Raw genomic sequence first — 288358 nt, 5'->3', positions numbered from 1 at the left:
GTTGACTATAAGATGTCTGCCTTCTACCCTGGACTTTTCAGCTCTGCGTGCAATGTAGTGAGTAATTTGCACATATAGGGCCATATTTATACTTTTTGACGCAAAACTGCGCTAACGCAGTTTAGCGCCAAAAAAATTAGCGCCGGCTAACGACATTCTGAAGCGCCATGCGGGCGCCGTATTTATTGAATGGCGTTAGCCGGCGTTAGCCGACCGGCGCTGCCTGGTGTGCGTGAAAAAAAAACACGTACACCAGGCAGCGCCGGCGTAGGGCAAAATGGCGTTTGGGCGTCCAAAAATGGGGCAAGTCAGGCTGAGGCAAAAAAATCGTCTTAACCCGATTTGCGCCATTTTTTTTGGGCGCCCAGACGCCATTAATATGACAAAGACAGGAGTCATGCCCCCTTGCCCAATGGCCATGCCCAGGGGACTTCTGTCCCCTGGGCATGGTCATTGGGCATAGTGGCATGTAGGGGGGCACAAATCAGGCCCCCCTATGCCACAAAAAAAAATAAAAAAAATACTTACCACAACTTACCATTTCTTCCCTGGGATGGGTCCCTCCATCCTTGGGTGTCCTCCTGGGGTGGGCAAGGGTGCAGGGGGTGTCCCTGGGGACTTGGGAGGGCACCCCTGGGCTCATTCTGAGCCCACAGGTCCCTTAACGCCTGCCCTGACCCAGGCGCTAAAATCCGGCGCAAATGCGGGTTTTTTAGTCCCGCCCACTCCCGGGCGTCATTTTTGCCCATGAGTATAAATACGACACATATGCATCGCAGTCATTTTTTAAGACGGGAACGCCTACCTTGCATATCATTAACGCAAGGAAGGTGTTCACGCAAAAAAATGACGCTAACTCCATGAACTTTGGCGCTAGACGCGTCTAACGCCAAAGTATAAATATGGAGTTAGTTTTGCGTCGAATTTGCGTCGAAAAAAACGACGCAAATTTGGCGCAAACGGAGTATAAATATGCCCCATAATTTACTCTTACATCTTTGAGTAAACTTTACAACTTTTCGCTATTTACAAAATAAAGTTATTCAACAGTGTAGATGTACCCATCTCTATCCCCAGAAAAAGGGTGTGGAGCCAAATTTACAAGTGAAGATTACTAATGCCAGAAAAAACAGCAGTACGTTCAGCAACATACAGGGCCAACCACTAATACTGCAACACCCATATATAGAAAATAATAGAGGTAGTGACTTAAAACAAACCCCATGGGAGTTAATGATAAATTAAATTACATGATTTAAATGTAGTCCATTGTTTTCCTGGACCGGTAATTTGCATTCATACTTTTAGTACATTTATTAACGGTATGTCTTGCAATGTTGTGGCCTTAACAACATTTTGAAGCAGAGAAATGTAATTGCAAATAGCAACAGATTAACAACCTTTTTACACACCTCAGAAATGTTATACACTTTAAGTGTAAAAGTAAAAGTAAAGTTTCCAAGAAAGTCTTGGTACCATGGTTTGAGGCTAGTCCAGAAGGAATAATCCAGCAGCTGGCAATGTTCAGCCTGGGGATCGTTCATCAGGGATAGTGACATGTTTTTTTAATATTGTAACACAGCAGCAGCTCACTTATATTACTGAAAATAATCTCTGTGACCCCCTCACATTTCTTCTATGGAAGGTCCTGTTTTGCTCTAAAAATAAAAAAAATTATGGGCGCTGCGGGAAACATAAACACAACATTTCTCTACAACATGTCTGTAATAGGCTCCCATAGATCATCCACATTGAAAATAAAAGAAAGGAAAATAATATTTAATACAATTTGTTGAAGGAATATTCAAGGTCATTGGGGAAGACTGCATTATAGAGCTGACTCTTATCAGAGGGCCACCTGTAAGTCTGGGGCCATGGGCCAGCGCCTAATCTGTCCATGCCTTAAATAAAAGTTGACATCAACCATATATCTTTGATGGTCCCTAATTCACTGTCCATTTCCTCTCAAATGTTTGCTTGGTTAATTTAGCCCAGACAATTAGGACTGAAAAAACTTTGGGCCTCATTACTAGTTTGGTGGTCGGACCGCCAGACCACCATGTCGGCGGTCCTGAAAAGATTGCCATGTTGGCAGTCTTTGAGTCTGCTCTATTAGGAGTCATCCAGGCAGGACCACTGATCACCAACCAAAAAAGACGGACCTCCAATGGCACAAAAGCCTGGATATAGGTGGTCTGACCTCCAGTTCTGACAGCACAGCGACCAACCACTGACTTTATTACAAGTACACAGTGGCTGTGAAGGACTGCCATGGCGGTCAGTCAATGGTGGTGTGAACCACAGCGGTTCGCGGTCCGCAAAATAATACACAACTGCACATTGGGTGAATTTGAAAACTACACAGCTGACACACATTGCCACACTGGACACACATGTAAAGCACACTACAAAACACACCTCTTCACAGACCACAATCCTTTGCATTTACACTGCAACACACAGAAGCCAGAACACGTTTGTCCACTGAGTCCAAATACTAGGCATCCCTTTATTTCACCATCCCATTGCACACACTTTTGTCCATTTGCACACTTTAACACCTGCACACACATTTGTCCATTCGCACCCTTTAACACTCCCCCTGTCTAGTAAGTCAGTGTCACCCATTTGTTTGGGTTCCACCATGTCATGTTAAACAAATTCTCATTTTTTACAAGGTGAGTTAAAGGTCATGGTGGATGAAATCATAAGAGTAGAGCCACAATTGTTTGGCGCTCAAGTCCAGCATTCTCCTCGCAGTAGGAAACTGGAAATGTGGAACAGGATCGTTGACAGAGTGAGTGCTGTAGGCACTACCCTGCACACAAGGGAGGACATCAGGAAGTGGGGAAATGAACTCAGGGCAAGGTCCCTTTCCTGGTCTCCAGGCATCAGCTGAAGGCCAATAAGACTGGCAGTGGCCCTCCCAGTGCCCCATTACATCTCTTTCCCTTGGAAGAGAAAGTCTTGGCCATCCTGCATCCTGAGGGCTTCACTGAAATACCTGGGGGAGTGGATTTTGGTAGGTAACAACCCAAAAAATTTCACAAAATGCTATGTCATGCATGCTCATAGCTCACCTTTTGCCTCATTTACTGTTACTCCACTCACCAGCCCAGTGTTCACCTGTCCAAAGACCTCTATTGGGCAACTCACAATTGAAGTGTACTCACCTGGGGAGATTACATTTGTATAGTGTGTGTAGTACAGGAACTTACATGACTCTAACCCCAACAGGCACTGTTTCTATAACTCCAAGCACCAGACCAGTGTCCACTTGTCCAAATATCCCTGTTTGTTATCTCTCAATTTAAGGGTACACACGTTGTCAAGTGTGTGTAGTACAGGGACTGGCATGACTACAGATCCAAGCAGGCAATATTTCTGTAGCCACAAACACTAACACAGTGGTCACATGCTCCAATACATCTGTCTCACAATTATCAATTGCAGTGTACTCACCTGGTGGGATAACATTTGTATAGTGTGTAGTGGGGCGAGGGACATGACTGCGTCGCTCAGGAGGCACTATTTATATAACCCCAACCACTAGTCCAGTGTTTCATTCTACAAATACCCCTGTTTGTCATTTCCCAAATTACGTTCACTCACCTGAAGGGATAACATTGGTCAAGTGTGTGTAGTAGATGGAACAACTTGACCGCAACTCACAGGAGACACTGTTTCTCTGACTACAAACAGCAAAACAGTGTTCATTCATCAAGAAACCCCTGTTTGGCATCTCCCAGTGTAAGGTTACTCAGCTGGGAGAATTCCTTTTGTATAGTGTGTGTAGCACAGGGAGTGACATGACTGCAATTCCCAGGAGGCTCTGTTAGTATCACTCCAACCACCAGTTCAGTGTTCTCTTTTCCAAATACCCTTGTTTGGTAACTCATAAATGAAGTGTACTCACCTGGAGGGATGACATTTATCAATTGTATGAAGTAGAGGGAGTGACATGACTGCTAAGGCCAGGGGGCTGTATTTCTCTAACTCCAAACACAAGCCCAGTGTTCACCTGCCCAAATACCCATGTCTGTTAACTCACAATTGAAGTGTACTCACCTGAGAGAATACCATTTGTATAGTGGTGGGAAGTAGAGGAAGTCACCGGAATGCAAAGCACAATAGGCCCTGTTTCTCTAACTCCAACCACCAGCCAATTGTTCACTTGCCCAAATCGATTTATTAGTGAACCCTCAAATCGCCTAGGAGCAAAACATTAGTCAAGTGTGTGTATTAGAGAGAGTGACATGGTGTGAGAAAGTAGCCTCTTTCTAGCCTTGTTATCCCCACTTTTTGCCTGTTTGTGAGTATATGTCAGGGTGTTTTCACTGTCTCACTGGGATCCTGCTAGCCAGGGCCCAGTGCTCATAGTGAAAACCCTATGTTGTCAGTATGTTTGTTATGTGTCACTGGGACCCTGCTAGCCAGGACCCCAGTGCTCATAAGTTTGTGGCCTATATGTATGTGTTCCCTGTGTGATGCCTAACTGTCTCACTGAGGCTCTGCTAACCAGAACCTCAGTGGTTATGCTCTCCCTGCTTTATAATTTGTCACTAACAGGCTAGTGACCAATTTTACCAATTCACATTGGCATACTGGAACACCCTTATAATTCCCTAGTATATGGTACCGAGGTACCCAGGGTATTGGGGTTCCAGGAGATCCCTATGGGCTGCAGCATTTCTTTTGCCACTCATAGGGAGATCTGACAATTCTTACACAGGCCTGCCAGTGCAGCCTGAGTGAAATAACGTCCACGTTATTTCACAGCCATTTACCACTGCACATAAGTAACTTATAAGTCACCTATATGTCTAACCTTCACCTGGTGAAGGTTGGGTGCAAAGTTACTTAGTGTGTGGGCACCCTGGCACTAGCCAAGGTGCCCCCACATTGTTCAGGGGGCTGTGTTTCCCTAACTCCAAACTCAAGCCCAGTGTTCACCTGCCCAAATACCCATGTCTGTTAACTCACAATTGAAGTGTACTCACCTGAGAGAATACCATTTGTATAGTGGTGGGAAGTAGAGGAAGTCACCGTAATGCAAAGCACAATAGGCCCTGTTTCTCTAACTCCAACCACCAGCCAATTGTTCACTTGCCCAAATCAATTTATTAGTGAACCCTCAAATCGCCTAGGAGCAAAACATTAGTCAAGTGTGTGTATTAGAGAGAGTGACATGGTGTGAGAAAGTAGCCTCTTTCTAGCTTTGTTACCCCCACTTTTTGCCTGTTTGTGAGTATATGTCAGGGTGTTTTCACTGTCTCACTGGGATCCTGCTAGCCAGGGCCCAGTGCTCATAGTGAAAACCCTATGTTGCCAGTATGTTTGTTATGTGTCACTGGGACCCTGCTAGCCAGGACCCCAGGGCTCATAAGTTTGTGGCCTATATGTATGCGTTCCCTGTGTAATTCCTAACTGTCTCACTGAGGCTCTGCTAACCAGAACCTCAGTGGTTATGCTCTCTCTGCTTTACAAATTGTCACTAACAGGCTAGTGACCAATTTTACCAATTCACATTGGCATACTGGAACACCCTTATAATTCCCTAGTATATGGTACCGAGGTACCCAGGGTATTGGGGTTCCAGGAGATCCCTATGGGCTGCAGCATTTCTTTTGCCACCCATAGGGAGATCTGACAATTCTTACACAGACCTGCCAGTGCAGCCTGAGTGAAATAACGTCCACGTTATTTCACAGCCATTTACCACTGCACATAAGTAACTTATAAGTCACCTATATGTCTAACCTTCACCTGGTGAAGGTTGGGTGCAAAGTTACTTAGTGTGTAGGCACCCTGGCACTAGCCAATGTGCCCCCACATTGTTCAGGGCAAATTCCCCCGACTTTGTGAGTGCGGGGACACCATTACACGCGTGCACTGTACATAGGTCACTACCTATGTACAGCGTCACAATGGTAACTCCGAACATGCCCATGTAATATGTGGCATTGGGGGGACAATTCCATGATCCCCCGAGTCTCTAGCACAGAACCCGGGTACTGCCAAACTGCCTTTCCCGGGGTTTCACTGCAGCTGCTGCTGCTGCCAACCCCTCAGACAGGTTTCTGCCCTCCTGGAGTCCAGCCAGGGCTGGCCCAGGAAGGCAGAACAAAGGACTTCCTCAGAGAGAGGGTGTTACACCCTCTCCCTTTGGAAATAGGTGTCAGGGCTGGGGAGGAGTAGCCTCCCCCAGCCTCTGAAAATGCTTTGATGGGCACAGATGGTGCCCATCTCTGCATAAGCCAGTCTACACCGGTTCAGGGATCCCCCAGCCCTGCTCTGGCGCGAAACTGGACAAAGGAAAGGGGAGTGACCACTCCCCTGACCTGCACCTCCCAGGGGAGGTGCCCAGAGCTCCTCCAGCGTGCCCCAGACCTCTGCCATCTTGGATTCAGAGGTGTGCTGGCACACTGGACTGCTCTGAGTGGCCAGGGCCAGCAGGTGACGTCAGAGACTCCTTCTGATAGGCTCTTACCTTTCTTACTAGCCTATCCTCCTTCCTAGGTAGCCAAACCTCCTTTTCTGGCTATTTAGGGTCTCTGCTTTGGGGAATTCTTCAGATACCGAATGCAAGAGCTCACCAGAGTTCCTCTGCATTTCTCTCTTCACCTTCTGCCAAAGGATCGACCGCTGACTGCTCAGGACGCCTGCAAAACTGCAACAAAGTAGGAAAGACGACTACTGCAACCTTGTATCGCTTCATCCTGCTGGCTTTCTCGCCTGTTTCCTGGTGGTGCATGCTCTGGGGGTAGCCTGCCTCCTTCTTGCACCAGGAGCTCTGAAGAAATCTCCTGTGGGTCGACGGAATCTTCCCCTTGCAACCGCAGGCAACAAAAGACTGCATCACCGGTCCTCTGGGTCCCCTCTCAGCACAACGAGCGTGGTCCCTGGAACTCAGCAACTCTGTCCAAGTGACTCCCACAGTCCAGTGACTCTTCAGTCCAAGTTTGGTGGAGGTAAGTCCTTGCCTCCCCACGCTAGACTACATTGCTGGGTACCGTGTGATTTGCAGCTGCTCCGGCTCCTGTGCACTCTTCCAGGATTTCCTTCATGCACAGCCAAGCCTGGGTCCCCAACACTCTAACCAGCAGTGCACAACCTTCTGAGTTGTCCTCCGGCGTTGTGGGACTCCCTTTTCTGACTTCGGGTGGACTCAGGTTCACTCCTCTTCCAAATGCCTGTTCCGGTACTTCTGCGGGTGCTGCCTGCTTCTGTGAGGGATCCCTGACTTGCTGGGCGCCCCCTCTGTCTCCTCATCCAAGTGGCGACATCCTGGTCCCTCCTGGGCCACAGCAGCATCCAAAAACCCTAACGGCGACCCTTGCAGCTAGCAAGGCTTGTTTGCGGTCTTTCTGCGTGGGAACACCTCTGCAAGCTTCTTCACGACGTGGGACATCCATCCTCCAAAGGGGAAGTTCCTAGTCCTCTTCGTACTTGGAGAACACCAAGCTTCTTCCACCCGGTGGCAGCTTCCTTGCATCCTCAGCTGGCATTTCCTGGGCATCTGCCCACTCTCGACACTGTTGCGACTCTTGGACTTGGTCTCCTTGTCTTACAGGTACTCAGGTCCGGAAATCCACTGTTGTTGCTTTGCTGGTGTTGGTCTTCTTTGCAGAATCCCTCTATCACGACTTCTGTGCTCGCTGGGGGTTGTAGGTGCACTTTACACCTACCTTTCAGGGTCTTGGGGTGGGCTATTTTTCTAACCCTCACTGTTTTCTTACAGTCCCAGCGACCCTCTACAAGCTCACATAGGTTTGGGGTCCATTCATGATTCGCATTCCACTTTTGGAGTATATGGTTTGTGTTGCTCCTATACCCATGTGCTCCTATTGCACTCTACAGTAACTTTACATTGCTTGCATTACTTCCTTTTGCTATTACTGCATATTTTTAGTACTGTGTACATATATCTTGTGTATATTTGGCATCCTCATACTGAGGGTACTCACTGAGATACTTTTGGCATATTGTCATAAAAATAAAGTACCTTTATTTTTAGAATATCTGTGTATTGTGTTTTCTTATGATATTGTGCATACAACACCAGTGGTATAGTAGGAGCTTTGCATGTCTCCTAGTTCAGCCTAAGCTGCTCTGCTATAGCTACCTTCTATCAGCCTAAGCTGCTAGAAACACCTCTTCTACACTAATAAGGGATAACTGGACCTGGTACAGAGTGTAAGTACCCCTTGGTACCCACTACAAGCCAGGCCAGCCTCCTACACATGGCTGCAACTCCCAGGAGGCACTGTTACTATCACTCCAACCACCAGTCCAGTGGTCACTTGTCCAAATACCCTTGCTTGCTAACTCTGAATTGAAGTTTACTCACCTGAGAGTGACCAAGATATAGATCATGCTCAACTCTGAGATATGGCTGGCTGCCTAGATTCATCTTGACTTGCTAACCCAAGCTGAAAATAATGAGGACAGGAAGGACAGCTTACCCAGTGTGCAAAACAATAATCCCAAAGGCATGAAGATGCATAACCAGAATGACATTGGCAACAGACGCATTCACACTGCACTGACCACATGAAGACTCCAGTCACATATACAACAAACTACTCAGTCTGCCTGCATCACAATCTACTAGGCATCCAGATGGCCAAAGACATATCTTGCCTAGCCACTGTTTTGCCTGCACTGGTGGCAAGATGGCATGCTCAGGCCATCCTCCCAAGTGCTAGTGATCTCCACATTTCAGCAGCTGTTCAGTCAAAAATATTTGGCATGTTCCACAAATGTCATGTCAATACAACCAATACCATGGGTACTTGCCACAGTTGGATTAACTGCAACTTAACTTTGTACAAGTTCTCCACTTAATGTAAACACTAAACTGTTTGAGGTAGTTGTCACAATACAACCAGTAACATTGTATCTTTCACATCAACAGTCAAGCTGCTACTGAGCACACAGAGGCCACAGAAGAGAGTGTCACTACCCCCCTGGATGAAGACCTCAGTGAAGAAGACACTACTGGAAGTCTGGACATGGGTGACAGTTCTGGCCCATCTGGGCAACTGAGTCAGACACTAACAGTGAGTCTCTCTGTGGCTACATCAACATCTCCCAGCCAAGTTGCCTCAACATCACAGGCAGCCATTCGCCCCCCAACCTGTGTGTTGAGTGCAGTGTCTACCATCTCGTGACCCCAAGTCCTGAATCCTGAGTTGCAGCACAACACTTCGGACAATGAGGTTCCAGGACCAAGTTGGAGAGGGCACCGTGTGGCAAGGGCACAGGCCCATGGGGGTAGGGTGCACGGGAGGGATGCTGTGGGCCAGCAGGTTGAGGCCACTGGGGCTGAACTTGGCGAGGATACCATCAGCCATGTCTTGGGGGTCTATCAGGAGTCCCTAGGCGTGATGGGCCAGGACTTGACCGAACTCTGGGTATTCAAGCAGCTACAGAGTGACATGCATAGAGACATGCATAGGGACATGCAAGAAGAGATAGAGGCCCACAATAACAACATGGCCTTCCTAACAGGGGTGCTGAGGGACATTCGCACAGTCCTGAGAAGGGCTTTTTAAAGCCAATCTTCCCATTCCTTTGGCTCATCAACAGCAGGCCCATCCACATTGGTGCTAGCCACTGCAAGGGAGGCTCTGCCAGAGGAACAACCAGACACAGACACCCCTGCCTCTGTAGCAGCTGATCCTCCCCCCACATAAGCGGGGACTTCCAGCAAATAATCCAGTAGGTGCAGATGGCAAGACACCCACCACTGCCAGCAAAAAACCTTTTCTTAAAGTATTTCCTTTGAGTGCCACTTATTCACTCTGTTGACTGATCCTCAACCACCTACCAGTTCCAAAGGGAGGAGTACTTTGGACTTTGAACTCCTAATGGTGTGGCATCTACTCCAATGATTTCATTCACCATGATTGACCCTTTCACACTACTTTTTGTTCCTTTCTGTCCAAAATGTATTTTCTGCATCAGCTTTGTAACAAACTCATTGGCCCTCATTACAACCTTGGCGTAAATCCCGCTTACCGCCGTGCAGAAGACCGCCGACACACCGCTGCAGCGGCAGAATTCCGCTACAGCTATTACGACCCACAGCTCGGATTCTGCCAAAATCTAGACACCCACACAAGTCTGCCACACCAAAGGTCAGTGATAAACTGGCGATAACACAACCTCCACCGTCATGCCAACAGGAATACGCCCACACTATTACGACCCACGAATCAACGCAGCGGTGTTTCAACCGAGGTACTCCACTGGCCGTACACACCGCCGCGCTCCAAATACACACACATTTACAAAACACAACCACATTGGACAATTCCAAATACACACACCTGATACACATACACACACCACTCCCACACACCCAATAAAATATAAAACACCCACCCACATCACCCACAAACCCTTACAACCAGAATTGCGATAGAAGGCCAGAGAGAGACACCAGCATCAACAAACTAACATCCACAGGCACACAACACCATCACTCACACAACATCCACGCACCTCACACAACACAAACAAACACATCCCCTCACACACCACAACACACACCACCTCACACATCACCCACACCACCCCATGGCACCGCAAAGACACCCCAGGTTCTCTGAGGAGGAGCTCAGGGTCATGGTGGAGGAAATCATCCGGGTAGAGCCACAGCTATTCGGATCACAGGTGCAGCACATCTCCATAGCTAGGAAAATGGAGCTATGGCGCAGAATCGTGAACAGGGTCAACGCAGTGGGACAGCATCCAAGAACACGGGATGACATCAGGAAGAGGTGGAACGACCTACGGGGGAAGGTGCGTTCCATGGTCTCAAGACACCAAATTGCAGTTCAGAGGACTGGCGGCGGACCCCCACCTCCTCTCCCACAACTAACAACATGGGAGGAGCAGGTCTTGGCTATACTGCATCCTGAGGGCTTCGCAGGAGTAGCAGGAGGAATGGACTTTGGTAAGTCACATCTTTACTACCATATCCCCCACCCTACTTGTATGCTATCACATACCCCCGCCCTCACCCTCACCCCCATCACTCCAACAACTCACATATGTCCCCCTATCATAAATAACCCATCCCAACACCAAGCCCTGCATGCAACAACAAAGCATGGACACCTATCACCAAAGCATGTCCACTACAGATACCCACACAGACCCCAAAACAATTATCACACAAGGTCCTACACAAGAATGTAAGCACTGGGGTACAGGGTCACCCACCCATTGCACACGAAGGCACACACAGATGCCATAATCATGCCTTTACACCCCTGCAGGACCCCTACCCAACGTCACCGGACAGGAGGTTCCAGACATGTCCACTCCCCCCACAGAAGAGGCCCACAGTGATGACAGCAGCTCTGTCCAACTGGATCTAGATGACCAGCCCGGCCCATCTGGGACCTCGGGACAGTCGGTTCCCCACACACTGGCACAGGCCACCACAGAGCCTCCCCCCTCAGGAAACACCAGCACAGGACCCACCCAGCGGGCCCATCCCTCTGTCCCCAGGACACGTCAAACAGCAGTGTGTCCACCACTGCAGGGAACCCAGGCAAACCCACAAACCCAAGAACTGCAGGGACCTGGGGGCAGTGGGCACACGGTTCAGGGGACAGAGGAACAGGAAAACCGGGGAACTAGGAGGACTGCTGTGCGACAGGGGGAGGACAGGCCCAGGGAACCTACTCTCCACGAGGCCCTCTCCAACATCATGGGAGCGTACCATCATTCCCAGGAGACGATGGCAACGGTACTGGCCAAGTTTCAGGAGACCCAGTGGCTGCAGGAGGAACAGTATTTGGGGATCAGGGAGGAACTCAAGTTCATCAACACCACCCTGGTCACCACTGTAGGGGTGCTGAAGGACCTTGTGAACACCAGGAGGGACACTGTGCACAACAAGGGGCCCCTGACACTAGCCTGGACGATGAACTGCCCACCACCTCCACCGGCGCTAGTGGACAGGAGGCACCGCCACAGGACCACAACACCAGCACCCCACCCCCTGCAGATGGAGAACCACCCAGCAAACGGTCCCTGAGATGCAGGACAAAGACAGAGAACAATGCCAAGACCTCTGCCAAGAAATGAGACCACCATGAATGTCATCCTTCTGTCCCACTTCGTCACCCTGTCTATCCTTAAACTGCCCTAGCTCCACTTCCTATGCCCCTTTGGACAATGCACCTGTGAGACAAATAACTGGACTCTGCCATGGACATTCCTCCACCATCACCCCTGATCATTTTACAACCCCCTCCACTATTTTGCACTTAAATAAACACCCTTGAATCACAAAACAATCTGTAGTCAGTCTGTGCTTTCACAAATGTGTATTTGCAATAACTGAGGAAAATAGGAATGTCCATTGTATTGTCAACATACCTATGTCATACAGCTCTAGTCCATGAGGTAACATAGCAGAGTTCACACAGTGGGACCCATATCTGTGAAATGGAAAGGCAAAGTGGCAGGTTAGGGTCCATACACTGGGTGAAAGTGACAGACATATGATAGGTCTAACAATTGTATGAGATGTAGGAGGCAGTGATGTCTTCTTACCTGTGTCTCACTGGAAGTATTGCTGGATCACGTTGTTTCTGTTGTCGATATCCTCTTCTTCTGCCTCCTCTTCTTCACTGTCCACAGGCTCCACAGCTGCCATAAGACTTCCTTCTGGACCATCCTCCTGCAGAAAAGGCACTGTCATCGCAAAGCTAAATTGTGCAGCATACAGCAGGCCACGATGATCTGGCACACCTTCTTTGGTGAATAGTACAGAGAACCACCTGTCATATGGAGGCACCGGAACATGGCCTACAGGAGGCCGAAGGTTCTTTCTATAATCCTCCTAGTTCGCCCATGTGTCTCATTGTAGCGTTCCTCTGCCCTTGTCCTGGGATTTCTCAGTAGGGTCAGTAACCATGACAGGTTGTGGTACCCAGAGTCACCTGCAAATGTCGAGGGACAACTGTTAGACACACACTAACCTTTAGGGACAACCTCAGACCCAGACAACTATTCACAGGGTATAGGGTCCTTGTCCTCACCTATCAGCCACACACGGTGCCTCTGGAGTTGCCCCATCACATAAGGGATGCTGCCATTCCTCAGAATGTAAGCGTCATGCACTGAGCCAGGAAACTTGGCATTCACATGGGAGATGTACTGGTCGGCCAAACACACCATCTGCACATTCATTGAATGATAGCTCTTCCGGTTTCTTTACACCTGTTCACTCCTCCGGGGGGTACCAAGTCCACAGCTGAAATCAGGTCTGGCTCAAATTGGGCACACAGTTCATGGATTGTTGCACGATCAAGTCTGTAGGTGGCTATTACATGTCTCTCTTCCATTGTCCACCGGTCCACCAGCGGTCTGTACACTGGAGGATGCCTCCATCTCCTCACCTGCCCCAGCAGACGTGAACTATGGACGAGAACAGCGAGCACAGAGTCAGCCAACACTGAGGTAGTAAAAAAAGAATTTATTGCACATATTTGTCAATCCGCTATGTGCCTGTCTCTGTGTGTATGCAAGGCCTAGATATGTGTGACGCATTAAAAAATAATGCCATGTGGCCCCCTGAAATGGCGGCTGCCTGACCTGTGATGTGGGACAAGGGGATATGAGGTAACTGCGCTGGCGTTGTATACTGTTGCGGTAGGCGGCTGAAGACCGCGGCGCAATCCTGCATTGGTTAACATTGGGCCATATGGGACCCAGGACCCAATGACGATGTATGCCGGTGGTGACAGTACGCACCGCCACGGACATGACTGCCATTTTCACTCTGTTCACTCACTTGATACCTGACCTTCGACAGGAGAGGACATACACTGCAAGTGCTGCTGTGACCTCAGTCTGGAAGCGACAATGGCTCATGTGTCTGGGGAAAGGGCCCCTGCCTTCACTTCAGAGGAGTTGGAAAAGTTAGTGTATGGGGTCCTCCCCAGTACACGCTACTCTACGGTCCTACAGACAAACAGGTGAGTACACTGTGAGCATGCTGTATGGGCAATGCCTGTTTGGAGTGGTGTGGATGGAAGATACGGGGGGACTGAGGCCTGCATGAGCAGACGGTGAGTGTATGTGCATCAGGGCAAGGGTGGGAATGTGGGCCAATGACTGTGACGGTCCGGACGGTTAAAGCTTTTCCTTTTCCACTGTACTATTCCTCTAGGTCAGCGCCCACCAGAAGAAGGATATTTGGCGTGCCATCGCCAAGGACGTCCGGACCCTGGGGGTCCACCACAGACGGAGCACCCACTGCCGGAAAAGATGGGAGGACATTCGCCGCTGGAGCAAGAAGACAGCGGAGGCCCAGCTGGCGATGGCCTCCCAACGTGGGAGGGGGCCCATCGCACCATGACCCCCCTGATGTTCCGGATCCTGGTAGTGGCATATCCGGAGTTGGATGGGCACTTGAGGGCATCACAGCAGCCACAAGGGGTGAGTACACTCTCATTCAGCTGACTCTGCGTGCATTAGGAGGTGTCTGGTTGGGGGAGGTGGGCACTGGGTTCCCCTAGGCCAGGGCGAGCTTTGTAGTCAAGGACCCTTTGTGAGGCAGGCTATGTGGCACCCCAACCCCACCAGTGGTAAGAGCCATCTACACCTAGTCAGGCTCCTGTGACTTCCATGTGTGCAGCAATCGGGCATAGGCCTTGTACCCCATGTCCCTGTGATTAATTAGGGAACTCTAAGTGCATGGCGTTATGCAGATGGCTGCTGTGTCTGTAGTGTCTGCCAACGGTAGCGGTATTGCATGCACTGAACATGTCTTTCTTCTTTCTTCCCACCGCCTTTTTGTGGTCTCCCTGTTCTTGTGTGCATTAGCATCATCAGATGGAGAAGCAGTGCCACCGGAGCAGGAGGGAGCTGCATCCCACATGGCCCTGGACGACAAGACAACGGAGTCTGAAGTTACCAGTGGGACGGAGGGCGAGGGGAGCTCCACGGCGGGGACAGGAGCAGAGACCAGCGACACCGACTCCTCCTCTGATGGGAGCTCCCTTGTGGTGGCGGGCCCCTCTGTGCCCACCGCATCAACAGGTACAGCCGCCACCCCCCCTACCAGCACCGCCCTCCCAGCAGCCCCTCAGCGTGTGTCCCGTGGCCGCTCACCCAGGAGGGTGGGCATCTCCTGCGCCCCAGGCACCTCAGGCCCTGCCCCAGTCAGCCCTGCTGCCCTCAGTGAGGAGGCCATTGACCTCCTGAGATCCCTCACTGTTGGGCAGCCTACCATTCTGAATGCCATCCAGGGTGAAGAGGGGCAGTTGCAGCACACAAATGCATACCTGGAGGGCATTCGTTCTGTCCAGGCAGCCCAACAGAGAGCATTTCAGGCTCTGGTCTCAGCATTGATGGCAGCCATTGTCCCAGTGTCCAGCCTCCCCCCTCCAACTTCCTCCACCCAGACCCAATCCCCTAAACCTCAGCCTCTCCCAAGCACACCATCAGACTAGCATGCACACACCTCAACACACAAGGGTGTCTCAGGCAAACATAAGCACCACACATCCCACAGGCACTCACACAAGCATCATACCCATGCCCACATACCAACATCCACTGCCTCAGCTGTGTCCCCCTCCTCCACGTCTCCCTCCTCCCTCCCAGTCTCCTCTCCACTCACACCTGCATGCACTACATCCTCAGCCACTACCTCCATCACCAGCAAGCCCATCACCACACACTGCTCACTTGCAACACCACCCCACTACCATTCACACATCCCCTGTGTCCTCTCCCAGTGTGTCTGTGAGCCCTCCTCCCAAAGTACACAAATGCAGTCACACACCCGCCCAACAGCCATCCACCTCACAACAGCCTGCAGCCCATGCACCTTCACCCAAAGTCACCAAACGAACACCTCCTACAACCACTACCTCTTCCTCCACTCCCATACCACCTCCATCTACCCGTCCCAGTGTGTCTAAAAAACTTTTCCTATCAAATGTTGACCTCTTTCCTACACCTCCCCCCCCGTCCATCCCCTAGGGCCCGCCTTTCCAGGTCCCAACCCAGCACCTCAGCCACCACATCACCGGGCACAGTGGTGCCAGCAATAACGGGGTTTTGGAGTGCGCCAAGCAACAGGGCTGCCAGTGTCCCAAGGAGCGAGGGCAAGGACATTCCGCTACCTCCAAAACAGAAAAAGTTGCCCACATCCCGGAGGGAGAAGGCCAAAACACCTGCTACCAAGAGCTCAGTCAAGACAAAAATTGAAAGTGGCAAGACAGCTGCGCCACCATCCAAGGTGGGGAAGGGCCTGAAAATCAAAGGCAGGTCCACGTCGACGCAAACCTGCATGGCGGACAATACCGCCACTGGCACCACCACCTGCACCGCCGCTACTGACACCGCCGCCAGCACCCCAGACACTGAGCCCTTCACCAGCTTCGCCGCTACTGACACCACTGCCAGCACCGCAGTCAGTGAGCCCGCCACCAGCACCGCCGCTACTAACACCGCCGCCAGCGGCCCGCAACATCCTGAGCCAGTGGCACTACCGCAAACATGGCTGCCATCCCAGTGGTCAGTCGTACGAGGCTGGTGGTCAGTTCCAGGAGCATGGGCAGCTTGCATGTTGCACCACCTTCAGTGGAGTGTCACATCCACTACCTGAGTCCTTGGCAGGATGAAGCACTCTGGGCACAAAGCCCCCTCCAGAACCAGTGGAGAATCACATCCACTACCTCAGTCCTTGGCAGGATGAAGCACTCTGGGCACAAAGCCCCCTCCAGAACCAGTGGAGAATCACATCCACTACCTCTGTCCTTGGCAGGATGAAGTACTCTGGGCACAAATCCCCCTCCAGAACCAGTGGAGAAAGGCATCAACTTGTGATACTGTGGCTTTGCACTCCCCAGGATAAAGCAGTGGGCAAAGCACCCACTGTAAATACTTGAAAGACTGTGGCTTTGCACTTCACAGGATAAAGCAGTGGGCAACTCACCTACTGGAGAGACTTGAGAGACTGTGGCTTTGCACTCCCCAGGATAAATCAGTGGGCAACCCACCCACTGGAGAGACTTGAGAGGCTGTGGCTTTGCACTCCCCAGGATAAGCAGTGGGCAACCCACGCACTGCAAAGACTTGAGAGACTGTGGCTTTGCACTCCCCAGGATAAAGCAGTGGGCAACCCGCCCACTGGAGAGACTGTGGCTTTGCACTCCCCAGGATAAAGCAGTGGGCAACCCGCCCACTGTAAAGACTTGAGAGACTGTGGCTTTGCACTCCCCAGGATAAAGCAGTGGGCAACCCGCCCACTGGAGAGACTTGAGAGACTGTGGCTTTGCAATCCCCAGGATAAAGCAGTGGGCAACCCGCCCACTGTAGAGGCTTGAGAGACTGTGGCTTTGCAGTCCCCAGGATAAAGCAGTGGCCAACCCGCCCACTGTAGAGACTTGAGAGACTGTGGCTTTGCACTCCCCAGGATAAAGCAGTGGCCAACCCACCGACTGGAGAGACTGGAGAGACTGTGGCTTTGCACTCCCCAGGATAAAGCAGTGAGCAACCCACCCACTGTAAAGACTTGTGAGACTGTGGCTTTGCACTCCCCAGGATAAAGCAGTGGGCAACCCTCCGACTGGAGAAACTTGAGAGGCTGTGGCTTTGCATTCCCCAGGATAAAGCAGTAGGCATGGAGCCCCCCCGTGGAGCTGGCATTGTGCACTCATCTGGCTGAGGTGCCCTCCTTCCTTTCCCCCTGAGGTGCCTGTTTCATTTCGATCTGATGCCCCAGCAGTGTTCTCTCCATTTCGAGTCTGGTATCTAGTGTGGGCCTCACCCATGCATTTTGGGCCCAGTGGTCCACGGACTATGAATGGTCACTACCCGGACTTGATTGGTTGGTGTACATAATTGTTTATACTGTATATAAAGTTTTGACTAATGGATTTGTCATGATTACAATCGTTCAACTCATTTCCTTTGGTCCTTGCGTTCTTCCAGGGGGGCGGGGGTGTAAATGTAATGTTACAGCATGTATTGGTGCGCATGTTGTTGTGGGTGAGGGTGGGGGTGTTGCGTGTTGCATGTGTGTGTCACTCTCTTTTCCCTCCCCCTTCCCTGTGTTGTAGGTGCAGTACTCACCGTGGTCGTCACCGCCGTCTTTCGTGCTCCTGGTAGAGGAGCAGGAATACTATCGCAGGGAGTATTTGGAGTTCAGGCTCCATGGCATCCTGGTTCCTCATGGGTTGTGTACAGGTGAGTGTTTTCCCTTCCAAGTCCTGTTTCTGCCGTGTTTTTATTCGCATTGAATCCGCCCCGGAAAAGGTGGCGGATTGGCCTCTCATAATAGTGTGGGCGGTACATTGTCTTCCGCCTGTCTGTTGGCGGTGACCGCCGCTGTGTTTGTTTGTACCGCTGTGGCGGTTGGAGTGTTAAAGTGGCTGTCTATGTTGGCGGTTTCTGTGATGGTCGTGATTCCATTTTTTTTACTGCCGGCCTGTTGGCAGTCTTACCGCCGCTTTAACACCGACCGCCAGGGTTGTAATGAGGGCCATTGTCTGCTTGCTTAATTTCCACACTTTACTATGTATAGATGAAAGACCATGTGAACCATATGATGAAGACATAAGCTACTTATGCAAGCAGGTATATGTTACATTACACGGTGTCCTGCTCAGGATTATATCCACTACACACAAACACATTAGTACAAGTGTCTGGTCACACCAAACATTTCATTCCAGTGTAAAACACATAGGCTATCTATGTGTTTGGACTTTATGTAACAAGAATGTGTGACACATACTGAGTCAAGGTACATATTCCAAGTTACAGCGCCGCAGACCACAGAAGGAAGGGATTTATCAGACATTGGGGGTTATTCCAACTTTGGAGGAAGTGGTAATCCGTCCCAAAAGTGACGGTAAAGTGACGGATATACCACCAGCCGTATTACAAGTCCATTATATCCTATGGAACTCGTAATACGGCTGGTGGTAAATCCGTCACATTTGGGACGGATTACCACCTCCTCCAAAGTTGGAATAACCCCCATTGTCCTCTAAAATAAGCAAACATTAAAGTCGATGATGTCACCAGCTTGAGCCTTGTCACACACTGCACCAAATTAATCCAACATCACATAATCCAAGATACAGACAGATGGCAGTACAATAGTCCCTGATCACATGCCCATCGTAATCCAATGACCATGCATCTGGTGGTATGACACAAACATATGTCGGTGTTGTGGCACAGGCACTGTGGCTTGCAATGATGAAATACATCTATAGCTACATGCCAGTCATACAAAAGTGTTTAGCCAATGGGAAGGAAAAATGATTTGCTCGCAATCTATGACTACAGATTTCATGCCCACATGATAACACATATGATGCAATCTGCCCACCATAGCACACACAACAAATGCAATGTGAACTTCAGACCTTCCACCCAAACACTATGCAAGCTTTCTTGGCACAGATCTCTTACACACAAAATCCGTGACCTGCATTACCTGAAACAATACATGTACACTTTGGGGATCATTCTGACCCTGGCGGTAATTACCGCCAGGGCGGAGGTTGGCGGTAGCACCGCCAACAGGCTGGCGGTGCTCCGCCGGGCATTCTGACCGCGGCAGTACAGCCGCGGCCAGAAGCGGAAAGCCGGCGGTGTACCGCCGACTTTCCGCTGCCCATGGGAATCCGCCATGGCGGCGCAGCTTGCTGCGCCGCCATGGGGATTCTGACACCCCATACCGCCATCCTGTTCCTGGCGGTTCGCCCGCCAGGAACAGGATGGTGGTATGGGGTGTCGAGGGGCCCATGGGGGCCCCTGCAGTGCCCATGCCAATGGCATGGGCACTGCAGGGGCCCCCATAAGAGGGCCCCACAAAGATTTTCACTGTCTGCTTTGCAGACAGTGAAAATCGTGACGGGTGCCACTGCACCCGTCGCACCCCTTCAACTCCGCCGGCTCAATTCTGAGCCGGCTTCCTTGTTGACGGGGCTTTCCTGCTGGGCCGGCCGGCGGTCTTCTGGCGGTCGCCCGCCGGCCCCGCGGGAAAGCCAGAATGACCGCCGCGGTCTTTGGACCGCGGAGCGGTCTTTCGGCTGGAACCGCTTGGTGGGCGGCGACCGCCGACCGCCGCGGTCAGAATCACCCCCTTTGTATTTAAGAACATCATCAAATACCTGCCAATGCCACAACTCTGAAAAGTGCACAAAAGGATGTCATGGTGAAGATGCCTGTACAAAGAAAAACATGGATTATTGGCTTGGAAACATAAATATTACACAAATCGCATAGCAAGCATCTGGTAATGAAATTACATTGCAAGGAAACTGATACAAACAAAGCAACATTATCAATGTGGGGAAATGACAAAAGCTAACTCATCATGCAGCCTTTGGCTGAATAGTGAAGAGTATCAGCTCCATAGCTGTTTCTAAAACACTCAGCTCCATACATTCTCACAACTACAGTTCATTGTACAGTCACAGTCATCCCATCACACGACATACTTACACTCATGAAAAGTAGCTGTTGATGAGATCTTCCCGCAAGTCAGCTGCTTCCTCTTCACAACTGTCATCCTCACTTGGCAGTTCAGGAGTCTCGTCCGGTGGCACTGCAGGCTCCCCGTCCACTGGGATGTGTGGGATATTTCTTGGCAGGGAAATGTTGTGGATCATGCAGCATGCCACAGTGATCTGGTGCACTTTTCTGGGTGAGTCACAGAGTGCTCCACCAGTCCTGTCCAGACACCTAAATCTGGCCTTCAGGAGCCCAAAAGCCTGCTCCACTACCCGGCGTATTCTTCCATGGGCCTCATTGAAGTGGACTTCACCTGGCACAGTTGGATTCATTAGTGGCGTCAACAACTATGGATGGCTGGGAAATTCGGAGTCTCCTGTTAAGGAATGGGACATATGGGCAACAATGAGTCACTCACTTCATGATTGTAGTACCTGACATTTGCAGACACAAATAGGACAGATGTGACTTGCCAACCAACCAGACCCTCTCTGGGTACAGTTGTGACATCAGTTAGGGTATGGTACTGTATTTGAAGGAATCATTGGCTGAACCCGGATAATGGGCACAGACGTGAAATATAGGAATCAGCCAAACAGACAACTTGAAACAGAAAGTTATTTCTGTTATGATAAACTTGTTCATTGGCCTGTGGTGGCACCAAGCCAACATGTGTGCCATTAATGGCCCCCACCACATGTGGGAGGCACGCAAGACCGCAAGACCATAAAAGGAAACCTTCATATGGGTTAAGTCCTCAAGTCGGGAAAACCAGATATAGCTGCCAAGGTGTTTCAACATTGCTGAGAGGACATCCTTCAACACCAGACTGAACATAGGTTGTGACATACGCTCAGATGGAGCCACTGTATGTTGGAAGGACCCTGTGTCTAGAAAGCGCAATACTGGCATGACTTGTACGATTGGTGGTATGCTGGTTGGATAACTAATACATGGCATCAGATCTGGCTCCAACTGACAACATAAGTCCATGGTAGTACATGACAATGTGCCGTTGTTCCATGGTCTGAAGGTCTGGCAGTTGGCGATAGAGATCCTCCCTCTCACAGGGTACCTATGTGTGACAAGACATGATTTCTAACATTAGTCAGTGTGTCCACAGAAACATACATGATGTATGTCAATGATATTATGTGACAAAGCATTTCTGACTATATGGACATGGCATCCAGTACACATCAAAGCTGGCAACTACACAAGGCTCACATGTGACACCCATGGCTTTCAAAACATGTGTCCACAATATGAATTTGGACCAAACTCAAAAATGTGCAGTGTAGTGAATCCTAGTTTGTTTTAACGGGATAACAGGAGTTAGCTTAGCTGTAGGCTTGTAAACTCGTGCCCCCGTCACCTAGTGACTTTTAACCTACTTAGCTTGCTCTGTCTTAGTCCATTTAATTATTTATTTCCTTTAAGATGGCGGCCTTGTTTATAGTTAGGCCACTTGTTATGAGTTTTATAATCAGTGTCACTGCGCCAAGGCGTCAAGATCAAGCACAAAAGACAAACAAACAGTAGGTGTTCACACTTAGGGATTTTCCCTCTCTATACTTTCGAGGGATTGTTGATATTAATTGCCGTCCCAAGCATGCCTGCTATCTATTGTTTTGAAATACACCTACGTCAGGGGACCTTGAAGATCTGTATAAATACATCACACTTCAGACAGATAATCAGAGGGATTCTGACCAGAGTGCATCGCCACCATCGCTGATACCGATGCTGCAGTCGTCTTGATACTGACCCAGTCTTCGTGTCCCTACAGAGTCTGAGATAGAGACCTCATTCCAAGGTAACGAGGGTTGGGGGCTCCTCTCATGGACATGGCTTTGGCAGATTAGGTTTAGCAAACCGATCTCTTTAGGTAGGAGGTTAGGCCTATTCTCATTAGGGTATTAGAGCATATTCCATCTCGTACATATATATGTATTTCTTTCATATATTGCAAAAATGGTGGGGGTCTTTATAACCATGACTCTCTTCTTCACAATACTGTTGCTTGGTATATTCATTATCCTAATCATTGCAGTTCATGCAACTTATCACAAATGGCAGTTATGTTAAATAAAAACTATTATAACTTCACTGCATCTGTGTTATTGCCTTTGTTTGTATGAGACATAATACATCTGTGAGAAAAGGGTAATTTCCGTTTAACCACGACAACCCTGAGATATCTTACTTTGAGTCCATGCGTAAGCGACTGCTACAATTCACCTTTTACTATTGTGTTTCTGGTGAGGTACTGCTAGTGAGCCGGTAAGGTTTGGACAACAGTTACAACTAGTTGTAGGAAGAGACTTAGGGCCTGATTACAACTTTGGAGGAGGTGTTAATCCGTCCCAAAAGTGACAGTAAAGTGACGGATATACCACCAGCCGTATTACGAGTTCCATAGGATATAATGGACTCGTAATACGGCTGGTGGTATATCCGTCAATTTACCGTCACTTTTGGGACGGATTAACACCTCCTCCAAAGTTGTAATCAGGCCCTTAGTCACCTACAAACGAAAGTACTGTCATTCTGAGACCAGCAGTCTTGCTCAGAGCAAGAGTCCAAACTACGACATGGCGCCACCAACGATGGTGCTTTGGCACTAATTTACGGATACCCTGACTATCACTGTCTCACAGACAACAGGTACCCTAAGTACCATTATATGGAGACGTCCGTGGTCTTTGGGAGAATCCTCCTCGGCTGAACAGGTAACACCTAATTAAGCTGTAGGTTGTTCGAGCTCGAACTCATTAAAAGGAAAAAACTTCCCCTATTTTTTGGTGTTCCGTTTCTCTAAAAAACTATGGCTAATACCATAGACATTCCGGCAAATGCTAGACATGCACTTACACAACATTTATTAGCGCATGGCCTTACAGAAGAGGGAAGGGATGTTACTATGACTATAGAAGCAACTGAAGCATACCAAACAGAGAATTTTTACAGTTGGGTCACCTTTCCTGAGGCTGACCAAAGAACACACACATTTCACACATATGACACTGCGAACGTACCTGTACGGTATGAAGCATACCAGTATCATGAAATATCGCTCACATATCAAGAGCATCAGAACTGGTTTGAAGGCGCCCTACCACATGTACTACGAAGTGTGAGGCTAGGTCCTTTAAGTAATGAGGGACCTACATGGCCTATGTTTGCCACATATACACCTCACCCAGGCATTCAGAATATGCCGATCGCAGATTTACGAGTACTATATAATGAATTAGTGGCATTATATAGACGATTGGTTCAGTTCGTAATGCGAACATTGAACACAACACCAGCGCGTCCAGCGCCGCCAGTAGCTGGTGGTTATCAATTGGCTACTGGGATTAATCCACAAACAGTGCATACTATTATGGGTAAAGTGCCCACGGAACGGGAAAAAATACCGTTCTGGATTGCCCAGAAAACAAATCAGCTGGAAGCTGTGTTCCCCCACACGGGGCCACAGGAAAAACATAGACTGCTCACTATGTGCTTGCCACAGAACCCACATCCCCGACCATCACCCTCAACAACTGGACCCACATCAGCACGGAAGAAACCAAATCCATCATGAACTCTATCCACTCCGGCGCCCCTTCGGACCCCTGCCCGCACTTCATCTTTAACAAAGCCGACGACATCATCGCCCCGCACCTCCAGACCATCATCAACTCTTCTTTTTCTTCTGCTACCTTCCCCGAATGCTGGAAACACGCCGAAGTCAACGCCCTACTAAAGAAACCTACGGCTGACCCGAGCGACCTGAAAAACTTCCGCCCCATCTCCCTTCTGCCTTTTCCAGCCAAAGTAATAGAGAAGACCGTCAACAAACAGCTGACCACCTTCCTGGAAGACAACAACCTGCTCGACCCCTCACAGACCGGATTCCGAACCAACCACAGCACTGAAACCGCCCTCATCTCAGTCACAGACGACATCAGAACCCTGATGGACAACGGTGAAACAGTCGCCCTCATTCTTCTCGACCTCTCAACTGCCTTTGACACCGTCTGTCACCGCACCCTAATCACCCGCCTCTGCTCCACCGGGATCCAAGACCAGGCCCTGGACTGGATCGCCTCCTTCCTCGCAAACCGCTCCCAAAGAGTCTACCTCCCTCCGTTTCGCTCAGAACCCACTGAGATCATCTGCGGCGTACCTCAAGGCTCATCACTCAGCCCGACACTCTTCAATGTCTACATGAGCCCCCTCGCCAACATCGTACGCAAGCACGACATCATCATCACCTCCTACGCCGACGACACCCAACTTATACTCTCCCTCACCAAGGACCCCGCCAGCGCCAAGACCAACCTACAAGAGGGTATGAAGGACGTCGCAGATTGGATGAGGCTCAGCCGCCTAAAGCTGAACTCTGAAAAAACTGAAGTCCTCATCCTCGGCAACACCCCGTCCGCCTGGGACGACTCCTGGTGGCCCACGGCCCTCGGCACCGCATCGACCCCCGCAGACCACACCCGCAACCTCGGCTTCATCTTGGACCCTCTTCTCACCATGACCAAGCAAGTCAACGCCGTGTCCTCCGCCTGCTTCCTCACCCTCCGCATGCTCCGCAAGATCTTCCGCTGGATCCCCGCCGACACCAGAAAAACCGTGACCCACGCCCTCGTCACGAGCCGCCTGGACTACGGCAACACCCTCTACGCCGGGACCACAGCCAAACTCCAAAATCGCCTACAACGCATTCAAAACGCCTCGGCCCGCCTCATCCTCGACGTACCCCGCAGCAGCCACATCTCCGCACACCTGAGACACCTGCATTGGCTCCCAGTCAGCAAAAGGATCACCTTCCGACTTCTCACCCACGCACACAAAGCCCTCCACGACAAGGGACCGTAATACCTCAACAGACGCCTCAACTTCTACGTCCCCACCCGCCCCCTCCGCTCCTCTGGCCTCGCACTCGCCGCCGTCCCTCGCATCCGACGCTCCACGGCGGGTGGGAGATCTTTCTCCTTCCTGGCGGCCAAGACCTGGAACTCCCTCCCCACCAGCCTCAGGACCACCCAGAACCACTCCGCTTTCCGGAGACTCCTAAAGACCTGGCTGTTCGAGCAGCGATAACCACCCCCTTTGTCCCTAGCGCCTTGAGACCCGCACGGGTGAGTAGCGCGCTTTATAAATGCTAATGATTTGATTTGATTTGATTTCCCTCGGTGGATGAATGTGCCACATGGGGTACAGTCTTCGCTGCCGTTTATACTACCACACATGGTACCCCTACACTTGCCAATTTACCAGAAGTGTTAAAACAAATACAAAATGAGCATGGGGCTGCACTGCCCCTGGATCTAGGGATGAAATTGATGCATAACTTTGACGCCGTCTCCTCGATAATACTAAGTAATATTAAAGGGGAAGCGGTGGCACTGGCAATACGCCAGCGTCTCCGGGAAACTCCAAATATGAAACAAGAGAGACAGCTGCCGAAAATAATTTCCGATACCTATACTAGTATAGGACGGGATAGTTTGGGAGCCAAACCTAAAAAATTTTAATTACCGGGTACCACCCATAAGGAAGGTACAAAGCAGGCACAAGAGGGCTCTAAAAAGCGCTGGGACAAACAAAAAGATTTCAAAGACAGGAGAAATAAAAGAGCTGATTCTCCACACCCGGAGTACTCTGAAAGGAGGTATAATCTCAGAAATAGGGATAACATTAGAACTCCAGACAGATATACTGATTCACGTCCTTCTCGTTCCTTTCAGGACGCACCGGATAGACGTATCGAGAGAGGGGGCCATCAAGATAGACGTCAGGAATACGTGAAAGAAAAAAAAGACTCGCCACAGTCTACCATTAAAAAAGAAGAAAAGACTCCTCAGCAAAAGCCACAATTTAAAAAGAAGAAAGTGGCGGCACTGACAGTTAAAAATGCCAGTAGTATTGAGAACACTGTTGAGGAACAAGAAGTGGGCCGTGACTCTGTTGGACAGCGCGGCAGAGGTCACGATATGTCGCCAGAGTCTGAAAGATCATCTGGATGTGACAGCAACTAGCGATTACATCGCGGTTGAGACAGCGGATGGCCGCGTTCTCCCACCCGATCGGGTTTATGATTTAACAATTCAGATAGAGGGAGACGTAGAACGCATTATTAGTGTGATATTTTGGGATGAACTTACTAATGATATCCTATTGGCTGAGAGAGACTGGCCCCCTGAACACGTCCGCAAGCTCCCGCAAGTGGAAGATGTCATTTTGCCTTCTTTCTCCGATCTTGTTCCAGAGGCAGACAAAAAAGCCTATGCTGCTAAATAGGCTTTAGCGCAGGCACCTGCACTATACCGTAATCATGTGGGGTGGGACAAGGACTCTCCTTGTCATGTTATTCCCGTTAGGTCTACACCCCACCCGCAGCCACAATACCCTGTTAAGCATGAAGCAAAAGCTCCGGTGACGGAGATACTGTCACAACTTGAGTACCAGGGAGTGATTGAGCACTGTACATCGGCGATGAATAATCCATCATTTCCCGTTGCAAAACCGGATCATTCGTATAGAATAGTGGTTGATTATAGACATTTAAATAGTCATACATGCACATATGCTATACAAAATTCACACAGCACAGCACTGATAAACAATATAGGGGGTGATTCTGACCGCGGCGGTCGGCGGTCGCCGCCCGCCAAGCGGTTCCCGCCGAAAGACCGCGGCGGTCATTCTGGCTTTCCCGCGGGGCTGGCGGGCGACCGCCAGAAGACCGCCGGCCGGCCCAGCGGGAAAGCCCCGTCAACAAGGAAGCCGGCTCAGAATTGAGCCGGCGGAGTTGAAGGGGTGCGACGGGTGCAGTGGCACCCGTCGCGATTTTCACTGTCTGCAAAGCAGACACTGAAAATCTTTGTGGGGCCCTCTTACGGGGGCCCCTGCAGTGCCCATGCCATTGGCATGGGCACTGCAGGGGCCCCCAGGGGCCCCTCGACACCCCATACCGCCATCCTGTTCCTGGCGGGCGAACCGCCAGGAACAGGATGGCGGTATGGGGTATCAGAATCCCCATGGCGGATTCCCATGGGCAGCGGAAAGTCGGCGGTACACCGCCGGCTTTCCGCTTCTGGCCGCGGCTGTACCGCCGCGGTCAGAATGCCCGGCGGAGCACCGCCAGCCTGTTGGCGGTGCTACCGCCAACCTCCGCCCTGGCGGTAATTACCGCCAGGGTCAGAATGACCCCCATAGTGCGTAAAAAATATAAAACTACATTGGATATATCTAATGGGTTTTTCTGCCAGAATTTAGCACATGAAAGTAGGGACCTAAGTGCATTTTCATTTGGCTCTCAGAAACACTTTTGTCGTTTACCCCAAGGCTATAAAAATAGCCCAGGACTGTTTTCAGCCCGTGTAACATCAATTTTGCACAAGCTTGATTCCGATGCATTGTCCTATGTGGATGATATCTATCTCACTGACGATGCCCTCGACATTCATCTTGCGAGGGTCGATCGGATCATTTTGGGATTTGCAGACCTCGGTTATAAATTTAATTTTAAGAAAAGCAAGATAGCCTTTCTTAGTGCATTGTTCCTGGGATATGAGCTATCAAACGAGGGGAAGAGCCTGGCCCCGCACTTCCTAGAAAAGTGTGCTCAGCTACAGCCTCCGAACACACTTAAGAAATTACAGTCATTACTGGGTTTCTTTAATTTTGGCAGAACATACATTCCAGATTATGCAGAACGCATCAAACCAGTTTATGACTTAATTCAGCCCAACTTTTCTGGCAGACGATGGACAATTGAACACATACACATCCTTAGGGACATACAACAGGACATGCTAGAAGCTAGACACTTATACACACATGACAATAAAACAAATTTGGTCATCAGAATAATTGCTGGTGCCCTTGGGTTTACCTATGTCACCTTTAATGAGGGGGACACGGTGCCGATAGCATACAAATCACACTTGTACTCCAATGCTGAGAAACGTTTTGCGCCTACAGAAAAGATTCTGACAGCAGTTCAAATAGCCGTCATAAAAGAGAGGCCACTTGCCAGGGGAAACGCATTATTGTTGTCTCCCCGGTGCCGGCCTTAGAGGCTGTCACTAAAGCGAGCGTTCCAAACGCTAAGGCATTACATCCACGCTGGATTCAATGGGCAACGTCTCTGACCGCCACTGATGTTGATTATGTGTTTGACCCAAGACTTCAGACACAAGAGTTTCTCCAATATGAATAGGAGTACCCCGCTCCTCTACATATCTTGCCAATAGACAGTTATAATACCATCATTTATACTGATGGGTCGGCACAACCGGCTGTAGGTACTAAACATCATTACTCGGCGGCTTGCGCAGCCATGTGTGGGATAATGGAAGACGGAGTTTTCCATCCTCACAATACCTACACGCAAACCTCAGGGGACTGCACAGCCCAGTTGGCCGAGCTTAAGGCTCTTCTTCTAGCGCTCGAACATACTGAGCCAGGAACGCAGACTTTGATCGTCTGTGATTCATATTACTGCGTCCAGTCATACAATGATTATCTCAATCATTAGAAACTGAACGGGTTTAGAGATTCTAAAGGGAACACCATTAAACACAAAGGGGGTCATTCTGACTCCCGCCGGCGGCGGAAGCCGCCCGCCTGGCGGGAACCGCCAGAAGACCGTACCGCGGTCAAAAGACCGCGGCGGTCATTCTGACTTTCCCGCTGGGCTGGCGGGCGACCGCCAAAAGGCCGCCCGCCTGCCCAGCGGGAAAGCACCAGCAACGAGGAAGCCGGCTCCGAATGGAGCCGGCGGAGTTGCTGGTGTGCGACGGGTGCAGTTGCACCCGTCGCGATTTTCAGTGTCTGCTAGGCAGACACTGAAAATCAATGTGGGGCCCTGTTAGGGGGCCCCTGCAGTGCCCATGCTTGCAGCGCCGCCGTGGAGGATTCACAGGGGCAGGGGAAAACCGGCGGGAAAACGCCGGTTTCCCTTTTCTGACCGCGGCTTTACCGCCGCGGTCAGAATTGCCCTTGATGCACTGCCAGCCTGTTGGCGGTGCATCCTCCAACCCCGGCCCTGGCGGTCATGGACCGCCAGGGTCGGAATGACCCCCAAAATGTTGTGGGGAAGGGTGGCTGATCTTAAGGATAAGCTACCATGTGTCCATGTAGTTCATACATTAGGACACCAACGTGTGGGAATACACGTTGCCGGCAATACATTGGCTGATGAAGCAGCCAAAGCATCAGTAGCTACGGCTTCTGTGGCTGCAGTGACTCGTTCGGATGAGGTTGGATAATGAAATACTGATTGCCATTAAAGCTTCGGCTGCAGGAAAGACCCTTCCGAAAGGATACCCTACGAACTATACTTACCATATCAGTGCACAGAATGTTGCTTATGCAACGATTCCTGGGGTAGGTGATCGACTAATCCCCAATGAAGACCAGAGATTAGAGCTGATTACAGCCGCACACGAGGGTGTCGCTTCCGCACATGCTGGTATACAGGCCACTATAACAATTCTACAACAATGATACTGGTGGCCTGGTCTATGCAGACGGACTAAACAGTATGTCCTTTGCTGTGACATTTGTCAGGAGATTAAGGGCTCAAATATCAAACGCCCTCCGCAGACATCCCTCTTAGTGTCAAACAAGCCACTCCAATGTATGAAACTGGACCATTGTGGTCCCTTACAGCCTGATGGTGCAAACAAATACATTTTAGTGGCAGTGGATTCCTGTTCTAGATTCCTGTGGGTATGGCCACAGCGGTCGTCTGACGCCCGGACTGTTATCAAAGATTTGCTGATCTTTATCGGTACATATGCGGTTGCAGCATTCCATTCGGACCAGGGCCCTGCATTTGCCTCTAAAGCTTTCAGGGACACCATGAGAACGATGGGTGTTAAACTCCATTACTCCTCACCATACCATCCCGAGGGAAATTAGGTCGTGGAGAGGCAGAATCGTGATTTAAAGCAGTCCTTAACAGCTCGAGTATTAGGTTCAGGCCGCAGTTGGTTACATCACCTATATGGGGTCCAGAGAGCACTGAATAATCTGCCAAGACGGTCCTTGGGGGGAAATTCTCCATATGAGGTTCTCTTTGGGATACCTATGTATGTCCCTGATCTTGATGCCCCTGGTATGGTGGCAGCAGAAACACCATTTGACATAAAAGAACGTCTCACTGTTTTATAGGAGCTTCAACAATTTCGTGATGCTAAATCATCTGCAAGTGCTGCCACCTTAGGAATAAGGGAATTGGCAAAAACTTTGACTGGCTGGATTCCTAACGTGGGGGATCTGGTTCGTGAGAAGATCGCTGTGAAAAAAGAGTTCGGTCCATCGTACAGAGCACCTGTACCAGTCTTGGGAATAAAAGGAACCAGGACTGTCATCCTTCCACCACTGTCTGGTTCTAAATCGAACAGATTCATCTCCATTGATGACATCAAATTACACCATGTGGCCGATTCTTCACAGTAGACCAGGAGGTCCCTTGGGCAGTTCCCGATCCCCTCTCACTACCCAACAGGACATCCATCTACATAGTAGGATGAACTTCACTACTACTGACTATGCAACTATGTCAACTGCTGTTCCAGACACTTCCTCGACCATGGGGAGGGCAGAAAATGAGCTTTTGTTGGTTCCAGTAACAACTTCGGGGACCACCCCGCTTCAGGATTTGGCTGTATTTTACACGAACACTTCCACGACTAATGACATTGTCTATCAAGAACCTCCAATAACGATGGATCAGAATTCAGCGGGTCCTGTGTTTGCAGAGACTTCATTGATTTGGCTATTTCATTGACATTGATGACTTTTCTTCGGATTCATCCTCAACGGTGTCTGAAAAACTTTCGATAAGTAGTAAGCTGTATCGATGGCTTAAGAAGAACTATTTGATTTACCCATGGAACTATCTATGGTTCTGTCTGACATTTATTGCATTATTTTTATGGATTGGTTTTGTGACTGTTTTCTTTTTACTGATTAATGGTCACTATATTGCTGATCGCTCCTCTGTGGAGCCTGTTGATGAAATTTTAACACCACATCATTCTTCCCATAAAGTCCGACGAGACTTGTCCCCTGTAAATATCACAGCTATACCAATTACCGATGGGATTGTGTGGGACAAAGTTCCATTCGATATATGTGGGCCTACAGAGATTATTCAAATACCGTATGTGTTCAAAATTTCAATGTCTGATGTTATTACACCTAATGTTGTCTCTGATGATTGGGATGTCCAAACAGTTGATTCAATGCTGACTGAAATGAAGGACTATTCCGCTTTTGGGAGTGATGATGTATATGATTATAAAATGAATTATGGGGAAATGTTCTGCTATAACAATTGGGGACATCACTACCTACACCGTGCAACTAGATATAGGCCTCGCTTGAACTACACACAATGGGAACACTGTTCAACACCACAGGTGGGGAGTCCAAAGTATTACAGCGATAAATTTACATACTTTTCTGGGCATGATCCAAAGAAAGCAGAGTCGTATTATTTTAAAATACCTCCGGCACAAATTAGAAAACTTTTGCTAACAGATACGAAATTGATTTATTCAGATCACTTTGTTTCCCGGCTCTCGCTTGAGGGTTACGAATATTGGAAAAACACTATTGATTTGAAAAGTGTATGGGGGACACAAGATTGGCAGATACAGGGTAGGGAGGCTTTGTTTCGAGCGTGCCTAATCCCTGTGCAAATGATTTTCTTAAATGACACTATTGAGCAGACATTATGTCTGGGGTTAGCAAAAATTAAAGATCTAAACACGCCTAGTATCCCTACTCTGACAAAATTTAGAGATTGGCAACACTTTCTTAATGTCTCAGAAGACAGGCTAGATGCAATGGTTAAGGCTGGTGCCTATGATTCTTCACTTTCCCGTCCCGGCGGGTGGTTGGTTTGGCCCTCAGACACTGATGAGTGTCAAAAGCGTTTCTTGAACTCTTCAGGGGGTTTTTCCATTCACAGGCCTGACCCTCGCTTTCTATCAGGTCAACATACAGGTGTAATTACAACATACAGTGTAGGTAAGCTGTGCCAGCAATGGGTGCAGACAAACACGTTAACAGTGGTTAAGCAACACCTGAACACTCTTTCTGACAGTATAGACTTACAAGATTTCCTGTTAGGTCCTAGGAAACAATGCTCGAAACGGTTTTTATATGCTATGTAGAATGAAATTTGGAAACTTTCCCAGATTGAGGCTGCTGCTCGTTTAAAGCAACTAGATAAGGAGAATTTGGAAAAAACATTGGCTGTTGTCGACAATGGCATGAATACGCTGTCCAACAGGATTTATTCCCTATCGAATATAGTGTCGTCTGCCATTGATATCACTCAGACTGACTTATCCCGGTTATACCATGGGCAAACACAGCTACATTCCATCATGCAGCTGGGTTGGACATTGCAAACACTGAAAAGTGGCCACATTCCATGGAAGTACATTAATGGGAGTGAACTATTCACTGCTTTTAATTTTTCCAGGGAACAAGAGACAATGGCTAAAAGGGAGGCTTGTTTCACCCTGCTTCAAGTAGAAAAATTAGATAAGTTGCCCTTTGCGGTAGCAGAGAGTCCTTCAACTATCTGGCTCTTGCACAGCATTATTAATTTACTGATTTCAACATTTTGTTTCTCGAGCTGCCTGAAACATCTTGCGGTGGGACGATATGAGCAGCTAGGAGATAGCTTTATTAAGGAAGAGTGGGAGTTGCCCTTTGACTATAAATATTTGAATGGTGAACAGGAGGTCTTTCTTAGCGGAAGTGAATGTGAGTCTGCTGTTCGTCATTCTATGATATGCAAACAGGTGTCTCTTCACGGTCTTTGCAATGCGGGGGTCGCAAATTTGGCCTGTTTTCTGAAGGGTAGTCCCGTCCCCTTGATTCGTCCAGTGTTTCATGTACTTTCCAATGGAAGTTATGTTCTACTGAACGATGACAGCTGTTGAGGCTTGCGACCTGGAATTGCCTACGCAATCTCAGTCACGAAGGTCGTTACGTGCTCTGGACATGTTTTGTTTCCCCCCACACGAGAGATAAAAGTATCTGAAATGTGGCCCCACATTGATACTATTAATGTGAACTATGACAAGTTGAGTAGACTAAAGGCGCTATTGTTTCAGAAACAGGTCGCCTTGACATCTGCAAAAGAGACGTATGCGCTCCAGATTGCGAGATCATCAGCTGAGATACAATCCCTTTTAAATACCGATTTCCCCAAACACTTTGGAGAGCTGGTATCCAGAATATTCAATGCTTCAAGCACAACTGGGATTGTTCATTTCTTTAAGGCTGTCGGGTCTGGTTTCGTATCCATCTTCCAGACTGTCTTCGGAGTCATCCCATCAGCCATCCATTCTCTCTTTTCCAGTGTGTTTGGTGGCTTTCCAATTATATTGGCTTTCATTGGCGGACTACAACTGCTATTTCTTCTGATTCTCGGTGGTTGTTTCTTTCCAGCAACACAGAGCAATGGAGCCACTCCCGCCGACCCCACTGTGCTGTGAACGCATGGATCGGATCTTCGGTACACCTTTGCTGGTGGAACTAGAGTTTGACTGGTCGTTGTCATTCCGGCCTCTACTCTGGTGTGTACAACCGGTCATCCGCTGCATATGGTGTCTCTTTGAACATCTGCCTATGGTCTGTCTTGCTGTTACACCGACATCTCCTGTGGACCGCGAACTGCTGATGTCCCCGATGAGGGTTCATTCACGGTCATGCCCCTTGAGACTGAGGTTGCTCCGCGAGGCCACCTATGAGCCTTCCATTATACGATCTAACATGGGTGAGGACACTGCAGCGAGTATCGATGCACCGGTAAATGTGTCTCACTTCTGCTCTGTGGATCCATTTATCCGTCCAACAATGGATTTCACTTCAGATGATGTTGACTCATTTCTGAGATCATTGACTGATGACTTCGATGACATTCTTCAAGATCCTGAGTATAACACATAATTTGATGAATTTGACTACCATTTCCCGATTCCAAAATATGCAATTATACTAAAGGTTTGCTGTACTTGTCATGGTTGATATTAACGTCTCTGTATATATATTTAGATTTTTTAACACACAGCGGTTGTTTTTATTATCAGCATCATTTATTAGCTTGTTTTTGTTTTTTTTAGTTCAGAGGTAGCTTTTTTAGCGTTTGGGTTCCTGTACCTTCATCATACCTGTTACGGCAATGGGGAGGGTGTAGTGTATCCTAGTTTGTTTTAACGGGATAACAGGAGGTAGCTTAGCTGTAGGCTTGTAAACTCGTGCCCCCATCACCTAGTGACTTTTAAACTACTTAGCTTGCTCTGTCTTAGTCCATTTAATTATTTATTTCCTTTAAGATGGCGGCCTTGTTTATAGTTAGGCCACTTGTTATGAGTTTTATTATCAGTGTCACTGCACCTAGGCGTCAAGATCAAGCACAAAAGACAAACAAACGGTAGGTGTTCACACTTAGGGATTTTCCCTCTCTATACTTTCGAGGGATTGTTGATATTAATTGCCATCCCAAGCATGCCTGCTATCTATTGTTTTGAAATACACCTACGTCAGGGGACCTTGTAGATCTGTATAAATACATCACACTTCAGACAGATAATCAGAGGGATTCCGACCAGAGGGCATCGCTACCATCGCTGATACCGATGCTGCAGTTGTCTTGACGCTGACCCAGTCTTCGTGTCCCTACGGAGTCTGAGATAGAGACCTCATTCCAAGGTAACGAGGGTTGGGGGCTCCTCTCATGGACATGGCTTTGGCAGATTAGGTTTAGCAAACCCAGCTCTCCTTTAGGCAGGAGGTTAGGCCTATTCTCATTAGGGTATTAGAGCATATTCCATCTTGTACATATATATATATTTCTTTCATATATTGCAAAAATGGTGGGGGTCTTTATAACCATGACTCTCTTCTTCACAATACTGTTGCTTGGTATATTCATTATCCTAATCATTGCACTTCATGCGACTTATCGCAAATGGCAGTTATGTTAAATAAAAACTATTATAACTTCACTGCATCTGTGCTATTGCCTTTGTCTGTATGAGACATAATACATCTGTGAGAAAAGGGTCATTTCCGTTTAACCACGACAACCCTGAGATATCTTACTTTGAGTCCATGCGTAAGCGACTGCTACAAATCACCTTTTACTATTGTGTTTCTGGTGAGGTACTGCTAGTGAGCCGGTAAGGTTTGGACAACAGTTACAACTAGTTGTAGGAAGAGACTTAGGCGGTCATTCTGACCGCCATGCGGTCACCGCCATTTGGCCGCTCCGCGGTCAAAAGACCAGCGGGAAAGGCCCTGCAACACAGAGGCCGGCTCCGAATGGAGCCGGCGGTGTTGCAGGGGTGCGACGGGTGCAGTTGCACCCGTCGCGATTTTCACTGTCTGCTTCTTGGAGCAATCATGCCATGTCCAGCAGGTGATAGCGCCCCTGCCTTCTCTCCAGAGGAGCTGGAGAGCCTTGTTTCTGAGGTCCTTCCTCTGTATGGGCAACTCTATGCCTCTCGAGGGTAGCAGGTAAGTGCCTCATGTGCACAATTTTCTGTGTGCTTCACCATCATTTTCCCAGTGTGCCAAGTAGACTTCTTGTGCACCTGTTGTTGCAGTCTTTGTGCAAATAAGTGGATGTAGGATGTGCATGGATTAGTGGCCAGTACCATATGTTAAGTTCAGTCACATTGTGTTTTGTGAGGCTTTGGGGTCCTTGATCATCCTTGTGTTGGATACACATAACTAGGTAAGGAGACCTTACTGCACCCTATGCCATCTCTTTCTCCATGATTGTTGTAAATGTGTTGGACAACATGTATCTGCATGACAGCATAAACTGTGTATGCATCTTGTATGAGTCACTATTGTGTGGAAGGCATATCATGACTCAATGTGCCCTTCAGATTGCCACATACAGCACATGCCAAAATGCTGATGGCCACATGATGTACTGTCATGCATGGAGGTGATGGGAATGGAGTGTCATGTAGGTTCTGTCTGCTCAGCCTGCAGACACCAGGGCCTGTCACATGTATATCCCAGTATGGGACATAGTCTAGGCTGGGATAGAGTCACTGTGGCTATGCCAGTGTGGCACTTTGCCCACTCCCTGCACACAAGCAGATCCTGACAGGTGGACAATTCGATGCTCTACTGGCAAAACCTTCCCTGAATGCCTCATTCCTTTCATTAGATTAGGAATGGGTACAGAGGTAAATCATTAAAATAGTCCCTATGTGCATTTTGAATCATTGTCAATGTGTGTCTTTGACTCATGACAGGCCCCTTACTCCCACAGCTCTGTTGTCACCTTCACACAGGTCATATTTGTCCTGTACAGGCTTATTGGATAAATGGCAGTCCCACAGTCTAGACAGTGTGTTGATCCCTGGGAGGCCATGATATGTGACTCAGTAGCTTGGTCACATAACAGAAACTGTACAATGCATGTCTTTGTATGTTAGGATACCATCTCTGTAGGATAAACCCATATGTCCAAAGGACTGTTTTGTGATACAGGTACATACCACAGAACCCACCCCCTAAAGTGGCATGAGTCTGCATTTGTTATCCTACATCCCCACATATGGACAAGGAAGACACTTTCTGTACCCACCATTCCAGTCCCTTGATTGTTACTCAAGTGTAATGGTGATGTTTGGACTATGACAGTTGCCTGTAGGGACTGTATGCATTGAGTCAATCTCACAGAGTGTGAATGTGTTGGTCCATTCAGGCCTAACAAGTTTACCCTTCAGAAGCCACAGAGGTGTGTAGTGTTTCATTGTAGCTCACATCACAGTACAGGTTGCTGTAGCAGGGACTACCTGATCTCAGTAATCTTGCTTAGTCATTGTAGGCCATGAGCAGGGTAGTGGGTTAGTCTGCAGAGGCAAATACATAGGTCTGTAGTCATGTCCTTGTACATATTGGCTTGTGTGTTTCAAACTAGTAGAGTGTTATCAAATTGAAAAGTTCTTGCTTGGTGTTTCTAACATGTATGTGACTCAACTATTTGTGACAAAACTTGTGATTGTAATCTCTTGGTTTGTCTTTTGCATCCATGCAGGTTAACGTCTATCATAAGAAGGAGCTATGAAGAGTCATTGCCCGGAAGGTGTGGTTCCTGGGGGTCCATAGTTGGTGGAGGGCCCACTCTCGGAAGAGGTGGGAAGACCTGAGACGCAGGGCCCAGATGATCGCTGAAGTCCATCTGGGGATGTCCTCCCAATGTGGATGGGATGCCTATCTGACCATGACTCCCCCCACCCAATGGCCCACATTCTGTTGGTGGCCTACCCAGACGTTGATGGGCATTTGAGGACAGCACAGTAGCCACAAGTGGGTGAGTACAGGGCATATTCCTGCTTGTCACATTGCCAGGTAATATGTTAGGTCGTCTACTGACGATTAGGGATGAGCCATGTGTAACACAGCAGATGAGTGATTGTTTGTGTACACGTCATGTGTTGCATATTGATGTGCCTTGCCTATTGGCCCAGGAACCTAGGACACAACTGTGTACAATCCACAAACAATTTTGTCTCCATGGACAACAGATGGCTGTGTACAGTGATCAATAAAGTACTGTTTGTTGTTGTAGTGGGTGTAATTTCTATGAAACAGACCACTACTCATCAGTGTTACAAGCCAAAAGAAAGGTAGTGATGGATCAATGTCCTCAGCCATGTGTCTGGTAAAAGGAGTATATGGGCTTCTGCCACCCAGAGGCTACTTGTCTTCAGCGTATGATGGGTGCTGTGCCTCACTACTCCCTGTATTGTGAAGATGGTCATCATACATGTGACAGTGCATACATTTTTAGGGGGTGCAGCTATAGATAAATACTTTCCCTTGGTAAGTGGGGAATGTCCATTGACATGATTTATGTGCCATCACTGTTGCCAGCATTCCTTGTGCCTACATGTCAGCGTGTGTCCCTTTCTCTATATAAAAACATTTATAAGTTGCTGTTTCATGCATGGTCTACCTGTGTTCAGGAGATATTATTTATATTCCATCACATACATGTGCATTGGAACCTGTGTGGAATTTGACATTTACAATGGGGGTACATTTCATGTTGTGCCAGAGAGGGCAGTGTGTCACTGTTAGAAATGGGGTCTTTGGTTGACAGTCAGGTTACCCCCTGTTCAAGCAAGGACCCTCACTCTAGTCAGGGTAAAAGAGAATCACCCTCAGCTAAGCCCTGCTTACCCCCTTGGTAGCTTGGCAGAGCAGTAGGCTTAACTTCAGAGTGCTAGGTGTAAAGTATTTGTACCAACACACACAGTAACTTAATGAAAACACTACAAAATGACACAACACCGGTTTAGAAAAATAGGAAATATTTATCTAAACAAAACAAGACCAAAACGACAAAAATCCGACATACACAATTCAAGTTATGAATTTTTAAAGATTAAACTCAAAAATAGCGATTAGAAACAAAAATGCTTCGATGAGATGTTAACACGGCGTCGTGACGGAGTCGTTCCCAACAAGCCGACACCAGCGGCGCCGGACACGGAGTAGTGTAGACCCCCAAGTAAAGTACCTTTGATGAAGAGTGAAAACAAGCCGATGCGCGAAGTCGGGAATCGCGGCGTCTGTGCGAAACGTTGAATCCGTGCACTTCGAGCGGCGTCAGTCACGACGTGGTACGGCGACTTCTACGGCGTCGCGGACTTCAGCGGAGCTGCTGCAGCGTCGGGCCTGCGAAGAGCGTCGCGTTCCAGCGAAGGTCACGGCGTCAGGTGCAGGCGGCGTTACCGAATTCAGCAGCGGCGTCGGTCCGAAGTCGTCCGAAGTCGATTTCCTTGGATTTCCACCAGCTTTCCTTTCAAGGGCCCAGGGACTGGATAGGGCACCACTTGTCGGGGCAGGAGTCTCTCCAGAGACTCCAGGTGCTGGCAGAGAGAAGTCTTTGCTGTCCCTGAGACTTCAAACAACAGGAGGCAAGCTCTAAAGTTTTTCTAAAGTCTGTAGATTTGGGTGCCCTTCTTATACCCATTTTAGTCTTTGAAGTCACATTTCTTCAAAGGGGACACACACCTACTTGTGAAATCCTGCCTTGCCCAGGCAAGGCCTCAGACACACAGCAGGGGGTTGGAGCCGGCATTGTCAGAGGCAGGCACAGTCCTTTCAGATGAGAGTGACCACTCCACCCCTCCCTCCTAGCAGAGATGGCTAATCAGGAAATGCAGGTTACACCCCAGCCCCCTTTGTTTCACTGTCTAGTGCGAGGTGAAAAACAACCCAACTGTCAAACTGACCTAGACAGGGAATCCACAAACAAGGCAGAGTAACAGAATGGTTTAAGCAAGAAAATGCTCACTTTCTAAAAGTGGCATTTTCAAACGCACAATCTTAAAATCAACTTTACTAAAAGATGTATATTTAAATTATGAGTTCAGGGACCCCAAACTCCACATGTCCATCTACTCTCTAGGGGAATCTATACTTTAATCATATTTAGAGGTAGCCCCCATGTTATCCTATGAGAGAGACAGGCCTTGCAACAGTGAAAAACGAAGTTGGCAGTATTTCACTGTCAGGACATATACACCACATTACTATGGGGGTCATTTTGACCCCGGCGGGCGGCGGTCGCCGCCTGCCTGGAGGGAACCGCCATATGGCCGCTCCGCGGTCGAAAGACCGCGGAGGCCATTCTGGCTTTCCCGCTGGGCTGGCGGGCGACCGCCAGAAGGCCGCCCGCCAGCCCAGCGGGAAACCCCTCCCCACGAGGAAGCCGGCTCCGAATGGAGCCGGCGGAATGGGCATGTGCGACGGGTGCAGTTTGCACCCGTCGCGTATTTCAGTGTCTGCTAGGCAGACACTGAAATACACAGTGGGGCCCCCAGGGGCCCCGCGGCACCCCCTACCGCCATCCTGTTCCTGGCGGGCGAACCGCCAGGAACAGGATGGCGGTAGGGGGATTCCAAGGGCAGCGGTAAACCGGCGGGAGACCGCCGGTTTACCCTTTCTGGCCGCGGCAGAACCGCTGCGGTCAGAATGCCCTTTGGAGCACCGCCGGTCTGTCGGCGGTGCTCCCGTGGCCGGTGACCCTGGCGGTCACCGGCCGCCAGGGTCTGAATCAGGCCCTATATGTCCTACCTTATCCATACACTGCACCCTGCCCTTGGGGCTACCTAGGGCCTACCTTAAGGGTGCCTTACATGTAAGAAAAGGGAAGGTTTAGGCCTGGCAAGTGGGTACACTTGCCAAGTCGAATTTACAGTGTAAAAATACACACACAGACACTGCAGTGGCAGGTCTGGGACATGATTACAGAGCTACTTATGTGGGTGGCACAACCAGTGCTGCAGGCCCACTAGTAGCATTTGATTTACAGGCCCGGCACCACTAGTACACCTTACTAGGGACTTACTAGTAAATCAAATATGCCAATCATGGATAAACCAATTACATACAATTTACACGGAGAGCATATGCACTTTAGCACTGGTTAGCAGTGGTAAAGTGGTCAGAGTTGAAAAGCCAACAGCAACAGGTCAGAAAAAAATATGAGGCAGGAGGCAAAAAGACTGGGGGCGACCCTGCATAAGCAAAAGTCCAACAGTCACCATTGATTATTCCATTGATGATTGGCTGACACATACCCTCACCTGTCATAGCATATAATTTGGAATGTACAACTGCAGTAGTAATGAGGGACATGACAGGTAGGCCTAGAGTTTTTACCCACAATGTGCATTTCTATGTCAGTGATTGAGAATCATATAGCAAAGTGCTTGCATAAGTGAAATGGGGAAGGTTTGTAACCTGACTGATGGCATGCATCAGTGACTTGCACTTATGTTGGAATCACAAGTGTTTGGGTGCAAGCATTCATCTACAGACATCTGGGTTTGCGTGACCAAAATGGATACAATAATGTAGCTTTCAATTGGGCAACATGTTGAGAGCCTTCTGGAAGTACTTGCAAATCTCTGTGTCTCTTCAACATCCAAAGGACTAATGGCGTCAACTGATGCACTCAAAGTATGTCATTGTAAGGGGTGCCAGACATTAGTGGTGATTTCCCTGGGACTTGCTGATTCATTGTGTTGTGGAGTTTAGAGACATATCTCCCTGACATTTTGCACATTTTGTCTACAGTGTACATTTCCGTGGCAAATGCGTGGCATATCTGAGCAACATTAGTACTACCTCCATGACTCAATTGGGGCAAATATCAGTGTGAAGTGTGCATTGTGGATCTGTTTCCAGTGTGACATGAGTATTTCCATGTCATCTTCTCCAGGCTATTGTACTGTTGTCAGCAACATGTCATGATCTAGGAACATCATTTCTTATTGTTGTGTTATTGAGTATGTGACAAATAGATGTCTGCATGACCTTGTATGGGATCTTTGGGAATGGAATTGGCATTTACCTGCTTTTGTATGACAACAGTTAAGTGATGTATGCTCCATGAGGCAAAGCATTGAAGGTGATGAAGTATCCAACTTGTTCAATGGTAGCTGTGATTGCACAACTCCAGCCATGCAATTGTAGTTGTCTGAGATCCAGAATTTCCTGTGGGCAACTGTTGACAGTTCATATGTAATGCATGCATAAGGTATGGTACATGTATGGACCACTTAGGTGGAGTTTGTTGCTGGGGCCTTCTTTGCTTCATGGTTATGTTAGCTAATCAGAGCTGTTGTTGAAGTGTAATCATGGACATGTGCTTACCCTATTTCTCTTTGTAGTTGTAGCATCAGCCCAGGAAAGTGAAGGATACAGGGCCCAGCCAAGTGGGGAAGCATCTGGCCAGGGGTCCTCGGGTCAAGACGCCACCAACACAGAGTGACCCAGTGGTCCAGAGGGTGGGGGGCGTGTCACAGGAGAGACCTCATCTACATCCTAATCATCATCAGAATCTTCCTCCAGTGGCCACTCCCTAGTGGTGGCGGACCCATCGGGACGTACCCCTATACCATCTTTGTCCGCCACCCCCAGTTCCATCACCACCCTCCCTGTTGCTCCCCACCTAGTTGGCCGTACCATTTACCCAAGAAGGTGGGCGTCTCCTTTGCCACAGCCACCTCTGCTCCAGCCCCTTTTACCCCTGCTGCCATGAGTTGGGATGCTATTGACCATCCAGGGGTTGTCCACTCAACTGCAGCAGACAAATGCATTCCTGTAAGGCATTCATAGTGCAATGTCTGACCTACAGTGATTTCTTCAGGCTCTGGCCCCCTCGCTGATGGCAGCCAGTCACTCCCCACACTCCTTCCCCCCTCTACCTGCCTGTTCCCAATCCAAATCCCCCATTCCATACCTATCCCAAGCACACAGACCGCTCCACATGCCCCCACCTCAACACACAAGAGCAGCACACACAAACACAAACACCACAAGACACACTGGCATGCAAGCACTCAACAGACACCCAAACACACAACATCATACATCACTTTCCCAGGCACCCCCACCATACCACACACCAGATCAAGCATACCCACAGGCACCACTACAGTAGACACACAGAAATCCACCACATCCACCGTACCCACAGACACATCCTAATAAACATACAGACTTCCACCATACTTGCAGGCACCACCCCAACAGACACACACGTATTCACCACTACAAGCATACCCACAGATAGGACCCCAACAGGCACACACAAATCCACAACTCCATCACCCAGCACGTCCACCTCCCAGCCCCCCCAAAACGTGCAAACTCCAACACTCACACACACAACAGACACCACCTAAACATAAGCATACCTCACATCCGCACACACCCAAGACATCCACACTGACACAGAAGACAACCACTCATTGGACCTTCTAGTCCCCACCCTTTCTGCTGACCATCCCTGTGTTCCTAAGACAGACTTTATGTTTGAGCTTGCCCTTTTCCCTGTTCCTTCCAGCCCGGTTCCAAATCCAGAAGGCCACCTCCCACCCCAACCCATCCCAAATCCATTCCACCTCATCCTCCAAGTATGATCCCTGAGGTGCCTGCCTGCACACTTGATGCCCACTCCTGTGGAGGTTCCCTGGCAGTAAAGGAGTCAAGTGAGAGCACAGTGATATGTATGGACAATTGCATATGGACTGGCAAACGGCCTTAATCCTGATGAATTTTCAGTAAATAAACTCAATGTGTTGTTTTTTGGGGTACGTATTTGTCCTGCAATTCCTTTTCTACCTTTATGTTGTTCATGAGTAACTTGTGTTGTCTGCTTATAGTTGTGTTTGTTTCAGCCTGCTTGCTGATTCATTTGCTGTTGTTTGCAGTATCTGACTCTGTTGGCAGTGCTGGTGTCACTCAAGGCAAAGATAGATGTTGACTGTATGGATATGTGGATGTTAATCCATTTGTGGTGTCTCAGCATTATGTTCTGTTTGGTATGATAATATTTTATATTGTGTTGTCCAATGTGAGCATGTATGATGTTATACTTGCCCCCCTTATATATATTATAGATCCATCTAATGTGTGTCAGCTTGAGTTTTGTTTGTGCAGACATTGAGTGTGTTCAATTGTGCTACCTTTGTTTGCATTTTGACTTTGCGTGTGTCCATTCTGCTGTGTGTACCTTGCGTTGGAGTTGCATTTGCTTTGTTGACTTGCACTTCCACATTTTGCATAGTGGCATGCCACTTGACTCCAGTATTTTCTGTCCCTGAGATACCTCAGTGGCCAGTTGCTGTGCAAATGTTGTTTAAGGGGTGTGTACAAAGTGATATATGTCCCAGTGAGGGATCTTGAAGCCCCCATCCCCATTGAAAAGGTATTGTATGCATAGTGAGCTTTGGATATTTGTCTGACTATTGTGCATCCCACTGTCCTTCCATTGTGTTGCAATATGGTTGATGTGTGTGTCCATTGCAGGGCTGTTTAATGGGAGTGGTGTTTGTGTGCCATGTCAAATCCATACATATATGTGTTCAATGTGATAACAGTCCATGGCATGTGTGCAATGTGAGTGTGTGAGTTGTATTTGTAGAGCGGATGTTGCTGTGTTGGTGCTGTGTGACACAATGCTGTGTTCACTTCACTGTCCTTGTGCCTGAGATGAGCAGACGTGTTTTTGTGTAGTGTTGCGGTGCAGTGTGACTGACCTGCCCAAAGAGGGCATTTTGTGACTATGAATGTGTTCTTCTTTGTGTATGATTCCAGCCCGGGACACAATGACACGTGTACTTGGTGCGCGTAGCGTGATCCCCATATGATGTGCCTGAAGGTGTAACGATCTGTTGTTGACCATAATGACACAGGTAGGTGTGTGTGTACTTACGGTCCGTTGCATACACTGCGGCATGGATTTTGTGCACCTTCAATGATTAGCAGCAGTGGCAGGACATGTGTGATGGGCTCCATTGAGTCACCGGACGTGTAAGGCAGCCTCCAGGTGAGTGTCTCCTTTTATAATCCCCATTTCCGCCTGCTGAGACGTGATGGTTGGACAACCATGATCACATTGGCGGTGTGCAACTTCATAATGTGTCCAGCGGAAACACTGGCTCTGCCGGCCTGTTTCTTCTGCCTTGTAACCGCGGTGGTCTGTGCTGCCTGGTCGTGCCGGCAGAACAGCAGCAGTCTTTTCTCCATAGGCCCGCATGACTAGTAATATGGCCGTCCGAATGGCAACACGACTGCGGTCGGACGGCAACGCCGCCATGGCAGTCCACGACCTCCAAACTCGTAATGAGGCTCTTTATCTTCACGTGTCAGAAACATAAATTATTTTTTGGTGCCAATAAACAATACCAGAATATACAAACATTTAGGGCCATATTTATACTTTTCGACGCATAACTGCACCAACGCAGTTGTGCGTCAACAAATCTAACGCCGGCTAACGCCATTCTGAAGCGCCATGCGGGCGCCGTATTTATTCAATGACGTTAGCCGGCGTTAGCTGGTGGAGCTGCCTGGTGTGCGTAAAAAAAAATGACGTACACCGGGCAGCGCCGGCGTAGGGGAATATGGAGCTTGGGCGATAAAAAAATGGGGCAAGTCAGGTTGAGGCAAAATTTTCGCCTCAACCCGATTTGCGCCATTTTATTTGACTCCCAACCCCCATTGAAATGACTCCTGTCTTAGCAAAGACAGGAGTCATGCCCCCTTGCCCAATGGCCATGCCCAGGGGACTTCTATCCCCTGGGCATGGTCATAGGGCATAGTGGCATCTAGGGGGGCACAAATCAGGCCCCCCTATGCCACAAAAAAAAAAAAAATTACTTACCTGAACTTACCTTATGTTCCCTGGGATGGGTCCCTCCATCCTTAGGCGTCCTCCTGGGGTGGGCAAGGGTGACAGGGGGGGTCCCTGGGGGCATGGGAGGGCACCTCTGGGCTCCTTCCGAGCCCACAGGTCCCTTAACGCCTGCCCTGACCAGGCGCTAAAAAACAACGCAAAAGCGGCTGGACGTCATTTTTTTTGACCCGCCCACTCCCGGGCGTCATTTTTGCCTGGGAGTGTAAATACAGCGCACATGCCTCGGAGTCAATTTTTTTAGACGGGAACGCCTACCTTGCATATCATTAACGCAAAGTAGGTGTCCACGCTAAAATATGACGCAAACTCCATGGACTTTGGCGCTAGACGCGTCTAACGCCAGAGTATAAATATGGAGTTCGTTTTGCGTCGAATTTGCGTTAAAAAAAAACGACGCAAATCCGGCGCAAACGGAGTATAAATATGGCCCCAAATTTGCAAAGGTTTGACCATTGTTGAGATTGATGATCAGCTAGCCGCTGCTGCTAGAAGCAAACCTGCAAGTATGCACCACAAATTAATTGCAGCAGAATTTGGTGCATGCAGATATTCAGCCACTCACACAAATAAATTGTGAAACATTACCTTTCTTTTTCAAAGATACATCAATTTTATGCTATGCTTTGTCTTATTTGGCCAGGAGAATTAATATCTAGCATTTACGGGTAAACTGGAAACAAGTATTGTTTTGTTAAATCTGTATGGCTTCAATTTGGAAAGTCCAGAACTGTATAGCTCGATCTTAAAACTATGCCTTAATTCTTTTGGTGATTTTAGATATTAGTTTGGGACTGTAATATGGTGCTCAACAATGGTATGGACCTGACCATGATATGGGACGGTCAACTATCTGGGGCAGGAGGTGTAAACAGAGGAGACTATGGATTTGTAGAGTAAGATATGTGGATCAATATATGTACATCCTGATTGCTGTCAAAATATGAACTGCGCAAGTATTCCTCAATCTTCAACATTTATCAATTATGCTTTGCTGGCTAAGGCTCTGCTGCAAAATGCTATGGTTTGTACATTCATACTACACCAGACTGAAGGTTCACGGCTGATGCACTTTCTGATCTGATGTATGATGAATTGATCCTGGGAGCGAGGATGCCAGCTTCTGGTCAACAGGACATTTACTAACATCTTGGGGAAAAGAGTCAAACATTATCCTGAAACCAGTGCAGTGTTTTTAGTGATTGAAAATGTGAAACGTCCTTAACCACGCATTGTTTACAACGTGGATGTTTCCTATGCAAGCGTAACCACGCTCGCTGGAACAAAGTAAAGCTTTTTCTGTGCCTTAACTATGCATGTGCTAAACTGCACATATGTGTGGTTACGGCACAGAAAAAGCCATGCGTTGTTCGGGAGAGGACGCAGTGAGATAAATAGGTTTAGGGCAGATTAAGGGATTGGGGTGGGTGGGGGGTTGGGACGGGCTATTTTTTTTAAGTGGGGTCGGGGGATTGTGAATTTTTTTTTTAGGGTTTAGGATGGGGGGGTCGGCCTATTTTGTTTTTAGGGGTGGGAGTGGGGGGTTTAGGTATTTTTTTTATTTAGGGTCTAGAGTGCGGGTGTGGTAGTTTACTTTTAAAGGGGTGGGGAAAGGTTTAAGGAAGGACGGGAAGAGGGAGGAGAGAAGAGGAGGAGGTATCAGGAGAGGACACAGTTAGGTAAGTGGGGTTGGGGCAGGGTTGGTGGGTAGTTTTTACCCCTGGGGGTGGATTTATGGCTGAGGGTAGGTGGGGGATGTCAGGGTACTTTAGTTTTTAGGGGTGGGGGTTGGGTAGGTTTTTTAGGGCTCAGGGCGGGTGGGGCAGTTGGGGTAATTTAGCTTTTAGGGGTGGGGTGCGGGTGTTGGGATAGATGTCTTTTTTAGGGCTTAGGGTGGGTGGGGTTGGGTAGTTTACTTATTAGGGGGAAGGTTTTAGGGCTCAGGGCGGATGGGGGTGTCAGGGTAGTTTAGTTTTTTGGGGCAGGGGTGGTGTGGTCAGGGTATTTTGTTTTTTAGGGCTCAGGGTGGGTGAGGGGTGGTGTGGTAGTTTATTTGTATGGGACAGGGGTGGGGGGGGTCAGGGTAGTCTAATTTTTAGGGGTGGGGGTCAGATAGTTATTTTTTAGGGGCCAGGGCGGGTGGGGGTAGTATTGTTTTATGAGGCAGGGGTGGGGTTGTCGGAGTAGGTTTTATTTTTAGGGTTCGGGCAGGTGGGGGGTTGGGATTTGCGATAGTTTTAATATTAGGGCTCAGGTCGGGGTAGTTTAGGTATTAGGGCTGGGGGTAGTTTTGGGCCTCAGGGCAGGTAGAGGTTTGCATGAATGAACCATGCATGCTGTTTTGCATGCTGTTTCCACACATGCCTTTTCTAGGCATGCTTTTAAAATGGAATTTCGTTGTTCCGCCCGTATTGTTAAGGCATGCGTTCTTCCAGCATGCATGGTTCCATCATACAACCAATAAAAACACAGCAGCAGTGAGTCTTTCTGTAATTGGCCATCAGTAATATCTTTTTTTTATTCATGGACTATAGATGTGAAAGTTTGGAGGGCTCCAAATTACCTTCTATACGCTACCCTTTCTGTTAAAGGATCACACTGGGGATATTTTAACATTTTTAGGGCGACCAGGCTGCCAATAACAAGCGAGCAGTAATGTATCTGATTGCATTAAAAAAAAAAATTGAACATAACTTGAATATTTTATTTTTAAATATGTTCAGAGCTGCAGATTTTTAACAATTATTACGAAAATATATTTTACACAATTGGAGGTGTGGCAGAAAAATGTTTGAAGCCCATGGCTTAAAGAATAGCACATGTAAAAAAAACTTTTTTGCCAACAATGCATTCCAAAATATTGGGCTTGCCGTTGTTTCTAAAATACTTAAGGGCAGATTTAAAAGCCTCTATTGCCTCCTTGAGCCACAGTAGCGTAATTTTTTTTACGCTACTGTGGTCCAACGAGGCCAAAAGCACCATGGCAAATTTACAAAGTGGCACGATACATTCATTGTGCCACTTTGTAACCCCTTGCGCCACATTATGCCTGTCACAGACATAATGTATGCAATAGGGGGGTCATTGTTTTTGGTATTTTTAATGTCTGCTCACAGCAGGTGTTAAAAAGGGGCATGCCACTCTTTTCAATGAGCCTCTATGTGCTGCAAGGGGCCGCAAGAAAAGTGGCAATACATCTAATGTAGCGCAACTTTTCCTAAATCTGCCCCTTAAGGTTCATTGAAAGGGGTAATATTTCCTTGATAATGGTGTCCTTCATTTAAATTACAGAGAATTGTGCATGGTTGAGAATGTTATGGGTGCCTAAAATTGCTTTTTTTTGTATGGAAGGCCATTCATACTTGGGGCTTATCTCCAAGTCCTTTGTGCCACCAGCACATCACTTTTTCTATGGGAAAAGGTGATGCACCTGCGGCTCAAGGGGCTTGTAAATAAGCCCCATACTTTTGAATCACAGTGCAAACATGAGATTAAACTAAGGGGCAGATTTAAGAGTCCTTTGTGCCATATTTTCGTCACAATAGCATCATTTTTTTACGCTAATGTGGCCATATTATGGCAAAAATGCTGCACCAGATTTACAAAGTGGCGCAGTGCATGCATCGAGCCACTTTGTAACCCCTACTGCGTCACTTTGTAACCCCTTGCATTACATTATGCCTGTGGCAGGCATAATGTATGCAAGGGAGGCGTTCCCCCTTTAGGGGGGCCACAAAATGGCGCAAGGACCTTATTTTGGGCATTTTTAATGACTGTTAAGAACAGGCACACCATTATTTATAATGGGTCCCTATGTACTGTTCAGTGTTAGCGCCAAAATGTTGGCACTAACCCTGAACAGTACTTCAATAGCGTAAGAAATTCTGATGCTATTGCCCCCTACCCTGCCTCATGGTGCAGCGTATTTTAAATATGGCGCACACATGGTGGCAGTAGTGGGTGGTGCACTAAGGAGTAAAAGTCAAGTGGCGCTGCAGTGGGTGCAGCACCACTTTTCTTAAATGTGCCCCTTACTGACTAAATAGTGTTGGGTGACAACAATGGGACACTCCCAATTTGTACCGATGAGGCTGAGGTTTACTTTAGTAGGTTGAACCTATTGAAAAGGCACCTTGGCAATGTGTGGTTGCATTTGAATAAAGTGGTTTACATAAATAATGAATTGGTTGTAGTTTTCTGATTGTTAATCCAATGGGGGGATATTTTTGAAAACAACATTTAGGAGACATGATTTGTGTCAGACCATATTTAGGCCAGGGTATTCTGATACCACACCATACTTATTGAACTTCCGATAATGCTATGAGAGATGATTTCTATGATTTCAGTTCTCAGTCCTGATAGCCCATATAGTCCACCAGTCCGATGGTGGAAATCTATAAACAGCATGCAGTTAACCTAACCCATTAACTGCCAGAGGTATACAATCTGCTATTGGAATTGTTGCCTGCAAATAAGAGTGATACATCAAGATTGTAACTAAAACCAATAAAGTTCTGGCACATATTGAAAGGACTGCATCATATCATTACAGATTACTCAACAAGTCAATCGGAGCTAGACTGGCCAAGTTAAAGACCAATTTAGCCCACAATAACTAATCAGGATTCATTTCTGAGGTGCATTTGCAATTTTGGGGACTATATAGCAGTTTTACTTATATGGTACAAGATTCCAGTGTGGCTGCACAAACCATCAACACCTAGAAAGAGTTTTATATTTATGAAGCATTTCATTTTGGAACTTAACTGTTGTATTCAAGGGTGCTGCTTTATAAATATCTGCTGCTAGGATAAAAAGTGAAGCTCAAATTACAATGTGGTACCCATCAGAGTGTCCTCTCTTGACACTGCAATGCCCATTTCCTATGACAATGGACATAGTAGACCATAAGGCCATTGCATCTCCCCTTGTGATGATAATAATAAAAATCCATCGGCCACAACCTTGAAACAATGCATCCAGTCTTGAGGCATTCAAATCTAACACATGGAAAGGGGAATAACATTTCTTATTGTAATGGTGGTTGATATTTCTTCCAGTACAATATTGGTAATTTGTATCTTTCTTAACAGCTTTGTAAGCCTTCCTTTTATGCCGGACAGTGTTAATTGAATGCAGCTCTCTTTCAGCCAAGCTGTTGTGAGAGAACAGACACTTTAGAGTAGTTTTGGGCACTAAGGGCTTCATTACGAGCCTGGCTGTCTTTAGACCACCAGACCTGTAGTAGTGGTCAGACTGCCACACTTCAGGCGATCGGACCGGCAATTTACAACTTTGGCAGTCGGACCGCCACCGCAATGCAGAACAGGATTTCCTGGTGGGGTGGTGGCAGTCAGAGTTGTGGTCAGCCACGGCTGCCGTGCTGATCATGAGTCCAGTTTCCACCAGCCTTGCCGTTGCACGGTTTCCAATGGGCTGACTGGTGGAAGCCTTTAACTTCGGAGGTATCCACTGGTCAGCCCAGTGGAAAACCTTGTAGTCTCCCTGGGGGGGGAGACCGCCAGCTCCGCGTTGGTCTCCTCTCCACAGGGCTGGTGGGCCAATGGCCAGCCCTCCAACCTTGTAATGAGTCCCTAAGACAAGGCCATTTGTGAGGGGTGGCTGCTGGTTCTTGGTCTGCTATTGTACTCTTTTTCTACACAGCTACAACATGTCACAGCTTGAACACCCATAGGAGGAATTTTTGGGTTTCAATACACCCTCATTTATAATTACATATTGGTGGAATTTCCATACACCTAGAAATCAGGGGTTAATAAGTCAAACGACTTACCTGGAGGCAGCTTGGGTGGTCTAAAACCGGAAAGGGACGTGTTTTGTAACAATGAATTAATTATTCATGCATTAGGTAAATTTATGGATAGCACAGGAGATGAAGAAAGACTATGTCAAATGGCAATGAAATAGGTGAACTCCAAGCAAATGAAATCCAACTCAACACCCACAAGTCCCACATTCCCAATGATAACTCTCCCGAAAAATGGGCTTGGAAGTCTGGGTCGCCATCTTTTTCTGAGAAAAATGCCAACCAAATGTTTGCGTGTTCAGATTGTAAAAGAGCCATGAACTGGGAATTTAATTATACAAATTCCTTTGTATTAATATTATTAGACATGGCAATTCTCCTTCTGGATTCATAAATAATCATTTAGGCACAGCAACTATATCCCAAAAATACATGCAAAGTGTTTTCTTCAAGCATTTGCTGTAATATGTTAATTTTTCAAAGGGGAAAAAAGATCTTCCTAATTTTTGGGGATCAATGGCTGTGAGAAATGGATGGGACAGTTACTGATGTGAAATCTTACTGATGAGCAAAGGTCTTGTATGCGGAAACACTAGAGGGGTTATCCTCAATGTTCAAATTCATTTAATAAGCCATATGATAATGGCAAGAAGCTGAACAGGTCTTCACTTCTCGCATCACATTTAACATCCTGATTGCCCAAGCTTCAGCTGTACTGGTGCGATGCACTGCATTTGCTATACATTTCCCAGGATATCACTGAATTTTGTTTGAAGATTAGACTTGGCTCCATCATTTACTGAACAAGATCCATTTTCCAGCCATATTCGAGAACCTGGCAATCATTTAGCCCAAATGGTACATTTTAACTCTATTTATTTGAATATCACACTTTGGGCTATGTTAGCACTTTAAGCACTTTAGAAAAGATGTGCATAACAATATAATAATAGGCCTCTATGAAGCAATAACAAGGAGGAATGCTTTTGATATCTCGTCCATTTTAAGCAGTGCCCTAGAATTATCAGGGCACACTTTAGGTGGGATGTGGCTACCAATTATAAAGTAACAGGGAATTGCCGAGAGACAACATATAAAATGAGAGTGTTAGCTTTAAACGCATCTACTGGAAAGCAAACAGAAGCAGTTTGTTTTTCTGGTTATCATTGGCTCTCAGTGATTCTGAGTTGGTTGACAAATTACAATATTGGAATGCTTTTCTCTTCCTGAAGTAAACAATAGTTTACAAACAATTTAAAGTGTCCCGCTTTAGCCGTAAATGTATGGCCAAATAAAATTTTCACTAATAAGCATGATAAAGTGAGCCTTGCAGTTTATCAAACAAGGTTCGCTCCTGGCAAACTTCATACTTTTGCCCTAGTTGCTTTATTCAAATGATCAAGTAATAATTTCAGAAAGTTCTACTATTGAGGAAAACCTCACATAGGTGATATTCCATGAATGACACATTGTCAACAAAGCAGTCAATGTCAAATTCCCATCACTGTTACTAAAAAGGAGATTTTGGAGTTCAAATATTGCTTTTTGTAATCAATATTATTCGTTTTATATCCTCCTTCAAGTAATAATATTAATTTAGGATCATCCTTTAATTCCAGAAAAAGTAAACACATGTGGGATCAGATTTATGGCCAGTTGGCGTGATCATCATAACCTCAATAGGAACAGTCAATACCAAAGCCAACAAGTCTGGTATGCATTTTCTGTTGTAAGTCAGACCTATTGGCTTTGTCAATGCTTACTGGGTTCTAGATGCACATGCCTTCCCAGAAGAGGAGAGTACATACATTTTCAATGGTTTTCTAGTCACCATGTGTATAACAATATGGCTGCCATCTTCTAAGAGTGACTGCCAGCTTCACTCAGTAAACCAATGCCACAGTGTGTACAATTTCACTGCAAGATAGCCCCCACATTGATTCAAATATGTTGACCATTTTGGAATTGCTTTTGTACGTGGTTACTATTGTTTACCATGTTAGGATAATGTTTAGAAGCAGAAGGATGTAGTCTGGGAGGCTGCATGCTTGCACCCTGCCAAAAAAGCATTTAAGGATGTTATTGAGAATATCTTAACCTAATAGCTGAAGGGTCCCGGACCAAAGAAGCAAATGGGTAAAAGAGAGAGACCCAAAGCCTACTATAGTATATCATGTGTTTTATTATTTCACAAAACAACCTAAAAACCTTAACCTAAAACAAAATTGTGCCACATCTGGAAGTACACTGTTGTAAAGACTGTACAAACACAGATAAAGCTGAAATTCCCTCTAACAACAGTGATTTCACTTGGGCATCTTGGGACAGCATCTCATAATGTCTGCGCAGCTGAAGGGAATTCCATTGTTGGAAAATCAAGAAGACTGCTTGTTAATTGCCAGCAGAGTCCAAAACATTCACTCTGAGTTCCCTTTTCTGCAGTATATTCATTCCTAAACCAGCTCCTCACAGATGGGGTGAGTATTTGCATCATCAAACCTCTGAGAAGAAAGGCTAGACAGCATCTTATCCAGGTGCTCTTGAAAAAGCCTCTGCTGAGTTCACCTGAGGAAGTAAAATCTGATTGTGCTTAACAGATGCCATAATAAATATTGCTTTTATGTGATAATCTGCTATTGAGCTGATAACATGGGGCCTTACAGACAATTCTACTCAAAGGGGAATGTCTCAGGTGACATCAGTAACCTTCGTGAACTCTCAAGTTTTCTACATTTATTTACTTCAGCTAGTTAATCAAGCAAATGTGGAAGGCGGAATTCTTCAATATATCAAGTTGACTATACCATGTCTGCTTTCTACCCTGGCCTGTTCAGCTCTGCAGGTAAGGCTCGATACCTGAACTTGGGTATCTGAATTTCCATCAATAATTGTTCCAAAATCTGTAAACACTCGTTAACAAGAGAGAGTGCTCTAAAGATTGCAGAATTGTGAAGACACCCTGAAGCCAAGCAAACAGTACCACAAGGTTTGGGATGAAGCTTAATAACCTCACTTTCTCTGGTGGGCTTCAAATAGACAGATACAGGCTCCTTGGCGTCTGATCATATAGATGCTTCTTGGCGTGCCCCTGACTGCAGGTTATCGCAGAAGCTCCTTGCCCCCAAAAGATGATCTTCACATAGGGTGATTGACCAAAATATTGTTTCAAAAATATTGTGGTGCTACAATATTGTGTCAAAAACATTGTCAAGTCAAAAATATTGAGGAATATAGAAGGTAGGGATATATTTTTATGTAATTAAAATAATAAAAAAAATGATTCTTGCATATAATATTCTTTAATATAGTTGTATTAGACATCATTTTTAATTAATTTAATATATTAGTTATATGATTTTAAGGATTAGTATTATTATAATTGTTTTATATTTTTAATGTAGATGGGAAGATTAATGGGAAATTAATTATTTTTACATTGAAAGGGTAATTTATCATTTAGTAGCTGGTTGTTGGGTTTGTATGGGAAGTTATTTGAATATTTAATTGGTAACTAATTACATAAAATATTTGTGATTAATTTTTATGTTTATGATGAAAGTGTATTTTGTGATTTTTGATGTGTAATGTAATTTTCTATTATTTTATCATTTATAAGCCTGGTGTTTGGTCTGTAGGACAAAAGAGTAAGAAGTTATTTAAATTATAAATTATTGTTTTTTTTAAAAAACTAGTTCATGTTAATCACATATTTGATTGTTGAATAATTATGTTATTTACTTGTTAATTGTTATTTTATTTTTTAAGTATAGTATGTGATTTGTAATGTGTATTTCAATTTTCTATGGCTTAACTACTGATTGATAGTTTGGTAGTAGGCTTTTGAGGATTAGGGTGGGAACTTATTGAAAATATTAATTATTGTTTTTATATATAATGTTTTAGGCTAAACAAAAGATTACTTAATAATGAATTATATAAACTATTTAATAGATTTGTTGTTATGTCAATTCTTTTTTGTATTAATTGCTAATTAATTAATATGTGAATTGAATTAAAAAACTTAAAACATTAGTGTCATATATGTATTATTTTTTTACATTTTAATTGGTTTATTTCATTACTATTATAATGTTTTTAATGTTGTATAATTTTTGGTTACATTTTTTGTTGGAAACATTTTGGGAAATAGGAATGGGAGAGTATTACTTCATATGCATTTATTCTGTCTTATAGTTGTTAAATAATTTGGAAAATTAAACATTATTTTTCTATTTCATTTGATTTTATTTATTTATGATGCATATCTATTTTTAATTTTGAATATCCTTATATATTGGTATACTGTTAAGTATTTAAAGGCTTTTCTGAAAAATGATTATGAATTGAAATGGTATATCTAATCTTCTTAAGTGCATAGCTTTCCCTGGTTTTGATTCCGTTGCAGTGGAAATAGTAAATCTAACCTTCTAAAGTCCAACAATTTCCCTACTGTTGTTTAGATTGGCGTGGCAATAGTAATTCTAACCCCTCCAATGTCCAACAGTTTCCTTGCTTTTGGTTACGTTGGAGTGGGAATAGTAAACCCACCCCCGTCAAAGTCCAGCACGTGCTCTACTTTTGCTTAAATTAAAATTAGTATTGTAAATCCAGATCATTTGAAGTCCAGTACATTTGCTTGTGATGTTTATTTTCAATACACTAGTTGTTTTTATATTAATTTTCTTTTTTTCCTTAATGTTTATATTATTTATAAGAACGAACGTTATTTGTTTATTTTTTATTAATCTTACATTTTTTATTAAGTGTAATATATGTTTTTGTTCAAATATGTTTGTTAACCTTAATACGTACATTATTGTTGATACTTTAATGTATTTTTTAAAATTGTTTAAATGTTGTTTTTTATAATTTTTGAAGTGCACATGTACTTAGTTCACAATATTAATTGAAGCTATTTTTAGTTTACAATATTAATTGAAGCTATTTTTATATTAATTTTTATATTACGCTTCATATATATATTGATATATGTGTTTGCTCTTAATACATTTTTGTCGGCTTGTTAGTGTGTGCAATGTTTCTTTTGTTTTCAGCTATTGAAAAATATTTGAGAGCAGGCAGGCTCTCCTGCTGCCGCACACACTATCATGCAGGAGCGCCTAATATATCCAAAAATGGAGCCACAATAAAGGTGGTAAATATATGAATGAATTTTGATGTACTTACTTTTTTTGTAGATATTATTTCCCACAATATTTTTAACTCGTTATTTTGGTAATTTACATGCTAAATGTGCAACCTAGATATTTTTGTAGACAATATTTTTGACACATTTATTCAACCATCACTGTATTGCTTTCTTGATATTCTGTCATACAACCCCACACAGGTTTAAACCTAGGCTTTTTCTTCACCCCATACTGGGCAGTCCAACCCTGAATGGAAATAGCGACAAGCAGGATCCTCTTGCTGGCAAACATGTCTGCACTGATATGTTGAGACATTCGAAGTTCAGATGAAGGACAACTACTGACAGGATGGGTCAGTATTTATACCACTATGGGGCACGCACAGGAAGATGGACCAACCACTAAATAAACTTTCATTAAAAGTTTCATTATATTTTTCTCCCACAATGCCCCATGTAAGAAAAATGTGACATGATTAACACAACATTCAATCCAAGTCTTTTCACATTGTTTATGGTAGTTCAATGTTTTTAAAGATAGTCAATCACATTTCAAGGCTTGCAGGTTACAATGGAGGGCAAGAATGCCTAAACAGTGTATAAAATAATGTTGGAAGTATGAATTCATTGGTGTTTCACAGAAGCATCCCTGGAAACCAGCATGTGTTTCAGGTTTGCAGATGTACTTCCTCAATCTTTGGGAATTCCTAAAAGTCATAAATCTGTACGCATGTGAGATCTTAGACCTGGGGAGCAGGTTTATGACTTTTTTTGAAAATATGGGCCACAGTGATCAATAAAGCTTAGTGTTTTCTTTCTCTTTCCTTTCGAAAGAGCAACTTCCAGTCGAGGTTAGCTAACGCTTTTTTGCCAAACAGTTTTTAAGCCGGATGAGCCAAAGCTTTGATTACCTGAATAAAAAAGAGGACATTTTTCATACTGTTTCCCTGGATCACTTTACAGTCATAGACACACTCTCCAGTGGAAGCCATAAGACGAAATGTACATGGTGTGTTGTTTTCTGATGATTTAATTCAAGCATTTAAAATGTGCTTCTGTCCAACATCAGGTTTGCAATTTTAAATCCCAAACTTTCAAAATCTTACAAGTTCTCTTTGCTAAATACATCTAATGCACCACTAATTGTTAAGGGTGTTAGTCTTGGAATTAGTCAAAGATGTGTGGGAATGTTAGACTTGGCATCCTTGGCGTGGTCTCCCCTAACTTTTTGCCTGTGCTTCCCAGATTGTTGACTGTGTGATGGACTCAGTTTTTTCTGTTTTTGTTACTCTAGGCATTTTACCACTGCTGACCAATGCTAAAGTGCAAGCGCTCCCTATGTGAAATTACATTGATGATTGGTTTGTCCCTGATTGGCATATCTGATTTACTACTAAGTCCCTAGTAAAATGCACTAGAGGTGCCTAGGGTCTGTATATCAAATGCTACTAGTGGGCATGCAGCACTGATTGCGCCACCCACAGGAGTAGCCCTGTAAACATGGTTCTGAATGTGTACCCACTTGCCAGGCCCAAACCTTCCCTTATCATACATGTAAGGCACCCCGTTTGTAGGCCCTAGGTAGCCCCATGGGCAGGGTGCAGTGTATGTTAAAGGTGGGACATGTACTGATGTGTTGTACATGTTCTAACAGTGAAATACTGCCAAATTCGTTTTTCACTGTTGCACGGCCTATCTCTCTCATAGGTTAACATGGGGGCTACCTTTAAATGTCCTTAATGTGCAGTTACCCTTTAAGAGCAGATGGAAATGTGGGGTTTGGGGTCCCTGAACTCACAATTCAAAAATACATCTGTTTTTGAAGTTGTTTTTTAGAAAATGCCACTTTTAGAAAGTAGACATTTTCTTGCTTTAACCATTCTGTGACTCTGCCTGTTTGTGTATTCCCTGTCTAGGTCAGACTGACAGTTGGGCTGTTTGTGAATCTCCTCTAGACAGTGACACAAAGAGAGCTGGTGTGTAGCCTGCATATCCTGAAGAGCCATCTGGACAGGAGTGGAGCGAGGTGTGGTCACTTACACCTGAATAGGCTGTACCTGCCCTCACACAATGCAGTCTCCCACCCGCTGGTGTGCGTTTGGGGCCTGGGCAAGGCAGGATCCTGTAAACAACAGAGACTTTCCTTTGACGTTTGCCTACTTCAAAGGCAGAAAGGGGTATAAAGGGGTATAAGTAATGGACCCGGAGCCCCAGACTTTAGATCACGTCTGGAACCAAGTGGAACCTCTGCCAAGGAGAAGAGCTGAAGAGAAGAGAAGAAGTGCTGCCCATGCCTGTGACTGTGCTTTGTTGGGCTATCCTGCAGTTGCTGCTTCTTCCTGTAAAAGAGGACAAAGAGTGGACTTTGTTGTGCATTCCTGCTTGAGAAGAACCTCCAAGGGCTGGAACTGAGCTTGCCTCCTGTTTTGAAGTCTCAGAGCCATCAAAGACTTCCTCTGCCAGCACCTGTACTCTCTGCTGGACTCTCTGCCGGGACTCCTGCTCTACCAAGTAGTGCCCTATCCATTCCCTGGGCCTTTGAAAGGTGAAGTTGGCAGAACAAGGACTGAAATCCACACACAGAACAGCATGCAGGGATATTTTCGATGCACCATTTGCAACGCAGCTGATAAACGACGCGCCGCCCGCTTCGTGGCTGAAATCAATGCTCCACCTGCATCGTGGTTGGGAGATCAACGCATCGTGGCTGGAGAAACAACACAACACCAGCTTTCACCTACTGATAACAATGCAAACGCCCGCAGCACAGTTTTCAAACACCGTACAACCAGATTTCTCAAGCATTGTCGCATGGGTGTCAAAGTCATCGTGAACCTGCACGGATCCAAGGTGCCCTGTCTGGAAATCGACGCATCGCTCTCTTGTGAGGGAGAAAAATGACGCATCACTGACCTGAAAGGAGTAGAAAACAACACATGGCCTCACTTGCGAGTAAGGAATCAATGCATTGCTGACTTTTATGATGCACGCTCACCCGTGTGGCTTTATTTTCGACGCAAACCAGGTACTATGTGTAAAATCAACATTTCCTTTGTTTTCTATGGAGTAACACTCTTATTCTTTTAAAAATTAATATCTTGACTCGTGTATGTTGGATTTTTGTTGTGTTGGTCTTGTTTGATTTAGATAAATATTACCTATTGTTTCTAAACTGGTGTGGATTTCATCTTGTAGTATTTTCACTGTATTACTGTGAGTGTTGGTACAAATACTTTACACATTGCTTCTGTGCCAAGCTACCAAGGGGGTGAGCAGGAGTTAACCAGGTGCGTTTCTCCTTTGCCCTGACTACAGTGAGCGTCCTTGCTTGAACAGGGGGCGTTAGAAATTGGGTCTCTAGTTACCTTTGTCCAAATAGGGCCACAATACTGGGCAGTGAGCAGTCATGCTTAACTTAGAAGGCAATGTGTAAAGTATTTGTGCAATAAACCATACAGTAACACAGTAAACACACCACAAAAATACATCACACAGGTTTAGAAAAATATAACATATTTATCTGGTTAAATTAAGGTCAAAACGATAAAGATTCAATAAGCACAAGTTGAGATATAACTTTTGCAAGATTAAAAAAAGTCTTAAATCTTAGAAATCAACAGTTGTCTCTTGGTTTCACAAAGTACCTGGTTTGCGTAAAAAATCACATGCACGGGGACCGCAGAGGAGGAGATGCATGGAAAAAATAGGGTGCGCATCAGATTTCCACGGCACAGCTGAGGTGCTGTTTCTTTCCACACTGCAAGGGGCTTTGCGTTGATTTCCGGCGTAAAGGCTTGGTTCCTCACTGTGATGCAGGGATCTTTTTGACCCAAAGGGACGATACGTGGAAATCCTGGGAGTGCGGGACGAGGTCAAAGGCGTTGCTTTGATCTGGTGTGGCGATGCGTCTAATTTTCTGTCACACAGCAGGTGCTGTGTCGATTCTTCACTTGGGAAGTCTGGCTGTGTTGTTCCTTTTTGGCTGTGCATCGATTCGGTAGGGCTGTGGTAAAATTTCCAGTCGCAAGGCAGCCGCTGCATCGAATCTTCACTCTGGAAGTCGAGCTGCGTCGTTCTGATTCGGCTGTGCAGCGATTTTCTTGTTACAAGGCAGGCTGTGCGTCGATTCCGGCAAGCCATGCATCGATTTTCAGTGCACAAGGAGTTCCTTGAAGAGATGAAGGGGGTTATTCTTACTTTGGAGGAGTGTTAATCCGTCCCAAAAGTGACGGTAAAGTGACGGAAATACCACCAGCCGTATTACGAGTTCCATAGGATATAATGGACTCGTAATACGGCTGGTGGTAAATCCGTCACTTTTCCGTCACTTTTGGGACGGATTAACACCTCCTCCAAAGTTAGAATAACCCCTGAAGTCTTTTTGGCCCTAAGACTTCAAAAAACAGGAGGCAAGCTCAAGCCAAGCCCTTGGAGAGCACTTCTCAGCAAAGTCAGAGGGCAGCACGGCAGCAGGGCAACAGAAGGGCAGCATTCCTTCTCAGCAAAGCAGTTCAGATGAGTCCTTTGGGCAGCCAGGTAGTTCCTCTTGACAGGTTGCAGGTTCAGGTTTGGTGGAGTCAGGGACCCAGTTTATATACCCCAAAATGCCTTTTAAGTGGGGGAGACTTTAAAGAGTGATTTTGAAGTGCACAAGGTCCCCTTTCAGCAAAGGTCTGTCTGCCAGGGTTCCAGTAGGACGTTTGGCAGTCCATTGTGGGAGGGCAGGCCACTGTCCTTTGAAATTTGTCAAGCCCTGCACCCTTCCAGCCCAGGAAGACCCATTCAGTATGCAGATGAGTGCAGGTGTGACCAAGTATCCTTTGATTGTGGTTGTCTTGGTGAAATGCACAAGGGAGCTGTCAACTAGCCCAGCCTAGATGTGGACTGGAGACAGGCTGTGAGGCACAGATGGATTTTAAGTGCAGAGAAAAGCTCATTTCTAAAAGTGGCATTTCTAAAATAGTAATATAAATCCAACTTCACCAATAAGCAGGATTTTGTATTACCATTCTGGCAATGCTAAATATAATCTGGTAACAGCTTTCTGATCAGAATCTACCACTCAAACAGTATATAAGGGTTGCCCTAATGCTGTCTTATGAAAGGAGCAGGCCTCATAGTAGTGGAAAACCAATGTATGAGTTTTCCACTACCAGGGCATGTAAACCACACATGCACATGTTCTGCCTTTTAACTACATAGCACCATGCCCTATGGGTTACCTAGGGATTAAATTAGGGGTGACTTATATGTAGAATAAGTGGAGTTTTGGGCTTGGCAAACACTTTTAAATGCCAAGCCAAAGTGGCAGTGAAACTGCACACACAGGCCTTGCACTGGCAGTCCTGAGACATGGTTAAGGGGCTACTTATGTGGGTGGCACAACCAGGGCTTCAGGCCCACTAGTAGCATTCAATTTACAGGCTCTGAGCACATGTAGTGAACTTCACTAGGGACTTACAAGTAAATCAAATATGCCAATTGGGTATGAACCAATGTTACCATGTTTGTAGGGAGAGAGCATATGCACTTTACCACTGGTTATCAGTGGTAAAGTGTGCAGAGTCCTAAAAGCAGAAAATACTGTGTCAGGAAAGTGGAGGGAAGCAGGTAAAAAGTTGGGGGATGACAACCCTAAGGCTGTCAGGTCTAACAGGGGGTAACTTGACTGCCAACACAAGACCCCATTTCTAACAGGGAAGAGCAGAGGGTTTCCAGAAAAGCTTAAATAAGGCACAAAAATAATGAAATCACAACCCACTTTGAGTGTTGGATACTCTACTGTATCTGTAAAGGCACTTTTCTGCCTACAGATCTTTGGAAGAAGAAGCTGCGGTGAGTTTCAATCCTTTTTATAAAATTAACCTTTATGATGTAACTGCATTTAATTGTAGCTGTGTATTACCTGCATTTTCTATTTCACATAAATCATTTTTCTGTATTAGCTTGTTTCACGGTTCTGAATCCATACTGAGATGCAGTAATATATTTTGTCTTATTGTTTGCATTCTCTCAAAGCTCTTATGTCGAATGGCTTCTCTCCAATACCCTCGCCTTCTAAAAAGTCACTGGGGGTTCACACCACAACAGAAATGAACATCCCTTTCACCCCACACATAAAGAACATTGCCAAGGTGGCCAACTTTCACTTACAGAACTGCACGAAGATTCAGTACATTATTGCACCTGATCATCGTCTGACCACGGGTATCCAAACACTACTAGTCTCAAGAATAGACTTCGGCAATGCTGTTCTGTCAGGACTTCTAGCAACTTTTATCACGCCTGTCAAATCTGTGCTGCAGTCAGTAGCAAAGCTAAAAGACTAAACCAAGGAATATAAGAACATTATACCCATTTTCAGCGACCTCCACCAGCTTCCCTTTGAATCACGAACATGTACAAAGCTAGCCACAATACGAATCCACCATACACATCTAAATTACTTCACATTTCAAAGGATCCAGAATCCGGAGGTGTTAGGGTTCATTTCTTCTGAAAACCCCTAGGTTCAGCACATCTAATGCTCGGGGGAAACACTCATTCTCAGGAGCTGCCAGCTGCAAATGGAAATATTCTTCACCTAAGCTAAGAATTCTTTCACCAATTACAACATTCAGTCAATTCTTGGCCAAATAATATTATGCATCCATGTTATTGTTGCAAGCCCGCTTCAGTCTTCGATCATTGTTTTAATGAATAGGTGTCTTATAGTTTCTCAATCAGTTGCCTCCTAATATATAGATGCTGTTCTGTGTGAATTTTTCTGTGTAAAGTCCATAGGTCCAGGTGTGCAATATGTGTATAACAATAATAAAAAATAAGCCACTTTCATGCTACTACCACCAAAAAGAATCCAATTTGGCTTACTGGGCAACTCAGACCACCTCTCATTCTAAAGAAACATTGGTAAAAAAATATGTTTTGTGATATATTCTCTGATGTTTCTCACTGGAGAACATCTACGTAGGGGAATATAATGAAATTGCACATCTGACCTTGCTGGGAGTGGTTGGTGTGGTAGCTGCTGTCTGATGTGGGTCGATGGTGTGCTTTCATGTGCTTCTGCATCCATCATCCAGCAAAAAGCCATATTGAAATATGGCACATTCAGACTGTATTCTAGAGGTTAGAAGGTGGTAACCAGTGCTATAATAGAGGAATCCTCTTTTAAATATTTGCCTTTAGCTGTGTTAGAGCGGCGGTGCCCGGAGCTCTGCTCAGAAGCCGGCGGCCACTTTAATTAAACATCAGCGCTTCAAATTTCAAGACCCTGTTGCCCATATTTATAAGAAAATGACAGAGCGCTCTCTGCACCAAAATTGGCAGCACCACGCTCCGTCATTTTCACAATGCAGGGATGTGCCGTATTTAATTGTCCCCTGTGCTGGCGCTAAATTTAGCTGCCAGTGCCAACGCAGGCATCCTTGCACCATCATGCAAGGATGTCTGCGTTGAGGGGTATGATTGTTTATGTACGGGTAGGTGTCCCTTCCTGCACATAAACAATCACTAATGGCGATTTGGCACTTCTGTGTGTGCAGCAAAATGTAGCACAAACAGAAGTGCCAAAGCCGAATGCAGCACACATAGAAAGAGCAAAAAACAAGGAGTATAAAAGTATTCCTCCTCGTTGCGCCTTGCACGCGCCACCCCTGGAGTGGCATTAGATTTTGGTGCTGCCTTAGGTTCACGAAAACTCGTAATTCTGAGGGAGCGTCAAAATGCAATGGGTGTTGCTGTGGCACGCCCACAGCAACACCCATTGCACTCCCCTTGCATGCAAAGGGCTGTGTGTGAAGGGGTCATATTTACAAGGTAGTGTTAAGCCACAAAAAGTGCCTTAAAGCCACCTTGTAAATACTGCACAGGGCACAGCACCACCGGAGCGTCAGGAAAAGTGATGCTCCGGTGGCGCTAGGGTCTCATAAAAATACCCTTGAGTCTTTAATCCATTTCCCCTACACTCCCTAGACCTTTTTCTCGCTCTTGCGGTCTCCTGCTTTTTCTTTTTTAGATGGTTTTGCCTTATTTCTCTTCCTCTGTTTTTCAGATCTGTGTGCTTCCCCATCTTGCACTCAGTAAATATCTGATGTTGGAAATAAGTGTTTGTCCCCAAAATAAGTGCTGGTGGCCTCCAACAAAAACTACCCGCTCAAATAATACATTAAAATATATACATGTAGTGGGTTTTGGGTCAGTCCCTTTCTCTTGCTTTCCTGTGTATCTAATTTCCACACTTTTTATTTCTTGATTTTCCTTCCTATCTTTTCTTTGACCTACCTCTGAAGCGATTCTTCCTCACTTTGCCCTATTTATATGACTCACGCCCTTCCACTGTTTGCATTGAGTGTACTACTCCTTGGAGATCATGTGTTTTTGTGTAATCTTGCTCTCTTCCTCGTGTGCTGTTTCCCTCCACCTTGCTTCCTGCCTGACATCTAAATTATTCCTCTGTTTTCCTTGCACCTTTTTGACCAGATTTTTTATATTTAAAACCCTCCACCACCCCTCTGTTTCTCATCTGCCCCTCACCATTATGTTCTTTAAAAAAATATAGGGGCCCCTAACCCCACCTTAGCGGCGCCATAGCATAATTATTTTGATGCTAAGGCAGCACTAAAGTGGTATTTTCCCTGTGCCATATTTACAAAGTGGCTCAATGCATGCATTGGGCCACTTTGTAAAACCTTGCGCCACATTATGCTTGCGCCAGGCATTATGTATGCAAGAAGGGCGTTCCCAAGTTAAGAGAGCCGAAAAAATCGCACCAGGGAATCTAAAAGATTTCCTTGCGCCATTTTCTTTCAGCACTTTTAACACCTTTTCAGAGCAGGCATTAAAAGGGAGCATAACATTATTTATAATGGGCCCATATGAACTCTGCAGGAGAAGCGCCACAACTCCTGCAGAGTACACCAATAGCATAAAAAATGACACCATTGCCACCTACCCTGCGCCATGGTGCACTGTATTTTAAATATGGCACACACATGGTGGCGTTAGGGGGTGCTAAGAGACGCAGAAAAGTGGCGCTGCACTCAGTGCAGTGCCACTTTCCTTACATCTGGCCCATAATCTTCTTTGGAGGGCATTTAAGCTACAATTTGCTGCCGGGCCGCTACTTTCTTTTTTTATGTGTTTTTATGATTTTGTTTTTTATTTACTGCTTCAAAAGTGCTGTCTGCCATCTTGGAACAGTACATTTAAAAAAATAGTCACAGCATTATGACAACTGCGCCCACATGCATGCACCCAGACATATCTTCAAAGGGAAGCCCGTGGCACTATGGCACTTATGTTGAAAATTGCATTAGCAACCAACAATATGAGCTTATGTTTTTTATAAAGTGTCATCTTTTGCATGCCTAATTCTATTAAAGCTCACCTATGAGCTAATACATGCTACTACATGAGTTATTCCTGCATTGCAAAAAACTAATCATAAAATTACAGGTTTTTTCATATTGATTCAAGTAATTGTCATGCTAGCTCAATAGAGAGAAAATAATAGCATTGGGGTCTTGGTGCTGCTCTAATAGACGTGCAGCTTATCATAAGCAATGTTTTCATGTACAAAGCTATTTTTAATTCATATTCTTTACAGCATTGGAGAAGATATACTGAAAATCAGTTCTTATTGTGAAGCAGATGTCAGCAATGATCATTTATCTGTGGGCCTACATAACAAAGTAAGCTGTTATTAGATATTTTAACTTTTGTACCACTGATGAAACAATTTGCTAAACAAGCATTGGCAAAGTCATTAGGTGTGTCATTGGCGCCAGCCTTTTGGCAATTCTTGTTTTGTCATGGTTCTTGCCAAACTTGGTTGTGTTTGAAGCTGCTGGCCCTCATCAATCTAAACAAAAGCATTGGCTACAGGCAAACATGTTGTCTTAGTCTCAGAAAAGCACACATGGCCATAGTACATCCTGGTACTGAAGGGAACTACTTTGTGTGTTAATGTGCTGAAAATGTGGCTGAAAATCTCTACAGGTAGCTATGGTATACACACAATGTTAGTAAAAATCAAAGGTTTTCAGCTAACATAGACTTTAAACAGCCAATCAGTATGCTATTGGCTGCCAGCCTCTTGCCTTTAAGAAAGAAAGAAAGAAAGAAAGAAAGAAAGAAAGAAAGAGGAGGATGGTGAGAAAGAAAGAAAGAAAGAAAGAAAGAAAGAAAGAAAGAAAGAAAGAAAGAAAGAAAGAAAGAAAGAAAGAAAGAAGAGAAAGGCAAGAAAGAAAATGGAAAGAAAGAAAAAAGGAAATAATGAGAAAAAAGAAAGGAAGAGAAAAAAGAAAGAAAGAAAGAGGAAAGTAGGAAAGAAGGACAAAAAGAAGGAAAGAAAGAGGAAGGCAAAAAGAAAGAAACAGGAACAAAACAAAGAAAGAAAGAAGTACAGAAAGAAGAAATGACAGACAGATGGCAGTCAGTGGTGCATAAAGAGAGCACCCTCATGAGCTTATATTCAGAGCTCATGTGTGCTGCTGGTATGGTATGAAAAATCAACAGTCAGATCAACAAACTAAGGCCACTTCAAAAGGAAGTTACAACTGAATTGTCAGGACGCAGGAAATGATAAAGCTAGAATGTGCCCTGTGTTCTCATGTCGTAGCTCTACAAACAAAGGCAACACTAAAGTAATAATCAAGTAAAAACAAAGGGCCTCATTACGAGTCCGCCCTATCCATCCATCATTACAGACCTCCCGGTTACGAGTCGTACAAGCAGGACCGCCAAACAAAAAAGGCAGACCGGCAACAGCGCAGAGGGCCAAAAATAGGCCGTCTGACCTCCAGCACCAACAGCACAGCGAGCAAACACTGACCTTATTACAAGTCCAAAGTCACAGTGGAGGGCAACCAAGGCAGTCATCCAATGGCGGTCCGAACCACAGTGGTCACCAAAATAATACACAAGTGCACATTGGATGAATTTGTCAACAACACAGCTGACACACATGGCCACACTGGAGACACCTGCAAAGGACACTATAAAACACACCCTTTCACACACCACAATGCTTTGCATTATCAATGCAAAACACAAACACCAGAGCAAATTATTTACCACACAGCACAGATATTAGGCATCACTTTTTTATCACCATCTCTTCTCACACCCAGAACACACCTTTGTCCATTCACACCCTTTAGCACTTCCACTCTTTAGTACGTCCCTGTCACACATTTTATTTTTTTCCAACATGACACATTTTAAAAATCCCCATTTCACAGATGAAGAGTTAAGAGTCATGGTGGATAAGAGTAGAGCCACAATTGTTTGGAGCACAATCCCAGCACACTGCTCTCAGTAGGAACATGAAATGTGGGACAGGATAGTTCACAGATTGAATGCTGTAGGCACCACCCTGCACATAAGGAAGAGGTGGAATGTCCTCAGGGGAAAGGTCCCTTCCCTGATCTCCAGGCACCAGTTGCCCAGCCAAGAAGACTGGCGGTGGCACTCCCACTCCTCCCTTACAACTCTATCCCTGGGAGGAGAAGGTCTTGGCTTGGAGTCTGGTAAGTCACAACAGTAAAAAATGATATCAAAGTGCTATGGCATGCATGCTCACAGCTCACCTAATGCCACATTCACTGCCACTCCACTCACCAGCCCAGTGTCCCCTGTCTGGCATCTCACAATTGAAATGGACTCATCTAGGGGAACAAGATGGTGCACGGTGTGTGTATCACAGGGAGTTTCCTGACTACAACTCCCAGCAGGCACTGTTCTACAACTCGAAACACCAGACCAGTGTTTCCTTCCCTTAATACCCAGGTTTGCCAACTCACAAATTAAGTGTACCCACCTGGGAGGATACGATTTGTATGGTGTGTGTGTAGTTGAGTGACATGACTGCAACTCCCAGGAGGCCCTGTTTCTCTAACTCCAAACACCAGACCAGTGGTTGCTTGGCCAACTACATCTGGTAGTGAACTCTCAAATGAGGTATGCTCACTAGGGGGAGAACATTGGTTAAGTGTGTGTACTAGAGTGAGTGCCGTCAATGCAACTCAAAGGAGGGGCTGTTACTGTAACTCCAAACACCAGACCAGTGTTCTCTTCTCCAAAGATCACTGTATGTTACTTCCAAAATTAAGTTTACTCACCTGGGGGGATAACATTGGTCAACTATTGGAGAGTAGTGAGAGTGACATGACTGCAACTTACAGCAGGCCTTGTATCTATAACTCCAAACATCAGAACAGTGCTCCCTTCTCTAAAGACCACTGTATGTCAGTTCCCAAGTGAGGTTTACTCACCAGGCTGGATAACATTAGTCAGGTATTGGGGAGTAGTGAGAGTGACAAGACTGCAACTTACAACAAGGCCTGTATCTGTAACTCCAAACACCAGAACAGTGTTCTCTTCTCCAAAGCCCACTGTATGTCAATTCCCAAATGAGGTCTACTCACCTAAGAAGTTACCAATTGTCAAGTATTGGGAAGTAGTGAGAGTGACATGACTACAACTCCAGGAGGCACTGTTCAATGAACTCCAAACAGCAGAACAGTGGTCACTTATCCAAAAATCCCTGCCTGCTATCTCTCAATTGAAGTTTACTCACTTAGGAGGGACTTAGATACAGATCATGCTCAACTCAGATGTGTCTGGCCACCTAGCTCCATCTTGAACTGCTAAGCCAAGATGAAACTATTCAGGACAGGAAGTACAGCTCACCCACTGTGCAACAAAAAAGATCTCCAAAGCATCAAGATGCATCACTAGAATGGTATTGACAGCACACACATTCACAATGCACTGATCACATGATGGCTTCAATCACATATACAACAACTCCTGTCTCTGCCTGCATGACAATCAACTAGGCCTCAAAATGGTCATAGCCACATCCTGCCCAGCCACTGTTGTGCCTGCACTTATGGCAAGATGGCATTTTTAAGCCCATCCTCCCAAGTGCTAATGACCTGCACAATGGAGCAGCTTCTTGACTTTAATGGAATTGGCACGCTTCACAAATGTCAGTTCAATAAGACCAGTAGCATGGGTACCTGTCCCAATAGGATTAACTGCAAAACAACTATACACAAGGGCTTTGCAAAATGTCACTGGTGTGGAGGTAGATGTCACAATGAAAACAGTAACATTGTATCTTTCACATCAACAGTTCAAGATGCCACTAGCCACACAGAGCCCAGAGAAGAGACTGGCACTACCCCCACTGATGAAGCTGTTATAATGTTGAAATCAACAGAGACCAACTGATTTTATGGTCAGTTTATTAGCAGACTTCTTGCATAGCACCTTCACTTCTCACTGCCTCTGACAACCTCTGCTTTTCTTCATCAACATTCTAAGGTGCACTCCAGGTTGTACCATTATTCAACATTCCAGAGGACGGAATGGAGTGCACCATTTACTATGAGAACCTTACAATAAGGGGTTACATGGAAATGGTAATGGGAAATGGTAAAGGGGAATAAAACAGTATTAATTGTAATTATGACAACATACTATCATACTTATGTTTGAGTTACTCTAACATTGATATTACAACACTTCCCCTTCCCCACCAAATGCAAAAAAAAATAGCTAAGCATGACACAATCACCATTACAGTAAGACATTTCTTTATCACATGTCCATGAAGTCCTCCACTTGCACTATGAACCAGCGTCCCATTAGGATCATTGTAGCTCCTCTCCAGACCCTTGTTCTGACCTACTGGGGTCATCCCGGGTGGCCGTTAAACGTTCCATACTCCATACACGACCATCTTCCAAGGTTACCACATTCTTATGTACCTTAGTAATTCTCAATGGCTTAGAGAACCGGCTTCCCTCCTTCCTAGTAGATCCTGGTAGTTTTATTCTGACCCATTGGCCCACCCTCCATTGTTTACTTTTAGTCCCCATTTTGATGTTATACCAATCCTGGTACTTCCTCTGGTTCTCTCTTACCTTTGTCAATACATCCTTACGATGAACAATAACGGGCTCCCCTCCTCCCAACCAATTCGGGTTTAACTTAGTTCCTGGCTGTCTCCCTTTAAGGGATATAAAAGGGGATACTCCCGTGACCAAATTGGGTGTGGTATGATATGATCACAACATACTCTCAATTGCGCCTTCTCCTGAAACTCGAGATACACTGGCTAACTGCAAACACTCCTTGATCATCCTGTTGACTCTTTCTACCAGACCGTTTGCCTTTGGGTTGTATAACGCTGTCCGGTAATGTCTGATCCCACTGACTGTCAAAAACTCAACCATGGCGCTTGAAGTGAACTGTACCCCATTATCTGTCACTATAGTGCTTGGAATACCTTCACGGGTAAAGGTTTCTTTAAGGAATTGTATTACGTCATGGGTGGTTACATTATGTACAGCCTTGGTCATCACCCAGTGTGTGTGATAATCCACTAATACGAAAATGAACCTGGCTCTCGATCCTGGGCACGTGAGAGGTCCTAATATGTCTAACCCAAGTTTGTCCCATGGTTTGGTGGGGACCTCAACTGGAGATAAAGGAGTCTTGCGCATACTTCTGGTTTTATCACCCAATGAGCATTGGGTCCAATCACGAACAGTATCCTCAACTAACCTGTCCATTGTGGGGAACCAATAGGAGGCTCGCAGTCTGTTTTTAGTCAAAGTTCTTCCTAGATGTCCCTCATGTGCCAAACCTATCAGTTTTTCCCATAGTGCTTTGGGGGGAACAATTCTCTCACCTCTCATTACTAGGTCTCTGGTTAAGTGGAGTTCAGAACGTACCTCCCAATACCCCTTTACCTCCTCATCAAGCTGCTGACAACTATTAGGCCAACCCCTCAAAATCATATTTTTCAAAATTTGCATAATCCTATCCAAAGTCGTAGCTGTGACCCATTCTTCTTTGGTAATACCTGACAGTTCTACATGAAGCACTGGATCAAGGCTTTCGTTAGATTCCTCCTTCCCACCCTTCCTGGGTAGTCTTGAGAGACAGTCAGCCACCACATTTCTTTTGCCAGGGACATATTGCATGTCGAAATTGAAGCCTTCCAACCCCATAATCCACTTCGCAATACGAGGGGTAGCTTGGTCTTTACCTTTAACAGTAAATAATGAAATAAGGGGTTTGTGGTCTGTTCTAACCACAAACGGCAATCCCCATAAGATGAATTTGAAATGATTGATGGCCCAAAAACAGGCTAAAGCCTCCCTCTCTATCGTGGAATAATTTAGTTCTGTCTCCTTTAATGATTTGGAAGCAAACGCCATGATCCTCTCCTGCCCATTTACACATTGGGATAAGGTGGCACCTAAACCTTTTCCACTCGCATCCGTGGTGAGCCACGTCTTCCTGGTGGTGTCAAAGTTTCCTAACATAGGGCAATGGACAATGGCTTCTTTGACTTCTTCAAACGAACCCTGAACCTCTTCATTCCACACAAAGGGTATGTCTTTCTTTAATAATGCTCTCATAGGAGCAGTGACTGCTGCAAAGTTGTGAACAAACTTTGACATGTACTCCACTAAACCCAAAAATGATCTCAATTCATCTTTATTGGTAGGAGCTGGAGCTTCCTTCACAGCCACTACTAAATCACATTTGGGTTCCACACCATCTTTACTTATTTTGTGTCCTAAGTATTCTACAGATTCAACCCCTAGTTGACACTTTTCCTTCCTAATGGTCATGCCGGCTTTATCTAAAGCTTGGAAAACTTCTCTTAAGGTTGCATTGTGTTCACCTTCTGTACTTCCATAGACTAGAATGTCATCCTGGAAGCACATAACTTGCTTGATTTCCTGCAAGATCTTCTGCATGATTCTTTGGAATACCGCAGCAGCTGATGCGAGGCCAAATGGCATCCTGCGATATCTAAATGCTCCAAACGGAGTAATAAAAGACGTGAGCGAGCGTGATGTAGGGTGTAACTCCACTTGGTGGTATGCGGCAGATAGGTCAATTACACTAAAAAATTTAGCGGACCCCAACATGCTTACCATTTCATTTATTTTGGGTAAGGGAAATCTGTCTACTCATATATTCGCATTCAAATCCCTCAAGTCCACACACAAACGAATACCTCTTCCATTGGGTTTCTTCGTGACCACAATTGGCGCCAACCATAAGGAACTCTCGATAGGTTCTATAACTCCTAATTTGACCAATTTGTCCAATTCTTCCTTCAAAGGTTCCCTCATTAGATAGGGGACAGATCTCACTTTATGTACCACAGGTGTAGCACCCTCCTTAAGTTTAATTTGGTGCTGGAAGTTTTTCAACAACCCTAATCTATCATCAAATAACCTTGGACATTCCTCACAAACTCTTTCACAAAAGTTCTGCAAGTTTACTAGTAACACTTGTTCCTTGCCATTGGGATCCAGTTTGATTCCGAGCTCCCTCTGATGCCTCCATCCCAGCAAATTGGATCCCTTCTCAGTAATGTACACCTCTCCTTTTGTGTGTCTGCCCTTGAACATAATGTCTAGTTCTAGCATTCCCTTAAGAGATATTGGGTCGTTGTTGTACCCACCCGGTTTAATGTTGGCAGAGTGCAATTTGTAACCCCGCACTTGGAACTTATCAACAAAAGTTTGATAGTTCAAGAATATATAAGGTGAGCAAGAATCAGCATAGACCTTCACCACAATATCGTCAAGCGTGATGTCACACGCAGGATAAGCGTTGTTGGGGGATTCCATCCCCTGCTTACCCTTGACTTGCAGAATAAACTTAGTACCTAATTCAGTAAATTCTTCTACCCTATTTATTTTTTTCTTGGTGTTCTTATCATTTTTGCACACCCTCGCATAGTGCCCTTTTGCTCCACACTTCCTGCACATGCAGCCACGTGCCGGGCACAAAGGACTATTTGCTAGATGTTTGGGGTTTCCACATCTGAAACATCTTCCTTTAGATATGTCCTCGTTAAAATTCCTCCTTACCGTAGTGGCCAACACTACTGACTCTTCATCTTTATTGTCCACCCCCTCATCCTTTGTGTTGCCACCTTTTACTTCTTTCACACTGTCTACCTCAGGTGTGCTTTTAATCTCTCTCATACATTCTACTGTATGCTCAATACTCCTTGCCATATCCACAGCTTCTTTCAGAGTAGGGTTGTGAGTAAGGAGCTTCTCTTGCACCCTTGGGCTATTTGTACACCTAACTAACTGATCACGGATTAACGAGTCTTCTAGGTCTCCAAAAGCACATGTTTGAGCAAGCCCTCGCAAAGAAGCTGTGTAAGCTCCTACTTTTTCGTCTTTGGCTTGCACTCTGCTGAAGAATCTATGTCGTTCAAGAACAACATTAACCTTGTGCCCAAAATGACTCTCCAGCCTGTACAACGTTTGTTGGAAAACAGCAAACTTTTCTCCATCCTCCTCTCCCTCTTCCTCATTGACTGTAAGACTCTTATATACTTTTCTACCATGTATTCCTATGTTGTGTAATAGTATATGTTGCTTCCTTAATGCTGTAAACGTTTCTCCCCCTATGGCAATTAAGTAAGACTCAAACAATTTAGACCATTCCTTCCAAGGTAATAATGGTTCACCAGTTTCATTTAAGAACGGGAGAGGTTGGGACATTCCCGCTGCAGCCATTTCGTTCTCACTTATTTTATAGTAATTTAGATAATAATCAAGTGATCTCTGCCTCTTGCCCAGTTCTTTTAAGTACACTCTCTTAGTAACCAGTTGTACAGAGATGTGCGTTAACAACTTAACTCCATACACTACATTACAAAATAAGCTAGCATAAAGGATATACAACACATTCTGGTATATATCAATTGTAATGTATTCGCAGTCATATAAAGTCTGTACTCAAAAAGGTTTCACTCGTGGATAATATGGGTTGCACACTATTAACTCTTGTCCTGAAATAGTCTAAACTCAAGGAAGACTTTTATTTTGAAGAGCGTTCCTAAACAGGAAAGCTTGCATCATCTTCGGAAATCCTCACTTCCCCGGTCCGATTCCCCAGAGGTTATGAATTTTCAGAACCTTGCCGGTAAGCTCTCTATGTTCAATAAGTGGAATTCTTGGGATGTTTGTGCTCCGTTCCAGGTTTTGTATGCGAGGATTTTTTAATATTAGATTCTCTTAGCGCTTCTCCACTTGTCGCCGAGGCAGTCTCTCCCTTAGCGACGTACAGAAACGGCTACACGCCGCACCTCAGGCCGCTCTGGAACGCTGACACGCCACGCCTCAGAGACAGCCGCCCTCCGCGCCTCAGTGCCGCTCTGAGACGCCTGTGCCGTTCATATACGCTCACACGCCGTGTTTTGATGCCGATATGAGACGCACCCTCAATGCGCCGCTGAACTGATTAAGAGCACGTAGATGTTATCACAGCCGGTGAAAGGCTGTGTAGTATTACACGACCAACGCGATTAACCGGTAACTTGACTGTGTTAATAGCAATTGTATTCAGCGCTGGCAAATGCTCTAGGTAATGTCAAATTAAACGTCAAGTCCTCCTTGAATTAACCAAATAACACTCACGATCTGGTCACTTTACTGTTCACACGGCGTCTTCTCTGATGGCGTGCTGAAGTGACAGACAGCCATCTCACTGCAGTTGACAACTCAAGAAGATCAACTTCCTCAGATGCTCTCTGCCCACCTTAGACACACAGGTGCCACTTGGCTGTACTTCTTGGTTCCAAAACAGAAATCAGAAACTTCACTGTGGTGCTGAACAATTCAGGGGCAAGAAGTCTTCACTGCCCCTGCGCAGTATCCCATCCTCGTCGCCAAAAAGTTCCTCTGTTATAATGTTGAAATCAACAGAGACCAACTGATTTTATGGTCAGTTTATTAGCAGACTTCTTGCATAGCACCTTCACTTCTCACTGCCTCTGACAACCTCAGCTTTTCTTCATCAACATTCTAAGGTGCACTCCAGGTTGTACCATTTTTCAACATTCCAGAGGACGGAATGGAGTGCACCATTTACTATGAGAACCTTACAATAAGGGGTTACATGGAAATGGTAATGGGAAATGGTAAAGGGGAATAAAACAGTATTAATTGTAATTATGACAACATACTATCATACTTATGTTTGAGTTACTCTAACATTGATATTACAACAGAAGCCTTTAGTGATGAAGATACTCATGGGTGTCTAGACATGGAGGATGGTTCTGACCATTCTGGACAACCTGGTCAGACACCAACAGTGAGTCTCACTGTGGCCACATCAACACCTCCCAGCCCAGTTGTCTCTACATCACAGGCAGCCATTCGCCCGCCTCTGTTCCTAGGACAGTGTCTGCCATCTGGTGTCCCCCAGTCCAGGATCCTAAGTGCCTCTGACAATGATGGTCCTGGAAACAGTGGGAGGGTGCACCCTGGGTCAAGGGCTCAGGCAGTGGGGATAGGGTGTGTGAGAGGGATGCTGTTGGACAGTGGGGTGAGGCCACTCGGGCTGCTCCTGGCCAGGACACCATTAGCCCCACCTTGGGGATCTATCAGGAGTCCCAAGGCATGATGGGCCAGATAATTGCAGAACTCCTGGAGATCAAGCGGCTGCAGAGGAACATCCATAGGGATATGCTTGGACAGTGGGAGGCCCACAATAACAACATGGCCTCCCTAACTGGGGTGTTGAGGGACATTAACACCACCCTGATCAGTGATCGACAACACCAACCTACCCTTTCCTTTGGCACAGCAACCCCTGGCCCTTCATCGGTGAAAGCCACTGTAAGGGAGGCCCTGTCAGATGAAGAACCTACCACAGACACCCCTGCCTCTATAGCAGCAGATCACCCCCCATGCAAGCAGGGCCGTCCAGAGAAGACTCCAGGAGGTACGGATGGCAAGACACCCACCGCTGTCAGCAAGTGACCTTTTCCAAAATGACCTCCTTTGTGTGGCACATATTCAGTCTGTTGACTATTCTTCAACCACATCCCATTTCCTATGGGAGGAGTACACTGGACTTTGGACTTAAAATTGTGTGGCATGCACTCCAATGATTACATCCACCATGACTGAACCCTTCACTGTTATTTTCAACCATGCATCAATTCATTTTAAAGCAATTTTTTCAATAAATCTACCTATCATAAACTCATTGTCTGCTTCCTTCTGTTCCACAGTTTGCTGTGTAGAGATGTAAGACCATGTGAAGTAAATGAGAAAGACACAAGATAATAATGCAAGGAGGGATATGTAACAGAAACAGTGTCCTGCTAAGGATTACTACCAACACACTCCACACAGTGCTACAAGTGTCTGATCACACCAAGCATTTTAAGCACTGTACAGCACATATGCTGTCCATATGTCTGGACTGTCTGAGCCAAGAATGGCTAGCTCATATTGTGTCAAGGTTGATATACCAAGGTACAGACCCCCGACCACAGAAGGAAGGGCCTTGTCAGACATAGCCCTGTAGAATAAGCAAACAGAAAAGTGAATGTTGTTACCAGCTTGAGCCTTATTACAAACCACACCAAAGTAATCCAACATCACATATACCAAGGTAAAGACAGGGGGCAGTACAGCAGTCCCTGATCACAAGTTCATCTTAATCCAATGACCATGCATCTGGTGATATAACACAAACCTATATCAGTGTTTGTGGCATAGGAACTGTGGCCTGCAATGATGATAACACATCTACAACTACATACAGGTCATACAAGAAGAGTGTTTAGCCTATGTGAATGCCTTGCTTGCACTTGATGACAACATATTTTATGCCCACATTATCATACATGTGCAATAGGCCCTACACAGCACAATAAACAAGTACAATGTGCACTTCATACCTTCCACCGAAACACTGTTGAAGCTGCCTTGCCACAGGTCTCACACATCCCAAAACTTTGACCTACATTACCTGGAACAATCCATGCCCACTTCGTATGTCAGAACAGCATCAGATACCTACCAATGTCACAACTCTAAATTGCCCACATGAAGATTCCATGGTGAAGGAACCTTGACAAAGACAAAACAAGGAGTATAGGCTTGTAAAAAATCCTATTACACAATTCATACGGCAAACATCTGGAAAAAACATTACATTACAATGAGACAGAACCAAAAATGTAGCTACCTCAAGGTAGGGATATGTTAAAAGTTAATCCTTCAAGCACCCTTTGGATGAATATTGCAGAGCACATACCTTCCCAGTTTTTTGCCAAAACACTCTACTTAACACATTCTGACAACTACAGTGCTTCATACAATCAAAGCCATTATGTCACATGACATACTTATACTCATGAAAAGTAGCTTTTGATGAGATCTTCCCGTAAGTCAGCTCCTTTCTCTTCACCACTATCATCCTCACTTGCCATTTCAAGAGGCTCACTCAGTGGCACTGTAGGCTTCCCCTCCACTGGGATGTTCGGGATATTCCTCTGCAGGGCAATGCTGTGGAGCATGCAGCATGCCACAGTGATCTGACACACTTTTCTGGGTGAGTGGAGGAGGGTTCCACCAGATTGGTCCAGACACCTAAAACTAGCCTTCAGGAGGTTTGGACATACAGTTGTGTGGCATCTGCTCCGGTGATTACATCCACCATGACTGAACCGTTTGTATTTGCAGCATCAGCACTGTCAAGTGAAGGAGACAGGGCACAACCAAGTGGGGAAGCATCTGGCCATGGGGCCAGGGTCAAGACACCATGGTGACAGAGGGACCCAGCAGTCTGGAGGGCAAGGGGAGTGCCAAAGGGGAACCAAGGACATCATCTTCATCATCGGATTCTTCCTCCAGTGGACAATCCTTAGTGGTGGCGGACCCATAGGGGCATCCCCCTGTACCATCTTTGTCCACAACCCCCGTTCTATTACCACACTCCCTGTTGCTCCCCATACAGTTGGCCGTGCCCACTCACCCAAGAGGGTGGGCGTCTCCTTTGCCGCAAGCACCTCTGCCCCACCCCCTGTTACCTCTGCTGCCCTTAGTGAGGAGGCCATTGGCTTCCTGGGAATGATCTCTGTCAGCCATTGTGAATACCATCCAGGGATTGGCCACCCAACTACAAAAAACAATGCATCCCTGGAAGGCATTCATGGTGCAATGGCTGGCCTATAGAGATCTTTTCAAGCTCTGGCCGCCACACTGACAGTAACCAGCTCCCCCCACCTTCCATTCCCCCTCCACCTCCCTCTTCCCAATCCAAATCTCGCCTCCCCCTACCTACCCAAAGCACACAGACAGAGCTGCATGCATCTACATCAACACACAAGAGGAGCGCACACAAACACAAGCACCACAAAACACACTGGCACGCAAGCAAACAACAGCCACCCACAGACACAACAACAGTCCCAACTTCCCCAGACATCCCCACTACCCCCAGCATCACACACACAACATCAGGCATACCCACAGGCACAATACCAACAGTCACTGACACACCCACCATACCTGCAGACACCACTCCAGCAAACAACCAAAATGCCCCCCCAGGCACCACACCCACAGACACCACAACTACAGACACACAGATATCCACCATATATAGCCAACCCACAGTCACCACCCCAACAGCCACACACACATCCACCACTCCATCCCCCAGCACCTCCCCCTCCCAGTCTCCCAAGACACACCCACCCACCCAACAGACACCCACCACACACAAGCTTTTCTCTCAGAAGCATGCTCCCACAACATCCATACAGCATACGAGCAATCCCTCAACCTCCGAATCTCAACCCCCTTCTGCTGACCATCCACATTTCCCTGAGGAACTTTTTTTGCTTGACCTGAACCTTACCTCTGTTCCCTCCACCCTGTCCCAAGCTCAAGAAGCCCCCACCCAGCTACTCCCCTCCACCTTCCAGGCCTCCACTGCTCCCCTGCAAGCTTCCATGCCTCTTACCCCCAAGAAGAAAGACAAAGCCCACACCTCCCAAGAAGAAGACCACCCACCCCAAGCCCAACCCCTCCTCCAGAATCTGCCCCCGATTATCCTTGAGGTGCCTGCCTGCCCCATTGATGCCCCTTTCTGTGGAGGTTACATGGCAGTTGGGAGCTAAGTCGAGGCACAACACTATGCCATTATTAGACTTGAAAATGGACTGGCCAATGGCATTTGGACTATGATATTTTCAATGTAATAAATCCCAAACAGTTGTTGTTTTTTAGGATGTACATTTGTCCTGGAATTCCTTTTCTACCCAATTTTGTACCTGGGTGACTAGTGTTGTGTGCCTACAGTTGTGTGTGTTTCAGCCTGCTTGCTGATCAATTTGCTGTTGTTTGCAGTATCTGACTTTGTGAGCACTGCTGGTGTCCCCCAAACAAGGGTATATGTTGAGTGTATGGATGTGTGAGTGTGAATGCAATGGTTGTGTCATAGCATTGTGTTCTGCTTGTCATGGAAAGTGTTTAATCTTGTGTTGCCCAATGTGAATATGTATGGTGTTAGACTTGTCCCCTGACATGGCTTATGTATTGATCTGATGTCTGCCAGCTTGAGTTTGGTTTGTGCAGACAAGGAGTGTGTTTAATTGTGCTAGCTTTGTTTGCATTTGACTCTGCATGTGTCCATTTAGATGTGTGTACCGTGCATCTAGTGCCTGTACAGTTATGTCCCTTACAGCTGGAGTTGTATGTGCTTTGTTGACTTGCACTTTCACATTGTGCAGATAGGCTTGTCATTTGGGTCTAGTATTATTTGTCCATGAAACACAGGGCCATTTTCTGTGCACATGTTGTTTTAGGGGCTTGTGTAAAGTGATATGTGTCCCAGTGCAGTCTCCTTCGCTAGGTGTTCCTGCTGGCCTCATCCCTATTGTGCAGGTATTGTTTGCATGATGCTCTTTGTCTACTTGTCTCTCTGTCTATTCTACATGTCATTGTCCTTCCATTGTGCTATGTTCTGTGTGATGTGTGTGTCCATTGCAGGGTTATTTAGGAGTGTTGTTTGTGCTCTATGCCACTTCGATACATATGTGTGTTGTATGTGATGACAGCCTGTGTGGAATGTGAGTGTGTTGGTTGTATGTGTAGGTGTGAAGTTTGTGTGTTGTTGGTTATGTGTGTTAGAATGTTGTGTAGCTTTCACTGTTCCTGTGCTTGAGATGTGTGGATGTGTGTTTTTGTGTAGTGATGTTATGCAGTGTGAGTGACCTGCCCAAAGGGGCATATTGTGACTGAGAATGTATTCATCTTCATGTATGATTTGGACTGTGTACAAGATGAGACATGTACTTGGTGCCCGTAGCATGACCCCATATGATGTGGACGACAGCACAATGATCTGTTGTGCGCAACCCCGTATGTGTCCGGTGAAACACTGTCTCTGCCAGCATGTTTGTGCTGTTGAGAGGAATTGGGAGAAAAAAGTCTGTGGCTAATTTGTAGCTATTCACAGTCTTGATTCGAGTGGCCAAATTGAAAGCAGGGATAGCCTGACTGGACCACTGAGTGGTCTACCCCGCCGCTACTTCTTTATGAAGTTATGCTCTCTGCTGACCCTACCCTGAGCTATACCAGTAAGTACCCCATGGCTGACACTACCAGTGGCACTGAGAGCAGGACTCACTCCACCAGTGATGAGATTCCTCTGGCTTGTGCCTGCACGGCAACTAAAAACCTTGTCCGGCACAGGCGCAGAGCCCCCACCTTCCCTATGCTAACAGACACATTGTAACCTACCTGAAAAAAAGCAGCCAGGGCTAGTGCTTAGGTGCAGATATGTTTTTCCTCCTCTTTCTTTATGCCTTTAATTGTGGGGTATCGCCCCTCAGGACCACATGCACCAGCCACCCCATTAAGGTGATGAGTTGCAGGAAAAGAAGACTACCGGCACACAGGACCAGCATGCTTTGAATGACAAAGCCATAGCGCAACACTTCCAACAAGCATAAGAGATCAAGATCGGAAGTACAATCTGTAGAACTGAATATTCTGAAATAACAGTTGGCTCTTCATCATAGCAGAGAAGGAAAAAGGAAGGATGAAAATGAAGAGGCCTATAGAACAAACTTTATGCAACTCCCTGGGAAATGAAACTCCACATTGTAACCATGCAGAAAACATCCTTTAGGAAAGAACCTGATCCCCAAAAAGCTAAACTGCAAAAGAGAGACAAACACATACACACATGTGGTATAAGCGCTCTATGTTCCAGGAAATAGAGGATAGCAAGAGAGAAAAAAGCATAACATTTACAATTTTCTTCAAGGCAAGACAGAAATTACCCATGGAAAATAAAGTGAAATATGATAGATGCATTGGACACCATGAAGGCAATAGCAGCTACAATCCCAAAGAGAAGCTCACACAGATTAAACATATTTTGAACTTCATAAATGCATATATACAAAGGAGTAAAAAGCACTGCACAGGAAAAAAATACAATGAAGGACAGAGGTCTGTTGAAGAACTACAGTATTGACTCCACAGTGCTAGGTAGCGAGAGGCTCCAAACCTGCGATAACAAAGAGTCTGTTTTGTGGAGTTTGACTCAGCACAACACTAAAATGTCCTTTGCACATGATGACCTTCAAGAAGTAAACTAAAAAACACACTTTGCACAATAGAGGAAAACTGCCTGTTTATTGTGAGTATATCTGCTCGTATATCTTCTAAATTATTTCTTCAGCTTTAAGTAGCTCTTGGTAAATGCCTTGGATGGCTCCTTAAGTGATCTTCTCCACAACTGAGTATCATGCACAAGTATATATGATTAAGAGTAGTCCTTTCTTTCTTTCTCTTTTAAACTCTTAACTCCCTGTCATCCCTATGTTCAGACCCTTAATCACTAAAACATACATAGGAAACCGACTAGGCGCCTGTGGTATCCAGGTACCATTGCTATGGTTACCTAGGATACTAGAGTTCTCGAATGCTGGGAACCAGCAGTTGGAACTAGACATGTAGAGGAAGCTACTCCACTGCCTGATCTCTAGGAATAAACACTGGGAGCTTGCCTGTGTACTGTGTCATTGGTGGAAAAAACATTACAGATTTAGAGACGAGTTGTCCCACAGCGTATTTCTTCTTGACAGCACAGGGTCCGACTGTACTTTGGCATCAGTAAACTGGAAGAGGGTCTATTCGGTGCTACCCCTTGGCGCTGTTCTAATTGGGGCCTCTTGGGCATCCTGGAGGTGAGAGCTGGCGGCGCACGATTTAGTGGCATAAAAAAAAAATATTATCCACATTAACAGTATATAACACTGAGCTCGAGATACTCCTTGCGCATATTCATGAGATGCTTGAGTTCTTCCTTGCATGTACTCATGAGAGACTCACAGTTAGAACGTTCACACATGCTCACCTATGAATGTGCACCTTGGAATGAAATCAGAGGATAACCTTGACCGCTAAACTGTGATGGCCATCTTTGTAGTGGGCATCACAGGTATTGTACGAGTGTGAAAAGTTCAAGTCCTCTACTACCTTATATCGAAGTGCATCACAAATATATTTTGTAACAACAGCTTGACGGTGATGCACATACCTTCTGCTGATCGGCTTTAAGTACTGGGGAAATATTTCAGACAGTATTTGCGGCAGCCTAAAGTAAGCACTTCACAAGCATCCTTATTACCTATTGGTTCACAGTGATGTGCACACCTTGTATTGATTGGCATTAAGTTGCTGGGGAAGTTCTTCAAGCGTAATTGTTCCTTTACTGAGGTGATGCACATACCTTACATTGATGCGCAGCATGGGCTATTTTGATGTCCAATATAACCACGGTGATGCACACATTTAACTTTGGACTTGTATAAATTGAAAATTATAACACCGTATATAGCATCTACTGGAAGGTGAATTTATGATGAAACACACACCTTATGTCTTTTTGAATGCATTCTATTATTATGGTGATAAACACACCTGATCTATTCATTAACAATTGCCTACAAGTGCACACTTATAGTGGCATGCACACCTTCTGTTATCAATTGTGCATTGCACTTTCTACTTACTTCAAATATGTAGGCCATAATTGGAAATTCTAGAGTATTAAGTTAGTAGTGCATTATTTGTGTATACAGGGATCTAACTTTATTGAAGTTGCATTTTATATTCTCACTGATATTTTTACCAAGTGTGTCAAACCTTTTCACTCACTCCACCAGTGCAATTTTTACCACTTCCAGGTGAACCACAAATGCAATGGCCAGAGTGGAAAGCTTATTTTTTAACTATATGTCAGCTTTAGAGGAGGAATGTTCAGAAGAATTTACTGCTTTCAGAAAGAAGAAAATACGACTTAATAGTCTGGGTCCAGAGGAACTAAGAGTATATGGTCAGATGGAAAAGAAAGTAAGGGAGTAAGATGAAGTGATGTTTTTCCAATGCACTAGAAGATTTAGATAATTATTATAGCGCCAGCAGTATGCATTGCTATTGACGATAACATTTTGTTCAAAGGAAGCAAGGAAAGAATGGCACAATTGAAGACTATGGGCATCTTTACGACTTCGGCGGTCCTTTCGCAGGGCCTCCGAAGCCGCTGCAGGTAAAAGACCGCCAGTAATGGAGGTCTTTTGCCTGACATAATAAGAGTGTTTCTCTGGGCAAGCGGGTGAAAACAGCGTTTTAACCCGCTGGCCCAGCGGAACACCTCACCACAACATTGACGCCGGCTCGTAATTGAGCCAGCGGCAATGTTGTTGTGCGTCGGGTGCAGCAGCACCTGTCGTGCATTTCACTACCCGTAATTCGGGCAGTGAGATGCGCAATGGGGCTGTGCATGGGGGCCCCCCACACACCCATTCCACCAGCCTTTCCATGGCAGTGTTTACCACCATGGAAAGGCTGGCTTACCACCATGGAAAGGCTGGCGGATAAGCACTCGTAATCCCCAGGGAATTGCTGCTTGCAGTGCTGCCCTGATGGATTACAACCGCCAGGACCCCCAGGCTGCAGGCTGGCTGTAGTCTGGCGGTGTATGCGGTATGACTGTGGCGGCTCTGCCAGGGTCATAATGGGGCAGTCAGACCGCCCTGTCTGCCGCAGTCCGACTGCCATCGCGAGGCTGACGGTCTTAAGACCGTCAGCCTCGTAATGAGGCCCTATGTTTCTGCATTAAAAAAACTGGCTCTGTTGTGTAAGTTTGGCACATTTGATGATGAACTGATACATGTCAAGTAATAATGCACATCAATGATAACAACTTACAGGAAAGGTTGTGAGTTAGTGGAAGCTCTTCTTTAAAAGAGGTGTGGCTATAGTAAAGAAGGGTGAACTATCAAAAAAGTGTGTGATGGCTGTGACATCTGCTACAAGTAGCAAAGACAAGGATGCTGTTTGCAAAGTTATTTCGAGTAAAGAGAAAAATAACTACAAGAGGATGAACAAAGCACGTAGTACTGCAAAATTTGAAAGTAAGGATAAAATTCTTGAGTGCTTCCGTTGTGGGAGTAAAGAACATTTTGCACAAGATAAAACTTGCCCTGCAATCAAAGTCAAATGTTAGTTTTGTAGAGTTCTTGGCCACTTTGCAAAGGTCAGCAGGAGAAAGAACAAAAAATGCAATTAATCGGTAAAATATGTTTCTGAAAAAAACTGAATCTGATCATTCTGATAGTAGTGTTGGGAGTGATAATGAGGCAGCGTTATGTATTGAATATTCTGCTCTAAATGGTGACAATGCCTCAGGCAAAAAGACAAATTGTGAGCGGATGATTGGTAGAACAGAAATATCAACAGTTGCAGAATCATGGTCCCATTTACTATAGTAAACAAAAATGTATGGAATGATAAATTTGTGAGGTTTGGTAGTGTCTTATACCCAATGGGTGACTTTACCGGACAGAGAATTCCTATGCTGGGATACAAAGATTTTGAATCTGAGCTCAGGACGCATACCATATGGGGAAAGTTATAAGTGTTGGACGTAGGACACTAGGGCCCATATTTATACTATTTTAGCGCTGCATTTGCGTCATTTTTTTATGCAAAAGCAGTGCAAACTTACAAAATATAACTGTAAGACCAAAAGGCGTTGGGAATAATTTTAGATCCCACTAGCAGGGATAAAGACTTATTACTTGAAACAAAAGAACAGAATGAAATGGAGATTTGGAAGAATTAATTCCCTGAAGCATCTTCTAATAATGTTGGAAAACTTGAGGCGTTCGTACACGAATAAAGGTACTCAAAGGAGGTGCAGTACCTGTGTGCCATTAAGTAAGAAATATTCCTTTGAGAATCAAGGATGAAGTGTTTAATGAACTGAAAAAAATGGGAATAAAAAGGTATAATTGAGCAAGTTGAATTTGTATTGGCTGCCTCCTTTAATGCTAGCAGGAAAAGCCAGTGGAGCAATAAGACTATGTGTGGACTTACAAAAGTTAAACAAAAAAATAGGCATAAAAAAGTTTCCTCTACCAAAAATTTATGAATTATTAGCTGAGACAAATGGAGTAAAATGGTTTTTCACCATTGATTTGTCCTCAGCCTACCCTCAAGAGCCTCTTCACCATTCAAGTAAGGTCACCAACAGCTTCCCCTGCTGCCTCACAAGCCAGGCACTGCCAGACTCTTATCTGCCCAGGCTCCTTCTGCCATCCCAGGCCTCCAGGGACCTCTACAAGGTCTCCTTGGGCCAGGACAGCATTTTCTCTCCCCAGTGCTGCTTTTTCCCACGTTTCCCATTTCCCACCCTTCTTCCCCACTTCCCGCCTCACCTAAGCCCTACCCGTGACCTAAAAATGAAGGTTGCATCGAGGTTGTGCAGGAGGAGCAATGCCAGCACACCAAATGCATGCCAAAGACAAGCCCATCTGCACCTGTCTGCACCTAAACCACACCCAGTGCCAGGAACCCTGTCTCACCACACCACCATGTATACTCTGCTGCAGACCTCATCATCCTGAACCCCAGAAGATTGGTGAAGAAATTGAGGCCATTCTGGAGAGTGAGTGGATAGAAAAATACAAAGAGGATAAGGTCTTGGAAGACGTTAAAGAATTTGTGTTAGAAGGGGGGCCTACCAAGAGCAGACTCAATGAAGAAAATGGGAAATTTGGGGAACTTAGAGGAGCATTGTCCCTTTCTGATAAGGGATTTTTATTGAGAGGGCATAAGGTGATTCCTCCCAGTGAATTGAGAGAAAGGATTCTGAAGTTGATGCGAAGGCCATTTAGGAACTGTCAAATCAAAAAACAGAATCACACAGTTTTATTAGTGGCCTGAGTTGGATTCGGATATGAAAAAATGTGTACACAAATGTAGTATTTGCAACAATGCTAATAAGTCACTTAAAACATTGAGACCTTCTTTGAGGATGGTAGATTTACCTGTATGCCCTTGGCAGGCTCTAGGTGTTGACATTTAGGGGCCTATTTTAGGCAAAGAAGGAGTACTGAAGTATGGCATTGTACTCATGGATTTGTATTCCAAGTGGCCAGAAGTTGAAGTATATCCCAAAGTGGATGTGGATGTGGTGGTATTATTTTTGGAAGGAGCTTTTCTGAGGGAAGGCATTCCTAAGCAAATAGTAAGTGACAATGGGCCTCAATTTATAGCTGACAAATTGTGTCCCAGATTTAAGAGGGCCTAGTGCCTCTTTGAGCCACATTAGCATCATTTTTATGGACATTAATGTGGTCCTAGGCCAAAATTCTAGCACCAGATTTACAAAGTGACACAATGCATGCACTGCACCACCTTGTAGCCCCTTGCGTCACATTATGCCTGCGCCAGCTATAATGTATGCAAGGGGTGTGTTCCCCCATTAGAAGGACTGAAAAAATGACGCAAAGAAATGTAAAAGATTTATTTGCACCATTTTTTACGCCATTTTTAACACTTGCACAGAGCAGACATTAAAAGGAGGCACACAATTATTTCTAATGTGCCTCAATGTGCTCTGCAGGATTAGCATCAAAATTAGTTACGCTGATCCTGCAAAGCACGAAAGTAGCGTCAGAAATGTTAACGCTAGTTCCCTAACTACTGCCATGGTGCTCAGCAATAAATCATCCTGAAGGGAATAGTTTCATGGAGAGGTTCAACCACTTGATTATGGGAAATGTGCAAGCTGCAATGAGTTCTGCTTAAAATTGGGTAAAGGAAATAAGTAAATGAGTATGGATGTACAGAATCACACCTTCCGTAACTGGTTATAGTCCTTTTAAATTGCTGAGAGGAGGAGACCCATTCATGAAGGACAATAATGCTTGAATATCGGCCGAAATGGAAGGGCAATGGTGTCCTGCTGTGGTAATGGAGAATCTGATGTTAGAGCAAAAAAGTAACAAGGCTTACTATGATAAAAAGAAGTGTCAAAGAGGTAAGGGTGAAGAAGGGTGAATAGTTGCGTGTTAAGATTGAACACAAAGTTAAGAAGGGCAGGAACAAATTTTCTCTGCCTTTTAAAGTATTAGAAGTATTTGCCTCCTTCGCTAAACTATCATATGGTAAAATCTGTCACTTTGGCAAACTAGCTAGATGTAAAATAACTTTTTCTGAGAACAATACAGATGGAAAGTGTGACAGTAATAAATTGAATGGTAATCTGGTGATTAAAGGAGAAAACCATTCTGTGTCTGGTGAGAACAATATGAGCAACGTGGAGAGTGGAGAGAGTGATGGGGAAAACTAGTAAAATAAGTGAAAGTAAAGAAAAGATTGCCAAGGATAAAAAATAAGTTTCTGATTATGTGAACATGGCTTCATTCCAGGAGGTGATGAAGTGGGATTTTGAAGCCTTCTAGAGGAGACAGCAGAAGTGAAGACACAGAGAAGTGTATGCTACTCTTCCTGAACAGCAGTCAAATCCACATACTCTGTATCTCAATCTTCCACCATGGACTAATGCTGTATTTCTGCTATTTCCTTGCAAAGTATAGTTGATTTTTCAACAAAGTAAATGCCTGAAGATCTATGTTCAAACTTTGAAATATGATAGATATCTTAAAATTGTGTTCTTAGTTTTGTACGTGTGTGTTGTGATACTTATAGATGTATGTGATTGATTATTTTAGGGGTAATTGTTAAATCATTCGAATACACGGCTAACTCTCAAGACATGACACAGGTTAAAGGTTATGTGCTGGTTTTCTCACAGGACAGTAAAGGGGCAAAAAGACATGTATGCAGGTGCACACGGTATTCTGGTACCACAGAATTCAATATTCATTCAGTAATCCAGAATGAACCATTCACTTTTGCTGGAAAACACCTGTGGTCCTTACTAAAGCAGAGTGACAATGGTTTATTTTAATAAAGGCAGCTAATAAATCAATAACGGTGAACTAGATATACACTGAGAGTTCTATTGTCAGGCAATGGAAAACCAAAGTCAATGAATTAGGGGAAACAAAAAGAATAAATCAAGCAGTTTGCCAAAGCACACCTGTTTATTCTGTTCAATTAAAGGTGGTCTCCCTATGATTCCCATGTTGGTGTCAAAATAGAACACCATCATTTAGCAGCTTAGAAAGCACCACAACACTAACCCAATAAGGATGCTGAGTCAAAATCTCAAACATTTGGATAGCGACTCACTGATGATAAGCCATACGCCACGCAACGGTTCTTCTAAACATCTAAAAAGAGTTCAATAGGAGAAAAATACATAACAAATCCCAGGATTGCCTCAAACGACCCAAGTGCACGTCAGCATTTGCAGGCATTTAGTACTATAGGTTAGGTGCCTCTCAAATTTAGATACAACACAAGCATACAAGAGAATATATGGTGCTAAAGGAAAACCTGCTACACCTAGCTAGGAACTATTGTCATCCTAGTTTGGAAGTACATTTATCTGCTTCTCACATTAATACGGGATAGCTATGAATTGAGGAGAGCACAACCACAAAATATCCTGCTGGGCTTACAAAGATACAATGACAAACGCTATTTGAAGAGCTGAGCTCATTAACCAGCCAAATAAAAAATGCAGACACATTGTTAGGATGTCCACAATCAGTATGTATTTGGAAACTGTGTAAGACTTAAATTTCGTTGGGTATTATTTGCATATGTGTTTCTCATTCTGAAAACTGGACCCAGGGCCTTATTATGACCTTGGTGGAGGGGATTACTCCGTCCCAAATGTGATGGACATCCCGCCAGCCGTATTACAAGTTCCATTATATCCTATGGAACTTGTAACACGGCGGACGGGATATCGTCACATTTGGGACAGAATAATCCCCTCCGCCAAGGTCGTAATCAGGCCCTCAGTGTTGTTATTTCGTTGCTAGCCAGCTATTTTGAAACACTCTTTTACAACCAATAGATGAACACCACTATATTTTGACAAAAATAGTAATAGCGGTGCGGTCATTCTGCACATAGTATTACCGATACCGAGGGTATTGGTAATTCTGTGATGCTGAATTAGCAGAGAAATATCTGTGCTCTCCTGTAAGCCTCTTGTAGGATATGGAATTACATATGAAATTGTTGTTACTACACCAATCTCAAACGCTCAAGCATTTTTTCCTTATAAATTCCTCCTGTTTAAACTTAGAGGATTTGATCCCTGTATTTCTGCACGTACAATTACTGTATGCCTCCTGATGCTAATTTGGGTGGAAATTTCTGCTTCCACCCAACCTGGGGCCAGATCTACTAGAAAGTAGCACATCGGTCTTGCGGTCCCCTACTGCTACCCAACGACACGACTCACCATGGTGCTAGTTTCCACAATAGTGTCATAATTTATGGCGCTATTGTGGTTCTTTGCTGGATTAACGCCATAAATGATAGCGATAGTGAAGCAAAGTACTAGGGAGGCCCATTGGTTATTATGGGCCCATCACTTTAACGCCTGCACTGTGCAGGTGGTAAAAATGATGGTAACAATGACGCTGTGAAATCCTGTAGATTTCACTGCGCCATGTTTTGCAGCCTCCTGGTGCCGGAACGCCCCCTTGTATACAGTATGCCAGGTGCAGGAATAATGTGGCGCAAGGGGTTACAAAGTGGGGCAATGCATCTATAGCGCCACTTTGTAAATATGGCGAATGGGAATTACCTCTTTAACGCCACATTAGCGTCAGAAAAAATGATGCTAATGTGGCGTAAGGAGGTGCAACAGCCTTGTAAATCTGGCCCCTGGTATTTAAGAGGCCTGTTACTATGTGGTTCATAGTGTCTGGTTATTAATAGTCAAGAGATATTGAAGTGGATCTCACAATGAGCTGGCATCAAAGACTTAAGTTAAATGCAAGTTATTTCTTGTCTTAGGGTTGTTTTCTTTCGCGAGGCATTTTAATAGTGATGAGCACTCAATCGCACTGTAGATAGGAGAGCTACACAAGGCTCAAGCCGTATGCCTGGCACAGGCTCGGCTCAAGGTCCTCCTGGACTTTTGTGCCCAAAACGAGTCTAGCCTTATGTGCTTACACTTGATTCTCAAAATCTCCAAAGGCCCCTCTTCCGCCTGAGCAGCAGATGGAGTGCCAGCCGCCTGCAGTGCTACACTACGGTTTTTCTGCACTTTTATTACCCCCAGGTTTGATCAGTAAGAACCCACAGGGTGCTGTGACTAGGGTATACTTCATAGCCCGTTCATGATCAGCCCATCATCTACTACCCCAAATCCAGCAGATAATCAAAAATATAAAAAGCCCAATCAGCCAATCTGAACCACCATCTGAATGCAACTGAGCGCTGGACTTTGTAATATAGCGTGGTGGTCTAAATGTTCTAGACTGGCCACAGGGGACCCGATCCAGAAGCGGGGAGGAGTTCCGGGGGACAAGGGATCATGTACGGTAATACAGACAGGAGCGAGAGAGACGCATCTCTATGACTCCCAGCAAATACATATCTGGCGTTTGCCTAAGTCTCTTAGAGCTGCAGCATGCGCGCCCAACATCAACAGCAGCTGCCACTGCATGATGTAACACTGGCAACAAGAGTGGGATCGTTCCCATGCGCAACATAAAAAAAAGAAGAAGCTGAGGACGCACGACCATGGTGCGATCGCGCATGATGCTCCATAGCCCCCGCAGGCCGTGCGAAGGCCGGACCCCACGTGACAACTCCTGCTACTCCAGACACCACAGAGCTGGTATTATTGTGCCCCGGAAAACTGCAGAAGGTTGAACATCTGCAGGGCAGGACGCCCATCACACTACTGTAGGGAACAGTGAGCTGGCACCAGAAATACAAAAAAAAACAAGAAAACGAATCAACAAAAGCATACAAAAAGAATGAAGGCAGAGCAAATGAGATGACACCACCTGCACTGAAGTAACGGTATCCCTCCACCAAGGCACTGAGCGCAGAGCAAAAGGGCACAGCATCACTGGCGCACTCCACAAACGGTACCTACGATTCACGCCAAACCACCAGCGTGGGCGTCAGCGTGGTGCACAACGACCTGCTAGGAACGTAGGTCTAACGCAGCAAACGATAGACACAAGTGGCACACCCATCATGGCAAATGAACCAGCGCCAACCACCCACCAACCACCACAACACACAATGACGGATGCACTCCCGCCATTCATTAAGCTCACAGATCCCACCACCGCACCACTGAGATAGAAAATATGAGTCGGACGCCTGGAGAATTACTTTGCGGCCACCTGTGAGAAGGACGGAGCGGTCAAGAGGTCCTTGCTCCTCTACTTCATGGGAGACAAAATATACTAGCTTTTTAGACATCTGCCAAACACTGGTGCCCACGATGATTACGACGCAGCGGTGAGGGCCCTGAATGCACATTTTAATCCACAATTGAACCCGGATTTCCAACGGTTCAAACTGCAACAGATCATACAAGTAGGCAGGAATAAGACGTGGAAGGGCCTGATCCTGAGACAACCTAATAACAGCCTGGTCGAAATCCTAATCGTGGCATATTCCCATGATTTATCTACAGCTAGGACAGCTGAGATGGACTTGGCAATGTCACACATGCCAGAGAAGACCCCGGTGGTCAAAGTAGAACGTGCAGACGCAGTACATCTGCAACAAACAAGGAGGAAAACCAGGCCATATGCACCCGCCAAGCCAGGAGGATGATGTGAAGACGGTGGGAGGGAAGAGCAGAACCCCAGAGACTGTCCAGCACAAGGTAGAACTTGTTCCAACTGTGGAAAGGTGAATCATTTTGCAGCCGTCTGCAAAGGAGGAATGAGGGGAAGAGGAGCGTGAGGGAGGTGCCCACCCATCAGGGCGATCAAACAGCTATCACTCGCGGACCACGTGGCACGAAGTGCGTGCTGCTCAGCACCGTGCCATACCCTAGAAGACTCCTCTCCCGGAGAAGATGAAGAAGAGGAAGTGTTTCTAATATCGTTTACCAAAGATTTGAAGAGGCGCCCGCGGCCCCAGCCCACATACATGATTGAAGCAGCAGAGTCCCCTGTCAAGGCCCTCATTGACACAGTAAATGTGATGGGTGTACAACAATATCGCCGCCTCGTACACCATTGACACCATCACACACCAAAATATTCACATATAGAAGTCACAAACCTTTGCCGCTCCGGGGACACATGGCAGTGACTGTGCAGGCCAAAGGCCAAACTATCGACACCAATTTCCATGTAGTCAACAGGGAGGCAGACCCCCTCCTTGACAGCCAAGCGGCAGAGGAATTAGGACTGGTTATGTTTGCGAACAGCATTAGAGTGTGCCAAGTAGACAAGCTGCTAAAGAAATTATCCAGAACTGTTCACAGGACCCAGGTGCCTCAAAGCACCTCCCTTCAAGCTACACATTGACAAAGCTGTGAAGCCAGTCGCCCTACAGCACCGGCGGATATTATTACACCTGAGGCCATTAGTAGAACAAGAGATGGCCAGCCTCGGAGAACAAGGTCCGTCCTACCCCGTGGGTATCACCAATGGTGATAGCAGAAAAGCCGAAGTAGCCTGGAAAAATTCAGCTCTGCATCAATATGAGACTCCCCAACCAGAATACCAAGAGAGAGAGGCACTTCACACCCACAATAGACGATATCATAGCTGATTTGAATGGGTCCAAGTGGTTCTCCAAACTAGACCTAAACTCTGGATACGACCAGCTCCAACTAGCAGAGGAAAGCAGATATATTACCACATTTTTGCTGCATATGGACTTGCAACACTACAAATGCCTGAGCTTAGGCGTGTCCTAGGCGGCGGAGGTATTCCAGGACGCGATTCGACAGACATTTTCCGAGTTACAAGGTGTTATTAATGTCAGAGATGACATACTAAGTTACTCCGCAATTGCCGAAGAGCACCATCAGCATGTGACGGATACCCTCCAACGACTGTCGGAGCATGGGCTCACCCTCCACAGGGACAAATGCGTGTTTTTTTTCAAACGTCAATTGAATTCTTCAGATACGTGTTCAACCAGTAGGGTATCCGAGTGGACCTAGAAAGTCCAGTGCCATTAGGAAAGCTCCCGCTCTAAGAACTGTAACCGAGGTACGGAGTTTTCTGGGAATGGCGACATTTTGTGGCAGATTCATCCCTAAACTGGTCACTCTGTCAGAGCCACTCTGAGCTCTCACCAAAGCTGATGCACCTTGGACATGGAGGAGTTGAGAAGAAGAAGCATTCTGAGTGCTCAAAAAGGCCCTTCTCTGTGAAACCACAATGGTTTACTTCGACCTCAAAAAGAAGACCAAGCTCGTGGTCGACGTGAGTCTGGGAGGCCTCTGTGCAGTCCTGGCCCAAGAAAATTAATCCGGGCCAGTGGGCCCCCCTAATGTATGCCAGCAAGGCTTTAACAGTGACTGAACAATGCTATTCTCAAACCGAGAGGGAGGACCTGGCCATCAAGTGGGCGTCTGGTCATTTTCACCTGTACCTACATGGAAGACCATTCAGGGTGGTCATCAACCACCAACCGCTCGTCTCTGTTTTCAAGGGGAGCGCCCCACACCCACCTCCATGAATTGAAAGATGGGCCATTCAGCTCCAACACTACTGTATGGACGTGGTGTATCTACCAGGGGTCAAAAATCCGGCAGACTTCCTGTCAAGGCACCCATCAGAACAGGCTCCAACCACCCAGGACAAAGAAAACACAAAGGCCCACGTGCAAACACTAGCGCACGGGAGTTGTCCCAAGGTGCTCAGCACAAAAGAAATTGGAGAAGCTGTCCTGGATGTTGAGGTGTTGCTGCTCGTGAAACGAGCATTGGAGGGGGACTCATGGCACAATTTTCTCCGGGACACGAACAACTGGAATTCAGCTGAACGGGAATGGCTATGGAAACTGTGGAGGGTCCAGTATGAACTAAGTGCGACGTTGGATGGCCTCCTTCTCCGGGGATACCGACTAGTGATTCCACAGCAACTACAACAGCAGGTGATCCTGCTAACACATGGATGGCATCAAGGGATAACAAAGATGAAAGTGCACCTGAGGGAGAAGGTGTGGTTCCCAGGTCTTAAAGAAGGGGTGGGGGAACGTGTGCGACAATGCCCGGCCTGTCAATTAAAGCTCATCCCCGACGTACCTGCCCCAATCATAATGGAAGAAGCCTGTACCACCCCCTGGTCGCAGGTTAGTCTAGACTTTAGGAGTTTTCCGGATGGCCGGATCATCCTCGCTCTTGTAGATGGATAGTCTAAGTATCTAATTGTGGAGGTCATCGTATCAACGACGTTGGCGCATGTGGGCCCGACACTTGACAAAATATTCGCCATGTTTGGTCTCTTAGAAGAAATAAAAACTGGTAATGGTCCCCCCATTCCAAGGGACTGAGTTTCAAGAGGGGATGAGGCGCCTAGGCATCAAATATAAAAAAATCATGCCGCAATGGCCCATGCCCATGGAGAAGTCGAGCGCTTTATACACACACTCAATAAGACACTCAGAATTGCCAACCTGAAAAACCGTGATACGGAACTCAGCCTCCATCAATTCCTCAGTGAATACAGAGGGACCCCTCATTGCACAACTTGCCGGACCCTGTGGTCACTAATGCTTGCTGGGCAAAGGTGAGACACCATTCCCATGACCCCCCAATGGCGGCCCGCTCCCTATCGCCTAGAGCAAACGCAAGCCAGGAGGAAAAAGGTAAATGACATGGTGAGCAAAAAGAGACGTGCTATAGTGAGGGACATCTGAGCCGGCGACCAGGTGATCCCGGATGGAAATTCCACACACCCTACAAGTCAGGAGTATGGACTGTGACCGGGGTGTCCGGAACCATGGTAATGGCTGAGAAAGGGACTGAGCGAGTGACAGGGAACATCTCATGATTTTGAAAGACAATGTCTGGAGGGCTGTCAGAGGGTCTGGAGACAGAGGATCCAGTACCAGAATAGTCAGCCACTCAGAGTCAGGGGCATGGTTGGGCGGACGAGTCGTCGCTGGCAGATGAACTGATCTCTCCGAGACCACTCGTGACTGGTGCTCTGGCGACCAAAGAAAGAGGGACCAGATCACAGCCTGGGAGCTAAAGCTTGAGACCCAATTCTCTCCTTAACCAAAGACTGAGGCCCATATTTATACTTTTTTAGCGCCGCATTTGCGTCATTTTTTGACGCAAAAGTGGCGCAAACTAACAAAATATGATTGTATTTTGTAAGTTTGCGCTGCTTTAGCGTCACAAAATGACGCACATGCGGAGCTAAAAAAGTTTAAATATGGGCCTGAGAGACTTTGGCCCATATTTATACTTTTTTAGCACCGCATTTGCGTCATTTTTGTACGCAAAAGCGGCGCAAACTTACAAAATACAATAATATTTTGTACGTTCGCGCCACTTTTGCGTCAAAAAATGACAAAAATGAGGCGCTGAAAAAGTATAAATATGGCTCTTTGTGTGTGCATTTAGTGGGTAAATGTTTTGATCCACCTCGGGAGGGATGTAATATAGCGTGTCGGTCTAGATGTTCTAGACTGGCCACGCGGGTCCCAACCCAGAAGCGTGGAGGAGTTCAGGGAGACGAGGGAACGTGTAGGGTAATAAAGACGGGAGCGAGAGACACGCATCTCTACAACTCCCAGCAAATACATATCTGGTGTGTGCCTGGGTGACTTAGCGCTGCCACAGACTTCACCTTTGTCTCTGTGAGACCCTACAACTCTCAGGGCAGATCTTTGTTTGTTAATACCTGTTCTCGCAGCTACTGAGTTGTTGAACTTCTCTTGATGTCGGCCTTTTTTGTTAAGGACCGAAAAACCAGAGTTGGCAAAATTAAAAAAAAAAAAATCTGAGAACGCCGTCCCTGCCCTTACCTTACTGATTTTTATTAAAATTGCAAGATGGCACCATTTATAATACATCTGGGGGCATATTTATACTCCGTTTGCGCCGAATTTGCGTCGTTTTTTTCGACGCAAATTCGACGCAAAACTAACTCCATATTTATACTTTGGCGTTAGACGTGTCTAGCGCCAAAGTTCATGGAATTAGCGTCATTTTTTTGCGTGAACACCTTCCTTGCGTTAATGATATGCAAGGTAGGCGTTCCCGTCTTAAAAAATGACTCCGATGCTATTGCGTCGGATTTATACTCCTGGGCAAAAATGACGCCCGGGAGTGGGCGGGTCTAAAAAACCCGCATTTGCGCCGGATTTTAGCGCCTGGGTCAGGGCATGCGTTAAGGGACCTGTGGGCTCAGAATGAGCCCAGAGGTGCCCTCCCCTGCCCCCAGGGACACCCACTGCCACCCTTGCCCACCCCAGGAGGACACCCAAGGATGGAGGGACCCACCCCAGGGACATTAAGGTAAGTCCAGGTAAGTATTTTTTTTTTATTTTTTTTGTGGCATAGGGGGGCCTGATTTGTGCCCCCCTACATGCCACTATGCCCAATGTCCATGCCCAGGGGACATAAGTCCCCTGGGCATGGCCATTGGGCAAGGGGGAATGACTCCTGTCTTTGCTAAGACAGGAGTCATTTCAATGGGGGATGGGCGTCGTAAAAAAATGGCGCAAATCGGGTTAAGATGATTTTTTTGCCTCAGCCTGACTTGCCCCATTTTTAGACGCCCAAACGCCTTTTTTCCCTACGCCGGCGCTGCCTGGTGTACGTGTTTTTTTTTCACGCACACCAGGCAGCGCCGGTCGGCTAACGCCGGCTAACGCCATTCAATAAATACGGCGCCCGCATGGCGCTTCAGAATGGCGTTAGCCGGCGCTAATTTTTTTGGCGCAAAACTGCGTTAGCGCAGTTTTGCGTCAAAAAGTATAAATATGGGCCCTAATGATTTAGCTTGCTGGCTAACTTACTTCCTGAAAGAAACAGAGACCTGTCGTTTGGTGTTACATCGGAGAGAGAAGGGGATTCCCAGACAGTGGCCGAATGAGTAGTTTAAAAAGTTGGCTTCAAATCTCAACTCCTCCACTTAACCAAATTGAGTCATCATAGGAGAATCATTTAGGGCCATATTTATACTTTTTGACGCAAAACTGTGCCAACGCAGTTTTGCGTCAAAAAAATTTGCGCCGTCTAACGCCATTTTGAAGCGCCGTGCGGGCGTCAAATTTATACTTTGACGTACGGCGGCGCAACCAACAGGTGGGAGTCATTATTTCGTGACGCACACAGCGTCGGTCTGTCGTAAAGGAAACCAACGTAAAGGCGACGCACATCACTGTGGGTCGATTTACGACAGCGCAATCCGGAAAGCGCTGCTTTTCTTCCCGCAATTGCGTTAAATTTTTGCACGAAAACTGCCCTGTCAGCAGAGGAGACCCAAAATGGATCCCAGATGCCACAACAGACCCCAGGAGGATGAGAGCAGACCAGGAACCAGCCAGGAGGATCCATAGAGGAACCAGGACATATTTAAAAAAAAAAGAAAGTGTCGCTTCAGTGAAGAGGAGCAGGAAATCCTGGTGAAAGAGGTGACAGAACACCAGCACCAACTTTTCATCTCCTCTAAATTGCCACTCAGTAGGAGAGAGGCCATATGGAAACAAATAGTGGACAAGATTAACAGTGTGGCTGAAGAACGCCGCACAGTCACTGAGTGTAAGAAACGCTGGCATGACTGCAAACGTAGGACAAAAGAGAAAATGGCCAGGAACAGGAAGGCAGCAATGCAGACTGGAGGGGGGAGTCCAGCACAACAGGAGGCCCTGGACCACATGGAGGAGATGGTCGCAGACGTCATCCCGGAGGAGATTGTCACAGGGATTCAAGGACTGGACAGCGCAGACTACCACGACACAACGCACATGCAGGGTAAGTCGAATGGGGAATTCAAATGCAATAATGGGGACTGTAAGCAGGGGGGGGATACCTACTACACAATGCATGTAAGTCAGCACATATATGAAGTGGCATGGGTAAAGGGGCATGGCAGAGGGGCATGCTCAGCACAGACCGAAGCTGGGGCACGACAAAATACAGCAACAACAACAGTCCCATGGGGACATCCTGTAATGACAACAATAGAGCCAAGGGAAAGCAGCGACAGGTGGGAAGGCAACTACCTCAAATCCACAGCCAGGCACTTGTATTGCAAAATCTATCCTACATCAACTAGGTCCCTATCAGTAATGCAGTAGCCAAAACAACAACTGCAATGTAACTGCCACAACAGTTGACAATAACACCTCTCATCTCTGTGCAGCTATAGTACCAAATGGCAGGAACCTCCCCATGGAACATACATACCTAAATTAGGGGGTGAGGATGACATCCGCAACTATTCAGAGAAATGAGACAAAGGCACCAGTACACTCAAATGCCAAATGTCCATACCTGACACATACATAAGCCTAAGTAAACAGCAATAGGAGCCACACAGCACTAACAACACACACATGCTGCATACGTCACGGTCCCTCGCGTGCCTGGCTAACAAGGCTACATCACTAATGTCATACTGCTCAGACAACAACATTGAGGAGGGGACACAAGCAACTGGTCACTGAAACACACCTGCAAAGTCTGACAAACAAATAGGACATTCATACGATAAACAGGCCAATCCAGTAAGACACACATGACCCAACATCATCTGCAAACATCAACAATGTTTACATCATACCACATCCTAACATTGACATGCATAGGTAAAGCCACGTAACATGTACAGTTCATGCAATGTGAATAAAAGGTGTATGGGGCAGGGCCTGAGAGGCAAGTGTGCTGGCAGGGCAGTCACAACACCCACAGTCAGTCAAAGTGTATTGTGGCAAGTGTAACGTATACTTTGCGCATTAGCCTCAGGCTGGAGGCCTTTGTGCATCTCACCCTGAATGCACTTATACTCATTTGCTCACATCTAAGAGCCTCAGAGCACTTTGCACTAAATGATTCTCATTGCCCTTCCTATCAGTTAATTTAGCAAATAGCCAGTCCTAAGGTGTTGTCAATTAGTCAAATCACACTGTTTTGCCTACTTCTGCACTGGAGTTTGCCAGAACATATTCACTCTGTGCCCCAGTCAAGGATACAGTCTGGTATGTTGCTGATAGATGTGGTAGGGGTTAAGGTTTGGCATTCATGCGTAGGGAAACTTTGTCATCACGATGACATATGACTTATAAAATCACTTCCTTGTCCCAAGATATGCAAGAGGGAGTTTCCAAACAGAGAAACACAACTAGATGCTGCCTGCCTTGCTGCTGATGCACAACCAGATCACAGCCCATTCCTCTGATATGAGGGATGATGTCTCCCCTGTGATTCAGACAGGCAAGCTCCAAAATTAACATGCTGTGCTATACATAGAACAAGCAGAGGGATAGTCGAAACTGTTAGGCACCATGATAGCTGTGTACTGATGTATTACTCTCCTGCGGACTATTTCAATTCTAACAGTGTGTATTGTTTGGGTTATTGTGGCTCACACCTATATTTCTACAAGTCAGTTGTACAATGAAACCTCATATTAAACAAATACTGTCTTTGTCATATGTGTATGGTAACATACCGGAAAAGACATAATAGTGTAGGATCTGAGTGACCACGACTTGCCTGAGAAGTTCCAAAGATGTCATGCGCTCGGATGTCTAAACATTCCTTTGATGTGGGAGACCAGAGGCACTGCTAGTTAGTCTGAGCAAAATGAAATATCAGGGTGACAGAGTTATTTACAAGTGGGTCAGACTTAGTCCCCCACACCATTAGCTATCCTGCTGCCTAGAAAGCCAGTAATCACATGTAGGATAATGAGAGCCCACCCAACAAAATGTCCCTCCATAACAATAGTTAAACACCGAGGGAGGAGTAGGACCAAAAGACGCCTATTCCTAAATAATTACAAAGCAACACCTAGAGGCGATCTGGCAGACATGTCTGATAGCTCCATATCATACATGTGACACACAGGTGGGCCATAGGCCTACAACAATGCCCTATGACGGACAGCAGATACCAAGACAAACACAGAGCACAAAGTTAAGGCATACCAAGGCTTGTATCTTAGTGCAAAATTGTCACAACACAGACACACTAATTGTACCCTGTTTCATTGCAGAGGAACACGGATCTCCTGCCGATATGCCTGTCCAGGAGTTCCCTGATGACATGGATGACGAGCCCATAAACCTCACACAAGAGACCATTCAAATGGTCCTTGAAAGCCTCCAAACCCCACCTTCAGTCACAAGGAGGAGCACAGAAGAAGCAGCCACCACCGGAGAACCACCCGCCACCCCAATTGTAAGACCTGCCAGCTCCAACGCAGCTGAGGACTCTGACGACACTGGCACCAGCTTTGAAAGAACTGTCGTTAGGGTCCAGCGGGAGCTGGCCAAGGAGTTGCGGGTGGGGATGCAAACTATGGCAGCCAGCCTTGAGGGGGTGCGTTCGTGCATGTTGTCAACTGCTGATCAGGCAGCTGCAATGCAAGCCAGAACATCGCTTTTGGAGGAACTTTTAAAAACACAGAAGGAAATCTGCACAGCTGTCATCCAGTTGACACAACAACTCCAACTGCAAGCCAGTCAACGTGCGCACGAATGCAACATAGAACCCCTCAGGGCCGACCTGGCTGCATACCATTGTGATGTGGCTGCCATTCTGAAAAACCAGCATGCCCTCCTTGCTGCAGTACTGCCCTTCATAACTCAACAGGGAGCAGCCCCCGGGATGTCTGCCTCCATGTCTTCTAACACTGAGGTGTGTGTTGCCCCTTCACAACCAACAACAACAAGGACACACCAGGCAACACACACATCAGAAGAAGAAGACATGGAACAGATAACATTCACACGCAAGAGTACCCGGAAGCCCTAGTCCCTGCACCATGGCCTACTCTGACCAAGGTCCTACGTTTTGACAAATGCCAGTCTCACTACAACTACACTCAATGACTGTTTGGCAATCCACTGTATGACTTGTCCCCATTGCCAGTGAATGTCTCTCTCCTACTATTTGGCAATTCCTGTTCCTCTGCACTGTCTGTGACATCACCCCAGCATGTCAGGAGCATCATCCACACCCCGTCTGTAGGATCACCATGTAAGAATGCACCTGCACGGACTCAGCTAACATTGTGAATGGACATTTTGCACTACAGCACCTATAAATAAATATCACTTGCACACCTATTGTGTCTCTGTGTTATTTCACACTCCAACTGTGCAGTACATAACTCCAAATTGGCTGTGTGGCAACCATGTCGATTCGCTATACTACTGTCCTGATTTCATGTATACAGAAACATCTGTGCAGTGGCCAGGAATGCATCATAGCCTTACTATACTGAGGAAAATAACTGATGAAGGGACTAAGCACACACAATCATGCTGTGTTGGACAGAATGATGCACCATCTATAGCTATTCTAGACAACCAATGGTGGCTGAGAAATGTAGGCATCGTGCAATACTTAAATAAGAAATAATGCTGTAAAATGTAAGGAATCATTAACAAATTACACTGCATTAATCACCCTTATGGAGTATACTTCCATGAAGGAAAGTCATGCTGAATCAGTACACACATGATGTAGGTCAGCAATGACAGCAACAAGACAAGAGTGTGAACAATTCCTCATCTACAAAGATCTCCCTGAACTTCACACTGCTGTCCGACCTATCTATTTACCCACAATAACAAGTCTGGAAGCACTCTTTGTGAAGTAGGATACATGCCAACCCAAAACCTTGATGATCAATGCACACTACCAATGGTGGGTCTCCCACATGGTGGATACTTACCAAGTTAGCACACGGGTAGCTGGCATGTTAAACCTCAATATCCTGGGGATAGCGAGCATAGGACACAAATGTCATACTAAAACATTCTGCTACACTGATGTCAAGGCCATGATTATGTAGCACCTAACGCATCATGTAAAGGGTTAACAAAATTTTTATTTCAAAGAAGTAATAAAAGAGGCAACTAAGGGAAAGGTAAACCTACACTAATCTAACCTGACTACTACTAACCCACAACTGTCCCTAACTAACCTAAGCTAAACTTACTCTACACATGTAACGAAACGATCTAAACATCAACCCCCCACCCACCATTATGAGACAAGACACATGCAGGACAACACTTACTAACCTACACACATACTATACTATCCAAAACAAACATATATTTTTTTGGTAATATTTTTTTAATAATAATTATTATTTTTTTTTTTTAAACAGGAATCCCAACATTGCCCATCACCCACCCACCCACACAAAAATATAAGATAGAAAGAATAAGTACCCCCCACCCTCTTCCCTAACACTAACTAAGCTAATTACCTATACTTATCCTATAACTAACCCCCAAAACCCAACTAACAGTATAAAATAGGAAAGAGGTGAGAGGGGAGGGGTAAAAGTTCAGGAGGGCAAAAGTACTACAGATTTGCCCTCCGTAGTGTGCGCCTGATGGAGTGGACCTTCTTTTTCACATAAGTCATGTCCTCCCTCAGGTTGTCCACCTGTTTAACCAACTTGTCCAATTTTCGGGACAATGCCAGGAAGGCAGCTGGGTCGACAGGAGGGTCTGTGCTGGCTTGCGGGCCGGCGGAGGTGGATGTTGTGGCAGGAGTTGTGTGGCCACGGGACAGTCCTGCTACCACCACACGGCTGTGTCCAGGTCTGGAGGAAGATGCTTGGTCCGTTGCTGGGTCCACTTGGGCAGACCTGGTGGATGTGGTGTCGGTGGTTGTTGGTGGCACTGTAGGGGGACCCTGTGGTGTGGCCCACCACGCCCCGGAGGCCCGATATGAATGGTACTTGCGGGCCATCCTCCGATACCCACACTGCACCTGCAGGATGTGCCTGCATCTCATCGCACGGCGCTCAAAATGGTTGCGATCTGCGGCACTCAGGTTTGCAGCTGTGAAGAGAAGAGGCAAATATTTTGCTTTGGATTTGCATTGGGTGGAATACCACAATGGGTCATTGTCCATTACTAGAAATGTATTGGTTGCAGCAATTGTCACAACATAGTTCACGGAAAGGCTCAGAGGAAGTACATGTGAAACATGCATACATAAGGGCATATCACACCTAGCACATCCATGTCTCTACATGATGGATGGCATCACCCTAAACTACTCATCCAAATCATACCTAAGGCATTTGACATCATGGCAGCACCTCTTCTGCATACTGACTTCACTACATATGTCATTCTATGTGATAACAATCACACTCCTCACTCAATGGCATTTGGAATTAGTTGTGTGCTAAGATTGAACCCATGGGCCAGATTCAAATGTCCACACTAGGGGCCAGATGTCGGAATTTGGAAAATGCAACTAGCAATTTGCAATGCAGAACGGTGTTTCTGACACCGTCTGCGAGTTGCTATGGGGTCGCTAAGACCCACCTCATGAACATCAATGATGTGGGTTCCAAGTTGAGCCACCTTAGCGACTATGGGCACTCACGGGGATGGAGGCCTGCCGGGAACAGCCGACCTCCATGGACGTGACTGCTTTTAAATAAAGCAGGTTATTTATCCCCAAGTGTAGGCCGTTTACCTGAAAGGAAAATGAGCTGCAATGAGTAAAAAAATCACAACAACTTCAATCTTGGAAAATTTCACGGTAATTAGTGGTCCCTTAGACCACTGGCTGTTTTGTACAGGATTATTTCGGCCCACTCACAAAGGTGAAGGGTTACAATGGGGACCCCTTCCAGTTAGCAAGTGGGTTACCATCCACTCCAAGTGGATGATAACTGCGACTCACTTTGCACCCACGTACTCGGTTGCAAATGGGATTGCCTACCACTGTGAGTTGCAAGTAGGTCTGGAAAACCCCTTTATATTTTGCATTTTGAAAAGCATTTAGCTAATATGTTCATGACCACCAAATACATTTCGGAATAGGAAACAGACGTTTGCAACTCACAAACAGAAATTTATGCCATTTGCAACGTGTACACACTTTGCTACATCTGGCCCTAGGTACTAACTCAAGTCACAAAAGGTGTCAAGTACGTGTAACATAATGGTTGCTACAGTCCTAGGTACCCTGTCTCACAGTAACATCCCAGTCTTTGTGGGTGGTGTGGGAAGAACAACCAACAATCCCATGTTCAATGCACACCCAGGAGTGTATAGAAAGTTCAACAAGTATGTGCCTTCACACACAACACCTATGAAGGGCTAGCAACACGTTGTAGTCAGCCAAACATTGTCACATCCCAGGTCCACACATGTCAAAATGATATGACTTAGGCCAACATGACATACTATCAGTGAGGCATGTTTTACAACACACACAGAGGAGGTAGAACACCCATTCTCATGATTCGACAGAACACCTAGGCCATTGCACTCAAGTCACAAACACTTCTAGTTCACCTTGTGGAAGTATATGCCCCCAGAAGATCCGACCTACAGTGTACACAGTCCATCCTCAACTAGGAAGAAGCACTTGTCATCAGAGCCATGTGCCTAAGCTATCTGGGAGACTGTCAGTCTGATATGCAGACTCAGTTCATGGCAAGTCCCTGACCAAGTCTAACATTGACCAGTGTATTCCAAATGAGTCATCCCATTCCCCATTGCCACACAACTGGAATGACCTACAGCCCCTCAATCTGAGAGATGGCTAGGTATTGCTTTACAGAAACATAAGTCCTATTTGATATCACACTAAAACAACAATGCCAATGAACGGCGAGCCCATCAAATCATGAATTCTCTTGAACACACAGTAATCCATCATGCTTCATTACCAAACAATGAAAATAGCACTCAGGCGACACTCACTGTAGGTATCGGGGTCGTCAAAATGTGCCACCTCTCCCACGGTGTACGGGGCTGGTCCACCTGTAAAGCATGAAAGGAAGAATATACTCAGACTGGGTGAACTGACAAATAATTTCAGTTACAATGACACTGTGTGAATATGACATGGTGATGATAGACTTTCCCACATGCTCATACTGCATGGATGACTCTGTATTCAACATTATCATTGGATGAGTCTCCTGCTACAGTGACACACCCTACTACACACATGCAGTGGCCAGGACAGTCATGTGTCCTCCAAGTTAACCCTCCATTAGTATGCCCCAACAATAATGTTATCCATACATCTCAGCATGTGCATCCCAGAGAGACATTCCAAAACTGGTTCCATGAGGACTGCATGACCACTCACAATCAAACAGGCTAGGTGGACATGTTCAACACACAGCAACCACACACACATGTGACATATGTGTGGACAACATAACTAACTTCATGTGACGTGAAGGCAACACACATGTATAGCATCATCATGTGTTTATAATTTTCTGTCTAGCAATGGCGTCTACATATGTAGGTATGTTGTTTCTACATGACTTACTCACTGGCCATTATGACCACTAGAGTACAAATAGAGCCGTTCACGTGTTGCTTGTCTGACACAAATGCAACACTACATTACATACAGCTATAGCCATCTGGTATGTGTTGCAAAAATGAGCCATCGGACTGGTAGCATTGGTCTTCCTACACATTCTGCAACAAATACACATTAGGGCACATATGGATACCTTTGTAGCGCATCATTTGCATCATTTTGTGACGCAGAGAGGGGGCTAATTAGCAAAATACAGATAGATGTTGCAATTTGCTGCTGTTATTGCGTGAAAATGTGTTGCAAAAATGGGGATATATGTGTATAAACATGGGCCTAGGTTTCCCTAGCATTACACACAGTCAGCTACTTATTTAGCAGATTGGCTAACAATCATCACATGTTCCCACACAGATTTAAATTATTCCCATGTAATTGATTTGTACTCACCAACATGGCCACCAATCCTGAGTCCCAGGTGGTCCAGCAGGTCCTGTTCCCTGGCGATCAGATCTGCCCAGCGGTGCTTCAATTGATGGACATTTCGCATGCTCCCGTAGACCCGGACCAGGTGATGGCGCACCTTCTCCCACCGGATTTTCCTAGCCTCAGTGTGATACCCCTGTAGCACACGGCCCCCAGCCTCCGGCATCAGTGGGAGGAAATGGCTAACTAGCCATATGAACCCCCCCAATTCATCTTCACCCATCCTGGACAGGCGAGGCCTACCTGACATATTGACAGCTAGAAAAATGGACAAATGAAATAAGAAAGTAAAAGTGGGAAATGGGGAAAGGTAGAGGTGTGAAAGAAAATGAAAAAGGAGAAAAATAGCCCAACTAACCCCCCAAACTATGCTACCCACAACAGACTCCCACAGACAATACAAACAATCACAGGAATAGACAAAACAAGACTAAACAGACTGAGACAATGTTATACAACAAGAATAGATTGACAAAAAGACAAAATACAAGGGACACAGGACACTCAAGCAGTAAAACACAGGACAACACCTTTCACACAACCACACAGTCTAGATAAATCTGAGACTGCAAAGTGAAAGTGAAAGTTAACTCCCAGTACAGATTTTGTAAACAGGATATCCTATTACATCACTTCCTGCATAAAATGGCCGCCGTTTTTATTTTCCCGTTTTGCGTCATATTTTCACGCATACAAAATTGTGCGTCATTTTGTTTTTACGCATTACATTGCACATGATGCCGAGTCAAAAATTATGATATGAATATTAATAATTTTTTATGTACATGAGATGACCAACATATTGTCCATGTAGCGTCAATTTTACCACGCATACATCATGGGCGTCATTTTTTTCCACGTACAGTAGTGCCCATGATGCTGAGTCAAAAAATATGATATGAATATTAATAATTTTTAATGTACATGAGATGACCAACATATTGTCCATGTAGCGTCAATTTTACCACGCATACATCATGGGCGTCATTTTTTTCCACGTACAGTAGTGCACATGATGCAGAGTCAAAAACAATTATGATGTAAATTATACTTTGATGGCTAAATATGTGACACTTTTGGATACATTTCTATTTGACTCTGCATTCTGTGCACTCATGTATGTGAACAAATTATGACGCCCATGCTGTATGCGTAGAATTTGGAGAAAATGTATCCTTATGTCTTCATGTTTTAAACTTTGGAAAGGTGATTTGTCATGGTCAAACGGTGCTATGTGATACACATTTGTGTTTGTATATGACACATGTCCGTTGTTGTATGTATAGAAGGCATTCACACTGTCATGTTTTGGATACGTGAACTAATGTATTGACCATATTTGTCTACATATTTGGGGTAATTGCTGATGGCTATTTTGAAATGATGGATGGGATACCATGATGTATTCCTTCTCCAAAATGTGTCCACAATTATGATGGTGATGCTTTTATCTGTAGTCCTAACAGGGAGTGCAATAGTCACTTACAGTTTTTATGGGGGTAACCATGTCCCATTATGATTTTGTGTTTCAGATTTGTGTTGGAGTTTTGACATGTAGCCCACACATGTGCCTTATGCATATGTTTAGTTCACAAGTACAAGATTCTTGTATGTTTTCGGGGCCGTAGAAGTGGACTTACGCCCCCAGCAACCTAGGATTTGACCATCCAGAATAGCTACTGTATCCATGGAGTATATTGATTATATCATGGCAAACCTGCAGCAGCAGGCTACAGTAAGGCCATATGGTATGAATGACCGTGGACCATTCATTCATCTCATTAGCCCATTTGACGTTTGCTGGAATGATGAATTGGAGCAAACTTGGATACCATTTTCCAATGACTATGTTATGATATTACTATTGTAACAAATGTTTTTTTATGCTAATGGATTACTTGTTTATTACAACGGAGATTGTATAAATATAGGGACTATTGGTCTGACCATTAGTATAACTATCATTGTAATATCAATCTTGAGTATATATACTTTCTCCTTTCACATTGGGGTTTTGTTATTCTCTCCCTAATTGGCTTTCCACTATGGACGGTTTGCTCTCTTTCCTTTCTCCTTTTCTTGTGCTTTCCTTCTTTCCCCCCTGTTCACACATACATATATGTACATATTCCAGTTTTTTCTGTTTCACTATTTATTTTTGTTAAGTATCCTCCATATTTTTTCATTTAACATTTCCACAAATGATTACTGCTCACTTTTGCCTTTTCTAATATGGCCGCTATTTATTTCATTTGGGCAATGCGGCCCGTTAGACATAGTCCGTCGACTATGTTTACATTCCCCTTCCGCGTACGGCGTCTTTTATAAATTTCCGGCATTTTTCGTAGTATTCTCTTCTGCCGCAACACGCGCTATTCACTTTGTTTAACTTGACGGGTGGCAACACGGCCGGGCCCGTCTTTCTGCTCTTTCGGTTTGCCGCTGACCGGCCTGCTACACCTATCTATCGACAAACGGCATATATTCATACCTTTTCAGGTAAGGCTGATATACGGCACTTTAACTCGCAATTACGACTTGGCCCATGTATTTAATTAAAATTGGATATCATTTACCTTATCTTATTAAATGTATTTTGTTATGGCTTCATGCCGCCTTGAGCCTTTACAAAAGCCCCCCAGTCCGCTTTTATCCAATATCGGTGACATCTTCTTGGATATATGAATCGTTTTTCTTTTTGTCTTCTCTTATTTATTTTTAGCACTCTAAAACTTGGTTGTGCTCAGTCATATTTTGCAAACAACTTTTCAATACAGTTTGGAACTTAACATTTGGTAGGTGGTTTGTTGGTTATACCAATTTATATATTTTTTCATTTATCCTACTTCTGTCTCACTTTAGTTTCACTTAAAATATCTTACTTTTCAGCTCTCTTTTAGGGCTTTTCATTATTGCATGCACAATGATATTCTCTAAACACACTGGTATGGTAATGCTGGCACTTTTTCGTTTAGGGTTCACTAAATTATTCTACTTACCACAGTTCTTATGGTCCTTGCCGGTTCTTTTCTAGACTTATAACTCGAGTTTGACTTTTACACGGAATTATGGCAAATATAAAAAATCGTTTCTTTCCATTGGGACATAAATCACAACTGTATATAAATATTGTTTTGTGCCTTGCACTATAAAATGTATTTAAAAAACTTTTCTTGTTTGTTCTTACATATTAAATGATATCAGGAATACCACTATCATTCAACTTTTTTATGGTTATATGTTACTCTTGCAGCCCTGAAGAAGCCCAAGTGTATAGGGCGAAACGCGTTGGCTGCTTGCTTTCATCAACTTACTGTTATAAAAAGTATTCTTGATCAAATAAAAAGAATTTTTGGAAGAAAAAGAACAGAAACCGTGTATCATCACCTGTTTAATTATCTGGGACTCTTCTACAATTAGTATATAAAGAATATGTCTACAACTTAAAGTGGTGCACCACCCAATCTTTTCTTCTTTAACAATTGGGGTGTTTTTTTCACCCCTGTGGTTCCTTAGTGCAGCAGGAATTTTTGTGGAGGTGCACACTACATTCTACTTTTTAATATTATTTGTGTTTATTGTGATTACTTGGAAACTATTAGGGATTGATGCGTCTCTTCATGAGCTTGCTGCACTCTGTTTAATTAATATGTTTGCAAGACTCTCAGGGTTCCCGATGTGATAATGAGAATAATTTTGTTGTTGTCTGTGTCCCTTTCTGCATAAACTGGTTTTGTGGTGTGAGAAAGTAGCCTCTTTCTAGCCTTGTTACCCCCACTTTGGGCCTGTTTGTGAGTGTATGTCAGGGTGTTTTCACTGTCTCACTGGTATCCTGCTTGCCAGGACCCAGTGCTCATAGTGAAAACCCTATGTTTTCTGTATGTTTGTTATGTGTCACTGGGACCCTGCTAGTCAGGACCCCAGTGCTCATAAGTTTGTTACCTATAGGTATGTGTTCCCTGTGTGATGCCTAACTGTCTCACTGAGGCTCTGCTAATCAGAACCTCAGTGGTTATGCTCTCTCATTTCTTTCAAAGTGTCACTAACAGGCTAGTGACTAATTTTACCAATTTACATTGGCTTACTGGAACACCCTTATAATTCCATAGTATATGGTACTGAGGTACCCAGGGTATTGGGGTTCCAGTAGATCCCTATGGGCTGCAGCATTTCTTTTGCCACCCATAGGGAGCTCTGACAATTCTTACACAGGCCTGCCACTGCAGCCTGAGTGAAATAACGTCCACGTTATTTCACAGCCATTTTACACTGCACTTAAGTGACTTATAAGTCACCTATATGTCTAACCTTTACCTGGTAAAGGTTGTGTGCTAAGTTACTTAGTGTGTGGGCACCCTGGCACTAGCCAAGGTGCCCCCACATTGTTCAGGGCCAATTCCCCGGACTTTGTGAGTGCGGGGACACCATTACACGCGTGCACTACATATAGGTCACTACCTATATGTAGCTTCACAATGGTAACTCCGAATATGGCCATGTAATATGTCTATGATCATGGAATTGCCCCCTCTATACCATCCTGGCATAGTTGGGACAATCCCATGATCCCAGTGGTCTGTAGCACAGACCCTGGTACTGCCAAACTGCCTTTCCCGGGGTTTCACTGCAGCTGCTGCTGCTGCCAACCCCTCAGACAGGCATCTGCCCTCCTGGGGTCCAGCCAGGCCTGGCCCAGGATGGCAGAACAAAGGACTTCCTCTGAGAGAGGGTGTTACACCCTCTCCCTTTGGAAAATGGTGTGAAGGCAGGGGAGGAGTAGCCTCCCCCAGCCTCTGGAAATGCTTTCATGGGCACATTTGGTGCCCATTTCTGCATAAGCCAGTCTACACCGGTTCAGGGACCCCTTAGCCCTGCTCTGGCGCGAAACTGGACAAAGGAAAGGGGAGTGACCACTCCCCTGACCTGTACCTCCCCTGGGAGGTGCCCAGAGCTCCTCCAGTGTGCTCCAGACCTCTGCCATCTTGGAAACAGAGGTGCTGCTGGCACACTGGACTGCTCTGAGTGGCCAGTACCACCAGGTGACGTCAGAGACTCCTCGTGATAGGCTCCTTCAGGTGTTGGTAGCCTATCCTCTCTCCTAGGTAGCCAAACCCTCTTTTCTGGCTATTTAGGGTCTCTGTCTCTTGGGATTCTTTAGATAACGAATGCAAGAGCTCATCCGAGTTCCTCTGCATCTCTCTCTTCACCTTCTGCCAAGGAATCGACTGCTGACCGCGCAGGAAGCCAGCAAAACTGCAACATAGTAGCAAAGACGACTACTGCAACTCTGTAACGCTGATCCTGCCGCCTTCTCGACTGTTTTCCTGGTGGTGCATGCTGTGGGGGTAGTCTGCCTCCTCTCTGCACTAGAAGCTCCGAAGAAATCTCCCGTGGGTCGACGGAATCGTCCCCCTGCAACCACAGGCACCAAAAAGCTGCATTACCGGTCCCTTGGGTCTCCTCTCAGCACGACGAGCGAGGTCCCTCGAATCCAGCAACTCTGTCAAAGTGACTCCCACAGTCCAGTGACTCTTCAGTCCAAGTTTGGTGGAGGTAAGTCCTTGCCTCACCTCGCTAGACTGCATTTCTGGGAACCACGACTTTTGCAGCTACTCCGGCCCCTGTGCACTTCCGGCGGAAATCCTTTGTGCACAGCCAAGCCTGGGTCCACAGCACTCTAACCTGCATTGCACGACTTTCTAAGTTGGTCTCCGGCGACGTGGGACTCCTTTGTGCGACTTCAGCTGAGCACCGTTTCACGCATCCTTGTAGTGCCTGTTTCTGGCACTTCTCTGGGAGCTACCTGCTGCTAAGAGGGCTCCTTGTCTTGCTCGACGTCCCCTCTACCTCCTGGTCCAATTGGCGACCTCCTGGTCCCTCCTGGGCCACAGCAGCGTCCAAAAACGCTAACCGCACGATTTGCAGCTAGCAAGGCTTGTTGGCATTCTTTCGGCGGGAAAACACTTTTGCACGACTCTACAAGGCGAGAGGGATCCGTCCTCCAAAGGGGAAGTCTCTAACCCTTTGCGTTCCTGCAGAAACCGCAGCTTCTTCTGTCAAGTAGAAGCTTCTTTGCACCCGCAGCTGCCATTTCCTGGGCATCTGCCCATCTCCGACTTGCTTGTGACTATTGGACTTGGTCCCCTTGTTCCACAGGTACCCCAGATTGGAAATCCATCATTGTTGCATTGTTGGTTTGTGTCTTTCCTGCCTTATTCCTCTATCACGACTTCTTTGTCCTTTGGGGAACTTTAGTTTAATTTGCACTCACTTTTCAGGGTCTTGGGGTGGGCTATTTTTCTAACCCTCACTATTTTCTAATAGTCCCAGCGACCCTCTACAAGGTCACATAGGTTTGGGGTCCATTCGTGGTTCGCATTCCACTTTTGGAGTATATGGTTTGTGTTGCCCCTATCCCTATGTTTCCCCATTGCATCGTATTGTAACTATACATTGTTTGCACTGTTTTCTAAGACTATACTGCATATTTTGGGTATTGTGTATATATATCTTGTGTATATTTCCTATCCTCTCACTGAGGGTACAATCTGAGATACTTTGGCATATTGTCATCAAAATAAAGTACCTTTATTTTTAGTATAACTGTGTATTGTGTTTTCTTATGATATTGTGCATATGACACTAAGTGGTACTGTAGTAGCTTCACACGTCTCCTAGTTCAGCCTAAGCTGCTCTGCTAAGCTACCATTATCTATCAGCCTAAGCTGCTAGACACCCTATACACTAATAAGGGATAACTGGGTCTGGTGCAAGGTGCAAGTACCCCTTGGTACTCACTACAAGCCAGTCCAGCCTCCTACAAGTGGCATGTTACATTCTTCCTGCTAGGTTCAAACTGGGACACAACTGTGATGGTCTACTTTCAAATATTAGGTTGATTGTATGACATATGTGTACATGTGTGTTGGAATGTGGATCCACTATCACCTGTCTGGGTGTATGTTGTCACTGTGACTTCAAGGTCTCCTTCTGAGTTAGTGGCAGCTGATGTTGTTCCAATTGTGTATTGCTCATATCACACACTTGAGAGAAGCCATTGATGACATGGTCACGTACACATGGATGGTCCCACCCTGTCTCTGAACACGTGTGATGTGACTTACAAAGGATCTCCAATTTTGGCATGGATGAGAGACTGTTTCAGGTGTTTGGATCCGGCATGTGTAATTGCCACATTTGTACTCCTGTTGGGCTCTGTGTATGGTAATGTATCATGTCACATCCTACCCTCTGTGCATACATTTGTGATGTTAATTTTTTGTGTGATCACTGTTATAGCATTCTTGCTCAATGAGACGACATTCTTCTTCAGCAATTTCAAACTAAAGGTGGTCAGAAATGCATAGGCAAAGGCATGATGTGGTGTTGGTTATCTGTGTTTATTTACAAGTGTGTAATACAAGTTATTATATTGAATTAAGAAAATTTTTTATTGAGGATCTGTTGGCGCCTACGCACTCCTGCTGCCGTGTTAGGTTGTTCCCCCTCCTGTTGCAGGCCAGCATCCTCCTCTTCGTCATCCTCAGGCATGTCTGGGTCCAGGTCAAGAAGGGGAATATTCCTTTTAACACAAATATTGTGTAATATGGCACAAGTGAGTATGATCTTACAGACCATCTCTGGGGAATAGAGAAGAGCACCGCCAGTTATGTCAAGGCAGCGGAACCTTGACTTTAGGATCCCAAAGGTCCGCTCCACAATGCTGCGTGTCCTCTTGTGGGCGTCATTGTATGCCCGCTCAGCAGCAGTATTTGGGTTCCCATATGGTGTCATTATCCAAGGCTGGATGCCATACCCCTGATCAGCTGAAAGAGAAACACAGAATGGTATCAATTTGATGTAGGAGGCACTGTTGTACGTATCTTTGATGGCAGTAGTTGTGTTGTGTTGTCTGTGACTATTTTGTGTACTAATGTGACAACCTATGGTTGTTGGTGAAAACTTTTGCATTGATTTTTTTTCCTTGGCTGAGCAAGTGTTTGTTGGCTAACTGTTTGTCAGCAGGATGTATTGGGTTCTCCAGTACAGTGTGCCCTACCTTGCATTGTGACTTGTGATACAGGTGTCCGTGTGTCCTCACTGGGGGTGTGATGATAGTTCCATGTAGAGTTGAAACATGAAAGTGTATTAGAAACGTTCATATGAACATACCCAGGCCATCCCATACCTTTAAACTTATGCATTGTATTAGTGTACAGGTTATTGTGAGACTTCCAATTTGCAAGGTGACATTTAGGCAACCACAGTCATTAATGTGTTCACACTAAGCTGTAGAGTGAATTCCAAAGTGTGAGAGGTTCAATGGTGACTTGTGATACATGGCTAGTGATGTGAGTACCTCAGTGTGTTCCTGGCTAGGTGTTGCTATTGTGGTGTATGTGTTGTTTATCCTAGAGGGTTTCTGAGCAGTGTGTATACGACTTTGTTTTTTGTCCTTTCCAACAAGTAGTCCATTGCCATACCGTCCATCCTGGAAGTGTTGGTTGATGGTGGAGTGACGGAAGATGAAAGCGTCATGTACACTCCCAGGATATTTAGCCACAATGTTGCTGATCAGTCCTTGGTGATCGACTATGGCCTGCACGTTGATTGAATGTGTGTGCTTCCTGTTGCGGTAGAGGTGTTCAGTTGCAGCAGGTGGCACAAGGCGTACGTGTGTGCAGTCGATTGCACCAAGGACGTGCGGGAAGCCACTGATGGCGTAGAACCCCTGTTTTGTTTCCTGCTGCATCTGCAGTGTGTTAGGGAAGCAGATGTGGCGGGGTGTCAGGCGAATGATGGCATCCAGGACTTTAGGCAGGAATGCGGAGAAAGATGGTTGTGATATTCCACCAACCAGGGCACCAGTTGTCTGAAACAAGCCACTTGCCAGCAGGTGAAGTACGGCAAGCAGCTTTGTTTCTGTTGGGATAGTGCGGGGAGTCACTAAAGTGGGGGCCAACTGCTGTTCAATATTTGTCAGCAGCTGCTGAATGGCCTGCCAGTTCAACCGGTACCTCTGGATGATGTCCCGTTCCCTGAGGCCATGCAGGGTTGTTCTTGGGCGGAATATCCTCTCCTGCCTTCTGCGCTGTCTTTGGGGTCCCTGCTGTTGTTGTTGTGGCTGCTGTTGTTGCTGCAGGGCTCTGCGTCTACGTGCACGCTGAAGGAAAAGCACCTCCATGTCTCCCTGTTGCTGCTCTGCTGCTCTGCTGCTCTGCTGCTCTGTTGTTTGTTCTGTGTGTTCTGATTAAGTACAGGTGTGTTTGCCCCATTTTAACGCCTGCCCTGACCCAGGCGTTAAAATTTCACGATATTCGTGCTTTGCGTAATTTTTTGCACGGAAGCATAAATACGACGCACCGCTGTGTGCGTCTGTTTTTGGACGGGAACGCCTACCCTGCATGTCATTAACGCAGGGCGGGGTGCCGCTTCCAGAAACTGGCGCAGATAGCGCCATTTCCCTTGTGCGCCGGCTCGGGCGTCAGGGTTTAAATATGGGGCAACGTTTGCGCTGAATGTGCGTCAAGATTTTTGACGCAAATTCGGTGCAAACGGAGTATAAATATGCCCCTTAATACACTGTCCCTCATTTTTATCCAGATCGTATCTGAGACCACCGACATCAGGACAGGGCGTGCACAATACACAAAACTCACTCAGTTAAAGTTTAGAAGACAATAATGTTGCTCCATGTACAACATTACCCATTTGGCCGTGCAGATGACAACCTGGTTTCTTCCGGTTTACTCATGGTAGTCTTATCATTGCATCAGAGGACTGATGTCAACACAATGTTTTAATGCACTGTAGTCAAATAGAAGCGTTCAAGAACTAATCTATTGTATATTGAAAGAGTCTCTATCATTTTTTACTTCACATTTGCTGTATCATTACATGGCGAATCTTTTGGCTCCAGCGGGCGTAGCTTTCATTGGTGCAGCAGGTAAAGGGCACTAGGTCCTACCGGGGCCACCAAAACCTGGCTATTATTGTATTCAACAACAGTCAGGGGACTCATTTTCTTCCTTGCACTAAGGCTCAGTGCTCGTGTGGTCGTTTGGCTCATACAGCCAAGTCAGGCCAATGGCTCTGCTCTCCCTACGAATTTCCTGACTCGTAAACGTCAAAGTGCCACAGTGAAAGTGTTCATCGGCAGAAGAAAAGGAGCCTGAGAGAATTTTTTTAAACTGAGCATCTTCATACAGGTTTCAGAAGCCCGGCACCTCTAGCCTGTCCGTTGTGAAAAGAATATTGGACAGAGAGCGACATCTAATGGTCATTTGGTTAATCTTTAGTTCATCTTTAGCACGTAACTATGGAAGGCACTATGGGCCATATTTATACTTTTCGACGCACAACTGCGCCAACGCAGTTGTGCGTCAAAAAATTTAACGCCGGCTAACGCCATTCTGAAGCGCCATGCGGGCGCCGTATTTATTCAATGACGTTAGCCGGCGTTAGCCGGCGCTGCAGAGTGGTGTGCGTCAAAAAAAATGACACACACCAGGCAGCGCCGGCGTAGGGGAAAATGGAGCTTGGGCGTCAAAAAATGGGGCAAGTCAGGCTGAGGCAAAATTATCGCCTCAACCCGATATGCGCCATTTTTTTTTTACGCCATTAACATGACTCCTGTCTTAGCAAAGACAGGAGTCATGCCCCCTTGCCCAATGGCCATGCCCAGGGGACACTTGTCCCCTGGGCATGGTCATTGGGCATAGTGGCATGTAGGGGGGCACAAATCAGGCCTCCCTATGCCACAAAAAAAAAAAAAATACTTACCAGCACTTACCTTAATGTCCCAGGGGTGGGTCCCTCCATCCTTGGGCGTCCTCCTGGGGTGGGCAAGGGTGGCAGGGGGTGACCCTGGGGGCATGGGAGGGCACCTCTGGGCTCCTTCCGAGCCCACAGGTCCCTTAACGCGGCTAGACGTAATTTTTTTTGACCCGCCCACTCCCGTGCGTCATTTTTGCACGGGAGTGTAAATACGGCGCACATGCCTCGGAGTCATTTTTTAGACGGGAATGCCACCTTGCATATCATTAACGCAAGGTAGGTGTCCACGCTAAAAAATTACGCAAACTCCATGAACTTTGGCGCTAGACGCGTCTAACGCCAAAGTATAAATATGGAGTTCGTTTTGCGTCGAATTTGCGTAAAAAAAAACGACGCAAATCCGGCGCAAACAGAGTATAAATATGGCCCTATGATTTTCTTCTAAAGAGGTACGAAGCTTTACTGCTTGGCAATTTGGTTTAATTTTGAAAAATTCAGAATGTCATTATTGTTTTGTTACCTGAATATGTCCCACCCCTTCCTCAAAATGGTAATGAATGACATTTTACACACGTATAGCCTCTTGATTTAGTATTCGGGCGCAGGTTACTTAACTTGAAGAGTTATAAGCAAAGGTTTTTAACGAGGGCCAAACCGCAGCATCACAGTTTACTCAGATCAGTGAGATAAAATGTCATAATTCATTAGCAACAAATGATAAATTGATTATTGATTCGCGAAATGAACACATCAAGTTTAAGCATTCCGCAAAAAAAAAGTTTAAAATACTCTACCTTTTTAGCAAAGGATAATTTGCAATGGCTTGCAAGAGGGTTATACGATGCAGAAGTGAAAAATACATTGTGGAAGGGGCTGGGGAGGGGGGAGGATTACATCTTTAATTCTCCAAGCCTGGCCAACAAGCCAGGCCTTTATAAAGTAGCACACGAAGCTTGGTCAATAGACAACACAATTGTGGTTTTTTTGGAAAGCAATCTGTAATGAAAGGCACAATATTTATTCGCCTTTCTATCTTTATTTACAGTGATTTTTATGCCATCACTAAGTCACCCTCTTGTCACTACAGTGAGCTTTCAGGTATCAAAAATAAAAAGTCATGACTACGAGTGCCTTTTAGTAAGGTCCTGCATAATTAATATTTAGGTCAAGCCCGCAACAGCGCATGAACTACATGCTCGCTTGCAAGACATATTTTTTACAATATGGGGGTTTGAGCCCACCCATTGCTTACCATTCTTTGGCTTGACTGTCACTCTATTTGGTTATGAATTGGCCAACACATGTCAAGTGTCATTTTCTTTCCTTTCTGTGGAGCTTGGACCAAGCACAGATTGATTCAACTTACTGTTCATCTACTGCTCGTGCTGTGATTGAGGTACTAATTCTTCTTTCCCCTACCACTCCCCTTTGTGTGTAATGCTTATTTCCCTTCGCACTCACCACTTCTTCGTGTTGCTGTCCCCAGTCTGGTTCTCCCTCCCTCCTCCCCTGCACCTCCCTCGTTTTTCTTTCCCTATACTCAGACCCTCTTCACGTTTTATTGGTGCTCCCTCCCCTCACCTCCACCGTACTGCTTCCTCTGTTGTTGCTGCTCCCCTCAACGCCTCTCTTATGTTACTTCCTCCCTTTGCAGTCCATTTGTGTGGCCCCCTCCTTCCTCTCGCACACCTGCCTCATTTAGCATGTACCCCCACACTTTTTTAGACATACTGCACAGCAGCACGGGCTGCTGTGTGACATGGCTTATGAAAAAAACACATTGACGCAGTCAATGCTGACTGCATCATTGCAACTTTGTCTTTGACTTTAAACCATGTTACGCTGCTGTGCAACATGTCTAAAAGAACTTTGAAAAAGTCAATTGATGTTGAATAAGCAAGACCTATTGGCTTTGCCAATGCTTCTTTTTTACTGTTTCTACTACTACAGGGAGCTAATTTTCACATCATGTTGCTTGGGGGTGGCGAGTTGTCAACACGTTCATTTCGAATCACGGGTTCAGTTCAAGGTGACGTTTTCATGAATAATTTGTTTTCTGCTGATTCCTGAAAGAGAAACAGTTTGTGCAAACATTGGGGTAAAGCGAATTTTTCGACAGGTCTGTGTAGATTATGTTGCATTAGAAGGGACCTTGACAGTTTCTTTATGTGATTTATTTGTAAAAATGGTAAAACTGGGCGATGCCTGTACGGCTTCTTCAACCAGTGCATTTAACTGTGGGACAAAGGATAACTCAGTGTTCGTGATAATGCCAGGTTTTGATTCTCTTGGCAGGGACCTGGCTGGGGATCTACGGGGCCCTTGCTGGCGCTTCGCCACCCTTGCTGCACTGTCGAAACTCCTTATATTTATGCTGTTTTGATGGAGGTAATTTTAAGGCATTCACCAGGAAATTTGCCCATGGAGTGTGTAGGCCTGGCCTTTCTCCTTCGCCTGCAGATTTAAATATTAAATAGGTATCATTTGAGTACAGGTTTGGTTATGGTTTGATTCAGGCGTGAATTTCTTTAACAGCAACTTAGTGGTTGCTTGTTTCATTCAGGCATTGTCCACATTTTTTTTTTTTTTAAATATATCTCTATTATCAGAAACTAGAGATGGAAGGAACCTTTTGACAGAAAGCAAGCACGAGCCTGGGATAAGACCTTATACATAGAAGACCTTGAAGCTTCTTCTTAACATCATGAGCATCAGGAGAGAAAGAGGTGCAGTTTTAGGCATGCCTGGACAGTGGGGACCACCATTTGTTGGGGTTATTACATTTATAACCGAAGTATTGAAATATTTGCAATGACACAGCACTGTATCCAACATCTAACAACTTAATTAACCTATTGAAAAAAGTTATTTCTGCGTTATTAAATAGAAAAAATCGACTGTTGATCCTTTATGTTGCCTATTGCTCCCATGAATGTATTTTTCTCCAAGTACGAGTAACTTCTTTTAGTTTCTGATTCTCAAGCCATGGGGGAATATGTATGTTGATTGGTTTTAGGATTTTTGCAATGGTTTTAATTGACCAAACAATAAAGTGAATAAATAAATAAACAACAGGAATGCCTTTTGGTTTAATCTGCCTAGCAAATTTTATAATTTTGTCTCATTGTGTAGGCCTGAATGTTTGTAAAGCTGGCAAATTATTCGAGGACAGGACTGCTCAAGATTTTTGGAAATACCTCAGAATCTCCTTATTTTTGCTATATGGTCACAACTTTTGCCCATCTCACAGGTGAATGTAGTAACAGCCTGCAAACGTCCTGGAAGCATTCAATGTGCCATCTACTGATAGTCAATGGTACTGCAGGCTGCTATTTCTTTTCCTGGTGCTTGCCTCTACAGTGGCATCTGGTAAAAACCTGTCTTAATGCAGATAAATGCCTTACATTTCCATACCATACAACATAACTTTGAGGGCATTATTTAAGAAGCCCATACTGCCAAACCTAAGGTGTTCTGACTGCTTCGGTAATATACTCGTGAGCAATGAATTGTCCTGGCTGTTTCTTTAACATATTTGTAAGACATCAATCATCTATAAGTAAGAGAAGCATCTGGTCTTATTGAATAATGTTAGTTTACTGGAGAAGGCTGTCAATGCCAGTGCAGTACCACACAAGAAGGGAAAGATGGGTGTCACCCGCTGGTCCTAACCAAAAACTTAACCACATGAAAGACCAGCCATAAACATATGATACAGCATAACAGGAGAAAACTAGGGAGACCAGTCTCAGAAAAAGGGGCCCTTCTCTCTTAAGATTAAAAAATCCTCACCCGCATTTCGTGCCATACTTCATTACAGGAAGATTTATCTCACCCCAGGACAAATATTACAGGGATAGGCGTAACCGAGATGTAGGAGCTCATAAAATCATAAGCAGGGATCAGATCTGTATTCACTCTAACACACTTTAAAATGTAACACTACTAAATTAAGGGCAAAGATAGTTAGAGCTTTGCGCAGGCTCAACTACTAGATTGGTGCCCTACCCAATCAATATATATAAACAACTAAAAGTTTCATAGGAAGCACATAGGGAGTAGGGCTTTTTTAATCATAAGAGGGAAGGGCCCCTTTTCATCCTCAACAACTTCTGTCACCTCAAAACAAGAGTACGCGTTCACTTAGCTGAACAAACAATTATTTGGTGTAGATTTGTCAAGATGAGGCAAAGTCATAACCCTTTGGGAGTTCCAAATATAATGGAAGGAAAAATTCAATCTGATCTATAAAATCTACCTTTGCAGGTAGAGTGTCTTGTGGGCTATTTTTATGCATGTCTGTACTTGTTCGCACATTTATTTTTGGTCATTGGTGCTGGACCATATGCTTCATTTCCACAGGTGATTACAGGCAATGGTACTACACATACTTTTTTGGGGGGCTGGGGCGTATTTTTCATTTCCAAATTTTGACCCAGAGCATGAGAGAGGAACACAGAAAAAGGAGAGAGAGAGACAGGAAAAGAGTGTCAAGGGAAAAAAATAGGAATAAAAAGAATCTCAAAGAGTGAGCAAAGACACAGAAAGTATAGGGTGGTGGAAGAAAGAGTCAGGATCTGGAATCATTACACAGACCCGGTATTCTGTGACATAATAGAACAAATGTATTCAGTTTTGTGGTACCATCAGTTTACCACCTACATAGATAGCCTCAAACGCCACATGAATTAAACTCCTCTCCTACTGTGATAACATCAGTACTATAAATTCATAAATATGATCAAAATCTATATTAGAGATAAATCAGTGCTGTTGCTTAAGATTATCCAGTCCCATAGAAAAAAACAACAAAGGCTATGCTTTAAGGCTTGCATTTTGCATTTTAGATGGAGCATCCCAAGAAAAAAGAGAGAAACTAATTAAATCCAAAAATTGCTACTACCAAATTAAGGAGTGTGTGTTTTATACTGAGAAAAATGCAAAATCAAAGGTTCGAAAAAGAAAAACTTTTCCCTAAAAAGGTGAAACTTATACTCTAAGTCAGTCTCAGTGTGCCAAAGCAGAGTCTCTTGGCTACATCATTTCGCTTGCTTCATCTTTAACAAAAACGCATGGCAAGGAGGAAGATATACTTAGATCCTCTCGATAAAAAGGCACTTGAAATATCATTTTCCTTTCTTTGTACATCACTGCCAAAGAGTAAAATTACAATTGAATAAGATCACTCATACTTTGCTGTGCTAGCTGGGACATAATAGAGCGTTAAATACATGTAAACTCATAAAGTGATCAAAAACATTTCTGGCTCTGGAGACTGTTAAACACTCAAATGATCGGATTTACTGAATATAAGTTTAGACAAAAAAAATCATGAAATACTGATGAAGACCAGTACGATGTCAGAGGTTTAAGGGTGCGTGTTGGGCACAGATGCTGCACTAGCTTCCTAGGAAAGGCAATAATGCGTAAATGGATTAAACAAAAACTCCACTTTGTCATTCACAAACTCCTGAAAGGATAAAAAAAAAAGTACTGAATGCATATCCAATGATGAATCTATTATATTCTGAGTGTGGAGGATAATCCTTTATAAAATGTGTATCCAACAGGAAAACTCTCACATATATAGTTTAAGAAGCAAAAAAATAGGACGTGCATACAAAATTCATGTATTTGTATTCTATGAAAAAGCATGATTTCTCCGGTGGGGGACAGATTTCGACTGCCCTTGTGGAAGTGAAAGAGTTGGGTTAATGACCTTCCAAAGTCCACGCCCCATATGATGTTATGACCATACCACTGTAAAGAACCTAAAACTGAGAGCTTCATCACATCCCAGTGGCGTAACACAAAATGATGGGGCCTTCCTGCAGATTGTGATGAGGGACCCCCTAATAGTTTCATATCTCACATATATTTATAGGCTTTAGGCTGAATGCTGTCCCATGGAGGGGACAGCCCAGACACTGAAGGGACTGCAGGGGTCTGTGGCACACCCCTGTTCCCACCCTTGCTGGAATCCTGATTCAAGCACAAACAGGAGTTTGCTTTCGAATCAGGATTTCAAGATGTGGGGACATTAGCAGACCCAAGGTTTTTCAACTTTACGATTTTCCCTGATAAAACCTGGAGGAATTCATTTGGAGAAAACCATAACATATACATTCTGACCATAACCATAACATTCTGAATTTTTGCACTTCGGAAGGGAGAAAATACATTGTTCGCTTCTTCATGCCCCTGCAACAGTCCAAACCGCAAAAGTATGCCAAAATAGCACAACAAACGACTTGTAATGCGAACCCAAGAATTCTAAGTGTACCACTATGACCATTTAGACTAGGGGATGCCAATGTGAGACCTGGAGGGCAGGATCCATAAGAAAAGTTTAGGATAGACACAAAACTGTGTGTGTATGTTTCTATTTTTACCCATTTTATTTGTACTTAGTTTACCGACCTCTGACGACGAAATGACCGAACTGGCCTTGCTAGGATTCAAATTCACGACGTGCAGGTTATCACAGATATAGCCAATGAGCACTTAGGGGCTCATTTACTATTATATCATGCAGCACCTTGTAGCAAGGGAACATGCTGCTCTGATTTGCAAGAAAGGGAAAGAGCAGAAATGCTCCATATTTACAAAGATATGGACCTTTTCCTCTATCTTCTTGTGCTGGCGCACTGTGTGCTGCCAGCGCCAACATAGGCACCCTTGCACTACGGTACAGGGGTGCCTGCATTACAAGTAGGAATATTTTTGTTCAAGAAGGGACACTTGCCTGCCTACAAACAATCCTTAGAGGTATGTTCCTCTTTCTATGTGTGTCACAAAATACAGAACTCATGTAAAGAGGAAGTAATGAAGAGAAATAAAGATAGTTCTCCTCCCTATGCCTCTGACTTGAAGGTACACCATTTTGGCAAAAACCCAGGTTTACAAGTCTTTGTAAATCCGAGTTTGCATCAAAATTCATGGCTGGATGACTGTAAATGCCCATGCTTGGCTCATGTAACAGCCACTCGACAGAAACTAAGGCAAGGCCGTGCTATGCGCTTCGTTAAATTAGTTTGTGTTTACTGACCAATGCAAAGCCACACAAACTGGCTTTGCATGGCTTAGTAAACACCAAAAGTAATATTGGTCAGGGTTGCACAATAAACGTGATACAGCCCCAACATAAAATAATGTACATTTGTGTTGGACTTTTGCTTATGCTGGGTCATCCCCAGTCTTTTTGCCTCCTGCCTCCTATTTTTTTCTGACCTGTTGCTGTTGGCTTTTCAACTCTGAACACTTTACCACTGCTAACCAGTGCGAAAGTGCCTATGCTCTCTGTGTAAAATGTGTACGTAATTGGTTCTCCATGATTGGCATATTTGTTTTACTGTTAAGTCCCTAGTAAAGTGCACTAGAGGTGCCCAGGGCCTGTAAATCAAATGTTACTAGTGGGCCTGCAGCACAGGTTGTGCCACCCACACAAGTAACCCTGTAATCATGTCTCAAACCTGCCACTGCAGTGTCTGTAAGTGTATTTTTACACTGTAAATTTGACTTGGCAAGTGTACCCACTTGCCAGGCCTAAACCTTCCCTTTTTTTACATGTAAGGCACCCCTAAGGTAGGCCATAGGTAGCCCCAAGGGCAGGGTGCAGTGTATGGATAAGGTGGGACATATAGTAATGTGGTTTATATGTCCTGACAGTGAAATACTGCCAATTTCGTTTATCACTGTTGCAAGGTCTGTCTCTCTCATAGGATAACATGGGGGCTACCTTTAAATATGATTAAAGTGTAGATTCCCCTAGAGAGTAGATGGACATGTGGAGTTTGGGGTCCCTGAACTCACAATTTAAAAATACATCTTTAAGTAAAGTTGATTTTAAGATTGTGCGTTTGAAAATCCCACTTTTAGAAAGTGAGCATTTTCTTGCTTAAACCATTCTGTGACTCTGCCTTGTTTGTGGATTCCCTGCCTGGGTCAGTTTGACAGTTGGGTTGTTTTTCACCTCGCACTAGACAGTGACACAAAGGGGGCTGGGGTGTAACCTGCATTTCCTGATTAGCCATCTCTGCTAGGAGGGAGGGGTGGAGTGGTCACTCTCATCTGAAAGGACTGTGCCTGCCTCTGACAATGCCGGCTCCAACCCCCTGCTGTGTGTCTGATGCCTTGCCTGGGCAAGGCAGGATTTCACAAGTAGGTGTGAGTCCTCTTTGAAGAAAGGTGACTTCAAAGACTAAAATGGGTATAAGAAGGGCACCCAAATCTACAGAGTTGAGAAACACTTCTGGAACCAAGAGGAACCTCTGCCTGGAGAAGAGCTGATACCTGAGGAAGAAGTGCTGCCCTGCCTGTGACTGTGCTCTGTGGAGCTTTCCTACAGTGCTGCTTCTGCCAGAGTAAGAAGGCAAAGACTGGACTTTGTGTGCCTTCTATCTTGTGAAGAAATCTCCAAGGGCTTGATTTAGAGCTTGCCTCCTGTTGTTTGAAGTCTCAGGGACAGCAAAGACTTCTCTCTGCCAGCACCTGGAGTCTCTGGAGAGACTCCTGCTCTGACAAGTGGTGCCCTATCCAGTCCCTGGGCCCTTGAAAGGAAAGCTGGTGGAAATCCAAGAAAATCGACTTCGGACGACTCCGGACCGACGCCGCTGCTGAATCCGGTAACGCCGCCTACACCTTTCGCGTGACCTTCGCTGGAACGCGACGCTCTTCGCAGGCCCGACGCCGCTGCAGTCCCGACGCCACTGCAGTCCCGCTGAAGTCCGCGACTCCGTGGAAGTCGCCGCACCACGTCGTGACCGACGCCGCTCGAAGAGCGTGGATTCAACGTTTCGCACAGACGCCGCGATCCCCGACTTCGCGCTTCGGCTTGTGTTCACTCTTCACCAAAGGTACTGTACTTGGGGGTCTACACGACTCCGTGTTCGGCGCCGCTGGTGTCGGCTTGTTCGGAACGACTCCGTCACGACGCCGTGTTAACATCTCATCGAAGCATTTTTGTTTCTAAACGCTATTTTTGAGTTTAATCTTTAAAAAATCATAACTTGACTTGTGTATGTTGGATTTTTGTCGTTTTGGTCTTGTTTTGTTTAGATAAATATTTCCTATTGTTCTAAACTGGTGTTGTGTCATTTTGTAGTGTTTTCATTAAGTTACTGTGTGTGTTGGTACAAATACTTTACACCTAGCACTCTGAGGTTAAGCCTACTGCTCTGCCAAGCTACCAAGGGGGTAAGCAGGGGTTAGCTGAGGGTGATTCTCTTTTACCCTGACTAGAGTGAGGGTCCTTGCTTGAACAGGGGGTAACCTGACTATCAACCAAAGACCCCATTTCTAACAATTTGCATCTTTATTCCCATAGGCCTCAGTTCGTGGATAATGAAATGCAGAAATATGTCTTTCCAAGAGTAAGCCATGGCCTTATACTAAAGTACCACCACACATCCTAAGTAGTTGCTAAACTGGATTCTTTAAGGAAGGAACGTCTGCTGTGGAATCATTCTGATTAATGGGCACTGTAATTTTATGTAGGAAAGGCAGGGTTTGGAGAAGGATCTGAAACCTGGGTCTATTATAAGGCGTATGACAGAAAAAAAGACATAATTCAGAAAAGAGCCACTTTGAGCGCATATATTATTTATCGGTCAAAAAATATTCTCGTCTCATCATGCTATTAGTATTCCTCTATCTCTGAAAACCATCATCAGAAGGAAAGGGCAGGAAAAAGTACCCATATTCAGGAAACAAGGGCAAGGTAGCGAACACCCTAAGAAATCCCATATGAAGTAAAAAGTCCACCAAGGTCCGGTACCAGATTTATCATTGTACTGGACCTGTCCTGGGTTTCTTGTGTTCTGGTTCTTATGGTCCTGGCTTGGCAGTTCGGGATGAACTGTTTCGATTGAAGCGGGGTCAAGACTGATTTGCATATGGCTGGCTCCCAACTGAGGTGTGTTAAAATAACGCTGGAGTGGGCTGCGACCTTAAGTAATTACCGGTTGCTGTAATTAATTCTAGCATTTCACCCATCACTTTTTTTTTATACTTTATATTGGAAAAACATGGCAAACTCTTCCACAAAACGTAGATTGTGGCAGAGGCAGTGAACATGCAGTAAATACAGGAAGACAAAGCAAAATGGCTCAGTGAGCGGCAGACATTTTCATAATATATTAATAATGGCAAACAAATTCATACACATGAAATAATCATGCCCTTTGTTGCCAGATTAAGGGGATCAGGGGAAATTTCACCCAGGGAAAGGAATATGAAGTAATGCGAGCCGGAGCGATATAAGTGGTCGTGATTGGAGCTCAGAGGAGATGCTTTTTGAATCGCACTTGAGCAGTGGTAGGGAGCAAGTGTAATCGGATCTGTTGCTGCACGGGACACCTCATCCCAGTGTTGTAGGCAGTACAACCAATACACGGTGCACACACTTAAGCTGTACTCACATTATATTAAAGGTGCAACACCAAAGCTGGCTTTAAACCAGTCCTCTTGGTTCCTAGATAGTAACCTGAGTGAGACTCGAAGGATTCCTGTGCCTTATTATTGACCTGACTTTAATGACTCAATGTATTTATCCAGATCTACACATAACAGGGAGGAGTGCAAATCCTAAAGGCCGCACTTGACACTGTAAACTTGGCCATACCGGCAATGTGTGGGAATTGCAGAATATACTCAGTAGCGAAACAGAAATACAATGAAATCCAGTGCATTAGGGGGGCTTGGCCGCGCCGGTGACCTGGATGGGCGCACAGCTGTGAAGCTCTCCCGCCAAAAGCCCTATATTGCTGCTGGGGTGGGGATTTTATGCAGAGCTGCCTCATCTCCTGGGGAAGAAATGCGGGATGGAGCCCCTCACTACCGCTGAGCCCCTCTTCAACAAGACAAGCACCGCAGCTGTCCAACTTCATGCACACTCATGGCATACGGCCCGGCCTGCCTTGGAGGCCCCGTGGTGACAGAGACCACAGGTGAGCTAGACGCCTAGAGGATACTGAACCTGCTGGTGGCTGTCAATCCAGCGCCATGCCTGATTGTGATCTTGCCTGCTCAGCGCAGGATCAGGACAAACATTGAAGAGGTTAACAGTGCACCCGGGCCAGCGGCAGTGACACCCCACGTGGATTGTGCGGCCCAGATGTGGAGGACCGGGTGCTAGAATTGCGACTACTGTGCCTCCGACCCCTCTCCCGTGCCCAATGTGAGTCACTTACCCCGATGCTTGATCCCAGGGACCACCGAGGAGGAGCCAGCTTACCTGGGCGGCTGACGTGATGCTTCTTGAAGACTGTGCAGCCTACAAGGAGTGGGCTGCGCACTCACCTTTCTGCTGCACCCAGGCCGCTTGCTGGTGATCAGCTCATAGGGTGAGCTCTCGCACTGTATATGCACAGTCTGAAGCACACCGGCCTGGGGGGCGATGCTGGCCCTTTACCTGGAGCTTTTATTGGGTCTAGTACGGAGTACTGCAGAGACATAGGGGACCTCTGCCTCACATTCCCCTAGCTGGTCACCATCGGCAGAGGTTCCCTGCTATATCCTAGATGCATCCCTTTACTCTTTAAGGCTGGGTTGGTGCATTCTGTTGTCGTCCTAGTCTGGTATTCCTCAAGTTGCACTCTGCTGCCCCCATCCGCCACAGTCACCCACATCATGACTGCAGTCTCTGTTCACGTTGACTTGTGCTGGCTGTCACTACCTGTCTTTTGGACTGTGTGGATTGGCTGATTGGTTGTTTCCTACGGAACCCCTGCTACTTGCCTACTTGCCTCTAAACACGTGTCCACTGCACAACTATCTGCCGTGGGGACCTCAGACAGCGCTATTCAAGCATGCCAGGGACTCTGATCACAGAGACCTCACGGAGAACATTGAGGGTGGGGTGGCTGATGCTCCAAAAAGGGACCCTCCTCCAGACATGATCCCTATTATCACTGAACTATGGGCAGGCTTCCGGGCCATTGGTACCCATTTTGACACCCTCACAACATGCCTTGACCGCATGGGTGAACAGCTAGACCACCAAAAACTGCACCTGGACGGAGCTGAAGAACACGTTTCGACCTTCATCTGCAAAAGGTTGAAATGATCCTAAAAATAGTAGCCATCCAAAACAAAGACCTTGAGGCCCATTCTTGAAGTAACAATCAATGCATCCTTGGTCTCACAGAAACCACGGACACTGGGCGCATGGATGTTTTCAATGAACGCCTCCTCACTGACCTCTTTGGGCGCGACAATTTCTCTTTCACATTCACAGTGGAGCATGCCCACAGGTCCTTGAACCCTACACCGCCCCTGGTACCCTGCCTCAGCCCATCATTGCCAGACTGCGTAACTTCTGTGATGCAGCCCTGAGGCTGGTGCGCGGGGCGGGCGATGTCACCTTCCAGGGTATGCCGCTCTCCATTTTCCCTGACTTTACAGTGCTTACTGTAAATTCAACGATGCCAAGAGTATGCTTCGGAAACTGGGGCTCTTGTTCTGTTGTTCCCGGCTAGGCTCTGGGTTAATGTGGACGGCAGTGCCCAATTTTTTGTTAAACCTGATGACGTGCTGGTCATCTGTAAACTGTACAGGAAGGATAAATCCCCGAGCCATGAAAAGTCTGCATTGGCTTCATCTGATTGACTATACTACCTCTGTTCCGGGGCTGCTGAACATCTTCTTCCACCAGTTAATGCGGTTCCGCATTTACTGATGGCCACTGGCCTCACTAACTAAATGTTTTCCTTCAGCAGCTATAATAACCTTATTAATTGATAATTCAGTAAGGCCTGGTTGAAGAAGTGTTGCCCTCCTCTGGCGGTTTCACCCTAGAGTCAATTGATTTTTGTGTTGACATGTTCACTTTTATTCAATTGGTTTTTTCAGTTAATTGATTTTTGTGTTGTCATGCTCACTTTTATTCAGTTGGTGTTTTTAGTTCACTTTGGGAATCGCTGGGCATCTATGGGTCAGGTGTGGGTCAGGGATGGGGTGTTGAAATTCAATGTGGCTTTGTTTTTATGTAATCACTGCAATTCCAGTATCCTGAGCTCGACAGATCTCGTTACACACCAGCTACCTGCTTCATACCCGCTTTTCTCCTTTATAGGCAGACACGTAGGTATCATTATTCCATGATAGAACTTAAATTCATGTAATGGAACCCCAGAGGCATTATTTAAACCGCACAAGGGCAAATTGGTCCTTCAGTATCTTGTCCATCAAGGTGTTAACATTGCTTTTCTTTAGGAGACCCATCTGTCCCCTAATGGGTCCCCTTACTTTGCTGTTCATTGGGGCCCACATAGATACTTCTCAAGCTACAGCACATACTCCTGAGGTGTATGCATATTGAGTCACAAAACCCTACCATTTCACCCTGTGGCACAGTGCATAGACGCTAATGGTCAGTACGTAGCAGTTTCGGGAACAATGGCTGGTCAGACACTTCTCCTCTTGCATGTATACGTGCCAAACATGGACAATCCTGATTTTTTTCACACTGTAGGGTCCCTGTTGGAGCGTGTCAACTCCCCACAAAATATCATGGGAGGGGATTTCAGGCTCCTACTAGATCTCTAACTAGACTACACATTCCGGCCCCTAACACCAAACCACACCCTCTGCAAGCTCTTCGCTCTCTCAATGATGCTTATACCCTCTGGGATGCCTGGAGCCTCCTGCATGGCGCTATCCCGGGATACGCATTCCACTCAACTCCACACGACACCTGGTCTTGAATTGACTATTGGTTTATTTTGACGGTTGCCACGCCTTAGTTGGTTGGGGGCAATCAACTACCTTTTGCGCACTTTTTCAGACCACTTCCCTGTATTTTGGTGGTTCGGATTCCGTACAGTGGAGGACAGGAGCGATATTGAGGCTTTCTCAGCTTTGCTGTATGCAGTATTTTACACTGAGTTTCGCACCTATATTACTAACTACTCTGAATAGAACAAGGGGTCGGAGTCAACACAGGCAGTACTTTGGGAGGCTTTTAAAGCTTACATAAAGGGCATTGTCATCTCCAAACACTCCAGTGTTCTCCACAATATCGGGAACTCACTTACCCATCTCGAGGCCATGATGATCCCGACTCCATCTCACTTAAGGGCCCACAATTAGCATGATGTCTCACAGTTCTAGAAGAGTTCAGGGAGACCGCTGAGTCTGAGATTCTGTTCCTTGGCAAGTACACCAAGGCTCGCAGTATGGAGAAGGTGAGAGAGTCTGGCCCGGCTTCTACATCCGACTTGTGGAAATTCCTATATTCTGGTGCTTCTGGGTGATTCCGGTGTTAGAATCACAGACAATAAGGAGATCCTACAGGAATTGCTCCATCACTATGCTACACTGTACAATAGGTGTGGGTCTCGTGGTGAGGAAGTTCTTTCCGACTACCTCTCAGAGATTGCCATGGTCTGGTTCTCACACCCCAACAACACTTTCTTAGTGAACCCACCTCTTGCAATGAGATCATGCTACCGATTGATGAGCTTGGGCGTTCAAGGGCCCCTGGCCTGGATGACCTCATGGGTTCCTTTTTTTAAATGTATAAACAGATAACAGATACTTGCACCACAGCTCCTCGAGATGTATGCGTAGTCTCTAGAGACGGGCTGTCTTCCTCCCTGCATGAGGCCGTCATTATGCTACTCATCAAGCCTGGAAAGGACCCTCTCCACTGTATGTCCTGCCGTCCATTGTCTTTGATTAATTTTGATACTAAAATAATGGCAAAAATATTGGTCACTAGCTTGTCGCTACTACTTGACCAAATCATTTCCCCACTGCAAACAGGCTTTATAACAGGGCGTTCAACCTCTCACAATTTACGCACCATCTTTATGGTACTCCAAATAATCTCCCCTGAGGTGCTTGCGGCGGTCACCTTTCTTGATGCAGAGAAGGTGTTTGATTCCCTCGACTGGCCCTTTCTTCTTGCCAAGTTGCATAAATTGGGCCTCCCTCGTGGTTTCATATCCGTGATTCAACTTCTATATGCACAACCACTGGCACGTATTTGCGCCAATGGCTTTGTCCCTTCTCGCCCCTTCTTTTTATCATGGCCATGGACCCAGTGGTCCATCACCTCCAAGAAAAGCATCTCCATCGCGGATTACAATTTTGTACTGGCCCTCTCCTCCTTTCCTTGTATTCAGATGACATTCTGCTCTTCGTGCAGCATCCCAAAGAAAATATGAGCCCTCTTATACAAGAGGTCACTAGATGTGGTGAGTTCTCAGGTCTTTGTATTAACTGGGGTAAGACTGAAGTATTCCCCTTTACTAACTCCACAAGGTAATTCATGTGCTCTTACTCTTTGCAATGTAACTCAGGTCCCGTTCGCTATTTAGATCATTGGCTACATAGAGACAAGGAGCAGATTGTTTGTTTGAATTATGGCCCTGCGACAGACTTTCTAGCTTCTCAAATTGAGTGATGGTGTCGCCTCCCACTGTCTATGGCCGGTTGCATAGACACCATTAAGATGGTTGTCCTCCCCGGTTCCTGCACATGTTCTGAAATATTCTGATCCCTGTTAGTAATGTTTTTTTCTTTAGCATTAAAACCTTAAATCTTCATTGGATCTAGGCGGATCACATGCCCAATGTGAGTTGGTATACATTAGTGCTACCCTATGAGAGGGGCAGATCTGGGGCCCGTCATTTTCAGCTATACTATCTTGCTGCCCAATGTCAATATTCATATCACTGGTTCTACCCTGATGGCCATCTTCCCTGTGCCATACCTTAGCATGACCAGGCAGATCCTGTGCCTCTGGCTTCCATTCTTCCACAGGGTACTCTGTGGGACCCCACTGACATACAACCCCTCTCCACCACCTGCTGGGAGTGGCGGCAGCTCCTCTGCTTGCTTGGGGATGACCTCCTCTATTCTTAAGCAATGCCACTTTCAAACAATCAGTGATTGCCCAACGCAAAATAAACTGGTCCAACGCACTCTCACGCCCCCAACTTCATACATTTGGTGAATTTTTCCCTGAGGGGCACACTCTATCCCAAGGCGATGACAACAGATTTGCAAACACAACATTGCTAGATCACTTTGCCTTGAAACTCATACACAGTGCTCTGCGTGCCCAGATTCTCTCCTATCCCCTGGCCCCAGATGACTTCTCCCCTCTGACTCTGGTGATTGCTGACCTTGAAGGTAGCCATTTATTGTCTAAACTATATCACATCTTGATCTCATTGTTACTGATCCGCGACACCAAGCTTAGGGAGAAATGGGAACTTGATTTGGGCCTACAATTGTGGGATAAAATATGGAATTTGTGTTGTACACACACCGAATTGGTATCCCCCATCCACAAACACAAATTGTTACATAATAAAGTTCTAAGGCGAACTTACCTCTAGCCAAATGCACTGGCCAAATTGAATCCTTCCCCATCCTCTCTCTGCCCAAAGTGTAGAGTTCTTGATGCCGACTTCTCACATATGACCTGAAACTGCGGCCCCTGTGGAGCATATTGGTTGGACATATTCACACAGCTATCCACGATGGTCGAGATTACCATTACTCCTGGCCCCCATAATGGCCCTGCTAGGCCATGTAGCTGAGATGCCCTCCGGGGTCTGCAGATTTGCTGCAATAGCACTTCTAGTGGGCAAGCATGAGATTGCCCTGAACTGGGGTAGCAAATGCTGCCCTTCTTCATTTTATTGGATTTGTAGAATGACATACCGTGATACTACCAGTGAGGTTTATGCATCCCTCCAACTTATATCCTCCAGGCCCTATGACATATCGCAGCCCTCCTGAGACTACCTAGCACTGCAAGATCTCTCTGATACAGAATAAAACTAGCAGACAGAGCTAGACTGTGCTGAATGCTACCAGCAGACACCCTTCTCTCTCTCCCAATGACATGTAGCATTATTCTCATGCACTCAGTCCTTTGTTACTTCTGATGATCCCGTTGAACACTGACTGCCCCGTACCTCATCTGGCACTGCAGTTACTAAAGTATAGGAGTATGTATCACCTTTCGTACATTGCTCTACTTATACCAGCATTCTATATGCTCCCACACACATATTACATGTGATGGTTTCTGTTTATGTTTACCTAAAAATTATCAATAAAGGTTTTTTTTTTAAAAAGCTAGCGCATTAGGGTAAAGGATGACTACCATGAATTAACAGGATACATCAAAGAATAAAAATGCATTTAAGTCATATCTAACTTTAAAAAATATAAACATTTACACTTTTGTGGTGTGGCGACTTTGCTTCTCGCAAGGTCTGGTCTCTCAATTTAAGTTAGTCCCACTGAGGTTGGTAGAAATAGGAAATCCTTCTATGATGGGCCTCAGGCCCTGCTTTAGGGAAGTGCGAGCAGTTCAGCTGCATTGGGTACTGACCTGGATTGGGGGCCGCGGACTTCAGGGGGTCGCTGTGTTTAGCAATGACTTACGAAACTTGTGAAAACAAATGATGGTATCCATCATGTCACCAAACATGGCAGGCAGACTGGCAGTGTGTGTTATCACCAAAAGTACTACCTCGTTGTCAGTAGAAGCACGTTTGCTGAAAAAGTGCTACAGCATCAGCATAAAGCTCGTGATTTGGCATGCCAGCTGAGACTGTGCCTCCACAGCAGCAGCAACTTGGCTGGCCACGTGCCAGTCAAACCTTTACGTGGCATTTTGTTTCTGGAAAACTGATGACATAAAATCGAGTTGGAAGTGTTCTAGTTGGACACAGCTGGCATAGCCATATGGGACATATGGGACAAAAGAAAAGCCAACTGAAAGATGCCCTGATTAATGTTACTTTCAGGGATGGATGGGCTAAGGTACTCTTAGGTCATCCAGTCATGATTCCAGACTTGTGGCAGTAGTACAAAAACGTTTATATGTATTCCTATGGGGCTGAGTTGATGGATTTAGAACATAAACAGAGCAGTGAAACAACAGAGCATTGTACAACGAGTGAGGAGATACATAAGATCCTTTACAGGAGGGGGTGGATCTCCAGTTAGGGGTTCAGGTGGGTGGGTGAGCTTGGCAGAACTCATTGATGATGGATGAAGCACTTTTTAAGAAGATGACTTGATTTATTTTGTGAATTGCTTAAATAAATGGTTCGTAATCTTTTGGCTTCAGTGGACCCCCAGTGAACTCTCCTGAAAGCCTAGAAGCCCGGTCTGAGCAACGTCTATGAGTTCAACCTCAAAACTTAACACAACGTACGGAAACAAATATGCGACAAAGTAAATCACAAATAACAAAATCATTTATGTAATTGTCAAACTGAAAATATACAGAAGTCCTAATTTTAATGTTAACGGGAGAGTGGGGGATTTTTAAAATATGGTTTTATTTATAAGAGACAATGCAATATGGCACAGAGCTTTGCCTTTTTAACACCTAATGCCTGCTGTCTTTTTGTTGGTGCATACAAGCTCTCCAATTCAGGCCATCAGCGTTCGAAGTGGATTCGGTTAGATGTATTTGTTTACTACCATGACTCAAGCTAGGGACACACACTTCATTTTTATGCCTCTCAAATGTATCCACATTTATAGAACATTTCAAACGTTTCAGTTTTATATTTTGAATTATTTTTTATATGTTTCTATTCAATCTGCTAATGTTAAATTTATTTAATTTTTTCGAAACAGATGTGGAGCCCCGATTAGTGGTCTAGTGACCTAAAGTTAAGAACCACTGGTTAAGAAAGGAAGATTTTTATTTAATGCTGTTGGACCATAGTCAGACAAGGTTTGCCTACAGATGTTTTTGTACTTCCGCCCCCTCCACTTTTTAACTGGTATGTATTTTAAATCTGAGTTTGAGGTCGCTAGTAAAGTCAAGTGACAGCATTTGTGGTGTGATATCTTGTGAATTCCCCTATGTTCATTGTTCTAGCAGTTCTTCAGTATTTGGTCTTGAATGCTGTCATTCATGATAAAGAAGAATCCTTCTTTCTTGTGTTTACTTTCAGGTAGGTGCTTGGCACACAGTCTTTGATGATGGAGATTAAATCTTTCAGATAGTTAAGGTGTTTGATTGTGGACATTTTTGGTAGTGTTGCGTGTAATTGTGATATTGGTGTTTCCTCTTTCTGTGGTTGACATGGAGGATTCTGAGTAGTCCTAAGTATTGGTAAAAGCTCACCAGAGAGTATGAGGCTTGTTTCTTGTATTTTGTTTAAAATAAATAATGTATTCCAATGACTAAATGACGATAAAAGTGATGATGTTGAAAAGTGATGTGAAGGCTTTACAAGTAAAGGCTCCCAGTGTGTCAGAGAGAAGGATGTCATCTTGGTTACCTTGACTGCAGGGAGAATTACCAAAATATCTTCAACAATGAGTGTCTTGTTTAGCATGGTGAAATGGGTGGCATCATGCTGGTGTGTATGGATGTGTTGCCTGAGTCTATCACACCTCTTAATGACATTGCATTTACTTGTTACATGTGGTAACTGGAAGTTGATGCCCAGATTTGTGACATTGAAGACAAAGACGTCTTTGCCCCTATTGGATGCTTGAGTCATGGTGTATGTATAGTGTTTTGGGTTTTACTTTACAGACAATGTATATATGAGTACATAATTCTGTAAGATCAGGATTGCGGTTTGGGTCATTTTAACCTCTTATTATTGTCAGAAATTGAGGAGTACAAAAGCTGATCACTTTAAACATGATACAAATGCAAGACAAATTACCTGACGTAGTAACCACACCAGGACCTACTCTAAGACCAAAAAATGACTATCAGTTGTTGTGGCAACGAGCCCCCAAGAACCTGCTCTTCCATATCTTCTGCAGAGGTTATACAAGTAAGTATAGATGACAATTAGAGGTGCATTTCTAATACCTGATGGTGCCAGAGTTGACCACATTGTATTCAACTATCAAACAACTTTAGCCTGGATCCTCCCAAAGCTCAGTGCATTTCAAGAACTATGTGGACCCTCCTATGCTCGCCATTCCCTCCCACCCATCTCCTTCTTTCTCTGTCTGTTCTCCTTCTCACAACCATAAAATGACTAAATCAGGAAGTGGCAATTATATATTTGTTGGTGCTGCTTCCTAACAACATGTAATTCTTTAATAAGTCCAGGCAGATTTGCTGTGATTTGTTTTTCTTCAAACATGTTTGTAGAATGAAACTGTTCAATCTTCAGCGATAGTGTTTAACATTCGAAGATTCTCATTACGAGGCCACCCTTTTATTCTGATGTGTTCGGTAATGGTAGTCACAGCCCGCATCGGAACTATGGAATCCGCGGTAAAAAAAACCATATTGGTTTAATTTCACTTGCCAACTTTAGTATGAAATTCGGGTGTAAAACAAGGAAATACAGGGGAATTTGGACCTGGGATATTCAATGTTCTAGCAAATCTTTATTTTTAAGCAATACTGGAGTTACCAGGACCCCAAGCAGCAGTAATTCCATGAGGTCTGTAGGGTGGGGTTAAAGGAGAATTATCAAGGCACTAATATTAAGGCCCAAAATGTGTTAAATGCTGATAATGACAAACTCGAAATGAGACTTTACATGTTTTTATGCATCAGATGCCAAATAGGATGAGTTTAAATGAGACGCATCTTCTATTAAACTGATACCGTATACTTCCTGGTAAATACAGTTTAAGATTCCATTATTATTTTCACGTGTCGATTTCTTTCGCTTGACTGGACCTTGTATGAGCACGATACCACTACACGTGCGGCAAACAAAGCTGTGTTTCGTGTTTGGCTTTCATGCAAAGTACTTTGCCTAAGCTTTGTGTTACTGCAATAACTGGAAGCACAAAAGTCTGAACTGAACTTCCGGGTATTCAAACACATGGCCTTCGGGCAGTGGCTTAATTTGTCTGATGAGTCATCTAGCTAGGCAAAGAAAATTACATTACATCAGTTTCATCTTTTAAATTAAGACATGTTTCTATTGTAAGGAACTGTGATCCCTTAAAGATTAAGTAATGGATTTAGATACTCTAAAACAGAGGTTCTTAGCCTTTTGACTGCAATTTCGATGGCCTGAACTTCGAAACAATACACAAAAATACAGAAACAAGTATACACCAAACAAATGCTCAAATATTGATGTATTTGATTTAATCCACAATCAAATATAGACTTTTTCATTTTCAATGTTGTTTCTTTATTTTCATATACTTTATTACTTTTACTGTATTAATTGTAATATTATTTCATTTGGTAACACAGTTGCAGACCTCCTGAGTAGATCTCAGAGACCCCAGAAGTCCTTGCACTACTGGTTAAGAACCACTACTCTAATGCAGCCATTCACTTAGATACTCCTATGCCACACACAAACCAATTTATAAATAACATTACAATCATGAGAAAATAGCCTTTAACTTTCAAGTTAAACAAATCTGCACTGTTCTTTTAGTTGTGTTCTAAGAAGGTCTTTGACCCCCGTAGGACACGCATACTGGCACCAGTTGTTTTTATCTGGAAACTATTCAACATGCACACTGGCCCAGCCTTACACTCATCAGACAAGTGTTGGATAGGTCAAAGTACTGGAAGTCCAGGGAAGGTCCTAGATTTGTTTGCTCGCTGTCAGTACAAGCTGTTGGCAGATTTACAAGGACACTGCCTCAAAAGAGCAATTTTCAAAACAGAAGCTCTTTTTATCATGGCTTATCATGTCCTGTCTGTCCCTTTGTCTTATGCGTCACTTCTAGCACATAGTGAGATGTTTTTTCTGCATGAAGGAAAGGAGACAAGGGTGGAAGGAAGGAGGGTCAGGAGACACTGAAGAGTGTGCCGCAATAAGGTCTTGGCGGAACTCGCAAAGTTTTAGTCCACGGAATTCTGCAGAGTTACAAAAATACAGCAAGATTTAGTGGAATTCCAGAAACAGGCAGAAATAGGCATATGATTTGATTTAACGGTGAGAACCCATCCCACTCTGAAAAACCAATGCAAATGGCACCACGCGGTGCAACAGGGGGTGCAGCTCCTTGAGCCGATTTAGCTACTGCTCAAGTAGATTGTCTACTCTAGAGGCAGCTTTCTGACTGCAAATGGTCGTGACTGCCTGCAACCACCTGGGTGTACGCCTGGTGACTGAAAATTGCACTAGAGGATGCCAAATCATACTCGTGCTCACCAATTTACTGTTTTTGAGCCGTGCAGGATAAAAAACTCTGCCACGCGGCTTTGGCAGGATCTATGTTACGTGCATAATGTATGGTGACCAAAATCCAACCAATGCTGCTGGCTGAGTGAAATCTATAGGCACCCATAGCCACAATAGCGAACAGATGCTCTGAAAGAAACACCAGCTGCACTATAAAGCTTCACAAATTGCTCCTTCTCGGTGGTAAAAAAAGGAATTTATGGTCACTTACCATTTTCATGATGAAATAAAAGAAAGTTGCTGTTCGAAAGCATCCAGCATGCTGAGTTATCCTGCTTCTTTCATAGTCTCTACAGTAAAGGAATGGTTTCCTTTCCATGTGTGCTGGTGCTGTCTGAGCTTGCTATATACTGCTTTTGGCCTTGCATTGTGCTACAAGATGTCTTCCAATGAGGAGAAATCTAAGTCAAGACCGAAGCACGTGCGCCGCATACTTCCACCATTTTAGCCACAGTCCCCGTTATGACCTCACTATCGCTGAAATGTCTTTAGCCTTTTAATCGCTTGACACTACCAATGTTTGTCCAAGGGTGGGCATGTGGGCCAAACGTTTCACAATCTACACCGGTGCATTGGGCAAGAAGCAGGAAAAGTGCCTAATGGGTCTGATAATGCACCGCGTTGCAGCTGAAAACCCATTACATCATTTAATCAGTTTGATAGAGGTAAAAGATCGTTTTATGAAAAAAATAAAGCAAAGCAAGAGGGCATATTTCATCTCCAAAAAGATCATGAATTGCAAAAGATATATCTTCTATTCCAAACTTCAGAAACCATTCCCCTTTCTTGTGAGTTGGATTAATAGAACTGTGCAGAGGTTGTTGTCTCTCAGTTAATAGCTGGGGTGAATCAGCCACATTCCACCAGAACTTCTAGCAGAAAACTCGCAAATGTGAAGACATCCTAACTATGGTGCAAAGGTGACCAGACTCATTTCAGTTGTCTATTGCTGTATTTGGATGTTAAAGGGGTACCAATGAGATGAGGCCTTTTCCCAGACAGTTTTAACGTGTACAAATGTTAACTAATGAAGGAATCCTGTCACAAAATGTGCTGCTTAATTTGCCTTTTCTTGCTTCATAATGTTGTCAATGCTGCCTCATAATATTCTCCTCCTCTGTCGCATAGTTCCACTGGCCCTGGATAACAACACTCAAAAGATAATCTTCTAAGTTTTGAAACCATCAACAGACATTTCAGGGGGGGAATTAAAAATATGAAAATACAAGGCCTTTTTACCAATATCCTTCCTTCCACTTCCAAAGTGGGCTAGGTACATCCTGAACGCGGTTTCAACCGAGACTGACTGACAGGCAAAAGTGTCAGGTCTCGCTTGTGCCAGACCTTTGAAGATCATCTCCAACGTCTCAGTCCAAAAATGTTTGCAACTCAACACATGTAATGTCACGGAGGGCACCTCTTGTGTTATATATAGCTCAAGCTCATCAAAGGCAACATGACTAGAATATTTAAAAGAGTACCACTCATTAAAAGTTTCATATAAGTTATTACAAATTCTACTATGCACAAAAAAGAAACAATAGCAACCAGGAGCAAGGGGAAAGACAAACAAATCATAAAGCATAAGTGTGATGATATCGAATAATTATTTTAAATAAATACAAAATCATCAATAATGTACAGTTTCAGATTCATTACAGATGGCAATATATACTTTTCTAGGGATTGTTAGTGTACATCAATCATAAATACAACCCTCCACTCTGGATTCTTAGCTCACCCTGGGGCCTTAGATTTCCAACGTGCAGAGCAATGTGTGTTTTAGCAATGTGTGTTCAATGCGGATGATGTTACAATTCCTAAACTATCCTCACTGATTTTAAGCTGGCCTTGTGTTATTCATTGTAAAAGTAGAAATAAAAGGTTTCATCATAATCTGGTAAACCTGAAAGGAACAGGCTACAAGCTGGTACATCAAAGATGTGAGACCTAGTCTAAGGCATATAGAGTAAAATATTATATTAATGCAAAAAGTTTGCATAGGCCTTTGTTATAGTTAAGAAGTAGCACCACTTCATTGCATAAATGGAGCAACAAATCAAATAGGAAAACTCATCAAAGTGTACCACAAGAAAACTTCCCAGAAGATAACTAAGATCCTAACTACCAGCATTGGCAAACAAAAGCTATCACAGAACCAACTATTGAATTGTTACGCTTCTCACACTCTACAAGCAGTCCGATCCTACATTAAAGACCAAGGCATTGGCTGAGGAGGAAGACCCTTCACAGCCACTGGCCTAATATAACTCACCTATCTCTCATTGCCCCTAAAGTGATAACTGTTTACTCCACATCGTGTTCCATCATTCCAAAGTCTCCCAAGCAAGTATCTGTCACCTTAATACTGAACAAAGCAACTTCCAATGTCACCAGGCCGAATCAACATGCATGTCCACAAATCTAGCAATGTAAAGTAAAATGCTGAAAGTTGTGGTCAATCAAAAGAACCAATATGAGATGGAAACACAACACATATTCCACAGCCATTAAGGCAGCATTGACAAACGTCAAACAACCTTCCAATCCACATTCTGTAAATATTCAGCAACATTTTTGACATTCCTGGTCCTCTTACCAGCATACCTCAAAGTGACCACACAGTCCTGCCGAGGCTTTTGTGTGATTGGCTTGTCTTTAAAGTGAATCCAATCACTGATTTTTCTCATATGCTAGAAAGGTTTGGCTATGGGTTTTCATCTGGCCTAGAGGTCCCATATGCAGATTTTGGTTTATGCACAGCTGTAAAACTCTCAGCAGTGATTACCCAATTCCTTATCTCTCTGTGGACATGCATTAACTCACAATCAATAAACTCCATTGCCTATAATCTGTTCCACGAACTGATTGCTTTAAAAGGTTTTTAACGAGGGCCAAACCGCAGCATCACAATTTACTCAGATCAGTGAGATAAAATGTCATAATTCATTAGCAACAAATGATAAATTGATTATTGATTCGCGAAATGAACACATCAAGTTTATGCATTCCGCAAAAAAAAGTTTAAAATACTCGACCTTTTTAGCAAAGGATAATTTGCAAGAGGGTTAAACGATGCAGAAGTGAAAAATACATTGTGGAAGGGGCTGGGGAGGGGGGAGGATTACATCTTTAATTCTCCAAGCCTGGCCAACAAGCCATGCCTTTACAAAGTAGCACACACAGCTTGGTCTATAGACAACACAATTGTGCTTTTTTTGGAAAGCAATCTGTAATGAAAGGCACAATATTTCTTTGCCTTTCTATCTTTATTTACAGTGATTTTTATGCCATCACTAAGTCACCCTCTTGTCACTACAGAGAGCTTTCAGGTATCAAAAATAAAAAGTCAAGACTACGAGTGCCTTTTATTAAGGTCCTACATAATTAATATTTAGGTCAAGCCCGCAACAGCGCATGAACTACATGCTCGCTTGCAAGACATATTTTTTACAATAAGGGGGTTTGAGCCCACCCATTTCTTACCATTCTTTGGCTTGACTGTCACTCTACTTGGTTATGAATTGGCCAACACATGTCAAGTGTCACTTTCTTTCCTTTCTGTGGAGCTTGGACCAAGCACAGATTGATTCAACTTAGTGTCCATCTACTGATCGTGCTGTGATTGAGGTACTAATTCTTCTTCCCCCTACCACTCCCCTTTGTGTGTAATGCTTATTTCCCTTTACACTCACCACTTCTTCGTGTTGCTGTCCCCAGTCTGGTTCTCCCTTCCTCCTCCCCTGCACCTCCCTCGTTTTTCTTTCCCTATATTCACTTCCCTCTTCCCGTTTTATTGCTGCTCCCTCCCCTCACCTCCACCGTACTGCTTCCCCTGTTGTTGCTGCTCCCCTCAACGCCTCTCTTATGTTACTTCCTCCCTTTGCAGTCGATTTTTGTGGCCCCCTTCTTCCTCTCGCACACCTGCCTCATGTACCATGTACCCCCACACTTTTTTAGACATACTGCACAGCAGCACGGGCTGCTGTGTGACATGGCTTATGAAAAAAACACATTGACGCAGTCAATGCTGACTGCATCATTGCAACTTTGTCTTTGACTTTAAACCATGTTGTGCTGCTGTGCAACATGTCTAAAAGAACTTTGAAAAAGTCAATTGATGTTGCATAAGCAAGACCTATTGGCTTTGCCGATGCTTCTTTTTTACTGTTTCTACTACTACAGGGAGCTAGTTTTCACATCATGTTGCTTGGGGGTGGCGAGTTGTCAACACGTTCATTTCGAATCACGGGTTCAGTTCAAGGTAACTTTTTCATGAATAATTTGTTTTCTTCTGATTCCTGAAAGAGAAACAGTTTGTGCAAACATTGGGGTTAAGCGAATCTCAAAGTATCGGCCCCTGAACTAGGATCCTGACATCACACTTTTACCTGTTGTTTTTCTCTTCTAGAATCAATAAACTACTTAACCTGAGGGTCCTCATAGAGGAGAGTAGTGTGGCTAGAGTCTGTTAGTGCCTAGATATTTTGCTCTCAAAGCCTTGCACATGCTACAGTTGACTTTTAATTTGACCCTGAAACCAACTGGGAGCCAGTGAGTTGATTTGAGAGAGGGATTCACATGGTTATTCTCTTTCACTTTGCATGCCGGTGTAGTTCTGGATTTGCTGCATCCTGCCTGTAATCATTTTTCGACAGGTCTGTGTAGATTATGTTGCATTAGAAGGGACCTTGACAGTTTCTTTATGTGATTTATTTGTAAAAATGGTAAAACTGGGCGAAGCCTGTACGGCTTCTTCAACCAGTGCATTTAACTGTGGGACAAAGGATAACTCAGTGTTCGTGATAATGCCAGGTTTTGATTCTCTCGGCAGGGACCTGGCTGGGGATCTACGGGGCCCTTGCTGGCGCTTCGCCACCCTTGCTGCACCGTCGAAACTCCTTATATTTATGCTGTTTTGATGGAGGTAATTTTAAGGCATTCACCAGGAAATTTGCCCATGGAGTGTGTAGGCCTGGCCTTTCTCCTTCGCCTGCAGATTTAAATATTAAATAGGTATCATTTGAGTACAGGTTTGGTTATGGTTTGATTCACGTGTGAATTTCTGTAACAGCAACTTAGTGGTTGCTTGTTTCTTTCAGACATTGTCCACATTTTTTTTTTTTAAATATATCTCTATTATCAGGAACTAGAGATGGAAGGAACCTTTTGACAGAAAGCAAGCACGAGCCTGGGATAAGACCTTATACATAGAAGACCTTGAAGCTTCTTCTTAACATCATGGGTATCAGGAGATATAGAGGTAAAGTTTTAGGCTGCATGCCTGGACAGTGGGGACCACCATTTGTTGGGGTTATTACATTTATAACCGAAGTATTGAAATATTTGCAATGACACAGCAGTGTATCCAACTTCTAACAACTTAATTAACCCATTGAAAAAAAGTTATTTCTGCGTTATTAAATAGACAAAATCGACTCTTGATCCTTTATGTTGCCTATTGCTCCCATGAATGTATTTTTCTCCAAGTACGAGTAGCCTCTATTAGTTTCTGATTCTCAAGCCATGGGGGAATATGTGTGGTGATTGGTTTTAGGATTTTTGCAATAGTTTTAATTAACCAAACAATAAAGTGAATGAATAAATAAACAACAGGAATGCCATTGGTTTAATCTGTCTAGCAAATTTCATAATTTTGTCTCTTTGTGTAGGCCTGAATGTTTGTAAAGCTGGCAAATTATTCGAGGACAGGACTGCTCAAGATTTTTGGAAGAATCTCCTTATTTTTGCTATTTGGTCACAACTTTTGCCCAACTCACCGGTGAATGTATTAACAACCTGCAGACTTCATGGAATCATTCAATATACCATCTACTGATAGTCAGTGGTACTGCAGGCTGATACTTCCTTTCCTGGTGCCTGCCTCTACAGTGGCATCTGGTAGAAACCTGTCATAATGCAGACAAATGCCTTACATTTCTATACCATACAACATAACTTTGATGGCATTATTTAAGAAGCCCATACTGCCAAACCTAGGGATTTCTGACTGTTTCAGCAATATGCTCGGGAGCAATGAATTGTCCTAGCTGTTTCTTTAACATATTTCTAAGACATTAATCGTCTATAAGTAAGAGTAGCATCTGGTCTTATTGAATAATGTCAGTTTACTGGAGAAGGCTGTCAATGCCAGTGCAGTACCACACAAGAAGGGAAAGATGGGTGTCACCCGCTGGTCCTAACCAAAAACTTAACCACATGAAAGACCGGCGATAAACATAAGATACAGCATTACAGGAGAAAACTAGGGAGACCAGTCTCACAAAAAGGGGCCCTTCTCTCTTAAGATTAAATAATCCTCACCAGCATTTCGTGCCATACTTCATTACAGGAATATTTATTTCACCCCAGGACAAATATTACAGGGATAGGCGTAACTGAGATGTAGGAGCTCATAAAATCATAAGCAGGGATCAGATCTGTATTCACTCTAACACACTTTAAAATGTAACACTACTAAATTATGGGCAAAGATAGTTAGAGCTTTGCGCAGGCTCAACTACTAGATTGGTGCCCTACCCAATCAATATATAAAAACAACTAAAAGTTTCATAGGAAGCACATAGGGAGTAGGGCTTTTTTAATCATAAGAGGGAAGGGCCCCTTTTTATCCTCAACAACTTCTGTCACCTCAAAACAAGAGTACGCGTTCACTTAGCTGAACAAACAATTATTGGTGTAGATTTGTCAAGATGAGGCAAAGTCATAACCCTTTGGGAGTTCCAAATATAATGGAAGGAAAGATTCAATCTGATCTATAAAATCTACCTTTGCAGGTAGAGTGTCTTGTGGGCTCTTTTTATGCATGTCTGTACTTGTTCGCACATTTATTTTTGATCATTGGTGCTGGACCATAAGCTTAATGTCCACAGTTTAATACAGGCAATGGTACTACACTTACTTTTTTTTGGGACTGGGGCGTATTTTTCATTTCCAAACTTTGACCCAGGGCATGAGAGAGGAACACAGAAAAAGGAGAGAGAGAGACAGGAAAAGAGTGTCAAGGGGAAAAAATAGGAATAAAAAGAATCTCAAAGAGTGAGCAAAGACACAGAAAGTATAGGGTGGTGGAAGAAAGAGGCAGAATCTGGAATCATTACACAGACCCGGTATTCTGTGACATAATAGAACACATTTCTTCAGTTTTGTGGTACCATCAGTTTACCACCTGCATAAATAGCCTCAAACGCCACATGAATTAAACTCCTCTCCTACTGTGATAACATCAGTACTATAAATTCATAAATATGATCAAAATCTATATTAGAGATAAATCAGTGCTGTTGCTTAAGATTATCCAGTCCCATAGAAAAAAACAACAAAGGCTATGCTTTAAGGCTTGTATTTTGCATTTTAGATGGAGCATCCCAAGAAAAAAGAGAGAAACTAATTAAATCCAAAAATTGCTACTACCAAATTAAGGAGTGTGTGTTTTATACTGAGAAAAATGCAAAATCAAAGGTTCGAAAAAGAAAAACTTTTCCCTAAAAAGGTGAAACTTATACTCTAAGTCAGTCTCAGTGTGCCAAAGCAGAGTCTCTTGGCTACATCATTTCGCTTGCTTCATCTTTAACAAAAACGCATGGCAAGGAGGAAGATATACTTAGATCCTCTCGATAAAAAGGCACTTGAAATATCATTTTCCTTTCTTTGTACATCACTGCCAAAGAGTAAAATTACAATTGAATAAGATCACTCATACTTTGCTGTGCTAGCTGGGACATAATAGAGCGTTAAATACATGTAAACTCATAAAGTGATCAAAAACATTTCTGGCTCTGGAGACTGTTAAGCACTCAAATGATCGGATTTACTGAATATAAGTTTAGACAAAAAAAATCATGAAATACTGATGAAGACCAGTACGATGTCAGAGGTTTAAGGGTGCGTGTTGGGCACAGATGCTGCACTAGCTTCCTAGGAAAGGCAATAATGCGTAAATGGATTAAACAAAAATTCCACTTTGTCATTCACAAACTCCTGAAAGGATAAAAAAAAAAGTACTGAATGCATATCCAATGATGAATCTATTATATTCTGAGTGTGGAGGATAATCCTTTATAAAATGTGTAAAAAAAGAAAATTGGCCAGAGCACACAGAATGTTGTGTCCAAAAGTGTTGCAGGGATGAAAAGCCCTGGTGGTTTGTCGAAGGTATGCGAAAGTTTGAGGTTGAAGAAAACGTCCAGAATCTTGATTAGTAGAAATAGCCTTTATTCGTAGGTGTTGAAGAGCATGATAATCGCAGAAAAACAGCCAACACGTGTTTCGTCACACAAGTGACTTCATCAAGGCTTGGCCGTCCGGCCTGAGTGAACAATGTTATTGAGATCTGTGGGCTGGAATAGGTGATGATGATCTTATGGATTGGGGAAATTTCTAAGTGGTAAGGTTGCCTGAGCAACAGAAGGCTGGTTAGGTATTTGGGCGCCTCTTTGATTGCTCACTGCGCCTCCGTGACCTTTTTCTCTGAGGTCTTATCTCTACGGCTTATCAGGGCCTCTCATACTTTTCTTTACCGACGTGCTCAAATACCTAACCAGCCTTCTGTTGCTTCGTTAAATTAGTTTGTGTTTACTGACCAATGCAAAGCCACACAAACTGGCTTTGCAGGGCTTAGTAAACACCAAAAATAATATTGGTCAGGGTTGCACAATAAACGTGATACAGCCCCAAAATAAAATAATGTACATTTGCATCTTAATTCCTTTCCCATAGGCATCAGTTCGTGGATAATAAAATGCAGAAATATGTCTTGCCCACGAATAAGCCATGGCCTTATAATAAAGTACCACCACATATCCTAATTAGTTGCTAAACTGGATTCTTCAAGGAAGGAACATCTGCTGTGGAATCATTCTGATTAATGGCCACTGTAGTTTTATGTAGGAAAGGCAGGGTTTGGAGAAGGGTCTGAAACCTGGGTCTATTGTAAGGCCGTATGACAGAAAAAAAGACATAATTCAGAAAAGAGCCACTTTGAGCGCATATATTATTTACTGGTCTAAAAGTATTCTCTCTCATCATGCTATTAGTATTCCTCTGTCTCTGAGAACCATCATCAGAAGGAGAAGGCAGGAAAAAGTACCCATACTCAGGAAACAAGGGCAAGGTAGCGAACACCCTTAGAAATCCCATATGAAGTAAAAAGTCCACCAAGGTCCGGTACCAGATTTATCATTGTACTGGACCTGTCCTGGGTTTCTTGTGTTCTGGTTCTTATGGTCCTGGCTTGGCAGTTCGGGATGGGCTGTTTCGATTGAAGCGGGGTCAAGACTGATTTGCATATGGCTGGCTCCCAACTGAGGTGTGTTAAAATAACGCTGTAGTGGGCTGCGACCTTAAGTAATTACCGGTTGCTGTGATTAATTCTAGCATTGCACCCATCACTTTTTTTGTATACTTTATATTGGAAAAACATGGCAAACTCTTCTACAAAACGTAGATTGTGGCAGAGGCAGTGAACATGCAGTAAATACAGGAAGACAAAGCAAAATGGCTCAGTGAGCGGCAGACATTTTCATAATATATTAATAGTGGCAAACAAATTCATACACATGACATAATCATACCCTTTGTTGCCAGAATAAGGGGATCAGGGGAAATTTCACCCAGGGAAAGGAATATGAAGTAATGCGAGCCGGAGCGATATAAGTGGTCGTGATTGGAGCTCAGAGGAGATGCTTTTTGAATTGCACTTGAGCAGTGGTAGGGAGCAAGTGTAATCGGATCTGTTGCTGCACGGGACACCTCATCCCAGTGTTGTAGGCAGTACAACCAAAACACGGTGCACACACTTAACCTGTGTCTTAACCTGTGCTCACATTATAATAAAGGTGCAACACCAAAGCTGGCTTTAAACCAGTCCTCTTGGTTCCTAGATAGGAATCTGAGTGAGTCTCGAAGGATTCCTGTGCCTTATTATTGACCTGACTTTAATGACTCAATGTATTTATCCAGATCTACACATAACAGGGAGGAGTGCAAATCCTAAAGGCCGCACTTAACATTGTAAACGTGGCCATACCGGCAATGTGTGGGCATTGCAGAATATACTCAGTAGCGAAACAGAAATACAATGAAATCCAGTGCATTAGGGGGGCTTGGCCGCGCCGGTGACCTAGATGGCCGCACAGCTGTGAAGCTCTGCCGCCAAAAGCCCTAAATTGCTGCTGGGGTGGGGGTTTTATGCAGAGCTGCCTCATCTCCTGGGTAAGAAATGCGTGATGGAGCCCCTCACTACCGCTGAGCCCCTCTTCAACAAGACAAGCACCGCAGCTGTCCAACTTCATGCACACTCATGGCATACGGCCGGGCCTGCCTTGGAGGCCCCGTGGTGACAGAGACCACAGGTGAGCTAGACGCCTAGATTATACTGAACCTGCTGGTGGCTGTCAATCCAGCTCCATGCCTGATTGTGATCTTGCCTGCTCAGTGCAGGACCAGGACTAAACATTGAAGAGGTTAACAGTGCACCCGGGCCAGCAGCAGTGACACCCCACGTGGATTGTGCGGCCCAGATGTGGAGGACCGTATGCTCGAATTGCGACTACTGTGCCTCCGACCCCTCTCCCGTGCCCAATGTGAATCGCACCTGCCCTGATGCTTGACACCAGGGATGATGGCGGAGGAGCCAGCTTACCTGGGCGGCTGCCGTGATGCGTCTTGAAGACTGTGCATCCTACACTGAGTGGGCCGCGCACTCACCTTTCTGCTGCGCCCAGGCCGCTTGCTGGTGATCAGCTCATAGGGTGAGCTCTCGCACTGTATATGCACAGTCTGAAGCACACCGGCCTGGGAGGAGATGCTGGCACTTTGCTTGGAGCTTTTATTAGGTCCAGTACTGAGTACTGACTACTGCAGAGACATAGGGGACCTCTGCCTCACCTTCCCCTAGCTGTCACCATCGGCAGAGGTTCCCTGCTACATCCTAGATGCATCCCTTTACTCTTTAAGGCTGGGTTGGTGCATTCTGTTGTCGTCCTAGTCTGGTATTCCTCAAGTTGCACTCTGCTGCCCCCATCCGCCACAGTCACCCACATCATGACTGCAGTCTCTGTTCACGTTGACTTGTGCTGGCTGTCACTACCTGTCTTTTGGACTGTGTGGATTGGCTGATTGGTTGTTTCCTACGGAACCCCTGCTACTTGCCTCTAAACACGTGTCCACTGCACAACTATGGGCCGTGGGGACCTCAGACAGCGCTATTCAAGCATGCCAGGGACTCTGATCACAGAGACCTCACGGAGAACATTGACGGTGGGGTGGCTGATGCTCCAAGAAGTGACCCTCCTCCAGACATGATCACTATTATCACTGAACTATGGGCAGGCTTACGGGCCATTGGTACCCATTTTGACACCCTCACAACATGCCTTGACCGCATGGGTGAACAGCTAGACCACCAAAAACTTCACCTGGACGGAGCTGAAGAACACGTTTCGACCTTCATCTGCAAAAGGTTGAAATGATCCTTAAAATAGTAGCCATCCAAAACAAAGACCTTGAGGCCCATTCTTGAAGCAACAATCTATGCATCCTTGGTCTCACAGAAACCACGGACACTGGGCGCATGGATGTTTTCAATGAACGCCTCCTCACTGACCTCTTTGGGGGTGACAATTTCTCTTTCACATTCACAGTGGAGCATGCCCACAGGTACTTGAACCCTAGACCGCCCCTGGTACCCTGCCTCAGCCCATCATTGCCAGACTGCTTAACTTCTGTGATGCAGCCCTGAGGCTGGTGCGCGGGGCGGGCGATGTCACCTTCCAGGGTATGCCGCTCTCCATTTTCCCTGACTTTACAGTGCTTACTGTAAATTCAACGATGCCAAGAGTATGCTTCGGAAACTGGGGCTCTTGTTCTGTTGTTCCCGGCTAGGCTCTGGGTTAATGTGGACGGCAGTGCCCAATTTTTTGTTAAACCTGATGACGTGCTGGTCATCTGTAAACTGTACAGGAAGGATAAATCCCCGAGCCATGAAAAGTCTGCATTGGCTTCATCTGATTGACTATACTACCTCTGTTCCGGGGCTGCTGAACATCTTCTTCCACCAGTTGATGAGGTTCCACATTTACTTTTGGCCACTGGCCTCACTAACTAAATGTTTTCCTTCAGCAGCTATAATAACCTTATTAATTGATAATTCAGTAAGGCCTGGTTGAAGAAGTGTTGCCCTCCTCTGGCGCATATCGCCCTAGAGTTAATTGATTTTTGTGTTGACATGTTCACTTTTATTCAATTGTTTTTTTCAGTTAATTGATTTTTGTGTTGTCATGCTCACTTTTATTCAGTTGGTGTTTTTAGTTCACTTTGGGATTCGCTGGGCATCTATGGGTCAGGTGTGTGTCAGGGATGGTCTGTTGAAATTCTATGTGGCATTGTTTTTATGTAATCACTGCAATTCCAGTTTCCTGAGCTTGACAGATCTCGTTACACACCAGCTGCCTGCTTCATACCCGCTTTTCTCCTTTATAGGCAGACACATAGGTATCATTATTCCATGATAGAACTTAATTTCATGTCATGGAACCCCAGAGACATTATTTAAACCGCGCAAGGGCAAATTGGTCCTTCAGTATCTTGTACATCGAGGTGTTAACATTGCTTTTCTTTAGGAGACCCATCTGTCCCCTAATGTGTCACCTTACTTTGCTGTTCATTGGGGCCCACATAGATACTTCTCAAGCTATAGCACATACTCCTGAGGTGTATGCATATTGAGTCACAAAACCCTACCATTTCACCCTGTGGCACAGTGCACAGACGCTAATGGTCAGTACGTAGCAGTTTCGGGAACAATGGCTGGTCAGACACTTCTCCTCTTGCATGTATACGCTCCAAACACGGACGATCCTGATTTTTTCACACTGTAGGGTCCCTGTTGGACCGCGTCAACTCCACACAAAATATCATGGGAGGGGATTTCAGGCTCCTACTAGATCTCTAACTAGACTACACATTCCGGCCCCTAACAGCAAACCACACCCTCTGCAAGCTCTTTGCTCTCTCAATGATGCTTATACCCTCTTGGATGCCTGGAGCCTCCTGCATGGTGCTACCCTGGGATACGCATTCTACTCAGCTGCACACTTTTTCAGACCACTACCCTGTATTTTGGTAGTTCGGATTCCGTACAGTGGAGGACAGGAGCGATATTGAGGCTTTCTGTGCAGTATTTTACACTGAGTTTCGCACTTATATTACTAACTACTCTGAATAGAACAAGGGGTCGCAGTCAACACAGGCAGTACTTTGGGAGGCTTTTAAAGCTTACATAAAGGGCATTGTCATCTCCAAACACTCCGGTGTTCTCCACAATATCGGGAACTCACTTACCCGTCTCGAGGCCACACTACAGGCTATTGATGATCCTGACTCCATCTCACTTAAGGGCCCACAATTAGCATGATGTCTCACAGTTCTAGAAGAGTTCAGGGAGACCGCTGAGCATGAGATTCTGTTCCTTGGCAAGTACACCAAGGCTCGCAGTATGGAGAAGGTGAGAGTCTGCCCCGGCTTCTACATCCCCCTTGTGGAATTTCCTATATTCTGGTGCTTCTGGGTGGTTCCGGTGTTAGAATCACAAACAATAAGGAGATCCTACAGGAATTGCTCCATCACTATGCTACACTGTACAATAGGTGTGGGTCTTGTGGTGAGGAAGCTCTTTCCGACTACCTCTCATAGATTGCCATGGTCTGGTTCTCACACCCCAACAACACTTTCTTAGTGAACCCACCTCTTGCAATGAGATCATGCTACTGATTGATGACCTTGGGGGTTCAAGGGCCCCTGGCCTGGTTGACCTCATGGGTTCCTTTTTTAAAATGTTTAAACAGATAACAGATACTTGCACCACAGCTCCTCGAGATGTATGCGTAGTCTCTAGAGACGGGCTGTCTTCCTCCCTGCATGAGGCCGTCATTATGCTACTCATCAAGCCTGGAAAGGACCCTCTCCACTGTATGTCCTGCCGTCCATTGTCTTTGATTAATTTTGATACTAAAATAATGGCAAAAATATTGGTCACTAGCTTGTCGCTACTACTTGACCAAATCATTTCCCCACTGCAAACAGGCTTTATAACAGGGCGTTCAACCTCTCACAATTTACGCAACATCTTTATGGTGCTCCAAAGAATCTCCCCTGAGGTGCTTGCGGCGGTCACCTTTCTTGATCCCGAGAAGGTGTTTGATTCCCTCGACTGGCCCTTTCTTCTTGCCAAGTTGCATAAATTGGGCCTCCCTCGTGGTTTCATATCCATGATTCAACTTCTATATGCACAACCACTGGCATGTATTTGCACCAATGGCTCCATCACCAATCCCTTTGTCCCTTCTCGCCCCTTCTTTTTATCATGGCCATGGACCCATTGGTCCATCACCTCCAAGAAAAGCATCTCCATTGTGGATTACAATTTTGTACTGGCCCTCTCCTCCTTTCCTTGTATGCAGATGACATTCTGCTCTTCGTGCAGCATCCCAAAGAAAATATGAGTCCTCTTATACAAAAGGTCACTAGATGTGGTGAGTTCTCAGGTCTTTGTATTAACTGGGGTAAGACTGAAGTATTCCCCTTTACTAACTCCACACGGTCATTCACATGCTCTTACTCTTTGCAATGTAACTCAGGTCCCATTCTCTATTTAGATAATTGGCTACATAGAGACAAGGAGCAGATTGATTGTTGAATTATGGCCCTGCAACAGACTTCCTAGCTTCTCGAATTGAGTGATGGTGTCGCCTCCCACTGTCTATGGCTGGTTGCATGGACACCATTAAGATGGTTGGCCTCCCCAGTTCCTGTACATGTTCTGAAATATTCCGATCCCTCTTAGTAATGTTTTTTTCTTTAGCATTAAAACCTTAAATCTTCATTTGATCTAGGCGGATCACAGGCCAAAGGCGAGTTGGTACACATTGGTGCTACCCTATGAGAGAGGCAATCTGGGGCCCCTCATTTTCAGCTATACTATCTTGCTGCCCAATGTCAATATTCATATCACTGGTTCCACCCTGATGGCCATCTTTCCTGTGCCATACCTTAGCATGACCAGGCAGATCCCATGCCTCTAGCTTCCATTCTTCCACAGGGTACTCTGTTGGACCCCACTGACATACAACCCCTCTCCACCACCTGCTGGGAGTGGCGGCAGCTCCTCTGCTTGCTTGGGGATGACCTCCTCTATTCTTAAGCAATGCCAATTTCAAACAATCAATGATTCCCCCACGCAAAATAAACTGGTCCAACACACTCTCACCCCCCAACTTCATACATTTGGTGACCTTTTCCCTGAGGGGCACACTCTATCCCAAGGCGATGACAACAGATTTGCAAACACAACATTGCTAGATCACTTTGCCTTGAGACTCATACACAGTGCTCTGCGTGCCCAGATTCGCTCCTATCCCCTGGCCCCAGATGACTTCTCCCCTCTGACTCTGGTGATTGCTGACCTTGAAGGTAGCCATTTATTGTCTAAACTATATCACATCTTGATCACATTGTTACTGATCCGCGACACCAAGCTTAGGGAGAAATGGGAACTTGATTTGGGCCGACAATTGTGGGATAAAATATGGAATTTGTGTTGTACACACACCGAATTGGTATCCCCCAACCACAAACACAAATTGTTCCATAATAAAGTTCTAAGACGAACTTACCTCTAGCCAAATGCACTGGTCAAATTGAATCCTTCCCCATCCTCTTTCTGCCCAAAGTGTAGGGTTCTTGATGCCGACTTCTCACATATGACCTGAAATTGCGGCCCCTTTGGAGCATATTGGTGGGACATATTCACACAGCTATCCGCGATGATCGAGATTACCATTACTCCTGACCCACTAATGGCCCTGCTAGGCTATGTAGCTAAGATGCCCTCTGGGGTCTGCAGATTTGCTGTGATAGCACTTCTAGTGGGCAAGCGTGAGATTGCCATGAACTGGGGTAGAAGATGCAGCCCTTCTTCATTTAATTGAGTTTGTAGCATGACATACAGTGATACTACCAGTGAGGTTTATGCATCCCTCCAACTTATATCCTCCAGGCCCTATGACGTATCGCAGCCCCCCTGAGACTACCTAGCACTGCAAGATCTCTCTGATACAGAATAAAACTAGCAGACTGTGCTGAAAGCTACCTGTAGACACCCTTCTCTCTCTCCCAATGACATGTAGCACTATTCTCACGCACTCAGTCCTTTGTTACTCCTGATGATCCCATTGAACACTGGCTGCCCCGTACCTCATCTGCCACTGCAGTTACTAAAGTATAGGAGTATGTATCACCTTTCGTACATTGCTCTACTGATACCATATTTCTATATGCTCCCACACACATATTACATGTGATGGTTTCTGTTTATGTTTACCTAAAAATTATCAATAAAGATTTTTTTTTTAAAGCTAGCGCATTAGGGTAAAGGATGACTACCATGATTTAACAGGGTACATCAAAGAATAAAAATGCATTTAAGTCATATCTAACTTTCCAAAATATAAACATTTACACTTTTGTGGTGTGGCGACTTTGCTTCTCACAAGGTCTGGTCTCTCAATTTAAGTTATTCCCCCTGAGGTTGGTAGAAATCGGAAATCCTTCAATGATGGGCCTCCGGCCCTGTTTCAGGGCGGTGCGAGCAGTTCAGCTGCATCGGGTACTGACCTGGATTGGGGGCCGCGGACTTCAGGGGGTCGCTGTGTTTGGCAATGACTTACGAAACTTGTGGAAAAAAATTATGGTATCCATCATGTCACCAAACATGGCCGGCAGACTGGCATTGTGTGTTATCACCAAAAGTACTACCTCGTTGTTAGTAGAAGCACGTTTGCTGAAAAAGTGCTACAGCATCAGCAGAAAGCTCGTGATTTGGCATGCCAGCTGAGACTGTGCCTCCACAGCAGCAGCAACTTGGCTGCCCACGTGCCAGCCAAACCTTTATGTGGCCTTTTGTTTCTGGAAAACTGATGACATAAAATCGAGTTGGAAGTGTTCTGGTTGGACACAGCTGGCATAGCAATGTGGGACATATGGGACATAGGAAAAGCTAACTGAAAGATGCCCTGATTGATATTACTTTCAAGGATGGATGGGCTAAGGTACTCTTAGGTCATCCAGTCATGATTCCAGACTTGTGGCAGTAGTACAAAAATGTTTATATGTATTCCTATGGGGCTGACTTGATGGATTTAGAACATGAACAGAGCAGTGAAACAACAGAGCATTGTACAACGAGTGAGGAGATACATAAGATCCTTTACACGAGGGGGTGGATCTCCAGTTAGGGGTTCAGGTGGGTGGGTGAGCTTGGCAGCACTCATTGATGATGAATGAAGCACTCTTTAAGAAGATGACTTAATTTATTTTGTGAATTTCTTAAATCAATGGTTCGTAACCTTTTGACTTCAGTGGTCCCCCAGTGAACCCTCCTGAAAGCCTAGAAGCCCGGTCTAAGCAACGTCTATGAGTTCAACCTCAAAACTTAACACAAAGTACGGAAACAAATATGCGATAAAGTAAATCACAAATAACAAAATCATTTATTTAATTGTCAAACTGAAAATATACAAAAGTCCTAATTTTAATGTTAACGGGAGAGTGGGGGATTTTTAAAATACAGTTTTATTTATAAGAGACAATGCAATATGGCACAGAGCTTTACCTTTGTAACACCTAAGGCCTGCTGTCTTTTTGTTGGTGCATACATGCTCTCCAATTCAGGCCATCAGCGTTCGAAGTGGATTCGGTTAGATGTATTTGTTTACTACCATGCCTCAAGCTAGGGACACACACTTCATTTTTATGACTTTCAAATTCATCCACATTTATAGAACATAGCAAACGTTTCAGTTTTATATTTTGATTTCTTAACTATATGTATCTATTCAATCTGCTAATGTTAAATTTATTTATTTTTTTCGAAACAGATGTGGACCCCCGATTAGGGGTCTAGTGACCTAAAGTTAAGAACCACTGGTTAAGAAGGGAAGATTTTTATTTAATGCTGTTGGACCATAGTCAGACAAGGTTTGCCTACAGATGTTTTTGTACTTCCGCCCCCTCCACTTTTTAAATGGTATGTATTTTAAATCTGAGTTTGAGGTCGCTAGTAAAGTCATGTGACAAAGCATTTGTGGTGTGATATCTTGTGAATTCCCTATGTTCATTGTTCTAGCAGTGCTTCAGTATTTTTTCTTGAATGCTGTCATTCATGATAAAGAAGAATCCTTCTTTGTTGGGTTTACTTTCAGGTAGGTGCTTGACACACAGTCTTTGATGATGGAGGTTAAATCTTTCAGATGGTTAAGGTGTTTGATTGTGGACATTTTTGGTAGTGTTGGTGTAATTGTGATATTGGTGTTTCCTCTGTCTGTGGTTGGCATGGAGAATGCTGAGTAGTCCTAAGTATTGGTAAAAGCTCATACCGTATGAGGCTTGTTTCTTGTATTTTGTTTAACATAAATAATGTATTCCAATGACTTAATGACGATAAAAGTGATGATGTTGAAAAGTGATGTGAAGGCTTTACAAGTAAAGGCTCCCAGTGTGTCAGAGAGAAGGATGTCATCTTGGTTACCTTGACTGCAGGGAGAATTACCAAAATATCTTCAACAATAAGTGCCTTGTTTAGCATGGTGAAATGGGTGACATCCTGCTGGTGTGTATGGATGTCTTGCCTGAGTCTATCACACCTCTTAGTGACATTGCATTTACTTGTTACATGTGGTAATTGGAAGTTGATGCCCAGATTTGTGACATTGAAGACAAAGACGTATTTGCCCCTATTGGATGCTTGAGTCATGGTGTAGGTATAGTGTTTTGGGTTTTACTTTAGAGACAATGTATATATGAGTATATAATTCTGTAAGATCAGGATTGTGGTTTGGGTCATTTTAACCTCTTATTATTGTCAGAAATTGAGTAGTACAAAAGCTGATCACTCAAACATGATACAAATGCAAGACAAATTACCTGACGTAGTAACCACACCAGGACCCACACTAAGACCAAAACATGACTATCAGTTGTTGTGGCTACGAGTCACAAAGAACCTGCTCTTCCATATCTTCTGCAGAGGTTATACAAGTAAGTATAGATGACAATTAGAGGTGCATTTCTAATACCTGATGGTGCCAGAGTTGACCACATTGTACCCAACTATCAAACAACTTTAGCCTGGATCCTCCCAAAGCTCAGTGCATTTCAAGAACTATGTGAGGCCTCCTATGCCCGCCATTCCCTCCCACCCACCTTCTTTCTCTGCCTGTTCTCCTTCTCACAACCATAAAATGTCTAAATCAGGAAGTGGCAATTATATATTTGTTGGTGCTGCTTCCTAACAACATGTAATTCTTTAATAAGTCCAGGCAGATTTGCTGTGATTTGTTTGTCTTCAAAATGTTTGTAGGATGAAACTGTTCAATCTTCAGCGATAGTGTTTAACATTCGAAGATTTTCATTACGAGGCCACCCTTTTATTCTGATGGGGTCGGGAATGGTAGTCACAGGTCGCATCGGAATTATGCAATCCGCGGTAAAAAAAAAAAAAACATATTGGTTTAATTTCACTTGCCAACTTTAGTATGAAATTCTGGTGTAAAACGAGGAAATACAGGGGAATTTGGACCTGGGATATTCAATTTTCTAGCAAATCTTTATTTGTAAGCAACACTGGAGTTACCAGGACCCCAAGCAGCAGTAATTCCATGGGGTCTGTAGGGTGGAGTTAGAGGAGAATTATCAAGGCACTCATATTAAGGCCCAAAATATGTTAAATGCTGATAATGACAAACTCGAAATGAGACTTTACATGTTTTTATGCATCAGATGCCAAATAGGATGAGTTTAAACGAGACGCCTCTTCAATTAAACTGATACCGTATACTTCCTGGTAAATACAGTTTAAGATTCCATTGTCATTTTCACGTGTCGATTTCTTTCGCTTGACTGGGCCTTGTATGAGCACGATACCACTACACGTGCGGCAAACAAAGCTGTGTTTCGTGTTTGGCTTTCATGCAAAGTACTTTGCCTAAGCTTGGTGTTACTGTAATAACTGGAAGCACAAAAGTCTGAACTGAACTTCCGTGTATTAAAACACATGGCCTTCGGGCAGTGTCGTAATTTGTCTGATGAGTCATCTAGCTAGGCAAAGAAAATTACATTACATCAGTTTCATCTTTTAAATTAAGAAATGTTTGTATTGTAAGGAACTGTGATCCCTTAAAGATTAAGTAATTAATTTAGATACTCTAAACCAGAGGTTCTTAGCCTTTTGACTGCAATTTCGATGGCCTGAACTTCGAAACAATACACAAAAATACACAAACAAGTATACACCAAACAAATGCTCAAATATTGAAGTATTTGATTCAATCCACAATCAAATATAGACTTTTTCATTTTCAATGTTGTTTCTTTATTTTCATAAACTTTACTACTTTTACTTTATTAATTGTAATATTATTTCATTTGGTAACACAGTTGCAGACCTCCTGAGTAGATCTCAGAGACCCCAGAAGTCCTTGCACTACTGGTAAAGAACCACTACTCTAATGCAGCCATTCACTTAGATACTCCTATGCCACACCCAAACCAATTTATAAATAGCATTACAATCATGAGAAAATAGCCTTTAACTTTCAAGTTAAACAAATCTGCACTGTTCTTTTAGTTGTGTTCCAAGAAGGTCTTTGACCCCCGTAGGACAAGCATACTGGCACCAGTTGTTTTTTCTGCAAACTATTCAACATGCACACTGGCCCTGTCTTACACTCACCAGACAAGTGTTGGATAGGTCAACGTACTGGAAGTCCAGGGAAGGTCCTAGATTTGTTTGCTCGCTGTCAATACAAGTTGTTGGCAGATTTACAAGGGCACTGCCTCAAAAGAGCCATTTTCAAAACATAAGCTCTTTTTATCAAGGCTTATCATGTCCTGTCTGTCCCTTTGTCTTATGCGTCACTTCTAGCACATAGTGAGATGTTTTCTCTGCATGAAGGAAAGGAGACAAGGGTGGAAGGAAGGAGGGTCAGGAGGCACTGAAGAGTGTGCCGCAATAAGGTCTGGGCGGAACTCGCAAAGTTTTGGTCTATGGAATTCTGCAGAGTTACAAAAATACAGCAAGATTTAGTGGAATTCCAGAAACAGGCAGAAACAGGCATATGCTTTGATTTAACGGCGGGAACCCATCCCACTCTGAAAAACCAATGCAAATGGCACCACGCGGTGCAACAGGGGGTGCAGCTTCTTGAGCTGATTTAGCTTCTGCTCAAGTAGATTGTCTACTCTATGGGCAGCTTTCTGACTGCGAATGGTCGTGACTGTCCGCAACTACCTGGGTGTCCGCCTGGTGACTGAAAATTGCACTAGAGGATGCCAAATCTTACTCGTGCTCACCACTTTACTGTTATTGAGCCATGCATGAGAAAAAACTCTGCCATGCGGCGTTGGCAGGATCTGTGTCACATGTGATGAAGCAGAAAATGAAGGTTTTACATTTATTAGCGCATAAACGTAGTGTGAAATAATCATGTGTGACTTTAACCGAACTAATAAAGAATGTACGGGGACAAAATGTGCCCTCAGAGTAGTTTGCCAACATTTATAAGCGTGCTTTATATAATGTGGTGTATTAGAATTGCACTAATCCGACATAATCATAAACGTGTGCTATGATTTGCTTGTTTGAAATGCTTTAGCTTAGCATAACTTTAGTGCAGGCTTCGGCCTAGTGGCCTGGTCTCACGGTTTAGATGCTCGTATTTTTCCAATGTGCTGTTAAACGTGTATTTTTGCTTGAAGCTGTACTTTTCCACTGAGACCGTTCACATGCTTATCTTAAGGTTTCGTGCCAGCCTGGCATATTTTCTCTTTACTCCAAGGTCGATTTGCAGGTGCGGACAATGGAGGCTCTGAAAGTGAGTTAATTGGCATAAAATGTTGCAACTTGCGTACCCATCTCCAAGGATAATGTATGCTTAAGTAAAGGCTTGAGAACTGTCGTTTTTGATTGGATAATTTGAAGCTAACCTATGAACCCTCCAATGGAAGACCCTACTGGATTTGAACTGTTGTCTATAAAACCCAGGTGCACGAGAAGAAGGTAGCCATTACGCGCTATGATTGCCATTGCGCTATCATCCGCCATTATTGGACATCCCGCCATTTTGTAGACTTCGTAGCTATTATGGCCCACTTTGCTGCGACGCCATTTTGAAAGAGACTTTGATGCTTTCTCTAATCGAGAGAAAGAGACTTTAATGATTCTTGCCCTAGAGACTTAACTTTGATCCCTTTGCATGAAGCAGTAGTTTTACCTTGCCGCTGTGAGGCAATTGTCCCGTCCACCCCTGCCCCTTTGCCCCGTTCTATGCTGATCGAAACGGTACCCATGCTGACCGAAGAACGGTACCTGTGAGACGAAGACTTCCTTGTATGCTGATCGTAATTGGTAAATATGAAAGGAAATTGTACAATTGCATTGTGTTTCTTTTAGGTAACCAACTGCTGATTTTGATAAGAGCCCTAGTTAGGAGTTTTTTCTAAATTAATGTTGCTAAATTGTTTTTGCATGAAGTCCCACATGCCGATGCTAATTTGAGGTTAGACGAGGATTCCATATGTCGCACGATGCAATTTGAGATCTTGTTATGCTGACTAAATGTATGCCATTAGTTCATTACAGATTATCGTATTAGTGATTTGCATTGCTATTATCGAATGCCTTGTGATTCAAATGCTACATAGATTGCACTTGTTTCGACGTTATGGACAGCTATTAATGTTCATATATGTTTACCATTTGGTGTTGAGACACATCTATATCGTGCTAGCTTTGTTAATATAGGGAAATAAAATTCACTAACTTTGAATAAACTGGTGTGGTTATTCCTGGCTGAGAGGTCAGGGTTCGCCGAAATGTATTCCGGATTAATTGTTAAGTGTTATGTTGATCAAGGTATTGCTTATGTTCGTTATTGATTATTGATTTTAATGAATTGATCGATTAAGAGTACAGAGAGTTCCCACTTAGTCAAAAGATTCATCGGCCTAAAGAGCGTCCGAAAACAGATAAAATTATTAGTACGGACCGCTCTATCAGTAGATGGTAGCAGACCACGGTTTCGTCTTTTGGGACCCTGTACTCTTAAAGTACATGGTGTTGAATTAACGGTTACGCATTTTGAGACCCCACTCGAGAAGTTGAATTAGATTTTTCTTGGGTAAAACAGATTGACAGAATGATGATGGGCTAGGTCCACCGCGACTTTCCCGGGATCTCGGAGCTTGCGAATGGAGAGAATGGAGGTGTGGAATCAGCGTTGCCGGTACTAGTGATGGTATGAGTGAAGTTAGGGTTTTGCGCTTGCACAGCTTATTGCCGCAGGGTGTGTGAAAAGGTTGCGAGGATTTTTTTTTCTTTTAGAGGATAGCGGAGGTGCGACTCCGAGTGTAGAAGTAGTGAAGTCGTCGAACTTCATAGAGATAGCGGAGGTGTGGCTCTGAGTGTGAGAGTAGGGAAGTCGTCGAACTTCATGTGCGTGTGGCGCTTTGTGCATAAAAAGGTCCACGTGGTTGTTGTTGTTGAGACGGGCCCTGCGAGGTCAAGAGACTCCGGAGTATGTTGATCCATGTTGTGGTCTGGGCGGTTTAGTAGGTTGATCGGGCGTGGTCAACGAGTCGGTACGTGTGTTAGGGAGTGAAAGAAACTTCGACTTCGGGCTTTGACAAGATTCTAAGTGCACTAGAACAGATCATTGACAAGTTGAGAGTAGGTCTGCGGGTCAGATTTGCTTGCGAACGTGGGGACCGAGAAAGACGGAATAGCGGCCGAGGCTAGTGAAAAGTCCCTAAGGTCCTGAAGCGATTGTGTTACCCCTCCTATAGTAAACCGACAGATCTGTTTTATTTTTTGGTAGCTCGCGATACATGCAAGAAGTTGTTACGAGAGGAGGTGAGTGAAGGAGGACTAGCCGCGAGGCTTTGTCAGCCGCAGTGTGTGTGAGTGTGACGTCACTAGGAGCCGCGCTGGGATAGGTTGGTTGCAAAGAAGGGTCGCGCACGGATTGGACGCAGTCCGTGGGGCTCGATTGGAAGGGGAAAGGCAAGTGAAGAGTATTCCGGGAATTAAAGTCACCTATTGATTACAAACTTTGTGAAATAAAAGACGAGAAAATGAAATTCTTTAAAGCATTCAGGAGCGCGATGAAGGGGGAGTCTTACATTAAAGCGAGCGTAGGAGAGGAGACGCCACCCGAGGGCACACCAGCTTACATTGTAATGGAAGAGAAGGGGGTAGCTCCGTGTCTTTGGCTAAAGCAATGGCACAAACTGACAGAGAAACATGGGAGCGTAGCGTTCCCATACATGGGACATTCAATATAAGGATCCTAGAGAATTTGAGATTCACGATGTACGACATGAAGGTGCCTCCAAGGCCAGCGCAGTTTGAGGCTCTAGCGATTTGGGAACTAATGGCCAGACAGCAGCAGCAGAAGAAGTTTGAGACCAGGATGAGAAAGGTAGAAAAGACACTAGCGGATGCTAGGTGGGATAATGCACAGAAGGTGTGGAGGTCAGATGTATTGCAGGGGATAAAATTGTTTCCCGCCATTACTAAGGAAGAAGAGGAGACAGGTAAGAAAGCTACCTGTAAGACAGACAGGAAGTGTTCCAAGGATAGAGAGGACGAGGAAAAGTTGAGAAGAGAAGAGGAGTTAGAGGATGAGGAGTTAATAATGCAATTGCTGAACGACCGTCCACCACCTTATGCGGAGAATGGACAAGGTCCAAGTACCAGTTCTGCCCCTCCGGCACCGGTACAGAACAGTGAAACCCAGAGTTCAGGAGCGTCATCGGGATCTAAGGACCCGAGTTTATTGTTCACCCCGCAGATACCGCAGGTTAGGAGAATATATCCAGATGTGCCCATGTTGAAACCAGCAGAAAATTATCAGCCGCAGATGCCAGGGTACTACAGCAGTGACAACAGTGGAGGAATGATTATAGATCCAACCGTAAGGAGAGGACAGAATGGTCACAACCAGACATTGACACAAGCTGAATCAACCCAGTTTTTGATGCCCCAAAAGCAGATGCAGGGGGGAAACGCACATGCTCAGATGACGGGGAGTCAGATGGGCATGCCGGCAATGATGACCCATGGTGTGGGCATGAACATGCCTCAGAACATGGGAAATGGACAAAACCCAGATGCGATATCACTGCCCATTACTGTAGGTCCACCGGTACCCTTGTATAGTCAGCCTAACTTAGGTATAAGCAGTCAGGGATCAATGCTGCAGAACGGGACAGAAAGGAGGTGCATAGAAAACACTCCGGGGATAACTCCGATAGCGGCTCAGCCAAATGGATCTGGGTCCTTGATGGAGTTTAGCCCCATATGTGCTCAGTCGACACTGGTGAGGTCGAGTCCCCCACTGATAATACCTCTAACATCGAACACTGAAAAGCTGCCGCAACCATCAATGGCAGTCGATGTGAACGCTACACTTATGGGGTTGAATGCACAACAGCTGACACAGTGGTTCAACAGTCTGAATTCCACACAAAGCTCAGCCAGTGGGAAGGGAGAAGATTATGTGAATAGGATGAGGCTGAACATGGAAGCACAAGAATTGGTGGAAGGGACTATGGGTGTGAATAGGTTAGAGTCCTACACGGAAGAAGAGCTGAGGTATCTATGTCCAAAGATTACGAAGGAAGTGAACAAGGTACATAAAAGCTTGCAGGAAGTAGCTGACAAAAATGGGGTTGACATAGACAAGACAAAACATTTGAGCAGGAGCTACAGGCTGGATTTTGGGGCCACAGATTTTGAACACATGAGGTCAGCAGGCATGAAGGCTCACCTTAGAGAATTGCTGCAGAGTGCACAAGTATGGAGGTGCTTAGACAAGTGGGAAAGCAGGTGGGCAAAGAGAAAGGAAAAGAGGAGGGACAGTGCTACAGAGCACAATGAGAAAAGACCACAAAGCAGCGAGACAGTAACTATGTTACCAATGAGGGAGACAGCAGGGGGAAAATTAGTACATGTACCATGGCACAGAAGTGACATTCAGTCTTTTACGGACGAGTTTCCCAAACTGATAGAGAAGCCGATTGAATGGTATCAACAGACTGATAGGTTTGTGAAGCTTGCAAAATGTCTCTGGGAAGACCTGAATACTCTCTTTGAGATTGTGGTTCCGGCAGATTTGTGGGAGGATTGCAAAAGGGCGGTAGGTTGGCCGACGAGTGAACCGGAGAGAGACAGGGAGACGGGTGCACCATCACCTATGGTGATGAGCTTGTACTACAAGGTGATTGAGCATTTGAAGACGAAAGTTGCCGCGAAAAATGTGGATTGGCAGAAGATCGATCGAACGGCCCAAGAGGCTAAAGAATCGATTCATAGTTATTATGAGAGGTTGTTGAAGGCGTTCAAGAATTACAGTGGCACGGAAACAATAGAGGCGAAGGACATGCTTCATTTTGTGTTTAGATTTGTGGAAGGGCTGAGGCCAGAGATAAGTCAGATGATAAAGTCGCATTTGATTTGCTGGCAGTCGAAACCGATTGACGAAGTCTTGAATTATGCGAAATACTGTAGCGACGAAATTGAAGTGAAACAGAAAAGGTTGAAAGAGAAGGTGATGATGATGCAGCTTAAGGCAGCTCAGACAGGTCTGCAAGGCTTGCAAGGGATGCAAGGGTTCCAACAGCAGGTACCGCAACCACAGCCGCAGTTGCAGGGAAACATGGCGTTTCAGCCACAGGCCAGAGGCAGAGGAGGTTTTGTGAATAATGGTCCGGATTTGAACACTGTTGTGACGGGTGTGCAGGCAATGAAGAAGGTGATGCCGTGTCACGTGTGCGGAATCGTAGGTCATTGGAAACGCGAGTGCCCGATGATGGTGCAGGAAGGTGCAGGTGCAGGTGTAGGTGTAGGTGTTGGTCAGCAAAACAATGATGTCAATGCAATTCAGACAATGAGGGGACCGAAAATGAGAGGTCCAAACCCAAATTTTCAGACTGTAAATCAATTGCAGGGATTGCAACCTATGCAGCCGCAGCAGATGCAGATGCCCCGTATGCAGATGACGCAAATGCAACCAATGCAACAGCAGTTACCCATGGTACCTAATCAGCAAATGCAAATACCCTTGGCACCAATGAGTCAGCAGCAAGTGATGGTTCCTCCACAGGTCTCGGGTCAGGTAATGAGTACAAATGGCACCGTACAACAGTTCCCATTACACAGTGAGAGTGGAATAAACAATGTATGGGAGAGTGAAAGTTCAGAAGAAGAAGGAGATTGTGTGCTTGCAGCATCCTTGGAAGTTGATCAAAAGGGTCCGTACGTAGAGGGAAGAGTAATGGGTCATCGTGTCTCGTTCTTGGTTGACACGGGAGCCACACGTTCAACTGTTAAGAGCAGTGAAGTACCAAATTTGCCACTCTCAGGGAGGACAGTTCAAGTGGTGGGAGTAGCAAACAGGCACCTGACGAACCCAATAACAGATCCGGTACCAGTCAGCATTGGTAACTATCAAGGGGTACATCAGTTTGTGGTATGTGATTCAAGCCCGATAGCACTATTAGGGAGAGACCTATTGTGCAAATTGGGTTGTTCGATCATGTGTTCGAACGAAGGAATAACAATACAGACGAGCAGTGATGGGGAAGAAGAGGACAGTGTAGAGGGGGATGAGATGGAAACTGTGGATGAAGAGTATCCTCTGATTTGTCTCTTCCCGATGATGACTGAAGAGGATATCCCAGCCGAGTTACGGGAAACAGTCGGGAAGGAAGTGTGGGACATGACAGGGAAAGAGGTGGGATTGATGAAAGGAGTGGAACCAGTGAAAGTGACTGTAAAGCCCAATGCAATCTTTCCCCAGACCCCACAATACCATATGCCACAAGACACCCTCATGAAAGTTGCTCAACTCATTGACGAATTTGTAAAACAGGGAGTACTGAAAGAAGTGTTAAGCAGTCCATGTAATTCACCAATAATGGGACTAATAAAGCCGAGTGGAAAGGTCCGACTCGTGCAAGACTTGAGGAAAATAAACAACATCATAGTCAAATGTTGCCCAGTAGTACCGAATCCAGCTGTGATAATGTTCCAGGTCCCTTGCGATGCTGAGTGGTTCTCAGTCATTGATTTGTCACAAGCATTCTTCTCGGTGCCTCTTCATGAGGACAGCCAATTCCTCTTTTGTTTCAAATTCCTAGACAGAGTGTACAGTTGGTGTCGAATTCCCCAAGGGTTTTCTGAGTCACCGTCAATCTTCAATCAGATTCTAAAGAAAGACTTAGAAGCGTTAGAATTGCCATTTGAGTCAACCCTAGTACAGTACATTGATGACTTACTGGTTGCATCAAAGACGGAAAGTGGCTGCACAGCCGATACCATTGCTCTGTTGAACCATTTGGGAAGGAATGGACATAAGGTGTCTCCTTCCAAATTGCAGTTCTGTCAGAAGAAAGTGAAATACTTGGGTCACCAGATAGAGAAAGGGTCAAGGAGAATAATGAAGGAAAGAATAACGAGTATACTCCAAATGAGTCCACCAAAGACAAGGAAGGAGGTGAGGAAGTTTTTGGGAATGGTGGGTTATTGACGTCAGTGGATTCCCAACTTCTCGACTCTAGCGAAGCCTTTACTGAAACTGACACAGAAGGATGCATTGGATGAAATTGAGCTGAAAGGAGATGAGATGGATGCTTTTGTTGAACTGAAAGAATGCATGTGCAGGGCTCCAGCTTTAGGTATGTCTGATTACACAAAGCCTTTCACATTGTTTTGTCATGAACGTGATGCATGTTCTTTGTCTGTCTTGACCCAAGCCCATGGTGGCGTAAACAGACCAGTAGCGTATTTTTCAGCTACTTTGGATCCGGTCGCAGCAGCACTCCCAGGGTGTTTGCGCGCCGTAGCAGCAGTTGGTATCAGCCTCACTCAGAGTGAAGGAATAGTGATGGGACACCCAGTAACAGTCATGGTCCCTCACTCAGTTGAGATACTTTTGACCCGCTCCCGAACGCAGCACATGACTGGAGCAAGACTCACAAGGTATGAAACGATAATTCTGGGCTCACCGAATGTGCAGCTGAAAAGGTGCACTACGTTGAATCCAGCAACCTTGCTCCCTGGAGAAAATGCCGAAATTGAGAACGCTGAAGACGTCGAGCATGACTGCCTTCAGGTGACTGAATTTTGCACAAAACCTCGACCGGACATTAAGGATACTAAGCTTGATGAAAATGATCAAATTCTTTTTGTTGATGGTTCATGTCTAAGAGACGGGATGGGGATTTTGAAAGCAGGATATGCTGTATGTACTGTATCAGGTGTCCTGGAAGCGGGATGGCTTCAAGGAGTCTATTCTGCACAAGTAGCAGAACTTGTGGCCCTTACCAGAGCATGTCAACTGTCTGCATTGATGAAAGTCACCATTTACACTGATAGTCAATACGGGTTTGGGATTGTGCACGACTTTGGACAACTATGGTCACAGAGAGGTTTCCTGACTTCTTCAGGATCCCCAGTGAATAACGGGGAGAGGATAAGGGAATTGTTACACGCCATTCAAGTGCCAGCCGAAGTTGCAGTGGTAAAGTGCAGTGCTCACACGAAAGGACAGGACTATGTTTCTCTGGGAAATGCATATGCGGATCAAGTCGCAAGATTTTGTGCCTTGAACTGTATATTACTCAGGGACGAATGGAATTCAATAAGTGAGCCAGAACTAGAACCAGCTGAAGCATTTGCCTTGAAGGTCGTAGATACAATAGATGAACTAAAAGCACTACAGAATAATGTCAGGGAGGATGAAAGAGATTTCTGGATTAAATCACAATGTATAAAGAGACCAGACGAGTTATGGGTTTCACATGAGGGAAAATGTGTTTTGCCAAACAGTCTCTTATCACAGCTTGCGCGGTTCTATCATGGGCAAGCTCACCTAGGGAGAGATGCCATGATTAGATTGTTCAAAACTGATTGGTTTAACCCCAGATTTCGTCAAGCTGCAGAAGCAGTTTGCCATTGATGTGTCACTTGCCAGTAGATGAACCCAGGAAAGGGAACAGTTGTGAACGCGAGCCACATTGGTAGGGCAAGCGGGCCTTTTAGTCGAATGCAGATGGACTTCATTGAGATGCCTGTGCATGGAGGTCTGAAATATGTGTTGGTGATTGTGTGCATTTTTAGTCACTGGATTGAGGCATACCCCACACGTAGAAATGACAGCCTTACAGTTGCAAAGCTATTGTTAAGAGAGTTAATACCACGTTTCGGATTCCCGATCTCTTTAGAATCAGATTGGGGAAGTCACTTCAATAACGAGGTGATAAAGTTACTTTGCGAAGCGCTGAACATTGAGCAAAAGCTGCACTGTAGCTATCGCCCTGAAGCCTCAGGACTGGTGGAGCAGATGAATGGTACACTGAAATCGAGAATGGCGAAAATATGTGCATCGACAAATTTGAAATGGCCTGACGCATTGCCCTTAGTGCTAATGTCAATGAGAAACACCCCTGATAGAAAAACTGGATTGTCTCCGCACGAAATTCTCATGGGCAGGGCTATGAGACTCCTGCAGTTCCCGCAAACGCGCTTTTGAATATTACAGATGATATGGTGTTAGACTACTGCAATGGTCTGGCTGACGTGGTTCGCTCTTTCTCTCACCAGGTGGAAGCGACCACCTTGCCACCGATCCAAGGTCCAGGACACGCACTGAAAGCAGGTGACTGGGTCGTGGTAAAGAAGCACGTGAGAAAGTCGTGTCTGGAACCCCGTTGGAAAGGCCCTTTTCAAGTGATCCTGACGACAACTACCGCTGTGAAGTGTGCGGGGGTTCCCAACTGGATTCACGCCAGTCACACAAAGAAAGTGTTGTGTCCAACAGAGGAGGAAGTTGAAGCGCTGAAACTGCCAGTGTCTGACAAAACAGTGCTGAGTGCTGAGACAGAGCAAAACCGAACTGAAAGCGAACGGGCAGAAACGGGAGAGAAAGAGATATTCTCTGAGGACGAAGAGACCAACTTGCTTGGGGGAGACCAAGGAGAAACTTCAGACAGCGACGAAGCAGCTGAAGGTGACAAAGAACCTGAAGCAGCTGAGGGTAGCAAAGAGCCTGAAGCAGCTGAAGGTGATAAAGAACCTGAAGCAGCTGAAAGTGATAAAGAGCCTGACGAAGGTAACGGTGACGAAGGGCTCGAAGAAGGTGAAAAAGCAGGAGAGCCTGATCAGAGGAGGGCTTTCCCAGAAGCAGACGATAGAGAAAAGGAAAAAGAGAACGTGATTGATTCCCCAGAAGGAGGGGACAAGGCAGAACAAAACGAAAAAGTTCAAGCTTCCACAGAAAAGATCGCAGGTCCATCAAATGGACATGGTGCAAAGAGGAGACTAAGTATATCACCAATAAAAGAAAGGACTAAAGAAAGTCTGAACGACGGAGAAAGGCCAAAAGTGAAAGAGAAAAGAAAGGAAGTGACTGTTGTGGAACAATCCTCAAGTGAAGAAAAAGATTTGACAAAAGAGGAAAGTACCAGCGAAGCAGAATCAAAAAGAGAAGCAAAATTGAAAAGGAAAAGGATACCGAACAGGAGATATTCCGGTCCTGAATGGGCATATGTAGTCAATGACGATTGGACTGACGAGTTTGTATCTCTAAGCATCGAGAACGAAGAAGAGGAAGAGATACCAATAGAAAAGAAAAGTTTTATGGACAGTGTTGATTGAAAGGGCAATAAATGACATTGCTTGCTACAATCTCACGTGAAACAAACAACGGGCTGAGACTTTGCTAAACCGGATGAGACATTTGCTGAACCGATAAAGACTGAGTTATTGCCAAACTGAGACAATTGCTGCTAACCGATAAGTGACTGGCCTTTTGAAGAAGACGGTGTGAACATTGCGCTCGTTCAGCTTTGTAACTGAATTGCTAAATAGTTTCTTTTACAGGTGCTTCTAGCTCTCTGATTCTATATAGATCATGACGCAAAACAATAGAAAGAGATATTGTAAATATGTGTGTATAGGCTTGATAATTGCATGTGTACTAATAATAATGGCAATAGTGCTTGGAATGCATGGTAAGACTGAGAATGAGAGAATTGATGCTTCTACTTTTTCTCCTGTTACTGTCACTGAACTAACCGCATTAAAAAGATTAGAATTGGATGAGAGACTATTGCATGATAAGAAGGAGCTTTCGTATAACGTTTTCTATCGCTTGCTAACAGAGTATGTTGAGACTATGGATGCGAAAGATTGTTATGTGTGTACACAGATACCGACATCAGTGAAGGAAGGGGTGACATATCACCACATGCCTCTTACATACGGGATTACATGTAGTATAGTAATGTCTAGGTTTTATGGTCAAACTAACATACAGTATTTTTACTCAAATTATGATGTTACCTTTGCATATGTTCCTATAATAGCGCAGCTAAGCCAGATTGCTAAAGATTGGGATGCTAAAATTATGAGGGAATTTTTCGAGCCAATGCAACCTTTTGAAACTGCTCACGCTCATAGGGAAAACCTTACTTGCTCGCTCTCTGCAGTAGAAATAAGCTTTTTAGATCGCACAGATGATAGAAGGGCACAAATGAATGCGAAACTAGAAAAAGAGCTACATAAGAGGACTTCAATAGATAATTATGATTTTGCAGCAATAAAGACACAAGGGAAAATAGCTTTAGATGCTTGGCATGTAGGGAAATTTTGTATATATCGAGGTGAATCTTATTATGACAATATTTTCGTAGGAGCGAGTGAGTGTAAACATACGTTTATCTTTAAGGCCAAATGGACATTCATGATGAACGGACTTGACCCTGTCATTCCAGGTGTATATTACATTTGTGGGTATAATGCCTATTATCGTCTTCCAAAGGGATGGTGGGGGAGATGTTATTTGGGTATAGTGTTCCCAAAGGTTTATCAACTGGATGACGTATCGATGATTGAAAAAACATCTGGATCCCATCGTATCCAGAAAAGAGAGACCGCAGCTGCTGTGGTAGGAGATATATTTGGAGCCATGATTCCTTCATTGGGAGTTGTGTTGAATTCCATCAAGATAAGAAAGTTGTCTACTATTGTGGATAACATGTTGACAAAGTTTTCAGGTGCTATAATCCTGATAGATGCTGAACTTGCAGCGGAAAGAGCTATGACTCTTCAAAACAGGCTTGCTTTAGACATTCTTTTAGCAAAGGATGGTGGTGTTTGCAAAATGCTTGGTGCACGACACTGTTGTACCTATATTCCTGACAATAGTGTGAAAATTAAAACTATGCTTGCTAATCTAACAAAAGAAAGTGCAGATTTAAAGGAACTGAAAGAACCAGGAGTGTGGGAGAAGGTTGGAAAAGGACTTGCTTCAGTGGGACATTGGATTGGGGGAATTTGGAATGGAATATTACTGAAAATAATAGAAGGAATATTAATAGTAATAATTTGCATATTTGGAATTTGGGGAATAAAAAGGGGGATAATAATGATTATGGAAAGAATTAAAAGAAGAAAAGAAGAGAAAATTATGAAAAGAATGGCAGAAGAATACAAAGCGCAAACTAGGGGAATTAAAAGGAAAAGGGAACTGACAGAATTTTAATGGAATAAAATTTGTGGGCATGGTTAGGTGTGATGACAAGTAGTCATCAGAGGAGGGATTGATGAAGCAGAAAATGAAGGTTTTACATTTATTAGCGCATAAACGTAGTGTGAAATAATCATGTGTGACTTTAACCGAACTAATAAAGAATGTACGGGGACAAAATGTGCCCTCAGAGTAGTTTGCCAACATTTATAAGCATGCTTTATATAACGTGGTGTATTAGAATTGCACTAATCCGACATAATCATAAACGTGTGCTATGATTTGCTTGTTTGAAATGCTTTAGCTTAGCATAACTTTAGTGCAGGCTTCGGCCTAGTGGCCTGGTCTCACGGTTTAGATGCTCGTATTTTTCCAATGTGCTGTTAAACGTGTATTTTTGCTTGAAGCTGTACTTTTCCACTGAGACCGTTCACATGCTTATCTTAAGGTTTCGTGCCAGCCTGGCATATTTTCTCTTTACTCCAAGGTCGATTTGCAGGTGCGGACAATGGAGGCTCTGAAAGTGAGTTAATTGGCATAAAATGTTGCAACTTGCGTACCCATCTCCAAGGATAATGTATGCTTAAGTAAAGGCTTGAGAACTGTCGTTTTTGATTGGATAATTTGAAGCTAACCTATGAACCCTCCAATGGAAGACCCTACTGGATTTGAACTGTTGTCTATAAAACCCAGGTGCACGAGAAGAAGGTAGCCATTACGCGCTATGATTGCCATTGCGCTATCATCCGCCATTATTGGACATCCCGCCATTTTGTAGACTTCGTAGCTATTATGGCCCACTTTGCTGCGACGCCATTTTGAAAGAGACTTTGATGCTTTCTCTAATCGAGAGAAAGAGACTTTAATGATTCTTGCCCTAGAGACTTAACTTTGATCCCTTTGCATGAAGTAGTAGTTTTACCTTGCCGCTGTGAGGCAATTGTCCCGTCCACCCCTGCCCCTTTGCCCCGTTCTATGCTGATCGAAACGGTACCCATGCTGACCGAAGAACGGTACCTGTGAGACGAAGACTTCCTTGTATGCTTATCGTAATTGGTAAATATGAAAGGAAATTGTACAATTGCATTGTGTTTCTTTTAGGTAACCAACTGCTGATTTTGATAAGAGCCCTAGTTAGGAGTTTTTTCTAAATTAATGTTGCTAAATTGTTTTTGCATGAAGTCCCACATGCCGATGCTAATTTGAGGTTAGACGAGGATTCCATATGTCGCACGATGCAATTTGAGATCTTGTTATGCTGACTAAATGTATGCCATTAGTTCATTACAGATTATCGTATTAGTGATTTGCATTGCTATTATCGAATGCCTTGTGATTCAAATGCTACATAGATTGCACTTGTTTCGACGTTATGGACAGCTATTAATGTTCATATATGTTTACCATTTGGTGTTGAGACACATCTATATCGTGCTAGCTTTGTTAATATAGGGAAATAAAATTCACTAACTTTGAATAAACTGGTGTGGTTATTCCTGGCTGAGAGGTCAGGGTTCGCCGAAATGTATTCCGGATTAATTGTTAAGTGTTATGTTGATCAAGGTATTGCTTATGTTCGTTATTGATTATTGATTTTAATGAATTGATCGATTAAGAGTACAGAGAGTTCCCACTTAGTCAAAAGATTAATCGGCCTAAAGAGCGTCCGAAAACAGATAAAATTATTAGTACGGACCGCTCTATCACATGCATAATGCGTGGTGCCCAAAATCCAACCAATGCTGTTGGCTGAGTGAAATCTATAGGCACCCATAGCCACAATAGCGAACAGATGCTCTGAAAGAAGCTCCAGATGCACTACAAAGCTCCACAAATTGCTCCTTCTCTGTGGTAAAAAAAGGAATTTATGATCACTTACCATTTACATGATGAAATAAAAGAAAGTTGCTGTTAGAAAGCATCCAGCATGCTGAGTTATCCTGCTTCTTTCATAGTCTCTACAGTGAAGGAACAGTTTCCTTTCCATGTGTGCTGGTGCTGTCTGAGGTTGCTATAAACTGCTTTTGGCCTTGCATTGTGCCAGCAAGATGTCTTCCAATGAGGAGAAATCGAAGTCAAGACCGAAGCACGTGCTCTCACTATCGCTGAAATGTCTTTAGCCTTTTAATCGCTTGACACTACCAATGTTTGTCCAAGAGTGGGCATGTGGGGCAAACGTTTCACAATCTATACCGGTGCACTGGGCAATAAGCAGGAAAAGTGCCTAATGGGTCTGATAATGCACCGCGTTGCAGCTGAAACCCATTACATCATTTAATCAGTTTGATAGAGATAAAAGATCGTTTTATGAAAAAATAAAGCAAAGCAAGAGGGCATATTTCATCTCCAAGAAGATCATGAATTGCAAATGTTATATCTTCCATTCCAAGCTTCAGAAACCTTTTGCCTTTCGGCTTGTGAGTTCGATTAATAGAACTGTGCAGAGGTTGTTGTCTCTCAGTTAATAGCTGGGGTGAATCAGCCACATTCCACCAGAACTTCTAGCAGAAAACTCGCAAATGTGAAGACATCCTAACTATGGTGCAAAGGTGACCAGACTCATTTCAGTTGTCTATTGCTGTATTTGGATGTTAAACGGGTACCAATGAGATGGGGCCTTTACCCAGACAGTTTTAACGTGTACAAATGTTAACTAATGAAGGAATCCTGTCACAAAATGTGCTGCTTAATTTGCCTTTTCTTGCTTCATAATGTTGTCAATGCTGCCTCATAATATTCTACTCCTCTGTCGCATAGTTCCACTGGCCGTGGATAACAACACTCAAAAGATAATCTTCTAAGTTTTGAAACCATCAACAGTCAGATCGGGGGGTTAAAAATATGAAAATACAAGGCCTATTTACCAATATCCTTCCTTCCACTGCCAAAGTGGGCTAGGTACATCCTGAACGCGGTTTCAACCGAGACTGACTGACAGGCAAAAGTGTCAGGTCTCGCTTGTTCCAGACCTTTGAAGATCATCTCCAACGTCTCAGTCCAAAAATGTTTGCAACTCAACACATGTAATGTCAGGGAGGGCACCTCTTGTGTTATATATAGCTCAAGATTATCAAAGGCAACATAACTAGAATATTTAAAGGAGTACCACTCATTAAAAGTTTCATATAAGTTATTACAAATTCTACTATGCACAAAAAAGAAAGAATAGCAACCAGGAGCAAGGGGAAAGACAAACAAATCATAACGAATAAATGTGATGATATCTAATATTTTTTTTAAATAAATACAAAATCATCAATAATGTACAGTTTCAAATTCATTACAGATGGAACTATATACTTTTCTAGTGGTTGCTAGTATACATCAATCATAAATACAATCCTCCTTTCTGGATTCTTAGCTCACCCTGGGGCCTTAGATTTCCAACGTGCTGAGCAATGTGTGTTTTTAGCAATGTGTGTTCAATGCGGATGATGTTACAATTCCTAAACTATCCCCACTGATTTTAAGCTGGCCTTGTGTTATTCAGTGTAAAAGTAGAAATAAAAGGTTTCATCATAATCTGTTAAACCTGAAAAGAACAGGTTACAAGATGGTACATCAAAGATGTGAGACCCAGTCTAAGGCATATAGAGTAAAATATATTAATGCAAAAAGTTTGCAGAGGCCTTTGTTATAGTTAAGAAGTATCACCACTTCATTGCATAAATGGAGCAACAAATCAAGTGGGAAAACTCATCAAAGCGTACCACAAGAAAACTTCCCAGAAGATAACTAGGATCCTAACTACCATCATTGGCAAACAAAAGCTATCACAGAACCAACTATTGAATTGTTACGCTTCTCAAACTGTTCTACAAGCAGTCCTATCCTGCATTAAAGACCAAGGCATTGGCAGAGGAGGAAGACCCTTCACAGCCACTGGCCTAATATAACTCACATATCTCTCATTGCCCCTGAAGTGATAACTGTTTACTCCACATCGTGTTCCATCATTCCAAAGTCTCCCAAGCAAGCCTCTGTCACCTTAATACTGAATCAAGCAACTTCTAATGTCACCAGGCCGACTCAACATGCATGTTCACAAATCTAGCAATGTGAAATAAAATGCTGAAAGTTGTGGTCAATCAAAAGAACGAATATGAGATGGAAACACAGCACATATTCCACAGTCATTAAGGCAGCATTGACAAACGTCAAGCAACCTTTCAATCCACATTCTGTAAATATTCAGCAACATTTTTGACATTCCTGGTCCTCTTACCAGCATACCTCAAAGTGACCACAGAGCCCTGCTGAGGCTTTTGTGTGATTGGCTTGTCTTTAAAGTGAATCTACTCACTGATTTTTCTCATATGCTAGAAAGGTTTGGTTATGGATTTTCCTCTGGCCTAGAGGTCATATATGCAGATTTTGGTTTATGCACATCTGTGAAACTCTCAGCAGTGATTACCCAATTCCTTATCTCTCTGTGGACATGCATTGACTCACAATTAATAAACTCCATTACCTATAATCTGTTCACGAACTGATTGCTTTAAAAGGCTTTTGGACTCCAGAATTATCCAGGGGCTTAGTCACAGTTTTAAATTAACAACTGCTGTCTATGTCATGCATTGATTCACAACTAATAAACTTAATTGCCTATAATCTGTTTCACAAACTGATTGCTTTAAAAGGCTTTTGGACTCCAGAATCATCAGGGGCGGCTCCTCCATTAGATCGGAGGAGGCCCCCCCCGCCAGCAGCAACCGCTGCAAATCCTTTCACAAGGAAGGGATAATAAACTGTTTATTATCCCTTTCTTGTGAAAGGCGGGCCATTGGGGGTGTCGAGCAGAGGGGAGTGCTCTGTGCACTTCCCTCAGAGCACATGGTTGTTTGGCCAGCCGTCTCGGGCTGGCCAAACACACATACGCACGGGGCTCTCTCCAGCCCAGCAACAAAGTTGCTGGGCTGGAAAGAGCCTGCACATGCTTCCAGTCTGCCTGGGAGTGCCCAGCCAGGGCACTCCCAGCCAATCCTGACGCTGCTTTGAGTAGCATCAGGATTTAACGCAGGGCAGGCTGGGAGCCTGTGCCTGCAGGCAGCGACAACGTGGGAGAGAGAAGCGGCGTGCAGCGGAGGACGTACATTTTTTAAAATGTTATTTTAATAAATGTAAATGTATTAATGTATTAATCACCCTTTCCCCAAATGATTTCGAGAAAAATAAAACAATCATTGCAGCAGAAAATATTATTAATAAAGAACAAAAACATAGAAAGCTTGCAAAATGGCAAATCTCTTGTAATTCTGATCAAGTATAACACTTATTGTAAAGAAACAAAAAGGCAGCTGATAATAGAAAAGGATTATGAGAAAGCCTGTTATAAATACATAGAAACAACTAGGAAACTACCTATGGGTTGATCAGGGTATGCTAGATCATGAAGAGTACTGGCATTTGAACTCGAAACACCCTACTATACTGATAATTTACTTCCGTCCCAAGATAAACTAGGAGATGGGCTACCTTGTAGTCCTATCAAATCAGGTATAGGAACAAGTACTGAGAGGGTCCCATATTAAATAGTTCAGTTCCTGGCAACCTTTGTAGGCGATTTACCCTCTTATACTTGATATTTAAAAGATCTACTGAAAAAATGATATAATACACAATGTTAAGAAAACTACCTCTTGGTGAGTATGGATGTTAAGATTCTATATACGGTTATTGAATGTGATCATGGATCGTTTGTCTTCACAATCAGCTGGCTATAAGCAACATATTGATATGCTATAACTGATGATAGAATGTGTCTACAAAACATTTTTTTCTCTTTCAAAAAGAAATGTTCAATCAAAAATATGGTACCACCTAGGAGGTCAGGTCTGCTCCCTCTTAAGTCAACCTACTATTGGGTAAGTAAGAGAGGGAGCATGGCTGGAATGAAAACATATAAAGTGATTATTCAAATGTCATATTGTGGCCATGATATATAGATGACAGTCAAATGTTTGAACAATTCTGAAGATGAACTTAAAGAATATCATGCCTTCCTCAGTAAAAGCAATTTTATTGTAAACTCTCCTTAGAATGTGAAAAATCAGAGATCAGCTCTTTAGATTTAGATCTCTTTGTTGTTTATGGTAAACCCCAAAGCAAGACAATCAGAAAATGTCCTGCAGCAAACAACGTCCTGCATTTCAGTTCAGGGTATGTTTATCACCAAAAAGTTAATATGCCGTATGGTGAGCTACGTAGACACTTAAGGAACTGCAACATGAGTGCCAGCTACCTAAATGAAGAAAAAAAACATTGAATAAACTGAACAAAATTGTATATCCCAATAAACATCTAAAAAATGTCAGAGATAGAGTTAGATTGGTGGAAAGAGCCAAACGCTAGAAGATAAACCTACCAGAATTATTTGAAAGTTTCTAAGAAAGAGATTAGATTCATCACTAGACTCTGTGCTGAGAGTAATAGAATATTTGGTATTCTTCAGAAACCTTGGCCAGTGATCCAAACAGGTGATAAATCATCACATCTCCTGCTGAAACATACTATACCTTTTAGGAGAAGAGGAACAGTAGGAAGTCTTTTGAGTATGAGTATCAAAAGACTCAAAGGTCTGTGTGTAAAACGCTGGAAAGAAAATCTGGATTCCTGAGAAACCAAAGGGTTGCTTCAGAAATAATAGTTGTGTATGTTGTAAGCATGTTCAGAATAAAACCAAGATCTTCTGGGATCATGATACGTCTAAGGAACTGCAGAGTAAGGCGTCACCTCTGGCCCAGTGGTTACGTTTTCAGATATGCACACTAAAGATTAATGGTTCCAATCTAGGTGAAATTGCAGTCATTTCCTGCTTTAGCTTCTTTAAAAACAATTATTTAAGTTACATAGTGAAAGGTGATCTCACTCGTTTTAATAGACAAAAACATTTTTCTTTTCAGTTTGTCCGGAGGTATCTCATTCAAAGTAAATCATTCATCAAAGTCTAAATGTTTCTCTCTCTCTCTCTCTCTCTCTCTCTCTATCTCTCTCTCTCTCTCAATCCCTCACTTTCTTGCTCTCTCTCTCTCTAATGAAATTTACCTTATGTTAAAAAAAACATAGAAATTCACTGAAAAAAACAAGGGGTACAGTGATTCTATAGTTAGGAAATAGAGTTAAAAAAGAGAGAAATTCAGCTGGAAAACCAAAGGTTACAGGGACATCTGTATAACACCTGTTATAGTTAGAGTTATTTTTTTAAGTAACTGTAACTCACGCCATAAGGTAAATATAGCTCACACCCTTGCCATGCACTGCTAATTACCCCACAAATTACAGCCCTTATGAAATCTTTGATAACATCATTGATAATGTCACTGTAACATCTGCAGTAACATTTTTGATCAGATAACTGTGCAAGGCAGGGGCCCGAGGGCTATGCGCCCCGCATTATATTTTAATAATGCCCCGGAGTAGTGGCATTCTCCGGGGCACCTGGGGTCCAGACGACCCACCCACATTTTTATTTATTTTTAATTTGAATTCACTGGTAAGGTGGCAGTCCATGGGACTGCGAGGGGGGGTGCACCCCTCCTGCATTATGTTATAATAATGACCCAGGGCTGCGGGTGGGGGGGCTGGGCACCACCCTGCATCACATAAATATATATATATATATATATATATATATGTGTGTGTTTGTACTATTGGATTACAACTGCCCGCCTGAATAGAACAATTTTGATGTTTATATCTTGTAAAGACTAATGGATGTTTTTAGAGATACCACTATTAGAGAAGTTGCCTGTGCCTGCTTATAATGTAGATAGATGCTTGTGCCAAAAATGTTATGTGGACAGTCATTATTAATTTTGCTTTGCCGTTAAACAGCCCGAAGAAGCTGATGATTCCATGAAACACATGTTGATTGGCTTTGACATTAATTGTGATCTAATTGCCTACAAATGAGTAAAAGGACTGGTTGGCTGTGAAAAGAATTGTAATCCAATGGTTTATAATTGAATGCAAGGGATTGAATTGAGGATACTCATGGGCAGATTTAAGAGCCCCTTGCACCATATACAGTATTGCTACATTAGCATTATTTTTTTTACGTTAATGTAGTGATACTGTGGCAAAAATGCTGCACCATTTTTACCAAGTTGCGCAATGCGTGCATTACACCACTTTGTAACCCTTTGTGTCACATTATGCATGCGCCATTAGGGGGCCTGCAGAAGTGGCGCAGTCGAATCTGAGATTCTACTGTGACATTTTTTGCTTCTCCTTTTAACGCCTGCTCAGAGCAGGCGTTAAAAGGGGACACAACATTGGTTACAATGTTGGCGCTAACCCTGAACAGTGCATCAATAGTGTCAAAAATGTTGATGCTATTGCCCTCTACCATGCGCCATGGTGCGCAGTATTTTAAATACGGCACACATATGGAGGCGGTAGGGGGGCACAAGAAAAGTGGGTGCAGCACCATTTTTGTTAAATCCATCCCTATTATTAAAAACAGTTATACTCTGGAAAGTGAAACAATGCAAAACAACTCTGAACTGATTAAAGTGCTAAAATAAGGTGGGCATTTATTGGTATTTGTATCATTCAACTGTTTTGTCCTATTGTAATATATTAATAAAATAAATGTATCTTCCATACACAATGTGAAAGTATATGCTTTTCTTTTTGATTGAATGTGTATACTAGTTGGATTTCATGTATTCTTCAGGTGGAGAGGTGTGTGGCCATGAAATGTTAAATAAAACCAAATTATTATGACCACTCCTCACAAAGTTGGCATCCCTCTTCACAGTGGTGTTGGTCAGTGTGGGCCACTGAAATTTCGGGCCTTTTGTCTTTGGCCTGCACTCCTCTTGTGCATGATGGTGTTTGGGAAGCTTGCTGGGTGCTTTTTGGTTTAGTTACAGTCTCTTGACCTCCTGTTGGTCTGGGGGCTTCAATCGCAATTCTTCAATTCTCCTCTGCATTCTCCAGGTCACAGGTGATGGGGGATATGCTAGTATCAGGAAGAAAATTAGAGAGAGCTGTCTCTCTGGAGCAAGGACTATATTTCCCCACCTCACCTGGCTGGACACTGTGAATAGGTGTGGAGATGCGGACGTCTAAAAGTGAAATTCTCAGTGCCATGCTAGTGTACCCCACTCCCTGTAAACTGTGAAGTTGTTTTGGTCCATTTATTGCTCTCAACAATGCAGGAACCTTAAAATGATCTCCAGTGCCCCTGCAACAGCTGCACCATTGATAGGAACAACACTGTGTGGGAAGTGTTTTGGAACAGAGTTGTAATGTTAGTCCACTCCCACACCCCTAAACATGATTACTCAAAAAAACGGGACAGAATGACCTACTCGCACTTGGACCTGGGACACTTAAAAAGTTCTTGTTTTAGGCTTCACTGTTCAAAAGAATGCTGTATATGTTCTCATGTCCACGTGTGAATAGTCTGTCAAGCTCAGGAGTTTTCTTTGAACTCTGGGATTTGTAGTAGTAGTTTAATAATGGGGTAAGAAGGACTCTAGATCCCAGAATGGAAAGAAAAAAACCTGGACTGGGTAAGTAACCCAGGCAAAGATCTGGGAAACTTGAGAGTTCTGCGTTTGCTGAGATCCCCTCTCCCAATCCAGTGAAGTGGGAATAGTGACCTTGCAAGGGTGTCATGGGCTGTACTGAATGGAAGGAAAATAGGTTGTTCACAAGGGGGAGGCAGTTATGAGGGAGTACAAAAAGTTACATTTTTCAGTTGAATTTTCATGTGAAATTAGTGATATGCAACAGGGGAGTCTGCAAGTAGGTACTATGAAGGACAGGTAGCTGACACCAGAGAAAAGCACAGAGAGCAAGCATATTCCCAACCTGCATTCATCAAGCTTCATTTCCTGATGATGTTTGTTGTTGGGGCACTAGTAGTTTCAGATTTTATACTTTAGGGTTGTGTTCCTGGTCAGGATTCTGTGAACTTGTACTGCAGTGGTGAGATAGGACTTCTTGTCTTCTTTGATTCTGCCGTCGCAACTTTGGTCGAACAGTCAAGGCCCAACTCGTGGAGCAAAGGGTGGTACCAGGTACAGTGTAACAAGAAGTATCCTAATCAATAATGACCAATGGGCAGACTCAGGCATTTATTTTAAATGCCTGAGCTCGATCAATTATACAGTTGAAATAAGCACTGTAGTGAAAACCAGAAGATGCTTGGCCTGACTGTGGCAAACAAATAATTCTCACACATCTGTGACATGATATAGTGACCACTGCTGTCTTAAAAATCCATTAATCAAAGTTGGCAAACAGGTTTTGCACAAATCTTATGTTCTACAGGCTGTTCCCATTGCTACAGGCTGACCGGGCCATATAAAGCAAAATCCCTTTGTTTAGCTTATGGTCCAATGTTAATGTATAGGCAATATAGTTGATATCTTCAGGCACAATCTATAGGCCAATTTTAGTCTATAGAGTGTAAAAATGATCTCTTCAGGGAGGGCATAAAAGCAAATCCTATTCAATAGGCAGTACAGGTGGTCTCTTGGGGTAGAGCATAAAGAACAGTTTCAATCCAATGTGAGTATAGGAGGTCTCTTCAGATAAGCACATACATACAAAAGAAAGGCATAATGTTATTCGACTGACTGTCAGCATCACCTCCAGCTCTGAGCAGCCCCTAGTACTGAAAATAGTGTCACCAACATAATATCTAAACCAAAATATTGTGATACAAAAATATTGTTTCTAAAATATCGATCACAAAAATATTTTTATCCTATACATATAAAGGGAAGTACAAAAATATTGAAATAAATAACTTTTTAAAACTAATGTCAAAAGATATTTATCAAAATATTGTTCTTAAATATATATAAATAGTTAAAACAGTAAATCTTGAATATTTTAATATATAACATTAAAATAAAATAGATAATTTTAAAACATATAATAATATATACTTATTTAAACACACACACATATATATATGTATATGTGTGTATATTTATATACATAAATAATGTAAAACTATTATAAAACATAATAATTGTAATTTATATTATACTTTCCTAATTTTTTTAAATATACTAATATGACACGTACACACACACACACACACACACACATATATTTAGATACACATAAAACAAAAACAAAAACAAACACACTGCATAAAAATTTAAGATATTTCCAATTTAGTTATACATAAAAATTTAACAACAAATAAATATGCGCCTTACTAAAAATATGTTCAACATGACATTCATTTACATATATTAAAAATATAACATTAAATACACAATGACGTAATAATAATAACTATTTAAACAATAATAATCAAACCCTTAAACTGTAGAAATAATAAATATACTATTCCAACTCCAGTATCTGCAACAGTAGGGAAAGCATTGAATGCAGAAGGGTTCAAATATACCATTACTAATTATTCAGAGCAACAATAAGGAAAGCTTTGTACTCAGAAGGGGTCAAATGTACTATTCCAACTTCACTCTGTGCAACAGTAGGGAAAGCATTGGACACCAGAGGGGTAAACTTTACTATTCCCACTCCACTCTGTGCAAAAATAGGGAAAGTGTTGGACACCGAGGGGTAACATTTAGTATTCCCACTCCAGTATATGCAACAGTAGGGAAAGCGTTGAACACAGAAGGGGTAAACTTTACTATTCTCACTCCAGTGTGTGCCTCAGTAGGGAAAGTGTTGCCCTCAGGGGGAGTAAAATGTACTACTCCCACTCCAGTCAGTGCAACTGTATGGAAAGCGTTCGATACCAGAGGGGTAAAAAGTATTCCTACTCCAATCTGTGCAACAGTATTTATTTATTTAAATCTCTTATAAAGAGCAAATTGTCACCTTACAGGTATCCTGATGCGTAAGACGGGGAAGAATTCAAGGAGGGGAGATGACAACCCCTAGCAGCTACAAAGGAAATCTACCACTGACTGCCAAAGAGCAGAAAGCTGCCCTCCAGATATCGGTTAGCCTTGGGGGAACAGTCAAGTCTTTAGAGCCATCCGAAAGTGCATCAAATAAGGTAGGCATCTCAAAGTGTCTGGGAGGTGGTTCCACAGAAGAGCTAACTTGATCATGAAGGCACGACCTCCTGTTCTAAACTTCCTAAATTCGGTGGGATGCTAATTCCTGGGGGGGGGACATACCAGTGTATATTCTTTTGTAGAGGTACTGGGCCACCGCTGTGCCGAGATTTGTGGACAGTACACAAGGATTTGAACATAATTCTTTGTGTTAGCGGGAACAATGTAATTCTTTCAAGGCTAGTGAAGCTGAAGATCTTCTGGATCTACTAGGCAAATTTGGCCTCTACTACTTGGGCTCTGTGGAGCCTATTGAGCAGGTAATCGGGCCCCTAAGAGCAAGGCATTGCAATAGTCCAGCCTTCTCAAGATCACACTATGGACTACCAGCACTTTGGAAGAAGAGAGCAACAAAGGGAGGATCTTGTGCAGTGTTCAAATTAGAGAAGAGTATGTATGTGCTATCTTATTTACAAGAACTTCAAAGCTCAGCTTCCGGTCAAACAGCACTCCCAAATTCTTGACATCATCCGCCAGAAATGGAGACTCATCGGGGGAAACTGGCCAAAAGTTTGTTGACAATGTGGCCGGAGACTTGCTTGCCAAGCAGCAAAGAAACTCGGTCTTGTCCCCATTGAATTTCACAGTTTTAACATCAACCCACCCAACAATATCCTTCATGCACGCATGGAAAGCCTCCATCGGCATCCTTTGAGTGCCCTCCAGGGATGGAATTAATTGGGTGTTGTCTGCATAATTCACTAGACTTACCCTGCGAGATTTAATGAGTGAAATTAGTGGGCTCATATAAATATTGAAAAGAATGAGTCTAATGGAGGAACCTTGAGGAACCCCATGTTTAATAGTCTGGAAATTGGAAAAGAATGGTGGGAGGGGCACTGCCTGCTGCCTGTCTGACAAATATGACTGAAGCCATTTGGCGGCTGTGCCCTTCACTCCGATCGAATCCAACCTAACCAGTAGTATGTTGTGGTTTATAGTTTTGAATGCTGTGGATAGATCTAAAAGTAGGTAAAGCGTTTGACTCAGGAGGGGTAAAATTTACTATTCCCACTCCAGTCGGTGCAACAGTAGGGAAAGCGTTGGACTTAAGAGGGGGAAAATGTACTATTCCCACTCCAGTCTGTGCAACATTATGAAAGCATTGAACACCGGAGGGTTAAAATTTACAATTTCCACTCCAGTCGGTGCAACAGTAGGGAAAGCATTAGATACAGGAGGGGTAAAATGACATAACTCATATTAATTAAAAAGTAATTATTAATTATGATGAAATATCTTCCCACCTTTTACCCCTAAAAACTCCACAACCCGCACCTAAAACATAACTTCAAAAATAAATTGATTACATAATTTACATAATTAGTTATCAGTTAAATAATTAATAATAATAATAATAATTAATTTACTAGCTCCCTGTACCCCTACACACCACACAACTCGCTACAACTCAAAAAATGAGAATTAATTATCAAATTAAATTAAAAAACAAATGTCCAAACTGTACTAAAAAACATCAACAATAATTATACAAGCAATTAACCTCATTAGTGCGTGCGTCACACACACTACCTCCCTGGTGCGGGTCACGACCAGTTGCCGGCACGATGGAGGGGGGTAAAAAATCCTCCAGTGCATCACACCGGAGGATTTGTTTTATTTAATTCCCCATCAGGAGACACGGAAGAGCTTCCGTGCCTCCCCATGCCTACCCCATTGTGTCACAGCCTATTTTCCCCACTGGAACACAAAACAGAGGTAAGGCTGCTTCCTGGTCCGGTGGGGAAAACAGGCCCAAGCGGGCCTTCCCACCTTTCGTGAAGGCCTCGTTTGAAAAACAAGGCCTTCTTGAAATGGTCTCCTGGCCAGGAAACCCCACAAGACACCAGGGATTTCACTTGGGGGGCCGGCCCATTTTAAAAACGGGCTGCCCCCCGGGGACATATATTTATTTTAAAAGTAAGTTTACCCTTAGGGGGGCGCGATCAGTTAAAAAAAAAAATATATATAAATATATATATATATATATATATATATTTTTTTTTTTTTAATGAAATTTACAGGGGGTCGTCCATGAGCAGGATGACCCCCTGTGGTAAACCATACAGCTATTAAAAAAATATATAGATCTATATATATGTAAAGATCTATATATAGATATATTTATATACATAGATAGATAGATAGATAGATAGATAGATAGATAGATAGATAGATAGATAGATAGATAGATAGATAGATAAATCGTTATAGATATATCTATATATAGATATGTATGTCTGTATATATAGATAGATAGAGAGAGAGGGGAAGGGGTGCATTTTTGTCAATGCTTGTGTGGTTTAATAAAAGTGATAAAAGGTTATACCTATACATATATCTCTATAGAAGGTTATAAATATATATATATATATATATATATATAGGTTATATATATACATATATATATATATATATATATATATTCGCCACCAGTTCTCTTGCAGTAGAAGCTTGTGCCTTCAAAGCAATGCAAATACTTCAACTGATGCGTTTCAACTGTAGGTTTTAGGCAGCAATAAAAAAGTCAAGTAACTCTTCTGATTATGTTTCTGCTACAAAAGGATCTGACCTTTGTCTAGTGGCAGGTTTGATGCCACAAAGTAGTGCAGAAGGTTCATATGCCTACTGCAAAGATCAAATCTGAATTTTATGTAAATAGCTGAGTGGATTAGTAAAGCCAGCCATTATCTGCGCTATAATACAAATGAAATGTGTGTCTGCAGGGGACTATGGAGAGATGAAGGGTAGTGAGGGAATCCGAGGAGGAGGTCATGGGAGTGGGAGCACCAATAATGATTGTTGGACTGGGCGCCAAAGGCGCTAAAGACTGTGACAATTGGTATGTGACAAGGTGAAGTAATAGTGTGTCTTTTTTGTTTTTTAGAGTGTCTAGAGTGAACATGCTGATTGAGGGAAGAATCAAAGGTAAGGTGACTGACCTTTACTGTTGGACGCATCACACACACACCCACCAGCAATTTTGTTACTGGCTAAGTAGGCTAGTGTTTTAGAGCAAGAGTTTAGCCAGTAGTAGAGATGGCATCTCGTTGGATGACTCCTTCTCAAGCCCTAACTCGGGTTATAGACGACAGCTCTGACATAAGATCAAAACTGAGACAGCAGATACTGAGACAGCATCTGAGGGACAGGACAATGGCGCAGACTCTTGGAGTGATTTTTCTGACAACTCCTCTTCCAGTGATTCTGAGGGAGGTGATGAGGGCAGTCCTGCTGTCCCTTTGCAAGCACAGACTGTGCAGCGGGACTATAGCGGGTTAGCCCAACCCAGAGGGCAGGTGCATGTGGCGGCAAGCACAGAGAGAGTGCTCTCTTGGGCGCTCCCCAATTTAGTTCAGACCCAGTTTCCACCGCCCAAATCATATTGTGGAAACATCAAAATTATCTATTACAAAACAACCTGGTTTTGTAAGGCAGGCACCTGCGTTTTTGGTCCAGGGCTCGGTGGCCATATAGGGAAACCTACCAAACCCAGACATTTCTGAAATCTAGATACCTGGGGAAGTCCACTGAAGTGTGACTTGTGTGGATTCCCCAACGTTTTCTTACCCAGAACAGTCTGCAAGGTGAAATGTTGAATAAAAATTCTATTTTTTCTTGCATTTCTGTCACACAAACTACAGAAATATGCTGGGATCCACAAAATTCGTACAACCCAGTGTTTCCCCACCTGACCTGATAAAAACGCTACCCCACTTGAGTGCCTGTACTTAGTGCCTGCGTCAGGAATAGATCACCCAAGGTTCAACACTTGCCCTCATGTAAGGACTAACATTAACCATTGTGTGATCCATTCCTGACATGGACACTAGGCCTACCCACACAAGTGAGGTACCATTTTTATCGGGAGACTTGGGGGAATGCTGGGTGGGAGGGAATGTGTGACTCCTGTCAGGTTTCAGACCTTTCCATCAGCAAAATGTGAGGAAAAAGAACCTGGTGAGAGCCCCACAAGTCACCCCATTCTGAATTCCCTAGATGTCTACTTTTAAAAAATGTATAGGTTTGCTAAGTTTCCCTAGGTGCCGGCTGAGCTAGAGGCCAAAGACCACAGCTAGGCACTTTGCAAAAAACATGTCAGTTTTCTTTGGGAAAATGTGATGTATCCAAGTTGTATTTTGGGGCATTTCCTGTCGCAGGCACTAGGCCTATCCACACAAGTGAGGTACCATTTTCATCGGGAGACCTGGGGAAATGCTGGGTGGAAGGAAGTTTGTGGCTTCTCTCAGTTTTCAGAACTTTGCAGCACCAAAATCTGAGGGAAAAGTGGCTTTTTTGCCAAATGTTGAGGTTTGCAAAGGATTCTGGGTGACAGAACCTGGTGAGAGCCCCACAAGTCACCCCATTCTGAATTCTCCTAGGTGTCTAGTTTTCAAAAATGCACAGGTTTGCTAGGTTTCCCTAGGTGCCGACTGAGCTAGAGGCCAAAATCCACAGCTAGGCACTTTAAAAAAACAGGTCAGTTTATTTTGGGAAAATGTGATGTGTCCACGTTGTGTTTTGGGGCATTTCCTGTTGCGGGCACTAGGCCTACCCATGCAGGTGAGGTACCATTTTTATCAGGAGACTTGGGGGAATGTTGGGTGGAAGGAAGTATGTGGCTCCTCTCAGATTCCACAACTTTCTATCACTGAAATGTGAGGAAAAAGTGTTTTTGCCAAATTTTGAGGTTTGCAAAGGATTCTGGGTAACAGAACCTGGTGAGAGCCCCACAAGTCGCTCCATCCTGGATTCCCCTCGGTGGTGTCTAGTTTTCAAAAATGCACATTTTTGGTAGTTTTCCCTAGGTGCTGATTGAGCTAGAGGCCGAAATCCACAGCTAGGCACTATCCAAAAAACATGTCAGACTTCAATGTAAAAATGTGATGTGTCCATGTTGCGTTTCCTGTCGCGGGCAGTAGTCCTACCCACACAAGTGAGGTACCATTTTTATCGGGAGACTTGGGGGAACACAGAATAGAAGAACAAGTGTTATTGCCCCTGGTCTTTCTCTACATTTTTCCTTCCAAATGTAAGACAGTGTGAATAAAAGAAGTCTATTTGAGAAATGCCCTGTAATTCACATGCTAGTATGGGGACCCCGGAATTCGGAGATGTGCAAATAATCACTGCTTCTCAACACCTTATATTGTGCCTATTTCGAAAATACAAAGGTTTCCTTGATACCTATTTTTGACTCTTTATATTTCACCAAATGAATTGCTGTATACCTGGTATACAATAAAAACCCATTGCAAGGTACAGCTCATTTATTGGCTCTGGGTACGTAGGGTTTTTGATGAACCCACAAGCCCTATATATCCCCCCAACCAGAAGAGTCCAGCAGACGTAGCACTATATTGCTTTAAATAAATCTGCCATAGCTGGAAAAAGTTATAGACAGAAACGTGGACAGAAATGGCTCTTTTTTCACCTCAACTTCAATATTTTTTTTATTTTAGCTGTTACTTTTTGTAGGAAGACCTTGAAGGATCTACACAAATGACCCCTTGCATTCTGAATTCAGAATGCCTACTTTTCAGTCATGTTTAGCTGTCCGGGATTTAACATTGGTTTCACACCCATTTCTGTCACTAACTGGAAGGATGCTGAAAGCACAAAAAATAGTAAATATGGGGTATGTCCCATTAAAATGCCAAAAACTGTGTTAAAATATGTGGTTTTCTGATTCATGTCTGCCTGTTCCTGAAAGCTGGGAAGATGGTGATTGTAGCACTGCAAAGCCTTTGTTGATGCCATTTCCAGGGAAAAAAACACATGCTTTCTTCTGCAGCCCTTTTTGCCAATTTTTCTGAAAAAAAAAAAATGTTAGTTGTATTTTGGCTAATTTCTTGGTTTACTCCAGGGGAACCTACACGCTCTGGCTTCAGCAACCCACTTTGGATATAATTTCAAAATGTGCAGGACTACCTTTAGCAGGATGCACTTTGCAGCTCACTTGAGGTACACTGGGACAAAACTGGTATTCAACTGATACTAGGTGCCTGCAATTAAATCTGCTGAACAGCCAGGCAGTTGGCCTTTGAAAAAGGAAGGAAATATTTGTTCTCTGCTGATGAAGGGATGCACCCAGAAACACGTGTCCAGAGATGCTTGAAAATACAAGGCCTAAAATAATGAAAATGCCGAAGAATTCTCTGTAAGTTGCTGACTTTGCTACATTCCATGATGACCAGTGTGCTTTCGTTCAGGACAACTCTCTCCTGTACATATATATATATACATCTATCTATATGCATATGCTTCCACAATTCCACCTTTGGCTATTGCTGCACTCAGGATGGGTGCTAGTCAATGAGGAGGTGGAGGTGGATCCACGTTCTATATTACAGCACAATACCAAAACGAAATGCGAAGCACTCGCGGGGTCAATTTCAAATATTTAATAGCAAGCTGATGCATTTCGGTGTTTGCTTGTCTCAAAACTTGTTTTTAACAAGGCGGCAAAGAAACAGTTTTGCATTTAAATTATGAGTAATGTATTCTCATTGGATGATTAATCCTGACAAGGGACAGAAGACCAATATTGTCAAAATTACAGGCCAATATCAATCATGGCCATGTCAATCTAGTTCACTTTCACTGAAGCCAAATTGAAACTCACACGTTGTGCTGATGTATCCCCATTACTGTCTCCATGACAAATACTTGATTGTCACCTGTTAATAGGTGCACAACGATAAGGAGTTATTCAGTTATAGCCCATTACTGCAGTTCTTTAAACCATCCTCCCCTACTTGGTTGCCATGTCGCATTGCTTCCCAAGTATCTTTATAGCCAAAATGCCTCTTGTCACAGCTAAATTCTGAGATTGTAAAGTACCTTCTGCAGAAGTAGGTCAAATGGCTGTATTCCAACAGTTTGGATAAGTGTTGATATATTTATATATATGTATATCTATCTCAGGGCCGTACTGGCAGTAGCAGGCATCAGGCATTTTCCCAGCAAGCTGGAAGGGTGGGGGCTGAATTTTTAGTGGTGGGCTGATTTTGTTGCTGGGGGCCGGTTTTGCAGCTGTTCCCAGCCCTGTCCTGATATATATACATATATGTGTATATAAATCTGGGGGCGTGGCCCGCAGCCGATGCAGCAACACGCCTAGTGTGGAGCTCCCGGGCCTCAAACTGGTCCAGAACATTATACTAGCAATAATTAGACCCCTATTGCTGCCGAAAATAACAGGGATAGCGATCGGAAGACCTGTAGCACATAGTGGACCTGCCGCCAGTCCAGAACACAGGAGAAATCGGAGAGATATGCTCTGCTTTCCTCGCGGCTGCTGAGGCACAAGATGGCGGACGCGACCGAGAGATGCCCCAGCTGAGGAGCTGCAAAGGCAAGAAGGGACCATGTGCGATACCGAGGAGGAGAAACACCCCTGACTCAAAGAGGCACCTCTGGCAGACTTCGAACCACTTACCTACCAAGCACAGTGGCAGTGATCGACGGAAGGAGTGCGAATCGAGTGGCAGCGGAGAGCGGGATGAGAGCGGAGAGAATCCGCCATCAAGCCGCACTGGATACAAGCGCCCCGAACACTGATGAGTACCATGAGGTTTGCTGAAGATCGCAGACAGGGGGAGAGGCCCACGCGGTGATGTGCACGACTCCGGTGAGGCGAACGAAGCGCATTGGGGAACCGGCACTTAAACACCAGTGCTGAACTAGGCCGCGACGAGAGGAACGGTCCGGAAAAACTTGGCACCCCTAGTGTGAAGAGGGATTACCCTACACAGACAGACCTGCTGGAAAGAGGCGCCCCCTCAGATATAGTACCGCTTACGGTTACGGCTGCTCAGAGCGGGCGTTAAAAGAAGGCATACCATTGTTTTCAATGGGCCTCAATGGCCTTTGCAGGATTAGCGTCAACATTTTTGACTCTAGTTCTGCAAAGCTCTGAGCTAGCGTAAAAAATGTTGACGCTAGTTTCCCTAACTACTGTGATGGTGTGCCATATCATATATACGATGCACATATGGTGGCATTAGGGGGGCGCTAAGGGGCGCAAGGAAAGTGGCGCTGCACTGGGTGCAGCACTACTTTCCTTAAATCAGGCCCTTAGTACTGTGCTGGTAAAGAAGATCAAATGCAAGGGAAAGAATGCAACCCTAATAAAGTAGGTCAGGAGGTCAGCATACTTGTTACCACCGATATCTACAACTAAGCTCTAAACTGCAGGTCGCAGCTGTCCAGGAGGACAGAGGTTCTAATAGAATAGTATAAGGCACTATCAGGTGACCCTCATCAGCCCAGCCTGCTGCTCAGCCCTTCTCAATGCACCTACCATGGCCCACTGTGCCAGCCTACCGGGAGGGGCTCAGGGGAAGGACAGTGGTGGCGCCTGTCAGGAGAATGTGGATATGAAAATATCCAACCTCACTTGGCCTCCAGCAAGGCCACTAAAACTTCCTTCTCTCCTGCACCACACCTCAATCTGCACATACCAGTGTGTCCTAGAGCCACCCAAGCCTGACCCCTTCAACATAGGGCCATCACAGGGGTGTAGGGGGCAGGAGGAAGGACACTGCCAGCCCCGGACAGATGTCCACTTGACCCCACTGGGCAGTTAACTGTGGCCAAACAGACACAAACCAAAAACCACCCAAAGATGGCCCAAGACGACCAAAACAAATGTCTGGCAGCTGGCCCTCAGGCACCAGCCCATCCACTAGTGTTCACTTAATGCTTTATCAACCCAGCCCTTTCACCAGCACGCCCCAGACATTATGGCATCCCACTGGGAAATATTATCATCTCCCAGGGGATACTTTTATTTCTGTGCAAGTAGACTAAGCTCGACCAGGCTGAGGCCTTACTAATCCTGATTATTCACACGAAAGTAAACCAAGTACATGAAGTGAACCAACAAAATAAGCGGGTGCCAGACTCAAACCCAAGAGGCGTCGAGGCCCTGGGGTACTAAAGTTGAAACGATAACGAAGAAATGGAAAATCCCGTTGCCCATCATATTTTCAACAAAGGGGCCCAGAAGCAGAAGCTTGTTAGAGATCTAAAACTAATGCAAACTTCATGTACTTGCTTGGCAGCGGTATGTGAAGCAATTACTTTTGTATGTCTTTTGTGACTCACTGCCGAATACATGTCCGAGACTGGATGAACAAAATAGTCTAAGTCCACTTTTGGGTCACACTTTGTGTTACTATAAACAATGTTATTTTAAAACTATTGTATCTCAAGTATAGCACCATTTAAAGACATAGATTGTCGCTCTGACAATGACTCGACCCCTCTCTTATTGATCCGCTGGTTGTGGACAGCATAAAGGATAAAAAAGGTGGAGGAGGCTCCAGAGAATGAAAAATAATAAGTAGATGTGTGGATGGGGGAGAGATGTAGATCACAGAAATGAGTTTGAAATACCCAGCATGCCACAGGAAACATAAAGAGCTGCACAATGTTAAGGTCTCTGCATTCTCTTGCTACTCTGCCCATCTCCGCTGCCTAAAGCCATTGATATCTAGGACTCTTCTCATGTGGCATTCAGTGTGTGTGTGTGCTGTGTAGGTGTGTGTGTGTTAGGTTTTTGACATTAAAGTCAGTGGTCTGTTTTTGCTATTAATATGAGAATCGAAAGGAAAATATTGCTTTTGTTATTGTTTGGAAACGGATTTGAGAGGTTTATAATTGCCCACGGGCTTTCCAAATGGCACTCATTCCATTGAACATGTGCAAGACTTTTCCTGGTAGATATGATATGGCCATCTCAAGAGTTAGTTTGTGCCCAACGGGATAGCACTTGTTTAACCACAAATCACTAAGTCGTGAACAAAAGCAATCAAAGGCATCCATTGTTGCAAGTAAAGCAAATAAAGATCTGGTAACACGTACAATACAATACGTACAATAATAAAAATTAAAAGGTGAATGACTTAAAGAACTTTATATGAAAACACATGGACATCGTATGAATGAGGCAAAATCGACAGCATTTCTTTAATCTCCTGCGTCATTTCACTGGTCAGGCAAGATAAACCCTAACACAGTTATTTCATTCTAACTCTTCAGGAGACATATTGGGTCGAGAAAAGGGAATCGACCCATTCAAAATGTGAGTAGCCTGTCAAAGGAGGGATTTAGGTAGTTGCTAATCCAGCGATTCCCAAAATGAAGAGGGTTTGTAATTGTAAAAATAGCTATTTTGCAGGAATTTCATGTTACTCTTGTTAAGTTCCAAAATTATGCCATTTCACATAATAACGCATGTCATTTTCCGAAATTTTGCATAATTACTCAAATGAGAATTTTACTTACTCCTGCTATAGACACATCTACTTGATTTGGCCTAGCTCTTGAAGTCATAAAACGAGCGCTGGTACTATTGAAAAAAAGAAAAATAGGTCAGGCAAAGTGAGGCACTGTCAGGATGTGGGCAGAACCAAGCAGCAGCCAGAAATGAGGAAAAAGGAGTCCTAATCAAAGATAATCTGATTAGAAATAGGGGCTAAGTATAAATTACAATACATAAACTGAGGAATTTAGTAGAAAGAAACAAATTTACCTTCTATCTGAAACTGTAAGACATAGGGTTATTAGTTAAGTCAGCTGTTGTATTTTTATCAGGAACATGGACCCAGATGTACCAAACGGTTTTCCATTTCTTAAGGGACCGAATCACTATTTCAGGCCATTAAGAAATGTGAAACTAGCATTCGATATGTATGAATGCCAAAAACGCAGTTGCAAAATATGATTCCTACCCTGTAGAAATCGCATTTTGGAAATAGGCCAAATAGGGAATCGCAAAAAAGCAGTTTCCTAATTGCAATTCACAACCGTATGTACTAAGGATTATCTAATTGCAGCTAGTCAAAAAATGACCTTTTAAGAAATGCAGCTACCACTGACTCAGTACAGGTAGTAACCATGTGCATATCCTAAAAATACCCCCAAAATGCATCTGGCACTTTCACAATGATAGCATTATACATACTGGCAAGGAGGATGAGAATTCTGCCTGTGAGGGGCAGGAGGAGGAGGCAGGAGAGGATATTTAGGATGAGGGTCACCCAGTTTAACCAGACAGAGGAGGAGATCGTAGATACAGACTAACTAGTCAGGTCATACTTGATTTGATAGCTAAATTGAGACCCCAGCTACAGTGCCCCAACACTTAGGAGCAACGTTATACCTCTCCATGTGCAGGGAATTGCGTTGCCTACATCTCCTAGCTTCGAGGAGTTACCAGACAGTCATTATAAATTCAATGAATGCACTGGCCAGGAGTGCATGCGTGACATGACCTAATGGTTTCCCCTCTCGTGCTCCTATGGTGACAGTGCTTATGCCTTATGGCCCTGGATCCTCAGACCTTACCTGGCCCTGCAAAAACCAAGCAAGAGATAATATAACAAGGCACAAAAAGACAACATGCTCACTCAGTGAGCGAACATTTGGCCACCTAAAGTCCTGCTTCCGTATCATCCACAAGACTGGTGAGGCACTTTTCTACATGCCGGACACATGTTGCAAAATAATAGTGACCTGTGCCATACTGCACAACATTGCAATGAGGAAGAGAGCCTGACTCTGATGATGACTAAGATGATGACCTACAGCCACTACAGGGGCAGCAGAAGTGAACCCATGCAGCTGAGGGACATGCATGACGCATAGAGATAACAAACAACTATTTCTGAGATAATGTATAAGATGACATCATAGAAATGAAACATCACACATGGGGTAGTGCTTGGTGCACAACTGAGTGACCACCTTTTATTGAGGTGGCTATCACAACTAAATAAATATACATGTAACTGGACACAAAATGTGCCATAACAAACAAAGGCAAACCAGAACATCGAGTTGTGACTGAGTCACTTTTTGCATCCCCTTGGGTTGGGTTGTTTTTCTGCTGCACTGGGTCATGGAACAGATGGGATGTTAGACAGAGAGGGATGGTGGTGTGTACGCCTAGTTGTGCGAGCCTTCGTGCAGACACACCACTGTTGCTGGATTGCTCCTCGCTTTCAGGTAGCGGGGGATGGGGGTGAAGCGCAGGTTGAGCATTTGAATGTTTTCCAGGGCAGTCATCACCTGCACCAGCCCAGAAGCTCCATCCTGGCAGCAGTGGGACATGTCAGTCTTTATATTGATTGCACTCCTGGCCAAGCTTGATGTGGCAGTTTCCAGGTGTTTGATTGACCTGGTGAAGGTGTTTATACTTGCAACGTCCTGCCTGTGGTGCATCTGCATCACCCTGTGCTTGTGCTCCATAGTAGAACAGCTGTGATCCTGCCTTTGTCAACCAATCAACCAATCAATCATGTATTTTAAAGTGCACTACTCACCCATAGGGTCTCAAGGCACTGAGGGGTGTGACAGCTGTAGCTCCCTACTGACAGCACCAATCTGCTTGCTTTACAGGCACAGTGTCCTTAGGATGGGCCTCTCCATACCACCATCGAGGGATGGGGTTTCTGGGAAATCTGACATGGTATCAGTGCACCTTCTCACAGACCTGGACTCTGCTGTGGTGGGGTCCCTCACATATGACTGGTCGCCATTGCAGTCATCAAAGTGAGCAGTGGGGAGGTGATGGCTCTCCTGCCTGTTGGTGTAGATGTGCAGGGCAGAGGTTAAGGTGGTGTGGAAGGTTGTGGGACAATGTCACTCCCAGTAGCCCCTTCAGCTGCCACAGGTTCAGGGACATCCAGGCTGTGATCTGTTGAACATATATGTACATAGTTATTGTAAATAAATGGTATATCTTTTGGCACATTGATGGTGTGACCCTGCTCCATGTGTGTATGACAAGTAGTGATGTGCACATTTGTTTGGTGTGGTCATCAGCAGTCAGTACAGCATGTTGATGAAGTGCACTATACCTCCCATGATGCATTGCCTGGGTGGGCCAAGCACCTCATTGGAGCATTTCATGCTGTAAGGTATGTGATATGAATGCCCAACATCATAGCTTGGATGGCACAGAAGGGTAGATGACTTACAATTGATGGTCCCTGATGGGATGGAGGTGACATTCTCTGGTTTGACAATCCCCTCGATCAGCATCACCACTGCAGTTGGGGAAGGTGTCTTGATGGTCCTCCACCAGAGTCACTTCCCTTGCCAGCCTGCTGGCCACCTTCTCCTTGGTACAGGAGCGTAGGTCATACCACTGCTTCTGAATTTCAGGGAGGCTCCTCTCCATCACCCCCAGGGACTTGAATTTCTCCAATATCTCCTTCCATATAGTGGTCTTCCGGGCCTCTGGACTGAAAAGGAGGCCTTCCCAAACAGCTGGTCCATGTTCTCCACACACTCCTGTGTTAGCACCTCCAGCTCCCTGTCTGAAAACTTCATTTTAGTTTTTTTGCTGCTCTCAGCTTCCTTCCCATTCTCTGCAGCCATGGTGTGGTGTGCTAATGCTTCCCTGTGCTGGCAGCAGTGTTTCAAGGCCACTCCCTGCTTCCAAAAGGTGTGTTAGGATTCTGGCTGGTGGCCACACCCTCTAATTAGCCTCCACCTGGACTCTGACATCGTCACACTGCTTCCTGCTGCATTTGGAATTCTGTTTCCTAAATTGTGATTTCCTATTAGGAAATCGCAGTTTAGCAATTTCTTAAATAGTGATTTCCTAATAGCGATTATGAATCTGTTGAAATTGCTATTAGGAAGTAGTAAGCTTCGTACATACCTATTTGAGACTCGCAAATAGTGGTTTCTACGGAATCGCTATTTGCGATTCACAAATGATGATGATGTTGGATTTGTAGAGCGTGCAGATAATGCAGGGAGTGTCCCAGTGCTATTAGGCTGAATGCACTCAGAACAGACACATTATTTATGTTGAAAGAGCCATGCTTTCAATACTTTCTTAAAGGAGGATAGCTCGACAGTTGACTCTACACTCCAGTGGAAGTTTGTTCCAGGCAGCCAACCCTAGATATGCAAAAGATCTCCCACTGGCTCTTGCGCTGAAGATTATGGGAATTTGAGCCAGTTGGCCTAGGATGGACCGTACATTTCTGGAGGGGGATATAGGCTTCAATCCTCTCCCTTAGATAGCCAGCTCCAGTAGCATGAAAAGCTTTGTGGATGAAGACTACATATTTAAAGAGGATCCTTTTTTTAATGGGGAGCCAGTGGAGAGACCTCAGGTAAGGAGACATGTGAGTTCAAGGGGGAAGGTTCAGGAGGATCCAGGCTGCTGAATTCCGGACAACTTGAAGTCTGTTGAAAATATAGTCTGAAAGGTCCAAATAGAGAGCATTCCCATAATCTAATCTGGAGGTTATCAAAACTTGAAACACCATCTTCTTACTGTGAAACGACAGAAGGGGAGTGTTTGAAGTAGGCCAAAACAGGAGCCAACCAGAACCTGGAACATGGTACATCTGGCCCCAAGTACCCCATTGTAGCACTTGAGTCTCTCAGGGTGGCAAAGCAGAGCAGCCAAAGTCCTACTCAGGAGAGGTTGTGTGGGCTAGCAATCCCAATTCAGCGGCATGAAACAACACTCAATAAATTGTTGGTGAGTCAGTGCTTTTTCTTTTATAAAGGAACAGTACTTTTAATACACACACTACTAAATACTATGCATTTAATTACAAATGTGTAATCAGGTAGATGGAAATACCTTTGGCGACAGATGTCAATATTCCTTGGACCCATTGAATGGGCCGATCAAATGTCAAGAGTGCGGGTATTGTGTAAACATAACTGAGCTTAAGGACCTAAGAGATAGCGATGTGTCTCTGAATGCAATAGCCAGATGGCATATGTACTTAGTAAATTGCAGGTCCCTTGCCAAGCATAGACTAGATCTATCTACTTTTATATGTGAAAATAAACCAATAGCTGTGTTTCTAACACAAATATGGCTTAACGAGGCAAGCGGCCCTAATGTTGTAGACACCTTGCCTCAAGGATATGCAATGGCAAGGCAGGACCGCGGCAAACAGATAGGTGGGGTAGTCAACATAATTATAAAAAAGGAGTTTGACTGCACATTTAAGGCAGTCACAATCCCTGGGAGTGAAAGTCTGGCTTTTTCCATGAAGCTTTCTCACAACTTTATTTTTTCAGGAATTCTGATTTACAGACCACCAGGGCCGGCAGCAGAATTCATGGAAGAGGCACCAGATATATTAGCAGGGATGAGCCTCCAAAAAGACAGGTTTATGGTTCTAGGGGATCTAAATATCCATATAGACCAGTTAGGGTGTGCACAGATGGTAGATTTTGTCCAGGATTTATCAGTTATCCATTTGCACCAATTGGTGAAACATCCAACCCATGAGAAAGGGCATACCCTAGATCCTATCTTTTCAAACATATCAGGAATTGAAAGTTGAAATGCCCCTCCCAATATTTTGGTCAGATCATTATTTAATCCCCTTCTTGATTTCTATGATAGGAAAATAGGCCCCTTGTGTTAAATACACTAAAGTCTTGCAACAACAGTCTAAGTTAGATAAAGATAGCTAGGAGCAAGGCAGTCCTGAGTTACCCCAAAGATGATGATAATTCTATGCTTTATGAGAGGTTCAAAGAGTGGGTTATAAAGAACCTAAATGAGCTAGTTCCCTTATGAGAGAATAAAAAAAGTCAGCCCAGAAGAAGAACTTGTGGTTCTCACTGGATTTAAGGCAAGTAAAAAAAGATTGTAAAACGCTTGAGAGGATATGGAGAGCGGGGTATAATGAAACAAATAAACAAAGTTGTAAGGCACCCCTGAAAAATATTACCATCAAATCTGGAAGGCACGGGCAAGTGACCTAGCAGAAAGGATTAAACACTCAGGGAACATCTCCAAGGACGTATATAAAATAGTAAATGATTTTCTGGAACATGAAGCTCTAAAATATGGGACCACGGCATCAGTGTAACGATGCGAAGCTCTAGCATGTCACTTTCTTAAGAAAGTGAGCGACATATTTATGGCACTCTGGCAGGCTCTAGGGAGAAGAAGGTCAGCATAAATTATGAAATAGGAGCAGATAGCAACAAGCCAATACTCTACTTTTTTCCCCACTAATTAAAGAGGATATTATGACTGTAGGCACCTCAGTAAAGTCGTGATCTACAGTCAACCTAGCCCCAATCAACATTTTATTAAAAGGGGGTGAGAAAATGACTGGCATTTTGGCTGATATGCACAATCTCTCTCTGGAAATAAGCAGCGCTCCAAAGGAATGGAAGCATGGTATTATACCCTTTTGCTGCTGAAAAAACCGTATATAGATCCGGAGGCAATTGGAAACTATAGACCTATCACCTTACTACCAGGAGTTAGCAAAATTCTGGAGAAAATAATTAATAAAAAGATTAGGGATTATCTAGAAGTTAATAATATTCTGCATCCAACCCAAATGGGTTTTCTGGCAGGGTATAGCACAGAGGCAGCTCTTTTAAGGGCCACAGACGACCTGAAAATGACTGTGAATCATGGCGGATTGGCAGCACTAATCCTTTTGGATTTAAGTGCCACCTTGGACATGGTCGCATACCACACCCTCCGCTATTGGCGGGATAGGATAGACATTACAGGGAAAGCCCGGAGGTGTCTTGCTTCATTTGTAAAAAATCATACCTTTCAGGTCAGTGAAGGAGCTGAACGTTCATTTAGTTATCAGCTCAAGTGTGGCACACCGCAGGGCTGTTCCTTAAGCCCCACTCTTTTTAATATCTATATTCGCCCACTGAAAGACATCATATGTTTGTTTGAATTTAAGATGGTATCTTACCTAGATGGAACCCAGCTAGTTGTTAACCTATCACCAGACATCGCTTAATCTCTTTAAAATTGAACTGTTGCCTCGAAAGGGTGTACAAATGGATGAAAGTCAGCTGTCTAAGGCTTAATGGGGAGAAAACAAAGGTGATGGTGCCCGAACACAATACAGTGCTCTGGGACAAGACCTTATGGCCAACCTCTATGGGGGAACGTTCATCCCGTAAGAAAGAAGTAAAAAGACTAGGAATGACTCTGGATAAACATCTGAATATAGTCTCACAAGTGAAGAAAGCGCTCAGCTGATGTTTTGGCCTTTTGAAAGCACTTAGGAAGGTGTTCAAGTGGCTCCCAGTAGAATCTTGCGGAGCGGTCATTCAAGGGGTTGTCCTTTCTCACCCATACTATGGGAATACTCCCTATTTAGGAAGCCCCAAAACAGTTATAAACAGACTACAGATTATTCAGAATGCTGCAACTCGAATATTGCTTGGAAACCCGAAATTACAGTCGGCAACCACTGCACTTAAAACACTTCATTGGTGACCAATAAGGTGCAGAGTACAATTTCAGGTACTCTGCATTCTGCATCGGGCAAAGCATAGAGTAGGTCCTGTCCTTCTGCAACATCTGGCGACACCCTACAATGCAAAAATGGACCTGAGGTCCAAAACCCACAAGCTGTTGGTCGTTCTCAAAATACAAAGAGCAAAAAGTGGTGGGAGGTCGTTCACATATTTTGCACCCAGAATATGAAATATGTTACACAGAAATTGAGAGGGGACAACAGCCATCTGAGTTTTAGAAAAAAATGAAAGACCTTCCTTTTTCCTGAATCTTCTGGCGAGGCTTTCATGCCATCCTTTCAGACAGAGCTGGGAAACCCGAAATGCGGGTAGCCACGTGCTTTACACATAGTCTGGAATCTGAAATCTGACACATTCATTTAGCAATTACACCCCTTGAGGGTTCTGAACCCCATAATCACAATAAAACCCACCTATCCCATATACAATATTACAATTTATGGCAGGCCTACTGGCTTTGTCAGGGTCACTGCATGAATGAAAAAAGCCACATCATATTTCGATATTTCACTTTCATTAAAACAAATGGGGACAATAACCATATTCTAATAGATTTGTCATAATAGTGAACATTGCATTGTCAGTGCCCATATTGTCTATAACGCATTTTATATTAAAAAACATGTCAGAAGTCCAACCATAAGGCACTGTTGCACTCTAAAGCCCATGCTCAAGAGCAAAAGCTCCAGCTCTACTGTAGAAGTGCTTAGAGTCAATGGTAACCTATCTTGGGGTTATAACTTCAAGACCCCCGGAGATTTATGATTACATTTTGTTAAAACACTCCTCCGGGGCTACTACACTCCCTGCACAATATGCCTGCATGCCAGAGACTCCTGTGTGGAAGAGTAACAGTCTATCAATCCTTCTTCCAGCAAGAAAAGTAATACTTCAGAAGATTCCAACTGCCAATAGAACACTGCCAGCTGAACTAGGCCAGACATGGTCATTTCTCATTAAGAAACATGTGGTTGCAGATAGACTGAGAAGCCATACATGATACATTCCACAGTCACACAGTAAAGGCATATAAAGACATTCCAGTCTCATAAAAGTGTGCCATTCAATGTAACATGTCCCCTCACCTGGCACTTTCCCACAAATTACAAGACAAAGGGGGTTATTCCAACTTTGGAGGAGGTGTTAATCCGTCCCAAAAGTGACGGAAAAGTGACGGATTTACCACCAGCCGTATTTTGAGTCCATTATATCCTATGGAACTCGTAATACGGCTGGTGGTATATCCGTCACTTTACCGTCACTTTTGGGACGGATTAACACTCCTCCAAAGTTGGAATAACCCCCAAAGTTTATTTTGCACATTCCACATGCAACCAGGCTGGTGCATGCACATGTCCACCACACAAACGTGTGGTAAGTTGAAGTCAAGCCACACTGTACCAGTGATAATACCCAATTGCAAGCATGTTCTAGCTGTTCAACATGCTCACGTCCCATCATCTACTAATGCTAGGTGGTAGATGGGGTTTGCAAGATTTGAGAAGTACTTTTCAGAAATCACAGAAATAGACCTTACTAGAAAGCGAGCTCTGCTGTTGTATTATGCTGTTAATGTAGCCTGCTAAATGTTTCAAACACTGGCCATCATAGGTCCACCCACTGATTATGACGCTGAGCTCACAGACCCCGCAGATGCAGTACAGCTCACAAACCAACACAGTCTATGAGCAATTCATTCTGCGCCAAACTAAGCAAGACCCTATGGAGACCATTGATTTCTTTTATGCACACTTCTAAGGTTTGGCCAACATGGGTGGATTCACCAACACTGAAGAAGAAATCAGACTACAAATTATTCAAGGGTGTTATTGCAACCAACTAAGGAGAGATTGTCTCAGGTACAACAAGATTCCATTACCTGCAATGTTAGTACCAGCCAGGTCCTATGAACTGCCTGTTGTTCAAGCAACACATGTTGAAGCATTCCTATCTACCAAGTCAATCAAAATTGAACTTTCGGATCCCACAACAGAAATGAGCGGATCTTTTATCCACCCTCCGGCTTGAAATCGGTTTCATTACAGAAACATGGCTCCATCCCCAGGCTCTTCCTTGTATCCTTATGGCTTTTCCTGAGGATTAAAAGGTGATTAAATTGGGCAGAGAATCTAAAGTGGGAGGGAGAGTTTCTATCACCTTCTCAGGTCGCCTGAAGGTTGCTATTATAATATTGACACATTTCTCCCAGATTGGGAGGAGAAGTGTGTTTTTAAGATGGAGACTCCCTCCAGGGATCTCTGGAAAGGTGTCTTATTCTATCATCCTCCGGGTTCCACAAAATAATTCAGCCATAAGCTGGTGGAGCATCTTCTTCTGCATTCGCTACCCAGGGAAAACTTACTTTTGGTGGGTGATTTTAACTACCATGGGGAAGACGTTCTCATATACAGGTGTGAGTCAATTGGTCCCTGATCTCAAAATGTTACGTTTGCAGCAGAGGAGTACAGCTGTGTGTTTACCAACTATAAGAAATCCAATATAGATATCCCTTAGCCTTTTGTCTAGACTGATCATTATTCCATAACCTTTCAGCTGCTGAGGTCTGTTGTGACCTTTGGGCAAAAGAAGGGGGCAGAAGAACTTTGAGGTTCTGGAAACGAGTCACCCCCTTACTTTTCAAATGACCTTGTGATCTACTGACATGAAGAATAGTGATGATATTAATGCTGTCTTCACAGACTACCATAATTCCCTCATTCATGCTTTCAATGCAGATGCTCCCTCCTAAACTTGGCATCTTACTATCTACTAAACTCCACGTTCCTTGGTGTTTGGTGGAGTTGAACAAGGATAAAACAGCCAGTAAAAGACTGTAAAGGAGATGGGGTAAGACCAAATCTCCTCTGATATAAAGGTAAACAAACTTGCCCTTGCTCCACACCAAAAAAATGTCAGAGAAGCACAGAGACTTTACACTATTAATAGGATCGAGCAGGCTGGCAATTTGGCGAAATAATTATCTAAGGTACTTAATGAATTCACCAAGCCAGAAGCCTGTAAGTCAGCAATTTCCTCATCACAAGAGTTATGTGACTCAGTTGCTGATCATTTTGAGAGTAAAATCTCTAAAATATATCATAATTTTCCTAATTCAACATTGAAGCTTGACAACTCACTTAATTATATTCCTCCACATTCTATCGCCCCTGCTTTGTTGGGAGAAGTTTGCTGCCATCTCCCAAGAACAAGTGCAGGATATTCTAGGCAAAGTTAAGTCTGGTTCAACTTCTGATCTTTGCCCTACACATATAGGCCCTCATTACACGCCAGGGTTGTTTTGGCGATCCTACCGCCAACAGGCTGGCGGTACAAATCACCATATAATGACCGCGGCGGTAGTGCCGCGGTCACACCGCTGGGTCCGGCTGTTTCCCGCCATCGTTGGCCCTGGGGATTATGACTCCCCTTCCCGCCAGCCTGTCCATGGCAGTAGAGACCGCCATGGAAAGGCTGGCGGGAAGGGGAGTCGCGGGGCACAGCAGACAGTGAAAAGCGCGACGGGTGCAGCTGCACCCGTCGCACGGCCGCAACACCACCGGCTCCATTAGGAGCCGGCTGCAATGTTACGGCCTACATCCCTGCTGGTCCGGCAGGCAGAAACTCTGTTTCCACCCGCTGGCCCAGCGGGGATGTTGTAATGCAGCTGGTAGCATAGGCGGCCGCCCGGCAGTTCAACCTTGGCGATGAGGGCCATAGTATCCTATTTGTCAGTCCTACTTATACCTTACATCACAAATCTTTTTAATCTATCTCTGGACTCAGAAAAACTGCAGTTGGACTGAAAATCTGCTTTGGTCACCCCTATTCTAAAGAAAGCTAATGCTGATCCCAACAAACTTGTGAATTACCAGCCCATCTTGCTCCTTCCCCTTCTTGGCAAGGTTCTGGAGGGTTCAGTTAATTGACAACTCTCTAAACATTTGGAGGACCACCACTTACAGGACCCTACTCAACCTCATTTTAGAGGTTTCCATGGTATGAAGACCACCCTCCTGGCAGTAGTCAATTCCGCCAAACTATTGTTGGATGCTGGCACTCCGGCTATGCTGGTACTGCTCAATCTGTCAGCTGCCTTTGATACTGTCTCCCATTTCATCCTTGGTAAGAGACTTAGGCCCATATTTATACTGTTTTTGCGCCGCATTTGCGTCATTTTTTGACGTAAAATCGGTGCAAACTTACAAACTGCAATTGTATTTTGTAGGTTTGCGCCATTTTTGCGTCAAAAAATTACGCAAATGCGGCGCTAAAAAAGTATAAATATGGGCCTTAATGAGACAGGTACACCTGGAAAGGCCTTAGACTAGTTTAAAGAGTTTCTAGGAGCTAGAATCCAAGTGATCTCACCATTCCCTTTTAAATCTCAAACCATGACCAAGGAGGATAAAGGAGTCTCTCAGGGTTCCTCCTTGAGCCCTACCCTCTTTAATATCTATGTGGCCCCTCTTGCTTTGTATGTTAAATGCTGTGTCTTAGATAGAATATCTTCTGAAGATGACACTCAATTGATTATCTCTTTTAAACAAGATCTGAGACCTACCTCCAAAAACAGGTTTATTGACTGTATGAGGAAGGTCATCACTTGGATGACACTGTGACACTGTTTATAACTGAATGGAGACAAGACAGAAATTCTGCTGTAAGGCACATGTCCTATGGTCTGAAAACTGGTGGACTTCTAAACTGGGGCCAGATCCATGCCCCAGAAGGGTATTCAAAAATCTTGTCTTTCTGGTGAATGACAAACTTTTTATGAAAGAACAAGTTATGTCCATTTGAGGCACCTGTTTCAGTACCATGTGACTGCTCAAAGAATTGTCCCAGTGGCTCCCGTTGAGGTCAAGAGAACTTTGATTCAAACCCTAAATATGAGTTGCCTGGATTATGGCAATGCTCTTCTGTAGGCTGCCAATGAGACTCTTCTTTTTAAATTGCAGGTAGTTCAAAACACTGCAGCATGTTTGTTTGCAAACTCCCTCCTGGCTCCCCTTTTGCTCCCACCTTAAGAGCACTACACTGGCTACCAGTCAAAAAACACATCCTGTTTAAGCTTCTCTGTTTCACTCATAAATCTATGGCAATCAATGATCCTGCCTACCTACGAGTAAGGCCTACTCAGTACTGCCCAGGCAGACATTGTAGATCTAAGTTAAACCCTTGCTAAGTCTGTGCTAGATCCGTACCGCAAGGTTTGGCAGTCGGTCATTCTCTTACTTAGCCCCACACAAGGGGAACACTATCCTCACAATATAAAATATTGCGCTGACTTTGGTAGGTTGAAAAACCTTTTGCAAACCTGGCTCTTTTTATCTGTTGTCTCATCTTTGATCTGCGGAGTGCCGAGATACTGCTTCGGGAGTGAGTCGTATGCACTATATTAGGAGTCCGTATAATAACGAACATAACTGCCAAATAAGGCTATAAAAAGTTAAAAACACCTGATCATCTCAACCATAAGTGACGTTGTTTAGGAGGTCCACAGAGCCAAGTGTTTTTTGGAGATCGATCTATGATTTGGCTACTACTAACTGAAGCTACACAAGACATCTCCACATACTACAGCATTTTCAACCCACGTTGAGCTTTGACAAATCTGACTTCTTAGCTTTGGAATCGCCAGTGCAATTGAAGTCTTCCAGCAATGCATCAGGGAAGTGTTAGCGGGACTTTCAGGTGTCATTAACATCAGCAATGGCATCTTACTTCTTGCCTCAACAGAGGAAGAAGTCAATCAGTGTCCAAAGGTACTGCTGTCTGGGATCTAGGCCAGTGGCCTAACGCTTCACCAAAACAAATATGAATTCCTGAGGCAAAGTATTGATTCCTTCAGATACCATTTCACATCAGAAGGGACGGAACCTGGCCCTATAAAAAGTGTGCGAACAGCTGCTGCTCCAAAAAACATCACAGAGGTCAGAGGTGTTTTAGGAGTGGTCAAATATGGTGGCAGTTGTATCATGAACATGGCCACTCTCACAAAACCAAAAAGAGACCTGATAAAGACAGAGACCTTTGAGGCATGCAGTCTTGAATGGAAAGAAGCATTTGACAACAGGAAAAATGCTCTTTTGGCAAATACCACAATGATATATTACGACCCTAATTGCCCCACAGAGCTCCTAATAGATATCAGTTCCACTGGACTGGGCACAGTACTGTTGCAACTGCAAACCACTGACCAATGCTCCCAGGTAGCCTATGCTAGCAGGGCGCTCACTGAGATGGAGCAGTGATACTCATACATAGAGAAGGAAGCGATCACCATACTGTTAGGATGACAGCATTTCCACATGTACCTCTTTGGGAAACAATTTCCGGTCAGAATCAACCATGAGTCATTAATCCTACTGTTTAAGGGAGCTGCATGAGAACCACCAGCTTAAATTGAAAAGTGGATTCTTCAGCTGAGGAGTGCTCATTTGCGGTAGTGTCCTGGTCAGGCCATGGAAACCCCATGGATTACTTGTCCAAGCATCTGAGGGAATTTATACAAGAAGAGGCAAATTAAGCTGAAGAGACTGAAGAATTTTTTCAATAGGTCATTGATGAATCAAGGCCTAGTCAGATAACAGTAGAGGCACTTGTGGTTGCCTCTCAAGAAGACGAGTGTCTGGAACTAGTTAGAGGAGCCACAGAGTTCACAGAATGGAAATCTCTCATAGCTCTACTACCACACACCCACAGCACAAACAAGACTGAAAATGCCCCATCAAGTAAGGGAAGAACTGTTGATTGCCAAAAATGGGCTACTTCTCAGAGGGAGGAATCTTGTCACACCTAGAGCCCTAGTGGTTGACATATTGGGTGCTAGTCTGTAGGCAACATAGGTGGTCTATTCAGATGGTCTCTTCAGGTAGGGCCTAAAAAGCAGTATTAGTCCATAGTGCATGTAGGAGGTCTCTGCAGGCAAGCAAGACCATGCAAGGGAACGGTCAATGTTGACCCAGTGAACTTTCAGCACCATCAACAGCTCTTGAGCTGGCCCCATGCTGAACATATTTCCAACCTAAAAACGACCTAGAAATGTGGAGATCACAGGGAAGGAATAAAACAAATACAGACTTGATCGAAAGCAGATTATCATCAGTGAGGTCGGAAGGTTGATCCATCTCCAGAGCTACCTTTTGTCTTACTTGACTCAAATATTCTTACCTAGACTCACCGCTAGCTATTCATAATAAATAAGCAGCACAGTCACTGCTGTCCTCAAAATCCCACTGACTGTTTTTTTCCTCCTTTTTTTTTTTCCTTTAGAGGAGGGCCCAGTGCTTTTGCTGACATGCCCCTTTTTTTTTTTTTACTTTTCCAAGATTGCATTCGCCTGATCAGAATGGGAAATAAAAAACTGAAAGCTGAAACATGACAAATATGCAGCACTAAGTATTTTTTTCATTTTTTGTCCCTGGTGTACACCATTGGCAAAATTTATTTTTTTCTCTTTTTGTTGAAGCTGAACATCACTTGCAAAAACATTGTCAAAGCCAATAAGTCCTCATTAGCTACCAAAGGGCAAAACTTACTGGATTTGCCAGTGCTTGTCCAAGAGGCCAACCCTAGGGCAAAGCCCTTCTTCCAGTCGAGCAGGTTGATAAAAATGGTGGAGGAAAAAGCGGTTTTAACAACAGCAGGTTATGATATGCTACTAGTGCATTACACTTACCACTGGGGACACTTGGTGGTTCATTCCCAAGAATCTGATGCATTGCCATCGATGAATCGGATTTCTTGCACTGCCCTGTGCCCCCCGAACGATGTTATGGTTGCACTGTATTTAGTATACAGAGCTCCAGGGAGCAGTGTCCACACATGTGGCAGAAATTCGGACGCATTTGTGGCACTAAACTACTCCTTCAATGCCAGGAGCCCCCATTCAAAAAAGCCTTTCGTCAGTTCAATGCCTTCTCTGAGCAGGCGTTATAAAGTGATGCTGTGAAGGTGTAGAACGACGCAGTGAAATCTTGTAGATTTCACTGCACCAGTTCTGCGTGACTTCAAATGGGGGAACGCTTACCTTGCATACATTATACCTGGCCAAGGTGTAATGTGGGGCAAGGCTTTACAAACTGGCACAATGGTCCCATTGTGCCAGTTTTTAAATGTGGCGCACCTTGGGAGACTGCTTTATGCCATCCCTGCACCAAAAAAAAAATGAGGCAACGGTGGCACAAGGGGCTTGAAAATAAGCCCCTTGTTATCATAGGCATGGGGCGTTTAGTTCTTTCCGGGTAAAGCTGATCAAATGCAAGTTCATGATTCCAATCAAAGTTAAGTAGCTCAGAAGGTCAGTGTGCTTATCAGCCCAGCCTGCCACTCAGCCACTGTGCCCCCACACACCATGGGCCATTGAGCTGACCCGACCTGTAACTAACAGTGGTGGCCCCTATCTGGAGAATGTGAGGCTGAAAATGTCCCACTTCACTTGGCCTCCAGGAAGGCCACTCGGGCTTTCTTCCTTCCCTCCACTCACTTCCTCAATCTGCACATTTCAGAGTGCCCTTTGGCTGCCCAAGTCTACCCCCTACAATATAGGGCCAGGGCAAGATGGAGAGGGGCTGGGGAAGGACACTGCCAATCCTGGATTGGGGTGGTGGTGATAGAGGCCCAACTGGCCACACTGGGCCACTGCCAGTGTCCAAATGGCCACAAACCAAGAATGCCCTCAGGCACCTGTGTATTGCCCGATGCCTTACGGCTTCCTTACCAATCTAACCCTGTCACAGGCACGCCATCAGACATTATGACAGCACTCTGAGAAATAATATTATCTCCCAAAGGTTTCTTTTATTTCTATCAAGGTGGTCCAACTTGACCCAGGCTGAAAATAAGCAAGCACCAAACTCATGCCCAGGTGGCATCGGAATACTGTGGCCGAAAGATGAAAGCCCTTGCACAGCAGGAAACAATAAAGAAGAAATAGACTATCCCTTAGTCTATCATGGTCCCACCAAAGGGTCGCAGAAGTGAGAGCTCGTTTGCGGTCTGAAACATCACGTAAAATTCATGATGTAGCTTAGCCATTGTGTGTCCAGCAAAGTCGTTTGTGTGCTTTTTGTCTCTCATTGGTGAGTGCATGCCTAAACCTGGATTAGCATGTTTAGCCTGTGTTCACTTTTGGGCCACACTTTGCATTACCATAAACAATGTTATTTTTCACCCTATTGTATCCCAAGTGTAGCACAATTTATACCATGTCTTCCGTCTCTGACCATGACAATGCCATTGTTATTTGAGAGGAGAGGTTTATAATTGCCCACGGGCTTTCAAGTGGCACTCCTTCCACTGAACATGTGCAATACTCTTCCTGGTAGAAACACTGTGGCATTGTAATATCCCTGTCAACGTCTAGTTTCTATTGAAAGGGCTGGCCCTCCCTAACCACATATCAGTCAGCCGTGAACAAAAGCAAAGGCATTTGTTGTTGCATGTGAAGCAGATAAAGAACTGGTATTAGACATAGTAATTCATAAAAAGATGAATGGCTAAATGAACTTTACACAAGGGAAAACCGTGACCATCAGGGTTAGGAAAATCCGACCACATTTGTTTAATCTCCTGAGTCATTTCTCTGGTCAAAGCAAACAAAATCCTAACAAAAACATTTAAAAATGATTTTTCAGGCAATGCACAAAACATTTTGGAACTCATTTATGAGGCACATTTCATTTGACTGGAGCATAATTTTTTACGCTCCGGTGGCAGAGTGTGCCAGCCCAAATTTACAAGGCCACGCAAAGCCACCTTGCTTGGTTTTTCATGGCCTTGTAAATATGGACCCCTTTTTGTCATAACACTGTGTGAAAGGGGCATTCTATGGGTGTTGCTCAGGGTGTTCCCACGCGACACCCATGAAACCCAAAGGAATCTGACGCATTCCCAGATTTACAAGTCTGGAAATGTGTCAGAGTACTATGCCACCTCTGGGGTGGCATAGGAGTGATGCAACCAGGAGAAATATCTTTATAATATCATTCTGTAGCACACATAGAAAGAGGAAAACATCTCTTGTGATTCTTTTTCTGCTGGAAGGTGTCCCTTACTGCACAAAAACAATCATCCCCACAAGGTAGGCATCCTTGCACCATGGTGCAAGGGTGCCTACATTGGGGTATAGCAGCAATTAGTGTGCCAGCACAGAGGGAGAGGACAGAAATGCCCTGTGTCATGTTGATACGTTGCATTTCTGCTCTTTCCCAGTGGTGCAGGGTGGCGCAGAAAGGCACTTGCTGTGCAGCCCTGCACCACCAGCCTTGTAAATAAAGCCCTTTGGGTCCGAAAAGGAAATCAGCACATCCAAAATGCGGCCTGCCCAATAAACCAAAAAGCTTTTGTTGTGTTACAGAACAAAGGGCCTCATGTTAAAAATGGTTTTGCGGCTGAAAATTCTGCGATTCCCAAAAAACACAGGTTTACACCTGTAAAGAGCAGTGGCATAATGAAACTTGAGAGGGCCCACCTACAAAGTACATGGAGGGGGCCCCCTCCCACCAGGACCCAGTCAGAGGCCTGCCTCCCGTTCACTGTGTACTATGGGGGCTGCAGGGGTCTTTGTTATGCCACTTGTAAGGAGCTACGTTGCATTGTACAAAAGTTTATTGACAGTCAGAAAAAAGTTTCTAACTCACAAAGTAGCGTTTGAGACCCATTGAAAACCGCAAATAGGGGGCATTAAATGTGACTCTCTCTCCGATTTACAAGATGAAATAAAATATATGAATGGTTTGCAACTGTAATGGCAGCAACCCGAGTTAGGATGGTAACAGATTTACAAAGAGAAAGCTGAGAATATCATTCTTCCATCTCATTCCTTCATGTGGACATTTTTATGATCTGGCTTAACAGCGCAGCTGTCACCAAACAATTATCACTAGGAGGGGGACTTTGTCTCCACCCTCATGATAGGAGCCAGAAGTAACTGGTTTGAAGTTGTGCACTTCCCCAAAAAATGTTTGCCCTTCACACAGCTGTTTTCATTTTGTTTATTTATGCAGCTGCTGCAGCTTGAACCTCTAGGCCACAAACATGCCACTGTGTTGCTATTAAAGTGCCTTATATAACTAGACAATTTATGGCATTTCTTTTAAGCAACAGCACAGATGGGAGGAGGGCAGTCAACACACATGGATTTTTAAGTCTGGCTTGACAGTGCATTCATAAACTAGACCTACTGGCATTGTCTTCTTCGGAGACATGGACTGGTTTAAAAAAATGCTAACAATTGACGGAATGGTGATAGTGGACTACTGATTCCTGCAAACTTCAATTCTTCCAACTGCAGGCATTTAAGAAGGTCTTAAAATGTGTCCCACCTCATTAAGTAGTAAGAGGTTTTGTGACCTTCTGCAAATGTACATTTTGTTAAGCAACTATCAGTACATCAGTTGCTTTTCAAAATGAACCAAAGCAAGCAACAATGGCCCTGATTCATAACGCTAACTAGAGTAATTTGCACTTTTGAATCAGTTTACTACTTTATGATTATTCACAAAAACCCACCGTAAGTTAGTACGAAAAACAAAAAGCAGTAGTAAGTCCAGCACCACGCATGGCCAACCATTGGTATTGCACCCCCTCTCATAGGTACAGGGTCAAAGTAGGCAACTGGAGGCCAGGCACTAAGGATAGACATCTACCGAAACAATCTAGAAGAATGGGCACTGGCTTACTCAAGAGACACGCGGGCACAGATGCAAGTGACTGAGGATAACAGAAGTAATACAAAGTGGCAGAACCACCAATGAAGAAGATTGTGGACTTCCACCAGCAACCTGAAGAAGACAATGGTTAATGTTCTGGATACACAAAGGAGGGCACTTAGCACTGCTGACACTAACAGCTCACAGCAAGAAGGATGGAAGAGAGGTGAGTAGAAATAAGAAGGAGCAGACAGTGAAAGGCTATCTCCTAAAGCAAGGGCCTTAACAAAAATGTAAAACCGGAGTCTCACCCACAAAAACCCACTATAAAGAATCAGTCAGATCTCACTGACTCAGAGTCACCTATAACCAAAACAATTCTTGAAGAGCTACTCCATGGCTTAAGAGAGGACTTGGCAATACTCAAAAGTGACTTCAAAACAGAACTTTGTGATGTTAAGAAGTACAGTAATGAGCTGTGAGAAAGGGTTTCTTCATTCACAGAATCCTAAAAGAGAAGGCAACGAGATAAGGAAGTCCTTTGCCAGGATGTTATACTGCTAAGGATGCAGAACATAACCCTACTAGGCCACATTGAACATCTCAAGAACCACTCAAGGCATAATAGCATTACAATTTGGGGGTTCCCGAGAGGCGCTGATACACCCAACTTGCAGAGCAATATGAAGAGGCTCCTTTCAGACCTGCTCCATGAGGGCGAGGCAGACAAACTACTGCTGGACAGGACTCACCAAACAAGGAGCACAGCCTCGCGTAACACTGAGGTCCTGGACATGTTGACAGGGGCCCACTTTTTGATGGCAGATAGGAAATAATAACAGCAGCAAAGAAGAAGAAGAATACGTTCACTTCTGAAGGCAATTCAATCTTTTTCTATCAAGACATCACACCTAACACTGAAGAACAGTAATAAAATCCATGAGGTGTTCTAGCTACCTCAGAACCAACAAGTTGGTTTTTACATAGGGCTACCTTTTCATTTGGTCATCAGTTGACACAGGCAATAGTGCCAAAAGAGGTCACTGACAGAAGCACAATCGATTTTAGAACTGCCAAGTAATCAACTGTTCACAAGCTAGGAAAAACGGAAATCAACAGCATACTAGAGCACTCTTGAGAGTTTGGCAATGAGTAACCAAGAGAAGGTGAAACCCCACACCAAGGGGCATATTTATACTGAGGTTGGGCCAAATTTGAGTACATTTTGGTATGCAAATTTGGTGCAAACCTAATTTCATATTTATATTTTGATGCAAGACACGTCTAGCGTCAAAATATTGGAGTTAGCACCATTTTTGGATGCGTGCACCTACCTTGCGTCAATGAGATGCAAGGTAGGCGTTCCCATCTAAAAAATGGTGCTAACCCCATAGCCCCATAATTATCCCCTGTGCTAAAATGACTCACTGGTGGGAGGAGGGGCTAAATAATGGTGCAATGCTTGCTTTGCATCATTTTGTTATGCCTGAGTCAGACTAGGCGTTAGGGGACCTGTGGATCCACTTCCATGGTGAAACACCATGTAATGGGCCCACAGGTGCCAACCCCAAGCTCCAGGAAAACCCCCACCTATACCAGAGAGACACCAGAGGATGGGGACCCCATCCCAGGTAAGTAGGGTAAGGATAGGTAAGTATTTAAAAAAAGAGTAAGTGCCATTGGGGGCCCTGACATGGCCTCCTCTGCATGGCACTGGGTGCAATGGCCATGCCCAGGGACCCTGATCCCCTGTGGTGGCCATGGGGTGGTGAGCATAACTTCTGTGTTTTATAAGACAGGAGTCAAGTGGTATGGATGGTTTTGTGTCAGGAAGCGACGCTAGGCTGGTTAGAGGCATTTTTTGGGGCTCTAACCAGCCGAGCGTCATTTTTTGGGGCAAAACCCCCTTCACCCGTACCGCCACCCTTACCTGGCCAACATAATTTTTTCTTACGCTAGCCCAACCTGGGCACTGGCATACAGCATTCCATAAATTTGGCACCCGGCTGGCGCTTTGGAATGACGCAAGCCGGCGATATACTTTTTGCTGCAAAACTGTGCTTTGCAGTTTTGCGGCAAAAAGTATAAATATGAGGGCAAATGCTGAAACTACGGACAAGGAATGTAGAGCAGTGGTCATACAGCATAAGGATTCAGATCACCCTCATGATGGACAAAAGGGCTCCACAAGCCGGGTGTATGAGTGAAATCAGGATGAGGAGGCTGCTTGATGCTGGAGTTAGTGACAGTGAGGTCTGAGGAGGGCTTTCTGAGAAACTGTAAGAGAAGGGTGGGAGAAGAGGACAGGATAAAGGGTAATCTCATTTTGTATATGTCTGATAACTCATTGAGCTCAATAGTCCAAAGGAAAGGCTCATGCTACTTAAGCACCCTCCAACAGCCGGGGTAGGGAATTCCTTCCTACAGGAGACACCCCTGACACTGCAAGACCGATGATGCATGCACCTGTGCCTTTATAGCAAAATATACTTTTCTTCCCATGAGTTGAAAACCAGGGATGTGGGAACACTAATAATGTTGAACACAGGTTTTTACCTCCACAGTACGTGGCAGACTGTGAAGGAAAGTGGCTCCTAGTGAATGGGCATCTACTGAAGATGACCACATCACTGGCAGTGGTGTACACTCTCGTTTAAAGCCTACAGCGCTTTTTGCAAAAAAATGATACACAACTTGCCGGAAAAGGCATCACGTTCCCTGGTGCTGGGGAGGACTTGAACCTCTAACCTTATCCAACCAGGCCCCGGTACGTTGCACTATAGATTAGGATAACCAAACTGCCATGAAGCCAAAGAGGTAAAAGTTCAACCTAGGCCTGTTGTGGTAATTACTGGCGAAGGAGTCTTTGCGATCAAAGAATGCCTAGAATTCAAAATCACAGGACAGTGTCCCGTTCAATTGATTTGGGACTCACTATGACCAGGTTAAACAAAGATCAGGTAGCTGACCCTTCCTATGTTGTATCAAGAACTGAGTTCCCTATATCAGGAACAGAAAAAGACAACATTGCAGAAAATGTGGCTGAAAATCATAGTAGTTAAGGGTTAGCTAAGAGCAGTAAACACGGCAGAATTCTTGCCAGCACAAATAAACCAGAAGTATTATGAAGGAGGGATAAAGTGAGGAGATTCATGGCAGCAAAACACAGAAAGATGTAATCCCAAAAATACATAAAATGAATAATGAGATGCAAGGGAAAGGTGCTTCCTAGAGAAAATGGGGGCCTTTCAACCGTACTACTTTCAAATATATTTTAGGAAGGCTATTAATGATAATGATGATATAATAAGTTACACGACTCAGGGCTAAAGTAAATCTCTAAGGGGAAAAAATGAAGCATTGAAGGCTCCGGTGTCAAAGGAGGAGAACATACCAGCAAAAAAGGCTAATGAGTCATAAACATCCTGCCCAGTTAGACTCCCACCATGGGCCGGATTTACTAAAAAATGGTGCAGCACGGTGCTGCGCCAAACTTTACAGCGCCACACTGCGTCACTTTAGAAACGCAGGGATGCACTGTATTACTAAAATATGGCACACCGTTGTGTTTCCCCCTGCACTGGCGCTAAATTCAACTGCCAGTACCAATGCAGGTACCCTTGCAGGTGTCTGCGTTGAGGGGATTGATTGTTCATGTGCAGGGAGTTGTCCCTTACTGCGCATTAGAGGCATTAACAATCTACAATGGTGGTTTGGCACTTCTATGTGTGCTGCAGAATGCAGAACACATAGAAGTAGCAAATCGTCATTTTTTAATGATTGTTTATGTGCAGGAAGGGACACTTTCCTGCACAAAACGTTCACCAATGGCCTTTTGCTCTTACAATGTGTGCTGCAAAATACAGCACACATGGAATAAGCAAAAAACGAGGAGGAATAAAAGTATTCCTCCTCATTGTGCCATACTAATGCCAGCCTTGGCGTGGCATTAGTTTTTGGCACTGCCACAGATTTACACCTTCTTGAAAATCTGAGGCAGCATCAAAAGCAATGGGTGTTGTGGGGGAACGTCCATAGCAATACCAATTGCACCCCCCTAATGCAGAAAGCTGCATCGGAGGGCCCCATATTTACAAGCTTGCTTTAAGCCACAGAAAGTGGCTTAGCACCGCCTTGTAATTGAGACGCACTGCACATTGCCACCGGAGTGTCACAAAAAGTGATTCTCCGCTAGCGCTAGGGCCTTGTAAATCTGGCCTCAAATTTCTATAAGACTTTCTAGCCAAATATCTTGGGCTAGTTACAGACCTTTGCAATGGCTTTGCTGAGCCAGATGAAGTTACCGCTACGATGACTGAAGCAAAAAATGCAGTGACACTCAAACATAGGATCTGGAAAAATGTACATCCAACTATCCTATTGTGTTACTGACTGTGAACATAAGACCTTTAACTGAAATCCTAGCCACATACTTTGATGCCACACTTAATCCATGCTAATCAGTCAGGAGTCAAACCTAGTAGACAGATAGGGGATGGCAGAAGAAAAATCCACTTAATTGAAATGGTGGGGTTGGCAGAAAAAACGTCCACTTAATTGACATGGTGGATAAACATGGACATTCTCAGGGAGTTTTGAGAAAGCAGATTTGGACTTCCGTTAATGAAATGGCATTCATAGGCTACAGGAGCCTTTCAGCCCAAATACAGGGGTATGAGGGATTCCAGAATAGTTGTAACATAATGGAGAGCAAGGAAAAGCTGCAAGCCATTGGCCAGCACAATTAGACACCCTAAGGCGATAAGGGGTGTCAAGTTAGGCCAGGAAAATTTTAAGATAACCTAGTTTGCAGATAAAGGGCCATATGTATGAAGAAATGGCCTTGCGAATCGCAAATAGCGATGTTTAAGAAATCGCTATTTCCGAGTCGCAATAGGCCATGTAACATAATTGTGACTCGGAATTAGCGATTTCTTAAAAATCGCTATTTGTGGTTTGTGAGGCTGATTTACGCGAATCGCAATTTGCATTTTTGCAAATTGCGATTCGGTAATTGAAAATCACAAATTGCGAGAAATTTCGAGAAAGCACACCTGGAGGAGCCTGATGACATCACAAGCAGGAAGTGAGTCATCCCAGGCAGTTTCAGGTGCCACACCCAAACCAGCATCCAGAGAGAGCAGCCCAGCCACACTGAGCAACACTCTGAAGGAGGCAGCACACCTGAACAAGGATGGACACCTCAGCCCGAGGAAAGGAGAAGGGAGAGAGAAAGAGGAAGCTCAAATTCAGCGAGCAAGAGCTGGAGGTGCTGACAGAGGAGGTGGTCAGGAGCCATGACCGCCTTTTAGGTAAAAGCTAACTCCAGGTGCCGGAGAGTGAGAAAAGGAGACTCTGGGCAGATATATACAAACCAAAATCTGCTCTATTCGAGTGGCACAACGCTCGGTCGACGAGATTAAGAAGAGGTGGTATGACCTGCGGTCCAGTGCGAAGGAGATGGTGGCAAGAAGACTGCAGGAGGCCAGGGGCACAGGAGGCGGTCCACCCACAGAGGCACCATCCACCCCATTAGAGGACCTAGTGGAGTTGACACTCCTCCCTGAATCTGTGACTGGGGTCACAGAGATAGACACCTCTGGCACACCGAGTACAAGCCAAGGTAAGTGCAATATTGAATTGTAACCCCATATGTATATGCACAAAAGCCCCTTAGGAATTAGCAAGTAATGTTAAACATTGTGAGAAGTAATCCATTCCACATCTTAGTAGCAGCACACCAATGCATTATGGAAGTGGCAGTCCACAACCCAGAGCTGAAAGTAGCACGTACAATGTAATTAAGTAGAGCAACACCCAGAGGAACACAACACCCACAACACAGTGAAGAGAAGTACCTGTACCTTTATTACCATTGTGTGCCCTTACTTGCAACAAACATAACTGACATGCTGCAAATTGTCGTTGCAGGTGGGCCAGGCCTAGCAGCCAAAGCATCAGCCAGAGTAGGCGAGACTGACACTCATCCAGCCTCTGACTCAAATACAAATGGGTCTCTCACCATTGCGCCAGTCCGACGCAGGCCCAGGGCACTGCCACTGCCAGAGCTCAGTCAGGACTCGGATGAGCAGCAGGAAGGGACAATTACACCATCCCCAACTGGCAGGCACACCCAGATGCAGGAGGCCAATGTTCAGCAGACCAAAGCACCCCGCAGGATGGCGACAAATGCCGGTGCACAGCAGAATGAGGCAGGTGAGGGTCCCTCCTTCTTTGTTGGGCTGGAAGCAGCTATGTTGCAGCAGCAGCGTCTACAGAACAAAAGGATCCTTAGCTTACCAAAAAATATGCAGCAACATAACACCAACACGGAGGGCCTGCATCGCCAGCTTGAGTGCCTGAATGCTAGTACAGAACTGCTGCATGAGGGACAGGTGCAGGCATCGCAGGACACAAGAGAGCTCACTTCTGCTGTGCGTGAACTATGACAGGAGCTGCGCCATGAGAGGGTGAGCCACCGCATACAGGAGCGTAGATTCATGAACACGTTCGGGGGCTTCTGTTGCTCTGTCAACAGGGTGGCTACTGCAACCTCACTGATTGCACGTCGTGCAGTGGCTGCACAGGTGGAGGCAACACACAGCAGCAGGGATGTGGCTAATGGACTTGTTCAAATCACTAATGTGAGTGATAACATAATGGGACAGAGGTCAGCCACACCTAGTGAGCTTGCACTGGGGGACACAGAGGACACTTCCAGCCTCAGCAGTTTAGCTGTACCCGCAATGGACACCAGATGGCACAGTGCCAGGCACAGCACTGCCACTGAGGTGGACAATCGAGGCGCCAGTGAGGTAACTGGGCACCCGAGTGGTGTGCGTGGCCGCAAAAAGTAACTATAGCGGCCAGAGGGGTAATGAGTTCACTATGACGTAATAGTGCATTACTCTGAACTTCTATTGTCTCTAGTTTTTTTGACTCATTTCTTTTGCTATTCGTTGAACTAACATTACCTGACATTAAGGTAATAAATGTAATTTACTACAGGTACTTTGTCAGAGCATTTGTCTTATTCATACTTACATCTGAAATGGTTGTGTGTGATGTCAGCACACCTTTGCCTTCCCTCTGCTGCAGTGGTCTTGTCTGCTGGCTGTAGGGGTGGTATGGGATCATCATCATCATCAGATTCAGATTCACATATTTCTACTGGTATGCCCCTGGTGGTAGCTATATTGTGCAAGATTGCACAAGTAGCCATTATTCTACATGTGGTTTCTGGGCTGTACTGTAGTGCCCCTCCATTTTTGTGGAGGCACCGGAAGCGACTCTTCAGCAGTCCAAAGGTGCACTCCACCATGTTGCGGGTCGCCCTGTGTGCTGCATTGTATCTCCGTTCAGCAGGTGTTGCAGGATTGAGGTAGGGCGTCATCATGTAGGAGCACACTGCATAGGCACTGTCTCCTGGAAGGGACAGAGGGTATGATGAGTAACTAAGCCATCTGACATCAGCACGCCATCAAAGCGCCATTGTATAGAGGGACAATACCTAGTAGATATCCTTCTCCAAACTCCCCAGCTAGCAGTCTTGTGTGAATGCCGCTATGGCAAAAGATGTACGAATCATGTGTGCTCCCTGGGTACCTGGCCACAAGATCAGTAATGATGTATGAGGCATTGCAAATAACCTGTATATTCATTGAATGTTGGTATTTCCGGCTGCAGCACACATACTCTGTGGCTGATGGTGGACAGATTTCAACATGTGTCCCATCTATGGCACCTAGGACGTGGGGGAACTGTGCTAGCTGGTAAAAATCTATTTTTGTCTGATGTACATCCTGTGGGGTGAGGGGGAATCTGATGTACTGGTGTAGTTTGCTCAGCATGGCGTAGATAAATGCATTGAAAAACCTAGAGAGGGAACTCTGTGATACTCCTCCAGCTGCTGCTATGACCCCTTGATAGCTCCCTGAGGCGAATAGGTGGAGGGACCATAATACCTGCACATGGGTGGGTATGCTGTGAGTCCTTTGTGTTCTGCGCTGCAGTATGGGTTGTAGCTCAGCTATCAGATCAAGTATCATGGCTGAGTTCAACCTATACCTCTTAAATATTTCCTCCTCTATCAGGTTAAAAAGTGTAATGCGCACTCTGAAAATTTGCTCCTGTCTCCTCCTCCCTCTTCTCAAACTGTTGCGTGGGCTCTCATTATCCTAAATGAGACTACTGGATTTCTAGGCAGCAGGATCGATAACGGTGTGGGGGACTGAGTCTGACCCACGTGTAAGGAACTCTGTCACCCTAAATCCGGTTGTTGCTCCGGCTAACTAGCAGTGCCTCATTTCTCCCACGGGGAAGAAATGATTGGGCAGCCAAGCGCATGACATCTTTGGAACTTCTCAGGGAAGTCGTGGTCACTCAGATCCAAACCAACTCTCTCATTCACTATATGGTCTCATATACAAATGACAAAGACAGTATAAGTTTTATATAATGTTTTAATAAAATGACTGTATTTTAGATATTAAGGCGTGAGCCGCAATAACCAGAACAATACAACATAGTAGGATTGATATAGTAACCAGGAGAGTAAAACATAGAAATAAAGCTATCATAATTCCTAACCGTTTCTACTCTCCCTCTGCTTGTTCTATTTAGAGCACAGCATGTTAAGCTTTCAGCTTGCCTTTCTGTATCACTAGGGAGACGGACACACTCATACCTGAGCAAAGGCCTGTGATCTGGTTCAGCATCTGCAACGAGGCAGTCAGCGTCTAGTTGTGGTTCCCTGGTTGGAATCTCCCTCTTTCATGTATTGGGACAAGGAAGTGATTTTATAACTAACATGTCATCGTGATCACAAAATGTTCCTACGCAGGAATGGCAAGTCTAGACTCCTACCACGTCTATCGGCAATGTACCAGACTGTATCCTTGACTAAAGCACAGAGTGAATATGTTATGAAGAACTCCAGTGCTGAAGTAGGCAAAACAGTGTGATATGAATAAAAAACAACACCGTAGAACTGGCTATTCTGTAAAATAACAGTACGAAGCCTAATAGAAAGCATTTAGAGCAAAGTGCACAGAGGCTCTAAGCTGTTAGCAAATGAATAAAATATATTTAGGGCAAAGTGCACAGAGGCCTAAGGCCTGAAGCTAATGCGCAAATATACGTGAAACTGACCACACTACACCCTCCCCTTGTCGGTAGCAAGTGGTTCCAACAACATAAAAAAAAAACATGACCTAAATTTAAACCCAACATTTCGACAAGATGAGAAGACAACAAAGTCATAAATTTAGGAAACATGTGACAATAGAGCGAATTGCAATATAGTGTCAATTTAGTCGGGAGAGAGAGAAAAAAAAAATCCAATTGTCAAACAGAAGCAACAGAACGTAGAAGCTCCTCCACTTCGAGATATGTCAATATCGGAAGATCCACGCCACAAAGTACCATGGAGCAGGTGTGTTCCAAAGCCCCAAAACCATTCAGGGCGGCACCCCGTGTAGTGCCACGGACAGAGACAAAACCATCTTCCTCCAGGAAGGGAATCTCATAATCCGCTTCACGAAGCAAACGCAACCGCAGTGCACAAGTCTGGGAATGAGCCTTAATCGGGAACATCAACAGATCAAGATCAACCACTGGAGAGCGCTGCAGTGAGAGACAGAAAGCCAGTGCATGTTCAAACGAGCACCAAAGGCACCGAAACACGGGTTGCACACAATCCAAAACCGGTCGGAACGACAAAGACCAGTCACACTCCAAATGAGCCAGGAGTGTTGCTCCAAAATGCTGCATCATGCGTTCACGACACAGCTGCGCTGACGGGAGCAGCAATACAGGATCTCGTTGCGGCGGGACAGCCATTGCGAAAAAATAGCAACAATAGCAAAACTCCAGCAAATAAAGCCAAAGTAATTGGGAAACCCCAAAAAATGCTTCCGAAAATAGAGTGTATAGCCGAAGGTATCAAACCGAATACGGAAGAGAAGGTGTGAACGAAACCAACACCAACAGCTTTGAAAAAATGAGCAATACCAGCAGTGCTAGATGCATTAAATATACGTCCCACAAGTTCACCGAAGTGACTCGGAAAGTTAGTATTCAAAAGGGACTGTATCTCCGCCGATGACCTTGCCACTTGAAGTGCGTAGGTCTCGCTAGCAGATGTAAGGGCCACATGCTTTTGAAACAATAAAGCTTTCAGCCGACTCAACTTGTCGAAATCAACCTTGGAAGTAGCAATATGAGGCCAGATGTCCGCTACCTCCCTAAATTCAGTAGGGGGAAACAACACATTCCCGCAGCACGTAACGGCCTTGTTGACAACGACGATGTAAACTATTCCGGCACGCATGCCACAGCAGCGTTCGCTGTTAAGAACAATGTAACTGCCGTTAGAAAGCACCTGGAAAGTGTTTTTAATTACCGGAACTCCCTTCAGATAACAAGCTAAGTTAGCAATCGAAGCATTACACGCTCCGTGCAAGGACAGCTGTTTACAAACCATGGAATGGCTAACAGAAGTTTCGCAGTCGCTACCGCTAAGAAAAACTTCCCGCAAACCATTAACACATCTGTACTGAAAAGGAAGCTCCCACACCTCGTGTATGTAACTGTCACCCAATAGTTCATATCTACCCACCGGAATGTGCTTCAAACAAGAAGTAAATTGCAGAGTGGAGATAGGCAAATTAATAACCCCATGAATCAACCACTCAGCTGACGGAATCTCAGCCACCGTAAAAGGCAGTTTCTCCAACTTTTCAATATTTAACATAACATACGTCGCTTCCTTCTTAGCCATCAATTGTTGTTGACGAGTTAAATTAAAAGAGATAAAGATCTCTCTGGCACGAATGTGCTGCCATGGAAATCGACCCGCCTTCAAGGTCTGAAGAGTCCAACCCAGCTGCATGATAGATCGTGTCTGACTCTGCCCATGATATAAAGAAGACATGTCTGATTTTATAATGTCAATAGCAGAAGAGACAATGCTGTCAATCGCATAAACACGGTCAGAAAGGGTATGCATGCCATTATCAACAACAGACAAAGTCTGCAGCAGATTTTCTCGATCAATCTGTCTTAACCTGGCTGCAGCCTCCTGCTGGGAAAGTTTCCAAAACTCATTATACACTTCGTATAAGAACCTTTTTCTCCGGGGCACCTTGGGACCTGACAAGAAATCTTGTAAATCAGTACCATTAGACAGTAACTTGAGGTGTGACTTAACTGCACCCAGCGTGGAGTACTTCAACCATTGTTGACAAAGTTTCCCCACACTGTATGTAGTTATTATATCTGCATGTTCTGGTGAAATGTAACGAGGGTCTGCCCTACTAGTCCTGAACCCCCCAGAAGAGGTAACAAAACGTTGATGACACTGATTAGTGTCTACAGGCCACAATAACCACCCGCCCGGATGTAACGATGAAGCGTTAAGCGTACCATTCTGGACCCAATGCGTAAATTCACTAAAAGTAGCATTCACATAGTGCTGCCAGTTATTTAATTTAGAAGGGACAGGTATGCTAGGCAAAGTCAATTCTCTAATCGACGCCAAGCCCAAACAACTAGTCTGTTGTACTGTGTCATTGAGGAAAATCATTTGCACAGGGATAATGCATGCTCGAAATAATTTATCTCTGCCTTGCATCTGCCAATTTTTCGTACCCCAAACACTTTTCAAGTCAACAGTCTTCAACCAGTATTCATATCCTTCGACCGAAAGTTTAGATACAAACGAATTAGAATACAGTAATTTAGTATCGGTCAACAAAATTTGCTTATTAGAATACGGTGTCACTTTAAAATAGTAAGACTTAGCGCTTCGCTGATCATGCCCAGAAAAATATGCAAATGTATCATTATACGTTTTCGAACTCCCTGGTGGAGGAGTCGAGCAATGTTCCCATTGTACATAATGAAAGATGGACTTAGGACTACTCGCTTTGTGAATAAAGTGGTGTCCATAATAGGTGTAGCAAAACATATCACCATGATTATCTTTAAATTGGTAAGCATCTTCATCGTCATAGACAGTATAATATTGCAAATCTTTTAGCATAACATCTACTGTCTTCACATCCCAATCATCAGAAACAATGCCTGGAATAACAATATCATTCATTGATAACTTAAGAACATACGGTATTTGAATCAATTCAGTGGGACCATATATGTCAAACATTACTTTATCCCACACAATTCCATCCGGAATTGGTATCGCAGAAATGTTCACATTGGATATGTCTCTTCGAACCATATGAGACGAAAAATGTGGTCTCAACACAGTCTCCACGTGCTCAATGTCTGATCGATCAGGAAGAAAATGACCATGTATTACCAGAAAAAAGGTAACCACAAATCCCAACCATAAAAAAATAGTCAGTACAGCCATAAAAAGCCACAAATAGTTCCAAGGAACAACAAAATATGTAAGTTTAAGCCAACTTAGTAGCTTACGTGGACCTCGGATTGAAGACAGCGAAGACGAAGAGCTGGATACAGCCGCATCCGCGTCGTTGAAGCAGCCAGAGGCAGTTCTTGCAAAAGGTGCAACAGTGAACAAGGAAGCTGATGGAGGTTCTCTCCTAGGTACGCTATAAATCACATGTTCAGAAACATCAGTAGAACGTACAGCAACTTGAGAAAAAGAATCGATATCAATCGTCGACTGTGGAACAATCGCAAGATCATCTTCCACCCTCCCCAAGCTCGGAGAGGAAACATGGTCGGTGCTAATCACCTGCAGCGGGACTTCTTCCCCAGTAGTGAGAGGGATGCCGGAACTACTGGGTGTCCCTCTGTGCAGAATCGGCCACATGTTGTAACTTGACATTATCAATGGAAACAAAACGATTTCCTTTGGCCCCTTGCAGCGGCGGCAAAATCACAGTTCTCGTGCCGCTCACCCCCAACACCGGGACAGGTGCTCGATAAGAAGGACCAAATTCTTTCTTTACTGCGACCTTTTCACGCACTAGATCCCCAATCCTGGGTATCCAACCAGTAGGTGTTACTGGCTCATCCTTAATTCCAGAGGAGGCAGCACTCGCAGAAGAGTTATCTTCACGGAATCGTTGTAAATCCTGCAAAACAGTGACACAATCATTTATGTCAAAGGGCGTTTCTGCCGCCTCCACACCAGGACCATCCCGCTGCAGGTGAACGAGCAGGCTGCAACTCCAGCTGGCGCGGACCGCGCGCTCGCCCCTTTCCCCTGGAACCTATGCCCGGTTGCTCTCCAGCTTTCGCATTGTTCGGGACATTTTCTCTCTGGAAACCTCGCATCCTGTGTTCTTAGTTGAATTAAGCTTATTTAACGGAGGGCTTACTTCGCTTGGCTGGCGCCTGCAACAATGAGCACTACCCGCAGCAGAGGTGAATTGTAGGTCACGTAGTACACGAGAGAGACGAGAGACGAGAGAGACGAGAGACGAGAGGAGCTCAGGCGTATGGCTCACCGCGAGTGCAAGTGTGAGCGCGAGGTGCGCGGCGTCCGTGTCCAGCGCACACGGTCTGGGGGCACTCCCCGTGTTAACAGGAGAAAACAGCCGCGGGAAGCCGGGAAGCTGAGAAGCCGAGTGACCACGGTCCGGGGTGCAGAAGCTGCTGGCAGGGGGAGCAGCTTCCGCGAGCAGGCGAGTGCGACCAGGGCTGCTGCCTGTTTTTCACCAGCGCCGTCACGGTGCGGACTACGGCGTGGTCACTAAGTAAGCCAGTAAGCCAGTAAGCCAGAAGGCAGAAGCCAGAAGGCAGAAGCCAGAAGGCAGTAAGCCAGAAGGAGCACCAGAGGAGTACCGGAGTCCCAGAGCACGAGAGGAGCACTAGAGGGGTACCAGAGGAGCTTGGAGCTTGGAGTTGCTCCCCTGCCTGCCCTGCCCTGCCATCACATGGACTAGGTGAAGCCAAGGAGATTATTAAACTAGTCAGAGGGAGCCAGAAGGAAGGCCGTCCCCCTGTGGACCTCCTGTGACCTCCAACTGCCCCCTCCTGGAAAAAGACGCTGAGTGGGAGAACAGACCGGGTGAGACCAGGACTGAGACCAGGACTGACCAGGAGAGACCGGGTAAGCAGACTTCGTGGGAAGGGGGGGGTCCCTGTCCACCATCCCGGCCATTGAACCCCTCTCCCTCTCCTGCTCCTGCCCTCGGCTCCGGCATCGGTACTCAACCGCGCCACGTCGTCTCACCCAGCCTTACCCAGCCACGGCCACGGCCACAGCCACAGCAACAGCTCTAGCCATAGCCCTAGTTGGCCTTTGGCCTTGGATTGGGATTTGGACTGGGACTTGCCGTTGTTGATTGGTGGTCTCTTCTAAGACCAAGCAAGGAAGGAAGGAACCCAGTAAGGAACCAAGGAGCCAAGGGGAGGGGTGCGGTGAGTGGCGGGTGGTGAACGGTGAGTAGTGAGCAGTGAGCAGTGAACGGTAACCGGAGGATGGTTGGGACAAGAGGAAAAACAAAGAAGGCTAGGGAGGCCAATAAGGCGTTCACTCACCTAGCGGATTCCCAAAGACCAGAGCAGGAGCAGGAGCTCAAAAGTCTACAAAGTCTAGGGTTAGACCAGAACCAGGATCAGGATCAGGACCAGGACCAGGACCAGGACCTGGACCAGGACCCCAGAACCATCCAGCAATCCCAGGGGGGATTCGCAAACCTAGGTGAGGACACAGCAGACACAGCAGAGGGTGTCCAATTCGGGTCTCCCGCCAACAAAAGCGAATCCGAGCCAGGAGAAGAGTCAGGCGGGACATTAGAAGTGGTGACACTGCCTTGCTTGCCAGCCCATACTGACTCTGACGATACAGGGGGTGCCCTACCGAATGCAGGAGAAACTGTAGGCGGAACTGTGGGGGGCCTTCTAAGTCCTCTGTGCAGGGGACATAAGTATACACCGACACACCCGGGCCCGGGTGGATCTACGGGAGTAAGGAAAACTAGACCAAAAACAAACACTATCACTAACTATTACAACCAAGTGAACTCGAACTCAGAACAGCCGCAAACGCAAAGTCCCAGAGCCAGTGGCCTCCGATCACAGCCACCGGGGGAAGTGGGTGGCTACAACATGGGGGGGGGTGAACTGGAGCTACCAGCGACCAGGCTCCAGGATACTCGCCCACTTCAGCAGCAACAGCAACCGGCTGGTTTATCGCAATTATTCTGCCCAATGAGTAATCCTCTTGGGGATGGTGAAGTGGGGTTAAATAACCCCCCAAAGTGGAGCAACTTTTTGGGAGAGCAAAGAAAAAGCAACGATTCACCTTATCCTGACCCCCAAACGGGACTATTGAACTCCGGGAATTTTTCATTAACATCCTCTCCACAATGTGCCCAAGCAGAATTCACAGCACTCCAAAATGTAATGGGTCCAGAAACAGACTGCTCACCATCTAAACAGACCCATAAAACCCCAGCGCCACAGCTTCACTGCGGAAGACAAATTGTTAAAACTAACTCAATGCTGGGCAGACTCAACAGTAGTTCTTTCAGTCTGGAGCTGTCCTCACTCGACAACTCCGTTATTGGCAACACAGACCCTCAACTAAACAGCATAACATCAGAAGATCTAAACTTCCTGGAAGGTAGTATAATCATAGGCCACAGAGGAAAGGAAGGTAAAAATCCAGAAGGTCAGATAACCAACGAACAAAGTGGCATTGGAGACGACCTCTCACTAGACCAACCAATTCTTAGTATCATGAAAGTTATATGTGCAACACTGGGCTCAATCGCAACAACGATCATGGCCCAGTCTCAAAAATTTGATGATCAACTTGAACTGACCAAACAACTTACATCCTCAATACAGTCTATAGATTACAGGATGGCCCTAGTAGAGGGCGTAATTAGGGAAAACCTGTTGCACCAAGCAGTGGCCGATAAAATGGACAAGTTGGATGGACAAGTTTGTGGACCACTGCTGGAAAAACTATTGGAAGTCCCAAAAGTAATCAAGGACATAATCGAAGACTGCAAACATAACCTTAAAAGCACACAGGGGTGCATTCACGAGTTAGGAAAAACAGAATCTAGTTTAATTGAAGGGCCAGCAGACAAAGAAAATATAGAAAGTCACTTCGGCCTAGGACGAGAGAACTACCCAGATGTAAAAAATCAGACACCTAAGAGGGAGAGAACAAATGGAAGTCCTGAATTTGGAAGCAAAGTCCCAAATACAGTAGAAAAAAGGCCACCGGGTAAAAGGCCTCAACTAACAGGCAGATGGAAAAACACATGGAAGAAAGCTAGAGGAAAAAAAAAAGCACCAGCAGGAAAGGCCTTAAATATGTTACAACAGATAGGCCTAATAGGAGAAATCAGGAACACAGGTGACGAGAGCGCCCAACATCAGTATAAAGATAAAAGCATTAAGTCGGAGATCTTTGAGAAACCTACTGATAAAATGTTTAACTTTATAAATAAAAATCCCGGATTATTGTGCGACAAAAGTTGCACTCACCATTCCCATATAAACCGCATACCCACTGGCCCCAGGGGACACCAAGCATCTGGGTATGACTTAGACAAAGAAAGGTGGTCCGGAAAAGACCCTGGAACAAATCATGGGATAAACGAGGTAAATGATCCTCCAGCCAACGAACAACCCAAATGGAGCCCAGGAACATCCAAACCCAGCATTTGTATCGATAAGCACATCCCAGCTACAAAAACTGAACATTTAGTTCAGGTACACTACTCAAACATAGTAGAAGACCACTACGGAAAATACCAGCAGCCTCCGAACCCCATTAGTGAGGGGGCAGAACAAGATAATAGCAAAGGCGAAAATAGAAGGGCAGAGACCCCAGAGTATATACGAAACGGACAAAGTATAAGAACAACCATGCGCGTGGACAACACAACAGCCTCAGTTCCCGCACCCCGGACAAAGGCAAAATATTGTTCTCAGGGCAGCCCTGGAAATTATAATCTCAGCAACCAGCCTGGGTGGATCACTGATTCGCCTGCACCATCGCGCCCAGCACTGGACCTGGAAACCAATGAAATCAAAGGAAAAAGGGACAATTGGCCTCCAAAAAGGCAACCCTACGAAGAACAAAGGAACAAAGAAGTGCAACAGGGGAGGGAAAAAGGCCAGGTAAATCGAATATCTACTAGTCGGGCAGTTACCACCCAAGACAGACAAAATGAGAACACCCAACTCCAAGGTAGACTGTCGCAGGAAGGTGGCGGGCACACTGTGATCCGGTCTGAAACAACTAAAAACCCCGAAGCCACGATCTTGTTTATGCCTGAGTACTCCTCAAGAGGAAGTCACGACATCCTGAATAGGTCTAACATCTTATGTCTTGTTAACTCCCTGCCAGCCTTACAGAATGTAACAACTAAAGATCTCCTTTCAGTAAGATTCATACCAAAAAAAGAATTAGAGAACGGGGAATTAACAGAAACAGTCTGGGCCTCACCTTGGATAGCAGAACAGATCTTAAAATGTTCAAACACGATGAAGACCTGGGGAATATCCATTGATACTCCGCAAAAAGAACTATATCCAACTATACTTCTTGAAAAAACTACAGACCGAAACATGATGCGTAGGCAAGAGGCAAAAGGCAATTTCGGCTCAATACTTCAGGGAGCAATCAGCTCCAAACAACAACTCCCTGAACGAATAAACTTGAGTAACATGAGGTTCTGCCTGGTAGCTAATTCCCCTAGAAACAGTAGGGGTAATTCCCCACAGTTACTGAATTGCAAAGAGGAATCATTTAAAAGCTCGTAGCAAAAAATGGATAACTCGAACATAAAAAATAAAACCAGTCCCATATTAAAAATTCTAAGCTGGAACATAGCAGGTTTAAAAAACAAAATGGAAGATAAAGACTGGGTTGAATTCATTAAAAAACAAGACATCAGCTGCTTCCAAGAAACTTGGTCTACACATGCTATTGACCTAGATGGGTTCGCCACCTTCCACTCACCTGCAATTAAGCAAAAAAAAGGAAGACCCTCGGGAGGTCTGAGTATTTGGATTAGAACTTCATTACTGAGGAACTCCGTAGTAACTCACACCGTACAAAGCAAGGGAATCCAGACGCTCGCAGTCAAATACGAGGAATGGTCACTTGAAATAGTAAATGTGTACTTCCCACCTATCAGCCGGGCTCAAGTTACGCCAGGGGTGCGGCTCCTTAAAGAACATATCCTAAACAAAAGAACTATGGATCGGAGGAACCTAGTACCAGGTCACATGAACAATCGCTCTCTCCAACCTTGTAAAACCTTTTTATTGATATGTGGTGACTTCAACACTAAACCTCATTCTATCCTCTGGGACGAACAAGTAGCAGAGGAAGATTATGCTTGGAATATCCCAACGCCTCTTATCCAACGTTGTAATGACTCCAAGAAAGGAGAATTAATCTTTGAAGCATTAATAGAAGGAGGACTTTGCACATTAAATGGGAGAACAAAGTCAGATAAAACCTTTAAATCTACCTTTCGAACTGGAAAAAGGCAAAGCATAATTGACTATATGGCAATAAACATCGAAGCCTGGCATTACGTCATCGATATGGAAATAAGGGACAGAATCGAGAGTGATCACGACCCACTGCTAATGGAGATAGTCCATCCGGACACGAGCCCAGGGAAGGCGGAGTCTCCATTCAACGGAAATAGCCTAACAATAACTATGAGACCAAACAGGAAAAACATATTAAGGTCAAATGAGGATGAACCTTATATGAGTGTTCCCAGCCAAACCTGGTTGTCATCACTTAGCACGTTCTTAAACCCATCAGATAATGACGCTATACCCCTCCTGCATAACTTTAATAATTTGCTACTGCAAACAAAAAAGGAAAAGATCAAGCATCCTCAAATCAATCCTAAAATGATGGAGGGCTGGTTCGATGAAGAGTGTTTAAAGCTAAAAAAGACCTTATCACAAGCACTGAAGAACCGGCACTTGAATGATTCCAACGAGCAACATTTTCATGGATGTAGGCAACAGTACAAAAAATTATTAAGATACAAAAGGAAGATATTTCCACATAAACTTTGGAAAACTTTACTGCAAGCAATAACGGCAGGGAACTCCAAAAAGTTTTGGGAGATAGTCAGGTGGGGATGCGAAGGCCCCCCGAAAAACCTAGAACTGAATATTAACCCTCAACTTTGGGTAAAGCACTTTACTGCCTTGTATCAGGAAGTGGCCAAGACAGAACCAGGGATGACCATTAACTCAAACATCCTCACTCAAGGGCTGAGAGGCAGAAATCAAAGATCAAGCAAAGTATCTCCTCTTAAAAAGACCCACGCAGCATCTTCAAATTGTCTTTTTAGATTGGTAAACGGAACCCAGAATGTACTAGTCTCTACCGAATTTTCCAGCACAAATTCCACGCAAGTAGCCCACGTCATTCCACGTGCAATGAAGTTAATACCGGAATTTAGTGAAAAAGAGATTAAACAAGTTATCCTCCTTCAAAAGCCGCATAAGGCTGCTGGCCCAGATGGCATCCCTTCAGATGCTTACCGTAACCAGCTAACGTTATGGTTACCTGCTCTAGCCCGTCTATTCAACAGTGTTTGGCATTACGAGGTAATCCCTCCTTCTTGGAAGGAATCAATAATCGTTCCAATTCACAAAAAAGGGCCTCGGGACATGGTGAGCAATTATAGACCTATCTCACTGCTTGATAGTGTTGGAAAGATTTTTGCCAAATTGATTCAGTCGCGTCTAGACCAATGGCTAGAGGACGGAGATTTAATATCAACACACCAAGCTGGTTTTAGGAGAGGCCAAAGTACAACAGACCAACTTTTTAAGCTAAACATGATCTGTGCTAAATACGCCACCCTTAAAAACAGTCCATTATACCTGGTCTTTGTGGATCTCCAAACAGCCTTCGACAGCGTAAATCGCCAAACATTATGGCAGCTATTGTCGGACATGGGCATACAGGGAAAAATCTTAAGGCTGCTAATTCTATTGCATACAGGAAACACTGCCAGGGTCAGATATTCTACGAGAAATGATTATACGGCCAAAATTCCAATTGAGCGAGGTGTAAAACAAGGCTGCGTTTTGGCCCCAACCTTATTCAATTGTTATATAAATAAAGTAAGTCAAGTTTTGAAGGAATTAAATCTGGACTTGCCAAAACTAGCCAATGAAAGTATACCTATCTTGCTCTTTGCTGATGACGCCGTATTACTGGCAAGAACAGAGATAGCAATGCATGGTCTACTTAGGGGCTTCGAATCTTTCTGTACCTCAAGGAGCATGGTTATCAATGAGGGGAAAACAAAGTTTATGATTCTCAACCAAAAACAGACGTTGCAATCGACTTTTAGGGTAAATAATAAGCCTTTGGCCCGAGTGGCCTCCTATGATTACCTGGGCTGCAGATTAGATGAAAAACAGACATGGAAACCACAAATCTACAAAAGCAGAATTTCCTTGGCCCAACAAGCCGGAGCAGTACTCAGATTTGCAAAGGCTACAGGCAATCACTCCGTGAGCTCCGCGCTGCTTGCATACAAAACAAAAGCAAGAGCCGCAGCACTTTACAGCGCAGAGATCTGGGGATTCAGAAAGATTCCATCAATACAAGTAACCGAGAACAAATTCTTACGCCAATTACTTTGTCTAGGTAATGCTACACCAATGAACGCAATAAGAATTGATCTACAGATGAGAAAGGTTGAGGACTACATCGCTCTGGCTCCAGTAAGATACTGGATCCGTATTTGGACAAAAGAGGCTCTCAAACCATTCAGAGACGTACTTAAGGATATCATGAAGCTGCAAAACCATCGGAAACTGCCCTGGTTCAAACATATTTCAACTATCCTGGCTGCTATTGGCCAGGATGACTTTTGGCTCCATCCTGAAAAAATCGGAAGGCCTAGTCTTGCTGTCATAAAAAAGGCATATTGGGAGCGAAAGACAGAGATTATGTGCGAGTCATTTAGCCCTTTATTCAAGCGGTATATTTTGTTTAACCAAGAGCTTAAACCAGCAATATTCATAGACAGTATTTATCCGGAGGAAAAAAGGGCTCTCTACTTTAAATTCCGTATGGGCACACTACCAGTGACAGCGGTGGTCAACAGATGGCAATCCGCTCCTCCGGGTAGTTTAGAATGTTGTCCATGTCTTCATGGTGGTCCGGAAACACTTTCCCATTTCCTTTTACTATGTCACTTTACGCTCAGACTCCGTAAATTGTACCTTCGTCCACTTTTCAGAACTTTCGGAGTTAGGAAGTGCAAGGAGGCGGAAGCGCTATGTATGCGTTCAGATGAGAAATACATTGTGACAAAGGTCTCAACTTATATCTTGGAAGCATGGAAATTACGTCTATCAATGCACCTACAGTTGGCACAGGCACAATAGCCTATGTTATCCCGTACCTATTTAGCTTGGGAAATCGGTGCAGGGCAATGTAAACTGGGTTAGGCCTCGGTCTTTTATTAAATGGCTGGAAGGCAATGCAAGGCCCCAAATGACTCGTCCCATAATAAGACATTTTAAATATTAGATTCATAATGTTTTTCTTGAATAAGTTAAGTTTTTATGTAAATTATGGTCAAATCAGGTTTTACGATAATGCATGGTAAATTGGATACATTTTGGCACATGTTAAATCAAAAATTCAAGCATAGTTCCTTTTATTGAGATGTTTTTATCTTAATGTGATTTTTATTGAGTTCGAGGGATTGATATCTATTGTGTGATTATTGTTAAGGCCGGATAGGCTAATAACAATTAAATTAAATAAATGGTATAAATAAATGGTATAAATGGACCATCTAGATCAGGAACATACATTCGTGTTCCGAACAGGCACTCATATGAAGTACGACCCCCCAGTGACCTTCTAGGCAAGTTATTAAGTGCTCTCTGTACTCCATACAGGTGGGCTAGCCAACTACGACCGGTACCTATAACCCTGGCTGTTAAGGATTGCTTTAAATCACGATTTAAACGCTCCACGACAGAATTTCCCTCGGGATGAAATGGAGACGAGAATTGGAGTTGGACCCCCAACGAAGCCATGGTGTCCCTGAATGCCTTAGAGGCAAAAGCAGGGCCCTGGTCCGAATGAAAAGCCGCAACTGCAAATGTATCGACAAAGATACGCAAATCTTTAATAACAGTCCGAGCGTCAGCCGAGCGCTGTGGCCAGACCCACACAAATCTGGAGCACGAATCTACTGCAACCAATATGTATTTGTATGCACTATCTGGTGTCAGTGGACCACAATGGTCCAAGTACACACACTGTAATGGTCTATTTGATATCAGAAGAGGAGTCTGCTGCGGGCGTCTAGCCGACGATACTTTAATTTGTTGACAGACGTCACAACAAAGGACATACTGCTTTGTCTCCTTATAGAGACCAGGCCACCAATAACGGGCCTGTAAAAGCGAAATCGTGGCAGCCACACCAGCATGCGCAGATGCCATCCCTTCATGCGCTGCAGAAATTAATTGAGGTCTCTCAATCTTAGCGGTAACTCACGTACACCAACGCCTGGAATATTAACAACAGCATTTAGTGCACTACTCAAGCAGTAACTATATTTAGAAGGGAATCCTTTAGGAAATGGCGTGCCATCAGCCGTAGCTTTTATGGCAACCGAAATCTCTATGTCTGGTTTTGAACTCGAACGAGTTACCGCGGCTACAGTAGCGATAGCCACTGCCGACTTTGCAGCCTCATCAGCCAAAGTATTCCCAGCAACGTGTATTCCAACGCGCTGGTGTCCAAGTGTATGTACAACATGGACTTTAGGAAGCGTCTCTTTCAGACCCGCAACCTTACCCCACAACAATTTATGTTTAATGGTGTTGCCTTTAGAATCTCTGAACCCATTCATTTTCCAATAATGCAGATATTCATTGAAGGATTGCACACAGTAGTAGGAGTCACAGACTAGCAAGGTCAATATCGCCGGCTCTGCATGCTCCAACGCTAACAAAAGAGCTTTGAGCTCAGCCAGCAGCGCCGTGCAATCTCCCAAGGTTTTAGTATAAGTATGTCGGGGGCAGAAAACTCCCCCCTCCATAGTCCCGCTCACCACCGCACAAGCAGCAGAATACTGTTGTTTAGTCCCAACCGCCGGTTGCGCAGAGCCATCGGTATACATGACCACTTCATATTGGTCAATAGGTAATGTGCCAGCAGGAACCGGGTACTCTATTTCATATTGAAGAAATTCTTGAGTCTGCAGCTTAGGGTCAAATATGTAATCCACATCAGTGGCCGTCAAAGACGTAGCCCATTGTATCCACCGCGGGTGTAAAGCTTTCGAATTAGGAACACTCGCTTTTGTAACAGCCTCCAAGGCCGGAATTGGGGAAACGACAATAATGCGTTGGCCCTGGGCTAGCGGTCTTTCTTTGATCACAGCCATCTGTACTGCATTGAGAATTTTCTCAGTCTGTGCAAAACGTTGTTCTGCAGCAGAATACAAGTGGGACTTGTATGCTATCGGGACTGTCTCCCCTTCATTAAAGGTGACATACGTAAATCCAACAGCCCCAGGAATCACCCTGATGACCAAATGAGTTTTATTGTCCCGCGTGTGTAAATGTTTAACCGCTAAGAGATCATTCTGCAGCTCTCGCAGTATGTGTGTATGCTCAATCGTCCAAAATCTACTTGAAAAATTCGGGCGAATCAGTTCATATAAGGGTTTTATACGTGTAGCATGATCAGGAATGTAAGTTCTGCCAAAATTCAGAAACCCCAACAAAGACTGGAGCTTCCGAACCGTATTAGGAGGCTGCAGTAAAGCACATTTCTCCAAAAAATGTGGCGCCAGGCTCTTGCCCTCACTCGATAACTCATATCCCAGGAAAATAACACTGAGGAAGGCAATCTTCGATTTCTTAAAATTAAACTTATAACCAATATCAGCAAAACCCACAACAATGCGCGATACGCGACTGAGATGTTGTAGAATCTCATCGTCCGTCAAATAAATGTCATCAACATATGATAACGCCTCAGGGTCCAACTCGTGCAGAAGTTCAGTCACACGAGCCGAGAACAGGCCTGGGCTATTCTTATACCCCTGAGGTAAACGACAAAACTTTTTCTGAGAGCCAAACGCACTGAAACCGGTATAGTCCCGACTTTCGGGTGCTATATTCTGGCAGAAAAATCCATTCGAGATATCCAAGGTTGTTTTGTATTTTTTACGCAGTATATTATTCATAAGCGCAGCGCTATGTGAATTCTGTATCGCATATGTGCGTGTATGACTATTCAAATGTCTGTAATCCACCACTATCCTATAGGAATGGTCCGGTTTAGCAACCGGAAATAAGGGATTATTCATCGGCGAGACACAAGGCTCAATCACACCTTGGTACTCCAATTGTGTAAGAATTTTCCGAACCGATGCCCTTGCTTCAAATTTAATAGGATATTGCAGCTGTGGCTGAGGTTCTCCTTTAATGGGAATGACATGATAAGGTGATTGTTTATCCCACCCCACATTATTTCTATATAGGGCGGGGGCTTGTGCTAGAGCCCATGATTTACCATATGACTCCGCTAGTTCTCTCGGAACAAGTGGTGAAAAGGAAGGCGCAATAACCTCCTCCCCAACTGGACAGTCGCGAACAAAGTCAGGTGGCCAATCTTGTTCGGCCAACAGGAGATCATATGATTTCACCATATGGGGGGTCATTCTGACCCTGGCGGTCGGTGATAAAGCGGCGGCCAACCCGCCAACAGGCCGGCGGTCCAAAATATGCAATTCTGACCCTGGCGGGAACCGCCAACACAGCCCGCCGCATTAACACTCCGACCGCCACGGCGGAACAAACAAACAGCGCGGCGGTCACCGCCAACAGCCAGGCGGCAGACAATGTACCGCCCACCCTATCACGACCCACCAATCCACCACCTTTTCCGGGGCGGGAGCACCGCCGATAAAAACACGGCGGAAACAGACTACGAACGGGAAAACGCTCACCTCCACATACTCCACGCGAGATTACGGCAGTATGGAACCCGAGTTACAGGTCATCCCCGCACTCCTATACCTGCTCCTGTACCAGGAGCACGCCCGGCGGCGCGGAAGACATCGGTGAGTACTGCACCTACGACACAGGGGAGGGAAAAGATTACCGGCACACACCCACCCACCCACACCCACTACAACACACACATCAATGCATTCCCACAGATCACTGTCACAACCTACAAACCCCCCCTCCGAAATAATGCAAAGACAAAAAGAAGAGATCCTAAACGGGCAGATATATTGAAAAATGGACAGCAGTAATCCAAATAAATAAATAAACTATGTACAAAATATATACATCAACTATATGTAGTCCAACCACTGTCCGTGGACCACAGGGGTCCTGAGCAAAGGGGCAAGGCCCAGTCCCACGACAAGAACTCCACGGAGAGAACACTGCAGGGGCATCAGAAAGAAAAAAGGACAGGCACCTCAGGGGGAAGGGAAGGGGGGGCACCTCAGCCACTTGAGTACACGACGCCAGATCCACGAGGGGACTCCATGACCACTGGCCCATCCTGGGGAGAGCAAAGCCACAGTCCATACAGTCCATACAGTGGGTGGCCTGCCCACTGGGCCATCCTGGGGAGTGCAAAGCCACAGTCCATACAGTCCATACAGTGGGTGGCCTGCCCACTGGGCCATCCTGGGGAGAGCAAAGCCACAGTCCATACAGTCCATACAGTGGGTGGCCTGCCCACTGGGCCATCCTGGGGAGGGAAAAGCCACAGTCCATACAGTCCATACAGTGGGTGGCCTGCCCACTGGGCCATCCTGGGGAGTGCAAAGCCACAGTCCATACAGTCCATACAGTGGGTGGCCTGCCCACTGGGCCATCCTGGGGAGTGCAAAGCCACAGTCCATACAGTCCATACAGTGGGTGGCCTGCCCACTGGGCCATCCTGGGGAGTGCAAAGCCACAGTCCATACAGTCCATACAGTGGGTGGCCTGCCCACTGGGCCATCCTGGGGAGAGCAAAGCCACAGTCCATACAGTCCATACAGTGGGTGGCCTGCCCACTGGGCCATCCTGGGGAGTGCAAAGCCACAGTCCATACAGTCCATACAGTGGGTGGCCTGCCCACTGGGCCATCCTGGGGAGAGCAAAGCCACAGTCCATACAGTCCATACAGTGGGTGGTCTGCCCACTGGGCCATCCTGGGGAGAGCAAAGCCACAGTCCATACAGTCCATACAGTGGGTGGCCTGCCCACTGGGCCATCCTGGGGAGTGCAAAGCCACAGTCCAAACAGTCCATAACAGACTCCACTGCCACTGGAGGAGGCATGTTGGCCAGAGGACATCCTGCAGCCCTGCCCGAGACAGATCCTGCCCTGCCACGTCTGCCAAAGGGCCAGCGGTTCTTGCCTGGAAGGGCCCAGTTCAGCGGTTCTTGCCTTGAAGGGCCCAGTTCAGCGGTTCTTGCCTTGAAGGGCCCAGTTCAGCGGTTCTTGAGACGGCGGTCCCCAGCGGAGCGGTGCTGGAGCCGGCGGGGCCCAGTTCAGCGGTTCTTGCCTTGAAGGGCCCAGTTCAGCGGTTCTTGCCTTGAAGGGCCCAGTTCAGCGGTTCTTGAGACGGCGGTCCCCAGCGGAGCGGTGCTGGAGACGGCGGGGCCCAGTTCAGCGGTTCTTGCCTTGAAGGGCCCAGTTCAGCGGTTCTTGCCTTGAAGGGCCCAGTTCAGCGGTTCTTGAGACGGCGGTCCCCAGCGGAGCGGTGCTGGAGACGGCGGGGCCCAGTTCAGCGGTTCTTGCCTTGAAGGGCCCAGTTCAGCGGTTCTTGAGACGGCGGTCCCCAGCGGAGCGGTGCTGGAGCCGGCGGGGCCCAGTTCAGCGGTTCTTGCCTTGAAGGGCCCAGTTCAGCGGTTCTTGCCTTGAAGGGCCCAGTTCAGCGGTTCTTGAGACGGCGGTCCCCAGCGGAGCGGTGCTGGAGCCGGCGGGGCCCAGTTCAGCGGTTCTTGCCTTGAAGGGCCCAGTTCAGCGGTTCTTGAGACGGCGGTCCCCAGCGGAGTGGTGCTGGAGACGGCGGGGCCCAGTTCAGCGGTTCTTGCCTTGAAGGGCCCAGTTCAGCGGTTCTTGAGACGGCGGTCCCCAGCGGAGCGGTGCTGGAGCCGGCGGGGCCCAGTTCAGCGGTTCTTGCCTTGAAGGGCCCAGTTCAGCGGTTCTTGCCTTGAAGGGCCCAGTTCAGCGGTTCTTGAGACGGCGGTCCCCAGCGGAGCGGTGCTGGAGCCGGCGGGGCCCAGTTCAGCGGTTCTTGCCTTGAAGGGCCCAGTTCAGCGGTTCTTAAGACGGCGGTCCCCAGCGGAGCGGTGCTGGAGCCGGCGGGGCTCAGTTCAGCGGTTCTTGCCTTGAAGGGCCCAGTTCAGCGGTTCTTGAGACGGCGGTCCCCAGCGGAGCGGTGCTGGAGACGGCGGCCATTCTATGGCCAACTGCTCATTGCCTGGTGGTGCCCTCCTGGGCAGCGGGGATGGTGCTCCTTCAATGCCCACCTGGGCTGTGGGTGGTGGGGCCCTCCTGGCCAGCTGGGCTGGGTCCTCCCTGGGCAGCGGCTATGGGGGTGGTGGGCTCTCTCTGGGCAGCTGTGACGGTTCCTCCCTGGGCAGCGGCTATGGGGGTTGTGGGCTCCTCCTGGGCAGCTGTGACGGGTCCTCCATGGGCAGCAGGCCTGCTGCCTGACTTCTCCGCCTTGCTGCCCTTGCCCTCCTTAGTCGGGAGTCTGTGGCCCTTTCCTCCCTTTGGAGCTGTGGCTGTTGACGGTGGCTGGCTAGTGTCCTGGGGGGATATAGAACCCGGGCTCCTGCGGCGGCCCTTCCGCCTTCTGCTCCTCTTCCCAGGGGGTGGGCTCCCTGTCCCCTTGCTGCTGGGCGAAGATCCAGACATGCGGGCTGGTGGGCTCCAATACCCCTGCACCCTTGTCAAGGGGGCTGCATGGCTGGTGGTGGCTGAGGTGCTCTTTTTACCCCGACGAGAAGGAGGGGGGGGCTCAGGGTCAGGAAAGAAGGTAGCAGTAGAGAGATAGATTTTCTTGGGACAATGGAGAGTGATAGGTACAGTGGGAATGGGAGTGGAGGGAGAGGATGTGGTTGTAGGTGAGTCACGTTTGCTGTCGTTGGGTGCAGGTGCAGGAGGGATAGGCTGTCGTGAGGTGGATGGCTGTTGGGTGGGTGGGTGGCTGCGTTTGTGTGGTGTGGAAGAGGGGGTGACAGACACAGTGGGAGAGGACACAGGGGACGTGTAAATGGCAGTGGGGGTGGTGACTGCACGTGTGCGGACTGTTCTGGTGGGTGTGCTGGTGATGGAAACACTGGCTGATGGTGAGGTGAATGAAGGTGTGAGTGTAGACGTCACAGGGAGGGAGGAGGGAGACGAGGAGGTGGGGGTCACAGAGGTGGAAGTGACTGTTGGCATGTCTGCATCGGAATGTTGCTTGTGTGAATGTCTGCGTGATCTGTGGTGCTTATGTTTGGATGAGCTGCTCTTGGGTGTTGAGGTGTGTGCAGGCTGGTCTGATGGTGTGGGTGGGACAGGCAGAGGAACAGGAGACTGGGAGGAGGGAGTTAGTAGAGGGAGGCAGGAGACAGGGACAATGGCTGCCGTCAGTGCTGAGGCCAGAGCCTGGAACGATCGTTGATGGGCAGCCTGACCCGAATGAATGCCCTCCAGGTACGCATTGCTGCGATGAACCTCCCTCTCCACCCCCTGGATGGCATTCAAAAGGGTAGTCTGCCCAACAATGAGCGTTCGGAGGAGGTCAATGACCTCCTCACTGAGGGCAGCGGGGGTAACAGGGGCAGGGCCTGAGGTGCCTGGGGCGAAGGAGATGCCCGGCTTCCTGGCAGAGCGGGCACGGGGCGAACGCTGAGGGGCTGCTGGGAGGGCGGAGATGGTGCGCTGGGTGGCGGCTGTACCTGTAATGGCGGGGGGCACGGATGTTGCCCCCCCGCAAGGGAGCTCCCTTCCGAGGACGTGTCCGTGTCGCTGCAGGGTCCAGTCGTCCCCATTGTGGAGCTCCCCTCGCCCTCCGTCTCACTGGTCCAGTCAGACTCTGTGGCATGGCCCTCCTGGGCCATGTGAGATGCAGCTCCCTCCTGCCCCGATGCCACTTCTCCTCCGCCTGATGATGCTGATGCACACAAGCACAGAAAGACAAACAAAAAGGGGGGGGAGAGAGAAATAAAGAGATTTTGAGTACATGGATCACCGGTACAGTTAGCGGACAGGACAGACACAGATGCCCCCTGCACTAGGTTGCGCACTTGGGGTCCGCTACGCATTCCGTGGAACATGCCCTACACGCCTAGAGTTGACAACTGCACCCATGGATGACACAGGCCCAGGGATGGCTGTACTGGCACACTACTGAGGGTGGTGGCTGGGGACACAGGGGCTTACGGGGGTGCCCAGCCTACAGATATCGCCCTGGCCTAGGGGGACCCACAGCCCTCCTCCCCCACCCAGACACCTCCACTGCGCGACAACAGAGTAGATTATGCGTGTACTCACCCCCTTGTGTCTGCTGTGCTGCCCTCACACGCCCATCCAAATCAGGGTAGGCCACCGCCAGGATCCGGAACATCAGGGGGGTCAGTTGACGGCAGGCACCCCGCCTACGTTGGGAGGCCATCCCCAGCAGAGACTCGGCGGTCTTCTTGGTCCCGCGGCGGATGTCCTCCCACCTCTTGCGGCAGTGGGTGCCCCGTCGATGGTGGACCCCCAGGGTCCAGACTTCCTTGGCGATGGCACGCCAAATCCCGATCTTCTCATGGGCGCGGACCTATGTGACACGTACAGGGAGGGAGAAATACCACGTTCAAGTTTGTCTGCATTTTCGTTGCCAGTGGCCCAACGCCCCCCATCCCTGCCAGGCCCCCCGCCATGCCCCCCGCCAGGCCGAACATGCCCCCATCCCCGCCATGCCCCCCGCCAGGCCACCCGCCAGGCCCAACATGCCCCCCATCACCGCCATGCCCCCCGCCAGGCCCCCGCCAAGCCCACATGCCCCCCATCCCCGCCATGCCCCCCGCCAGGCCCCCGCCAGGCCCAACATGCCCCCCATCCCCGCCATGCCCCCGCCAGGCCCCCCGCCAGGCCCAACATGCCCCCCATCCCCGTCAGGCCCCCTGCCAGGCCCAACATGCCCCCCATCCCCGCCATGCCCCTGCCAGGCCCCCCGCCAGGCCCAACATGCCCCCCATCCCCGCCATGCCCCCGCCAGGCCCAACATGCCCCCCATCCCCACCATGCCCCCCGCCAGGCCCCCCGCCAGGCCCAACATGCCCCCCATCCCCGCCATGCCCCCCGCCAGGCCCCCTGCCAGGCCCCCCGCCAGGCCCAACATACCCCCCATCCCCGCCATGCCCCCCGCCAGGCCCAACATGCCCCCCATCCCCGCCATGCCCCCCGCCAGGCCCCCCGCCAGGCCCAACATGCCCCCCATCCCCGCCATGCCCCCTGCCAGGCCCCCCGCCAGGCCCAACATGCCCCACATCCCCGCCATGCCCCCCGCCAGGCCCCCCGCCAGGCCCAACATGCCCCCCATCCCCGCCAGGCCCCCCGCCAGGCCCAACATGCCCCCCATCCCCGCCATGTCCCCCGCCAGGCCCCCCGCCAGGCCCAACATGCCCCCCATCCCCACCATGCCCCCCGCCAGGCCCAACATGCCCCCCATCCCCGCCATGCCCCCCGCCAGGCCCAACATGCCCCCCATCCCCGCCATGTCCCCCGCCAGGCCCAACATGCCCCCCATCCCCGCCATGCCCCCCGCCAGGCCCCCCGCCATGCCCAACATGCCCCCCGCCAGGCCCAACATGCCCCCCATCCCCGCCATGCCCCCCGCCAGGCCCAACATGCCCCCCATCCCCGCCATGCCCCCCGCCATGCCCCCCGCCAGGCCCAACATGCCCCCCATCCCCGCCATGCCCCCCGCCAGTCCCAACATGCCCCCCATCCCCGCCATGCCCCCCGCCAGGCCCAACAGAGTAGATTATGCGTGTACTCACCCCCTTGTGTCTGCTGTGCTGCCCTCACACGCCCATCCAAATCAGGGTAGGCCACCGCCAGGATCCGGAACATCAGGGGGGGTCAGTTGACGGCAGGCACCCCGCCTACGTTGGGAGGCCATCCCCAGCAGAGACTCGGCGGTCTTCTTGGTCCCGCGGCGGATGTCCTCCCACCTCTTGCGGCTGTGGGTGCCCCGTCGATGGTGGACCCCCAGGGTCCAGACTTCCTTGGCGATGGCACGCCAAATCCCGATCTTCTCATGGGCGCGGACCTATGTGACACGTACAGGGAGGGAGAAATACCACGTTCAAGTTTGTCTGCATTTTCGTTGCCAGTGGCCCAACGCCCCCCATCACCGCCATGCCCCCCGCCAGGCCCCCGCCAAGCCCACATGCCCCCCATCCCCGCCATGCCCCCCGCCAGGCCCCCCGCCATGCCCAACATGCCCCCCATCCCCGCCATGCCCCCCGCCAGGCCCCCCGCCAGGCCCAACATGCCCACCATCCCCGCCATGCCCCCCGCCAGGCCCCCTGCCAGGCCCCCCGCCAGGCCCAACATACCCCCCATCCCCGCCATGCCCCCCGCCAGTCCCCACATTCCCCCCATCCCCGCCATGCCCCCCGCCAGGCCCCCCGCCAGGCCCAACATGCCCCCCATCCCCGCCATGCCCCCTGCCAGGCCCCCCGCCAGGCCCAACATGCCCCACATACCCGCCATGCCCCCCGCCAGGCCCCCCGCCAGGCCCCCCGCCAGGCCCAACATGCCCCCCATCCCCGCCAGGCCCCCGCCAGGCCCAACATGCCCCCCATCCCCGCCATGCCCCCCGCCAGGCCCCCCGCCAGGCCCAACATGCCCCCCATCCCCGCCATGCCCCCCGCCAGGCCCAACATGCCCCCCATCCCCGCCATGCCCCCCGCCAGGCCCAACATGCCCCCCATCCCCGCCATGCCCCCCGCCAGGCCCAACATGCCCCCCATCCCCGCCATGCCCCCCGCCAGGCCCCCCGCCATGCCCAACATGCCCCCCATCCCCGCCATGCCCCCCGCCAGGCCCAACATGCCCCCCATCCCTGCCATGCCCCCCGCCAGGCCCAACATGCCCCCCATCCCCGCCATGCCCCCCGCCAGGCCCCCCGCCAGGCCCAACATGCCCCCCATCCCCGCCATGCCCCCCGCCAGTCCCAACATGCCCCCCATCCCCGCCATGCCCCCCGCCAGGCCCAACATGCCCCCCATCCCCGCCATGCCCCCCGCCAGGCCCCCCGCCAGGCCCAACATGCCCCCCATCCCCGCCAGGCCCCCCGCCAGGCCCCCAAGCCAGCCAGTGGCCCCAAATCCATATTGAATTAAACTCACTTGTTGGTCTGGAGGACCGTAGAGTAGCGCATACTGGGGGAGGACCCCATCCACAAGTTTCTCCAACTCTTCTCCAGTGAAGGCAGGGGCCCTTTCCCCAGGCGCAGCAGCCATTGTCCCTTCCAGACCGAGGTTACAGCAACACTTGCAGTATAGGTCCTCTCCTGTGAAAGTTCAAGTCGCGAGTGAATAAGTAGATAGAAAATGGCGGTCACGCCCGCGGCGGTGCGTACCGCGGCGGTGCGTACCGCCACCGCCGGCGCCCTTCGCCATTGGCTCCTGAAACCCATAGGCTTCAATGTTAACCAATGCGGCTTCGCGCCGCGGTCTTCGACCGCCGACCACCGCGGTGTGCCACGCCAGCGCATTGACCTCACATCCCATTGTCACACTTCACAGGTCAGGCAGCCGCCATTTCGAGGGTCCACATGGCTCAATTTCAACTGCGTCACACAGGCCTAGGCCTTGCATAGCCACTCATACACGCGATTCACTGCATAGAGAATCGTTTACTGTGCAAGCTGTGAGTACGTACCTGTGGGTTGCTTGACTGTGTGCTCCATGTTGTCCTTCCTAGGCACCGTCCGCTGGGTTTGGCGAGGAGAAGGAGGAATCCTCCCGTGTACAGACCGCTGGTGGACCTGTCGACAATGGAAGCACGCCACATTATCCTGACCTACCGGCTTGACCGTGCCACTATGCATGAACTGTGTGCCCAGCTGGAGCCCGACCTGATGTCCCCCATCCGCCAACCCACAGGGATTCCCCCTCTGGTGCAGGTCCTGTCAGTACTCCATTTCTTGGCAAGTGGGTCCTTTCAGACAACAGTGGGAATTGCTTCTGGGATGTCTCAGCCCATGTTTTCGAAGGTGTTATCCAGAGTGTTGTCTGCCCTGATGAAATACATGAGGAGCTACATCCTTTTCCCTGAGGTGGGCGAATTGGCTACAGTGAAGGGTGATTTCTATGCCCTTGGACATATTCCCAACATCATTGGTGCCATTGATGGGACCCATGTGGCTTTGGTTCCCCCAAGAGACAGGGAGCAGGTGTACAGGAACAGAAAAAGTTACCATTCCATGAACATCCAGGTGGTGTGTTTGGCTGACCAGTACATCTCGCATGTAAATGCCAAATTCCCTGGGTCAGTGCATGACGCCTACATCCTAAGGAATAGCAGCATCCCTTACGTGATGGAACAGCTAGAGAGACACCGTGTATGGCTATTGGGGGACTCTGGGTACCCCAACCTGTCGTGGCTACTGTAAGGAATCCCCGGACCAGGGCAGAGGAACGGTACAATGAGGCCTATGGGCGTACTAGGAGGGTGATCGAACGCACCTTCGGCCTCCTAAAGGCCAGGTTTCGGTGCCTGCATATGACAGGTGGATCCCTAATGTACTCACCTAAGAAGGTGTGTCACATCATCGTGGCCTGCTGCATGCTTGACAACCTGGCTTTGCGCCGCCAGGTGCCTTTCCTGCAGGAGGATGGTTGAGACGGTGGTGTTGTGGCAGCTGTGGAACCTGTGGAGAGTGACGAGGAGGAAGACGACGGGGCTGAAACAGACAACAGGGACAGAATCATTGAACAGTACTTCCAATAGGACACAGGTAACAATTCAAACATAATTTAGTAAATGTGAACTACTCTCCTGCATCTCTGCTGCCTGTCTATTTGCCCCAGTGTATGATGACTGAGTTGTGGCTTTTCCCTCCCTATTTCAGATCTGGGGTCCCCACTACGAGTCCTGTGCTTCGTTTCCCCATGGACTACAGCTTTGTGGCAGCTGTTTGTTGACTTCACTATGTACAAGGACATATTTGCACTGTCATGTCAATTACAATATTTTGAAATCACAGCCAGACTCCAGATAGTTTTGTGCAAAATAGGTGTTTATTTCAGTGCTCAAAATGGGATGGGTGGTTTCAAGTGGGTGGGGGCTATGGTGAAGGAATGTCCATGGCAGAGTCCAGAGTAACAGTCACACAGGTGCATTGTCCATAGGCCTGTGGAGAGATGGAGCATGGGCAGTTCAAGGATGGACAGGGTGACAATGTGGGACAGTGGGATGACATCAGGTGGTATCCTTTGCTGGCGGGGGTCTTGACATCCTACTCTGTCTTCTTGCGAGATCTCAGGGCCCTCTTGCGGGGTGGTTCTTCTCCTGCAGGAGGTTGGGGTCTGGTGGGCTGCTGTTGTGCGGGGGCCTCCTGTCCACTAGCGCCGGCGGAGGTGGTTGGCTGTTCTTGGTCCAGGCTAGTGGCAGGGGCCCTTTGTTGTTGTTGAGTGTCCGTCCTGGTGTTGATGAGTTCCTGCAGCAGCCCTACCATGGTAACCAGGGTGGAGGTGAGGGCTCTGATGTCCTCCCTGTACCCCCGATAGTGTTCCTCCTGCAGTACCTGGATCTCCTGGAACCTGGCCAGTACCGTCGCCATCGTCTCCTGGGAGCGGTTGTATGCTCCCATGATGGTGGTGAGGGCCTCGTGGAGAGTGGGTTCCCTGGGCCCGTCCCCCCCCTGTCGCACAGCTGCCCTCCCAGTTCCCCTGTTTCCCTGGGCCTCTGCCCCCTGGCCGGTGTGCCCACTACCACTGCCCCCAGGTCCCTGTTGTTGTTGGGGTGGTGGGTTATCCTGGGTGCCCTCTAGTGGTAGACACACCGCTGATTGACGCGCCCTGGAGACAGAGGCATGGGCCCGCTGGGTGGGAGCTGTGCTGGTGTTCCCGGAGGGGTTTGGGTCTGTAGTGGCCTGTGGCTGTCTGAGGGGAACCGACTGTCCAGAGGTCCCCGATGGTCCGGGCTGGTCATCAGTGTCCAGGTCGACAGAGCTGCTGTCATCGCTGACGGCCTCTGGGTGGGGGGTGTGGAGAATTCTGGGCCCTCCGTGGCGGTGTGTTGGCGGTCGGGTCCTGCAGGGGTATAGAGGTATGGTTATAGTTTCAATGTGTGCCATATGGGTGTATCTGTGGGTTCCCGTGTCCCCAAGTGCTGGCATTCGTGTGTGGGGGCTTTGGTGAGGGTGGCTTGTGGGGGGATGTGTATATGCATTGGGCATGCTTTGGTGATGGGTGTCCATGCTTAGTGGACGCATGCAGGCCTAGGTTTTGGGATGTGTGGGTTGTGATGGTGAGACATTGGCAGGGAATAGGTGTGCTGGGGGTGGGGGTGAGGATGGTGGTGGGGGTGAGGATGGTGGTGGGGGTGAGGGTGGGGGTGAGGATGGGGGTGGGGGTGAGGGTGGGGTTCGAGGATGGGGGTGAGGGTTGGGGTATGATTTGGCATGCAGGTGGGGGGGAAGCAGTATTGAAGCTTCAACTTACCAGAATCCATTCCTCTGCCGACTCCTGCGAGGCCGTCAGGATGCAGGATGTTCAAGACTTCCTCCTCCCATGTTGTAAATTGTGGGGGTTGAGGTGGGGGTCCTCCGCCAGTCTTCTGCACGGCGATGTTGTGCCTGGATACCATGGAACGCACCTTCCCCCGTAGGTCGTTCCATCGCTTCCTGATGTCTTCCCGATTTCTGGGGTGCTGTCCCACAGCGTTGACCCTGTCAACAATCCTCTGCCATAGCTCCGTCCTCCGGGCAATGCTGGTGTATTGGACCTGTGTGCCGAAGAGCTGGGGCTCTACCCGAACGATTTCCTCCACCATGACCCTGAGTTCTTCGTCTGAGAAGCGGGGGTGTCTTTGGGGTGCCATGGAGTGGTGTGTATGATGTGTGGGGTGGAGTATGTGGAGTTAAGTGTGTTGAGTGTGGTGGTGTGTGTTGTTTTGTGTGTGGATATTGTGTGGGTGATGGTGTAGTGTGCCTCTGTGTGATGGTGTTCTGTGATCGCTGCTGTGTCTCTCAGTGCTTCTTTTTGGATTTTGGTCGAAGGGGTTTGTGGGTGATGTGGGTGTGTGTTTTATATTGTATTGTGTGTGTGGGAGTGGTGTGTGTATGTGTATCAGGTGTGTGGAATTCAAATCGTCCAATGTGGCTGAGTTTTGTTCGTTTGTGTGTATTCTGACCGCGGCGGGGTGTACCGCCAATGGAAAACCGCGTTTGAAAGACCGCCGCGTGGATTCGTGGGTCGTAATGGCATGGGCGTATTTCTGTTGCCGTGACGGTGGAGGTTTGGTCACCTCCACTTTTCCGCCGACCGCTGGTCTGGCGGTCTGTTGTGGCTGTCGGATTTTCGGAGGTTTGGCTGCTGCGGGTCAGAATGACCATGGCGGATTACCGCGACCGCGGCGGAATTATGGAGGATTTCTGACCGGCGGTAGGCGCCTTTTACCGCCAGGGTCAGAATGACCCCCATGTTCCCAAAAGATGGCGTGTACAACGCGGTCAATGTCCCCTTCTAATCGTAGAGTCACAAGATATACTTGATCAGGATCAGAGACTCGCATATCCGCCGTCTCGACTTGTATGAAGTCATCAGTTGCTTTCGCCTCCAGATGCTCTAGAAGACTCCGGCGAACTATTGTGACCTCTGCCGCGCTGTCTAACAGCGCTAACGCCCATGTCTTGTTCGTCAAGAGAACTCTCTTCTTGAGCGGCATGTCTAACTGAGACTGCTGCCACTTTCTTCTTTTTAAACTGCTGTTTTTGTTGCAGCGGTTTCTCTTCTTGTTTAATAGAAACCTCCGCTGAGCGTTGTGAATCCTGTCTCGGTTTCACGTACTCCGTCCTCCGCTCTGACCGCCCACCTCTCTCACTTCTTTTCTCCGAGGAGTCCTGAAAGGAACGAGATTGGCGCGTATCAGTATATTGATATCTATCAGGCGTCTTCAAAGTATCCCTATTCCTGAGATTATACTTATTTTGTGGGGTCTCCGGTTGCGGAGACTGCCCACCATCTTTCTTAGGTGTTTGCTGTTTCTTATCCCAGCGCTTTTTCGCACCCTCAGGTTGCTGTTGCGTAGAATTATCCTTATTATTTTTACCCTGCAATTGTGGTTTCTGCGGTCGAGCCCCTAGGCTATCACGACCAATACTAGAATATGTTTCAGCTATTATTCTCGGAAGTTCCCGCTCCTGATTAATCTGCGGAACGTCCCGAAGACGCATTCGCACTGCTAGTGCTACAGCCTCCCCCTTGAGATTACTCAAAATAATAGAAGAAACCGCGTCAAAATTACCCATCAATTGCATGCCTAAATCCAAGGCAGGGGAAGCCCCATATTCATCCTGAATTTGTTTAGGCACCTCCGGCAAATTAGCCAAAGTCGGTGTACCGTGTGCTGTAGTATAGAGAGCGGCAAACACCGTGCCCCAAGTATTACAAAGATCCACCGTAGCTACCATCCCATACGGCAAACACATCGTCAAAATTCTATGCTTATCCTGAGGTCCCGTATGGGGAAATACTGCTTCCAGCGTATTAATTTTTTGCGCCAGCCAAAATGGAGTCTCCTCACGTTTAGCCGGTACCTTGCCCATTACAGAGTGTACAGTGGCCGGATTTATTCCCGGCACCACCGCATGTGGATGAGCTGGAGCAGCACGCGCTGCATTAGTATTTAATGTCTGCATCACAAACTGAACTAATCGTCTGTACGTTGCAGTTAATTCCACATATAAACGACGCACTTCAGCCACTGCCACATTTGCCACTCCCGGATATGGTGTATATGTAGCCAATAAAGGCCAGGTCGGACCATCATTACTCAACGGACCTAACCGTACTGGTGTTACTGAATGTGGGAGGGCGCCATCAAGCCAATTATGGTGTTCTTGATAAGATAAAGGTATTTCTAAGTATGCATAAGCCCTGTATTGTCCAGGGACATTCACAACAGTATATTCATGAAAAGTATTTGTACCCCCATCAGCTGCTGGAACTACGACCCAAGAATAAAAAAGTTCTGTTCTATAGGCTGCATGGGCGTCCACCACAAAAGTGACCGGACCCCCCTGGACCGTCAGTCCATGTACTATCAGATGACCCGTGAGCGGAAATCGCATATTAAGCGGTATATTTACTACAACTGGATTCGCCATTAGTATAACAATAATAGCTCTAGGACAGAGAAGGCACACCAATATTGGGGTATTTCCTTTCAAAGTTCATCTTGAACAACCAACCACTAAGTAATAGGATGTACCCAACCTGTGGTGGCGGAAACCCTCAGCCCCACGGACGTCTCCGCATACGGAACCGAGGAGTCAAAATATATACGAGACCGAGAGAGTCAGTCGGACCCAAACATTAGAGCCAGACCAAACGTTGGCGGCGCCATGTCGCGTGGGCTCTCATTATCCTAAATGAGACTACTGGATTTCTAGGCAGCAGGATCGATAACGGTGTGGGGGACTGAGTCTGACCCACGTGTAAGGAACTCTGTCACCCTAAATCCGGTTGTTGCTCCGGCTAACTAGCAGTGCCTCATTTCTCCCACGGGGAAGAAATGATTGGGCAGCCGAGCGCATGACATCTTTGGAACTTCTCAGGGAAGTCGTGGTCACTCAGATCCAAACCAACTCTCTCATTCACTATATGGTCTCATATACAAATGACAAAGACAGTATAAGTTTTATATAATGTTTTAATAAAACGACTGTATTTTAGATATTAAGGCGTGAGCCGCAATAACCAGAACAATACAACATAGTAGGATTGATATAGTAACCAGGAGAGTAAAACATAGAAATAAAGCTATCATAATTCCTAACCGTTTCTACTCTCCCTCTGCTTGTTCTATTTAGAGCACAGCATGTTAAGCTTTCAGCTTGCCTTTCTGTATCACTAGGGAGACGGACACACTCATACCTGAGCAAAGGCCTGTGATCTGGTTCAGCATCAGCAACGAGGCAGTCAGCGTCTAGTTGTGGTTCCCTGGTCGGAATCTCCCTCTTTCATGTATTGGGACAAGGAAGTGATTTTATAACTAACATGTCATCGTGATCACAAAATGTTCCTACGCAGGAATGGCAAGTCTAGACTCCTACCACGTCTATCGGCAATGTACCAGACTGTATCCTTGACTAAAGCACAGAGTGAATATGTTATGAAGAACTCCAGTGCTGAAGTAGGCAAAACAGTGTGATATGAATAAAAAACAACACCGTAGAACTGGCTATTCTGTAAAATAACAGTACGAAGCCTAATAGAAAGCATTTAGAGCAAAGTGCACAGAGGCTCTAAGCTGTTAGCAAATGAATAAAATATATTTAGGGCAAAGTGCACAGAGGCCTAAGGCCTGAAGCTAATGCGCAAATATACGTAAAACTGACCACACTACAAAACCTGCCAAGATCCTCATCCTCCTTGCCATGACGTAGAGTGCAGCCATTGTGGAAAAGAGTCTGAGGCATTCTCGGCCTCTTTATATAGGTTGCACCTGGTTACCACCTGGTTTCACTTAGTGGTATTTTGCATGTGCAAAATGCCATTCTGCGAAAAATAGCAATTTGCGATTTTTTGATGCATTGATTTGCTACTTGGATTTTGCGAATCGCAATTTGCGCCTCGCAATATCCTACTGGAAATACCGAATCGCAAAATGCGACTTGCAAAACCAGGTCGCAAGGCAAAAAAATCACAATTTTTGAGATTTCTTATTTTTGGTCTGCGAATGCCTTTCATGCATCGCAGACCATGTTTTTGCACTCGCAAAGTGCCAAATTCTGCGATTCGCACAGTTTGCGAGTGCAAAAAAGTTTCATACATCTGGCCCTAAATGATTTCCCCAGCCAACACGATTCAGTCTATAAAGCTACTGCAACGAGATATAGACAAAGTTTGTAATGTTTTAAACCGCAAAATAAGTATGCAGTGATGATTACAAACATTAGCTGTCAAAATAGCTAAAAATTACATGACCTGATTGAGAGAACATTAGCGGTGCACGTGGGGAAGAGGAGACACTCAAGCAGTTGAGAGTCAAATTCCCAAAGTTGATACTGGGAATTTATGCAGCCAAGTCACCCCTCTTGTTCAAGGAAATAGGAAAAGGCATGCAGAGATTAAATTCACATTCACTGCCCTAGTTCTACAAAATAGCACGGTTCATATTATCTTGCTATCCTGTATAATATTCTTTCAAACCCTTCCGATGCATGTGGTGCAGAAGTACCTAGAGAGCTTGTAGTAACTGTGTTAAAGGTTCACGGGGGAGGGGGAGGAAGGGGGAGACCTTGGATCCCATGAAAAGAAAGTCACCAACACCTCAGGAAGAGAGAGTAGGTTTACTCGATATCATTATCAAGCATGTTGGAGTGTGTCTTTTAAAATTAATATTAACATGGAAAGCTTGCAATATATTCTGTAATGAAGCTGCATAGAAAATGCGTCAACATAGAAAAATAATACACACGTTTGAAATGTGCCCACGGGGAGTGACCACCAATGTATACAAAGACTAATGAAACTTATTAATGATGAAATAATTATGTACTAATGTCTGAATTTGTCTTAGCATATCTTAATTAGAATCATGTATTAGGGGTTTGCTAACTTAAATCACTAGGCCTTAGTTAGCAAGGGTCTGGGCCTAGCTGCCTGGTCTCATATTAAACTGTGTTTTTCTAACATGCAATGTGTTGTTTTCCTGAAGGACACGAAGCTGTACTTTTCCAGAAGCTAGAGATTTGTGTGTGTAGCCGTAGTAAATTCTTTCTCATGGGACCCGACTTACTCAAGGAGACATTCTTGCTGAATGCAACAGTGTAATTCATAACAGGTGCAAGGCTCCTTAGACTAGGAGAAGACAATGGGACTACTGACTGGAGTGTAAAGTGTAACTTTTCCTACCTGACATTCCACCCGATGAAGACGGCAATTACAGGAGACAATCAACTGCATGAGAACTGTGTTTTGTGGAAAATTCTAGTGAGGTGCGTGGGGAATTATTGGACAGAGATAATGATGCACCAAAATGGATCCAATGGGGAACTAAGGGCTAGTTCGACTGTTTTGATATAACCGCAGGACCCGAGGAGAAATCAGCCGTTATTAGCCATTAATGGACATTCCACCCAACTATACTTTTGCCATTATTCTTTGAGACTTTATTCTTCTGATATCTTAACCATCCTCTATTGAATTCTTAACTGATACTTAATTCTCCTCCATATGAGGGAAGAGCCCTATTCTTAGCTATGCCATACTGAGACTTGCCCTGTCCTACCCTTGTTGATGGTGATTCGACTGATGTCCTGGGGACAAAGACTGATACTGTTTGCTGATTCGTTGGAGGGGTAACTATCTGATGAAAATTGTAATTGTCTGTTTGCCTTTTCTTTCTGTGTACCAACTGCTCTTTTGATAGAGGCCATAGTCAGATGTTTTCCAAATTTGTGTTTGTTAAATTGTTTTGCATGAAGCCCAACATGCTGATGCTAATTCGAGGTTAGTTAAGGTGTTCACAAATATCTGACGCAAATAGACAAATGACTGAATTCTTGCTTTGTTGAACCTTGTATTCTGAGACTTCCACTAAACTGCTTCTTATTAGTGATGCGTTAATGCTTAATGAATATTCTCTATGCATTGATGAATTGTGTTTTAATGATAAGTCTGAAGACCTACAAATGAGATCGATTGCTAATGAAATTAACAGAAATGACTTTAGATTGTAACTTATAGGGAATAAATATTCTAACTTTAAATAAATTGGGTTGGTTATTCAAGACTGAAAGGTCATGGTGTATTCGCCATATTGATCTTAAGTGAATGTCATTGACTAACTTGTTGATTGGGTATTGCATATATTTATTGAGTTATTGATATAGTGATTTGTGATGTCAGAAAGATATCTCATACTGGGAAGTCCCCAAACGTGGTCAAAAGGTTCATCGGCCTAGGGGTGTCTCCTTGTAAGTTTACTTACCAAGGTTCTGACGCTCTATCAGTTTTTGGTAGCGGAGGTAATGGTTTGGCCCTTGGGGCCCCAGGACGAGGGACCACAGTTTGATAAGATTGCTGGTTCAAAGGGTCCGAAGGTCTGGTAGAAATTGATGAGCGTAGTTCGGAAGTAAGCGAGGTCTATCGCAAAATTGGGTTTTGGGAAAAATTGTTCTTTTAAAACAATGCTAATTGGAGAAATGATGTGCCCTTAAGTCTTGAATGACTTTCCCGGAATCTCGGAGCCTGCCGAAGTGAGTCGGGTATGTTCTCGGCATTCTAGTGATAGTGTGAATGAAGTAGGGTTTTGCGCTTGCACAGCTTATGCATATCACAGGTGAATTGTGAAGCCTGTGAGAATTTTAGGCCATGTAATGTTTTAGTAGGAGTGTGCGTGCTCTGCTTTATGAGAGTTCGGAAGTCGTGAACTTCATGTGTGTGTGGCGCTTTGTCCTAAAAAAAGTTGTCCACGTGGTTGTTGGTGATGTACAGACCCTGTGTGGTCTAAGACTCCGGAGTATACTGATAAGTGTATGAGACACTTGGTTTATGTCAATCGGGCGTGGTTGACGAGTCGAGTTTGAGTCAAAGTGAGTGAATGAAAACTTCGATTGAGATTTGGTGAGTCCTAAAGTGCACTAGGACAACCCATTCACAAGTCGAGAGTAGAATTTGCTGGTCAAATTTTGCTTGCGAGTGTGGGATCTGAGAAGGAAATAGTAGCGGCCGAGGCTAAGCAAAATCTCTGTACAGTTCTGAAGCGATTGTGTTACCCTTTCCTGTAGTAAACCAGCAAATTTGAGTTTTTGTTGGTGCTCGCAATATATTGCATTAGTTTTTGTGTGAGCGGAGAGTGAGAAAGACAAGCCGCAAGACTTTGTCAGCCGCAGTGTGTGAGTGTGACGTCATTGGAGCAGCACTGGGATAGGGCAGCCGTCCGTGAGAGACAATTGGTTGAAAAGGTAAGCGAAGAGAGTTCTGGGAACTAAAGTCACTTCCTGATTTGATTGTGAACGAAATAAAAGACACAAAATGACATTTTTCAAGGCTTTAAAGAGCGCTTTGAGGGGAGATACATATACTACTGTGAGTGTAGGGGAAGTTACACCACCAGAGGATACGCCGGCTTATGCAGTAATGGAGGAAAGGGGAGTCACGCCATGTCTTTGGCTAAAGCAATGGTGCAAAGCGACAGAGAAAGAAGGGTGTTTGGCATTTCCGGAGCACGGAACGTTCAATATAAGGATTTTGGAAAATTTGCAGAGGGTGTTAAATGAGCTAAAGCCACCTCCGAGGCCAGCACAGTTTGAGGCACTGGCAATTTGGGAACTGATGGCAATACGACAGCAGCAACAGAAATTTGAGAGGAGAATGAGGAAAGCTGAAAAGACACTAGCGGAGGCTAGGTGGGATAGTGCACAGAGAGTCTGGAGGAGAGAAACAATAGATGGAGTTAGGATGTTTCCAGCAATAGATCAAGAAGGTGAAAACAAATGAGGGAAAGCTACTTGTAAGACTGACAGAAGTTCTTCTAAAGACAAAGAGGCTAAGAAGCCCTGGTCAGAAATGGATAACTCAGATGATGATGAGTTTCTTAATCAGTTACTGAACCACCGACCACCGCCATATGCAATAGATGACAACAGACCGAGTACCAGTACAGGTCCAGTAAGTTCAACTCAGAGCAAGGTGACAGCGAATCCGATATAGGTTGGTCCTGTCTCGACACCAGTTCCAGTGCAGAGTAGTATTAGTATGTCCACTGCTCCTGAGATACCGCCTCAGATACAGCCACCACAGGTTCAGAGACTTTACCCTGACGTCCCAATATTAGAGACTACCACGAATTTGATGGTGCGTCAGATCCAACATATACAAGACCAAAGCTGATTAAAACTGAGCCAACTCCACCTTTACTGCCCCAGGCACAACAACAGATGGTTCCCAATTACACTTCGGCCACAGGACCGCAATCAGCCATAGCACCAGTAATGAACCAGAATATGGGAGTTAATGCTCCACAGGTTTTGGGAAACAGGCAGCCGCCAGCTGCCATATCCTTGCCCATTACAGTTGGTCCACCAGTATCATTGTATGCACAGGCGAAGCCTGGTGTAAGTGATCAGGGACTAATGACTGAAGAAATGACAAGAGGACGGTTTGTAGGGAACTCTCAAGGGGTGACTCCAGTGGAACCGACATTCAAAAGGTCTAGGTCTTTATTAGACTTCAGTCCGATTGGGGCTCCTCCAGATGTCATGAGACAGTCAGGTTTGGGATTGCTCACTCCGCAGATCTCGAGTACAAACATACCACAAACACCGATAGTGCAGGCCGGGAATATCTCCTTGTAAGGTTTAACTGCGCATCAATTGAACGATTGGTTAGACAAGTTGAACTCACCTCAGACTACTACTGCAGCAGCAGGGAGGTCAGAGGGAGAATAGTACCTGAATTTTGTGAGGTTGGGCATGGAGGCAAATTAACTAGTTGACCGAAGCATGGGAGTGAACAGGCTAGAATCATGCACGGAAGCAGAATTGAGGTATTTGTACCCCAAAATAACCAAGGAAGTGAGCAGGGTGCACCAGAGGTTGGCCAATTTGGTTGATAAATATGGAATAGACTTAGAAAGTACTAACCATCTGAAGAGAAGTTACAGATTAGACTTTGAGCCTAAAGATTTTGAACATATGAGGTCTACTGGGATAAGGCACACCTTAAAGAAATACTGCAGGGTGCACAAGTTTGGGGAGCCTTAGAGAAATGGGAAGGCAGATGGGCGAAGAGAAGAGACAAGGGGAAAAGTGACTGCATAGAGCAGCCAGCCAAAGCCTTACAGGATGCAGGTGCAGTGAAAAGGTTACTGATGAGAGAGACGGCTGGAGGGGTTCCCGTCCATGTGCTGTGGACCAGAGGTGATATCCTGTCATTCACAAATGACTTTCCCAGGTTGAGGGAAAGACCAATAGAGTGGTACCAGCAGACGGATAGGTTTGTGAAGCTTGCAAAATGTCTCTGGGAAGACCTGAATACTCTCTTTGAGATCATGGTTCCAGCCAATTTGTGGCTTGAGTGCAAGAGGAGTGTGGATTGGCCGGCTGCGGAACCGGCAAGGGATGGAGTCACAGGAGCACCGTCTCCTGAGGTGATGAGATACTACTATAACGTGATTGAGTTCTTGAAACAGAGAGTTTCGCCGCAGACTGTACAGCATTACAGCGGTACAGAGGTTGTTGAAGAGAAGGACATGAATCACCTTGTGTTCAGATTCGTTGAGGGATTGAGACCGGAGATTAGTCAGATGATTAAGAATCATTTGATCTATTGGCAAGCAAAGCCGAATGATGAGGTGTTGCAGTATGCAAAGTACTGTAGTGATGAGACTGAGCTGAAGCAGAGGAAGCTGAAGGAGAAAGCGATGGTAACGCAAATTAAAGCAGCACAGTCAGGGATGCAGGAAGGTTGTCTACAACAGATGGTGCAACAGCTGCAAGGAAACAGGATGTTTCAGGCGCAAGTGAGAGGCAGAGGTCGAGGAGGTTTTGTAAACAGAAGCACAGACTTGAATACTATAGTGGTTCAAAATGATGTGCAGGGGATGAAGAAGATGTTACCTTGTCATGCTTGTGGGGGCGTTGGACATTGGAAGCGGGAGTGCTCGATGATGGTGCAGGAGGGTGTTGTTCAACAAAGCAATGATGTCAGTGCATTTCAAAGTGTGAATGGACCGAGGCTGAGAGATCCTAATCCGAACTTTCAGAATAACATGATTCAGATGCAGGGTCTCCAACCCATGCAGCAGGTACAGATGCCACGAGTACAACCAATGCAGATGCAACAAATGCAACAGCAGGTTCCCATGGTACCTAGACAGCAAATGCAATTGCAATTTGCGCCAATCGAACAGCAACAGGTGATGCTTCCTCAACAGGTCACAGGTCAAAGAATGAGTCAAAGTAACGCAGTACAACAATTCCCATTGCGTGGTGAGAATGGAATAAACGATGAATGGTCGGATGAGAGTTCAGATAATGAGGAGTACAGGCTTGCAGCGTCCCTAGAAGTTGATCAGAGAGGGCCCTATGTTCAAGGGAAAGTAATGGGTCACAAGGTATCATTCTTGGTTGATACAGGAGCTACACGCTCTATGGTCAGAAGTGCAGAGGTTCCGAAACTGCCCTTTTCGGGACATACAGTCAAGGTAGTAGGAGTGGCGAACCAGCTCCTGACTAACCCGATCACAGATCCGGTGCAGGTTGAGCTTGGCACTTTTCAGGGATTACACAGATTTGTGGTTTGTGATTCGAGCCCTGTGTCCCTACTGGGAAGAGACCTTCTGTGCAAGACAAGGTGTTCAATCACCTGTTACAAAGAGGGAATTGAGGTTCAGACAAACAGTGATGATGAAGGAGATGAGGAGCAGGTTTCAGAGCCTGAAACGGAGACCACAGATGAGGAGTATCGTCTGATTAACTTCTTCCTGATGTTCACAGGGACTGATCTGCCAGCAGATTTGCAAGGGACAGTCCAAGAGAAGGTGTGGAACTTGACAGGGAAAGAAGTAGGGCTGATAAAAGGAGTAGAACCAGTCAAAGTCAATGTGAAGCCAAATGCTGTGTTTCCCCAGGTACCGCAGTACCATATGGTGCAAGATGTCCTTATAAAGGTGGCGCAATTGATTGCAGACTTTGTGAAACAGGGAGTCTTGAAGGAAGTGATGAGCATTCCGTGTAACTCACCAATAATGGGGCTGAGAAAGCCCTGTGGGAAGGTTCGAATTGTCCAAAACTTGAGAAAGATTAACGACATAGTAGAGAAATGTTGCCCTGTGGTGCCAAATCCAGCTGTGATTATGTTTCAAGTTCCATGTGATGCAGAGTGGTTCACAGTAATTGATTTGTCCCAAGAGTTCTTTTCTGTGCCTCTTCATGAAGACAGTCAATTTCATTGCAGTTTCAAATTCCTGGATCAGGTTTACAATTGGTGTTGAATTACTCGAGGGTTTTTGGAATCACCTTCCATATTTAATCAAATACTAAAGAAAAATTTGGTATCATTGGAATTGCCTTTCCAATCGACTCTAGTGCAATACATTGATGATCTGTTGATTGCATCCAAAACGAGGGATGAGTGCAAGTATGATTCGATTGCCTTACTGAACCACTTGGAAAAGAACGGGCACAAGGTGTCCCCAAAGAAGCTGAAATATTGCCAGAAAGAGGTGAAGTATTTAGGTCATCAAATTGAGAAAGGGTCAAGGAAGTTATCCAGGGAAAGAGTGACTGCATTGTTACAGCTGAATCCCCCAACGACACAGAGAACTTTTAGGATGTTTCTGGGAATGGTGAGCTAATGTCGTCAGTGGATCCCAAATTTCTCAGTCATCTCCAAGCCATTGGTGAGACTGACGGTCAAGGATGGGCCAGATGCCATAGTACTGTCAGAGAAAGAGATGAAGGCATTCACTGAGTTAAGGGAGAGCAAGTGCAGGGCTCCAGCTTTAGGTATGCCTGACTACACAAAGCCTTTTGTTCATGAACGTGATGCATGTTCTTTGTCTGTCCTGACACAAGTCCATGGAGGTGTAAACCGACCAGTAGCATATTTTTCAGCTACTTTGGACCCAGTTGCAGCAGCCTTACCGGGTTGTCTGCGCGCAGTAGCAGCAGTTGGTCAAAGCCTCACACAGTGTGAAGGCATAGTGATGGGACATCCTTTAACAGTCATGGTCCCTCACTAAGTTGAGATCCTGTTAACCCGTACAAAGACGCAACACATGACAAATGCAAGACTGACAAAATATGAAACGATTATATTGGGGTCACCAAAATGTAACGTTGAAAAGATGTACAGTGCTGAACCCGGCAACTTTGCTTCCAAATGAAAACACAGAAGTTGAAGGTGTTGATGATGTAGAACATGATTATCTTGAGGTAACAGAAATGTGCACCAAACCGAGGCCTGATATTAAAGATGCCCAATTGGAAGAAAATGAAAAAATTATCTTTGTTGATGGCTCATGTTTAAGAGACTCAGTAGGAGTGATGAGGGCTGGATACGCTGTATGTTCGATCTGTGGTATCCTGGAAACGTCTTGGCTTGAAAGAGTATATTCTGCTCAAGTGGCTGAATTGGTTGCTCTTACTAGAGCTTGCCATGGCGCTGCCCAGCTGAGAGTAACTATCTATACTGATAGCCGGTACGGGTTTGGAATTGTTCATGATTTTGGCCAACTATGGTCACAGATGGGTTTTCTGACCTCTTCTGGTTCGCCAGTGAAAAATGGTGAAAGAATTAAGTAGTTGTTGCATGCAATTTAGTTACCTCATGAAATTGCCGTGGTGAAATGCAGTGCTCACATGAAATCGCAAGACTTTGTGTCAATGGGAAATGGATATGCTGATCAAGTCGCAAGGTTTTGCACATTGAACTGTATATTGTTTAAGGATCAGTGGGAATTGTTACCGGAAACAGAAAAAGAGACATGCACAGGTTACTCATTAAGGGTGATTGACACATTATAAGATTTGAGATTGTTGCAAGAACATGCCAGCAAAGATGAGAAGCGTTCTTGGGTTAGGATGCAATGTGTACAAGGACCAGATGACTTGTGGTCTCAGATGAAGGGAAAATGGTTTTGCCGAACAGTCTCCTGTCACAGTTTGCAAGGTTTTACCATGGTCAAGCACATATTGGGAGAGATGCCATGATAAGGTTGTTCAAAATTGACTGGTTTAACATGAAGTTCAGACCAGCTGCAGAAGTGATTTGTCACAGGTGCATCATCTGTTAACAGATGAATGCAGGGAAAGGGACTGTGGTAAATTTGAGCCACATCGGGAGAGCAGGAGGTCCATTTAACAGAATGCAATTGGATTTTATTGAGATGCCTGTGTGTGGAGGTTTGAGATACGTATTGGTGATTGTGTGTACATTTCGTCACTGGATTGAAGCTTACCCTACACATAGGAATGACAGTCTCACAGTAGTGAAGCTGCTGCTTAGGGAATTAATACCACGTTTCGGGTTTCCGATCTCTTTAGAATCAGATAGGGCAAGTCACTTCAACAACGAGGTGGTTAAGCTCTTGTGTGCAGTATTGAACATTGAACAGAATTTGCATTGTAGTTACTGCCCTGAAGCATCAGGACTAGTGGAACAGATGGATGGTACCCTGATGTCGAGAATGGCAAAGATGTGTGCAGCCACGAATTTGAAATGGCCCGATGCGTTGCCTTTGGTGCTAATGTCAATGAGAAATACACCTAACAAGAAAACAGGACTGTCTTCTCATGAAATCCTCATGGGCTGAGCTATGAAACTGCCTGTAGTGCCTGCAAATGCTCTTGTGAATATCACGGATGATATGGTGTTGGACTACTGCAAGTGTTTGGCTGACGAGGTCCGCTCTTTCTCTCACCAGGTGGAAGCTACCACCCTGCCACCGATAAATGATCCAGGGCACAACCTGAAAGCTGGTGACTGGGTTGTCATCAAGAAACACGTAAGGAAGTCATGTTTGGAGCCACGTTGGAAAGGGCCATATCAAGTAATACTGACGACTACAACAGCTGTGAAGTGTGCGGGAATTCCGAACTGGATCCATGCCAGTCACACGAAAAAGGTGAAGTGTCCAACTGATGAGGAAGTTGAGTTGTTGAAAGTACCAACAACAGAGAAGGAAGTCTCAGGGCCGGAAAGTGATCAAAGGGGAACTGAGACAGAAGGAGAGCCCATTGAGGATGGTTTAGTCACTCCCGTAAGAGACGAATGAGACGAGACCGAGAGGGGTGACGGTGAGCCTATTTCAGCTGAGGCACCAGGAGAGCCAAGTCAGAAGGAGGTTCTCCCAGAAGGAGACGAATATGGAAATTAGCTAGAGCCCCTGACAGACCCAGAAGGCAAAGGAGTTGATGCAGAAGAGAGTCAGAGTGTCCAGACTCCTACTGAGCAAATTGCAGGTCCATCAAGAGAAAACACCACAGAGTCAGAGGAGGGCGAAGGGTTGCCCCAGGAAAGATCAAAGACCAGAGAGACGCTGAAAGGAGATAATTGGCTGGAATTGCAAGTGAAAAAAGGGGAAGTGGTCGTCGAAGATGCAATAGAGTAAGAGGTCGACACAACAAGGAGAGAAGATCTGAGCGAAGGAGAATTGCAAGGTGTTAGACTTTTCATCCTTGGCGTGGTCTCCCTTAACTTTTTGCCTCTGTTCCCCAGGTTGTTGATGGGTGCTGGACTCTGATTTTATTGTTTTTGTTACTCTGGGCACTTTACCACTGCTAACCAGTGCTAAAGTGCAAGTGCTCCTGTTTAAAATGTGTACGTAATTGATTCTCCATGATTGGCATATTTGTTTTACTGTTAAGTCCCTAGTAAAGTGCACTGGAGGTGCCCAGGGCCTGTAAATCAAATGTTACTAGTGGGCCTGCAGCACTGGTTGTGCCACCCACACCAGTAACCTTGTAATCATGTCTCACACCTGCCACTGCAGTGTCTGTGTGTGTATTTTTACTCTGTAAATTCGACTTGGCAAGTGTACCCACTTGCCAGGCCTAAACCTTCCCTTTTCTTACATGTAAGGCACCCCTAAGGTAGGCCCTAGGTCACCCCAAGGGCAGGGTGCAGTGTATGGATAAGGTAGGACATATAGTAATGTGGTTTATATGTCCTGACAGTGAAATACTGCCAACTTCGTTTTTCACTGTGGCAAGGCCTGTCTCTCTCATAGGATAACATGGGGCTACCTTTAAATATGATTAAAGTGTAGATTCTCCTAGAGAGTAGATGGACATGTGGAGTTTCGGGTCCCTGAACTCACAATTTAAAAATACATCTTTTAGTAAAGTTGATTTTAAGATTGTGCGTTTGAAAATCCACTTTTAGAAAGTGGGCATTTTCTTGCTTAAACCATTCTGTGACTCTGCCGTGTTTGTGGATTCCCTGTCTGGGTCAGTTTGACAGTTGGGTTGTTTTTCACCTCACACCAGACAGTGACACAAAGGGAGCTGGGCTGTAACCTGCATTTCCTGTTTAGCCATCTCTGCTAGGAGGGAGGGGTGGAGTGGTCACAATCATCTGAAAGGACTGTGCCTGCCTCTGACAATGCCGGCTCCAACCCCCTGCTGTGTGTCTGATGCCTTGCCTGGGCAAGGCAGGATTTCACAAGTAGGTGTGAGTCCCCTTTGAAGAAAGGTGACTTCAAAGACTAAAATGGGTATAAGAAGGGCACCCAAATCTACAGAATTTAGAAACACTTCTGGAACCAAGAGGAACCTCTGCCTGGAGAAGAGCTGATAGCTGAGGAAGAAGTGCTGCCCTGCCTGTGACTGTGCTTTGTGGAGCTTTCCTGCAGTGCTGCTTCTGCCAGAGTAAGAGGGCAAAGACTGGACTTTGTGTGCCTTCCATCTTGTGAAGAAATCTCCAAGGGCTTGAGTTAGAGCTTGCCTCCTGTTGTTTGAAGTCTCAGGGACAGCAAAGACTTCTCTCTGCCAGCACCTGGAGTCTCTGGAGAGACTCCTGCCCCGACAAGTGGTGCCCTATCCAGTCCCTGGGCCCTTGAAAGGAAAGCTGGTGGAAATCCAAGGAAATCGACTTCGGACGACTCCGGACCGACGCCGCTGCTGAATCCGGTAATGCCGCCTACACCTGACGCCGTGACCTTCGCAGGCCCGTCGCTGCAGCAGCCCCGCTGAAGTCCGCGACTCCGTGGAAGTCGCCGCACCACGTCGTGACAGACACCGCTCGAAGTGCACGGATTCAACGTTTCGCTCAGACGCCGCGATCCCCGACTTCGCGCATCGGCTTGTTTTCACTCTTCACCAAAGGTACTGTACTTGGGGGTCTACACAACTCCGTGTCCGGCGCCGCTGGTGTCGGCTTGTTGGGAACGACTCCGTCACGACGCCGTGTTAACATCTCATCGAAGCATTTTTGTTTCTAAGCGCTATGTTTGAGTTTAATCTTTAAAAATTCATAACTTGACTTGTGTATGTTGGACTTTTGTCGTTTTGGTCTTGTTTTGTTTAGATAAATATTTCCTATTTTTCTAAACTGGTGTTGTGTCATTTTGTAGTGTTTTCATTAAGTTACAGTGTGTGTTGGTACAAATACTTTACACCTAGCACTCTGAGGTTAAGCCTACTGTTCTGCCAAGCTACCAAGGGGGTAAGCAGGGGTTAGCTGAGGGGGATTCTCTTTTACCCTGACTAGAGTGAGGGTCCTTGCTTGAACAGGGGGTAACCTGACTGTCAACCAAAGACCTCATTTCTAACACAAGGTGATCGCAAGTTGAAAAGAAAGAGAGTAGCCAACAGAAGGTACGCGGCTCCTGAATGGGTGTATGCAATGTCAGCTGAATGGCAGCAAGAGTTCTTGGCGTTCTGTTTTGATCGAGAAGTCCCAGGTCAGTACTTTGGTACTTGAGTCTGGCCATAGAGACTGAGTTGGCATGAAAATTGAACTAAGAAAGAGAAATTGAGCAAAGAGACTGATAACATACCAGATGTGACACTGTTGACCTGAATTGACTTTTGAAAACTGATATTGACAAGCTGCTAACCTGAATTGACAAGGATCCTGGGAGTGAATGTGAAAGCTGTAAATAATTGCTGAATAAAGACTTTTCGCTTGCTTTAATTTTGCTGAAGAAGAAAAATAATAATAAGTTTCAACCATCGTCTGTTGGTTGTTTTTTGAACTAATAATCCTTCACTTTCTGAATCTTTACAGATCATGGCTGACACTAGAGCGGATAATAGGGGAAGTAGGCGTTGTAAATGTTTGGGTGTTGGTTTGGGTGTCATGTGTGTGATATTTTTAATAGTTGTGATTGTGGAAATGCCATTAGTGGGTAAGAGTGGAACTAACAATGCTACAGTTCCTGAGGCCGCCACTGCACTAACAGCTTGTTAGAGGTTTGAGCAGGATACTAAATATTTGCATGAGGGGACTAACACAAAGGGGGAACTATCCACTAATGTTTTCTATCGCTTGCTGAGTGAGTATGTTGACGCACTGGATGCGAATGATTGTTATATGTGTACACAGATTCCTGTTTCAGTGCAAGAGGGGGTTACCTATCACAGACTGCCACTAACATATGGGATAAGTTGTAGTCTGTTACTAACAAGATTCTATAACCAGGAATAGATCCAATATTTTTACTCCAATTATGGCCTTGTGTTTTCTTATGTGCCTATCATAGAGGAATTGAGTAGTGTAGCTAAGTACTATAGCATAAAGTTAGTTAAGGGATGTTTGAGGCGACATTAACAATCAGTGCATCCTATGCACACCGCAATAATTTGACATGTTTGCTTACACCCGTAGAGAAAAGCTTTTTGGATCACATGGAAGGTAGAAGAAGGGCATTGAAGGGTAAATTGGAGAATGGATTGCAGCAGTGAGCTTTTGCTAGTAGCGAGAGTTATGGTGCGGTTATGGAACAGGGGAAGTTAGCTTTAGATGCACTACACGTAGGTACGCTTTGCACATCTAGACCAAAGTCGTATTATGACAATGTGTTTATGGGAATGAGTGAATGTAAGCATGGGTTTTTGTTTCAGAGTAAGGGGACGTTCCTGTTAAATGGACAGGATCCAGCAATCCCTGGGATCTATTCTATATGTGGACTTAATGCTTATTACCGTCTTCCAAAGGGATGGTATGGGACATGTTATTTGGGGATAGTTTTCCCAAGATATATCAACTTGAGGACTTGAAAGGGTTTCCAAAATTGTCTGAATTACATCGAAATAGACAGAAGAGAGAGACTGCTGCTGGTGTAGTAGGAGACATATTTGGGGCGATAATTCCTTCAGTGGGAGTTATCTTAAACTCCATAAAGATTTGAAAGTTGTCTACTATTTTGGATAACATGCTGACAAATTTTACAGGGGCTATACTCCTGATGGATATTGAACTTGCTGTGGAGAAGGCTATGACTCTTCAAAACAGGGTTGCTTTAGACATTCTTTTGGCGAAAAATGGCAGAGTTTGTAAAATGCTTAATGAGCGTCATTGCTGTGCTTACATACCTGACAATAGTAATAAGATTAGAAGTATGCTTACTAACTTAACTAGGGATAGTACAGATTTGAAGGAACTGAAAGTGCCAGGTGTTTGGGAAAAGGTTGGGTAAGGACTTGTTTCAGTGGGGAGTTGGTTTAGTAGTATTTGGCATGGGATATTTGCAAAAATAATACAGGGAATATTGATTGTTATAGCTTGCTTATTTGGATTATGGCTGTCATGTAAAATTAGTAAAAGGATAAAATTGAAAATGGCAAAATAAAATAAGAGGAGGGAATTAAAACAGAAGGAAAAATTGTCTAGGGCAATATCACTGGGGTTACGATTGAGAGAAGAAATTGAGATGAAGGAATTCTGGAATGTAGAATGGAAGGGAAAAGGTTTGTTTGATGACAAGAGTCATCAGAGGAGGAACTGTTGGAGTGTGTCTTTTAAAATTAATATTAACATGGAAAGCTTGCAATATATTCTGTAATGAAGCTGCATAGAAAATGCTTCAACTTAGAAAAATAATACACACGTTCGAAATGTGCCCACAGGGAGTGACCACCAATGTATACGAAGTCTAATGAAACTTGTTAAAGATTAAATAATTATGTACTAATGTCTGAATTTGTATTAGCATATCTTAATTAGAATCATGTATTAGGCGCTTGTTAACTTAAATCACTAGGCCTTAGTTAGCAAGGGTCTGGGCCTAGCTGCCTGATCTCATATTAAACTGTGTTTTTCTAACGTGCAATGTGCTGTTTTCCTGAAGGACACGAAGCTGTACTTTTCCAGAAGCTAGAGATATGTATGTGTAGCCGTAGTAAATTCTTTCTCATGGGACCCGACTTGCTCAAGGAGACATTCTTGCTGAATGCAACAGTGTAATTCGTAACAGGTGCAAGGCTCCTTAGACTAGGAGAAGACAATGGGACTACTGACTGGAGCGTAAAGTGTAACTTTTCCTACCTGACATTCCACCCGATGAAGACGGCAATTACAGGAGACAATCAACTGCATGAGAACTGTGTTTTGTGGAAAATTCTAGTGAGGTGCGTGGAGAGTTTTTGGGCAGAGATAATGATGCACCAAAATTGATCCAATGGGGAATTAAGGGCTAGTTCGACTGTTTTGATCTAACCGCAGGACCCGAGGAGAAATCAGCAGTTATCAGCCATTACTGGACATTCCCCCGAACTATAATTTTGCCATTATTCTTTGAGAATTTATTCTTCTGATATCTTAACCATCCTCTATTGAATTCTTACCAGATACTTACTTCTCCTCCATATGAGGGAAGAGCCTTATTCTTAGCTATGCCATACTGAGACTTGCCCTGTCCTACCCTTGCTGATGGTGATTCGACTGATGTCCTGAGGACGAAGACTGATGCTGTTTGTTGATTCGTTGGAGGGGTAACTATCTGATGAAAATTGTCATGGTCTGTTTGCCTTTTCTTTCTAGGTACCAAATGCTCTTTTGATAGAGGCCATAGTTAGATGTTTTCCAAATTTGTGTTTGCTAAATTGTTTTGCATGAAGCCCAACATGCTGATGCTAATTCGAGGTTAGTTAAGGTGTTCACAAATATCTGACGCATATAGACAAATGACTGAATTCTTGCTTTGTTGAACCTTGTATTCTGAGATTTCTACTAAACTGCTTCTTATTAGTGATGCCTAAATGCTTAATTAATATTCTCTATGCATTGATGAATTGTGTTTTAATGATGAGTCTGAAACTTAGTAATGAGATTGATTGCTAATGAAATTAACAGAAATGACTTTAGATTGTAACTAATAGGGAATAAATATTCTAACTTTAAATCAATTGGTGTGGTTATTCATGACTGAAAGGTCATGGTGCGTTCGCCTTATTGATCTTAAGTAAATGTCATTGACTAACTTGTTGATTGGGTATTGCACATATTTATTGAGTTATTGATATAGTGATTTGTGATGTCAGAAAGATATCTCGTACTGGGAAGTCCCCAAATGTGGTCAAAAGGTTCATCGGCCTCGGCATGTCTCCTTGTAAGTTTACTTACCGAGGTTCTGACGCGCTATCAAGCCTCACACTTGAGATATCTTCTTAAGTGGCGAAGGCAGAGTCACAAGAATAATGGTGATTTGTCTCCCACACCCTAGTGGACAGACTCCTGTGGGAAGTTCCATGAAGGCTGGTCTCCAAAGATAGGGTGGCAAACACAAAATAGTCCCAAGTTAGATGAGCAATGCTGTATGTCTTGGATCAAATAGGGGATACTAAAGGCATTACATGATTCTCAACCCCCGACACATACCGATGTGCGGCAACCCTGAATTTACTCCAGGATTCAAATGAGAGATGTTTAGAGCCTTGACAGGAGCATGGCAGCAGACAGTGCACACCAAAACTGTCAAAACTTTAATCTAAGGGCAAATCAAATACTTCGAGGATGTGAAGCAGGAGTGTGGTTTAGAGGAACAAGAGAGATTTAACGACAACCAAGTGCGGCACTGAATATAGTCCCCCCAAATCAAGGTGGAAGCCACATGGACCACACCCCTCTTGAAAAGCTATTGCCCAGTCTCAGATGATACACAACTAATAAGTCTGATATAAAAGATAGTGCTGGAGCGAGGAGGTCCTTGGATGGGGGCTCACCTGCTGGGAGAAAGAAAAGGACAATTTACAGTGAGATACCATATGTGCTGTTATGTATATAAAGGTATTGCACATGCAAAGGGACAGTAGACTGCTTGCAAGCCATATTTGTGATGGGAGTGGACCCTGCAGCACCTCCAGATGCAAGATAAAAAGAGGTCATACAAATGCTGCAGGTGCTGTGATCAGAAAGGTTCGATCACACATGTAATATGGGACTGCCACATAATTAAAGGTTACTGGTTGGTGATTCTGTGTAAAAAACACAAAATGTGAAGGGAGGAATGATTGCAAATAGTCTAACCCACTGGAAAGTGCTCTGGGTAGCATTCCATCCCATAATTGTTCATCCACTGCTCCACTCTAGCCAGAGAACACCTTATGCAAATCAGCATTGGCCCTGCTCCTCATGGAAATAGTGCATCCTAAATGTAAGACGAGGACCCCTCCAGAAGGGATCACTAGTGACCCTAGACCAGTTTCAACCTTATTAGGTCTCATCAGTGGGGTTTAGTTTGGATTCTGTGGCACAGGGAGCAAATAGCCCATACCTTTGACAACTTAGGGTGTTGCATCGAAACCACAAAAGGTGATGGGGATGTGAGAAATTGGGTTGTTGGTTGTTTGGGGTGTGAGCACTGGTCTAGCAGCAACTACAATTCTTGGATTGGAGGAGGCACAAGCCAGCCCTAAAGTAACCTGTGCTGAATCCTCTGGAAGCTTGCCACAGAGCATTCAGGTTTAATTTAGTGACAATGTATAAAGTATTTATGCAACACTTCAAACAGTGCTAAATTGAAAAACACTACACAAAAAAGATCCCTCAACAAGTTAGAAAAATAGAACTTTATTGAATAGATCCGGACCAAAATGTAAAAAATCCAATCAGTGGAGCCAGGGGTATGAAATTTAGAATATTTTAGTGAAAACTGTGCCAAAATGTACAAATTGCCAACTGTGGATATCTGGATGTGCCAGACCAGGACAAAGTCTCAAGTTCAGGATAAACGCAATGGAGAGCGGGCTGGCTACAGGGACCCAGGTGAGCCCCATGAACAGAGTACCCTATATCCCGGTTTGCGGAATGTTGAGGATAAGCGTTGAAATTGCATTTAGCATCTGAAGTGATGCGTAGGTTCCAAAACGCGGCAATGCTGTGATGCGAAGGCCTGCATCATCATCATGGATCCAGTCAACGGGGATTGCAATGCGAAGTTCAGTGTCCAGGATGCAGCGGTCATTCGGGCCGATGCATCGGTTCCAAGGAGCAGTGAATCTGCAATGTGTATCATTGTCGAGGCTGCCATCGGTGAGAGATGCCAGAGCCTGCACAGAGGATGTCTTGCACAGTGGCAGTTCCAAAGGCATTGGGGGCTGTGGGGGCAATGCGAGCCTTTGCAATGGATCCAGTTCACACAGTAGCGGAGGTGTGTTGGTTCTGCTCAGGGTTGTGCCGCACAGCATAGGAGATGTATCAGTTCTGTTGGATCCACAGAGGCTGGAAGAGCACCTTGGCACCACTTGGCAGGGTATACTCATAGATGGTAGAGTCCGAGTACAGGTGCAAGGTTGTTGGAAGGATGTTGGGTTCCTGAGGCTTCAGATCAGGAGACCAGCAAACTTGCCCTTGCCGTTCTGTGTTCTGGGTTCAAGAGATACAGGTCTAGTCCTTCTCACCCAGGAGGTGAGAGGGCAGGTTGTCAGCTCAGCAGAGCAGCAATCCTTCAGATCAACAGTCCAGCAGAGTGGCAGTCCTTTCAGCAGCACAATTGCGCTCCTTCCTGGCAGAGTATCCACAGGTCCAGAAGTGTACTGGACAGTTGGTGTCTGAGGTCCTTCTTTTATACACAGTTGTGCCTTTGAAGTCAGAGAAGCTTCTAGAGGCATGCATATGCAGTGCACATGTGCCTTGCATTATTGGCCCTAGCTCCAGAATAACTACAAGGGGTATGCAGCCCTTTGTGTGGAGGCAGGACATAGCCTATTCGAGTGTGAGTGGGGTTGGGCCCAGCTTCTCCTTCCTATCCTGCCAGTAATGGCCCATTCAGTTACAGTTAAACTCCCCATTGTGTGTGACTCTGTAAAAGGTATACACAAAGCCTGTCAACTACACCCAGCCATGTGACTCAGGTCAGTCTGCTCCCTGCCCTCTGTGCTGTCCAGAGTATACTCTGTGAGTGACATATGTTTTAAAAAGGAGTTTTCGGGCCTGTCAAAAGGTTTATTTTACCAGTTCAAAATGGCAGTTTAAAACTGCTCACACACAGGCAGCAATGGCCGGCCTCAGATATGTTTGAAGTGCCACTTAAGTGGGTGGCACAATCAGTGATGCTGCTCACTAGTAGTATTTCATTTACAGGCCCTGGAAACAGATAGTGCCACTTTACTAGGGACGTGCAGGCAAATTAAATATGCCAATTGGGTATGAGACACTCTTACACTGTTTTAAAGAGAGAGTATAAGCACTTAGCACTGGTTAGTAGTGGTATAGTGTGCAAGGTCCTAAGGCCAGCGAACAAAGTCAGCAAAAAACAGGTCTAGTGGCAAAAAGTTTGGGGGAAAACCACACCAAGGATACCAGGTCTAACGGGGGGAATGCATGCAAATAGGCTGCACCACTGCCAATTTCTCTGGGCACCATTCCAACCCATTGATTTTTGCCCACTGAGTCACTTTAGACAGAGGCATACCATATGAAACTCAGTACAGAATCTGCTCCTTAAGGCAATAGCATATCCTGAACTACCATGTGAGGCCACCACCAGAATGTACCACTGGCTGCTTCAGCCTTATTTGACCTTATTAGCGAGGTACAGTTTTGGTTTTGGAGCATAGAGAGTAAGGCACCCATGTCTGGGCATACCCTTAGCCACTTTGGGCATTACATCAAAAACGAGAGGTGATGGGTGGACTTTTTGCAAATAGCATTCTTCTAGGCAGAAATCGCTCTATGTAGCATTCCAACCAATTGTGGTTTGCTCCCAATACCACACTAGACAGAGGCCTTTTTATGCAAATGAGTACTGACCCTGATCTTTATGGAAACAATCCACCCTGAGCTGCTGAGGGAGGTGCCCTCCAGAAGGGACCATTAGCAACACAAGATCCTGCAACCAATTTGTTCAGTTACTGAGACATATTGTCTGAAATCAATGGGTAGGACAAGGCCAGTCATTAGGTGGATATCTAAGAAGGAAACAAACTGGTTAACACATTTACTTCTTGTTAAATTGGGCTGTCCAACAATGACGAACATAACGGGCTGGTTCCATAAATTATGGTACATTCTAGGGGTGGAGAAAATATCTCCCTTGCTTTAGGGAAGTGAGAGAGTATTTGAATCACTTTGGCCCCAATTGCTTGACTATAAAGAAATCACATGCCCGTCATTCCTGAGGGACATCAGAAAATGGGTCGAGATGAATGAAGGTCTCCTAAGTGAGAGAAGATACAGAGACATGGGAAAGAGGAGAAAAAGAGCTATGTAATGGGAGGCAGAACACACAGGCCTGAATTTAAGAAAAGTGGCATCCAATGCAGCCCACTTTTCTTGCGCCCCTCAGCATCTCCCAGAGATCACCATGTGTGCTCCGTATTTAATATACGGCACACCATGGCACAGGGTAGGGGCAGTGCCGTCAAAATGTTTGACGCTATTGATGTACTGTGCAGGATTAGCACCAAAATGTTGGCACTAATCATGCAAAGTGCATAGGGGCCCATTGAATGGTGTGCCCCCTTTTAACACTTGCTCCGTGCAGGCGTTAAAAATAGCCGCTAAAAATGATGCAGTGGACTCTCTTAGATTATACTGCACCATTTTTGCAGTCCTCCTAACGGGGGAACGCCCCCTTGCATACATTATTCCTGACGTAGGCATAATGTGGCGCAAGGGGTTGCAAAGTGGCGCAATGCATGCCTTGCGCCACTTTGTAAATATGGCTAAGCGAATTTGGGCTTGTTGGCCACAATAGCGTCATAAAAAATTACGCTTATGTGACGCAAGGAGGCGCTAGGCCCTCTTAAATTTGGGCTCTAGTATAACAAAGCTGTTGGGGAGGGGCAGGCAGGGACGGAGGAGAGGAAGGTGTCTAGTTTGTCATTTCGTTTCTTTACTGAGGCGGTTTTATCCACCATCAATGTAGTATCACTGTTTTAAAATCAATAAAAGCTTGAAAACGAATAATTATATATAATCACGACTCACTGAGAAGCTCGGACTGTGAATGCCCTCATTCTTTACAGCAACCAGAGACGTGTATGTTTTTTATTTAGCCCTGAAGTTTTTGGTTAGCCGTAAAAGTATTATTGACTCTGGCTTTTTCTGTGGGTTTTAGAACGTACTGAATCTTACTTCCATAATTCTGTGTTCTGGTTTTTGCCTAAGGATGTTTTTCAGTTCATTATAGGTAAGAGAATCACTATGCCAAAATGTGTTGTGCGAGGTATCGTCCGCATTTGCAGACAGAAAACTCATTCCAATAGCAGACGACATCCAACATTGGATTATAAACGTCTGAAAGATTGCTAATCTACCCCTATCACTGACAGTCACTCCTTGGTGTGCCAGCGTCATTCACCTCTGCTACTAATCAGATTGATGTAAACACAAAGACCAGTTCGGATTTCAATTAAAAGGTGACGAATTAAAACTGCTGAAACAACTTGCTTTTTAAGCAACGCTGAATGGCTGCCCTTTATTCAATTAGAATAGATGGCAATGTTTTCACTACTCTGTGTTGCTTAGAAGCAGTGCTTTAAATGGGCCGGTACTCTCCGGTACTGAGTACCGGCACTTTTTTATTTTTAGAGGGAGAGTACCGGCATATCTCAAGAAAAACGTAATACTTTTAATTGGAGAGTACCGGCACTTCTCAGAAACAAGCAGGTACTCTATTACAGAGTACCTGCACTTCTATTTTTCCATTTAAAGCGCTGCTTAGAAGCCAATTGGACTAGCTATAAATGGTCTTCACATCCTGACAGGCAATCAGAATAGTTACAAACAGCCCACCTCCTAGGTCTGTTTTTCTAGATTCTGTATTCTACTTTAGAATTTGCACATTCATTACAGTCTGCCTGCAGAGGTGATTTTCCTGGTTCTTCAAAACTGTAGGCAGACATAATGCCAACAAGCATGCCAAATCAATGGGTCTTGTTTGCATTATGAGTCATGACTGAAATGGATTCAAAACCCTGCTGCAATGAAAAAGAAAACATATAAGTGCAAGCATCTATGAGTAAATAATTTAATGTTTGATGATTCAGTGAACCTTTGAGATGTGAAACAGTTCCTCTTACATTGCAATAGAAGCATCTTGTAGAAGGACTGAAAAACCAAACAGTCAATAGCAGGAGGTGAGCGAGAAACAGTCAGAGCCAACACAGAATCTACGCCAGTCAGTCAGTCAAATAAACTTTATTAGGCTAGGGGCCATAAAAGTATAAGACAAAAATATAAAAAAATACTGGAAGAGTAAAATTTAGAATCCACTAAAAACAGCTAAAAACAGAATATCGTAAAAGTGCCATACACAAGTCATGGGTGCATAAAGTTCGTAAAGCATACTCAGGAAAATAACACATTATGGGCCAGATGTAGCAAAGCTTTAGCGAGTCGCAAACGGCGAAAATCGCCGTTTGCGAGTCGCTAAAGCCACTTTGATATGTAGAAATGCATTTTGCGAGTCGGAACCGACTCGCAAAATGCATTTCCGAGTCGCAAATAGGAAGGGGTGTTCCCTTCCTATTTGCGAGTTGCACTGGTATGCATTTTCATTTGTGACCGCGATTGCAGTCGCAAATGAAAGCGCAGTTACCATCCACTTGAAGTGGATGGTAACCCAGGCGCAAACGGGAAGGGGTCCCTACGGGACCCCTTCCCCTTTGTGTCTGGCACAAAAAATAATTTTTCAGGGCAGGCAGTGGTCCAATGGACCACTACCTGCCCTGAAACATACCGAAACTAAAGGTTTCGGGTTTTTTTTCAAAGTGCAGCTCGTTTTCCTTTAAGGAAAACGGGTTGCACTTTGGAAAAAAAAAATACTGCTTTATTTAAAAGCAGTCACGGACATGGTGGTCTGCTGTTCCCAGCAGGCCACCATCCCCGTGAGTGTCCTGAAGCGCTATGGGGACGCAAATTGCGACCCATCTCATTAATATTAATGAGGTGGGTCTTTGCGACCCCATAGCGACTCGCAGAAGGTGTCTGAGACACCTTTCTGCATTTCCTTTTGCGAGGTGCAAATTGCGAGTCGCTGGGACTCGCAATTTGCACCTCGCAAAAGGAAACCTACCTTCATCTGGCCCTATGTACCATATCTCCTCTGAATCTGAAAGGCTATCCTCATGAAGTTTAGTACGGAGTAGCACAACTCCCGCTGATTTAGAGATTGCAAATCTGCTAGCCCTTCTCTATGAAGTCTCAGATTTGATTTACGCAATAGTGAAAACAGAAAAGAGCGTCTTGGCTCCGAGGACAGGGTGCAGAATAAAATAAAGGGACTAGTGTTCTGTGTCGAAAAGCCATCGCACCCGCAAGGCGGGAAATTCTTACTCCAAACCTCTGCTTTAGGGGAAGCAAATTTAAAATGCAGGGTTTCCATCATAAAAATTGTTAGCCAATGCCAGTGGGTGTGGTTCTTAATCCATCCAGATATGGCTCCATCCCAAGTGTTGTGGAAAGGGAGGTATACCTAACAATAGAAACTTTGGCCTGGTAGGACTCTAAGCTTATATTTCAAGGATAATCCAGATAACATTGTTTAACACGTAATTTATGTTCCCACTTAATTGTGAAAGCGTTATCACACAGGACCTCACGCCTAATATGTTAAATGTGTTTTTTACATAAAATAACCACGGGATCTTAGTGGCTTTATCTAATGACAGGCGATCAGTTATGCATGTTCTAGGGCCGTATGTACGAACACATTTTCCCATAGACACAGAATGGGTAAAACCCTTTGATACATCTGGCCCCTAGTCACAACAGTTTCAGGTGTGTCCCAAGCAGAAGCAGCACCAAGCCAATCAAATCTTTCATATATGACAGACTGCTTCCTCATGACACATTAGCGGGAACTACCAGTAATCTGCGGGTAAAACTATTTTCTGCACTTTGGAGTGGTCCAGTTTTACTGTACCCCCATAGCCCGATGCCTTAGGTTCCTGCCAAGGTACACTTAGACTTATAAAGTCTGAGCATTTCAGGTATATGCTCATGTTGCAATTTCCGGCAAATCTAAATATAGCTTCTGAATCCCCATAAAAGGATTAAAGTCTAGGAGTTAAGACGATAGACCAACTAACTGACTGGATAAAAATAATTCCTAAGTAGGCAGTATAAATTTATATTTCCCAGATTTGCTAATAACAGGTCTTGAATTCACTTTTTAGGTAAGTTTGCTTACTTTGCCTTTCCTATATGTTTGTTTGATTGTTTACTAACACAAACCAAACCATTTCTTGAAAAATTTAACTTAACCCAAATTTCAGCTTACCACACAGTAGCAACTCCGTCTTTTCATAGTTTTCGCATTAATCAGAGCTAACAGAAAATGAAATATTCAGGCACTCCAAAAACAACAAAGCCATCACAGAATCACAAAATAAGCTAACTGTGGCAGGAACTCACATACAGAATCCCCCAACACATGGGGAAACATGTACTCTTTCATTCCTAAAATCACAATGAATTAATGCTGATTAACCAATGCAGCATGTGTAGTCCCTGCCATTGTATCTGCCCTGCCTTTACACCACGCCCTTTGTAGGCAGGCTCTGAAATGTATGTTAGTGTCACAATTAGCTCTTCTCACCAGGATACATTCCAAATTTTACAAATGTTACTCTTTTAACAGCATTATTGTAGTGTTTTGTGATGAAATCTGTAAACACATAAAATGCTGGTAATACACTGTCTTTGATATTACATGTTTTCTTTTATGACACATGAATTCTGGATATCAGTTTAGTACATTAAAATGCAAATATTGGGCATGCTTTACAAAGGTAAATTTACATGTGTATATTTACCCAATGTATATATTTATTTCTACAATTAGGTTTAACTTGCCACTTTTTTGGTTATTAACCATTTAAATGGTTTAAATTAATTGAAGAGATTAAATTGTTTTCTAAGGTTTTAAGTTCAAACTTGTTTTTTAATAAGTTTATTATTACATTTAAAAAGTTAATAGCTAATTATCTGTAATTTTCTATCTTGATCACTATATATATATTTACATCTATATTTGCACATAAGAATATATAATATATATTATTATATATACATATATATATATATATATTACACTAAAAACCAAAAGTTACAGAGACATTATAGTTAGGTTCAGATTTTACATGCACAAAGCTATAAGTTCAACTTTTATCGGTAGTTATTTCAAGTAACTCTAACTTGTGCCCTAAGGTAACTAGAACTCGCTCCCTCACCATGCACAGTTTTCTCATCAATAATTTTAGAGAAAACTATCAATGATGTCATAGAAGATGTCATGAGTGATGCAATATCTGGGGTAATTAGCAGTGCATGGCAGGGCACGAGTTACAGTTACCTTAGGGCATGAGTTATAGTTACTTGAAATAACTCTAACTATGAAAGATTAATTTCTATGGTTTTGAGCATGTAAAATCTGATCCTCACTATAACGCCCCTGTAACCATTGATTTTTTAGTACATTTCTAAAGGTATCTTATTCTATTTCCTAACAATAATCTCCCTGTAACCTTCATTTTTTTCAGTGAATTTCTAGGGTTTTTTAAATGTAAAGATGCCCATCGCAATGCACAGTGGGGGGGGGGAGGGGGGTTAAGCAGGGCCCGGCCTGGCACTGTGGTGTGTCCACCCAAGCTTGCTGCTCCTTTCTCCTCTCCTCTCCTCTCCTCCTTGGTATCCATTGTCCAAGTCCATGCTCCTGCTACCTCATTACAGCCTGTGAAGCTGTTGTTCTACCACTGCCCTTCCTGCCTGCCCTAAACAGTTAGCTTACTGCCCCATCCACTTCCTACCTAACATCTGTTGTCCAAGTCCATGCACCACCACCCCTACCCTGCATGGTCTGATGTGCTGCCACTGCCGGCCATTTAGCTTGATGTCCCTATCCAGTCCTCCTCTCCTCCATTGCTCAATTTTATGCCCCATCATTGCCCTTCTGCTTAGCCTCTGTTCTTAGCTTGCTGCCCCTACTCACCTTTCTCCTGTCCTCACATGTCTGTGTGCATGTCCCTGCTCCCTCCTTTTTGCCCACCATGTTCTATAGACCCGCCACTACACATACTATCTACTCTGCCTGTTCTATTGAGATGCCACTGTCCCTTTCACCTGCCTAGCATGGTCAGAGGGCTGCTGCCTGTCCCTGCCGTCTCCACCCTGCCTGTCCCAGTTCCACACCCCTATCTCCTCCCTCCTGTACCCATGGTCGATTTTGCTGCCACTCACTCCTGCCTTCCGTGCTCTGTTGTGCTACAACTGATCTTCCTGCCTGCCCTGCATGGTCTGTTGTGAAACCCCTTCCCCTGCCCTCTCTTTTCTGTTTCCAGCCCCTAGCCCTCGCTTCTGTCCTCCAAGGTCCTTTGTGCATGCTCCTGTCCCCTCCTCCTTTCCCACCAAGACGTTGTGCTGCCACGAACCCTTCTTCTTGTCATGCATGGCCTTCTGTGCTGCCACAGCATCTACCTCCTCCCCTTTGTGGTCAGCTTGCTGCCTCTGCCTACTCTCACCTTCCCTCCATTGTCTATTCGTATGCAATTATAGTCTCACTGTTGCCCTCCATGGTGTGTTGTGCTTCTAGTGCCCACCCCATCTGCCCTCCATGGTCACCTTCCTGCCCCTTGCCCTCCATTTTACATGTGCAAGCCCCTAACCACTCCCTCCTGCCTTGTCTGGTCTATTGTTGTGCCCCTGCTCCTTCCCTCTTGCCCTTTATGGTCCGTTATGCTGCAACTGTCCCGCCTGTCTGTCCGGTAAGGTCATCTCGCTGTCCTTGCCTCTCTCCCCTCTTCTCTCTGTTGTCCATGCGCATGGCTCTCTCCCCCTCACTATTGCTTTCCATGATCTGTTGTGCTGCACTGCCATCTCACTTGCCCTGCGTGATGTATTGTGGGGACTGGGATAAATTATACAGCCCAGTGTACACTCTTCCAAAGTAATATTAATCAGCAAAACAAGGTACACTGTTCTGAGATGCGTGGCTTCACACTACCAAATTGGACGAGAGTCCAGGGACACCAAAAGTATTTGCTCTTTTAGGAATAGTAGGCCTCATTCACCATTATGTGACGTGTCATCATTGGCCATGCTCCTCTGCAGGCCTGCACTGCAATGCCTGGCAGGTCCTGCAAGAGGGATCTTTGCCAGAGACCTTTTATCAATGATTGCCAGTGATGGACAAATGTATGAAGAACTAGAAAAGGTGTAATAAAATTGACAATAGGCGTTAAGAAGAAAGTCTTAACTCTACCCTGACACCTATGTCAAGATTAAAAACAAATGAAGGAGAATTACAGATTATTATGATCTGATTTCATTAAGTATGGTGGTTGGTATGTCATACCTCAACTGCAGCTACATGATGGGGGAGAACTGTGTCAGGAATTACCTACTCTACAGGAATGCTAGTCAACATGTTTCTTGCATGTCTAGTTGCTAAGATCTATTGGTCATTCATCAGGACCTACATTTATAATAGCCCAGTCCTCACCAAATGGATGCAATCACATCATACTAGGATTCAACTTGCGGGGACAGATTCAGGCACAGGCCCCTTGGTATGTCATGGATGTTCATTGCTCCGCAAAGTATCCAATTTTGTTCTTGGAAGCACGGTTGATTTGACATACCCGATCTCCGTTAACCCCGGAAGTGAAGTGTATTGTGCTGCTGCAACTCCTGACGTCTGCCCTGTAGGGTCAGTCTGGTGCCCCTACCCATCTCCCTCCTGCCCTCTGTTATCTGAGTCCATGTAGCTAGGCAATTCCTCCTGCACTCTGTGATCCAATGTACTATATTTGACAACATTTTGAGCTTGGTAAGAGGCAGACAGATTTTTAAAACAAAACCTGGGGAATTGATTTTCCCCATAAACTTACATTGAAAAGGTAGGAGACAGCTAAAATAAAGCCCTTTAAAACACTGGGAGTCTCCTGCCTGAATCAGGTCTGTTGGCATTTATAATTGTACTGCCACTGCCTCTTCCTTCTGCCCTCAATGGTCTGTTTTATTGCCATAGCCTCTGTTGCCTGTCCTACATGGTTGGTTGTTTGCCCTTGCTCTCCTTTTCCCTGCCCTCCAGGGTATGTTGGGCTGCCACTGCCCCCCCCCCGCCTGACTCTGAGCCCTTAGCTCTGGTGCTGGGGTCCCAGAGGGATGCCCCCAGAGCAAAAAACACTTTTGTAAGAAAATGTTACTGCAAATTTGCCATGTTGCCACAAATTTGTGGTAAAATAATTAAAAAAAACAAGTGCGATCTCCTGTGCATGTTTTTTAAAAACCCCTTAGTGGGTCAGGTCTCGGGGGCATACAAAACAATAAGGAGGGGCACACAAGCCCCCCTCCTGGGCATATTATTGCCCGGGGTCTACCACCTCCCAAGGGGCAAAATGCAGTTTATGAAGAGGGGGGGTACCTGTGGACCTCCTAAGCCCTGGGGACCACCACCTTTTCCAAGTTACCATTTCATTATATGCATTGAGCCGTGCAGCCTCCCTGCTGCCCCGGGGACTGCGACCTCACCGGGGTTTTGATCCAAATGATTGCAGGGGGTTCCACACACCCCGTGAAGCCCCATAGACCACCACCTCCTCAGCACTATTTTACATTGGAGGGGAGCCACATTGTCCCCCTCGAGGAGCCCAAGGTGGCCCAGGGGACCGCCATGCCTCCAGGGCTGGCTCCTGCTTGCTATGTGCAGGGTGCCCCCCCGGAACATAGCTGATTACTCTAACTTGGCAAGAGCTTGGACAGCTCCCTCCAAGTCTGAGCAAACACTTCACTTTCTGCAAGTGAGAACTGTTAAACAGCTAGCACTTGAAGAAAGTGAAGCTTTTATCTGTTTCCCTGAATGCAAATATGCGTGATGGGAAACAGATGAAAACATTTGTCCTGCAAGCAGGGAGCTGCTATTTAAAGCAGCTCTCAACTTGTCGGAGCAATGCCGGCTCCTGAAGGATGCAGGTAGCCGGCTAGGACCGTGGGGGCCTTGAGGCTCCCCCCAGGGTCCTGTCACTCTCTCTCGCTTTCCTCTCTCTCTCTCTCTCTCGCTCTCTCTCTCTCTCTCTCTCTCTCTCTCTCTCTCTCTTTCTCTGTCTCTTCCATCCCATAATGGGATGGAAGAGACAGAGAGAGACAGTGAACGAGAGATTGTTATTGCAGTGGTCACTCCATGCAATAACTATAAAGCGTCAAACTAGCAAGATGTTTGGTGCTAATGTTTTACTTACGTTTTTATGGACAGCAGAAAAGGGTCACTTCTAGCCTAGAGGGAAAGCTCTTGCACTGTCCGTAGGTTGAAGTTTTAAATCCTAGTGTGTCATAACAGTGTGTCTGTTTATTTTCTAGTTTTTTGACTGTTAAACTGTCCTAGTGATGGAACACTGAAGTCTTTTTCCCTCAGAATCTGTGGGTTGCATGTCATAGCTAAGTCTGGACACTGTAAAGTAAGGAGTCACCTTTGGCCTAGTGGTTAAGGTCTCAGTCATTAACACTAAAGGTTATGGGACATATTTACAAGCCCATAGTACCACCTTGTGCCGCCATAGCATAATTTATTTTACACTAAGGTGTCTTATCCCCGTGCCATAGTTATAAAGTGACACCATGCTTGCATGGTGCCACTTTGCAACCCCTTGAGCCACATCATGCCTGTGCCAGGCAAAATGTCTGCAAAGGGGGGATTTCGGACCTGGGAGGCCAGAAAAAAAGGCACCTTAAAATGTACAATATTTCACTGCACCATTTTTTGCCATTTTTAATGTTTGCTCAGAGCAAACGTTAAAATTATGCGCCTATTTTAATCAATAGGCCTTCCTGTGCTTAGATGCACTGGCATCAAAATCTTTTACGCTAGTTCAGCAAAGTGCCACAATAGCGTAAACATTTTTGATGCTGTTGTCCTAAAGAATGCCATGGTGCACTATGTTGTAAATATGGAGCAACCATGATGTCGTTATGTGGGGCATAGGCTACCAAGAAAAGTGGCACATCTGGACCGATGCATCACTTTCCTGTAAATTTGCCCCCAAGGGTTCTAGTATAGGTGAGTCTGGGGTAATTTCCTGCTTTAGTTTCTTTTTAACTATAAATATTTAAGTTACATACTGAAAGGGGATCACACTCTTTCATTGATAAAACATTTTTCTTTTCAATTTGTCCAGAAAGATCTCATTCTAAGTATATCATTTATCAAAGCCTAAATTGCTCTCTCTCGCTCAGTCTCTCACTTTCTTTTTTCTCTCTGTCTCTCTCTCTCTCTCTCTCAGTGTTGAGTTGTTCAGGGGGTTGGCCGTAGGGTCTAGGTTCAGGCCAGGCACTGCGACCAACCACACCATGCACACCCGTGGGCCGTGCACAGCACAAGGTTGGGTGATTATAGGGGGTTGGCCACAGAGCGTGGCCACAGGCCGGGGCCCTGCAGCCAACAGTCAACAAGCACGGGCAAACACCGCACGTGGCAGTGGTCGGACTACTGTATAGTATTGAAAATTACTTTATGTTAAAGAAAATAGAAATTCACTGAAAAAACAAAGGTTACAGGGACGTTATAGTTAGGAAATAGAATTTAAAAAAACATAGAATTTCACTTAAAACACAAAGGTTACAGGGACATTATAGTTAGGCTCACGTTTTAAACAAACAAAACCATAGAAATTCTCCTGTTATCGTTAGAGTTATCTCAAATAACTGTGCCCTAAGGTATCTATACCTTGCCCCCTCACAATGCACTGCTAATTAGCCCACAAATTACGGTACTCATGACATCTTTGATAACATCCTTGATAATATCAATGTAATATTTGCATGAAATTTTTTGAAAAAAAACAGTGCATGGCAGGGGCACGAGTTATAGTTACCTTAGGGCACAAGTTATAGTTACTTGAGCTAACTAAGCCCTGCCCCCTCCAAGGCCCTGCCTTCTCCTCTCACTGTTGATTTTGTGAGCAAGTTGGCAAGTCTGTAGAACAAGCCCCAAGACTTGTCAGAGCTATTTGCGCCCAGTTTCTGGCAGTAGCCGTACTGAATTTGCCTACTGTACTTTGAATCATTTGCTGCCCTCTTGTGGCTGCAGTGTGTCACAGAAAGGAGACATTTTCAAATCGAAGCAGTCTGTGGTCAATTCGTGAAAGTGCAAAAGGAGAGCACCAGTCAGGGGTACAGACATGTAGACCCACTATTTTCGCAGGTTGGATGCCATCTATCCTTCTAAGAAGTTGGGACCCAGTTAAATATGCTGAACTTGTCCCGGTGTAATTTTTTGACATTGGGACACATTAAGCTGCACCAATGCATTGTGTGTCAAGTAGTGCAATTTTGGTTCCACTCCTATAGATCATGGAGGTAATGTAATTGTGTAACCAAAAGCATATATACTGTGTGGCTTAACCCTATTAATGTAACAAGAAACACTAAGGACCAGAGTTATGGTATCCATGCGCCATTCCAACGTCACATTAGCATCATTTTTTATGCTAATGTGGTGTAGGAAGGGGTAAAACACCACGCCATATTTACAAAGTGGTGCAATGCTTGTATTGCGCCACTTTGTAGCCCCTTGCGCCACATTATGCCAGCGTCAGGCATAATGTATGCAAGGGGGGCGTTCTGGCGCTAGGGGGCCCTAAAAATGGCACAAAGGAATCTATGAGATTCCTTTGAGACATTTTTATCTGCATTTCTCAACACCTGCTAAGTGCAGGCATTAAAAAGAGGCTCCCATTGATTACAATGGACCTCTGGGTGCTTTGCAGGATTAGTGTCATAATTTTCAACGCTAATCCTGCAAAGCGCCTGTCTAGCCAAAAAAATGATGATGCTAGTCACCCTAACTATTGTCATGGTGCACCGTATTGTAAATACAGGGCTATCATTGTGGCATTAGGGGGGTGCTAAGGATGCAAGAAAAGTGTAGGTGCATTCACCAAAGAACTAGCGCTACATATATGTGTGAGTTCTAATATTTAGCTTTAAATGAAGATTTGTTCTTCTCATTCACATTTATATTTGTATTTGGAAATATATTGCATTTATTGAAAGTGCCCTACATATGCAATCAAGAGATTCACTTATTTACCTTGCATTTGTTCTAACATTATGCATGCATTTATAACTGTGTATTTAAAGTGCAGATTGAAAATGATTAACTGACTTGACTATGCCTTCATTTTAACATGAGTTGTATTTTTCCATGCTCAGAGTGTTTGTTTCTTTGCAGGTGTGCATTTGTGATTGTATAGCCAAAAAGGAGTATTATTTATTGAAGACATAAGGGCTTGAGAAAAGAAATTTGGGCAAGAACAGGACGATTTAATGAGCAGAAGCAGCCTCCTATTCAAGTTAGAAAAGAAATGAGAATTTTCACAGTTAACTTGGTTGTTCAAGTTTTGTGGGCTGTAATGCCCAATGGACGTTGCAGATGCACTCTGTGAGAAGAAGGAATAATTGGGTTTCTGTGATGTGTTTCAAGATATGGATACTCCTGGAATTTTCTGTTTAAGTCAGTGTTGACATTGATAGAGTTAGGGCAGATTCTTTTAGTCTTTGAGAGGTAGAGACCCCTCTATTTTCCTTTGCCCTTTTCAGTGTGTACATGAATGCTAAACACTATTTTCCCTTTTAAGAAGACGTCTACTTGAGTTTTCATGTTCTGACACCTTCTTATGCTTATTCCCAAATCCTTTGAGACTTTTACTCAGAACCTTCTCATTCGAATTCTTAGCCTGGGGTACATAACCTTAGCTTTGCTTATTTAGAAAGAATTGGATTTTGATGTGTACCTATATTGGATTGATTACTAATCAGGCACAGCTCCTATGTTTGGGCAGAGGAGGGTCGCCCCCCCGCCGCCAGCAGCAACCGCTGCAAATCCTTTCACAAGGAAAAGATAATAAACTCTGTTTATTATCTTTTTCTTGTGAAAGGGGAAGGGCTTTGGGGGTGATGAACAGAGGGGAGTGCACTGTGCACTCCCCTCAGAGCGCATGTGTGTTTGGCCGGCCGTCTTGGGCCGGCCCAACCCACATGTGCACAAGACTCTCTCCAGCCCAGCAACATGGTTGCTAGGCTGGAGAAAGCCTACACAGGCTCCCAGTCTTCCTGGGAGCTCCCTGGCTGGGCGCTCCCAGCAAATCCTGACGCTGCTCTGAGCAGCATCAGGATTGGCCGCAAGGTAGGATGGGAGCCTGTGCCTGCAGAAGCGATGGGAGACGAGCGGCTTGGGAGCGGAGCAAGTAAGTGATTAAAAAAATATATATTAATTTTCTCCCATGTCCTGCACCTCCCTGCCCCACCCCAACAAAGCCCTGTGAGCCTCTCCTGTTACTAATTTGTCAGAAACCTACTACATTTTCTATATTGTTTACTGGTTATGATTGTGTAGCCAAATGGGTTCCACTCAAGTTTAATTTTAAGTCTGTGACCACCTCCCTTGCTTTTTAGGCAACTAAAACGGTCTGTCGGATGAAGACCACTTTCCATTTCCATGAGCACTGTTGCATGTGCTTTTCGCTTCTAGCTGCAACATGCATGGCCTCCTTTTGTTGGAGTGGGAGCAGGCTGGGAGCTATCTGGAGCCTCAAATCTAGATGCAAATGGAATGAAAGGATTGAAGGGAAAACAAAGGTACACAGCTTGTTATAACTTCACAAGTACTGAAAGGAATCTACAGTTTGGAGGCAGTTCTTTAACTTAGTTCAGTCCTTGTACATAAGAGATATGCATGCACTGTAAGCATGTCAGATGTCAATCTAACATACCAATTTGAATACTACTAAGATTTTTTACATAGCGTTACTCATCCCTTTGTAGGGTGTCAGCATGCTTTACATCACACGTACATCATGTACACATTATACATTGACAACAAATCATATGTCTGTGTAAATCAACGTACAGGATGTGTTACATAAGACAATGAGGGTCACTAGGTGTAGGAGTTATATATTGCTCTTTCTAGCT

This window comes from Pleurodeles waltl, chromosome 1_1 (assembly GCF_031143425.1).
Source record: "Pleurodeles waltl isolate 20211129_DDA chromosome 1_1, aPleWal1.hap1.20221129, whole genome shotgun sequence".
In the NCBI taxonomy this organism is placed as follows: Eukaryota; Metazoa; Chordata; class Amphibia; order Caudata; family Salamandridae; genus Pleurodeles; species Pleurodeles waltl.
Note: the sequence above shows the minus strand (reverse complement) of the source record.